Here is a 284,833-nt window from a genome sequence, read left to right as displayed (position 1 = left end):
TACACACTTGGACTTTTGGGGCAGTCATTGGTCGGCAACCTTGTCCTGTCACTACATTATACACAATGATCTCCCCTGCCTCTGATCCGGAAGCAATGTGAGAATCGTTTGCATTAAAGCGTACACAACTGACTGGACCTTTGTGGTCCTGAAAAAAAGTATCATACTAATGAGCAATGTATTAACAGATACTGATACTGTTTAATTAAATGCAGTGACTCTATAAATAAGAAATTGATTAAAGATGGCATACCTTGTAGGACTTTTTAATGGTTCTTGACTTTAGGTCCCAAGCATTTATGATACCATCAGAACCTCCAACCACAAGATACCTAGATGTAGATGTAAGGTCTACACACAATCTTCCAGGCTAAAATAAATTAATACATTACGACTGATAACTTCTCTAATATTTTCAATACAAAATTTTTAGTCAACTTAAATTGTGCATTTTCAAACAAAATTTATGACATTATTTGACAACTAAAATTTAGAATATAGAATTTTCAAGTGATTCTTTCCAATATGAATGTAGTATAATATATAACACTAGCTTTAAAAATGAAATTTCAGGAAAAGAAAAATGTATGCATAAAACCACACATATTATTAAATCTGGTAGAATACATGTACATACAAATACCTAGCATTGTCACTCACCGAGCAATCAAGAGTTGTAATGGGAAAGGCTGAAGTCTTGCATGAATAAATTGCTATTTTCTCGCTGTTTAAAGCAACGCTAGCAAGAAATGAATCTTGAAACAATTAAGAAACATTACTCCAAACAAATATTTCAATCAACAATTTCAATTAGTATGAGCCAGTCCTATGATATCGTGGTAGTTAAATCATTTTGTCAAAAAATCTATCAATACAGAAATATTTCCAGAAACTTATGTTATTGTGAGTTTCCTCTATAATATACCTCAGTGATGTTAAGTGTGCCTCTGTTTACCATGTCTAAAAAATATCCCAATATCAAATGTCAATTTCAGCGTGTGCTACTTTACGTAAACAGAAATACCGCAATACCATAGAACCCGCGATATGATCGGAAACAAGTATAATAGAGAAGTATTTGTGAACTGTCAAAATTTGTATGGTCCATCATCCACACACATCCCCCCACCCCCCGGCCACACACAAACCTGGCAAAAGTTCATGCAGAGTTGATTTACCTTATCAATGATAGTATAAATCATAACAATTCCATAAATGAAACGTTAAAAACGTTGAATAAGGATACTATCATGGCTCCAACAGATGTCTGCAATGTTTTGATCATGTGGATTGTATTGCTTTAAAAATGTAAAGTTTGATTCATCCCACAGCTTTATATCATCACCCGCTGAAGCAATTTGTCCTACACTCATTTTGAACAATAATTCTACAATCGAAATAGAGTGTATCGGTTCATAATCTATTTATCAATCCACATTATCCCGCCTTTCCTCACCCGTCTCTTTTGCATGTTTACAGGAAAGTCTATATTTACGATTCTCACAGACAAAACACATAAAACGAATAAAAGCAAAATTCGAACTCGTGTTTCTATTTTACATAATATATTTTATAAAAAAAAAGTTTTATTTATAAAATTTACATAAGTAAATCAAATAAGAATTTAAAAAGGTTATTTTTTGTTGAATAATTTCAATTAAACTTTATCATTCAATGGTTCATTGACAATCATTCAATATTGTACAGAGCCATGATCAAGCTATAGGCTACTCAGTACTAAATAACTATATACTGATATATTGAGGCACTTTTTAAGAATTTCCATTTATGCCTGTAGCATGATACTTAAAAATAAATTGATTGAAAAAACTTAACTTGTTCTTAACTTTTATTTTAAAATGCTGCTGCATTTTAGCCAAAGGAATGGCAGTTGTTTTGACAATTTCAACAATTACAATGTATAAAGAATTTTTGAATGATTTTCATAAGTCCAAATGTTCCCTTTGCAGCGACAGTTTTTTGTTGTTGCTAAATAGGCCTAATGCTTGAATAATTTGATATGAAAGTTTAGTCTGTTTCGAAATAGCAAAAAACGGTTCTAAATTGTGTTTAAAACAAATGTTTAATGCTTTTCAGAACAATCTGATTAAACTTTGATCAGATCTTTGATCCGCTCCGACAAATTCTGATGTCGCTTTGTTCAGCGACTAACAGAATTTCGGAGCGTTACAAAGATCTGATTTTAATCAGATTGCTTTTCAGAATTACTTTAATTTAAATTTATTATAACCTTGTTACCATGCAACAGATTTCAATTTTCTTCTGACTTCTTTAAATTAATCACTTTGGTTTTATGATCATTTCTGTGGTGTAGCAAAATAAGAAAAAAAATTAGGGAAATAATTACCTCTCCATGGTAACATTCTTTAGATTTTAAATTGATCTGCCAGCCTTTAATATTGTTAAATTAATATTTTATATTTCATTACTGCACAATATTTCATTACCGCAGTTACATTCTATAATGTTTTAAAGTTGCTTAGCTAAGATTTGCCACCTTTTAATCTCAGTATTCGTTAATTTACAAAGGTTGCCGGAGTCTCTACTGGTCAAGTACATTTAATTTTGGTTTTTACATCTTAAAAGTTTTCAATACTTAGAGTTAATATCCCTGTATTTTTTTTTACATACTCCCATAAAAGTTTGAGGGACTGGCTCCAAATTTAAACATTTATTGATTGAAAATGTTTGTTGCGATAAATAGCCCCCCCCCCCCCCCGCCAATGCTACATGCCTGCTTTAAGATTTTATTTTTAAAATTCTCCATGATGGTTTTAGATGCCAGTGAGGTGCTTGAAGTTTTAAAAATAGTTTTTCAGTTGTAATAGTACATGTTTATATATAAATTGTTGATTCAAATAATTGATGTTACTCGAACCATCAAAATACACCTAAAAGTTACCTAAAGATGGTGATCATTAATAATTAAGTCTGGTCAGCTGGTATTTACAATGTACAGATAAATCATAATTACTATAATTTACTAATATTTTCAAATGAATTTTAGATTTATTTCTGCTAAAGAGAACAATCTGCATTTTCAAAAATGTTTTGTTCGTCAACATCTTCACCAGCTTGGGTTTTTGGTCTCCGTTGGACCTGTGGACCACAGACCAGGAAAAGTCAATATTAGATCGGGCTCGAAATTTGCTGTTTTCGTTTTCTCCATGTTTGATAACATCAATCATGGAGGACGATGAGGCAACAGATGAGTTATTCGTTGCAATGCAACCCTCGTTAGTATTTCATGGCAGGGACTAACTTATCTAAGATTTTATTTTAACTGTTTCAATCTTTCGTTTAAAAAGCACTCATGACACAATCATCTCCCCGATAATTTTGATATATGCAGATCGATGCATTTCTGCAATGTGCATCATATTACAGCTGCAAATGCACCACTAAGATATTGTGCATATCTTAAATACATTTTATAAGTCTATGCATTTCATTTATTAGAAGAGTAGAAATGTCATCAGGTTTAATGGTAATGGGAACTATGAGGGCATTATTTTTTATTTGGTTGCAGAACTTTTTAAAACACAATTTTAAAAGGAACAAAACTGTTTTGCTAATAATCACAAGAATTGAAGATGAGAAAAGTGACTAATAAATATGTTGATAAATGTTTTCTAGATTTTTTCTTCTTCAACAAAACATGACATACAATAATCAACTAGAAATTTCATAAATAATGGCCTCCTTGGCTGCTCTCAACAGCTTTAATAAGTTTAAAATGTTAAACTATGTTGGCCATGTTCAGCAGCAAAGTTGTTAACAAACTTGAAATCAATGGGCAGACAACTGGGTCAATTAGAGTCTGTCTTTGTAAACAAGAAGTTATGATTTTAATAAATATGGTGGTTTTTTATATTGTTGAGTTGTTATAATCTACACAATGTACTTATACAGTCTACATTAAAATTGCTCTTATTTGTGTAAAAGCATTTATTAATAAGAGCATCTTATTATTTTAATCAAGACTCATTTGTTGTAGAACCCAATATAAAGAAACTAAAGAGAATACACACAATGATGAAGAAGGATGTGAGGAATATGATGATACAGGCGATGAGTTTGGCACGGCAGAAGATGATGATGACAGAGAAATAATCGATGAATTTGAGGAAGAAAGTGCTACAGAGGAGACCACAGAGAGGGTGCTTGACAATAGTGACAGCGCTGACAATAACAGCAACATTGTACCCAATAAACTAATGTACCCGGAGGCGGACCCAGAGCAGTCTAATTCAAGTGCCGACCCAGACACCAGTCAGTCATCTGACCAAGCCAGTGACAATGTACGTTATCTGAGAAAGAGGAGGCAGCTTGAAACGTTTAGCTTACCTCTGAATGACAGCCTACAGGATGACGTTGACCTCATTAAGAGAAGTCTGGCCTCCGACCACAAGAACATGTCTGGAGACAAGGACTCTACAACGAGTGATGTGATGGAAATTAAGCCAGCACCTCAGCCCATCAGGTAAAGTCTGCTCAAGTATTCATTTCTCCTGGACAATGTCAGATTTCTTTGCAGTAAGTGCGATTGTTTAGTTGCATGGTTGCATAACAAAATCATGACATATGGTTATTTACAGGGTAGATCACACTTATGATGTATTGCCAATGTTACTGGACAAACAACTCCCTAAAGGATGGACGAGGAAAGTTGTCCAAAGACTAAGTGGCAAATCTGCTGGCAAATACGATGTGTATATCTACAGGTAAAATTTAAGATCAATTGGAAAACAAAATTTATTTTTTCATTTTATCTGAGTGTATTTTGATATGTAAAAATTATTGCCAATAGTGTTGCAAAAAATGTTTTGTTTTTAGAGCATCAAGAAATCTTGTAAGTCTAAATTAAATATGTTCGTAGTTAAATATTGGCATGAAGAAATATGAAATAAATAGAAATGTTATCAACAGGACATAGAAGTTAAACTGAATTTATTTACAAATCAAAGGTAAAAATAATTAGTAATATTTTTCTTATGCTTACTTGACGGAGATGCAATCCTCTTTCAGCCCAAGTGGAAGGAAGCTGAGGTCAAAGACAGACCTAGCCCGGTATCTGGAGGAAGAAGGAATAACTGAATTGACCGCTGATGACTTTGACTTTACTGTTAGAGGGAAGCATCAATCGGTGGCTCAGCCAAGCAAAAGGAAGATAACAGAAGATGTTGGGAGTGAGATCAAGAGAAAGAGAGGCAGACCAAGTAAAGTATCAAAGGAAATCAGAGAATCGAAAAGTCCTCTCAAGGCTGGAACAACCAGTAAAAAGAGACAGCTGTCTCAGTCCACAGAAAAAACGGCCAGCAGAAAAAGTATTGTGTCTCAGTCCAAGGAAAAAAATGACTCACCCAAAAAAGGCAAAACTATCACTCAAAGACTTGTCATTAAAATGGCTTTCACCACCGGGGAGAGTCACCCAAAATCTCGAAAGAGAAAATCCAAAAACTTGAAGTCAGTGAAGAGAAAAGTGAAATATGACAAGGACAGACAACAGGATGTGAGTGTTGCGAATCAGAAGAACAGTGATACGTTGAGCAAGGAGATTGTGGGGGTTGAGAAAAGAGAGGAAAGATATATGACTCCAAAAAAGAACCCAAGGTTCCGTGAAGTGGTTGAAGAGGACAAGGATGGTGTGAAAAGTCATGGTGCTAATGTGTTCGATTTGTTTGACAGGGAAGGTCACATGGTTATAGGCATGGAAGCAAATCTCAATATGGACAAAGATGATAGCATTGTAAATGGGGCACAAAATGGGAACCAGTTTAAAGAATCGGACTTAAGTCACAGTAGTGCAGCTGTTTTGGATGATTCCAAAAGTCAAAGTAGACTTAAGAGAAGAAGCTCCAGTAATATTGACTATGCTTTACTCTCTGGAAAGAATCGGCGCATTTCATTTGAACGAAGAACATCAGCGCGGGGATCTGGCAGTGAAATCTCTTCAGTAAATCAGACTTCAAATAGAAGTGATCGAGTGAGTGGGTTAGATTCTCCCGATTACAAAAGTGAAGCAGCAGAATTGTCAGAACAAAAAGTGTTAAGTACAAATAATTCTGCATTTAGAACTCACGAGAATGTAAATACTGTTGATGATGATTCTGAAAAAGACAGGAGTGTTGAATTATTAAAATGTCCCCCAAAGGATGTGATAAAGGAATGCCCCCCCTCCTCATCACCCACCCCCCACCAACCATCCAGTCATCCCGCTCAATCCGACACAAAGTCTTCACAATCTACCAGTCCAGAGGTGGAAACAAGTGCTTCAACTGAACAGAGAGAGATTCAGGTGGAGGCAGACGATAATGCACTAGACATAGGTAAAGTGGGGGACAATAGCACTTAAAGACCTGATCAATTTATCTGTAGTATAACTCTGACATGCACTTCCATGTACATATATGTACCAACATTTTCCTCAAAAAACATGAATTTACTGAAACTTTCTTGAATGAAGTTTAGGAAAAAACAATTTATCGATGCTGAGTGTTTATGCAAGATGCAAAAAATGCATGGAGAAATTTCCCATGTAATTACTTTCAATGTACATCACAACATGTACATGTCATGAAAAGACACTGTGTGTAAATATATACAGAAAGACTAACATTTACCAGCATATATAGAGGTGAATATGACAAGTTGACAAAGACACAAATTATTTACTTGCTTACATCATGATTTATATACATTGTACTGGAAAACTTCAAATATTTCATCACTGTACCTGTAGAAAAGATAGAATTGTGCTTTGAAATTAAAACTGTTTTTATTGATCTAAACGTGGATATTGGAAAACAATTTCGATATCATCTTTAGAAAGTTGTGTGCAATGTGTCCTCCTGTTTTACTGTAGAGGAGGACGAGGAGTATGTTCCTGCCCCTGCTGAAGTAGTCCATAGTCCGTACTTCCAGGGTGGGAGATACATGCCTCGCCCAGAGTTACACCGAGATGTCAAGTGGACCCCACCCAAGTCCCCATTCCACCTGATCCAAGAAAGCTTGTACCACGACCCATGGAAACTCTTGGTGGCTACCATATTCCTTAACAGGACCACAGGTAGTGTTGACCTAAACATTTATAGATCTAAATCATGTTAAAATGTTTAGTTTTTAGTTAATATTACTATTCATTTAAATTTTTTAATGAACAAAGTTTGTGTACAGTTAAGTTTTATATGGAATGAACTTCCTCAAATGTCACTCAGTGTATATATTTAGTACAAATTGATTGACTGGTACATGTATTAATTTCTCTCTGTTTTGGACTGGTTCATGGAGAACTCTCTCCTCTTTCTCCCCTCCTTCCCTCCCTCCCTCCCTCCCCCCCCCCCCTCTCTCATTTTGAATTATTTTTGATAAATTTATCCTTTGTTGTCTGTTCAGGAAAAGCTGCTATTCCCATCCTGTGGAAGTTCCTGAACCGCTGGCCAAACCCCGACACTGCCAGGAAGGGGGACTGGCAGGCCATGGCACGACTCCTGGCCCCACTGGGGCTTCACGAAAAGAGGGCCAAGATCATTATCCGCTTTTCAGGTAGGGACCAACACTACGCCAGAGATCTTCATACCATACATTATTACTTCAGTTTTTATGAAATATTTTATAGACTATTTAAATTTTTCTGTAAACAGTTTGATTAAAACATAAAAATTAGTTGTTTTCTAAAAAATGATTCGGTATTTGTATAAATGCTCTGTGAATAGAATAGCTTGAGCATTTATATATCGGTACAAATTATTTCACCCACCCGAGTGAAACAACATAAATTCAATTTATTGTTTCTCAGATTTTGACGAGTGTTTGGAATTCTCTTTAATTTTAGATGAATTTTTGACAAAGGATTGGAAATATCCAATTGAGCTGCATGGAATAGGAAAGTATGGGAACGACTCCTATCGCATATTTTGTGTCAATGAGTGGAGACAGGTGAGTCACTAGGTTTACATATTGAATTCAATCTGTTCAATCAAAATCACTTTACAGCAAATTGTTATAAACACTTACCAGTATTATAATTAAAGGTACACGTGTAACTGTATATAATGTCAATCAGTAATGTAACATAAATCAATTGTTTTCCAGGTGACCCCAACAGACCACAAGTTAAATGACTACCACAAGTGGTTGAGTGAAAATTGGGAGACCCTCGGTTTGCAGTGAGGGTTGTAAAATGGGGGATAGAGTGAGAGGTGTGTAAATGTTGGGGAGGGGGGGGGGGTTATGGAGTGGAATGAGGGATGTGTAACATTGGGGAATAGAATGTGTCACTGGGGAATAGGGGTGTTGGAAATTGATTACCTTTAGTGATGTGATTGCCAACACATCAGACTGGCTTGGACAGAAAAATCACAGTCCTTGATAGCTGTCATCTGTAAAACCAAGCATCTTTCTCAAGAGATGGGATAACTGGTCACAACCATGGATGTTATGTTCATCTGTCTGCATTTCTGTGCTATTCTCCATGGAAACTTCTGCTCCAATTCAATGCTTATTGGTTGATGGTGTAATGTTTATTTTTATTTTCACTGATTTAAAGTTTCGGACATTATTGGGAGCTTAGCAAATAGTTATGAGATGGCTGGCGCCTGTAAATACTTTGCCAATGGAATCTGTTTGTGTTCATTTTTATCTTATTTATCTTATTCACAGCTGTCTTCAACCATTGCAATGTTCATTAACTATTACCACATGCATTTAGTATTTTAATCCCAGGTGAAGTTGTGGAGATTTTGTATAGTTTAGACACAACTTAAACCCAGGTCTGTTTTATGTACATAGATGTATGATTGTTTATATATGAATACTTTTCCAAATGAACATAGTCTACTTGTAAAATGGTCTCTCATATATTGTATATTTGAATTTGTATACCCAGTACATGTAGAATTGTGGTATGAATACTTGGTTTTTTTTTAATGATACTATAGTATCCATGATGGTGTACATGATGTGCAAGCAGTTTTCTTTTTTTAAAGAAAATGTATTTTATACAACGTAAAAGAAGAGTATACTGCACATATTAAATGAAAAATATTATATTTCTAAAATAATCCAAGTTGATTTTATGCATTTTCAGATTTTTTTGTTTATAACTCCTTTTCCCGCCATGAGTTGTTTTAATGTGTTTAAAAATCTAGTTATGAGATTGATGTTACGTGTACAGCTTTTATATTTGATCATTGTTTTCTGGACACAGATTGTGATCTTGGAACATAAATGATAAGTTGTTTATATGTCCAGTGTTTGTGTGCATTTTTTGCATGCCTTTTTTTAATGTTTTATTGTAATGGTTATCTTTATATGATATACATGTATAGCCTTTTTCTAGATATAATTATATTATTCACATTAGAAACCAGCCTCCAACCACAACACACCGACAGAAACAGTCGCTGTTGTAGAATAAAATTTACAAAATCAAAAAAATTACTTGTTGGGATTTTTTTCTTCATTTGGATATTGTAAACCAACTTTTATTCGCGTGCGAGAAACTTTCGCGAGGTTAGCGAATATTTCTCGCCACGAACTAATCCTTTGTCTATAGTTTTTATAACAATACAGGTCTGTATAAGTGTTGGTCGCAAACATTAGTCGTCGAGAACCAGTTAATCGCGAAATAAAGTCGCCGTGAATAAAAATTGGTTTACAGCATTTTTTTAAGCATACATTTTCATACAAAAGTAAGACGTAAAATATGTTGCCTATCTTTTCTTGCAATATGCTCGAATTACTTTTTAGCTCACCTGAGCTGAAAGCTCAAGTGAGCTATTCTGATCACATTTTGTCCGTTGTCCGTCTGTCTGTCCGTCTGTAAACTTTTTACATTTTGAACTTCTTCTCTAAAACCGCTAATCCAATTTCAACCAAATTTGGCACAAAGCATCCTTATGGGAGGGCGAATATAAATTGCAAAAATAAAAGTCCGATCTTTATTCAAAGCGAAAACCTTGAAACTGTAGAAAAAGGGGGGTGCATTTTTAAAAATCTTCTTCTCAAGAACTACCGAGGCAAATTCAACGTAGTTTAGCATAAATTATCCTTATGGGAAGGAAAATATAAATTGCAAAAATTAAGTGCTAATTCTGTTTCAAATCTGAGTTATTACGAAAATAATAATAAAGGAAAGGCGTGTTTCAGCTTCGCGTTCGGCATCCGGTAAAATGGGTAGGCAAGACTTGGTCTGGGCAAAACAAAAGATTGGCAGTTATTAATCTGCCAATCTCATTAAAATTTCAGGATATTTGATGGACCAGTATATTTGTATTCGCTGTAAATATTGTGCAAAATGCGTATTTGGAATTGACGATTGTCGATCTGTCCCGGCTTTTATTTTGCCACGGCCCGGGTTTGCATACCCATTTTACCAAGACTCGTATTCCATACTTCTAAAACGAGGTTCTTTGTTTAAAGCAGCCATGACATTATACGAAAAAGGGTCGATCTGACTATGATAAATTTGCTTGTTGTGCAACAGTTTGCGTATGAAGGGAAATTTTTGAAACATGTAAAATATATTGGTGCCGATTTTCTGAAGTAAATTGAGGCTAAATATTTCAATGCGTTGACAGTTTTCACACATGACGTTGGTGCATGCTAGCTTGTTCTGATTTTCGTTTCGTTTTCATTATTTATGCTTTGTAACCTGGGAACTATCGTCTGTATTTCGTGATTTTTACGTATCAAATCAAACAGAAACTTCGGTAAATCAAACAGTTAACTGTTTACCTGCGCAAATTAAGCAAAATCTGATGTATAAAAAAAGTACTGAAATATAATTCATTCTATCGGTAATTCGGCAGTATCTTTTGGTAGATTAATGCAATAGGTTTTGTTGAGATGCTCGGCATTTTCTCGAGTTTATTCAGTTTAAATAGAATTTGATATCGCTGACGGAAATATGTAGGTATTACCGTATATACATGTATATATATGATTCATTTCGAAAAAATAAATTGTGTTCCTTATTTGTTATAGTGCATGTTTCTTGTGTTTAATTGTTTACAATTTCTTTTTACTAACCATATTTGAGTGAGTGTTAAGCTTCGAATTATAAGCAAGATACAGAGATTTGCTCACAATTCTATGTGTGTACACAGATCTTAAAAACTAAAGATTAAAAAAGTAAAAAGATTGTCAATATTTATTAAGAAAATTTTCATAGTCTGTTCTTCCAGAAACCAACTTTAACAACTAATTGTATTGTAAACTTAACCTTTTTTCGTCATTATTACTCCTACTGTACATGTTATCCTTCACTGTGTTTGTGTACATTTGTATAAACTGATTTTGAACCTCAAATACCAGTGAACTGGTCTTCGAGTGAATAAAAGAATTGAAAATCTTAGACCATTCTTTTTTCCCATTTTAAATGCTGAATAGGAAATACCAAGTTAAAAATCTTTAGCTGAATATAATAAACTCATGTGAACAAAATATGACTCAAACCTAGGCGAACTGTGAACTCTGTATCTTGCTTATAATTCTACGATTGACGCTGAAATTTTGGTTGAACATTCGAAATTCTATATGAATTAGAGTATGTTAAATACTTGTAAAAACAAAATAAAAGAATGATATTCTGTATATACCTACTCTCTGGGGCCCCCTCTTTATACAATAAATAATGTGAAATTTACATCAATTTTGATAGTTTTTCAAACACGAGTAAATAAAAACGACATCTTTAAAACAGTTTCCATAGATCTGACACATTTCTGTTGCGGGGATAAAGTAATTATCGCTATTCCTAAGAAAATATCACAGCGGAAAATTATCCTGGTTTGTACGCGAGGTAAATAACAGTCATTTAATTATAATGGAGAAGACAAATTAAATTTTTGAAGGAATTGAGCACATTGAGGTATAATTTTCTTCTTCACATCTATACATGTAGTATTTTTTAAATAAAATACAATAACTATTATATATTTTTTTTAAATACAATAACTAGTAAGTAGTTGATGAAAAAATTGTACCTATATGCTCTCATATATTTTGATCGCTTTACAAAGGGGGGGGGGGGCAGAACGAATATATATAGGGAATTGGAAGTTAACAACTTAATAGTGTACACCTACTTAATGTTTAGTTTTATAATTTGCGTAGGATTTTCTTATTCTGGTAAAAAAAAACCAGTATCTCATGAAGGTACAATGTCAAAGATTACGTGTATGCAAAAATAAGTGTAAAATTCGAATACTTGACAATATTTATTTTTTGTTATTCTACCGAGGGACCATATGGCACAAATCTTTTGAACACCCATTGTTGCTCAGGTGAGCGATGTGGCCCCATGGGCCTCTTGTTTCAAGGACGGGGGGGGGGGGGGGGGGGTGTAGGTAGGTGATAACTTTCCACGCAATGAAACAGCGAGCACATTTGTGATGTTTACCTTTATAAAGCAAAGGGGTGGGTACCTATGACATTGTGTAAATATTTAGTGAATTTATCATAGTCTTTCCTCTGTGAAATTTTTGATTATTATACCCCACGCAACGAAGTTGCAAGGAGTATATTGTTTTTGACCAGTCCGTCAGTCCTGTTTTGTTTTTTGCTGTTGTTTTTTTTGTGGTAAGCGAGATTCCTCCGAAACCGCTGCATGGAATGTAGTAAGACTTTGTAGGCATTTTGGACACCGTGTAGATGTGCATATCACCAGGAAATTCTGATTACGTTATTTTTTATTGAGAAATTACGGATTTTAGTTGTTAAAGGCAAAGGAATAGATGTACATATTTACAAGAAGGTGTTATTTGATGATCTATTTTGTGAGTTATGCCCTTTTAATATCAAATTATTTTGTGTTTTTAAATCATACGCTTGCCATTCATTTTGTGAATCGTTGTCAAGTAATGGGGGAGCGTGGGGTATGTGAGTTTGCTCATTTTTTACTTTTTCTCTCGCAAGAAACATGGCATGATAGAGGGTTCAGCCCCCCCCCCCCCCCCCCACTTTTTCCCGCAAGAAAGATTATTGTTCCTAAATTTACCTTGAAAGATTGAGAAGTTGGATTCAGAAGCACACTAGCCCCCCCCCCCCCCCCCCCGGATTAGGAATTTCAAGATTTTGGAGAAAAAAAAATTGGGTAAGTAATTTTTTTTCTTATGGAAGGATATGTATACTCCCCCCCCCCCCCCCCCCCCCCCCCCGGATTAGGATTTCCCTGATTTTGGGAATTACTTTTTTCTCAATTTTTTTGAGGATTAGTCTAGCCCCCCCCCCCCCACTTTCAATTTGCTTCCGACGCCAGTGCCACCCTAGCCTCTGCTGCAGTCCATTTTAAAAGATTATTTTTACCCCCTGTATCAGCTACTTTACAGGTGCATTCTATTGTGGTTCGACAACAGCAATGAGATCCTCCCCCAACACACACACACAGAGAATAGTGAAATGCGGACCACAGTTTTTCTATACAAAATGAACAAATTAAAACATCTGCACGTTGAGCGTGCGGGGTATCGCAGCTACAGGGTTACATGTTTGGGCGATAATTTGATTTTTATTATTGTGGCGAAGTGTCTTATCATACACATTGGGTGCTAAATGGTGTATCGGACACTTTAAATATTTGCCGAACATCCCGGTCTGCATTGCTGGGATTTTAGGTTAAGTGATTTTCATTCTACATAATACCAAGGATCGAAAATGTTTGAATTTCCGTTAAGACAGCGGCTTGCCTTATGGTAAGGTAATGTGTTGTTTTCGATTGATAGGTAGGATTTGCTTTGTATCGATTTACGAGAAACCTGGTATTGATTTCATTTGTTGGAATTCATTGTTTTTTGCCAACATAATTTTTTTTTAAGGAAAGTTTTTTTTTCTACAACCGATTATGAATTGAAATCGAGCATGTAAGTCCTTTATGACATTTATAATTCAGAGGTGAAACTAGTTTTAAAAAAATCAAAGACCGTTTGTAATTTGTTCCAGGGTCTAAATATACATACATAATTCCAATACATGTAAGTAAACAAACATTACTCGACGATTGCCGCGCTAACACTGGGCTGGTGCTGGTATTCGGACCAGCCCTGAAAGTATCAATATTTACAGGTGGGAGGATTACAATAGCGCTGATCTGTGTGGGTAACTAGACACCCTTATCACGGCTATCTCCTCCCAGTCAAATCACGGAGAGGGGATGCCGCCGCCAGGGTACCGGAAATAGACCGTGTGGGGTAGGCGGAGAATCCAGGTAGGATCTGATGTAATTTTTTTCACCTTAACCTTCGAAATGTGTCGTCTTAACATTCTTTCTATCTATCTTTTTTTTTTAAATACCGGTATTTGGCAAATTGTTCACTAATATATTTGCTCTAAAATGTAGATAAACGTTTTGAGATTGAGATTTTCGTACACATTTTAGTGGATATACTAATGTATTTGATAAAAGTACGGGGTCTGATATAGACGAACTGTATTTTTGTTATCTATAATTTTTATTGAACGACTTTTAAATGACAATAAAATTGTAAATTCTTATCCATGCAAGGATTACAAACTTATTTCCCGTAATCTTCAGAAATAGAGTTCCTTCAACTTATCCGTATCTGTTACAGAAGAGATAGTGATTTTAAATGAAATTTTGATCTTCATACTTATGTCCTTTAAATTTTTAATTACCAAATTTTTATGGAATACTATTGTATACTCATCTAAGAACTACCACTTGTTACAGCTTTTAAAATCTCTATAGTTTAAATTTGACACAACGTTCCGCCAAGATGCTTATTTATGATTTTGTACATACATTATGTAACTGAATTGTCCGGCACAGGTAACCTTAATACTTTAATGTAAGTATGAATATGAGATTGTAATGTGAACATTGTAAAGTTCTCGTCCCATTGTTGTTTGAACACTGTCAACAAATATTTACTTGAAATTAAGAGCCACAGATTTGAGCAAACATCCACAAACGGTTCCAAACCTCCTTTTAATTTGTTTTTGAATGTGATGAATGCGGGGTAGATCTGCCAATGCTTGTTGGGGGTTAGTCCTTGACAAATGATCAAAGGGGCTGATAGTTGCCAGTGTCCCTGGCGACAGGCTGATAAAACGGATATTAAAAATAAAATACTGTATCACCGTGAAGATCTACAGTGCTGACAAAACCCCAACACACACCGGTGGACGACGAACATCTCACGGTGTTAAAGTTCCCGCGCACAATAAACAGGCGATGTGACAGATCGCACGAACAGATACAACTGTTAATTAATGAGACAACACTAAAACAATACACAAAAGTGTTAAGCGTCGCCATGTGATCTAGGAGAAAAAAATTTTCTGCGTTAAGAAGACTTGAGAATGAGTTGATTTATTTTCTGATGATTTATATGAAATCTTTTTACAGATGTGAGATGACGTAAACAAGAAGGAAGTGACGATGGAAGTGAGAGTTTTGCGACATAACTTTCTGCCGTCGCTCTACCGTCAGACGACAGAAAAAATTCCGCTTACACGGTTGCGGCGGGAAATCGACTTAACGATGAAGAAGGTCCTTCAAACCGAGATTCCTATCTCGTCGGAGGCCAAAGAACTGTTTGACCAGTGCATGGCTCATCTACTTCCGTTTCTCAAGACCAATCAGTACAATTTAGACTGTTCAGAGCCCCCTATATACGCCGGGGATGTGACCCCCTGGACCCCGTACAAGAAGAACTGTCCGTGCTATCTGATTCAGATGAAGGTTGGCAAACTACGAGGGACGTATGTGGAGCCCGGCTATGTAGTGTTTCCGCTATCAGTAAAGACGGATAAAAAGGTCGTCAAGGTGTACAAACTGGACCTACGGTCGGACGACAAAAACCATCTAAGTCCAAAGAAAATGTACAAAGCAGTTCTTTACGTGTTTGATGCCGCCATTATGAAACTGAAGAAAGCTCTTGCCAAAAGCAGAAGCACACTGACTACCGCGAGCACCACGGCGACGGTTAAATCCAGGACAGTGGCGACAGACAAACCAGCAATCATACCGAACGTGCGCATACGGTTCAATGGTCAAGACCTGTGCTTGGTGATGTCACTTCCGGGAGGTCACGAGGTGGAGTTAATTCCAACCATTACGTTATCTCCTGAAGGACCGTTCCTTGTCGCTAAGCCGTATGATCACGATGAAAATCCGTCCTCAGACATGCTATGGCGTCTGAATTACTCCCCAAACGAGGAACACATACTAAACGCTATCACTAATGGTGATCGTGAACAGAGAATTAACGCGGCCAAAATCTTGACATTCATGTGCCAAAAGGAATGGAAACTGAATCATGTGACAGCTTACCAAGTGAAAAACATACTCATGCACGAAATAGACTACCAAATTGACCATACTCCAAGATGGCAGCGGTTGACCCCCGAAGAATGCATGCATTTAATACTTTTGAAAATGTTGGAATTCACGAGAGATAAATTCTTGCCACATTTTTTCGAGGAGGACCTTAATCTTTGGGGACATTTATCTGAAAAGCAGTTTCGGTTCATGCGCAACGAATTGGAACAACTCACACGAGATGATGACGAGATGTTGAAAGTCATCACTCGAATAAGAGTTGATAAAATAGATTATTGAATGCATGTGATCGAAACCAAAATGCCTATTATGAATATTATGTTCTGGAACATCATAAACGGATACATTTATTTATGTAAAAAACTTGAATAATATGCATTGTATTGAAATAATAAGTAGTTTATCTAAACTATATAATTCGATAGATTCATTCTGTACGGAATTTTTACTGAAACCAACAGTATATTCTAAAGGCAAACAGATGCGAGTTAATATGTGTATAGCAGTTTGCATACTTGGTTCGATGGCAACATGCATTTTTTCCGGGCCCTCGGACTGAACTATTGCCTTTTGCATACCTGCAACGGGTAACAGTTTGGTATGAGGAGCCGACAAAACTCATGATGGTCTCTGACAAAACCTGCACAAACAGTGCGCATGTTATTTATACCATTTACTGTTTTGTTAATAAATAAGAAAATCTTCGAGTACTGACAACCATTTTTTTTCAAAACATAATGCAGATGTTGTTTGGATGACCACCTAATTACCGGCCATTGTCACTGATACGACAATACTGTGGTTTCATTAATATTCAAGGGTATCAATTTTCGTGGATAAAGTGAAATTCACAGTTTCAAGGATATGTAAATTCGTGGCCAATGACCCTATCAATACAAAATATTAGTAGAAATTGCAGTTAAATGAATATTTAATTTCAAGGAAATCAACGAAAATTGGTATTCAACGAATATTTATGAAACCACAGAATATAATAATATAATATATAGATATTATATTACAACTAATAATTTGGCAGTTTAATTTACGTGCAGCCGTATTATTATTAAAATCCAATTAATACAATATGTATCCCCTTATTAACCAAGAATTAATCTTTTTGCAAAAAAAACCCAAATATTCTTAAAGGTGTGCCCTCACACAATAATGGGTAGCCAATGACAACTATGCAGATAACTGTAGATTGATGTCTGTACAAACGTGACAACACAAATCAAATATTTTTAATCATCATATCACCACAGAATTTAACGAAGTGTTATTGATAATGCTAAAATAAAATGTGGTTGCCGTAACATAGTTTTTTGTCTTCAAACGTCAAATTTACATTAAGTTTCCCCTTTTTGGGGTCACATTCCACTATTATACCCCCGTAAGTACATGTGTACATCAATTTTTAAAATGTATGCCTACTATTAGAATACCATAAACGGAAAGAACAAAAAAACTCGATAGCAATTTGTTCAAAACGTCTTTGAAGGCTTAATCAGTAAGGCATAAAAAAAACAATGTTTGCCAGTATTAAGACGAAAGCAGATTTTGCAGAGTACAGGGTATTGACGGGGCTATATCTTTATGTCCCCTCTTGATTGATTTTCACGTAGCTTGAAAATTTGTTGAAGTATCCTCATTCTATTGATTTGCCAAACTTGATTTAATCTGAGCCGGCGGATGTTTTTTTCTATATACATAAAGTTTGTTCTTGATCTACAAAGAATAATTGCGGCTTGTGTATCTAAACAGGTGTAATGAATTTACGGCGTTGAGTTGAATTTGAGTAGTCTTCCCTTGACACCATTCGAAAGAACAGTCCGTCTGCACCTGCGGAATTTGCTGTTTTAATCGGTGAACAGATAACAAAAACAGCTGGTGTCTTCCGAACATATAAAATGGTACATGCTCCAAGATTAGGCAATTCTTTGACCTATCTGAACACAGAACCACGCTATCATGTTACTCCTGGCCTTTGTGGTCGGCTTCGCTGCTGTTTCTGCAGAACCAAGCCAAATTTGTAGAGAAGCGTTTTACAAATCTGGATTGTCCACCAACTATAACGAGACGATCGCCCACGCTGTCCACTCCATGTCGGTGGAGGGGCTGAGGCTGTTTGATCCGATGGCGTCCGAGCAGAACAAGATTCCGACCGTCAACCAGGACTTGTCCCAGGACCAGAAGGTACTGAACTACGCTCCACATTTCCACACCTCCACTGACTTTGCCACATCCACCATGAACATGATCGACAAAATCCTATCCACCGTGGGGAACTCCAAAGACGGACTCGGTCCACACTGGTCCTCGGTGGAGAGAATAGCTCACGTTTTCCACATGTGGGATTTGTGGCAGAAGGTTAGTATTCGTCGCTGAAGTTTACTAGGGTTACTTCACATTTTCCTCATTTAATTGTTTCACTATCTTAATCGCTGTCTGATTGCCCGTAGATTTACGAGACCTCCTGGCAAGAGGTTTTAGCGAGTCCCCCCGAGGCTCCGACATGCGTGTGTCTAAGGGACACTAGGGCTAATGGGATAAAAGCGGCGGTAGAGTGGGTGGCCAATCACTACGAGACCGGTACCCCCGATCACCCTCCTGAACCGACCTATCCCGAAACTGACCGATGCCCAGGCCTGGTCCGTGTGGAAGGATCGTCTCTTGCACTACTACACGCCGGCGGCGCTCCATGACGCCGCGGTCTATCTGTACTGTGTAACGCACCACTAAGTAACCACACAGCCAAGAGCCACACAGTACACCTCTGTTATAAACCCTAACTTACCTTCACGAAATAAATCTTATAGAACCAATGACGTAAGAGTTCGTTTCTGATTTTTCAAAGAAACTGATTCGAACAGTTTCCTCCAATTTGCAGTTTCTTGCCAATTTCGGAACCATATATTGACGTGGTTTTCTAGCACACCAGAAAGACTATCAGGGTAGCTGAATGAGTACACAACAGATGTCTGTCCTTCCGCCCTCACCCCCACAACCTCCGTGTGTTGGACATCCTGCGAGTTTCCCGCGCTTTTGAGACTGTCCGAATCAAACCAATAAACAACGGGGTATCCGATTAGATACCCAAATACAGACGTAAGGTTAATGTCGTCTGCTAATGTCATATCCCATGATTCCTCTGTCATTATATAAAAACACATGGAAATAACTTTGTCGGTAGCTTCACTCTTGTCTAACACTTCCGCTTTTTTTCTATTGGATGAAATATCTACAAATTTTATAGAATCTGTATGTTCAGAATGCGTTCTCCTGAATAAGTCAGGGTTTACTATGAGATAATCCATTCCTACTTGTACAGCTTTGATCTTGCTCTCTGTAAGTTGATTGTTGTTTAGGTCTTTGACAAGGTTAGTTAGGGACTGCAAAGAACTCACTCCAAAATCTAACAAATACGATTGTTTTAGTCCTATGTCAACAAATTGAATGTTGTTTTTTATTTCGCTAGTTCTCTGTTTTAACTTGGATCCCAGATGATGAATAACCAAATTCTTCCACTGGTCATCCATGGTGCGGAACCTACGTAAAATATGTTTCTGTTAGTCTCTGCAAAGGTTTTAATTTTGTTATTATCTCATACACATGTTAAAATATAAACAGTTTTTATTATCTTTTTGTTCGACTCATCAACATTTCGATCAATATACATTAATACAACATTTCCCTGATATATACCTGTACTCACGCCATTTCCATAGATAGAGCCGTTGTTACTGCTCCGCGCTTCCGTAGATTTTCTATTGTCGCTTTTCGACTACCGCAGAAGAATAAAGTCACCAAAATTTCCCAACGCTCTCGATAAGATTAGATGACTCTAATTCTATATGGTTTATGCAGGAAACACCTGGGACATAACCAATACTACAGCTCCAGAAACTGGGGGGATACAGGAGCAACTCCACTTACTTTGCGCTTGGTTTGTTAATCTACAGAATCCCAGAACGGACTTCCCTTTATTATAAATGAAAGTATGAGCAACCCAAACAAAAAATATGATTTTTGAGAAGATTTCTGTAAGTATAATCGAGTTCTTTACGAAAATTAAGGTTATTTAAAAGAATCAATTTTTTATTCATGTATATTTTTTTTATTCTCAATAATCTTTTTTTTGTGAGGGACACTATATAAGACGTGGCTGATTATTATAACAGAACCAAGTGTGATTCCCTCTATTTCTTACGTAAACTTATCGTTAAATAATAATCCATCGCTCTGAAACCAATTTTCTGAAATCTACACGCCCCGTTTATAGATTGGTCGAAACCTACAGCGATTGAAACTGACAGGACTGAAATCGACACGCCCCGTTTATTGATTGGTCGAAACCTACAGCGACTGAAACTGACAGAACTGAAATATATACGCCCCGTTTATCGATTGGTCGAAACCTCTAGCGACGTAAGAAAAATCACGGACTGCACGAAATAATCATATTGATGTCAGCTAGACTCAAATTCCAACGCACAGGAGACGATTTGGCTGTTCTTTTAGCTAACGTACTGATGCACACTAATTTACTTAATTTTACCCACTTTTTACAATCAATTTATTAATTTGTTGAAAGAAAGATGTAAATATAAACAATAAAACGCTATCTTTGATAATACATGCGTATAAAGGTAGCTAACGCGGATTATGTATTTTTTCTGCAATGTCGCCACCTTAATATGCCGCATGAATCACCAAAGAAAGCAATTCATTGTTTAAATATTTACATCCACTTAGTATGATTAATTTCTTATGCTTACCTTCATTAACCGCCTGAATCACCAAAGAAAGCATTTTATTTTTAAATAAATAATTAAGCCCACAGACTTCAATGTAAAATTCAAGATTGGACAATACCAAATACATGTAGTAATTGAAAATTCCTCTGGTGGAGCATTTTTGATAACAAATTGATACCATTATTGAAAATATGGACGGCATTGACTTCGAGTCTAATCTTTTTTATATACAATGAGGGTATCCACGGCAAAATATCGCATGTTTGATCCATACGTTACATAGATTGAAGAGCCAGTACACATTTGATCTCTTGATTTACGTCACACATTATATAAAGAATATATCATAATAATTATATAAAAGATTGAATAATCCTACATTTGAGTAATGGTAAAAAAGTAGGATCATCTGCATTGAAATAAATATTTATCATCATTCTTTTAGGTATAATATGTGAAAGTTTTATACCTGAATGAATCGTTGAAACAATCATGTATTAATTCTACCCTAACCCATTCTCAACCCCGCGCCGAATACCATCCCTACCCCCTCCCCCCCCCCCCCCCCCCCCCAAAAAAAAAAAAAAACAAAACAAAAAAACCCCACACATTTATTGATGATATGGTCTTTTTGGAGATCCTCCTACTCTAGTTCACATGGTTTTATATCTCACTGTCCAGAGTATGACAGCCAATCGACTCTCTGTTTGTTGTCAGAGATAAACAACACTTGAAAATTTGTAGAATTAATTGACAAGATTATACCGACATCTCAACGAGATTACCTGTGGCAGCACGGGATCTCCTACACCTGGATTACCTGACGCTGTACGGGAACGCTCCACGACCGTGTGACAGAATGAGCGAGAGTCGCCTCCAGGAATTCTACGACAGCATCAGGGCGGACCTGGACAGGACCGTGAAGTTCTGGAGGCAGCACTCCAGGGACCCGGAATGTGGGTACGGGGCAGGGCCTTTGGGAGGGGGAGTATTGGGTTTTTTTTATTCTAGTGTTCAAAATACCATTTTGTTTGTTGAATGTTTATTGCAGTGGTTTTTTCAACTGTCTCAGCAAAGATGGAAAAGTGTATGATGAAATAAAGCACGTTTGGTTGCAAGCAAGACAGGTACGAGATTGCTACCACCAATAGGGCACAAACGCAGTTAATGGCTATCTTCAAGTGTTTTTATCACCAAATAATGTTCGTTGTACTATGAGCATTAGGAGCCATTGTTCTTTTTTTAAATTCATATACTAGTACCGTAAAGCGATATTGCTGAAAAAATTTGACGATTCTAAGATATTTGGTATAATTTCCATTGAATATAATTATTTGCAATTTCCATAATAACGATCTGGTTTTAATTCATAATCACCAAAAGTATAACCTTACCAATATAACCTATATTTCTAATCGTTTCTATTGTATTTTATTAAGGTTTGGATGTATGCTCGTTTGTACAATGATGTCGAAAGATTCAGAGACGAGGACTTGCTCCAAGAAGCCGTCAGAGGTGAGAAATGCCAGCATTTGAATCGTTATTGGTGATCTACGATAAGCCGTCATCTGGCTTACGAGATAATATTTTGTTCGTTGCAGGAGCTGAGTTTTTGATGCAGAACGTCAGGGATCCCAACACGTACAAATGTTCCTTGGTGGTCACAAGAGATGGGAAGGCAATCAAAATTCAGAGAAGTCTTTTCTCCGAGTGCTTCTATCTGATGGCAATGTCGGAAGTAGGAAGAGCGACGGGAGTCGAGAAATATAAGGTACGCTAACAGCACTTGTTCTTGTTTAAAGGAAATGTAAATGACATTCAAAAATACAATACAATACAATTTCTGGTTGTTGTCTGTTCTTGGTAGAAAGAGGCCATAACGATGATGGAGAAAATAACTGGTTGGATACAGTCGCATGGAGAGGGTCTGGGTATCGACAAGTTGCCAGGACACCGACCAATCAGCTCGCTGGCCATCCCTATGATGACCCTCTGTGTCATCGAACAGCTGAAGACCATTGACCCTAGCCTCAACTACGACGATCTGACAGACTGGGCCATCAAAGACGCCATGAAGCACGTCCAGGTGAAATGCATAATGGGACTTACAAACTATTCATTCAGTGTCAGCTGGGTTTTACTGAATGTTATTTTTGATGGATTTATTTTTGTTATCTCTCGAGCTTATTGGATTTTCAGAGAGAAGGGACGGTGATTCTGGAGACGACCACTAACGATGGCAAGGAGATGGGTGGGAGCGCAGGGCGGCTGATGTTACCAGGTACAGATGTGATCATAGAAAGACCAGCTAAGTGCTTGGTAAAGTACTATCCAGCCGGGAATCTTGGAGATATTAACAAAGCAGTTCTTTATTTCTCCAGGCCACTCGATCGAGGCAGGCTGGTTCCTGTTACGTCACGCCACACGGTCGGGGGACCAGGCGCTGAAGCAGACGGCCATCCAGAGCTTCATGGAGCGACCGTTTGAGTACGGCTGGGACAAGCAACATGGCGGTCTGTACTATTTCCTGGATGTAGACGGATGGAGCCCCGTACAGTTGGAGTGGGACATGAAGCTTTGGTGGGCCCATAACGAGGCTCTGATCGCCTTCCTCATGGCGTACAAGGAAACTAAGGACAAGAGGCATCTAGACAGATTCGCTCAAATATTTGACTACAGCTACTCACATGTAAAAGTCAATTTCTGTTTATAATTTTTTAAAAGGGGGGTTAATATCGATCACATTTTCTTTTGTACAATCCTTTGATGTTTTGTTGCAGTTTGTTGATGAGGAAAATGGGGAGTGGTTTGGATATCTGAGAAAAGATGGTTCTGTCAGCATGGATTTCAAGGGTGGACCATGGAAAGGTAATGGATGCCAACAGAGTCCTGACATTTATTCTTTATGGAATGGCATGCCAAGGTCCCAAGGAACGCCCTTTGTGAGATAATGTGAAGTATGATACATACTTGACATGTTGTTTTTTGAAAATATTTTTGATATTTTTCAGGATGTTTCCATGTCCCCCGATACTTGATGATGTGTGAACAGATGCTCAAGGAACTGTTGGACAAGAAGAACTGACAATATTTGAATTTATTATATCAAACCAACAGATACTGTATAACATGCAATTTGTCATTCAATACACCGTGATGTGATACATACTGTATATAAAATCATAACAATCTCAGGATGAAATCCTATTGCGTTTATGGCAAGTCTCGCAAAATATGTTAAAAATGATGGCAAGTCTAGAAAAATATGTTAAAAATGAATTTAGAAAAAATTAAACACATAGTGAGACACCAATAATTGAATGCGTTTTATATACATGTATATAGAATGAAAAAAGGAAATGGCAAATGACTGAACACTTCAATGGGCAAAACTTTCCTGAGACTTTGGTAATTAAAATACAAATACATCTGTCTGCATAAACAACAACAAATAAAAACTACATGTTCCTCATGTAAAAAAAGAAAAATTCCTGTTCAAAAATTAATTCTTACAATTGCAAGTTTTTACAATGAGTTGTCTATCAGATCCTCATTCAGTACTCTGCATCCTGCGTCGCTTCAGGACGCGGTTATAAACATAGAACTTGATCTGTTTCCATGAGCGGCCCCTGAGTACCGCCCCACACCTGCGCTTCACCTGTAGACAGTCCAGCTTGCCCGGCGTGACCAGGTCGTTGATGAAGGACTGCATGTGTTTCTCCACCGCACACACCTCAGGCTGGGTCCAGGGACACTTATCTGAGCTCTTCTCCTCCCCCTTCTCCTCCCTCCTCTCTGTATCAAAAGTTTTTTGAACAACATTAAATTTCATCCATATAAGAAAAAGAATACATGTATAGGTAAAAAATCTCTTGAGATAGTTTTTATCTTCTCTACAGAAGAGTTCTATTTTGTCGGAAGGTCAAAACTGATGATCTGCTCCTCTCTGTGTTTTGAAATGGTGAAGGCAGAATAACACCATCAGTTGGCAAAGATGTTCACGCTTTCTCTTTTCTTTTAATTCATTTACAATATAGTATAAAACCTTTTCTAAGTTCTCACATATAATATAGCAGTATAAGTTATACCTTGTTTTTTCTTGGTCTGAATTTTGTTGTACACACAGAACTTGATGCCTTTCCAGTCCCGCCTCTTCAGAGCCTCGGGAAACTTCTGCTTGGCAGCCTCGCACTGTTCCTTGCCAGGAACCCTGAGATCCTCGATGTGGTTACTGAAGAAGCTGTCAATGGCCGCCATCTCCTCATCACTCCAAAGTTTGACACCCTTCCTTGCCACCTTTCTTTTCTTTTCTGAAATAAAAAAAAGAATTACAATTCATCTCCAACATTTTTTTTTTAAAAAAAAATTAAATGTAAAGTTGTCTGATATAACTGTCCAGACTTAAGTCATGGTCAAGATTTAAAGATAAAATTTTTAGCTCAAATTGTGACCAGATCTTTTGAATAAAACTAGAAAGGGAACATTTTTTGGTGTAAGTAGGGGATATAAATATGGGACTAACCCTTTGTGGGGCCCTCTTTGGTTGATGCCGTGTCCTGTTGTGTAGCCACATCTTCTGCGGCATTGTCTTGCCCTGCTCTATCATCTGATTGGTCTTCCCTCTGTGAGAGTTTCCGTTTCTGGAGTCGCCGGTGTTTGGCTCGCTGTAATCGTCGGAATTCTGCCCTGTCCCACTCCTCATCTGAGGATTCTGCAATCTCATCTGGCATCTCTCCACTGGCCTCATTCTGTATTAAGTCTTTAACCTAAGGAAAAATTAGTGTCAAGTAAACTATGGCATAGCTTGCTAAAAGCTATCACACATACCAATTCATCTACAATATTCATCAACAACAATTTTTAACAACAAAATTGGAATGCCACATGAAAGTGATTCTATAATAAAGTAACTATTTTAATCAAAGTTCAAATGATACATGAAAAATGTGGATGAATGCAACGGAGCAGTTTATAATAAGTCTTACTTTTCTGCTGGCTGATCTTGGAGGGAGTAGTTTTGACTTCTGACTTCCTTCTTTATTAAAAAGACCCTGTGTGGTAAAGATCGTTCTAGTATTTTCAAATGGTTGAAACAATAGAGGTCAGAACTCTGTACATATGTATTGAACACTTTCACTCAAATTTTAGGACAAGGTTTTTTTGTTAAAAATGAGAAAATTGAAAATTACATGTTCGTTAACACCCATTCTTAGGAATTTTGAAGAAAAATTATTGAATATTTTAGTCAATTGTCAAATACATGTACATGTACAAACAGTAGAATATAAGACTAATTTTACCTACGTTTGTGAAAAAGGATTATACTTATTCCATTATTTTTAATATTAGATTTCTCTTTTGTATAGATGTAGACAAAATCTAATTGCTGTCATTTTTATATGTATCGGTACTGTAGTGCCAGAATACTTCAGTTAATCCAGTATGCTATAGAGTTTCAGGATATTTCTGTTATTCTATCATTTCCACTATCTCGTTTATAACTCACCTGAGTACTCTCTGTAATAGCTGGTTCATTGTGATGGCTCTCCATGTGTTTTTTGAGACCCCTTGTGGAGAACAGCCCAAGACACACTTCACAGTGTGTATACTTCCCATGGTCACCGAATCTCTGTCGATGCAGCGACACCGGGATCATGAAACCGCTGCCCAGGTGGGAGATTCGTTTGTTGTGTTTGTAGTTTCCCCTCCTTAGCAAGACAAGGAACAACCGCCGCCGCTCCGGAGATTTCTTGGGATGACGCAGAGCCTCCTGTACCTCCCGCTGATCCGAGTGGGCCAATGTCAAGTGGACAGCCATTCGTACCAACAACTTCTGGCAGTACAGGCAACACTGGCTTTTGCTGACCTTCATCTTCTCCATGTTTTTGAATTGATCAAAATTTATTGCACTATCAGACTTGATATGGAACTTTGCAGGACTAGTGTTTTTTCTCCGTCCTTTATCAGAGGAATTTCCCGCTTCTTCAGCCTTTGCTGCTGCTTTACAGAAGCAGTTGTGCCTGCTGTCAACTGCAGATTTCCTCTGAATATACAAAATGTAGTAAGTTATCTACACATGTATTCCCATATTTGACTAAAAACAAATACTAGTACCTTTACTGAATACATAGAACATACATAATCACATTAAGATATTGGAAACATTTTACCAGTAACTGCACTGCAACATGTAACATACCAGGGTCTCCTCCTCAATATCCTCAAAAGTCTGTCGGGAGTTCTTGCAGAAGTACTTGTGCATGTGGTTGACTTTCTTGATGAACAGATAACAGTTGAAGCAGAAGTTGTAGTCCTTGAGGGTGGCTGCCCGATGGATTCGCCTTAGGGGGATCAAATCCCCCACCCCCGCCTGCATCACTCGGTCATTGTGTTCCCTGTTCCCCCTCTTAATTAGGTCGGCCCACAGCTTTTTCCCTGCCTCAAACTCTATGGGCATCCTGATGGCCTCCTGTACGTCTCCCTCTGTGGCGTGTCGGAGCTGTAAGTGTTTGATCATGTTGATGCTGGACTTCTGACAGTACGGACAGAACGACTGGACGGTGGACAATAAAATGGAAATGTCTGCACTGTATTTCATGGAGGATAGTACTTCCTTGCTGCCTCTTTTAACCTAAGAGGAAAAAATCTCCAATAATCAACATGCAAAAACCAAAGAAACCAGGAGATAAAGGGATCAGTGTAAAATGAAAGCACATCCATGTAGCAGTCAATCCCCGCAACACTAAAAGTCACTTAAAAATAATACTGAGTTAATGCTGTAAGTGTAATAATGGTTTTATGCATGTAACCAACTCAACATACTGTTATAATGGTAGGCTGCACTTCTGCCTGCCTTTCATTTGATGTTTCCCTTCCAATGCACTCAAATTCTGGTCTGTCTCCATCCTGTTCAACTGGCTGTGAGACAGAACATCTTTTCCCCTCCATCTCACATCCAACAGCTGACTGATCACCTTGGCTACTCTTGCATGCTCCTTCTGTGTTGCTTGCTTCCTCCGTGTTGCTGGGTTCCATTTTGTTGCTTTGTTCCTCTCCATTGCATGCTTCCTGTCTGTTTTCAGCCCTCTCTTCTCTCTCCAGGTTTGGATGATCTGCTTCAGAAGTTGAGTTCTCTGTCATCCCCTGGTTGTCAATATCCTGTGGGTGAGGGTTGATTTCACTGCTTCCTTCAGTGACATTGTCCATTCCTCTGATTCTTCTCGTCTCAATGCCTCCATCCTTCTCCCCAAGGCTTGGCCCTCTGCTAGGTTGTCCCAATCTGTCACCCTCTTCATTTGTTTTTGTTTCCTACGAAGAGCCAGCACATATTTGCATATACAGGTGTATGGAAGTGAAACAAATATTAACTTTGTGCAATTCCTAAACAGCATCAATACTGTAATTACATGTATGTTGAACTAAAATGAATCAAGAAAAAGTCTGGGGTCATCAAAATATAGGAATTTCCCTTTAAAATTCACAGGTCGAAGGGCAAATACTTAAATGACTATCAGTATATAAAGGTGAGAATCTTGTTTACCTGAGGTGTTTTTTGCTCCGACATTCGATGTCTTTTCATGTGGGCCCACATATTACCACTATGTACTCGAGCAAAACACAGAGAGCAATATGAAAAGAGGTTCTCTTCCGTAGTCTGGTCTGGCTCTTCCTGGAGTTTCCTTGGAGGTATCAATGTCCCCTGCCCTCGCTGTAGGACTCTCTTGTTGTGTTCATTGTTGCCTTTTAATATCAACATGGAGAAGATGTCTCTTCTTTCTCTGGACCGTTTGGGATACTTCATAGCTTTTTGAACCTCTTCCTTCGCCCCATGCTTCTCCACATAGTGCTTGGACATCTTGTATTGAGGAGTTTGACAGTACACACAACAGTTGACCTTGCGATATTTCTTTTTTCCATCTGATCTCTTCTGCCATTGAATTCCAGTACCTGAGTCGCCCTTCTTGGTCGGTCCATCAGTTCCATTTGTGTTGTCTACTTGGTTAGAAGGGGATCCATCTTTAGAATTCTCTGTGTCTGCAGATCTGACTAACATACACTCACAAGTTTTTTTCTTGGCCTACAATAAATATTCACATCACAATGAGAAATGGAGCCAAACAGCAAAACCCATACATGAATCAGTTTGAAAAAATATTTGAAATATCTATCTTTAACTGATTACAGAATCACGAATATTAAGATGATTTTAAAGAAAAAAAGACTGTTTTTTTTTACCTGAAGGAGCAGTTGTTTCTGACATCTTCTGATATGAGACTGCAGACACCAAAATAGTCCGTAGCAGCTGTCACAAACATCCAGCAGACTGGGGTCCTTGCTCTGATTGGCTTGCACGTAGCCAATCACCAGCTCCCCGGACCCTGCCTCCAGCACAGACTTATTGTGGAAGAAATGGCAAGTGTTCCTCAGTTTCGTCCACCCTGTCTTTCTCTCTTGGGAACCAATGGGGTGACCGAGAACTTCCTTCACCATCGGCTCTCTCGAGTGTTTCCTCTCTATGTGTCGTGAGAAGTGGCAGGGGGTGATATGACAATAGGCACAGATTATACCACCATTGTGATGTTTATCCTCTATGACCTTTATCTGTCCATTCTTTGAGATTTGCTTGAGCTTTTCCCGTAAAGTGTTTATCATGTCATCAGTGATGCTCAATAAGTTCCGACGTGGTTCTTCCTCCACATCAGATTTCTCATTTCCCTGTAACAAGTTACACTTCAATGTACTGAATATTGTAACACATTGATATTTTGTTTCAACACAAAGTTACATGGTCTACATATGATATTGCTACATATTGATATTTCATTTCATTACAGAGCTCTATAATTATATAAAATTGTAAAAGTGTTTTTTTAACGCAGGTGGTTAAGTACATGTACGTGTTTTCTATGGTCAAACACTAAGCATGGGTATTAAATACGTGGATGTGTTATTTACCAGTACTAATCTAAAGTTAAATTTTTTTACCATATGAGTAAAGGTATTTTAGGCTTATTGTGTAATTAATGTAATTTCCCCCATGCGTAAATAACCACTATTACTGTAAAAGAAAACAAACCATTCTACCTGCTTATCCATGGTCTCCACACTCTGCCCTCTACAGGACAATTTATGAGTTTCCACAAAATTCTTATCCACAAAGACATAGCACCCTTGACAGAACTGGTCTACTGTCAGACCCTCTGTAGTGAGGGGGCGCCTCAGAGGGATCAGGGTCCCCTTGCCTGCCTCAATAATTTTGTCATTGTGTCGACACAGACCCTTGTCAAAGATGGCCTGTAATCTTTTTTTCCTGAGCTTTGTGTTTATACCGTACTTTTTCATCTCTACAACCTCTCTCTCCTTTGGGTGTTTGCACTGTAGATGGAGAGTCAGCTGGAACACCTTTCTGCCACAAAACAGACACCAGGTCTTTCTTTCATGCCTGGTTAATGTTTTGCGCACAAGAATGGAGATCTTTCCACTGTATGGCAGCAATTCTATGGCAGGGGATGCCTTTGATCGTCTCTTAGGTAGTTTCTCCATGTTGTACTCTGGAGGTTGCTCAGGGCCGCTTTCCTCCAGTTCTCCATCTTCTTCCCAAGGATCTTCACTGTGCTGCTGGCCCAGAACATCAGAGGAATCGGCTGTCCTTCTACCTTGGTTTGGTCCCATACCCTTCTCAGAACTGTGGTGTTCCTTGCTAGGGTTATCCTCTATCTCATCCACATCATGGTCCCCCAGAGAGGACTCTGACATTTCATCCAACATTTGTGTGGCATTCTCATCCCGTTTACTCTTTCTTTGATCATTTTCTTCATGTTGTATTGTTGTGTTTTGATTCTGATGTTTACTCTATAAATATAAAAATAAAGAAATATTAAGGACCCTCTTTAAACTGCACATTGGGGAACCTAATTTCATAATGTTTTTGTGCAGAATGAGTGATATGCCCATTAATGTAAAATAAATTGAACTGCAACCTAAAATGTGTGATGTAATTTTGTGATCCAAATATTCTTTGAAACATTCTTTAACACTAAAATAAAATAATAGATTTGTTTAATCTGTAAGTTGCATTTGATCCAATTTCGGTTACCAAATACATGTAGTTTCTATTTATTTCAGTAATTCATTTTCTTTTAACATTTATTTTTGGGTGGAGTGACAGTATTTGCTCAGTTTTGCTGACTAAAAACATGAAAAATGTGTTTGATGTATTCCATCTAAGTGACCTTTGACTTAATGACTTAAATTCGTAGAGTCCATTAACTTGTTGCGGTCAATTTGTGAAATGAAGTTTGACTTTATATAATAGCATGAAGATATTGGTTGTGCATCATATTGTAGACCAATGATTGCAAAGCGAAAAACCCTCTAAATCATAAGAAGCATTTACCTGAAATCTTGCTTTTCTGTTTTTGGATGACTTCTCCCTTGAATGCATCAACTTTGCTGTATATACCTATAAATGAGATACATGAATTGCAAAAAAACCAACAGAAGATCAATATATACATGTTTTCATTCCCTAGAAGTACCTTCTCCAAAAAAAAATTAAATTTTATTGTAATATCAATTAGATCCTTTTTTCTTTTAAATTTAGGTGATATAACATGAAAGTGAAAATTTCTATGAGAACTATTTTTTCACTTCATTGTCAATGTGATCATAACTACATGCAATTTCATAGGGATTAAATTTGGTTGATAAATATAGAGTAAACAATGAAATGAACAAAGTTAATTATGGCAATCCATGAGAAATAATTCTGCTTTCACAAAGGTTAATCTGAGTTGTGAGTCTTTTTCACTTGTTTTGATCGACCTGACCTTATTTGACCTGGTTCTCAAGCCTGATGACCTCAGGGACATTTGACGAGATGATACTTCATTGGTTCTCCGATTTCTTGATACCTGTAACAAAAGAACCAGGCACTGAACAGGCAGATTTGGCCCATTTGGTATGATTATTCAAAGACAGCTGTACTCCATTTGTACTGTTTTTGAATCACTGGGATTATTGAATTGAAATATATGTACACTGACTACATTATTATCTTTATTAACCAAATGAAATAAACAACTGATTTGAGACAATTATCCATGACAGATAATCGAGACAAATAAAAGCAAAGAAAGAAGTTATCGTACCTTCTCCTTCTGAGATTCAAGGGATTTTCTTGACACTCTTGGGTAGATTATTCTGTCCTCGCTTTCACAACGAACCTATAATTAAAAAGGTTACTTACATTTTCACTAATGATTAGATAATTTACAGCAAATCAACTGTATGTAATTATACTGCTAGACAGAATAAAGACCCTTTCAGGTTAATTAAAGTCAATTTATTACTAAAGTCAATTTTCTTCTTCTGTGGTTTCATGAATATATTCATTGAACACCAGAACAGTACTGTGGAAATATGTTGTCAAAATCAAATGCTCATCAAGTAAAAAACATGAAAAACAATCTTATTTGTAAGGATTTATCTCGAATCTATGATCCTTGAAATTTGAATATTTTTAAAATCCATAAATCCCAAACATTACCATTATTAATCAAATCACAGTATCTGACACCCTAAAAGAAAACTACTTTTTTAATATATGTGATGACTATAAATCTACATATAAAATTAAGGCTACTGAGACAACTTTGTTTTTCATATTTACCAGTCCACTGCCCGGTTCAGTTTTGACATCTGTCCACTCCAACTCGCTGTCATCCGTCTCATCCCACTCAACTTCAGGATCAATATCCGACTCGTCCCCGGGAACAATACGCCACTGGTCCCCGGGAACAATACCCCACTGGTCCCCGGGATCACTTTCCGACTGGTCACCATCAGATTCTGGCTGGTATTCATCGGAGGATGACAGGAAGTCTCCATCAGAACTCTCCAATGCCTGAACAAAATAATTCCCTCACATATAGATACAATGTAAGGTACCAAGAATGCTATCTAATGATTCTCCTGTTTTCACCTTTTTCAATGTCAGATGTACAGATTAGAGGAATTCTACTATAAATTTTCTTTTTAAAATCTTGTTTATAAAAAAATCCAAGGCTTTTTTTACAAGTTTTACAAGTTTATAACCAGTTACCTCTTCTTCCGATGGTACAATCTGTGGGAGTCTTGGAGAGTTCCTGAGAGAGTATGAGGATTTTCCAGGACTACATGGAACTCCGGTTGGTTCAGCCTCATCTACAACCTCAGACTTAATCCTCCAGGAAACATCATCAATGTCAACATATACTTTTGGACTGCCCTCTACATTCACTGATCTTTTCCTGGGAGGCATGTCATTTACTGCAATCAGAGTAAAATTAAATCCAACTACAAGTACAGCTTGACTTCGTTCTCGAGCATACGTTCTGTCATAATTTGTAATGGTAAAACAATTTTTATTCAACAAGTTTTGTTTTCTATCCCCAAATCAAGTCGATTTCTTTCATTCACAGTTTTGACATTTTTAATATCTGCAATTCTATTTTCAATATAAAAGACCTCAGTGTCATTTCAGTGTTAAATCAAAAATTTATTGCACAAGTGAAATAAACTCCAGATTGATGCAACTTTCTATCCTAATCAACTTATAATAATTAATATAAATAATTTCAGCCCTACGCATTATACATTTCAAACCCATCTGGCACTAGCCTATACAACATGGTACACAAAATACTGCAGTAGAACAATATCTTTTGTAAGCATAACGTTAGACCATGACTATTTATATATCTGTGAAGGGAGATAATCAATTTAAATAGTAAACAAATATAAATATTTGTAATATGTAATAAAACAAATTGCAGTGTTGCTTCTTTATTTCCGCATTTATTCAACAAATATATTTAAATGCTGGATTGAAGGACGTGTGTGTGTGTGTTACACACTTAGAATGAACACGTTCTGTGCATTTTTTGCCTCAAAAAACACTTTATCAAGTATAAAACCATCCCAAACTATAACCTATTCAATGGCCATTGTTAATGACACGAATGTTGTTTCTAATGACTCCATACTTACGACAGAATTTAGCAGGGTTCTATTCTCCGACTGCAAGATCCTCAGTTTTTACGATGGTCCCGCGTGTAGAATTTTTGATACTCGAGCCCGATTCAAATAAAACTGACATGGGTCAAGTTTAGATGTCTTTTCTTGTATCTATTCTTATTATTTTCTTTTGGTAGTGCGCAGCGTTGGAATAACACAAACTAGATAAACTCAAGAGGTTCACATTTATGACAAGCGCTAATTTAGGCGGCGGGATCTACGTGTAGATGATCGAGAGGAAAAGCCCCCCCCCCCCCCGTCCAGAATTTGCACTGGCGGCAGCGTAAAGTAATCAGTAATCATGGTAATAGAGATCGAATCCCCCGTGATAATAGTGGTTACTTTAGGGACACTTAGAGAGATCTCTGTGGATGATTTAAAGCATGTTATTTATGTCTCAAATCAAATAACAGTATTTTGAAATTTCAAAAGACGTAAATAACATGTTATTCCAGGGACATATATACTAAATATATACATGTATGTCCCTGGTTACTCATGTCTCTGATTTCAATCAGTTGACATACTAGCATTAAAGTGGCCCATACCGCCTTAGTTAATGCACTTTTGGTGAAGATCTTGAATGATACCGCACATAGGCGTCGGAAGCAAATTGAAAGTGGGGGGGGGCTAGACTAATCCTCAGAAATATTGAGAAAAAAGTAATTCCAAAAATCATGGAAATCCTAATCCGTGGGGGGGGGGGGGGGGGGGGGGGGGGGGGGGGAGTATACCTATACTTCCCAAAAAAAAAATTACTTACCAAAATTTTTTTTCTAAAATCATGAAATTCCTAATCCGGGGGGGGGGGGGGGGGGGGGGGGGGGGGGGCTAGTATGCTTCTGAATCTAACTTCTCAATCTTTCAAGGTAAATTTAGGAACAATAATCTTTCCTACGACAAAAAGTGGGGGGGCTGAACCCTCTATTATGCTATGTTTGTAATGGTTAGGTATAACTTTGCAAAAAAAGTGGGGGGGCTAAGCCCCCCCTAGCCCCCCCGGTTCCGACGCCTATGCCGCATCATGGGACAATGCTTCCACGGAAATCATCTCTCCCATAATATCTTGAGCAATTCTTTACCGAGTCACGCACATGTCCTTCGGTATTTTTGGGGGTCCTGTGTGTGAACGCCAAACGAATGATGCAATGGATACATTCATTATCTTGAATTTTGTTTTTAAAAATAATGAGATTTTTTTCGTCATATTTTGCATTTTGTCCAATCTACACATTGCAAGCTATGAGCGCAAATTTATGAAATAATATTGCATCACAGTGTATCCGTATTACGAGTTTGAAAAATCAACTTTAACGTTGGAAATTCCAAGATTAAAGTTGAAAATTACAAGGTTGATGTTAAAAACTTTAACGTTAGAAAAATCAACCTGTTGCGTATGGGTATAAAATACAAACAAATAAATATTATCTTTGTTGCTTCAACGGGGCTTTCATGGTAGTCATCAATGCAGGAAAATTTTACATTATTTCTTCTAAGTGGGTATCATTAAACAAAGAGAATGACTTTACTTTTTATTATGCATAATGCTTGACAATTATTTTTCCAAAATTTGAAAAAACATAAATTATACTTATCCCAAAGATTCATGAATTGACAAAGCAAAACCCATCATATGGCCATGATCAGAAACTCATAACATAAATACTAGTACATGTACATATGAATAAATATTGATACATTGTGCTTTGTAATCTAACAAGATGAGAAAAATAATGTTTGATTTCTGTCAATGGCAAGCAAAATATACATGATCTATATAACCAACCATATTAAAAAGTATCATTTTTTAAAACACTTTTTTGGTGATCTAATTTTTCCAGTAGATCAAGTTGTATGATATTCAAATTAACGTACAATAATCAACTAGAACTGTCCTAATGGGACTAATACCCCCGCAAGGCTAATTTCAAATGGGACAAATAATTGAATTGAATAATAAAGGTTTGGAACACATACCCCAAAAAATTAATTCTAGAATTGTAAAAAAAAAAAAAAATTGTTAACAAAGAAAAATTAAAATCAAAATTGACAGAATTTCACTGTAAATACATATCTGTAACAGTAATATATTTACAAATGTATGTATCTGATGATATATATATTTTTTTATTTAATTGATTTAAAGAAAAACCAACAAAATGACAATAACCCCTCCCTTTGCAGTAAATGGAAATACCGGTTGCCAAGCAATGCTCTTCTATTGATAAAACTTTCAATATCTTTCTAAAAGGAGTCTTGACAGATGCAATTAGTTGTTTCAAATTTTCCTCACTTTCTCCTATGGCACAATGGAACTCCATATCAGAAAATTGATCCCATAGGACTATGATTTTCTTTGATGAGCTTGTTAAATTTAATAAACTCCCTAAACATTACCATAATTACCATACTATGTAAAAATATGTAAAAAAGAAAATTTAATATTACAATTTACAAACAATTTTAAAATTGCCAAAACACTACAATTATATCAGTAATTTTGAATTTCATTTAAATTAATGCCCAATAGGGTCACTTCATCAATTTACTTGACTAATAAATTTAAACAACTTCTAAAAATAGTTTAATTTCTTTATTAATAATGATATTATTTATTTCCTTGTAATGATAGAAACTTTTGGTTTACATGAAACAGTTTTAAAATGGCCCCAAAACCATCACCCATTTTACACATTATGAATTTTCCCTAAACACATGCTCCATCTGAACCATGGCTCAGATAATGGCTCCCTTGGGACAAATGAATTCAGCCACACTTGTCTTTGATGTTCTTATTAGCTCCTAAGAATTTATCATTGACAAACAAAAACTTTGCATTGTCAGTTGAAAGAATACTTATAAAAATATTTTTTTTTATTAATTAAGACATAAAGACAAAAAACATCCATCTGGATATATATATATATAAATATATTTTAGAGTGTTTTTATAATACTATTGATTAATTAATAAAATCTGTAAGGATTACCTCCCTTACTTTTCAACATCAGTGTACAATATATAGAATAAGGAAAATGAAAACTGTCATAAAATCATTAAATCTTGTCTGATCTTAAAAAAAATTGCAGGTGCACATCTTCAGATGGTGTTCAACATATGTACAAATTTTCAAACTGTTCCATGCAGTAATAAAAAATTCTATAGGGGGGACAAAGTTGCGTCTACAGACAGACGGACAGACGGACGGACAGACAGACGGACAGGGTGAAACCAATATACCCCCCTAAACTTCGTTTGCGGGGGTATAATAAGTTCTATTCTAGTGATATCAAAATGCTTTTAACATGAATTTCGTTACAGAAATCATAGTAAGGATCAGTATATCAGTAGCCTGCTTCAGATTATTCAAAACATACTTGTTTTAATCATTATAAAAAATACTTCAAATATATCAACTGTTCATAATAAATACAAAATTTTAATAGATTAACATACATCTTGAAGTATGGCAGTTCAAGTAAAAAGATCTCCTCTTATTCATTTAGATTCATAAAGAATAGAACTGTTCGCCCAAAAAAAAAAACCCTTCTTATTAAAGTTACCTTGGTTTATTTCATAATTGGTATAATATGAGTTATTTGTTCATCACGACAGAAGTAAAGCAATATTCAATATACACTGACATTTACTGGGTATATTTTATCAGTATTAATCTCACCATAAAATGATATTTCAATTTTACAGGGTTTGTTTGTTATAACTAATAACAATTAATTTCAATTGCAAATAAGCAAATGAGGATCAAGACTAACATTTCAATCAGCTAATTAGTACTTATCAAAGAAACATGTAAACTGATGTTAACATAGCTATAGTCTGTCCCATGATATTTTTAAAATTATTAGATATTTATAAATACCTCAGGGTTCATTCAATACATGTAGTATGAAAAAATAAAACATTTTCTCCTTTGAAATTTCCCTTCTTGCTTAAAATTGTCAGGCTTCAAAAAACATCTAACAGTATATGGGAATTTTGCATTGTAATATTAAAGTACCCATAAGATAAATCGAAAATGTAAACGTTTTTCATTAAAATTATAAATCTCCGTAAAAAAATCTGTTTTTGGTCCTGATAACTTTACCGAATAAAAAGTGATAATGTGTCAATTAAGATATCTTAGATATTATCCCTGTCATCAATTTCAATTGCACTTCTTTCTTAGGTATGTGTATTTTTATTAATTACAGATCGTCCATATTGCTGCATATATATCTTGAGACAGACTACAGCTGTGACTTATTACTAACATTCCAATACGCTAAACACAAATAGAGCACACTTGGCAAAAACCATAATAATACATTGCACTACAGAAAATATTTTAGTAAACAAACAATGTAATAATAAACCTTCATATTTGTGTTGTCATTTGTGAAATCTATTAAAATTCATTAACAGATTTTGATGTCTTGGCCCACATCTTCATAGCATTAAAGATTAATCAACAGATTTCAAACTCAGTTCTTTAATCCCCTTTGATCTTTGGCACTCGATTCCCAGACGATGGCTCCATGTTGATGTAAACCAGGTATACAAAGAACAGGACAATCAGGAGAATGAAGACCTTGACATACATAGCCACGCCCCCTGACGACTTGGAGGACGGCTCGGTGTCTGTCATTGATGTCTGGCTGGGCTCGTTGTCCGTTAAATCAGATGCAGCACTAAAATACATACATCGCTCAATAAGTGATCAATACATCTCTTTAAAAACGCAGTTACAAGAGTTAAAGCTGAAAACTGATAAAACAGTAATAACTCTGCTACAAAAAATTACTTCTCTGTTCTGGGGTATACATAATTTATTATTAAGGAGACATGCACTTTCATTTAAAATGTGTTAGGGCATTTTATAACTTGAAGGGAAACAATCAATTCATTGAATAATCACAATGAGTAAGTGACTAAGTTCCATCATTAATATATATGGCTGCAAGTATCTTACCTGTTGTCTATATCATCCACTTCCTCGGGTTCCACCTCCACCTTCTTGACAACACGTTTCCTAAGTTTTGGAGACCGAGGTTTAGGTGGTGGGCTGTAAATGTGTCATTGGAAAATATTACAGATTTTCAATATCTCTGAACACAAAGACTAAATCCTCACTGATAAATTGGACCACAAAGATTAGTCAACAATGATTGGCACTCTATCTATGGGCTTGTACTAATATGATAACTGTGAAACACCTAATTGAATGATCTCATGAAATTAACTTACGATCTCTCTTCATCATCTGGAACCTCAGCTGAAAGATTAAAAAATTCAATATAAATTTTAGTAAAAGAGACGGAGTGAACAAAACTAAATACTAATCGAAACAAGATAACTATGAGTCAATGCTCAATAGTGATATCCCCACCTGATGTGAATACCGGCATACAAAAAAAGCAAAGTTGACATTTAACAGGAAGTTAAAAAATAAATCCCAACATATGGCATACCTTAACAAAGACAGTATTAAAATTTCAAGCATCTGCAATTTACAGTTGCTGAGAAAAATGCGAGAGAAAGTTACAGATAGACAGACACACGCAGACAGACAGACAAGGGTAAAACTGTATACCTCCTCTCCAGAGTGGGGGTATAAACATCACTTACTGTATTTGGTACGAGGTTTATGAATCTTTTCCACTGCAGCAACCCCTTCTCTAAGTTTCAATAATCTCTTCTCATATACACTTCTTGTAGAAGCTTTAAAGAAATAAGAAGCAATATTTTATTCTATACTCTAAAGTATACAGTGTCTCCTAATTATATCTTTAAATATCACTAACATACAGTCACAAACAATGTAATAGGAACAAACAGTACTAGGTCATGTACATTTATTAACTTTAATGAAGTAGATTTTATCATTGGAATGAATTCAATAGCTTAAGAATATATACATGTGTAAAAGAATGGGAGAAATATAATGACAGAGCAGACTGGGATTTGATCCTGGGCACTCTGAATTTCTTGTCAGGTGCTATACCAACTAATTAAGCTATCAGGTGCTGGTATTCAAACCAATCTGGACGTAACAAGGGTATAAACTGGGTAATATATAGTTTACAAATTGCTCCACTGAACCTGTTTTTAAGAGAACAAATGCTGTAACTATTGAATTTATTCCAATCCATCATCAAGAAAAGAATTTAAGATGAAATAGCTTTATAACTAATAAGTAATTGTTCAAAATGGAGCATTTCATAAACTGTCCAAACCAATTTTTGAATTTATTCCAATCTTTAATTAAGAAAAGATATTAAGATGAAATTGCTAAATAACAATAAATTAAATCAAAATTAAAACAGACTGTCATGCCAATTGATGTGATATTAAGTGCAAAGCACTTGTGACTTCATCAAAAAAATTATACAAGTGTTTATTAACTTTTGGATTCAGCCAATGAAAGAGTACACAGATTATAAAATACAGAATGATATTGAAAGTCAACATTGTGTGATTACATGCATACCGAGAATAGGACCAGGATTTGCTCCATACCCCCTTAGCTGTTCTGCTAGCTCCTTGTCTGTTAAATTCTGAATCTCCTCCATTCTGTTTGTCTATGTTATGCTAAAATTAAGATAATAATACTGATCATAAACTTGGAATTATTACAATAAAATATATTTCTTTTTCAATGAAATACTATTATACAAAACGAAAGTAGGGGATTTTGGATTTTAATTTTTTTTTCTTATGTCCGGAATTTTCGACAAGCAGGGCTTATTTTTAAATTTCGTTCTGGTCTTCGTCTTAATGACAATGAAAACACAATTGAGTTTGAGCATACATAATCTACAAAATATCAGACTTATCGAATTTTATTTTTTTTTAAATTTACCTTACCAAAATCCAATTTTATTGCTCTCAATCCTGAGTAGATTTACAAGTAATTCAAGTTTCGTTTTCGAACTGCGAACCAAAATGGCGGGAAAATTTTAGTAAGTCGTCATGAGATTATTCAACTTTTTTCGTAACTTTTTAAAATAATCTTGGTGTACTTCAATCATGGCTGAAATATATATATGACATAATGATATTTTATTCCTTTGTGGTATTGGCTATTTTTCTGCTAATATTTCGAAGAATTTGAAATATTTATTGTACAACTTGTTTTAGAAGACAAACCAAGGAAAAGGGTAAACATATATAGTCACAAAGTGTTTATCCTTTTCAAAAATTGAGTTTGCTGAAGTCATCACATTGATCAGGCTGAATGCAACAGATTAACATATAATCATTATTTTTTTCATCACTTCTACCTTTTAGCTTCCGATCGAGATCTTAGGTGATGTTTTAGGTGGGCATCCATGTGGCCAGTGTTGGGTCAACATTCTGACTCTTTGGTTGACTCAATACATTTATGATACCAACAGCTGATCAAAATGAAGATACTAACCTGGAATATAAATGGGATCCGTGCCAGTAAAATTAAACTTAGTGAACTATTTGATTCTTTGGATGCTGACGTTATATGTCTTCAGGAAACCAAAGTCACAAGTTAGTTCAGATTTATTAACATATTGTTCTGGTACACCAGAGCTGAACCTTCCTCCCAATCAAGGTGGAAACCAGAAAATTCTCACTTAAGAAGTTGAATAAACTGTACATTGAAAATTTTGCATTGTCATGATAAATATCACAATGATAATTTTTCCATAAAAAATCTACATTATGGTTGATTTTGATTGTCTGGGTTTTCTCAATTACTGGGCTAAACGTACTATTATGTAAATCAATTAATCAAAGTTGAAACCAAATTGCATTGGTATTTGTGTTAAAATGTTCCTTACTAAAAAGTTTGCATGTATGAATACACATTTACGGCGATAGAGTAAATTAATGATGAAACATGTTTGGTTTAAGCACGTAACATTTAATAAATTTAAATAAATTTAAAATTATGAGCCCTTAAATTATTTCTACAATTACAGGAGACATGTTAGATGAACCAACAGCCATAGTTGAAGGCTACAATTCTTACTTCTCTTTTTCAAAGAAACGAAGTGGCTACTCTGGTGAGTTTGAAGAAGTTATGTTTTCCCCCCAGAAGTTTTGGTGCAAAAAATAATTTTGTTTATTTATGTCCTTTATACACATATTACAGAATTCACGTCATATCACATAATTAAAACATACACAATCTGCAGTCAATTTTTTTTTATAACAACATTTTAATTACTATTTCATTCTTTTCATGTGACTGCTAATCAGGATTTTCTGGAATAGAATAAAATTGCTGTTGAAAAGCTAGAATGATCTATAATATCCAATTTTTTATTACATCTATGATGTGTTTGTTCATACATGTACAGACAATTTAACATATGATTCAGTTCCTCTGCTATCGTTGTAGGCGTTGCAACATTTTGCAAAGCTTCAGCAACCCCTGTAGAGGCAGAAGAGGGTCTGTATAAAGAACTTAACCCAAAACTTGAAGGAAAAGTGGGTCACTACGGAGATGTGAGCGAGTTCTCCAGTGATGAATTGGAATCTCTCGATGCAGAGGGGAGGGCAGTCATTACAAAACACAAAATCAGGTGAAAAAAGGTCATCATAGTTCAAATGAAAGTTTTGACTACAGTACTGAAGTTCCTGTACTTTTGATTGATGTTATTTCCAGATTTATAAAACATATGTGTAAACAATTAATATTTTTTTTCATATGAAAAATGCCATTTGTTCTTCGGATAAGATTTTAAATGCAACATTTCATAACAAGTGTATTTGGCATCAGCAGGAGGATTTCTAATTATTTGATTATTTAGGAAACATAATGGAGTGGAAGCTGAGTTAGCCATCATCAATGTATACTGTCCACGCGTTGACCCTGATAGAGAGGACAGGCTGCTCTACAAGCTGCGCTTTTTCGCTCTACTCCAGACCAGGGCTGAGGCTCTTCTACAGAGTGGCTGGTAAGAGAACAACAGACAACGCCTACCACAGCATGTGTGGTACAAGAAGACTTCAATCATGTTTAAGATTCGCAGATTCTATAAAACATAAATTTAGTTATGTCAGCATTTGGCTAAACCGTTTAAAAACTCTCCTGTCTTAAGCCTCATAATGTCCAGTATTTACATTGTAATACTATATCTTTAATGTTTTTATATACACTGTATATTTATGAAATGTTTTTGTTTTCTGTTTTCAGTAATGTTATTGTACTTGGAGACATGAATGTCAAGCACAAGAGCATTGATCGCAGTGAAGAAGATGAAGTAGTAAGTCACTGGTGTTTTAGACAACTTTTGAAAATAAGATTAATCTGAATAATCATATTAACACAAAAAAAACAACTTTTGCAATCATCAAATTTATACATGCAATGGTTAATACTGGGTATTAACTTGGTAACTGGTATACATACTTTGTAGGGGACGGTTACGACTCCGAGCCGGGTGTGGGTGAACCAGTTTGTGTGGGACAAGGACCGGGACCCCAGCATCGCCGCTGTGGAGAATAAGGAGGATTTTGCTGGCACCACAAGCTCTGCGAGGGGGGGACTGTTTGTGGACTCATTCAGGTACTTCTATCCAGACCAGACGGGGGCCTATACCAACTGGTGCACTTTGACCTCGGCTCGAGAAACCAACTATGGGCGACGTCTGGATTACATCTTTACAAACGTTGAATTGGCTCAGAGTGATCTTAAGGACTGCGTGATATTGGCAGATGTAGAGGGCTCAGACCACTGTCCAGTCAAAGCAGAGTATATGGCAGAGTTTATTCCGGCCGAAAAATGTCCTCCTCTGTGCACGAAACATATGCCAGAGTTCTGTGGAAAACAGATTAAACTTTCTTCCTTTTTTATGAAGCGAGAGAAGACTATTGAAAGTAGTATTGAAATAAAAACCAGTCAGGACACAGCAGATCAAAACCATATCAAAAATACAAAAAATGATAAGACAGAAAAAGTGACTTTAAAGAGACCAAGTAATGGAAACAAAATTGGAAATGCAGCAAAGAAAAAGAAAACTGATTCAAGTGATTCCAGGCAGGGTAGTCTAAAAGGATTTTTCCTAAAGACAAGTACAAAAAAGGAAGTTGTTGATATTAAAATGGAGGAAGTGTCCTCTGAAACAAAGGGAGAGAATCACAGCTCTGAGATGAGTGTAAAAGTTGAGAGTACCATCACTGTGAAAAGTAACACAGCAAGTGCCTGGAAAAACCTCCTCCAAGGTCCCCCTCCCCCTCCTCTGTGTAAGGGACACCAGGAGCCCTGTGTGTTAAGGACAGTGAAAAAGCCGGGGCCCAATAAAGGGAAGCAGTTCTTTGTGTGTGCCCGGGGGGAGGGTCACAGTACTAATCCAGAAGCCAGGTGCGACTTCTTCAAGTGGGTGGACTACAAAAAAAAGTGACAAGGTTTCTGCACTCCAATTATGCATCCCTGTTGTGATTTATATTTTGATACACTGTATTTTGCACAAATATTTCCATAAAGATGATTATTTTTCCATATTTCCCTTTGTTGTTTATCTATGAAGTGTTTTTAACAGGATTGTGAAAAAATTACTCACAAAAAGCTTGAGCAGACTATTAAAGACTGGTTGTAGGTACTGTAATTTTGGCAAGCATCAACTTCTGAAATCAAATGGGGCAATAGTTTGAGACTCCATTTTAAGTGCAATTGGCTTTAGTCCTAAATGAACCAGTCTTGATGACCTGTGTGGTACATATAGTGACCTATTTGTGATTAAAGTATCACTGAATAGTGTTTGTATTTCTGTGGACTATTTGAAAGATGATGATAAGTAATGTAGATAGCACAGGTACATTGATTTAACATAATTTAGGCTTTGAAGACTCAAGCTTAAAGTCTTCGGTATGGCAATATGATCTTGGCATACCTTGGTATTGGAAATTGAAACTTTATATTAGATAAGTTTGAATTTTCCACCTTCAAACCCCCACCCCAATTAATTACTTTTACAGGTATGTAGATACCACAGCAATGTAATTAACATATATATACAAATTGTATAAAAACTTGTAGGATATAGATCTATTATGAGAATTTTCTACAAGTATATTTATTTGTTATTTCATATTGGTAAAAAATGAACAATGTCAAGCAAGTACACATAATGATAAGAGAAACATAATTATGGTAGATTAAAATTATATATGTTCAAAAAATTAATCTGAATATGAGCCAATCAAAAGTTACAAAATGGAATGTTAAAGATTGGTCTTTATAATAAATGTCCTGAATTCTTTCTTCATTTGAAATGTACATTTGATATCTATAATTTTGTGAAAATTAAGATTTATATATATACACAATGCACAAATAAATGGAAGTAGAAATGTGTCAGACTCAGCATAAAAATATAAAATTATGATACGACAATAAAACTAAGCATGTCATCTACAAAAGTACTTTGTACCTGTAAACATAAATATTGCTTCACAAAATAAAATAACTGTAATGCTTAATATCTTTAATTTGACTGTACGGAGTTGGGAATTTCCAAGCATTATCAAATAATTTTTAAAACTTGATAACTGATATATAACTTCAATAAATAACAACGAAACAATTTCATTCAGATCAAAGTTTGAATTAGTTTTGATACAGATAATAATAAAACCTTTTTCCAAAAAGCCACTTAAATCAAGGGAAACTACAAAATGTAGCTATAGCAAACCCTCTTGTCTGTATAGAGGACTGACACCTGCATTATACTCATTTAATCAGTACATTCTAGCAATGGTTAATCTTTCATCTTATTCCATTTTGCCCAAAATATTCACTCATTATATTTAAAAGAAATACATGTATCAAAATATTGTCACAAATAAAAAGACATGTTGAAAAAAATTCTTTAAATTCACTTTGATTTGGTTGTTGCATAATAAATGTTGCGCAGTAGAGAACCTGTTAACTTTACGGTAATCAAATTTCTGCAGTCTAAGCACAAAGTTGATTAAACATCAGTGGTTCGTTTCATAAAATCAACACCACTGCCAAGGTCTATGTTTACAGCGGAGTCATCCAGAACATAGCTCTGCTGACTGTAACTTGTAGTGGAACTGACCGGAGACGTTCTACCAGTATCGTAACCTCGGTTCACCAGATAGGAATATTTAGGAGCCTCCCCAGAATTGTTTAATTGCTGGCCCACCGATCGGGGTTTGGATACAGGTAGATTTTGTATTGGTACTGCAGTTCGCTGGTCTGTCATTGCGGTCATTGGGAATCTCGCTGCAGGATTGGGAGGATGGATCTGACCCGCCGGGTTCAACTGGTTTGGAACTGGATAGGCTGGCCTGACTATCTGACCCACTGGTGGCATAAACCTTAGGGCGGGGTTAATTGGCTGGTTAGGGGGCATCATGGGATAGCCCTGGAGAGGAGGTCTTTGCAAGACCATCCCTGGCCTGGCTTGAAATGGCACTCCAAGAACTGGTTGTGGAAGGCTCACGGCAGCAGGCGGTGGTTGTACGGCCACCGGTTTATCTGCCGTGGTTTTGTTCTTTTTCTTGCCTTTTTTGCGAGCTTTATCAGGCTGAGCATACAGTGAGGTCCTGGGATCCTGCCCCTCTTCCTCTGATTGAGAGGATACTACGTCCTCTTCCTCAGTACTCGGAGCCTCGCTTTCAGTCTCGGGACTAGCCTCACTGTCTGATTCCCTGTTGCACTGTGTCTCACTGTTTGTCTTTCTCATGTCTTTTTTAGTAGATTTCAAATTTCCGATAGAATCATAACTATCCTCGTCATCTTCTTTCTTCCTGGTGATCTTCCCTGCAGATTTTGGATGAACCCTTGGTTCGATGATCCTCTCCACAAAATTCTCTTGAGGGTGATCATCATCAGCTTGAACAAAGGAATCATTCTTCTCATCACTGTAGTTGCCTGACGTGTTGTAACTGCTGCCACTATGCTTCCTCTCTCGGTACCTCCTGTCTCGATCTCGATCATAGCCATCTCGATCTCGGTCATAGCGATCTCGTTCATAGCCATCTCGCCGTCTTGGTGGGTAATCCCTCCCATTCCTGGCCACTCTATATTGGTCATGCTCTTCATAAGGAGGAGGAGGGGGAGGAGGTTTTCTTGGATAATCTGTGATAAAAGACAATGAGTACTTTAACTCCTTCATCTTCGTAAATATTCATACATAAAGTGATCAAATATTAAATTGAGAATATAAAATTTTGGAGAAAAAACAGGATGATAGATTTAATTTCTTTGTATCCCTCACATTAATATTTATTGGATTCAACATTATTTGTTAACAACCACAGCAGTCTTTGTGGATTCTGTTGATGAATAAATTTCAAAATCAAAAACAGTAAAATGACAAATATTTTCATCTGTTAGACCATTTTCAACAAACTAAATCCTTTATTATCAAAATTAAATTCAAAAATCCACTGAAATTGATGCCCAATAATACTATTAATGAAATAACTGTATTCAGTAAAACACGATACTTTAAAAAAATTAATAAATAGTTGTTTCGAGATATGATTATCAATATTAGAATAGTTGAACTAGATATGTATGTGTAGGACAAAGAAACAGACGTACCATCAAAAACACTTTCGTCATCATCAGTGGGTGGTCTGGACCATCTACGAGAAGATGCAGGAGATTTTTTGATGGAGGCGAATGGCTGTTTGGAGATGTCGGATTGCCAGGGACGGCTGCTGACTGGAACAGAGCGCATGCTGCCATTGAGGGACATCGCGGCGGTATTCGGAGCGCCATCCTTGAGTCGCCGCTCCTGCCACCTCCTGGTCAGCCCTCGCTGTCGCACATAGCAGTAGATAATGACAGCGGGTACAATAATGACCAAAGCCACCCCAAAGATGCCCGCCACGATGTAAATGACCTCGGTTTTGGTGATGACGGGGTTGTAGTGGTAGCTCTCACAGCCATAGCCCGCTCCCTGGTCACAGTTATTGGGATTTGAAATGTCAGCTGATGTTCAATGAAAAAAATAAACTTAAATCAATGTATGCCATTTATATACATGATATAAAACTTTGTTAATGTAACTTATGTAATAATGCTTATGCAAGTGTTCTGTATTTACTAAATAAAATAAAATAATTAATTATTAAATTACGTATTAACTAAATATTAAAATAATTTAGCAACCATAAATCCACACATGCAATCTTATTATTCATAATTATTACCTGGGATAGGTGTGACCTGGATTACAAAGCCGTATCCAAACAGGTCAGCACTATCTCGTTGCAGGGAGAAGGTAACGAACCCTCCAGACGTAATCAGGCGCTGCATGTTGGTAGGGGGGTTGTTAAAGTAACTGAAGGAGGCCTGATGGGGAGAAAAAAGGGCATTAATTACAGTCAACAACAAAAATTCATTAACTCTGATTTTGAGACATCCTCTCGATATCACGGGTCCTGAGTCTGTTGTTGCTATAAGACCATGCAACAGCCAAGGTCGGATTTAGGACTCCTTACATTGTGGGGATGATTTTGAGAATACAGCAGACTTAATTAGTTTGAAATTTGACATTGATGACAGGAAATGCCTTACCAGGGTCTGTGCTCCTGAGTTCTGGGTCCACTGTCCATCATAGATATAGAAATTGACTCCCTGTGAATTGATGAAACCTGTGACTAGTTCGATGCTGAATCGGCGATGCTCCCTGATCCCGTCAGTAGAGAGGATGATGGTACAGCTGAGGGGACTGTCGCTGGTCTGAACCGCGCCCTTACCATACACAGTGGCCGGGGTCAGACCTAGCTCAAAAGTCTTTCCACACTCGGCATGACTGTCCATATAGTCTGCAGCAAAGAGTGCAATTAATGTTATACAATGGCTTGATTGAACAGGATTTTAAATATGTAAACAAAATTCTCAATTAATATTGTTTAATAGATTATAAATAGAATTTGATTATAAAATATAATCTAATTGGGATGAAGTTTTGGAACTGACTTACATATAGTATCATTTAGTTTAATTTTGTTACAAATCTATAAGGTTAATCGCAACTTTTTTTGTCCATAAAATATATAGCTGGAATTAGTTTGCAAGAATAGTATATATATACTGTATTACAATTTTCATTTACACAGTGTTCAGTATAGTTGGATTTAACTGTAGTAGTATAGGTTCCATCTATAGCTCCTTGATTTCCCATTGTTTAATTACCTGTATTTACTGCAAAAATTGGTAAATTTTAAAGGTACCTAAATAACGGCAACTACTTACATTCAAACACCTTTGCCTGTGGGTTTTGGCCACTAAATGAGGACTGTTGGAGCGATACATGGATTCTCAGGCAGATTAAAACAGTCAAAAAAAGGCCACTCAACATTTTGAAATCTTACTTTAGGTTCCTACAAAAAAAACCATACAGACATACAAAAAATCACGGTATTTTTATGAATCAGAGTAATTTATAGTTCAAGAACAATTTCAAAGCTAATTGATCAGCTGTAAAATAACTTTAAAATTGTAACTACGAATGAAAGTTATACAAGGTTAACTTGATGATAACAATGAAACACTACTATACATATTATATTGTTCGAAAAAATATTACTACCTTATTTCCTGTGTATACCTGGACGCCATTTTAACAATTTTTACCTGTGAGAAATATAAATAGTCGATAAGATTTATTTCACACAGGACTCATACGTCGTCGTTTCATGTAAAGTATTATGCCGAAAGGATATCGTGACAGAAAATATATCGCCTATATCTACCTTACTCTTCTCACGTAAAGTAGGTCAACTCAGGTAAAACCCGTTGTTGACACATTCAAAGAACATGGCGTCCAAACAAAACGTTTGAATGTAATTATGTATAGTTCTACCGTTTTATGCGAGATCTTAGATATTGTTTTGAATATGAAGGATCCTTAATTAGTACAGGTAATTTTAGATGTACATAATTACTCCTTGTTACCAGATTGTCTATACCTATCACTGTTTTAGTGTTTATCAGTTTACAGCTACTCAAACGCATATTTTTGTTATCGGAAATATGGCTACCTAAACTGCTTTAAAAAACGGCTTTTTGAAATTAACGCAAACTAAATATCAATGAAATCGTTGTGTGTGTTTTTTTTTATATTAACAATAACTTCATAAAATTGCCTTCCTTTGTATTCAGGTAACTGAGCTGATGATGAAGCTATACTGTCTTATCATCCTGACACTCTGCCTGAATTTGGCAGATGGAATTGTCAGAGAATGTATGTATATCTTATTTTCAAATTATACCAAAACTATACACTAAATTGTTCTATATTTTATCCTTATTTGAAATATGAATTTACCATGATCATTGATAACAATTTGATTATATTACCAGTAGATTTGTAATCTTTATAACTTTTGTATGGTGACATTAACAATATCCAATAGACTAAAAGCATTCAAGTACTGTCAATATATTTTTCAAAATGCATGTATATATATGTTTACATAAAGATAGCATGAACTGTGACCAAATTAGTGCTGATGTTCACCATATTCAAACTGCCCGAAGCTCACAACATTCAAGATGCAGACTCGTTGGATTTCTGTCTGCACTTTAACAATAAAACTGTCACATTTCATTTCAGACTACATGGATGGTCCTAGTACGTGCGGGCAGACCATCATTATTTATGACAATATAATAAACCTGGCCGCCCGCTCCCCAATCTCCACCCCCAATCCTCCCCGGGTGTGTACCACGTACCTACGCTCTGGGTACACAGACTCCTACTATTACATCAAAGTGGAGTGGACGGCCACCATCAAGGACTGTGCCTTTTCCCTGACCATCTATGAGGGATCGACACCATCTGGAGCCCCCATTGTATGTTCTTGTTTATTTTGTTGAACTAAGCAGGCATTTGAATAGGAAGATGAAAGCATTTAAAGGATTAAAAAAAAGTATTTAACTACATGGCGCATCAACATGTAGTGAATTAGACACATATATTTACTTTCATCCAATTAATTGAATTATTTTGCTTTAACTGATTGCAATTTCTAATTATGCAGAAAAGTTTCCGTTGCCTAGGAGACCAGGAAAACACAGGGATTATTGAGGTCAGGAACTCAGATATCACAGTACAGCTGACCCAAGCTTCTGATCTTTTCCAGCCCCACAACACATTTAATTTAAGAATTTCTACATTCCGTAAGTTTTTGTAGTGATTTGAAAATGTTGTACAAGCACTAAACTAAAACTAGACAAAACTTTCACGAAAGAGGTACACCACAGAATGAATACCCAGTAACGATTAACGTTGAATGAGAATTAAACATTTTATATTATATCATTAATAAAATGTTTTATGGTAAATGTATCTGCAAAAGATTCATTCTCACCAGTGTCTAATTCTCTAAACCAAAAGAAAATTTACCATGGGAAAAAATCAGAATCTGTCCAAGTTGATTGACATGCAATGTTTTGATTGACAGGTGATCCATCTGCTCCAGAGGTATCGGAGGGGACCTCCAAACTGCCCACAGGGGCCATCATAGGGATTGTGATAGGTTTGTTTGCACTGATTGTGTTCTGCATCATAATGTGCTGGTTCTACAAACAAGGAAAGTTGAAGTTCCTGGAGAAGAAGTCCATGCAAAGCTACAGAGGAGGAGGCGGATTTAGTGTGTCTGGTAAATCAGAAAATATCTTCCACAGTATGAATGGAGGCTCCACTGGATATGTGGATTCTGTGGGCGAATCAGAGCAGTCCTTTGCGTCCAAAAACTGGGACAATCAGAACATGTGGGCGAGTTTGACTAACACTCCGACCATGGGTCGTAAAGTCAAACCTGTTACCCCTCCTGTAGCTCCCCCACTGCCCTCTGTCCCAAAGACCTGGGAGAGTGACAGTCAGGCATCACTCAAACAGGAGCCCGGCGTGCAGGTCTTGTCATCTTCACCACAACGTGGCAGAAGACGGACCAGAAATACAGAGGAACCACCCAGGGGCCGCCGTCCTTTAGCGTCCAGTGGCTCCGGAAAAGGTAATTACAATAATGGCTACGCCAACCAAGAGGAGAAAGAAAATAGAGCAAATGCCAAAAAAGAGACAAATGTGGATGATGTGTTTGAGGATGATAAACCAGCAGGAGGAGGAATCTTGCATGAACTCAGACGAGAGCTGTCTCGAAGACAAAGTATGAAAGAACTCAAGAGTTCCGAGTCAGAAACAAGCACCAAAAAACCTCTGGGTCCTGGGGAAGGCCCCGCTTCTGAGAGTACACCTAGAACATCACGGAGAGCAAATGGCATGCCTGAGGAAACGGGGACAATAGATAGGGCCAAGTACACAGGTATCGACCAGCAGAGTGAGGTGGGAGAGCCAGATAAAATCACCAATCCACTGCTCCGAACCAATCCAGCCATCCGAGCATCAGTCAGTTCCCTGAGATCCAGAACCGATGAATCACCAGGATCCAAAAGGAAGAAGCGAAAGAAGAAATATGTTGGAGTTCACAGAGATTCCAGTAGAGGCAAGGGGGACAACCAGGAACACACAACTGACGACTCCATGCCCAACACCTCATTTGATTCTATGCCACAAGGTCACTCTAAGCAAGAGAACGGTCCCCTGCCTCCAGAGGCGCTGGCCCCTGTGTTTGCCACAGATGAATCAGTGATGCAACATTTCTACCCCCCTCAACAGGACTATCAGAATCAAATAAATGAAATGGTTTTACTGGGTTATGATGCATATGGTAATGCAATATTCTGTAACCCCCATCAGTATCAGACTAACGGACAGACGTACATAATCGACCCTCATGGTAACTACATTCCAGTGGCAGACATGTCCTACCCTGGGCTGCCCGGCTATACCTCCACCCCAGGGCATGACTCTTACCACACCCCTCAGCATAATTATCATCAAATGTCATCAAATCAGTTAGCGAGAGCAAACATCAACAACAGCTCCATAGTGCCGGTAGGGACAGTGCTAGACGATCCACAAGTGCCACCACCAGGGGGAACCATAGTTCGGTCTGCAGTGGATAAAAAAACGGGGGCACAGGTCAACCAGACTATTTGGACGGACAGCAAGAGAGACCCTACCGACCCCCCGCCTGGAGAGCAGAACCCACAGATCACCCGTAAAACCATAGTCAGAGTGACCACCAAGGACTCCAAAGATGGCCAGCTTCCATCTGCACCTGATCCAGGTAGGCCAGATAATGAAGAAACTGTTCTCTATAGAAACTCATATGAATTAAAAAACAATTTGTCGATGTTCACTATTACAAAACGCATTTTTACAGACTAAAAGGAAGAGTTTAATGAATAATGTTTTTAACTTTCCAGCTCTTCAGGAGATTTCCTTTAATGCAGCTCAACAGTTACGGCGACATCCTAATGATGACCCTCCTTTCTTGTCCCCATCTAAACCAGTACGACCGCTGATGTCTGGGGGACAACGCACCATATACTCCTCCGAAACACCAGAGAGAGCAAACGCCGCATTTTATTCCAACATTCAGCCGCCAGCTGTGATGGAAACACCAAAGACTTCGGTGATGCATGATGCTCCTGTTAAAAACCATGCCATACGAGACAAAATTACAGTAAACAGGGAATCATCAGAAATATAGAGCCATTATAAATCAAACCCGACAGAAAACAAGTGAAAGAGACACTTTGTGGTTTAATTTTTAGCAATATTTTGTACAATACAAATTTTTATTCAATTTTACATTTCAAGTTTACAGTCATTTTTTTTTATATTCTACAATTATATATATCATTGATTTCTTTAGAGAATGGACAGCATGTCTATTTGCATAAAGCATATTCATCACAAATACATTTTGTTATTGTGTGTCTACTTATTGGTACAATACCTACAAATGTCAAAATGAATTTTATTTGAGTAACTTTATCTCTTATAAAAAGTTATTGAATTTTTCAAACCTTAAATTAAATTCATGATGACTTTTAACCTTATTGAAATTTGTAATCTGTGAAAAAAGTTTCATCAACAGCCATGGACTGAAAATTAACTATAGATATGTTCTGACTAAATAATTTCTTACAATCATCCAGTTTTGTTTTGTGTTTTTATATCTGCAGGGAATGCAGCAATGAAATATCTTGTAGGTTTTGTAGGGACTAGCTATTTATGTAAAATTCTGCTTTGTAAAATTAATGTAGAATGTGCTATTTGATATTTAAGTGTCATATCACCATGTTGTTATTTAAATCATTGCCTCACATTTTAAGACATATCATATTTTGATTATATATATATATAGAATATTTTTCCGTTTGTTATGAAGCCATTTTAGAGGTAGTTTTCAATAAAGACATGTGCTATTAGAATTGTTCATTTACATTTTAGTGACGCAGTATATGTTAAACTGTGATGGTACAATCTTTATGTAAGTAAAGGCCATTCCAGGGTTCCGTTTCACAAAAGACCTTACGACAAAATTAATGCATGCTTATTAATCTCAAACTAATCAATATTTGAATTTAATGGCCGTAAAATATATTAAAGTAAATTGAAATAGTTCTTAATTAATGGTTTTATATAAATTTTCTTCATCATTGATCTTTCCATGAGACTTAATAGATTTACGACTTCGTCTTGACTACAGTGGACGCTTGGACTTCAGTTGTTAATTTCAAGTCTCAAGTAGTGTTTCTTTGATATGTATCTCAACCTGAATATCTCAAAGTCTTAGTATCTCCAATATCTCGACCTGAATATCTCAAAGTATCAGTATCCCCAATATGTTTATCTCGACCTGAATATCTCAAAGTCTCAGTATCTCCAATTCCGTGATACCCCAGCTTCCGTAAAGTTGTGATTGTTACGGCGGTTTGATGTATCAGATACGGTTTTTACAACATTACAATGGTTAAATCTACAGTGTTCATGTAGAAAAAAAATAACAAAAGTTTATATAAGAATAATAATTTTTTAATAATTCTCTGTATAAAACCTATGGATAGTCAGTAATTTTATAACTGTTAAATGTATGCAAATTAATGGGGGGGGGGGGTCATGTTACCGTATTTATAGCAAATAACCAGAAAAATTCAACTCTCTCAAGAATTGTTCCAATAAATACAAAGTTTAATATCTTGTAACGATATATGTAATGATACACGTACATTGTTGAATTATAAATGTAAAATTATAAAGGTGATACATAGTTATACCTGAGAATATTCCGGCGGAACAATACAGATCAAGTTTGATTACACACAGTATACGGTAAATACAGCTACATGATCTGTCAGTCATTTTACAGGTGAAGAAATCATTAAGGAATTCATCACAAATTTCATTTTCCTGACAAATATGTCCAGCTGTGGAACAATAAATCTGCATTGTCCAGTACATACTATATACAACGACCGACAGTTCAGTTTTTAATTTCTCAACAACCGTATCTGTCGTTTTAACCAATTATCTTCATACTTCATAACTTATGAGGGTTAGTTAGACTCTACTGAACAGTCCTGATTCCTAAACAACACTAAGCAACTTAAAATATTTCATTTCGATCTCTGAATCTTTTTTGTATCAGAACTAGGAGGAGTTGTCGCCCCCTTTATTCTGACGAGTGGCGAGACTAAAGAGCCACTGTCATGCGAGGTTATACACAATGTCATCAAACGATGAAACTTTACTGGTCAGGACCCAGGATATGAGTCGGCCCTGGACTGGTGATAAATGGACTCGTAGGGCGGGGGCGGATCTACACAGTGGGAGTACGGTGGTGGAAGCACTGGCTGGGGGTGACCCTGTCGGTGGACGGCGGACAGAAATGACGTCACATCGGCCCGTGTTGGCTGGGACGTCCTGATATTAGTCGGCTGGTCGAGTCCCCAACCCTCAGGATAGTGTTTCTCTGTCAAAATTAAGCCAAATATACTAGTATATACATATCCTCGGGCGGTAAACATACATGCACTAAGTTTTGATGGATGACGTTAACATGACAAGATACGTAGCTAGAGTCTACATACTGGACATCTGCACGTAGTGGAGGCCCCACACACAGCTCCAGCACCACCCCACCAGAATAAAGGCGCTCAGCGCCAGCTGTAGGAGCCCGATCGCCAGGCTGCACGCACACGTGGTCACTTTGTCGCCAGTGTCCATGTCAGAGTTCTTAGAACAGCAGAACACCGCGAAACCAGACACCAAGGTCCCTGAAACAACCAGGAATGGCAATTTACCTTAGAACATGTACATGTAAATCAAAGGAAGAAAGCCTAGCAGATCCTAACTTCACCCCCCCCCCCCCCGCCCTCTTTCACTGTAAAACACGGTGACCACCACCACTCCGCTTATTGGGAGTAGTTGATCGAAACCCCTGGTTAGCAAAATTGCGCAAAACCAGATAAAATGCCTCCTTCCTTCCTTCCTCTCTCTCTCTGTCTCTCTCTTCATCCTCTCTGTAAAATAAACAAGTATACCTCGTCATACATCTCACTTTCTGTTACTTCACACATTTAAGTTTATACAACTCGATATGATATCTACATCGCATCGTGGATCACATGACATAAGAAAGACACATACCGGAGCCCGGGATGATGAAGTTGCTGATGCAGCAGGCGCTGGCCAGCCGCGGGGGCATGGCGGGAGTGATGACGCGCTCCGAGAAATCGTCCAGCGACACGGACATATCTCTGACCTCGATCCTTCCATTAATTTGTCCAGAACGCCCAAATATACCGTGGAGCGATTGTGTTTGGATTCATGCTTAAAGCCCAGGACCTGTGTGTAACAAAAGGAGGTCGCGATCCGGACAATAAGCCAGACTTGTGCAAGATGGCGTAATTTAAACCTCGCCTCTTTATTCGTAGAGTCAATATGTAATAATATGACACACAGCTGTAAGCAAGTTTTTATTTTTATTGTGTTGATGTCGGATTTCATTTACAGTGTACAAGTATTGAACAGGTTGGATGAATTTCTCTTTCTTCTTTAAATAAATCGACCAGCACGAGGGAGGGCGCGGGGGTGTTAAGGAAGCACATGGACTCTGAGTTTACATGTAATTCCGTGAAATCACTTATTTTCCTATTAAAATATCTAAACCGCTTTGAAAAACAAATACAAAATACTTGAGAAAATTTTTCCAACAAATTAGATTGTATATAAACCTTGATTTACACATTAATACATCATTACTGCATGAATGTTGAATGTCATGATCCGATCATGACATTGTAAACAGATTCAAAATATAAGTAATCTAAGAACTCTAGTAAAATATTTTGCCCATATGCTTCCTTAATCTATCCGCGGGACAATCACTTCTGGTTGGTTGTGTTACTGAAATCAGAATATCAACAATCAAGTAGCTAAATTACATGAAATAAAAACAATTCTATTTCTGAACCGAAAAGAAGAGTTTCATATACATTCGTGAAAAAATCCATTTAAGGTGGTATAGGACACTTCCATGTTTTGACGACCTATTTATCGAAATGAACAATAAAATCAAGTGTGATTTTATTAATAGTTTCTTTCACTATATTGTCACATAACAGTGTAGCACAGTGGGTTAGAGGGTTCAATACGAACCTGTACGTCATGAGTTTGAATCCCGATGGGGACTTTAAAATTTTTACCTTTCCAAAAATACAGTCCTTCAATTTTAAACGTATTTTGCGTTAAATAGTGTAACATTTAAAAAACCGATGAAAGTATTTTAATTATATTATAATGTACTTTAATCCACATTTCCACATATGTCCCATACCACCTTATCACAGATCCACGCTTGAAATAATTTTTATCAAATGGTCTTATCCGTCGTCAGTATTTTCGTCTTTTCCCGCAGTAGTCATATTAATTTTATTATCATTATGATATCATACTTTCGCACAAAGAGACTGCGCGCCAGTTGATGGAAAGGAATGCTAATGACCTTGTAGATTACGGTCGCAAATGTAACAAACATCTTTTTTACTAATTTAACTACATACAGTGTATCTTGCGTACAGCATGTAGAAAATAACGTCTAACAATAAAGATGTCAGCTAACAGGTGCGCGAATAACCATGATTTGTATCTAGTGCTGAAGTCGGGAAATCTAGCTATCTATTAATTAGAGTTTACTGGCAAAAAAAAAGTTTGAGATACATATCTTTCTCTTCATCTTCTTCATCCGTTCTTAAAGAACTATATTATGCAGGTAAGTTGTACACAGTAACTCTCGGCTTGAATTTTTAAGAGTCGACCTGAAATTATAGTGACTGTCGGAAACCCAGGAACATCTTACGTACGCTCTCAGACGGTGGGCCAGCCTGCTCAAATTTTCTTGTTCCTACGAATAACTCATGAATACGCTATTCCGAGAAAAAATGGCCCCTTCACACTTTCGTTTAAGGAATGAACAATCGCGATCATCTATATTTGTCCCTGAATGCCTACATGGTTTTTTTTTTCACACCCAGCCCCCCCCCCCCCCCCCAAAAAAAAAAAACAACAAAAAAACGCCCAAACCCCAAGTTTTACTTTTTCATTGGTTGATTAAGAATAATAAATAACTATGATACTGAGACAAGTTCAGTGATTGTCCCACGTAAGGGTAAGCAAGGTTGTTCGTGGATTTCCGACATTACCACAAAATCAGACCGAGAACTTTAATCCGTTCCCTAGCAGCTACCGTACCAAGATCTCCGTCCGCAGGGCTCACACACGTCGGCGGGGTCCTGACACAGGGGTTTATCTGGCTCATAGCGGTACACCAGCCCGTCAGTACACTGCATCATCGTAGCCACGCCCCCTTGACACATATAGTACAGGGCACAGTCTCCATTCGGATCGGGGTACGTCCCCAAGGTATCATTTGGGCACTCGGGTCGCCGACCCCCCTCTGCCTTGGCTATCTGGAACACGCTGGTACATTTGTCCCCGTGGTACACCATCTGTGTCCCCAGCCTGTCCCTCGAACATTCGGAGGTGTACACCGTTCTGTTTTGGTAGCAGGACATGAAGTAGGGTGTGTTCGGTTTGTTGGGGTTACCGTGAATCCCGTCCGTCAGGCCGCTACAGCTCGGGTGGTCAATGTAGCAAGGCTTGCAAGTGCTCGTACAGTCTTGCTTCCAGTAATCGCCTGCAAGGGTCGAAAATTTCGCAAATGTTTTGCATAAATCCTTTAAAATATGATTTATTTTTATATGAATGGAACAACCATAATCCTATTATAATACAATATCCTATAATTTTATCTTCTGTACTAGTATCTTGCGGAAAAGACTTTTGCAATGATATAATAAGATGGTAAGGGACACCTTCATGTTGTGACGTGCTTCCTAATAACAATAAAATCATGAATTATTTATATTTTAAAAAATCCAAAAATTGTTTCCTAACAGTGTACCGCAATTGGTCAAACATATTATTTTGTCAAATATTGTAAAATTTGAAAATTCTAACATGGTGAAAGTATTTTGATCATAATGTATTTTTATCCACATTAATATCGACAGGTGTCCCATACCATTCTTAAGTATACTGACATTGATAAATGTTGAATCAATTTATATTTTGCAATAATAAAGCTGTAACATCTTACAGTAGTCCACCAGAACCTGGCGCTGGCCGCACTCCACCCTGTAGAACGGCTCACACTTGTTGGTGGCGGTGGAGAAGAGCTGAGGGTAAGGACACTCGTCCAAGTACTGCTCGTCGGGCCTAGCGGGGATGTTTCCGGTCGGTGCACTACAGTTATAGTACAGCTGACAGTACGTAGGGTGGGTTAACAGATCCGTACCCCCGCTACACTGGTTAGAAATGATGGCTGATGTCGCTATAACAAAGGAGAATCAAAGTAGTGACAGTACTGAAGGCTCACTTGTTTTTATCCGCGTAAAACTACAGTATGTTCAGGGAGACTTGGAAGGCTTGCGCTGGGAGGGTAGGGGGGTCTTACCTAGACTACAGTCCGGCCCGGTGTAGCCGGACCTACAGTAACACTTGTATGTGCTTCCAACCTGCATACAGTATCCACCGTTCTTACACGGCCGGTCATCACACGGGTGATTAGAAACAGCTTTAAAAAATGGTGAATAGACATTTATGACATATGACGACTGTAGGAACAAAATTCAAAATGCCTGCATGTATCACTATTTGTCATTAAGCCAAAGCAAATCTAAACGTAAATCTAATAAAATGTAATTCAAAGTATTTTAAAAAAAAATGCATTTATGTGTATTTACCGGTTCCACATAGAGAGCCCGTGAATTTTTCAGGACATGCGCATCCAAAAGATGGTAAATCGGCGAGTTTAAAACAGATACCACCATTCAAGCAAGGGTTCGAAATACATGGATCTAAAATAATAATAAATGAAATAGATTTGCATTTGTGGCCGCTTGACTAGTTTTTAAACGACTCGGTGATATGAGATAACGGACCTTGAGCGTGTTCGCAGTGTGTTCCTGTGTACCCAGGTGAACAGAAACACTTGAACTGTGACGTTCCAACGCTGCTACAGATTCCGGAGTTAAGACAAGGTCGACTGGAGCAGGGATCACTTATTTCTGTAGAAACAGATTTAAATAAAAAGTAATAACATGTTTTTTGTCGTCAAGAAGCGGATACCTACATTGTCTTCTATATAGGACACAGACACACTCACCCATCGATTGATTACACAATGGTCCCGTGAACGCCGGGCGACAGTAACAGAAGAAGGACCCCTCCCCTGTATCAAAGCAGTAGCCCTCGTTCTTGCAGGGATTGGGCATGCATACACTCTCAACTTAAACACCAAGAAACAAAAAGTCTTATTTCCTTTTTTTGTCATATTAGAAAAAGAAATCAATTTCTTACCCATGTATAATATTTAAGTAAAGCAAGTTAAGCAAAGTACACATCGCGTTATGTTACTGGTATTTTAAAGAAAGTCCATCAAAAGAAATTGTTGTTGACGACCAATAATTTGATAAGATCCCTAACACGCAGATCGTGCAATAAATTGCCTTCTCTTTTTCCCACTTCACGTGAAAATTACCTATAAATTCTTGATGTTCTTTGTGCTATTGGTTTAATAACCATGTATTGTGCACCAACATACAAGTATGTACACGCTTTTACGTGAGCATCAATTAACAAGCTAAATACATGTACATGTGAGTGTCTTTCGCAATAAATTCGTTCAATTTTATGAAGCTGACTCACGTTTTGATGTTTGGGTTTCACAGAGTGGTCCTGTGAAGTAGACCCCGCCAGCTCCCACAGTACACTGGCACCGGAAGCCGTTCTGTTCGTCCACACAAACTCCCCCATTCTTGCAGGGGCTACTCAAGCACTCGTTTTCATCTTTTGAAATAAAATGTTGATATACTTAACAGTGTACAACGTGTTATTATAGTGAACGTTTCTGAAGAACGCGATAAAACGATGGAATTTCCTTACTGATTTCACAACGCGCTCCCTGGTAACCGGCGGGACAAGAACAGAGGTAGGATTGGCCATTGGAGGAAGCAATGCATCTACCCCCATTCAAACAAGGGTCCCCACTGCACGGATCAATGACTGCGAAATTCAACAAACATATATTACATTACCGGGTATCAACTTATATATCTTAATTAAAATGAAGATTTCAGCTGTCACAGTAAAGACCTCTTACTTTTTCCTGTCTCCAAGTCCGTGGTACATTCGGATTCCCTCGGCCAGCTGCAGCCTGTTCCGACTTTGTAAGACGGAAACAGTCCCGAGGGACAGGGGTCATGGGTAGCTCGCCCAAAAATACACCTGTATCGAACACAATTGTCCACCACGTACTCCCTGCCCACCGTGCACGCGGGGGTGGCCGTACACCACGCACACACCCCGCCAAATATAACCACTACTAAGGCTATGTTTCGTGTCACCATGTTCAACTTTTTTTTCAATTTGATCAACAAGACGAGCTTTATTATAGGGTGTATTGAGAGCTTGCTGGAAGGAAGATGCTATCGGACCGCGCTGGTCAGTCTGAGGGTGACGATGTGTAAACAAAAACGTAAAACCCGCCTTCAAGTCCCCCGGCCAAACGGGAATCAACCGTTAGTTCAACTCGGGAACTCAGTTTATTACATTGTTATGGGAGAAAAAAAGGTTTATGCTTTAATTTTACATTCAGTATGTTTTTCTTATTGAGTATAGAAGTCAATTAGAGGTATTTACGTGTTAACGTTAATAGATAATGATCCTGGCTGTGATGTAGATCTTTAGTTGACACAAACAATCCCCTGGGTGACTCATGTACTGGGGTGGAGCCAGACTTTATAAACAAACATACTTTAACTAAACAAATCGAAAACAAAGCTCGGGAAACAACTCCTAGACCTATATACCCACCCCTCCTTGAGAGGGTGAGGCCGCGTTTACCTGATCAAATAGCACTCACTCTCCCATCAAAATCCCGAAAGTACTTATGGAGTTGATTTATCTACAGTTATACAGAACGATATATGCATTAAAACCAAATAAACACCCCCTCACTGAAGTCTCACTCTTTTGTGTAGACACCACAATACTATATAAAAATTGAAAACTAAGGATTTTGTCGTAAATCTTTTGATTGTGTTTTAAATGTTCAATATGTTATTGTATTTACATCCATTAGGTATAATTCCCTCTATTTCTTCCGCAAAGTTACTGAAATTCACAAAGCTACAAAAACAAAAAGGACTGAAATCTACACGATCCAGTTCTTACCAGTTTTCTTTAACCTTCAGCAACTTATGACAGATCACGGAAAAACCATAATGATGTCAGACTCAAATTCCCATACAAGACGACTTGGCCGTTTCTCTTACTGATGTACATTTATAATAGTTAGGTTACTTTTTCTTACTCTTTACGATAAGTTCATTATTTTTTTTTTAAAGAAAGATGTAAATATGAACAATAAAACCCCCTAATGCGGGTTATGTGTATTTTCTGCAATGTCGTTACCTTCATATCCCGCATGAATCACCATAGAAAGCATTTAATGCTTGCAAAAACACTGCAGTGACGCACAAACCACTAATTTGCCAAATATCGAATATTTACACGATTTCAACATATTTCTTTAATGGAAATATGAACTTTTGAAAATCAAGGTGTTCAAACGTGAATAAATCCGTTTAAAAGGAGAAATTTTTAAAATAGAATTATTGTCTGCCCCGACACAAAAATACTGGTTTGCTCTTCATGGTCGTGCAAGCACGGGAATAAAAAATCTAAAATTGTTCCATTTTTAGCCGGGCTCTGCTGAAAGCAGAGTCCTGGCTTTAGGCAGGCAAATCGCCAATGTTACAACTTCAAAAGTAAGCAAAAAACCAAACAGCGTCAAAGTAAAAGCTTCCGCTATACAAAAGAGTTACACAAAGAGCCATGTTTTGTCAAAAGTGTTGGCATTTTGATTCTTTTTTTTAATATCGAGAGAATTGTCTATTTTTTTTTAGCTTTCTTATTAATTACGTGTTTTAAAAACAAGACCATGTATTTTGGATACATATAATGCGCATGAAATTTCACGAACTACTTTGCTGCGCGTTGAAGAAATTGGGATTGAATATATACCCAGCAGGCATACGACGTTGTACCAACGTTGAAAATACGTTGATCATGGTTGACGACGTTGATCAACCAAAATACAACGTTGTGCGACGTTGAAGAAAAAGACGTTATCAACATGACAAATTTTCAACGTTAGTTAGACGTCAGATATTCTGACCAATATCGACCAAATTTCTCATACATATATTTATAAAATTGTATTTTTCATAATTTCGTGTAATTATTGAATTCTGTAATTTGTGGGCATAAAAAGTGAAAAAACATCATCAGTGATGGCAAAAAATCGCACATGTAAAGAATTTACATGTATGCGGAAAGCGCGCGATAGGCATTGATCTTGTAACCCCCCCCCCCCCCCCAAATATCTACACAGCTTGAAATGATTTAAGTAACTTTATGAATCATTTATATATATAGTGTTAATGAATAAAACTGTTGATAGTGAAATAAATTCAGTTATGGCGAAAGTTAGCGCATGTAAACAAATTATGCGGCAAGGTGCGCGATAGCCATTGATCTATTGCACATCCTCCATATCTGCTCAGCTTGAAAGCGCATGCTGGCCAGACAAGTATTAATTACTGGCGCGAACAAATTACCGCGCCAACTGAAACAAAGAACCAGTGTCCAGCTGGGGATAAGATATCCTAGCTGGGAAGCCATTTTGAACGCCATTCCAAACTTGAGACCGTGAGGAGCAGCATTTATAAATTCTACATCGACCTTTAATACAAGGACATTTTGGATTTCATCCTCTAAAATAGTAAAGTAAGTGTTTCTTTCAATTATATAATGCATGTTGAATAATGTTTTTATTTTTTTCCAAGCTAGAAAAAAATGCTTAACCGCATGGCGCGTGTTTTTGAATTCACCACTAACGAACAGAGAATGCATGTAAAAATTGATCGATCTCTAACTTACATTAGTCTAATAATATCAAAGTATTGTTAGCCTTGAAAATGTCTTTAAGTTTTTGGTGTTTTTTGTGGTGTTTTTATTTTTATTTTTCACCACTAACGTTAGTAATGTTATGTACGATAGTTCACACGTATCACGAATGACTCTTTGGACGAGTTAACTAAGAGAATTTCCGATTTACGTACAAGTTAACAGAAGAGTGAAACTATAAATAGAACTGGGATTTTATTGTTGTCGTTGATCTTTGGTCTCCAACATAACGATGCAAGTTTTAATACTCAATAAGTGTACCCAGGCAACTGATCGAAGCCGTTTTGTAATACAGTATATAGAAAGTAATAATCTTATCTTTTACCTTCGATGGTCTTTAAAGGAAAACAATAAATCCTTTAACACTAACTGTCCATATTCAATTCACAGTATTGAAGACAGTACTTTAGGCCTAGTATATAAGTATTTATATTTGTAATGATTATGATGTTAATATTAACTCAAAGTGATGATATTATTTATAATGGTTATAATATATTATTATATGAGTTCCGTTTGTGTGTTACGGTCTTATTACTTCAGTATCTTTTCACACACTTTACATGCAAAAAATATTTGGAATGTAAATTTATTTAAGAAATGAAGATAATATTTTTTCTATTGATCGACGTATCAAAGAAAAAATTGACCGGAAAACTTCATCAATGCGCGTAGCGCATTGATGAAAAAGTTTTCCGGTCAATTTTTTCTTTGATACGTCGATCAATAGAAAAAATATTATCTTCATTTCTTATCATTTAATAAAACATTTTCAAATCAAAAAATGTGAAGTGTCATTGATCAAAAATGTAAATAATGTAAATGAAGCGGCGCGTATGAATACAAAATAACAACAGCAACAATATTTAAAATGGATGCGCCTTCAGCTGATGGAGAGCTATTGAACTGAATTTAATGGATTAAACACAAATAGTGAGTTAAAATCTGAACCGGTTGAATTGAAAACGAAAGGAAAATACATGCGATAGCTTGTGATATTATTCACTGTGCAGAAAAAATCGTAATAACACTAGTTTTCATGTGAGATCGATGGAAAATGCAACTGGACGTGTAAACCACCCAAGGAGAGGCGATCGTGGACGAAAATAGTTGATATGTCGACAAAGAATAGTATGTATAAGCGACTTTTGTAAACATTGTGGTAACTAAATAGCCAGTGATGTACTTAAATGGTATACTATATGTATCTGCCGCTTGGAATGCGCCGAAGTACTCAAAACGATGCTTATTCTGAATTTCTGATGACCGATCATGTAGGGTACTGTGTAAGTTTAAAAATCATCGTTACCAAGTTTGAACAGCAGTGTTACCGTGAAAGTGTATGGGCCTATATGTTCGTTATGATTATTCTGGAAAAGAAACAGCCAGCCTCGCAGTAATGTTGATTGATCTGAAGCAGACGAAATCGTGAGAAGACGCTTAATTTTCTATTTCGTGAATAAGATATTGTGTTTTGTTTATTTTTGAAGGTTAGACTTTCAAGTTTTTATGTTTATAAAGTTGTATTTTGTTTGCTGACAATAAAACAGACACAACTTTACACTTTGTTGACAGTGTTTATTTTGGAAATTCCCGTTCTATAAATAGTGTTAGATCAGAACAGTTGAGAAAAGTAGATCCGGCGAAAATTTTATTGATGCAGGTATCAAAAAAAATTTTCGACCAATCAGAAGCGCCGATATCTCATCAAACGAATAAATATTAAATGATATATTGCAGTAACACTACAAAGTATGAATGAAAATGAACAATTGCATTTCAGAAATTCTTACTTCAAAAGATTGGAGGTACAGATGGTACTGACCACATGAAGAAAGCAATGTTAAGGTAAATAAAGAATGATGTTACTGAATAATTAAAGATCATTTATTGAAAAAATCAATGTATGACATTGTATTCAGTGTGATATGAAATACTAAGTATGACATATTTCAATTTATTTTAAGAACTATGACAAACTCGTACATGGCTGGTCTAAACATGAAGGGAAAACGGGGAAAGAAAGCTTTTGGTTCCTCCCAACTCTGCCTCCTTATAAAAGGTAAAATGTTTTCTGATTTTTACTACTGTCAAATTTCTCATTTGTAGTACATGTAGATTGAAACAATTAAAACATAATTTGATTAGTTGGTGCAGACGCAGAGTACTGTAGATTCCTCATTTTTCATGATTACTTCATTTTGCGATTCAATTATTTAATGCATCAAATTGCTAGAACACATAATTTTTATCATATATATTCATTAAATTTACACCTGCCAAAAATTAATAGGGAGATCATAAAATCTGCGAGATGTGCTTTTGGCAATTTTACATGGATATTAATTCCTTGTGTTTAATTAGGAATCTACAGTATACATCTATTTAAAAATGGTGTGTTATCTTTATGGCAATCTTATTGAAATTAGATCCCGTGATCTGCAAGGAAAAAGCCACTGGAGCAGATCAAAGGATCCAATTTTGGTTGAATTGTCTTTATGTAAAGAAAAAAATATATACAGAGGAACATATATTATAAAGCACCTTTATGTCTGTTTCAGAAACTGTATTGACATCTCATACACAGTATACAGAATCAAAATTCAATGAAGATTTGGCTAAATTTCTAAAATATGCCCCGGAGCGTGTGGGAGGAGGTGAAAGAAGGAGAAGAGATTGACTGTTTTTCACGTTCACTTGACCAGAACTAATGATTTTACTCTTTTTCATCTTCTTAAACTAATGTTTTTGTGAAAAGCTGGCTACAGATGTGAGCTAGGTTATCCATCAGTGATTTTAAGTGATACTTTCAATTTATTTAACTGTTTCTCTCTTGAATAAATTGATTAATGATATTTGTTCTGGTGTCATGTTGTTCATAAAATAATTTGAGGCAAAATGATTCACTGCAATTAGCGAAAAAAAATCAGTGTTCAAGGTCAAACAGTTGTAGCATTTCAACCAAATATCAACTAAATTTAAACGTTGTAACAACGTCAGAAGACGTTAAATCAACGTTGAAACAACGTCAGATATCAACGTTGAATCAACGTCAAAATTTCAACGTCCATTCAACTTTCATATTCAACCAAAATTCAACGTCATTTCAACGTTGAGGCATGACGTTGTTTCAACGTTGAATCAACGTTAGAATGCCTGCTGGGTAACGCTTGTTGCAAAATTCAAGGCAGCAACTGTTGAACTTTTTTCTTCTAGACAGACATATTTTTTTATAGCCGCTTACAAAATTTAATCGCTCTCTGACGCTTTGCCGATATTAAAAGCATGAGAGAGAGAGAGAGAGAGAGAGAGAGAGAGAGAGAGAGAGAGAGAGAGAGAGAGAGAGATTTTCAGTCTTTAAAACACAATATGCATAAAGACACACCAAAAGAGCCCGGCTTTCAGTACCTCAGTACTTTGATTTCTAAATGGAATCAGAAACACCAAAAACAGTTGTTCCACTTAAGAAATGGCAATGCTAATCACGATAATCCATGTACCCGTGCTGCATCATATGATATCACGGTAGTTTGAATAAATGATTGTACTTAGATGTACCTGTTTATTCAGTACAGGTTTCAACCGATCTAATTAATATCATAAAACTCGTATAACATACAGTTACAGCGAAATCTCCGATTGAGCAATGGTATTTTTATAAATATGAACTGATATTACAAACTTACGGATTTAGCGAATTGATTTTGATTCCACTATGGTCGAATCATTACAATATCTACATCTTCTGCCAAGAAATGTTTTATAGCTTTAGCAATATCATATCAATTGACATTTACTGTTCAAAAAAGAAAATATCCACCTAAATTCTTCAATTTATTTACTGCCTCAATAAGCATAAATGATTGTCATATGGAGGTAAATGTAAATACTGTGAATTAACATTACTCATTATAACAAATCTTGATGCAATTATGGATATAGGGAAGTAAAAATCCTAGGGCTTCACTATACAGTCAAACTCCCGTTATCTGGAATTATGTTACTGTTGAAAAACTTCGAGATTTCTGAGTATTCGAGATATTCGGTAAAATTCTTAAAAAAAGTGGTTGGCAATTACAAATCACGTCAACATATCCATTGTATTCAAAATATCAGTGTTCAAATATCGAAGTTCAACTGTAACCGAGTTTTACTGAAAAAAATTCGAGATATCTGAGTATCCGAGATATCGAGGGTAAAATTCTTAAAAATAAGTGGTTGGTACTTACAAATCACGTCTACATATCCATTGTATTCAAGATATCAGTGTTCACATATCGGAGTTCAACTGTAACTGAGTTTTAATGTAACGTCTCAGATATAAACCAAATCCATACATGTATCAACAAACACAACACCAGTCCACATGTTCAGCTTTTATATCCAGAATGTTGTTTAATATATATTATGTAGAACTACATGCACTAGTAAAAAGGTAAAAATCTAGGACAGAACAACCTACAGTGCTCAGCACCATGAACAAACGATCCCTCTCTCTACGTCTACACTGCACTGCCTGTCAGCCTATCGCACACAAATACACACTCACAATGAAGTGACCACACGGTGGGGGCGGGTTAGCTACACAGCCCTGGTCCCTTCTCTCATCTCCTCACACTTCAAGACTCTCTCCACTTAATACTAGATCATCAATATTGTGACAAATGTAAGCTTTATGTTTTTCCTTAAAAAAGAAAAATCAAGGCATGCATGAAATATTCACATGTTTAAAACTCTTGTTAAATCAAAATCAAATTAAGGCCTACAGTGTTAATTAAAAATGACACAATCAACACACATTCAAATATATGTACATATATAATGGATGAAACTTCTTCACACCCACTTCATGATTTTAAACCTCTTTTTTAAAATAATGTGTACGCATCTTAAATATTTCATAAATTCTTTAAAATTTTAAATATATATAATATATATATATATAATTTTTCGTCCAATAGGGGTAAAAAGTAATGAATCTATTAAATAATATCTACAATCTATGAAAATGACTATTATCAGGACTACAATTCATGTTTGAACATAGATTGATCATATAAAAAACAGCAATGCATCGAAAATTGACTCCAGCTGCCATTTCTACAATCTTTACACAAAAAAAAAAAGCTTGGAATAAAAAGAACATTATTTAGACATTTCAGCAACAGACATAGTTCAAGACAAAATTAAAACACAAGTAGTACTTCAACTCGAAGTTTTCAAAAACAATACAGAAAATCGATATCAGGTGGGAGGAAAATGCAATATTTGAAAAAAAAAAAAAAAAAGAAAAGATATATTTTGAAGTTAGGTGGTGGAAATGAAATGATTTCTTCTTTGTGTAAATGAAACACAATTACTAAAAGTAAAAAAAAAACAAAACCCAGCTATGTATAATCATAAACAAGTAATGCCTGACTGTTCAGGAAACCTTTAAACAGCGTAACACTAGATAAAAGGGACATGTTCTAACAATGAGTGATCACAACTTGTCATAACCCCACAGTGATAAGGTAACCAGTGACAACCACACTCTCAAGTCTTTTTGAGCATTATATATAAATCTGTTGAAACTATAACCATACAACAGTGGATATTTCCTTCTGTGGAGAGCATTTTGGTTTTTAAAAAAAAGAAAAACAACATTGTTCTTTATATATACAACATGAGCAATATTGTATCACACATTGATATAAATGACGAAAAAAATATATGAACCACTTTTATACGCCGGATGAGAGATGAAATGATCAACCATTCATATGTACTTTGGCACAAATATACACATCTAAAAATAGCAAAAAGCAACAGCACGAGCTGCATAGACAGTCCACATTGGCAAATCTGATGTTTACATTGGCTTAAAATGATTGAGGATATACTCAGATCTTAACAGAAGTGCACATTTAAAGCTTTGTAAAATATTATCAAAATACATATGGATAAAATTTCCTAAAAACTACATATAAATCAGCAAAAAAATATTAACTAACAGCAGGTTCTCCCATGGTTGAGATTTATCATATTAAGTTTCTTTATTTTTTTTTATTTAGATATGGCACACAGCTTTCTAAGTTAGAATTTAAAGAGAAAGTAAAAGTAGCAGATGACAACCAGCAGTCATGGCAAGTCTAAGCGCTTCAATTCAGCAGTTTATGGGTCCAACTGCGAGTCTAACTCGGTGTTTGAACTCTCAACAAATCTAGAGTCAGATTCAACAGTACACTTCTGATTCCATTGCAGCTCTAACTTGTTCTAATTTGTAAGTCAGTCGGTTCTTCTTGGCAAACTCATCCTCTTCGAGGGCTGCCAAGATCTGTTGAATAAAACATTTACTAGTCAGTAATTGCCATGTAGATACCGGTACATATACAATAGAGTGCACTCAAATATCTCTTAACAATGAAGTATACACTTCTGTGAAACTTGACGTGTAAAAAATTTGCCATGTCTTGCTCCATCTAACCATGCATTAGTGACAGATCCCTAACAAGTGGATGTCAGATTCTTGTACTTACATCCTCGTAGTACTGCTGAATATACTTGTACAGTTCATAGAGGGCTGCCGTTGTGTTGAAATCATCAGCATGTTGCTGTAAATATTCATTTTCAAATTTTAATATCACATACCCGGTACTCATACACATTCAATAATAAAGAAACTAAAAACTAAAAGCTGCAATTTTAGACCTCCACAAAAAGATTTTTGACAGAAATTAGAGAGAAGACTGAGGGGAGAGGCTACATACCCTGGACTCATCCGTCAGCAGTGCCGTCATATCCTGATCGCTGATGGCCGGCATCATTTTGATGTCTTGGTAATAACGCTCCACCCATTTCTTGTATTTCGGGATATCTTTGGCATACAGCAGTTTACTTGATGGAGAATTAATTCCAAGTCTATGTTCACTCATTGAACAACTATCCATGAAAGTTTGAGCAACCACAGAAAGACACGAATCCACAATGTTGGATTTATAAATGTCAAACACAAAATTTGGATTTTTAATGACGTTCACCCAAAACCTCAGAGGAAGACTGCAATGATAAAAGACAGAACAAATGTAAGATTGGTGCTGCAGGAAATGGGCACTTTCTTGCCGACTAGTGTGCCATTAATAAAGACAAAGGAAGGAAACGCTAACATGAAATTTTAAGTCATCTGTGACCCTGTTTGGTTGAATTGACTTACTGTAGATTTCTTTTTTTATCGAGATGTGCATCTTGCGATTTACATGGATATTAATTCCTTGTGTTTAATCAGGTATCTACAGTGCTTGAAATGATCTATCAACCTTACATATATATATGGGTTTTACATTTAAAGTTTTACATGATAATAGACAATTGTTGAAAATTGTTAATATTTGTAAATCCATGTAAATATATATCGCACTTGTTGGAATGCACTAGACAATGTCAGGGGGAGTAACATGATACCTGTAGATAGCTATATCTATCCTTGACAAGAAGAGGTTACCTGTTGGATTTCCAGGTGTGGACGACTTCCGTGTCCATTATGTTGTGCAGAAGAGCTTGGTCGTCCAGGAAGTCAAACATGTACTTAATGGCCAGAGGCAGCACAGTGCCGCGGTGGGCGGTGCTGAAGATCCTCTCAAACAGATCATCCACATACTGCTGTAGTGTACCCTGACAGACACCAGAAACAACACTGTACAACACTGTATCTCATGAAACAATTACTGTAAACCTAATATATTTGCCGTGTATGATGTTTGGCAGAAATTAGTTTTTGAAAAGGTTGGCGTGGATTTGAATTAGCATATTCCTGAAAGGGACGATTCTTATATGCATGGCATTTAGTGAAGTACTTGATTTAACAAAAGCCACATTCAGCCATGAGCAGTAAATAGAATGCACTGCCAAATGTTATACGTTTACAGTAACATATGATATGATGGACACAACAGTTTCATACACACAAAACTGTGCAAATCTTCCGTATTCTCGATCTGATTGAAATCAGGTCCATGATGCTCCTGTTTATGTGATGTCACTACAAGGCATACCATATAAACAGGAGTATCGAGGATCTGACTCTAATCAGATTGCCATATTCTTAAGTCATACTTTACATACAGACTTGCTCATTATAAAATCAACAGTTGATTTGGTTCACTCTTAATCCACAACTGAGATGGAGGATTTTAAATTTATTTTTAACAATACAAAATAAAAGTTTACAGGAAGACATAAAAATTCATAACACCAAAACAATTCCCTCATTACCATACTGAACATTTCTGTTCCCCTGGCTTTACTTACTTTGGTGGCCAACAGTCGTGTGAGGTAGATTTCCGATACCATCTTACTTCCCCGATTCCCGTCACCTGTCGGATCACTGTCATGTGGTTTTACCTTTGAAAAAATGTCCGTAGCTTTATAATAACAGGATTTTACAAACTCACCAAAAAATTTCAGAAACAGCATGTTACATGATTAACAAGCAAGTATTGACAAAGAGTTAGCAGTGACACTCTATTAATCAAGTTCATTCAAATGACTATCACACTACGTAACATATAACTTCTGAGGAATTTTGGAGGATAATTTGTTTAAAAACTAGAAAAAGTGAGATCCCATTTCCCATAGCTGGAGAGAGAGAGACTAGCCAGTTTTATTGAACACTACAGTTCTGTACTTGAAGCATTGTGAGCGCCTTTCAAGCCATTCTCAAGACCACAGGTACAGGTGTGGGGTGAGAAAATAAGGTGAGTTGAGTTAGGATCGATTACAATGAAAGATCACAGACAAGTTAGTGGTGTCAACTGAGAATGTCTACCTAAGCATTTACTTACTAAGTGATAATATTTCACCCCATAATTATCAAGCTCAATATGAACATCTTGAGGGGTTATAGAGCGATTTAGTGTTGGACTTCTGGTATAAAACGGGACATTTTCTGCAAACAAGAACAAAATCTAAATGAAACATGGCTGACAAGTGGGTACTTACTAAATGGTAATATTTTACACCATAGTTTTCTAAACCTTCAATATGAACACCTTGTGGTGACAGAGTTCGTTGAAAAGAGGAAGTTCTGGTGTGATGTGGCTGAAATTTCTCTGGAACTGAAATGGATTCAAAACAATCAATCAAAGAGAAGATACTCAGCCTGGCGGATTCTTCACCAACCTTCTCCGTGATGGAGTCAATAAAATGCTGCCGATGCCTGTGTGCTGTTTTATTTGGTCATACATAATATACTGTAATATACATTTGTGTACAAAACTCTACCACCAAAAATAGAATAAAAGCTGGATGTACAGTAAATGAAATTCCCACATCCAATATCCACTTGGCATCTCATTAATTAAATAAATCCCAGACTCATCATTGTAGAGACTACTCACCATAGAACCTATTGGATTTTTCTGAGTTTGTCAGCGACAGATTGTTATAAGATGGTGGCTGCTTCTCCACCAGAGACATTAAAGCTTCATTTGGAACCTGCAATAAATTGAATTTATTAACCTATCAACTCCGATCCTGATTTTATTTTAATGCATAGCATAATTTCAGACAGCTACTGTGTCTATGTGTAGATGAAGACTGACCTTGTAGTGACTGAGGGTATTCAGGCGTTTATACTCCCCCTCCACTCGAGTCGTGGAATCGTCGTCCTGAAGAATCAGCCGACTCCCTTTGTTCCCATTGGCCCACTCTGCGGTATGAGCAGATTTATCATACAAAACTGTAAACCAACGGTAAAACATTAACCCACTCTCACTGATAGAGCACCTGCTTGGATGATGATGATGATGATGAAGTGAAATGAGGACGATGATGATTAAGCCATGCAGTTACAGAGATCACAGTTAGATAAGAGAGAGACAGAGAAATCAGTTTAAATAATCGTGAAAGGAAACAAAGGAAAGCGGTTGGCAAGTTAATCAACAGTATTCAATCACTGGGTCTCAAACATATCTCTGCTATTATCAACTATCTGTCAAACATTAGCATTAGCAGTCTACATTGTACTAGTACTAGAGTCTAACTCTGATTCTCTACTTTCAGACTAGCAGTACCAAAAGGAGCCCGTCAAAGCCAAGAAATTAGAGACATAACCACCCATGATCGTTAAAGCAGTCTGTATTGATTTTACAAATATTTTGTTTCAAAGCACACACTATACCACCATATGTTAGTTTTTGTCAACACCAAGATAAGTATAGTAACTTTCTACACTAGAACACACTATCATCGCCCCTATTTGACACTAGATACACTACAGGAACCTTTGAATGTCTTTTCCTCCAAGCATGATTTCTATCATCATACACTCAAGACACACACACAAAGTTAAAACAATGGCCTTTATAGAGAGAAAAAAATCAACATCATTATAATGTAACATTCTCTTATAAAAGAGCCACATACCATTAACCCTATCCTTGACTTATACTCAATGGCTCTTAAAATCTTTTTTTCAAATGAAAGACAATATGAAATAAAGGTCACAAAATAAAGGTATTCCTCTCATCTCTCTCTCTATACACCATAGCAATTCCTCTTGTATACGTTTTTTTTTAAATAATCATGAAAACCTTATATATATTGTACATTCGAAACTGCAGACCAAAACATTAAAAGAAAAGCATATGCATGATTTGATGCATTTCTTAACATGTGGATGATAATGAATAATATACATATTTCAACTTCCCTATAAACCATCATTATTCATTACTGTTATTCCCTTTTTTTCATTAGCAGTGACATACCTAAGTCGACGTCGTCTTTGACGGGGCGACTGCTGTGTGGGACGTGTTTGTACAGAACGTCCAGGATCTTTTCCTTCACTTGAGATATGGTGTCACAATCCAACACCCGCACCGGAATGGGCGATGAGAACTCGTGCAGGTCTGTCACAAATATTTCCTGCAAAAGCAGATTGCAAACAATCAATTTGTCAATGGACTTGTCAATGATTATAGATCAGGAAATCTTTAAAAATGAAGGAGAAATGGATCGTTGCTGTACCATCTGTTGGTAGTCAAGCTGCTGTCGGATAAGTTTATCTTCACTGAGGGAGAACCTGGCCTCACTGGTCACTAAGTCTACTGGTCCCTTAGACACTTGTTTCTTCATGGCTTGATACAGGAGGAACAGAGGCTCACCGGCACAGTCCTACAATACAGCACCGCCCACAATCAATGACTAACTCTTACCGCCAGGAATTATCACTGAACACGAGAAGATGAAAACTGAAACTTTACCTTTAGGAACTTGTACAGTAGAAATGTAAACCAATTTGTTAGCATCTTCTCTGCCACAGACTCCGTTCTAGAAACGCAATGAATAAACACAATTACTGGTAGGTACAAGTCACACAACAGAGGCCTCAAGTATTTTGCATTTGTTTTTGTTTTCACATGGAGAGTTTGTTACCTTCTTAGCAGTAGTTTGGGGTGATTTTTACCATCCACAGATTTCTCTATAAGCTCTGCTAATAACGTTTTCAGAATACTGTTAAAAGAAATAAGCATACTTGTAATTGTAAATACTTACAATCTATTTATAAACACACTGCTCATTTTCAAAAATACACATAATTTACAAGAAAGGTACTTAAACACAGTAAATGAATGTAAGCAAACAATTACAATAAAACACGCTTATAACGAGGTCCCAGGGATGGGTAAGTTAACTTCGTTATAAGCGTAATTCGTTATATCCGTCAAGTTTACAACATGAAATAGAGACTTGGGGAATGAAATTCACTTCGCTGTAAGCGTCAATTCATTATAAGCGTGTTTGCTATAACCGTGTTTTACTGTAACTATTTTGAATTCTGCAAATCAATCGCGGCCAGACCCTGTGGCCATAACACTTAGATAAGTTCTTTTTTATTTTTTTAGCTCATTCTCACTTTTCCACTACATATTCCTATTGGAAAAGTAACACTGAAATCAAAATTGAGCTTGTCTAAGTTTTATGACCCAAGGACATGGTTAAAGCGTGAGGTTTAAGTCCTGACTTACTCGGTGGCATACTCCATCTTGGTCTGCAGGGCCACAGAGACGAGGGAGGCTACATTGACCCGGTCCCTCATCTTGAACTGTTTGTGTCCCTCCAGTGTGCGCACAAAGATCAACAGGAATGTCTTGTTGCTCATCAGCTGAGAGAACAGCTTCAGTCCTTTCTCCACATTATCTCGCCTAGCGTAATCCACCTAATCAAGGACAAGACAGGTTTGACTATCAAACATATGTAGTTCCCCATTCCAAACCAATGACAACAAATGTTTCATTAAAGAAAAGGAGAATCAGGATTCTAATTTTACATGTTTGTTCATTGATTGTTCATCAATTATGCCCCCTATTTCCCCCTAAATATTACATACTATGAACCCCTTGGATATCAGAAGGAAAAGGTCCCCAAAAATTGCCATAGCATAGCTTCTGAAACACTGACTATGTGATTGGTTGAAACAAAAGTATCTGTAGAAAACAAAGTTAAGCCACTGACCTCCAGGTCTTTGATGACTGGGTGATTAGTGTCACCATCCTGAGGGAACAGGACCCTCATACAGTAGGTGCGGTAGTCCCAGAAAGGAATGGCGTTGTTACCAGACATGTAGTCGTTCATCAGCTGGTCAATGTCTGTCTGCAGTACCACAAAGGCTGAAATTTATAGGATTAATAGAAATGTTTAACTTAAGTACCGAACAGCTCTGTATTTACCTAGATAAAGAATTTGCATGCTCTAATTAAAACATAAGGTTAAAATATGGTGTTGCGGGTTCAATTTATGAAGCTGAACTCATCTTATGATCCTTGCATTACTTATTGCATCAAATTTTACAATAATTCACAAAGAAGTCAATTGGCAAGACTAGCCTGTCCTCTAGCTCAAGAGATCTTGGTCGGGAGGATTTCTTAGTGCATCACGGAGTCTTACCTTCTTTACATTCCTTGGCCACCTTGGACTCTAAGTTATCCATCTGTATCTGCATCTTCCTCATCATGCTGTTGTTCTTCTTGCTCTTCATCCTGTACATGATGATGACGACGATGACGGACAGGATCAGGACCCCGCCCCCCACGCTGATCATGATGATGTACTCCAAGGGCAGGGCCAGCTCTGTCTCCTCATACTTCAGGAAGCCCACAAAGAACGTCAGGTTTTTACCGATGGTCACCTGTGGTAACAGAAATAAAGAAATCTTTAGTCTGTAGATACACATAAAAAAAACTTAGGCAATTATTGGCTACATGTTACATTGATTTCTGCTGATGGAGTATAATTTTCGATATAATTTTCATAATACAAGGAGAATTCTAAAAAACATTGTATACTGAATGAAAACCTGATGATACACTACACCAAGGATTATTTCACTGATATGACCAAATATATACAGGCATTTCAGATCAACAATAAATATGTAGAATACACATTTGATTGTCAGGGATCTTCCTGTGCCCAATGGTTCATTCACTGACCCCACCGTGTGACTTACCTCCACTTCCGGGTAGCGTCCACTCTTCATTGGGGAGGGAGGTTCCCTTGGGGGTCGACAGGTCAGCTGTCTCCCTGTGGAGGTGATATTACACTCACTTTTGCCAATTTTAATCACCACATCATCTTTTTCCAGGCGAAGCTGATCTAGGTTTATTCCCTGTAAGACAAACATCAGCCAATGAGCAGTGACAGTGGTAATAAAAAGAATACTCAAACTTAAGAAAACTATGTTACTAATAAATTGGAAGCGAGATAAAATAATTTAATGCCAAGATACAAGTAGGAAATTACTATGTTGTAAATGTTCATACAGAAATACTTACACTGATAGTTAAATATTCATTGCTCTTCCGTTGGAAGGACTTGATTTTGTCGTTAGGGAAGACGCTGATTTCTGGATCTGCACAAATCTGGAAGAACACGTCGTGAGTGGCACTGAAGTTACGGATATTTTGGACGTTGTCAATGACAAATCCGAAGGCCACGCCCGCCTTGTCTGGGGTGTTGGGTTGCTTGGTGACCATGGACGGCTCTACCTGGGGGGTGCTGCACTCCATGGTCACATCATTCAGGACCAAACATTCCTAAAACCAACAAATACACACGTCAAAACTTTCCTTATATTCTTTCCAAACATAAATTTGGCTGAAAGCAGAACATAGAGAAACTGTGTGTGATGAGATGACCTACCCCATAGTAAGCTGTTACTGCCTGGTTGGGATTGCTTCTGTAAAAGACCATTTTGGGCGAGGAATTCTGGATAGGTATAAATCCATTCCCTTGGACTAGAACTTTCAATCCTCCACTATGTAACCAAAATTCAACCCAATTATTCATAAAATTCTTATCATTTTTGTTTAATGTAGAATCATTTTAACAAGAGCTTGGACTTTGGGTAGTTGTGTTACACAGCAATGTGACATAGGCTTGTCTATTTCATTGTCAGCCACTAAGCCATAGCTCTCTGAAATCAACAAGATTTGTCTGGCTTTTGAGCTAAGACTACGCAATCGGTGCAAATTCCGCTTGTAACCGCATCATTTTTAACTTGTTTTGATGCAAGAAATAGATAACTACGTCCTACTGAAAGTCTAAGGTCTTGTTAAAATGGTTCTATATTGTCACTATTACACTCTGCTGTTGATGCATTAAAGACGGTATATTGGTTTTAATTTCAATATTTTTTAACACACAACCATTTTCCCCGTTTCACATTTAAAAGCCCCATCTCACCTGACAAAAGAGATCCGCCTGTTGACCTCGGTGACATTGGGATCCTGCACGTAGCGGTAGGTGAAGTAACTGTTGACTCTCTGTTTGTCAAAGTCCATGTAGAGCGAGGCGGTGGTGAACACGCTGTTTGAGGGGGCCGTCACACAGGTCACTCGGGAGCTGAACGTGCTGGAGAACAACAACAAGGAAGATCAGTGATCAATCTAAAACACAGTCCATACTATAAACAAACTCTGATAGAACACACTCGCTCTAAAATTTCATTGTTAAAGTATAAAGTACAATCTTTAAATACCCTACACAGATATTAAATTGCATAGAATCAAGTGTAATAATCATAGTGTACAAAAAATACCGGTACTACTCTGGTTTTACAAATATTAGTTGAATACCAATTTTCATGGATTTCCTTGTTAACCCTTTGTGTGCTGACTTGTTTTAACGCAACTTATGACCCACTACTGAGTTGTTTAAGAACTTTAGCAAGTTTATTGGCATAGCATAGTTGACGTGAACATTGAATTGTAATATCTAATAGCATATTGCACAAATAGTGTCATTGGCAACAAATCCACGAGCCCTTGAAACTGTTATTTTCACTATACATGCATATACACCAAATATGTGATGCTCACAAAAACTAATGTAACCATAGCACATAAAATTTTTTGAGATTGATCAGCTTTTGGCAATATAAAAAATTGAATTCTGGTTTCCTTTTGCCAATACCTTTCCTCAATGAGCTTGCACTCAAATGTTTCATTGCCAAAGCAGGCTTTCCTGACGGTCCCTGCATTTAGGTACTTCCCAAAAATGGTGACCCTAGTTCCTCCAGACTTGGGTCCCTGGGTGGGTGTGATGTCAGTTATTTCTGGGTCCTGGATTAAAATGGAGCAAACATGACAATTATGTTGCATTAAGAAAAAAAAATAACTCACTTGCTATCTTTTTAACTCGGTACTATTTCACTAAATGAAAATTTATTCTTAACAAAGTACATTTTGCGTCATTTTTTTTTTAGTTTACAGAACTTTGGAATTCTTGCAAGTTAAGGAATAAAGTACATGTATTTCCATTAAATGTAATGGGCAACTCCAACAGAACAACCGACTCAAACTCTGTGATGTACTCACCACGTAGGTGAACTCCTCCTTGGAGGTAGCGGTGAGCTTCAGTGCCACCGTCACCCGAACCTGGTCCGTCTTCTTCTCCTCCTGACCGTAGTACGTACCAGTCGTGCACACAATCCTGGAAACACACAGACAATGGAGATTGAACAACCCAATATAAGCTGCTATTGAATCACATTTACATTCACATATGCATAGCAAAATTATTCAATGAATTCCCCATGCCAAATGGACCTCTGACTCACTTTTTGGACTCGACGTATTCCATGCGGATGGGTGAGCACTGAACACCTGCTATATCCACATTGCTGACTATGTCCTCGTAAGATTTGCCCAGATCTATCCCCTCAATGGTCAGTAAGGTCCCGCCCTTCTTTGGTCCAAACAAGGGATAAATCTGAAAACAGATTAAGAGGATATTCTTACCTTAATAACATGTACACAAAAAATGTTACACAGAGTATGTTTACCCATATAATTATCCAAATAGAATTTACATCAATCATGTTATGTTGACCTTAGAATAATTTTTTTCTAGTAAATAAAACATGTAGTACGAGGATCCATGTAAACAATTTACAATTCCCGAGTGACTTACCCTGGTGATTCTGGGGTTGGGACAGTTTTCGGTGTTTGGTAGCCAGCTGTTGGGGGAGGTACAGGATGACTGTAGGCTGCACTGGTTGGATTTCTTACACCACCCACAGGAGTAGGCCTCATTCTGGGTCAGGCATTCACCACAACTACTGGCCATGTTCTCACACTTGTACATTATAACTGAAAATGATAATCATAAAATTTTCATCAACGTAAACTTCTAAGCTTAAAATATCCTTCAACAGCTGGGAAAGACTATGATTTAATGATTTTACCTTGTACATTATGGGGATTGTCCAGTGGTTTGGGATATTGATCACCCCAAAGTATCTTCAACGGCACATTGTAGCTCTCCGAGTCTCCAGGATAAAAGAACTAAAACAGGGAGAAGAATCATGATTCTAAAGACCATCGGGCCAACGATAAGACAGAATGCTGGACTGTAGAGTTAATGGTGTCAGTGGCCCTGGTCTGTTTACATTTGATGATCATTAATGGTGTGCACTTACCCTGGTCTGTTTACATTTGATGATCATTAATGGTGTGCACTTACCCTGGTCTGTTTACATTTGATGATCACCACCACTCCCATATCCACCATGTTGGCTATCTCTCCCTGGGGCTCTGTCTGCGAGTTAAATGCAAATGCACAACGTATTGGCTTTTGGTATGGCTGCAAAATCGAAGTTTTTACAACATGAGAAATTCTTATTGAGAATAAAAATGAAATCAGAATTACATGACAACTGAAATTACATGAAAGTCAAATAGCAGCTCCTACTAAAACTTTCTCAAAGAAACATGCAATGGTGGCTGAGTTTCCCCCTCATTGTTAAATCCAATCATTCCCCTATTTGCTAATCTCAATCAGCATTAATATCATTTTGATGGATATCTGTTTTCTAATGACATAAATGGATAACAGTTACTCATGAATAAGAATAGTTATCAGATCAGCTGTTATCATAGCCAAATTCAGTAGCCATTTTATGACAGAAGCCAAATAAGAACTGTTCTTAAAGCAATAATGCCACCCCCCCCCCCCCCCAAAAAAATATTTTCTCAAAGTTCAAAAAGAATCAAGGGATTTGACTTTGATCTTCATCAAACTACCAATGACACATCTTTTACATGTTATGGAGAACCTTTGTCTCTAGTTTGAACACTCAATGTTTGTCTAATTTCTAATTATCTCTGGAGCAGATACAGACATGGTGATTGCTTTATATCTTGAGGGCTATATAAAGGATGCATTAGAGGCTGAACCATTGTTTGCAAGGAAAACAAGATGAACCAGGTAATCTGTTTAGAAACTGCCATATTTGATTATGCATGTACAAACAGCGCCACCCAGAGCATTCACATTGATTTAATCTCTCCTATATCCCATGACAGGGCCCTCCCTGGGAATTGATTACGGGGTCTGTAGTACCACTTAATTGTGAACAGATGTCTGTTTACAGCTTCCCTTCAACAACATGTTCTACTGTAAATTAACTTTAATTGTCCCGGCCGACACTTGTTATCCTTACCTTCAGTTTCTTGAGGCTGAGGGAGATGATTTTCTCGGTCCCTGATGGCACCAGTAGGTTCTGCCGCTTGCTGGGATCGATACTGGGACATGAGTTAGGTCCGCTGTCGTGGGGAACTGTCATCCCAGCGCTCTGTCAAAGCCAAATTACACAGGGCTAAAATCACTGCCACTCTCAGCACTAACATTTACACAGTCCAACCTTGATTTAATGTTTCATCCAGAGTGTATTTCAGGGGTCTTACTGTACCAAGATAACTAAAGGCTAGAAGATAACTGTGTGTATTAACTTACGTTCTGTCCGGCTATGAAGTCGTCCTTGGTGCTACAGTCCATCACCGGGTAGTGGGTACACAGGTGGTTCTTGATGCACCAGGTGCAGTTAAACACGCTGGAGGTGCACCTGTAGCAGCTGTAACATAGGGACAAACATGCAAAAAATATCTGTCACTTCAGAATGTGAGAAAGTTCATTCCTAAAGATTTATACAGTACTGTACATTATTGTTCAGGCAAATAATTTAAACACCAATGAATATCTCTACATACAAAGGTAAAACATAAACTTGTCTCTTAATTAATGACATCAAGCTCAAGATTTTTCTTAAAATTTTAGCTCATCATTTTTACAAACCCCGATTACTAGATGTTGGTCCAACAAAAACAAACCATTTCATAATTTCAATTAATTTTGGAATTAGGCAATAGTTCTACAAAATTTTTGCCAAAATAAAAAAGTTCTATGTTTAATGTCAACTTGTATGTTTTACTAAAAAACATGAAAAATAAAATTTAATCTTTTTCAATAAATTCAAGTCTGACAGCCTCAGAAACTAAAGTTTTGCATCTGCATTTAGTGGAGCAACCCTTTTATTTCCCGAATACTCCACCCCTAACAACCCTCACACTAAGAGACTGAACCCTGAGTTCTGGGGGTGTGACGCCACTAAGAGACTGAACCCTGGGTTCTGGGGGTGTGACGCCACTAAGAGACTGAACCCTGGGTTCTGGGGGTGTGACGCCACTAACACTTACGAGTGCTTGGTGTGAACCTCACAGTCAAAGAACGTGAAGTTGGCCGACACAAAGTCAAGTTCCATGATCACCACCGATAATCTCATTGTGATGTGGTCTGTAATGAAAATAAAACACAATCAAATCAACATGATTATATGGTTTTCATTTTTTATTTATTATTGAATTATATTCTCTGCAGGCCGGTGATCATTTGATACAGAGTGGTGGTCGCCAGTATAAATCTCCCTAACATCATGGCTACCACTTTCATTGACATTTATTATATCAAGTGTGCTTTATGTTGGGTACTGCTGTGGAAAATTAATACAGAAATACGACAGACGTAACTTCCAATTTCTTTTTTCCAGTGACATAATTCTCAGATGCGATATCAAATCTGAGTCATTCTCCATTAAATTATCATTAATCAAGGCAAATATTGCTGATAGTGATCAATGCTATGCATTAAGTCATTTGTGTTACAAATATCACGGCAGGCATCTCTGATATGTGAATTCTCTAGTGAATGAAATCTCGCTGCCAAGAGAGGTCGCGGAGAAATGACCTCTCGCAGCCCCAACATGATGCGTCATCATTGCAGATCCTACTGAATACACTCGGACTTGTCTAGATAGCTTCATTAAGCACCAAAAGATAAAAGCACTGTCATAAGGAACAGTTTATAAAAAAACTCTTGGAATGCTATCAAGTTAAAACAACACAACTGATACCGGTATCATAGACATTTTTAAACTCAAATATTGTACATTTAATCTAACATATACTGTGTTCATCACTTAATAATTCCTCCTGTAAAATACTTGTATAAACACATTTTCTCTCAGCTCCTATCATTAATGATAAGCATAAAAAGAGCCGATTGACAACAGAGCTATCAGCATGTTGGAATTCAAAGCCCTCTAAGCCAATTAATGAACCAATCAAAGGGCTGACATCTGTAATCAATGAGCTGTCAGAGGGAGACAGGCCCATACATCAGACGGGGGACATACCTGTTCCTGTAGGAAACGGAGGCAGTTCATTAGGCACCGGAGTGTCACATTTCACCACGTTGGGACTGGTTCTGTTGGCTGCAGTTTCAATTGTCTTCCCATAGCCATGGAAAGCACATTTGTAAGTTCCCATGTAGGTTGGGAGGTTGGATATATTTAACGTCAACTAAAACAAAAGGAAAAGTAATGTCACAGTTTATCTCCCATCCCTCCATCCCCATCCCCCCATAAAAAAAGAAAACAAAAATATATCCCCTCCCCATTTCATCTTCCTGCAAATTTTCTATCAATCAGAGAAAATTTGGGCTGGTTCTTACTGTGGTAGTTTTTGCCAGTTTGTTGTCCTTCTGTATTTTGTCCGGGTATACATGGGTGATTTTGGTACAGGTTTCCCCATTGTACCCCATCCACTTCAGGGGCGAGTTGTACTCCAAACACTCCTGGGCCAGGGTACACCTACAACGGAAGCCAGGAAAGTAAGACTAAGACAGAGACCAAAATATAATTGTGATAATGATGTCACAAAACTCTAAATTATCAACTCGGGAGCCTTAATTTGTCATAACATCTGCCATTTTGATTGGCCGAAAATAACACCGACAACTGATACATCAAGCACAATTATTGAAGTGTTTCTGATGAAATGACATGAAATTTAGACTTAATTTGTGTCCAAAAAAAAGTATATGCCTGATTTAATGACATGCTATCCTAGCAGTCAACTGTGCTAAAACAAAAGTACCGGTGGATTAAAAAAAATTTCAAATGAGAGAATTTTACATCACAATCTTTAATTGTAATAGTGTTTTCCTTCACATACAAGATTCCATGCCAACTGAAATTTTTATTAATAGTTAATCTGTAATTCTGAAACATGATAGCTTGGAAAAAAGATAGTGTCAACCTTTATGCCTGGAAATACAGTAAGTACACTTAACATATATCGACTTCATGCATCTTATAGCATACAAAAAAGTTTCAACGGTGGTAGCTATTTTAATGTGGGGGCCTTGATACATCAGACTTCAATGAAAAGTTTTCCTGCATTTCTACATCCAGAACCGACATGTATCTCAAATTACACACCAACAATTATGATTTTGTAACATTCCCTGGTATTTCCCAAAGTCTTGTAATGCCAGGCTAATAAAAACCACCCCCAGACAATGCAGATCTTAGGAATAGTTTTCACTGCATGAAATCTACAGAAGCCATCTGTGACCAGGCTACAAAGCTTGTCAGAAATCACAAGTCGTGGCGGGCTCTGCTCTGTGTCACTCAGACCCAGGAAGCTCCCACTGAATGCCTGCCATTGTTCTCTTATTTATGGAGCATCTTTGTGGGATGAGGGGGCTAATCATAGAAGCTGTACAACTTATTTCAATTTTTTTCTCTTTGTAATCAGTAATCTGTCTTTATTTCCATGGCAACTGTTTCAAAGCAGCATGACATTAATAGATTCAGCACTCAAATATGTTTTGACAGATATCACACGTTCTGGAGATCTCTGTCGGTATTCTAAAGCCTGCCCAGACACGGCAACCTTACTAATTCAGAGGCCTTAGCCAGTGAGGACACCACACCAATCCTACCCCGTCCCACACTAAAACAAAAGTTCTCCTTCTCAGCCCCTGTTTAGTAATTAGAGCCTAATGAATCCTCAGACGGATGGCAGTTATCTTAATGACCTTATCTGTGTTTTCCTGCTTTAATACTTGGGAGGTTGAGCAATGTAAACAGTTCACATCAGATGACTGAAGGGCTCAGCGCAGAGCTTTGTAAAAGTGCATTATCAACAGTGTGAATGCCAATAATTGGCAAACAAGAGGTAAATGATGCATGGCTCGGCAAACATGTCATATGGTACTGCACATCTAGAAACCAGCAGCTGAGGTTAAGTTACTGAGATAAGTCAATAGTATGGGCTGTTACGTGAAAAAAAAAATATACATATATACATATGTGTGAAAATGAATTTTTGATCATATTAGAGAATGACAGACACCTTTAGGTCTTGGGCATTAAACATGATGGGAGCAATGTCCCTGACCTATTGTGATAAACAATGGTCTAGCCTTCCAGTCAGCTGTGCTGTACTGATGAACTTGACATTTAGTGGCAGCAATGAATCAAACAATGGGGATTATCCTCAGAAACTCTATAGGCCTAGAATCTATATTGGATGAACTTTGATGGCTTTAAAACACTTTGCCAGCTGTCTGTGTCTATCTGACAGCCCCACGCACTGTCTGGCCATGATTAGCAGATAGTGGCTGGATATACACACTACGTTGGGATTTTCTGATTATTTAACTATGGTTCTTGACATCATATTATTATAATAATTGTTACAATTAGAAATTAAGAGGACACTTATAAGAAAATGACAATAGCGGAAATTTAATCACTATATAATTATTATAGAAGGAAAAACACAATTACAAAATTACTTAGTGTCCTGATGAAACAATCACAAGTGTCAAGCGTTTATAAAATTGATATATATGACCTTTTTTAGATTTGATAAATAATACAATAAAAAAAAATCCTTATATTCCCCTCCCCAAACATTCAAATGCTTTTATTGACTACTGTTATTCAAAAATTATATACCGGTATAATATTTTTCTATTTTGATATATAATTTACTATATATTGACTCGAAAAATAGCCCGATACTGCACCCTGAATTTTGGGCATTAACTGTGTGCAGTTTTAAATGCAAACAAAGAAGAAATAATCTATCTAGGAAATTATTATCTAAAACTGAGAAGCGCGTTTCGTGTGTCAGTAATAATGAGCAATCAATCATCAAGTTTGTGTTTTCCAATTAAGAACTGAAACCGATTACAATTTTTAACTGATTGCCGATCACAAGTCTCTAAGCAACCCCTTATTGGACTATGAATGGGACATGGTCTTACTTGTTAGCCAGCGAGCACCATCCACAGTACGTGTCGTTGGCCCCTTTACAATCCTCACACGTCGTGTACTGACTGCAGTTCTGGACCACCATCTTCACCAACTGTGAAATAAAAATCAGAACTTTGAGTGACACCTAGAAATAACTAAAATGAATGGACACCCAAAAAAATCATCACAGACTGTTTTACAACATTCATATATATATATGTGTGTGTGAATTGAGAAATTTTTCTGTGGTCTGACCGAAAATTTTGTTTGCCTTGGGTGTTGGGGGGGAAGGGGGGGAGGGGGTTCCAAGGCCTATTTCTGACCCCCCCCCCCCCCCAACATCTCCTCTAAATCGGCTCATGACAAACCAGTGTATAATTTGGCTAGTCACATATAATAACACTATACTCTAAGAATGCTACCTGGGTATTCCATCAATTACTTAAGACTCTACATAATTTCTGTTCAGTAAGTGGCTATTATCATTTACTACATATTGATATAGACATAATTTTTTTTATTCTGACATTTCCATCAACATGTGAGCAACATGTGAGCTGTTATCACACTCACTCTATCAATGTGAACTCAGACAATCACAGCCCCTTGTTTCAGCTTTGCCTACTCTCATCACATACAAATTGAACATTACCATGTAAATTGTCTGCTAATGCTCCCCACAGCAATCAGCTTTTCATTTCAGCTTCTTAACCAGAATCAAGCTCTTTCAAAACAACTTTTAAAAAACCCCTCTTATTAGCTTTAAATGTCAAGGCTGTTTTGAATATGCTGAATTTATCAAGTACTGAGGAAAAATAAATCATATCTAATATATTTTTGGAATGGCTTTTCATCTTGATGGCGAAAATAAAAAATAAATCAAGTCAAAATGAAATCATGAAAAAGCCCAACTTTCACAAGATAACTTTTTGTTTATGATGGTAATCTACTCTCTCCCATTCTGCCTACAATAATTGGTGGCATGAACTACACAAACAGAGCATTAAATGACAGTACCACTGATATTACAGTCTCCTCACATTTCAGCCATGACCATCAAAAAAAATCTATACAAGGTTGACTTCTTAAACTGATCTAGATTAATATCCTAATTCCAAAATCACTACCAGATATTGTATTTCAGATAAAATCTAAAATTCTTTGGAATATCATTTAATTTTTTTTTTTTTGGGGGGGGGGGGGGGGGGGGGGAGCAGTTGAAATATTACTGGCTTGTGGGTATACAATGTAAGGGAAAAGATGTTCTTTTTAGGCAATAAGGCATAAAAAAAAACCATTCTTAATCTTATACACGTGCCAAAATAGAGGGGGATGTTAATTTAATAAGTAATTGGTAAACACAAAATCAAAGAACATTCATTAACCATGAAAATGATGATTCTATGGCAAATTCATGTATGGCTAATGATTAAACACTAAATCTGTTGACAAAAGTCTTCATCCCTAGATGATGCCAAGCAATAAATATCTTTAATTCCCTTTATGCAACTGATCCAATTCAATCGAAGTGACTGAACCAATATCTTTTTCCATTTTAAGCTAACATTTTATGAAATCAAACTCTAATTTAAATAAAAACATTGTTTATTAAAACATTTTCAAGTGTTTGTTGCAAATAAATCATGGGACAAAACATGTAGTGTTTTGATATTTTTTCAAACCATATACTCCAAAAGCCTTTTTAAGCAACCTAATGTAAAAGGTAAGGTTAGGGAAAAACAATGATACACATAATGATGGCCTGATTCCACTGTATTGCCTAGCTTACCTTATTTGGAGTCAAGACATAGAGATGTCGTTCATCCTCATCAAAGAACATGTCTTTTAGGATGGGAAATCCCGGATCTACCGCAACATCATCATATTCATTCGCAATGGCACTAGACTCAATTGAAACCTACAATACATCAATTGCATAAAAGTTAGAAGTCTAGAACAGCTATCTTATTTCATACTTGTCATATTGCACATCCCTGCCCCAGTAACTAATCAATTCTGCCATTTATATAACTAAAAGAGGATATATTTTTTTTTAAATGTCAAGAAATGTGCAAGATGCTGGAAATTATTTTCAATAACAGAATATTTCAACACTCTGCGTTTTCCTTGCATTTTAAAACCTCAGTACTATATACCATGAGAAATATTCCATCTATTTGCTATTTTTATCAGACCGGTCTCGTGAACATCTTTCCTATCCCAGAGTGCTGCATGGGAAAAGTCAGGAAAGTGGTGTGTCTCACCTTCTTTATATGTCCGGTCCTTGTTCCTATGAACGCCACGGTGTAGCCGGCGTGGGTGGTGGTCACGATCAGGGAGGAGGCGCTGGTGTTAATCCCGATGGCCCGCGATGCTTTCACCGACTCTGGGCCGTTGATGGGAGTGTTGAAGTCGTATTTCCCACAGTAATCATCATCAATGTCAAAAGGCTGGAAAAAAACCCCAGAACATGTTTGAAAATTATCAACCCACTACAGGAATCTTCCTTCCTTTTTGTTTATTTCAATCAGTATTTCTTGAAATTCATTCCATTACAAAATGGAAAATATGAAAAATTATGATTGAAATCATTATTCTCTGGACAAAGAAATCATCAGGACAAAGATTTCTTGCCTTGATAACACACAAAAACAAGCATGAAATCTGCATTAGAAATAATGAACAGAAGAAGAGAGGTACAGAAATGCAAAATTACATAACAGTATTCTTTTGATATTGGAATCTTGCTCCATCGCTTTTTGATTTAGCTGCATATCAACTACTTACTGTTGACTGGCAATTCCTGGGAGAGGAGATATGTTCAGGACCAGTTCTTCCTGTGCCCTTAAAACAGGTCTTGATGTTTAGAGTAAACACTTGTTTGACTTTCCTAATCGGATAGATACACATAGCGGATTCATTATTGTTGTTCATGGGGTCATTTGGGTTTCCAAATCCAAACATTCCAAACAGGACATCCTCGTCTTTAGATATGCCAAGGGTAGCAGCTAGGTGCTTACCTGGTTTGCTTACTGTAGCGGCTTGTAATAAGTTCAACGTCTTCCCATTGAATTCACACTTTAGTTCCGCTTCTGCATAGGAATAAAAATGCTTATCAAAGAGACACACTCGTATCAACTTAGAAACAAAGTTTTCAGCTACAACGCTAGGCTTCTGGATGGTCCCAATGTAGCTAAAATTCCCAGAAGCGAATCCGTAGATGTATCGAATTGGAAAGGAATCCCTAGTTATGTCATCCACCATTGTGTTTGACTTGGTAGATACATCCTCATATGTGAAAGAAAAGTTCTCCGTCTTTCTGCTGCTAAATGGGGGCACAAGGCCTCTGATGGCCCTCAGTCCAGTGTTGGTCCACGAGGCCCCCACGTACATGGCTGTGGATGGGGTAGTTCCATTTAGGCTTGGTCCCGGGGCCAGAAAAGCCACGGTGGAGGCCAATTTGTTGTTGGCCACCACTGGTTCTCTATGTCCAGATGAGTCACTATAACCGGGCAACAGTTCCAATGTGGTGATATTTCGCTTGCCACAGCTGCCCTGAAACAGACTTGTACAGATGATGATTTCATCCCGTTGCTGCCTCTTATTATTGTTAATGAGCAGGGCTTTTATATAACTGTCGTACGGATTCTTGATACACTGGTCATTATCTAGATTGTAGCACAACGGATTGTCTAGTCTTGGTCCAATACTGGTTTCAACCTCTTTTTCTAAATCATTCATATATATTCTATACAAGTAGTTTGTTCCACCAAGAATGATCGTATCGTGATCATATTTTGACATGGCCGTGAATCCATATTTGGGGTGGGGGTTTGGTAATTCCTTTGTAATAGAGGTTGCAGATGTATAAGGACCATTGTTATACACAATGATCAGCATTAACACTGTCATGCACATCACACCATCCATCTTGAAGGAGGGCTCTGGTCATTTACCTATGAAAAAAAAATTTACTATCAATATCACGGATATGCTTTTCTACACATTCTACTTTTATTTCTCATGCAGTAAATTATTGGATAGCAAACAAGACAGATAAATCTCCAACAATCAATTTGACCATGAACTTTCGATTAAAATATCATCATCAACCACTGTGAGGTGTCCTTGGTCTGCCTTGTTAAAGCAATGACCTTGATATTTATCTTGAACTTGTAGTAAATCTTCATATCAAATTAATTCTACCTGAATTGACATCAAATGACAACTGACAGATCTTTTTCTAATCAAATTTAAAAAATATTGCAATCACAACAAAAATCAGGAAGACTGGGAAGTCGTTATTAAAAAATGGTGGTTTTTTTTTTTTTAAGAAAGGCTTAATTTAATAAAAATCATTACAAAAGCACTGTCCTCCACTAATTAATCTGTGATGCGTCTTTCTCAATTTGATGTGAATATCAACCACTTGACTAACATTTTAAAGCAAACTCCACAGACAATTTACACCACATGACCCTTACCAATGCAGCACTTAGAAAACTCCGGAATAGGTCACCACCAGCACTTCCACTGCCACAGTCTTACGATCATCTCTTACACTAAGACATTCAATTTACATTTAAAACAACAAGGCTCAACTTCATACTTTATCCAAAGTAACAATATAGGGCAAAATTTCAAGACACCCTCTCTTTGGTTGCTGCTGAGTAAAATAGATACCAAGTTTTCTGACTCATTTTTAAGATTTATACATCAGACGTTATCACTAGTTTTGGTCCGACAGCAGTCTGATAATGGCTGCCGCTACTGGTCAGTGGGCTTAATTGACGAAAGTAGATCTCAATAAAAATTCAAAACTGCCAGATCCGTATCACAGTGACATATGCACAAAACACACCCACCAAAACACCTACATTATACATCTACATGCACATACTTACACAAACACTTAACTCTGAGACCTGTATGCCTTTAATATTCAACATATGTACTTCTCAACATTTTTATGTTGTTGCAAAACTGATAAGAAACAAAATCATGCAAGTTTGAGACTTACCATAGCCATTAAGAATGAAATAATGATCACGTAAAAAAAGTATTTTTAAAATCTTACTTCAAAAGGTTGAATCTAAGAAACGAGGAAGAAGTTACAAGATGACCTTTGTTCGAGAACTTTTATCTGTACTTTGAAGTTTGCACTAACATCTTATTCATTTCCTGATTGTTCTTTGAGACAATGGCTACAGTGCTCACCATGTCAATATACAGTACTCATATCCCTCATATACAGTATAAACTTGACTATAGCGAAGTCGTATGTACAAGAGGATTTCATTTACTTCGCTATATTCGTAATTCATTGTATCTGCATGCATACCAAATTTGTAATGAATTCGGTACATGCATCACTATCAATGTTGCGTATATATAAGCATAAAATAAAAAACTTTCTCTCTAAACCTAAGATAATCAGTTGAAAAATTGAAGGACTTTTGTGGATAAAATTATTTCAGACATTTGTGTCAATCAGTATTGTTAAGTTTTAAAATGATTTTAAAACAATTCACAGTAAAAAGTGTAAATTTCATTATTTTCTATGTTAACAGGACTCAAAAATCAGTTTGCTTATCCATACATTCATTATAACCGATTTCGTTATAGCCGTAAAAAAATTGTTGGGATTTGCTAAGAATCTTGCCGGGGACTCCACAAAACTTTATCATATCTGAGATTTCGCTATATACCTGTGTGTACTTTGACAAGTTTTGCTGTACCTTGCAGATAATTTAGGTAAAAAACACATAAATTATCAACAATCTTAAGAAGTAAATCAAAAAATTAAATTCTAAGTTAGCATTCTAAGTTCATGTCAATAAAACTGTAGTCAAGTAAAAGGGAAATTACAATAACAAGTATTAAGGGATGATGAAGTCAAGGTCATTGGAAAGGTCGAGGTCAGAAAAAGATGACACAATTAAATTTCCAACAGCAATATAATACTTTTGACGTATATTAAACATATATATATAAGAATTTGAGGTGCATGAGGGGCACATAATACATGTAGCAGCCATACGTAGTATGCACTTGTCTGAAACTTTCTATGAATCAAGTACATGTATTAAATGCAAAAAATACAAGTACCATAGTCATACAACACCACAAATGCACATCAAAACAAGTGTAGGAGTTTCTAGTACGCTATACAAGACATACCCCCTCTCCATAAACCATGCTTGGTACATAACAATATAAGCATCCTAAGATTCGGAGGACAATTTCGACACTACTAGTCACAACCACTTTCCAGATGAGCTAAAATGACTTGTCAAACATATCTGTATTAAGCTTGTTTTCTTGTTGATAACCCCAGAAAGGAAGCACTTACAGATTACTTATGTGTAGATGTAAGCAGAACTGAAAAGCTCTCATTATAGACAAGGTCAACTTAACTTTGACTGAGAGGGATCTCTCCTTGTTACAGGCCTTCAGGCAATCACACTCATTCATTGTTTCCCTTTCTATAAGCTCAATATTGTTGAATGGAGGAAGCTTACCAGAATGTATCCATTCCTATAAATGCAGCCCTCCTTTCAGCTTCAGAAGATAAGATTTACACGACTGATAACCCTCCACCAGTCTTTAGTTCCTGCATGTTTCTAATGTGGGCTCTAATATCTACTGATTTATTTTTTCTTCATATGTCACAGTACTTTAATCAAGCCAGCTCAATCATGCGTGAAAAATTCAGAAGAAAAAGATCTTTGTTTCATGTGCATTCCAGCCCATCCCCGAAGAAGCACTAAAAATAAATCTTAGAACCATTAAAGTTTAAATGTGAAGTAAAATTCATGGCAGAGTCAATACAACAAGAATCCCTCACAAAGATCTGTGGTAAGACTGCAATCACTATCTGCTGAATACTCTGGGATCCTCTATTACACCAGATTTGGCATATCATAATTAATTTCAATGCACTGCAAGAATTTATCTCTGGGTTCTTCCATGGGGAGTAAAGATAAGTACTACTGTCAATAGCGAGGGTTTTTTTTTTCCTTCATGGCAAATAAATGGCTTGTTATATTCCTGATAATGCTGGCAAAAATTAGTCAACGACAGGGAGATGGTTTTGGTGATCTGAGAGAGACAGACATGCCTGGTAGACAGCTAGGACATGCTCAAAGAATCTTTATCACTTATTTCATAGGAAGGCGACCACAGACATCTGTTTTGTTTTACAAGTCAGAAGAAACACATCCAAACATCACTAAGTACAATCCCATGGGTCCACTCCATGCATCAGATAGCAGAAATGATAATGGCACTAGGTTTCATAATATCTTGTGGGAATTTCAGCAAACACATTATTCTACATAGTTTAAAACAAAAAGTGGTGAATATTAGGAAAATACATTGCTATGAAACACATTTGCATCATGTGAGTAAGCCGCTAAAGATTTCAGTTGCAGAGTTCTAGAAATCTTTTGATGCATCATGCTGTCAAATGATACTTCGTTATTTTACATTAGGCTAGTCATGATAGTATCAACAGCACAACATGAAATAGAATCAAACAGGAAATTCTCCATCCATCTTGTTTTGAAAATTGAACTAACCTCACAAAATCTTCCGTCAATCATGTTTAGCATCACTTTGACATTGCTATATCATAGCATGTAGTTTATGGTACATCAACATTACAGTATCTCTTACATAACATACCATAAATCTCTTATACCCGATGTCTTGTGTCTTTAAAAAAGAGCTCTAACCTTACACATCATACCATGTAATAACCGTAATGGAAATATCAGTAATCAAAAATAGCTCTTGCATATCATACAGGAATCTCTGAAAAATGTACAAATTACATTCCCCCCCCCCCCTTCCTGGCCACATAAATGAAACTTTAATTAATAAATATATCAACAACTTCAGAGTTAATTCAGTTTAAGACAGTTGAGCCATGTAAGCAATCTGTCTCTTCTCTTCTTATCAAATTACTCCTACTGTGATTATACAAATCTTTTTGGAAAACTGTAATAACGCATATCGTGCACAGGTACAATAAATGATTAAACAGACAAATCCATAGTGCTATAAAGATTATACATGTAAATACAATACATATATTTCCACATTCACTATTTATGTTTTAGATCAGCATGCAATATGTTCTATGTTTAGTCATAAAACCTTCAGTTTCAAGATGCAGTTATCTCATCAGGATCTTCAGAAGCAAACATGATTACATCATGATTATAAATAAAACTAAGTCTGTCATTGAAAACCATTTGCCGTGTTCATGTTTTTTTTATGCAAACCTGTCAGTGAGGATGATTAAATATTATGAAAGTCTGGCCTTGGCTACAGCCCTTAATGATTTTTGGAACAGTGCAAAATAAACAGGCTGATCACTTCAACTAAAAGTGACATGTCTGAGTTGTTTACTGCTACAAGATAATCAAATAATGTAATTTTATCTGCTCTCATTAATCCCTAATCTCATAGTCACATTCATTCCACTATTCGTTCATATTGAACATACGGTATATTTGTATCACAAAACAGCAAGGTGCAGGCCCCCCATCTCCATCTCTCTCTTTCTCTCCCTCCCCCCTTCCCCCAAGACATATTAACTGTTTGTTTGTCAACAATAAAATATCAAACAAACAGAAATTCAATTACTTGTTACGTGGAGGGTGATTAAATTCTAACGTAGTTAACCACATTACACTGCAGCATGAACTTAAAAAAGAGATGAAATTGTCTGACTTTGATTAATAAACTGCAGTGAGCTCATGTTCCAGCTCCATGATTTCACAATTTGATTCTCTCTCTCTCTCTCTCTCTCTCTCTTAAAAGAACAATTTCCCATGTGTAAATTTCTTAAGAAAAATGACATACCTATAAATGAAGTAATTCTTTTTAAAATGGGCATTTTATCTATTTTACATTCAAATATCATTTCAAATCTTTAATCAAATTCGATGATTATGACAATTTATTCCAGTATAAATTAATGCTGATAAATCGGTACATTCAAAGAGGTCTTTCATGGAAAATAACAGCTGAACAGTAGCCATAGATTCTTCATGTGCATGTATACATCTTAAATGCCCTAGAATTTCAAGGTTACTTCGACTAATTCCTTAACATGACATAATTTTTAAATATAATTGTACAAAAAATAAAGAATTATAATACTTACCTACATTATATTCCAGATATCAACAACACATCAAAGATCTTTTTACATAAAAATAATATCACACCTTGATTCTCTACTTTTCTGATGCATGCGCACTGCACCGGAAGTGTTATTCACCCACGGTAGCTCAAAGCTCTTGACCTGTGTATTTCGGTCCGCTTCAATGCAATATTCATTGTGACCGCTTAAACTTAATTTTTGTTACTTTTGGGTTTTAAGTTTTAAAATTCATTTTGATTAGGTCTATTCAAAATGAGAGAGAGAGAAAGGAAGAGGTTGAGAGAGTCATTTCTGTGAAAGAGAGAGAGAGAGAGAGAGAGAGAGAGAGAGAGAGAGAGAGAGAGCGAGCTAAGCTCTTTTCATGGGGATGGAGATGGACTTAATCATTTTTAATTTTTTTATGCATTTTTTAAAATGGAAATTCTTAATCTCTATATAATATCCTTTCAGTCCATTCGGGTCGGGGAGAGATGTATTAAAATTCTCTTTAGAAGGGTAGACAGGCGACATGACCTTCGTCAATGGTTAATCACGGCAATGTATATATCCCCCTCTTTTTTATGTAACAAGAATGTAAGCACTCTGGCACTCATGAATCAACACTATAGTACTAGATAGATTTATGATACAGTCATTCTTTAACCTTCCGGGTATATCTGATAACGAAACACTTTAATATTCAATACTATTAAACCAAACTTGACACATACACATGTAGTGTCATTGTGAAATTTGACTCTTTACATAATCTTTGAGAGGCAAGCACTTAGTTTTTTAGTGAGCACTCAGTATAAAATCAATCAAACACTATAAACATGATTGATTAGGCTGTAAACATATCCCAGATTCATTGGACACTTTCACATTTTGAGGAACCTTTCCTCTTATATACATGTATATACAAAAAGAATTTGACTGTAACTGTTCATATTTCTCTTTCAAGTTTGAATTCTTAACAGCATAGCGGTATAATATATAGTTTCGGTTAAAGTCATGATATAGTAAATGACAGGAACCTATATAAGTTTATGAAATTCATGATATAAATTAGAAGCTCTAAGCCTTTAGAATTTAATGATGCTTTAAAACACTATATAGCCTCGTTTGATAGGGTGTATAGGGCTTAAATTTTTGGTAAACACAATGAAACTGTTTTTAAACTGTCATTTTCTATAAAATATAAAGAAAATTTAGAAAAAATCTCGGAGTTTGGTCCATTTTTGTCTAATGAAATCTATCTAGTATGCCTATACAGTCTCTCCAAAACCAAAACACTACGGGAAAAAGAGAATTCAAATAGATTATGACGCCATAATGGTTCTAGCACCCGAAAGAAACCCTGGAATCATTACTAGATTCTGGATTTAAAACATTATCAAACCTTATGTTGCTTTCATGACTTTAAATGTTATGCAACTGGGCAATCCTTAAAAATAAAAAATAAAATTGTTGTTTCACAATTTTAGTAGAGGGCCTCATGGACATCATAATCATGCATTTGGTTTTTAACAAATATATATGGTAGTAGAGAAGAAGATTTTCTAAGATTTAATACATTTTTACTATATGGCCATACTGGCCCCACCCTAGAGCCTGAACCCCTGACCCAGGGGTATTGAATCTCACAATTTTGGTAGAGGGCTTCATGTTCATTATAATCATGCATTTAGTTTTTAACAAATATATATGGTAGTAGAGAAGAAGATTTTCTAAGATTTGATACATTTTAACTATATGGCCATATTGGCCCCACCCTAGAGCCTGAACCCCTGACCCAGGGGTCATGAATTTAACAATTTTGTAGAGGGCTTCATGGACATCATAACTATGCAACCAGTTTGTCCTAACATGTGTGGGAACAGAGAAGATTTTTGAAAATTTGGTTTGTTTTTTTCCTATTTTGCCCCACATGTGGCGCCCGATGGTGGTAGAGCCATGAATTTCACAATTTAGATTCCTCTTACCATAGAGATGCCTCACACCAAAAATGGTAACAATCAGCCTTGTAGTTTTTAAGAAGAAGTTAAAAATGTAAATTGTTAACGCACGACGCACAGCGCAAGACGCACGTCGCACGACGACGGACGAAAACGGATAGCAATAGGTCACCTGAGATTCTTAATTTTTTGCTAATAAAATTTCATCAGCGTGTGTTATTTCAATGAGGCGGGAGGCAATTCAGTAAACAAACAATAATTTTACTTTGGCCCTGGGATGTGCAACCGTTTGGTTCGAAATCCGTTATAGCTTTTACACTTTTCCCTTTCATCATGATATCAAAAAATGTTCAACAAATATTATTTCATGGGCAAAAAATGTACAATTTCAGGCACGTAGCATTGGAGAGGGGGGGGGGGGGCTCCCCCAAATTTTACCTCGCAAAAACCTTTCTTTTTTTTTTTAAAAAGAAGAAGATGGGGATTAAGGCGTGTACGATGTCTATGTTAGGACGGATAAGATTCTTATTAAAATATTGTATATTCAACACACATATATATATAGCATCGATTTGTACTCCTTTAATATGTTCAATACTTGGAGTCCACGTTAAAGTCGGTTTTGTTCCCATTAGATTTTAATGGAAATATGACAAAAATAAGGAGCACAGACTCACAGTGAAAATAAAAGGCATATATACATAAGTTCTTAAAAAAAAGAAAACACTCTCTGGAGGTTTAATTAAATACGCATCAAACATGATAGCGGAGTGATGACCCACTATACATAAAATATCATTTTAGAAAAATAATACAAGTCAGTAAAAAGTTAAGGAAATTGAATTTTGAAGGAGTTTCTCCCTCTTTTTATGTTTGTTTTTGGTTTTGGGTTTTTTTTTTAGCTTGTAAAAACCTATAGTGATTTGAAGCCCCCCCCCCCCCCCCCCCCCGATCTGGATTTTAAGTAAGAAGTTTTCACTATTTAAAGAGTTTTTATCGCGATTTGCAAATTCGTCCATCTTCCAAGACAGATATGCTTTTCATTAAATGATAAATATTAATCTAAAAGCTCAAGGTCCACCAGCTACCAACGGTTTTATAAAAACGGTAGTGTAAAATCCGGAAACTTCCTTTCCATACGTGTTATACTCCGTATAAAACGGAAAATGGCGGTCGAACCAAATGCAAAGAAAAGAAAATCTGATGATAACAAACATTCTACAGAAATTTTGTCATTTGCAGGATTTGATTTTTGTAAAGTGCTGAAAAATGACCTGAGAAGTAAAACTGCCTTCATCCACTCCCAGTTTGAAGGAAAAGATGCTGTGATTTTGATGGAGAAAACTGCATTTGATGCCAACAGTGTACAAGAAATGCTAACAGAAAAAACAGAGTTAGTTGAAACTCTAAAGAATGATGTGTACAGCACATACAAGACATTTCCAGACAAAACATTAAATGGTTTGATTACTTTCTTAATCAAAGTTAAAATGAGTTTTGTAGAATGCCATGTACGCTATTTATATATTTATAAATATACCACGATCAAAGATATTTATGCCGCACATTTTTTTAAATCATTGAATCATTTGATATTCAGATTTTTTTCATGGTTCAAACGGTGTTCATTTAGTAGTCCAAAATTTCACCTTTCTACCTTGTTATGGCCAATATGGCCAGCTAAAATTGTCTACTGGGATTTTGCATTGTAATAGACTTGAAAATAACCAAGATGATAACGTTAAAAACCTGTGCAAAATGTCCTGAGTACTTCCAAATGGAGAAACGATGTAAAAATTCCCACTATAAATCTCTGTAAGGAAATTGTTTTCCTTTGTTCAAGATTTTCTGGGTAAAAACAGATGACCCACGTGTCGATGCAAAAATATTGGAATTTTTCTGTTGTCATTTGTACTTTATTAAAAGGTATGTTCTTAGAAATTGTCATCAAGTGAGGGAAGCAGTAACTTGTGGCAGACTACAAATAGACTGAGTATAGTAAAGAACAATTTGAAATTTGCATAATAAATAAGGCTAAATTTTATATCTTGGCCTATTAATCATTTTACTTTTGCAAGGACACTTACTTGTACTGGCTGAAAATTGTACTATTCCAAATTTTTGTCATTTATTTTATCTAGCCCATGACTTTATGTGTCAATGACAACAGTACCGGTATATGAATTTAATTTTTGGTTACTTGGAGTGAGAAAATAATATTGAGGGAAAATTAAAAAAAAAAAAATGAAGCCTTTTAATTTTTTCACAGGTATGAAAACCACACTCATTTACCCTGCTACAAAGCAACACATCGCAAAATATTCTGAGCAGGAATTTCACATCGTTCAAGAGTCTGGGAAAGATTACAAGAAAGTTACACTGCCATATGTAAAAAACAAAGCCCTCAGCAACCAGGTAATCTATATATATTGTGTTGTTCAAAGTTGAAATATTACATTGAGGCACTTTGTTTGGAGCCAGGGCAGAAAGATAAATGTACCAGTACATTTGATTGACAGAAAAAAATAAATATATATTGTACATAGCAGTCCTGATGATGTAGTGGCTTTATCATTAATGCAATAAAACAACTTTTGCAATGTAATGTAGAAGCAAATTAAAGAAAGATTTTTAAAGCTATAATATACTTGTATTTCAAAAAATCAACCACATACAAGCAAAGTAAAAGCTTGTCCTATTGAAGCATACCAATTTGAAATCTTAACACTTGCACTACAATTTTGCATCATCACACTTTGTATTTTCAAAACACGAGTAACAGAGGTGTTTGCAAATTATTTTCCACAGTGGGTTTACAACATTTTGAACAAAGAGACGGAAGCGGACCGTATAGTCTTTGAGGACACCTGTCCCGACTCTGGATTTATCCTGCTCCCAGACATGAAGTGGGACAGAAAGGACATGGATGCGCTGTACCTTCAGGCCTTGGTCCACCGCCGGGACATCCTCTCCCTCAGGGATCTAGACCAAAGTCATCTACCACTACTCAAGAACATATTGGAAAAGGGATTGGTAAGTACCTCCATGTGATCAATGGACCAAATTATTAGTATAATCAAGGAAGGAAGTAGAGAAATCAAAAAAAATAATTATATTTTAAAGTGTTGCTGCAACTTACTGAAAATATAATTGTAGATACATTAGTATTGTCTCTGTATAAAATAAAATATATTGGTAGTTTAATATTGCATGACTGTCGGATTGAGCTGTGTTGATCTCTTACCTCATTCATATTATCCCATCATTTCACAAAAGCTGACAAAAATTATAGCTACACACAAAACTCTGAAATTTCTCAATATATGGTACACAAGATATCACATAGAGGTACATGTAAATACATATACCGGTACTATAGAGTAATCTTTTTTCCCTTGTAGAGTGCAATCAAGGAGAAGTATGGAATACCGGCCAATAAAGTTCGGAGCTATCTTCATTATCAGCCATCGTATTACCATCTACACGTTCATTTTGCCCACATTAAGTTGGACAATCCTGGGTTTGAAGCTGATCGTGCTCACTTACTGACTGATGTGATTGAAAACATTGAAATGAAATCGCTTTACTACAAGGAAAAAACTATGGTTTTCAAAGTTAGAGAAGATGACCATTTATACAAAGCTTTTTTAGAGCATGGATGTATTCAGAAATAAAGAGGGGAAAATCTGTAAGTTTTCTGTGTTTAATTCCTTCCCAACTGTATTCATCGCTCTGAGGTGACCACGTACAGGGTGTTGTTAGATCTTAGATCAGTTTCCAACTATGTAGCATAAAGCAGAGGAGTGATTATACAAGTCCAGTTTTAATTTGACTGATTTCATCTTGGACCAATATCTACCTAAGAATGTATTCAAAATGTATCTACATGTTTGTTTCTTAACGGAATGTTGAAAAGACACTTGGGTCAAATTTTAACATTTTTGAGTTCATTACTGCATGCTGAAGAATCAACATGCTGCATTTAGAGGCATACAGAATGGTTTAAAAAGTCTGGATGTATTGAATTCATGAGACAATGTTTTAATCAAATCAAATTTGTATGACCAAAAAATCATCATTTTCGAAGAATGGTACTGTACGGTATATCTGAAGCAAGAAACAAAGACTTCCCATTGCCGTAACAATATCTGCAATTTATTTCATCAGGTAAGTCAACTCATGACAATGTACAAAAGTCTAATACCCAGTGGGTAAATATTTCGGGGAAAGAAGTGAAGGCCTCGGAGAGAAACATTGATGAGTGGTAGTCCAGTCTGAGGAGGCGGTCAGCGGTGCACTGACTACAAGCACCACCAGTGCACGGGCCTTCTCTCTGCTGGTTTGATTAATTGTGTTCCTATGAAACTTGTGTCTTAAATCAACTACACACATCTACTGTCACTTGTTCCACAATCTGAGACGTTTCCTCCCGACACGTGACATGTAATGATCCCTCACTGTAATAAAGAACACAAATGAATCTTTGATATTTAAACCAACAAACAATGATTAATAAATTCTAGTCTTCACACATTCATGATCAATCTTATTTGATTGACTGTACCTTCGTAAATGAAATGTAACTGATATGCAGGCCTTTTCTGGCAAGTCTTTCATCACAATCTAGTTTAAGAGAAAAAAACACATTTCATACGATGGCAAAATAAAATGAAAACATTTAAAACAGTACATGTACATGTATTTGCATTATACATGTTCGAAATTGTTTTATCCTTTAAAAACATGTTAACAAACAGTGATACATGCAAATAATACAACCATTTTAGGTCCTTTAAGCAAGTACTTTATATACTGTTACATGTAATGGAGAAAAATACATTTTAATTGATATTTAATTTGTATGATTAATTCATTGTATAAATGGAATTTTAACATGCCTTTGCTAAACATTTTGCAGTATCTGGGTTTTCTACATCAGTGCATTCACATATATCCATCTCCATAGATGTTTGTTGGGGAGATAAATTCATGACTTCCTGTCTTCGGGCTGGAAACGGGGTCATTTCTTGGAAAATAGGATATAATACTGGGTCTTTGTTGGCATCGTAACCCTGTGTACAAAAAAATTCCTCACTCAATTTTTAACATCTACAAGTATTGTACTGAAACACTTACACTGTTGGTCAAGTACTTGTACAGTATCTTATTACGGGTATATGTTTGTGTCCAAATTGATTGTTTCACATCTTTTACGTTACTTGTGTTAGCTATTAGCTAAGGCTGTCCAAAGTTAATTCTATGTTAAGCCTATGTTTAAATTCATCTGCACATAGGTTAAAGCTGACATGAATTCATAAAAGCATTTGGTCGTCATATTAGTTTCGATTGCTCCTCTACTGCCACTGGGGTATATATACCGGTTGAGAAAGTTACGGTCGGTTGCTTTCGGAGCGAGGCATTTGCGTTGCACGGATTTCTAAATGCATGAACTACACATTGTAGTAAAATGTAGTAATAAAGTTGTTTCGTCGTTTATTGGATATATCTTGCCAGTGCAGTGGTTGTCATATTATTTTTGTTCGAAACGCGTTTTTACAAGTCTTTTCGTCCAAGGTAACGTGTTCGGGTGTATGAAATTCCTGAATGCAATGAAGCATGAATAGTGCTCTCGGCCTTATATAGGGGTGTGTAGAGATGAGCAGAACAATAGAAATCGACAACTAATATGGCGGTAGTCAGAGATAAAAGGTAAATAATGCATATTTATGAATTCATGTCGGCTTTAAGGATAAACCATTGTTTAAAAAAACCAAACCCTATTTTCTATTAAATCTTTTCCAGTTTGATTTTACTTTTTGCAACTGCTATACTGCAATCAGTAGAGATATGAAATGTTTAGGGCACATTATGGAATATAAAATGGATTACAAATGGGGTTTTCTTTATAACTGACAGCTCAAAAAGGTCATTAGACAGTTAGTCTTCATGTAGCTTGAATAAAACTGTATCTGTAAATGAATAACTCTTACTTGTTTGAAAATTTTGAATTATTAAATTTTATTGCACTCCCTTGTAAGTTTGATATTTTGAATGTGACATTAAACATATAATTAACTTAGAGCAGCCTTCTATTTATTTTGATCTACTTACCTTTATACAAACAGTCTTTGATAGACACTCAATTTCATTTTCACCAATGAGGAGTTCATTGTCGTTATTTCCTGTTAAAATGGCAGCCTTGGGAAAGGATAATTCAGAGTCATTAATTTTGGTGTTTATTTTTTCTACACTGTAAGTTTATAGATTTTTTAAAAATTTAATACCAATACTATTGTTTGTTTTATAAAATGACATTCACACACTTAAACAAAATTTTAAAATAAACAGTAAAATATACCATTGGTGTTTATACAATTTCTAGAAAATAAACATAAATTTAAACAGCTTCTTTTAATATCACACAGTATCTCTTTCATTTCTTTGTATAAAATATTTCATCAATTAAGGCTCATTAGTAACTCCCTACATTTCCTAACACTTGTATTTGCATTGTAGTAAAATCTTAAAGGTACAGAATTTAAGGGTCACTGTCTTAAACCTCAGTGCAAGACTCACTTGTTTTGCTGCTCCAATGGCTATCACTTCGTCAGGTGGGATTGTGTTGAATACCTCAGCATTGCTTAGATAGTCCGAGATTGCTTTCTGTACAAAAGGAGGCTTTGCACCACCTCCACACACAATCACCTGTCATAAAAAAAATAACCATAAAGATTTTAACTGAATTTTTCACATACTGTAAAAATGCATAATCCAATCTACAGGCCTAATTAAATTTAGTGGGATGATGATCACTTATATTACAGTAATGTAATGTAATTTGTATTTACTCCCTGAATCTAGTTTCACAATCATACAAAATTATCCACAATACCAATCCCATGGTGTACGTTAAATGAGATTTTGTACAATAATTAGGACGGGTTTTTATAAAACTAACCGGTACCTTTTCTATATCTGATGAGCTGACATTAGATTTGGCACAAACATCATCAATGAGGGCTACACATTTCTGGACGAGATTTCCACAAAGACTTTCAAATCTGGCCCTACAAAAATTTTCAAAACTTCATTAATACATGTATTTATTTGCATACATCCTACATACAAATTTAATTCACATCTTATGATAAACACTTTGAGTTGTAAACAAATTATGATGTGTTAACTAGAGGCCCATAAACCCCCATAATTTTTCTGTACTTCCTCATTCAAAAATTGTTTAATAAGACCTTTTCTTCTGTATTTCATTTATAAACCTTAAACCCCATTGGGATCTATTCCTAACCCCTGGTTTTATAGATTGATCAACATTTTTAAGGCAGCTTGTGTAAATATTTTGATATTTCTGTCAATCAATGGTTCTTGAGAACAGTTTTTTCATTGAAGGAAGCCTGGCCATTTATTTGTCCTTTATCAAAGAATGCTTTTTGCTGAGTTTGGTTGAATTTGGAGAATAATTCAATAAAAAAAATTGTAAAATTTTGCAAACTGACATCTGGAGGTCGAACAAAAATAATCAATACAACTTACATATTTCAAGCCTTCAGCTTTGGTGAGCCAAAAACCTGATCATTTAAATATAATGAATATTATTTAGTGGGAGATTCAACCTACCTGGATACACTGCTATGGAAGTCGACTCCTTCATGCAGTGAGTCTATGGAGACCTGAGCATTCTCTAGTGTAGACAGGGTGTGTTTACAAACCTCCGTGGCCATTCTCATTTTGCTCACCGATCGCCGACTCTCTTTGATATCCAGTTTATATTTTCTGTGGGAGAAAATCAAACCTGAAGAGGAATACTGGACCAAAAAAATTTTTATTTTTCACTGATATTTTTTGTGATTATGATTTAACAAAATTCTACAAATAAAAGAAATAATACTTGTAAAATTCCTGAGCCAGAAAGTCTGCTAGTACATTGGTGAATTTGCTGCCTGCTACTTCTTGTGTGCAGGTGTTGCCCAGGATTCTGTAGAGTCCTCCCTGAAGGTGAACAATGGAGACGTCTGTTGAGTCACCACCCAGACGATAAACCAGAACATTACTGAAAGCAAACAATTAGTACTGTAGCTAGGGTTGTCCACAGGAAACTTAATGCAGTGCTGTAGGACATGATGTATACAAAGGACATTTCTATCCTTAATCTATAAAATTGATGCCCATGAATATTAATTAAGAGCAAGTTTGAAGGATTTTCCGTCACGGAATCCTACCATTGGAGTGTATTGTCCATCTGACCTAGATCATAGGCCAATAGAGCAGCTACAGGTTCATTGATAGTCCGCAGCACACTAAATCCTGCTTTTGAGGCACATTCCCTGAAATATCAAACACACATGTAAAAACATGTAACTGCATACACATTAATTTCCAGCAAAATTACCAATCCTTTATGGAAAAAAACCTCCCCAAAACCTTTCTGAACTTGTAAAGACTCATTCTTCACAATGGTTTTCAGATGTATCCTTAAAACTTGTAAGCAATAATGTGCATAAAAATTTCCCTCCTCATATATTTGCTCTAAAATACTGTAATTCTGGAACAAAGTCATAAGGTGTTAACTGGCATCGATAAATATAATATTAACTCTAAATAAGTACATTTACCGGGTACAGTATGCTTATGTTGGCACAGTTTATGATTAACTAAGTGTAATGGTGTTATTAAACCAATGCATTGCTTTTTACCCTGACACAAAATACATGGGTAGCAAAGTTTTCAGATCCATACTGCAGAACCTGACATGTATTCTTTACTTATTTTTGTTTTTATATATAGTCATCTCATACCCGAAAACTTTCCTTTGTTCTTCAGAAAACTGTGAAGGCACTGCAAGCACCGAGTCGTGAATGTCCCCATCACCATGACTATTAGCAGTTTCTGCAAATTCAAAAAGAGATTGTGATTGGTACTGTACTTTATGTATATAATAGAGTGTGTATGCATTGGTGTAAATTTTAATATCAGCAATTCTAAAGCAAAGTAAACAGTGATTCTTGAAAAGTTGATACTAGTATATAACCTTTCATCTGTTTGTATATGGCTGTTGCTACATCCACAGGAGTTGCATCGATCATTCTCTCCTTGAAATCGACAACGTAAACCAGACCCCCATTCCTATTCTCTATCTGTAATACAAACGAAACAACAATCTCAAATCTAAGTATTTCTATCACACATCTATAAGTGCTTGAATACGTTTTATATATTACAAATCAACATAGAGCACGGGAGAAAACAAAAGAGAGCTTTCAGAAATTTAGGAAAGGGTCATCTTCGCTAGGCAAAACTCTGATTTGTTATTCTCACAGAATAAATGTCTTGGACCTTTGGCTAGGAAGGACATGTTGGTATAAAAAGCTTTGCACAGACTTCCAATCGTACTATGAGCATTATGATTTTTTTTTTTCTCTCAATTAGACTATTCCTATGTGAAATGAAATTGCAAGTAAGCATCATTTTCAGGAAATAGCTTAAAAAATTAATCTAATGGAATGTATCATTTTGCTGCCATAATATCCTGAATTACTTCATCGTAAAATAGCTAAACTTGACGTCGTTGAAATGGTAACTATCTCTAATAGGGCCCCTCTTTTAGCAAATATCACCAACAAGTAAGGTTTGTTCTAATAAAATGGCCTTACTTTGAACTGGACCATTTTGCACCAAATATACAACTACACTTATGTATAATAATCATTAACTGTTGCTTACAGGCCGTAAACTTGTTTTCAAAATATGTGCTACAGACAAATGAAACCATGATGAACTCTGTTATTAGTCCCCTACCGGTTTTTACCAGAGGGGACTTTAGCTTTTCTCTGCGTCCATCTGTCCAACTTAGTTTTCCACACTTTTTTTCTTTTTGCGTTTGAGGAATAATATGAAATTTGCTGAACAGCTTCAAAATGTCAAACTACAGATCAAGTTTATACCTTTGTAGCCTCTGGTTAACATATTTTCGAGAAAATTAATTTGTTACATTCCAATGTTCGGGTTCATTATCGGGTTCCATGTGTATTGAATAAACGAAGAAAGTATGTAGTCAGTAATAATATCGTGCATTACTTGGACCATTCCTTTTATTGTTTCTAACAAACAAATAAGTTCTGTAAAATAGTGTCAAGCATTGTGTTGTAAATTTAATCCACAGGTTTTTTTTGTATAAGTACAATCGGATTCGTTATCGGGTTGGTCTGTTAATCGGGGTACAGAACTCGGTAAGAAATGATATTCTGCATAACAGTGCATTGTTTTCACAAATTTTTACAAACCGGTAGGGGACGTGTATTGCTTCTGCAATACTCTCGGAATGCTTGTTATTATAGCACATGAATTGATCTACAAAATGATTTTAAAGAACTATATATGATAAGAGTAAAATTTGGCCCCCATAATTCACCATTTTTTAAAGTGTTTCGGGTACAATAAAATGTTGTGTTATAATTTAGAAGAGTTGATATAAAATATATTTTTCACATATTTGTTTGATTTATTTGCAGTCACTTGCAGTATATGACGTCAGAAGTGACGCTATTTCTATAATTCAATCAAAATCAGTCGAAAATTGACATTTTTCTCATCTTTTTACGAATGGGAAATATAGAGCGCATGCTTGAACCAAGACAAATTTTTTGTCACTTATTAGACTTGGCTAGATACATCTCTGATTAAAATATTTTGTTGGTTCAAGCATGCGCTCTATGTTTCCTGAAAGAAAAACTGCTTGAAAACAAGCTTTTTTATGCTAAAATTGCAAAAATGGCGGGAAAAGGTTGTCTTTACATTGCCGTATTTCTAAATAGTGGGCACTTGAATCAAAATGAACATGAAGTAAAAACATCACATATATTTCTGTACAAAGAAAACAAAGAATTGCAGTAAAATAATGATATTCCTTTTAGGGGGCCATTTTAGGCCCATACCATATATAGTCCTTTAAATGCTTTAATATAAGATAAATACTGTATGATACATATTCCCTGGTGAAGAAAATTGACTGACCTTCACTGGTGATTTTGAGATATATTCTTGTGTAACTGGATCCTCCCAGGATCTACCCAACACCCTCTTAACAAAACTTATGGTGTTTTGAGTATTCCTGATACTTCCTTGCTTTGCTGCAGCTCCAACAGTCTGAAAAAGTTTTTAAAAATTGTCTTGACACACACTTGATTACAGATATTTGACGCCATATTCTTTTTCAACATGTAATTACTGGTGTATATACTGTAGATTCCTAATTAAAAACAAGAAATTAACATCCGATTAAAATCGCCAGAAGCAACCCTAGCTATTTTAAAACCTTGCTTTTATTTTTCACACAGTTTTAAGCTTTTGGAAATTAAAACAAATAATTGGTGCTTGCGATTTTATACAAGTCAGTGGAATCGCGGAATTAAGTACTTGAGTAAAATAAGAAATTTACAGTAAATAACATTTTAAAATATAGCATAATGAATAAATAAATAGGTAGGTGGATTCAACTGTGCATGTTTCCTAAAAATCTGATAGTGGAAATGTCATGGTGTTGTTGGCTCTGCACTCCAAACGGACACAATGTATAATCAATATATTATTTAAACTACCTGATCTAAATCTGTGTATGCTACAACACATGGTGTTGTTCTGTCTCCTAAATCATTGGCTACCACATCAGTTTTACCATCCTGCAACAAACAATGAAACACAAATATATTAGAGTGAAGCGTCGTTCAATTGGGTTATCAATATTCATAATGCTTTATCTTACCTTTACTTCAAAATTTCAATTTGAACAAACTCGTATAACATATTCAGGCGAGCTAGAAACTATAGCTTTGAGAAATCAGTTCGAATTTCCTAGTTGACTTACGAGACATGCTCAATGGTTTTATTGTTAATGTGTTTGTGGCGTTGTGTCTATGTATTTCAGATAAATTATGGTGTCATCTTTTTATTTTCTATTTACTTATGGTCATATAGTCAAGTATACCTTATACACAGCTAGACAAGCAGAAGTCGTGCCGAAATGCACACCGAAGGCTGCCATATTGATGTTCTCGCGAGATTTCAACTTGGATCTGACTATTTGCTAGAATCGACTTCAGTTTAACTAAATATCGACAGATTGACTGCAGTTCTTTAATTTTATTTTACATATGTTTTGAAATATCATGAATAAAATTTAATTTTCATTTTAAAAATTAAAGCATACATAATCTTCCTTTCAAAAGTTCCAAAACGATAAAATATTTTGTTTAATCCCTTAACTATAAATATTCAAACCTATGAAAAAAATTTTGCATGATAAATTTTATCATTGTCTTGACTGTGTTTCTCTGACCTCTAGTTTTACCTCAAAATGTTTATAAATTTGGAAGTTTTTGGATTCTATTATGAAATAGCTTGTATCTTCACAAAGATCTTCAATTAAGTATATCAATCGTAACCAATCAAATTGCGACAAATGTACATGTGCTTCCTGTTCCACGTTTGTTTTCGCCGGTGAATAGTAGCAGACAACTCCATTGAAGTTATCCACTCACTTGACACTTCGTGAAGGCGGAACAAATAATATTCTTGTTCACGATAAGAGAACAATTGAACCACGATGTATTTTAATTCACTTGCAGCGCTACTTTGCTTATTTTGTGTTGTTGTGTGCTCAGCAAAGAAACCAATTACAAAAGACAACTGTGAAGGTAATGTTTAATTTAACCAAAAATATGTTCATATACATTTTTATGATTACCCTAAATGACCAGACACTTTTGAAATTGATTAGACAAGTTTCTGCCAGAGTAATATCACAATCTTGCCTTTTTTTGTCATTTTCATTTTGAGTTCCCCCTATAATTGCAGGTATAGTTTTTAAGTTTGGATTGTAACAGATCGATAAGATTCAATGCAAATGATTAAATATCATAAGTATTAAAGCTACTCAAGGTAGAGACTATATTTATCAAAGAGGCAGGAAGACTTTATCAGACATCCACTTTGTAGATCCTTAATCTTTAAAATTGATATCGAGCGATTCAGTAACTAACTGGCACTAAATGTTTTGTTGAAAACAGTTTAATATAGATATACAATATGATAAATAATGTTGTGTTTTAAACTGATCGAGAGTTTCTCTATTTACCATGATTTACAATGATAAGTTACTAATTGATATGAGTTACTGATTTAGTTCTTCTTTCTTGACTTTTAAATTTGTACATCTAGAAAAATCTAGAATGATCTACTAAGTTTATAACGAAAACATGATCTGAATTGAGGACATTTTGAGTTTTAATTTACGTTATTATCCGAGCACTGATAGATCCTTCTTGAATTTATCCGACTTAGAGTGATATATCACTTCTTCTATTTGAATATGTTCTATATCTCTTTGATTTCTAATACACCTTTGTCATGCATGCATTCGTTAATTTAAAAGAAGTTGTCTCTTATTGATCTGAGAGAGATCAAGATATGTTTAGTACATTGAATTCCCTTGATTCTGTTACAGTATGTGTAACAGTGATAGACAAATTTGAAAAGACGCTAAAAGATGAAGATAGGAAAGATGGACCAAAACTAGAAAAACTTTTCATGAAGTTCTGCAAAGACCTAAGAGGGAAGGAGGAGAGATTTGTAAGTACATACAGGATATTTTTCAGCCAACAGACCGGATATTTTGGATTTTATTATAAAGAATTTTAAATATAGTTTTTAAAAAATGCCTCATCTATAGCCATGGTACAGAGTCCTTATACTGCATTGCTCACATAAATATTAAAAAGGCAAAGTTGAGTTGATCTTCAACTATGTTTTACACACATAATTGAACATCTGCCTGATTGGTAATTATCTGTTGTTTGCAATGCTGTAAAATTGTAACATTTTACAATTTCTGGTACTGAATAAACCACACAGGCACACACAGGTTAAAGTATTTATATCATTACCATCAGACTGAAATGTTTACACAAACTTTAAATCTTCTATTTCAGTGCTATTACATCGGTGGTTTGAAAACTTCAGCAACCTATATTCTTGGAACAATGTCAAAGCCCATGAAGTCCTTCATGCCTTCCACAAAAATTTGTGAAAAACTGCGAGATGCTGATAACCAAATTTGTGATCTGAAATATGGTAAATTGTTTTATCCTTGCTTTTTTGGGACAGTTTGAAGTTTGATCAAATACTGTAAACCAACTTTTATTGCAATGACTTTGGTTTGCAATTTCATTGAGATGGTTCACGGTTACTTATTTTTGCAACCAAGCCCTATCAACATTCGTTTTGTTATAACAACTATATAACTCATTTGTGACGAGAAATATTCGCAATAATGAGGCACTCCTAAACCTTGTTAGAATTTATTCAAACACGAATATTAAATTAAAAGTTGGATTACAATATAAGCTAGCCTAATTTCTTTAAAATTAATGTTAATACATAGTTTACCTTTAATTAAATCAAAAGGCTTTTGGAATGGTATTGCATAATGTTTAGCAAATAAAAATGCTGGTCGCTGTCTCACAAGATATTTTGACTTGATTTTTAGATAAACAGATTGATTTAACGAAAGTAAATCTGAAGAAACTGAAAGTCAAGGATTTAAAGAAGATTCTCTCAGACTGGGGAGAGGATAATGCTTGCAAAGGATGTGCAGAGAAGTCTGATTTCATCAAGAAGGTAGAGGAGCTCATGCCCAAATACGCACCAGAGGCAGCCAAGAAACGGGAAGAATTATAGACAAACAGAATTCACCGTCCAGATCCATTCATCATTATTAGCCAACCATCTCTAAACTGTAAAGTTTCGCAATTAAGACAAAATGGCATGTTTGTCATGATATCATATGGATTTATTTTGAAGAAGCAAACAGTAGATTATACTTTGTTATGAATGATATATGTCTATCTATAAACTTTACATCATTATAAATTAATTCACTACCAGTACCTACCTCTGGGGGATTGTGAGGAGGACAACTAACATACTGGTACCACTTTTGATTTTACCATTCTAAATTACTCTAGGTTTTACATCAATGTTTAATATACATAAAAATAAGAGTTATCAATGCGATTCTTATTTTATTTAATCACAGAAGAGTGCTGCCCAGCATAATAAGGTCATTAATATTGAAAAGGGTGCATATTGTAAGCTACATGTATGTAACTCAAAGTGAAAGTGTGAAACTTACTTGTCATGATCAAACAGGTCTTTCCATTGTAGATTTGTGTTGTATCGAAAGTTTTATTTGATTTTATTTGATTTATTTTTTTTTCTGCAAATTTAATAATGAGGTAGTGCAACATATTCTAAATGTCAAGGGAAGAAAGGGACCGACTGATAGAAAACTGAATGTAACTTTTAGTAATTTAGGAAACATTGCATTTTATTTCAGTGATCTCTGAAGTAGATTGAAATTTCCATCATTTTGCTTAACAGAATATGATTCAGGTCCATGGGTGTGATAGAGTACGCATGGTATGGCTGTTTGTTTACAGATACACAGATTTTTTCTATTGCACTTAAGTAGGATTATTTCAATGTTGTGATACTATTGTACAACAGTTGGTAGTATTGTGTGACTGTACAGTTTGAAAGTGAGGGTGATGCATGTTGAGAAGTTGAGTACATTGAGAGTATTTGTTTTTGCCCTTGTTTATGAATAAATTATTTATATAATACCTTTCTCTTTTATATTTGCTAAAGAATATTGTTCATCGAGATCATCAAGCATTGAATGGCATTGATACTGTATTGGATACAATACTAAAAGGAGAAAAAAGATACGATTGTTTTGTCACTGATTAACAGAGTTTAACAAAAGAAGTTTGTTAAAAAATGTATAGTGAAGAGGAATATAAACGACCAGATTCTAGCGAGAGTTATCTCCTCGATCAGAGGGTCAGGATACGTGTATACAACTGGTACATGCAGGGGGGAGGGGGGGGGGGGCGTATTTTCTTAAATATTACATGCAGGGGGCGTATTTTCTTGAATATTATGCATTTTATCGAGGTTATTTTCAATGGAACTGGAAAGACATTTTATGCGGAAAGCTGTTATTCTACAACAATAATAGAGTCCTAATATAAAGACTCAGTATCTTTAAAACCCCGGTAACAGTTTCCGTTTTATAATAATAATTCCGGTTTTTTAAAATTAATTTTCGAATATGGCTGTGTTAATTTTTTATGTTAGACTTAATTTTCCGAATTCAAAGTACAAGAATTTATATATACGATAGTATGCCTTCATTCGCAAACATTGATAATTTTGATACATAGCGATTTTGAAAACAGACCACAAAGTCCGCCTACAACTCATCTTCGCTAGCCAATGGTTTAAACCCTTGGCTAGCAAAGATGCCTCCAACCACAATGAATGTCAAATAAAAACGATCATCTCCTATCTGAGAGAGCTATCTAGAGGGATGGGGGCCTGGAGGGTGTTGGGACCCCCTCCCCCGGAAAATTCAAATTTCTTTAAAAAAAAACTTGCACAGTAAAATTACCGAAAGGACAGGAGCATACAAGGCGTTATATACCCCCCCCCCCCCCTTTGAAGCAATAAAAAAATACTAGCTCAAATGTTAATAAAATATGTATACTTGGCTTGTATACGTTGTTTATACTATAAATTTCACGGTGCATGTTAATTAATGGCGTATTTTCATTCTAATCTATAAACACAAGAAATATAGGTTTCCAAATTAAGTCGCACGACGTTTTGTGCCTAAATTTTGACCATTTACTGTGCTAAATTGATTTTTTCGGTGGGAATGGGTCTAGACTCCATCCTAAAAGTACTTTTATTAAAAGGATAAGTTTTTTAAAATTCTTTTTATCATTAATTTATTAAGGTGGAGTCTAGACCCATTATGGGTCAAAATTCGTGGTTTTCACAAAAACTTCACTAATTTAATAATATTTTTTAATTATAAAAGTTATTCACTCAAATAAAGTATGTCAACCAAGCTCAGTGTGATAGGCAGGGTACTATAGACAAGCACCTCTCGTCAGAGAGGGTGTTCGAATCATAATGGACATTTCTTTTTAAATTCTGCGCTTTTGCCTCCTTTCAGTTAAAATTACACAATGATATTGCCCATTCCAACTAACGTATAGTAAGCAATAGCGCTAGCACAGTCAGAGATTGTTTGAGATTATGTTATAAAGAAAGTAAACATAGAAATGCAAATAAGAAGAATGAAAATAAGAAGAAAAGTATAAATCTAATAGTATGTTTGTTAATGACCAGATAATGCAGTTCTATATTATACATGTACTGATGCAGACCTTCAAATGTAAGATTCTTTTATGAGATTTAAGTCGTTTAAATATCCTAGGTTCAGGGGATTCGACAGGCATTGTACGCTCTTCTCCTTTGTCTGCGCAAGACGTTTCGGGAAACATCCAGTCAATGAGTCCGTACTCTCGTTGTATATCGAAATAATCCACACGCAAAGTCGATCTCAAAAGTATACAATAGACTATCTGACAAAGTAAATATCATTTATTATGTGTTTTTAAATAAAATGAAAGTTGTCACTTTATGAATATTATTCACGGAGACTGATTGAATCGGTTGTACATTGTACATTTAATCATTAATAATCATAGTTTGTTAAATAATTTAAATTGTTATATTCAGTAGTATATTCTCACTATATAACTCTATATAGACAAATAGTCAATAACTGTAATATTAGCTCCTCCGAAAAATATTGACCGGTCAATATTTTTTTTATATTGACCGGCTAGGAATAATATCTAGAGAACATTCCCTCAATTTCAAATATTTACATTCTACTGTGTTTTTCCATTAAATTCTGTGATCTTCAAATGCCTCTAAATGCAACAAGTAGTCAAAGGTCAAATTGGCGAGTTTTATTATGACGTCACAAACGTTGAACGCTGTAAACTGCAACGTCACAAGCGAAAATCAAAGTTCACGCTTGTAGCTGCTACTGTGGCTCTTCCATTAATATTATCTTACCCTTAGGATAAGATAGGAATTTTAGGGTATGAATGACATTTGCAGACAAAGCAAGAAGTTAAAAAATGTAAATATAAGCATTAAATCATGATTTTTTTAAGTATACACTCTCATAACTGCAGCGGCGTGTGCAAACAAATTTTCATAACGCGCTAACGCGCGTTACTCAATTATGCACACGCCGCTGCAGTTATGAGAGTGTATACTTCAAAAAATCAAGATTCAAAGCTATAATAATCGCCTCTGATTTGTTGATTCGTAAACGATGACGTAAATAACTCTTCGCGACTCCAAAACAGGGTGACGTCATAATAGAAAGCCACTCAAGACAAGTAAACAACGGACGCGCAATGCGACGGTTTGCTATCATAACGGATATAAGGATTTGCGAATTACTATGAAGTAAAATCAGGTAGAACGTCTGTATGTTAATTCTTACGGTCGATGGAATATCACCAGTGACCGTTTGATGCTGAGGATATTTTGGAAATGAACTTTGCACAAAATTGAATTCGTGAATTCTTCTTTGAGCTGAGAAAATTACGGCGATCTGTTTTCAATTACTTTCTTAAATTTTGGTTTGTTTCTTCATATAACAAAACAAATGTTGACTGTGTTTTCGGGCAATATATTAGCCCCTTGGGACGAAAATATTGCCCTCCGCTTATGATTGAATGTTTATGAACATTATTCACGGAGACTGATTGAATCGGTTGTACATCGGTTGTACATTGTACATTCAATTATTAATATTAATCATAGTTTGTTAAATGATTTAAACTATTCCTGTAATGTGCGAGTTCATATACTTATCCGATGTGGGATCATTTTTATTACCAAAACAAATCAAACACAATTTTTTTAGGTTGGTCATTACTCGGCAATTTTTTTTGTTGAAGTGATTTTTTTTTCTCTTGAAATCATTTGTTTAACACCTATTGAAATTAAAACATTAAAAAAGTCTTAACTACATGTACATACTTTTTCATAACACGTTTCGAGCCAATTCTCTTTTTTTTTTTTTGCAGTTTTAATTACAATTTTCAAGTGAGACAAGCTTAAATTATATATTTTTTGATCAAGTTTTTATACGTAAGAAACACATTACAGTGGGATTTATTTTTTGGATAAACGGATAAAAATACATTTTGTATTTTAAAAAGAAGTTATAAAAAATTATTACCTAATTTGAAATATCTTTACATATTTTTGTTCTTGGTTAGCTGGCTTATTTTGTACCTTAGAATTTTAGATTTAGGTCTGTTGCACTTTAACTGGAAAGCTAAAAAGTCTATAGGGGTCAATACCTACAACTTTTAGAACATGTATATTCCATTTTTTTTAATCGACTTGATTTTGGAAAAACGTCATTAATTTTTTTTCGAACAATTTTTAAGTAAATTAGTTGGTATGTTTTGCATCGTCTTTTTTTATAAGAGCAAGTCTTGATATATAAACATAAGTATTTTTGTAAACAAAAAAACTGTATGAAAACGCAGGAATACATGAACAAATACAATATTTTGAAGCATATGGTAATTCAAAGACCTCTAAATTACACACTGGTCTGCTAATGCTGCAAAGTTAAAATTCAAGGTCTGTACAACAAATCTGTGCTAAATCAGTAATGGTCACTCTAGTAGGTTCCCACCTTATAATTGAAGTACACTGTACATGTAAATGGTCAGGTAATTCAATATACTTCTTCATTTCTGTAACTTCTCTGCTATATTTGCATCTTTTTTTTCTCATAATGGTACCATAAGCCCGAATCCGAGTGTCATGATGTAAATTTTGGTAGTAAATACAAAATTTACAGTCATGTTGTAAATTTTGCATTTACTGCCAACGGTAAATTCAAAATTTACAACATGACATGAGGACAACAGAAAAAAAATAAGAATGTATAAGAAACAACAACACATGGGTACGGTTTCAGCAACTGTATTGCTTACAGCCTTGGAGCACATGGAAATCTCTACAGTACACGATCTACCTGAATACAGTCAACTACACAGCTCTAGAAGTAAGGTTATTCTGAACACACCAGTGGGTGATGCATAAACTCAGCAGAAGGAAACAGACAGGTCCACTACTTTAGCCGCTATACATATATAACGTAGATTGCAGTTTTAATAATAAGAGAGTATTATGATAATATAATAATCAACAATTAAAGAAGTCAACCCAAACAGATGATATGCATGACAGTCAAAACCAAATAACAGTTATAAACAATTCTAAGTAACAGATTAACAAAACTTTGTAATTTGACAACTAACATTTCAACTCCGTTTAGAAGCCTTTTCGGTGAAAGAAAAGGAAACGTTTAATCACAGCATCTGTAGTAAATCATTCAGTCTTAGTCAGTGAAAAAAAGAACACTGTATGGATATATGAACATAGCAGTGAAAGGTTCCTCCTTTTTTTCTTCTTCTTTTTTTTTTTGTTATAAAAAAAATCCGAAATTACAAATAAGTGCAAAGCCTCTTCATTGGCTCGCCTTGGTAAAAAAAGGCTTTCTATCTAGACAGGTCCCATGGTATTTATTAACTCGCTTATTTCCTCGATGTCCCTGAAGTTCCCTGCAATGATTGAGGTCGAGTTTCTTCAGGAACCAAGTTCTTGTGAGGCTGCGCAAATTAAGCGTACGGCGAAAATTCAAGAACAGTTTGTGACCAGAAAGAAAGAAAAATCGATATGCAGCCCACTTAACTGAAAGAGTTTGAAGATGGAGTGTTATGATTTTAATGCCAAAATGCAAACTATTTCATAAGGGCTTCAAAACATAAAGCCAAAAATTCATCAAAGAAATGCCGCAAGGGTAAGATTGATAGACATTCCCGTTTTTATATTTGACCATGTACGACATTAATTAGGAAGAATGGATGGATGGTCAACGAATCATTACTCGCCAGGTCGACTTGAAAATTCTAAACATGACCATTCTAGCCATATAAAATTAACAGTAAATCCACTAATTCTAGGTATGATCTTTAACATAATTTTTCTATACAGTCATGTATTTTAATCAGAGCTCTTTTATTCAAGGAAGTTTATATAGGCTGAAAAAAGGTTATGACCATCCGCCACATTTAAAACCATTTACAGCAGTTACTTTCTACCCTCATATGCATATAAACAGTGTAGGTATTCTCGTTTGAAAACGCATAAAAACCTTGACTATACATTTTCATCAAGTTCACTTGTTAGAAACAAATTCATAGAAACCTAGCGAATTTAACACTTAGGATAACAATATTTTCATATATTCCACACTTTTCTCATTCGTTACCATGGGTGTTTAAATCCCATCAATAATCAAGTCTTAAATACAGTATATAAGACGATCCAAGCATAGTTACGTTCATTCTGAATTTCAATTTATAGTGATCGTTGCAAATCCAAAGAACTATGACATTAAAGTTTCTAAACATAACAGAAACTTAACACTTCTAATAACAGCCGTAAGAACTGTGTTATTATCAAGGATAGAGGAATAAAATACTTTTTATGCTAATCACCTCTACAGTACACTATTATATTTTGAAGCCATGACCAGATAATTTTAAGCGAGACATTCTAAATATCTAAACCACTATGTACATATTTATGATAACAAAACTCGGAACACTTAATGCACCAATATGGCTTGGTATAATCCACAGAGGTGTCTTACACCCACTAGAGTTTAACTTAAAACTTAATGGAATACTGAGGTACATCCATCCCGTCCCGTCAGTGCATACTGCCATTCGAGCTCGACTAGAATCTGGGTGCTCATGACGCTTGCTTATGACGTCACTGTTATTCAAAACGAACCAACTGACATGCTTGCTCTAGGTCAATCTTGCTCGACTATAATACTACTTCAATATGTGTGGGCTACATGTCTCCGAATATTCCAGCAAAAGTTTTTCGTAAGTTTTTCATTGTATCCTCTTCGTCCGTGGAGGTTGTTCTTTCAGACCCACCCCCTATAGAAAACTGGGGTGGGTGGTTTTGTGATGCCGGGCTGAAAGTAAACAATGAAGCTAATAATTTTCGACATTTTGCAATATTTCACATTCCATCATTTCTGTAATGTGGAATCTTTATAAATATTGTGTATGTTTATCGTAAGAAAGATTCCAAATAACATAGACAGGGTCAAAAAAGACAAAGTCCTATTTACTGTATACTGATGTCAATCAATCGCCAAACAACTGGTATTTTCAATATCAATGAAGACAAAAAATCAAACCAATTTTTGATTTTGATGAATATACTGGTATGCTGAAATATATACCCGTTTTGTCTGTGTTGTTGTTGCTGATGATGTTGCTGTTGTTGTTGCTGGTGAGTCTGGTGTTGCTGATGTTGCTGAGTCTGGGAAGTTTGTGGTGGTGAAGGTCTAGGTGGGGGATTATGGGTACTTGAAGAGGAATCCCTATTTCCGTTCATGTAATTGTGCATAATACCGCTGGTACTAATGGCTCGGCTGTGCCATAATAAGGTGAAAAAAGAAAATATAAATGTACGTACTTCAGTATTTGGATTCTATATTTTCTGCAGTATCTTTTATTTTTCTATGCTTTATATGTTAAACTTTAAAAAAAAATATACTATTATGAACACAAACGCCATATTTAGATATATAACATGCAAACAGAAGCAAAAAAAAAATACTTTAAGTGGTTTAAAAAATTGTCATAAAATCATTTACAGGAAACGTTTTCTAAACGATAACAGAAATATCGTGCTTACCAGAAATATCACTAAAGGGGGCTTTTGAAATATGTCGTAAAATAACAATTATAAAAATATTTTTTGTGTGTCTTTTGCTTTTACCTAACAGCTCTGAGAGACGGAGTAGGTTTCAAACAATGCTGCATTTTTGCCAGAACCAAGTCCACGATATGTCGCCTGTCCTCCTCTTGGCTCTCTCCCAGAAGAGTCATGGAGGAGTCGTTGAGCTAATGAAGAAACAAAAAAACACAATTAGAAATCTCATTGGGATTTCGTTCAGTCCGTGTCCTCTTATTCTCGCATCTATTACAATATACCATCCCATGTCTATCTGGTTTCTTATCCGTCTGATCTTGTAAAGACTAAAACATGTACCAGTAATCGATGGAATTGAGTATCGACTGTCGGGCGACTTTCTCTGGGAGTATACGGTCGTGAACACGGTTTATTTCGCGTTAATTGATTGGCGAGCATTGGACGTCTGATGAGGTCTTGATACTAACAGTGATGTATTCTTTTCTGGATACTTACAGTGATGTATTCCTTTCTGGTGATGAATCCTTTCTGGATACTTCCAGAGGGGATGTATTTTATTCTGGATACTTACACTAGTGATGTATTTTATTCTGGATACTTACACAAGTGATGTATTTTATTCTGGATACTTACACTGGTGTTGTATCCTTTCTGGATACTTTATACAGAGGTGATGTATTCCTTTCTAGATACTTACAGTGATGTATTCCTTTCTGGATACTTATACTGGTGATGTTTTTTTATTCTGGATACTTACACTGGTGATGTATTTTATTTTGGATACTTACACTGGTGATATATTTTATTTTGGATACTTACACTGGTGATGTATTTTATTCTGGATACTTACATTGGTGATGTATTTTATTCTGGATACTCACACTGGTGATGTATTTTATTCTGGATACTCACACTGGTGATGTATTTTATTTTGGATACTTACACTGGTGATGTATTCATTTCTGGATACTTACAGTTGTGATGTATTACTTTTTTGATACTTACACTGGTGATGTATTTTCTTCTTGATACTTACATTGGTAATGTATTTTTTTCTGGATACTTATACTGGTGATGTATTTTATTTTGGATACTTACACTGATGATGTATTTTATATTGGATACTTACACTGGTGATGTATTCCTTCCCGTCCTTTCCTTGCACGGCCTCCAGAGCTAACATATCTAGCCCTCCGAACATCAGACTGCACTCGTCCACCCACAGCTTAAATCTGTCAGATAAATCAGAAATATTTTAAACCCAAATGTTTAATTTATCTTTTTTTCTCGTTAGTTAACCCCCTTTCCTTCAAATAATTGACATCGTCGTCGTGTCTTCCATAAGTTAAGGTAAAGTTCAATAAACTATCTAAATTGAGGTTATATATATTTCTTTAATTTTTCTTGTCATGCAGAAATACGTTTGAAAATATTACAGAAAACAACTCGTAACAATATGTCAGCTGGTTACAATGTATATAGTGTTATCAGTTGATATATTTTGAAATACTCAATAACTTACACTTAAAGTCAAATAATTTGATACTAAGTTTGTTAAACATCACTCTAGTCTACATATGTACAATGAATACAAACAGTTGCACAATTTCGATAACAAAATTATCAAAAAGAGACGGGTATATTAAACATTGCGAATTTTTTTTTTACCATTAACAAAATCAGTGTGTGTACTACCGGTATGTTAAAACTGTCCACCATTATGTAATCTCTATATATTTTTACGAGCCCCTGTAAGGCTGTTTGTCGACGTTTGAAGTTTATCGCCCTACATTGCCGCCTACCTTTCATTCATCGCAATCTGTTCAAGCATAGCAGACCCGGTATTCGCCTTCCAATTTCCCGATATTGACTTCCTCCTTCAAAGAAAAATAAATCAGGATTTGATTTTGCCGAAGACACCCTCAGCTACCTTTTAGGGTTGATAGATTCAAGACTTTTATAAACCATCGGCTGCAGTGACAATTCCCAGGTAAACAGAAAATGCACTTTCTCACAAATCTGCACATGATGTAGGTTTTTGATCTAAAGCCAGATTCTAATTTGACTGCATGACTCAAAGATGGTGTGGCGTTTTGTCAATTAAAATGTTAGGCATTGATGTTAAAGTTCGCTTTCCTATCGTTTGCAGCATTTTTATTTGAACGTCATTCGAGGTTTCTTTCTGCTTTTTTGCAATGTATACGACTTAATGAAAAGCATACCAATGCTCAACACATCTTGTTTATATGTCATTTGCTTTTGAAAATGTAACCAAACAACTTTAATTTATTGAATGAAGTCAGAGTACTAGTACTGCCCATTCGGCTCTACTTATGAACCATAAAGGATCAATAAAGATAGACCTTACATATATATCTTGTTGTGATCTGGAATCAATTTACATGTAGTACCGGTGTTTTATTGGGCTATAACTTACATGTACGCCTTGTAATTATTTCCAATCTTCTGGATGTGGACGTCATAGAGGGTATCCACATAAAGCTCGGTGGTGGAGTAACATCGACTCACGCCCACCACCCCCGCTATGTCCTGGAAGTCGTGGTGGTTCGCAACTCGGACCTATACACGTGACAACAGATGAAATTCATTTATTGTGCTTGTAATTAACCATTTTGCAGGAAGTGTTTGTGAATTTCATGTCAAATGTACTTAATTTCATGTTACCAATTTAGACATGTCATGTGAATTTGGTGAGAAAACGATGCATGTCAATTTCACGTGAACTTTAATGTAAATTTAATGTCTGCTTTCCTTATGATGATCGTTCGCTGATATCTACTAATGCAGTATACATGTATATACAGTTCACATCGTAATTAATTTAAGTAAAAGATGTTCTTGAGAATGCTGCCTTCAAATTAATTGGAATATTTTTGTCATATACATTGGGGGAGGAAATAATCCCTACCTGGTGAATATCAAAGAGATTTAAAAGAAGACCACTTATAAGACTACCAAAAACCCCAAGGAAAATGAAATGGAAATTAACTTTGATTTGTAATATGATAGGAAGGCGAAATGACATGGGCTTTTTTCTATACATAGTATCATAGATAAGTCAATAATTGGCAAAATGATTTGGTACTCAACTTACTTTTCCTACACCAGAATGTGCATGCCCAATTTTTACGACTGCAGGAAATTTAGGTGTGATAAGCTGAAACAAAAAAAATGAAAATTATTTTATAATAATGGACATTTAAACCCGAATTAATCAGGGACGCACTACACCCTAGGTAATGCGTAAATAGCACGGGAAATGGTAATATTTCTTTACCAAAGTTGGGAAAGTTTTCATTTCAAAGAGCAATTTAAGAATTAAAAATAATCTGATCAAGGTATGATGTAATTTAACTTCAAATGAGTTTTTTACACGGTTTAACGAACGAAATTTGATATCTTTTGAAAAAGTCAATGTTTCTCGCGTTTCGAACATAAAACATTTTTACATTAGGCCATCCATGGAGAATACAAATACTCCTAAAGGTCGATCTCTTCAAATACATGGTATTTCGATGAACTCATTCACATATCAAAATATTCCCCGTGTTAAAAATCCTATTTGTTAATGTTATGAAACGGATCTTCTCCCGAACACATGGAACAGCAACCTAATAGGGAGAAAACTCCCCATCTCCGGCCCTGCACATGTTTAAGCACAATGGGCTTTATTATGGGCCTTTGTGGACATGGGTGTAGATTTTTTGATAACATCAATATTTCTTTCAACACATTTCGCAGCCATGTTCACAAAGAATCGTTACCCTTAAACCAGGAAACCCGAGAGAAGTCATTCAATGAGCTAATGATTACACATAAAAAGAATTCCAATGATTTTGATACTCTTCATGAAATCTGTGATTAAGGATGGTATGAAGTCAGCCATTGGCAAATTTTGATTAGGAATATACCGGTTCGGCGAAAACTCTCTTCGATTTGATTGGATTTTTTTTGTTCATTAGGGGTGAGTTATTGCGATAATTGGTTCTATCTTGTTAGTTATTGTCGTTTCTTTACGGCTGAATTCCCGCGATGGTTTCATAGGAGGAAACATTTTCTAACAATCATACTTTGGGTACCTTAATTACGCTCAAGTAAAGGTCAAATCTTGTGTTATCCTTGTGTTCTAAGTACATTCAGATCCATACCGACCACATCGACAGGAAATGGCTCTGTATTCAATCAATCTATTGCTGGAATTATTTCAAATCGTTTTGGAGTCTTTAACGCATCGATTATTGTTTTCTAACTACGCTGTAGGTTAAAACTTTCTTACATTAGACGTTACTGCAATATGTATTTGGTGTTGCCGAATTGGTTATTTGTGTATTAACAAGTTCTAAATGTATGTATAACATTTTCAAGCGTGGTTTTAAAAATTTTCATTCTTTCAAACCAAATACACGAGGTGCCATTCTTTTGCGAAGATACCTGTCAGATCTTTAATTTGATTATACCAGAGATGATAGTCTTTAGCAGTGACCATTTTATAAGTACGCACGTACATCATACTGGGGAGGGGGTGTCCTTTATAAAGTTCATTGAATAACACTTTTACTTTGAAGATTCAATTTAGTACTAGTATAAGAATTTTTAAAATGAGGACAAATAATTTTCAAATGAGGACAAATATCAGCCTATTGTAAGGAATGCCAGAGTCTCTTCGCTGTTGTTCTTCCTCAATATATTGTCTCATTCTGTTAGATTATCAAAACTCCAGATTGGGAAGTCACCCTGAACGAGATTTGGCCACCAATCACCAATCGCTCTTGTAAGCACCATGCACGGTTATTGTATATACCCGACCCCTCGAACAGTGTAGTTCTTATTAACCTATAAATAACTCCAATTTATTACGTTATGCTTCTTTTTGGTCGTGCATATTAACAAAATTTAAACCAACAAGGTCTTGAAACAATTACAAGGGAATTCTTGATATTGGAACAATGCGGCTTCATATCGTTTTTACAATCTGTTTTAGTCTCCATTTCGACCTATCCTATGCAATGTGTGACAGATAATCTGCCATCTGACCCTGAGGTAAGACATAAAATTTTAATGTTCTTTGGAATTTGATTTTTTTTTAAAGAAAAAATAATATTGCTATACAAAACCATTTTTTTTTTCAATTTTACTTAGATTATTGCCTATTCCGTTGTTTCGTAAAATTCAAAAGAAGTGTGATCTTATATGATATTGAGCAAAAGTTTTTACATGTAAGAAAAGAATTTTTTTTCGAAATTTGAAGATATTTTGGTCTGCTGAGAGTTAAATCTTCCCTTATTTAAAGGTAATTGTGTTGAAACAAAAGAAAGTTTTGCCTTTCTGTTGTCAAATTTTTGTATATAAAAAATATCTTTGCTTTCAATATGAAGTTTAGTTTTTCGAAACAAGCAGCCTGCTATGCTCTAATTTATTTTTTTAAATAAAATGTAGGAGTAGAAAGTTACATGTCGTTTATATTCATTAAAAGCTTTCTTGTTATATACACATTGTAATAACGGCAATCTACGACACACGTGTACATAAAGACCAGATAATACTATGGCGAAAAATGCACTTAAAATGCTTCTGTTTATGAATATATCGGGATGGAATCTGAATAAAACCACGACAATGCCGAGATAACTGTCGAGGGGATCAGATTCTTCACCGACAAGATAACCGACTCCTGTCTATTGTACGCCGTACAAAGATGATGACATCATACCGCCAGATACCGGTGCCATCGAACAAGTCATTCATTAAACACCCAAAGAACCTGTGCTTGTTTACAACAAAACAAGCCGGTCGAACACTAATCCATCGCGACATTAGATCTAGAACTGCGTCCAATGATCCTCTTCCCCTCCGTTGGGTGCATTGAATCGCCGCGGAATCGATATTGGTATTGAATGATAGTTCAGTTGATTAAATGTTTGGTTTATTTTTTAATTTGGAACCAATAGAGTACATACAGTGAATACAGCCACGCAATCCCCCCCCCACACTCCCCCCCCCCCAACCCCCAACCCCCCCCCCCCCCCAAAAAAAAATAAAATAAAAAATCTAAGAATTTTATAATATCATTTCCAGAATAACTCCACCAGCTATTTTAAGACTTAGATCCACGTTGTAGAGTACATAGTTTTATTAATAGAATGCAAACTGGAAAAAAAAAATCAACCTCCTTCCAAAAAACACAATTACATATTTTCTTTTTTCCGACATCAAATAAACAGTTGCCTATTTTTAGAGATCCACTCTAATTGTCTATACACATTCTTGGTTAATTCTTGGGAATTTGTAAACTTTGCTTAACGTAATCGCTCATAACAAAACCTTCATCAGACATAGCGCCGGTGTAGTGGGATAATCTGGAATGATCCATTTGACGTTGTTGTGATTTCAGCAATATGATGCTGCTGTCCGCGCTTGTTTTACTATGGGCCGTGGTGACAGAGGTGTGGTCATGCACGTGTTTCCCTACGCACATCCAGGACCAATTCTGTAGGGCCCAAATCGGTAAGTACAGTCTTTAGGGATTCGGGATTAGCGAATTTATTATTACAATACTTCCCGCCAAAACATTTTCACCCTCATGTAAATTTTGATGAAAATTGGCTTAGTCTGTACGATTATTATATTAATTCTTAATTCACAATGTTAATATTATCCTATTTTGTTTTGATGGATGAATGAACATTAGTATGCATTGTATTACATGCCTGTACGGGATTGCACGACCACCTGGGCAATGTGTTAGAATCATAATTGTATCATTTATATAAATACTCAACTTCTGTAGTAGGCCTTTATCATTGAAGCGAAATAGTTGATATTGTATATCTTTTGTTTGCGTCACGATTGTAGCATTATTACTAAAATAATCTAACGATTAGTCTGTCTCTGAATCCCCAATCGACCTTAAATTTATTTATGCCGAGCTCGATGTTTTTCCTATAATCATCATTTAGGGAGTTCTCATCTTTGTCTTTTTTACTTGAAAGAATTCGCTGAAGGTACGAGAGAGGCCAATTTGGAAAACTATGTTGAAGATGTTAGACTATTCAGTAAAACAAATTGCTTACCCTGCTTACCAACCCTTTCCATTTTCAATGAAAATAGAATATTCTCTATTTTTTCGCCGAATTTTAGTATAAGATACTAGGGGCATCTATTCGACAAAAGTTTACGTAGTGAATACCCATATTGTTATCATTTTTAAAGGAAAAATATACGGTTCTCTTTTTGTAGTTTTGGTGGCTACAGTTAAAGGCAGCGAAGAGATTTACCAGAACAGCATTATAAAGGCCCCCAACACACGGGACCCTGAGAATCCTTACGAAATGATGCCCGTAGAGAGGAAGTACAAAGTCAGAATACACAGGTTCTTCAAGGTACCTCCTTTGTGTGGAGAACTTGTCAACTCAAGTATCATTGTCATTCAAACAGAGTTATCTCAGTAATGCACTTAATTTTCCCTCAGGGTGAGGAACTGTTGGGAGGCAAGGGTAAGAGAGTGAAGTATATCCACACCTCGGCATCGGGGGCGGCTTGTGGTCTACACCTCAACAAAGGGAAGACGTACATACTGTCAGGTAAGGTTACGACCTCATAAACAACACGCCATCGGTATTATCGTCATATACAGTTACTGCATCGATTTAATTAGACAAAGGAGAAAAATACCAACTTTATTAGGTGAAGATTCATGACAATTGCAGAAAAGGGAAGTTCCAGGAGAAGGTGTCAACCAATTTAATTATTGTAGTTGACGTCCTTGTAGAAAGTGTTTCAGCAGAGCAACTTGAATTGAACAATCCATTTTTTTTAATGTTGCAGCAAGAATACAGAGGCAGGGAGAAATATGGTCAAGTATGTGTGACTGGGTTCAGACCTTCAAGACACTGAATCGGCATCAACTGAAGTTCATCAAATTCCACTACAGAAGGAACTGTAAATGTTCGGTGAGTGAGAAACGGGAATACCAGTAATTGTGTACAGAAAAAGGGATGAGTGGGCCCCTATAGGTTTGAGTTTTGATTGTCATATTCGTATTTAATTGTATCAAATTGCATCGAGTGTTAATGGTTTGCGAGTGTAGAAATTCACCAAAGTATTTAGTCATAATCTGCATGAAGCGGTCCTCGAATAAACATCTTTATTACTGTGCAAGTAACAAAATTATGAAAAGTTGAAAAAACAAAATCGTCAGTTTCTGAAAGGTTTCGCATTGCCAAAGTTCTTAATTGTCAGTTACTTTTAGTCACTGATAAATCATATTGAATTGCTTTCAAAAAATTGGTGTATATTTCTTTCTTCATGACATTTAAGTGTCAAAGCAGTAATAGTTGTTTTTTTCTGCTAGATTTCTTGGTGTTTGGGCAATAATCGTTGTGGTTTTTTTTGTTAGATGTCTTGGTGCCTGGGCAGTGATCGTTGATTTCCTTCTTTTTTTTTTAGATGTCTTGATGCCAGGGCAATTATAGTTGTTTTCATTTTGTTAGATGTCTTGGTGCCAGGGCAATAATCGTTGTTTTCTTTTTGTTAGATGTCTTGGGGTCAGGGCAATAATCGTTGTGGGTTTTTTTTTTGTTAGATGTCTTGGTGCCTGGGCAGTGATCGTTGATTTCCTTCTTTCTTTTTAGATGTTTTGGTGCCAGGGCAATAATCGTTGTTTTCATTTTGTTAGATGTCTTGGTGCCAGGGCAATAATCGTTGTTTTCATTTTGTTAGATGTCTTGATGCCAGGGCAATTATAGTTGTTTTCATTTTGTTAGATGTCTTGGTGCCAGGGCAATAATCATTGGTTTCTTTCTTTTTTAGATGTCTTGGTGCCAGGGCAATAATCGTTGTTTTCTTTTTGTTAGATGTCTTGGTGTCAGGGCAATAATCGTTGTTTTCTTTCTGCTAGATTTCTTGGTGTCAGGGCAGTTACTGTCGAGGCCCAGGCCCCCGGGAGTGTGAGTGGGTCCCCCAGTTCTACGGCTCCGACTGCCTGCAAGAACACGGCTTCTGTATGATCAACTCCCGGGGAACATGCCAGTGGAAGAAGAACCGACAACTCAGAAAGTGTCTAGAGACCAATAACCAACAAATGCCCGGAAGTGGGGTACGCGAGATTTATGAGATTCCTGGGGACGCTCCCCACAGGCCCGGGGAGTACGAGAGCTGGCGCTCCTCGCCCAGGGATGACGTCTATCTACCCGAAAGATACGCTGACATCAAACGGTGATTTCTTGGACGACAAGAGTGATTCTTAATGAAAAATAACAAACTACTTCATTACTACTTTGTTTTGAATCTCTTTTTTAATGGTATTTATAATACATTTTGAAAAAAATTTAATTAGGATACAGGAAATATGTGTCAATGTATCTTGATTATGTGGTCGATGGAATTATGACATTCAACTTGACAATTGATTCGTCACTAATTATCATATCGTATTGTTCTAATCTATTTGTAACCATCACGTTACATGTACAAACCTTATTGCGCCTAAAAAAGAAATTTTAAATTGAATTTTTCAAAAATAATGTTTTTCTTCCATATTTGAGATAAATATTTGATCAGTTTTAACAATATTTCTTTTTCAACATTTCCTCATTTTTAACGTGAATTTTTCATATCATTTTGTGCTCCTCGAACTTTGAGTGTTTTTTTTTACAACAAATTTTCGTGAAAAGATCAGTTCTTTAACAATATCGACGACGATTATCTGCAATATAAAACCACGCCTCGTTTAAATTTTTATTCGAATTTTTTGTTTTTTGTTTGTTTTTGTGTCCATTTATTGTTAAGTGTGATTTAACAACACGTGAGTTGTTCTCTAATCCAGACATATTGACCCGTTGTAAGATGTGTTATGTATGTGTCTTTTGACTGATACCGATAAATACCAACCTAACTGAATTGTAATATCATTGAAACTCGAAGTCTTTTACCATTGTTCTAGTAAATTTACATGTATAAGATACATATAGTTACATTTAGTATATTTCACCAGGAAGGGTCTGATCAATCTCTGATCAGACACAGATCATGTACATACAGTTGCTTTTTCATTTAATGCATTGTACATGTATCCTCATGATTTTTTTTTTATGGTTTTTTGTTTTTTACACAGTTCATTCATCTACCGTGTACAGAGGCAAATATTTTAATAAAAAGGTTCCCATTAAAAAAAAAACTAAGTGGTCGTTTTCGTTATTTGAAAAACAATACAAGCAGTAACCTTGACAACCGTTAAGAAAGACACACAGATAATAAAAAGCCAACACATCTATTGTAAGAATAGCGAATTCTGAATGACGGTGTAGATTAACTGCTGAAAAACGTATTGAGCTACTGTAAATATAACTGCCAGACTAGTACATGGATACCAAATACAATGGTTTCGTTCCACGAAGGAGAATTGAGGTTAAGAGAAACCATAATTAAGTGAAGACATTTATAATTTTATAATTCAATTACAGGTACATAAAAATTACTAGTATAGCCATAAATCCTATTTAAATTCCTTTCTTCGTTTTTGTTGTGCTTTATGGTAATATCGAATTTTGAATCTACGCAATATTAAGTTAATTAAACGAAAAAAAATTAAAACTTGATAAAAATGTTGAGATTTTAATTGTTATATGGATTGTTTGTTCAAAGATATCAAGAATCAAATCAAAACAATAAGGATCTTATAATTTTTTTCAATGTTTGTGATTTTGTATTATGATATTTTACCAGAAAACAGAAAATCCTAAATAAAATTTCTTGCATCAAACCATCGTCTCCCTGTAGAGAAAGGCATATGGTATAACACACTTCTAAACGAGAGACTATACTAATGTTTACTGTTTCACACAGACCTTATAAGTGGTGAGTTTCATAATATTTTAGAATGTTCGGCATTAGAAGATGTAGGGGGAAAATATCTTAACATGAAATACTGTAATAGACCAAACGCCTTCGAGTTTTTCTGAACTAGTGTCAAATCATAAGAGAATTATGTATTTCAAATTCTTTTCGATGTTGCCTGTTCACCTTAGTTGATTCGGATTCCCTGATCTGATCTTTTATAACAAATTGTTACACTGAAGAAAAGCGAAGGTTGACAATGGTTTTCGAGGGTGTCAATTTCAAGACAACTGTTACCCTTCCAAACAGGCACTAGTTATTTAAAAGACTTCACAGCTGACGTGAATTCTACGGCGAACAATACGCGCACCATTGAACGCGCATGTAACAATTCGTTGCGTTACCGTCGCGAAGTGCGTTGCTAACGCTGAGGGTAAAATAACGGATTATGAACTGCGTCTAAACCAATCAGATTTCAGTATTAAACATGAAATTATGATAAATATAAAATATGTTATACTTCTAATTAACTATCTTTTTCCTGTTTGACTCTGACGTATACCTCTGATATTTACATCAATTATTTTGTTCTAATTAAAGCCATTCTAAGGTACTTTTTCACAAATATATTTACATGTGAAAGCAGACCATAGGCTGCTGACCACTAAGGTGTAAAATTCAGAATGTTGGCCAGGTGAGAATTGAGAATTTCAGAATGTATGCAAATCGGAAATAAACCACCAGGGGCAGGTATTGTTTATACTCAGTGTAGCTGTCAAAATGGAATGTGACGCGACTGGAAAAAGCACGCCCAATAGAATTTGATGATATATGTAAAGTATTCTATATTTAAAGTTACTGACCATTTCTCGGTGATTGGGGTAGTAGGCTTGCTCTACCAGAGGAAAGTTCTCTTTCCCGAGCTTCTTCTGAATTCGAATCAACTGGGCAAACTGTACAAAAATAAAACAATACATTCTGTAAGGAATGAGACATCAAGACTGAAAATGTGTAATTTGCAAACTATAATTACTAATAATTACCAGTATGCATTACTTCCAGGCATTAGTTGATTATTGCGAGCTAATGAATCACCATTTAGATATATGACAACCTTCTCAGTAAACAAAAATGTCCTCGTTAATTATTCAGTTAGTTGAGTACAACTATAGATTATTGCAACTTGTTAATTATTAAATATTGCAGCTTGTTTATCATCGACAAAACTGCACGTTTGAGTTTTATTTGCTTTTTAAAAAGTAATGACATTTGATACGATGGGGGAAATCAATTATACTGAAAATGAAATTTTACAGGAATAAAAAAAAAAGCGGAAGTCACGTGACACTGGTACCGATGACAGACACGATCGTTATTCAGAAAGCATGACATTAAGGCTTACCACCCATGGCCGGTCTTGGAAGTTGTACAGTGAGTGTAAGGAGTTGATGCTAGGGATTCCGCCATACTGGAATCCTAACAGAATATTCTTCCAGTCCTCACAGGCATCTTTCACGCTCTGTCGGATCAACAGGAAGTCCGGCTTGAAGGACCTAAAGCAGACGAAACAGTTTATACGTCACACAGAACTGAACAGACGATGCAGAACGTATGTCACACCAAACTTGACCAGCAGAAGCATATTTCTTATTGGCCACTGGTTTGATCATTTATTTGTTAAATTATGCAATCTTCACGAGATTTTCAATACAATGTACACCTAACTCTTTTTAAAATATAACATTTTCTCTGGTAAATTACCACCCTTCATAAAATATCTTACATACAAAAATCAATAGTTTTGTGTGACCATACCTAACAACTCTGGTTCCGTTCCTCGTGACTTTGATGTCAACCATTGTTCCCGTGTCAGAATAAGACGCTAAATTGATTTCACTGAATTCTGCCTGCAACCAAAACAGTCTATGAATCAGAGAAATGGACATAATGAGTTTGGAAGAATTTTATTGTTATAAAAAGATCCTAGAACATGAACTATGTATGTCTGATTTTTTTCAGATATTACCTGTTCTACCCTAACATCCCAGTCACCAAATATCTTCTTTCCAACAAAATACTTGGACCTACAATATTTCAATTACAATGATTTGCAATGACAAAATCATTCTTGTCACAAAATTAAGATACTAGTTATTACATTTGATCGTTTGCGTCCATCATTTAACACGACAGGTCTTTTTTCTTACATTTTAGTAAGAAGAAATACTAGTAAAACAGAAAAGAAAAAGAGTATCATTGTATCATGTGATTGGCTATCAACTACAAACCGAGAACATCATAGACATAGCCTAATGATAACTTACTCTATTGCACACCCACCAAACTTGCTTGATGCGCTCTTGAACACAAACAACAGTCTTTGACAAATCGATCCGACATGCACTTTTTCCTTGGTATTTCCGATTGTCTAATCATGTTTTGCAAACATTTCTTTCAGTGTTCCTTAAAACCCCCACTCTTGATATCTATTACATCATCAATACTTCCGGTAAATGAGCCATTGCCATGGTGCTACTCACCAGTCCGTATGCTGATCGTCCACCACCAGGAGGATCTTACATCGGTCCTTGTTGTAGGGGGGTTTATTGGCGCCAGGGTGGGTCATTCCTGACACGCTGGTAGACCGGGAGGGCGAGCTTGGGGCACTAGGGGAGGGGCCCTTCTTGAAGTTCAGAACGTTGATATTTTCGTCGCGGTCTTTCAGTTCCCCCTGGAGGTCCCCGGAACTAAACCGTCTTCTTAAGAAGTTCATCGTGGTTTGTATAAACTCCGTTTCTGCGGTGGATGTTGACTCTAGTTAGACTAAAACATTGGTACCGATCTCTTCTTTATGGTCCCTGCTTGATTCAGCGGCTGAAGAAGAACAACGTCTTAATCAATTAACCATTGCGTTATTGAGTACTGTGACAAACAGCATTCAGCACTAGATGAAAGCAGCAGTCGCAAAAGATCAGTTCAAGACAGTGCATCACAAAGATATTTCAAGGAATCGTTCACAATTATGCTTAACATTTGATTTCCCCCATTCAAATTACATGCATTACTTCATTACAAGCACGAATTTGTCTTTTCTAAAATGTTTAATTTATTTTTAAGCAATATGAGCTGCATTTTTCAGGCCGAATTTATTTTTTTAGAATTTTATTTTGGTGCAAAAACCTGTTATTATTTTTAAATTTCGGTTAGCCTTATTTTTGTGGGAAAAGCCGTTAAGAAGCCTTAATTGAAGCAAAATTGAATTATTGTCGTCCTGTACAAAAATTGAACTGCTATATATTCCTTAGAAGAGAAATCTTTCTTCTGACAAAAATTAACGATTTTTTCCAAATCTTATTTATCATAACAGTTCAAGTTACATGCAGACCAAGCACAAGGCAGTGAAAGGCCCCCATCTCCATTATATTTGTTATATAGCGTATTTTGTAATTTTAAAATAAACGGTAAATGCTCATATATTAAATGAAATGACAAGTTGATGCGATTAGTTATCAATCACGTATGAAACACGTGCTTCATTAAACAAGATGATAGCTTATTAAGAAGTTTAAAAAATCGGTCTTAGGCGTTTGGTCGATTAATCTGGAAGTAGCTATAGAAATACTATCAAAGATCATGTATTCTGGAATCATATTATTGGCTTTATTTTTAAACAAACATGTTTAAAGGGATTTATTGTGGGTCTCAATCAAAGTTGTCCTTTATCTTAGAGAGAGAGAGAGAGAGAGAGAGAGAGAGAGAGAGAGAGAAAGAGTCTCTATTCATGACTCCATTTCTTCATAAGAACAGAAGCAAAAATGGTAGAATATGGATTTTTTTCCTGTAACAGATTAATCAATCTTTAAACAGCAAACAAGCAAGACACATTGCAGTACACTATAACAACTGCGCGTCGATACGATCAAAGACTCGGTATTCTCCGAGTATGGATCATGTAAATAACGGGCTTCATAACTTGGCTCTGCCACAGTCTCTATCAGATTCCTTGCAGCTATATTGAATTGGTTTGGTTTGCGTGCATTTCCCCCTAGCCCTTTTAAGAATAGACTGCTTTGAGTTTTCCCATATACATGTGGGTGTAAAAAAAATTAACAGTGACTACAAACTACATGCAGAGTTTGTCTACATCGAATCCGAAATTATAATAGTTCGATTGAAAGTTAGGGAATTCTCTAGAGAGGACAGGGCCAGACAAGCATGTACCAAACTATGCATCCACTGCTAGTACCAACTTGTGATGCTAGTAGTACACAGAATCTGATCAAGTTTATTGCTGTTATGACATTACGATGATAAATTATTCAGACATAAGCACATGAGGTTAGAAATGCGTCCATTCTTAACAACTACTCACTTCTCAAGTTATCATCTCAGACTAGAGAGTACGTTTATCTGTAAATGATCGCTAATTTTCTAATCGTTCCGTAATATTAATAACTCCAGTTTCAACATCACTTTACTGGGAGATTCCGTGGCGCTAGTATTGATCTAATTTTATTGCACGGGAGAGTTCCATTCTGCCGACATCTTAGTCCAGTTTTAATGAAAAAATCGAGAGAAAAGTCCTACTGGGAAAGCAATCTTTCAAATTGCTTAAAGCCCGTCATTAAAACAATATAACCAAATGATTCAAGTTTTTTTCTCTCACTAAGAAATGAAGATAAATAATCTTACCGATCTGAGTCTTGTAGTGTAGTAGTCCATTCTACAGCGTGCTGGCACTGGTTGGATGGAAAATCAATAGCATTCCCATGATACAGAGTAAAATTGATCCAGGATATTTATGATAATGTTACAGATGAGTAGGTATATATGAAAAGTTTCCATGAAAGAGTTGCTTCACGATTTTGGGTTCGCAGTCCATTATCGCCCCGCAGTCAGTTGGGGGGGGGGGGGGAGGGGGGGGGGCGAACGGGGCCATGTCCTACATACAATTTTGAGGAATTGGAATTTTTAAAACTATTGTACTGCTGAACGAGCTGCACACAAAGAGAGAGAGAGAGAGAGAGAGAGAGAGAGAGAGAGAGAGAGAGAGAGAGAGAGAGAGAAGGAGGGATTTCTTATAATGCTTCAGATATTCAGATACGTGTAATGGTATTCAAACTGTTGTGTGAAGCCGTTATAATCTGGCAAGAGGTGTTTCTAACAATCAGTCAATTCACGGTGAAGGCGGTAGGAAGGTTTGGCTTATTCCCCGTCGCTGGCTGTGATGTTGATGCTGCCCCTGTGGTAGTTGTCTTTGTCCTCCTCTGAGTACCCTAGCTTTGGCCTCAAAGTCCTCTTTCCGGGTGGTACTCATCTCGTTGTGTCTCATCAGTATATTTTGGTGATTTCTTACTAGAGTTCCCAATGTTACGTTTGTATATTGTGCCGTCTTTCTAGAGTTCCAAATTCTGCATGTTCTGTGATATCTTTGTTGAGTTCCAAGTGTTCCATTTTTTTTGGAATGCTGCTGATGTTTTATCAATCCTGAAATTCGAACACAATTCTGTCGACAACGCGTAGAGGGGCTTAGACGATTTGAGAGCAAAACATTTCATTGTTTCATTTTTTTTTCATCTTCGCTACCCAAGTGTCCGATTCGTTTTTCTCATCTCCCTGAGAAAAACGAATCGGACACTTGGCTAGCGAAGATATTTTTTATGTAAAAATTGGTTTTCGTAGGAAATTTTGATTGCGTGACCAAAATTTGGACACTAGATTTAAGTTACAAGCGAGATACAGAGGTCACAATTCATTGTTATGTAAACAATGCTCGGGTCTTGTTTTAATGTTCTCGCTGTAAAGAAATTATCATAATTTTAATAAATTAACCTACAAGTGCAGAACAAAATAAACTGATTTAATGATTAAATGTGTTTATAAATAATAATGGCAACAAAGAAAGGAAGCTTTGAACGAAACTTATGTACCAATATAACATACATGTATATATAAATAATAACAAGAGTCGAGCTTAGTTTACAAAAACATAGAATTCTAAACTCCAAAAACACATTATTTGGCCTTCAAATTTTGATGAAGCATAAAAATGCCACTTTAGACTTTAAAAATGAAAAATAAAATTTGTCAATCTTGAGTTCATATCGTGACTATGTCCCTGTAAACAAAATTTTATATTCTATACCTTCCAAAATGACTGGGATTTTGCTGGCTGTTCTTTTGTTCTGTTTGTTTTGCTGCAGCTTGCCTTCCTCTCTTCGGTCAACATGTCAGCTGTCTCCTGCAAGTGCTTTCGCATTTGCCAGAAAAGACAACATCAGGATGATACTTCATTTTGAAAATATTGAACTTCTAATGCAAACACGGTGCATGTGAAATCGATAATTATGGGGTTTTTTTTTGGTATTTACGATGAATTGGGATATAAGAAGTGATACTCTGATCTTAATCCAAATACTAGTACTTCTAGTTTGTATTCCGTGCTCATGAGAGAAAAATCCCAATAAATTCGATATTAATGTTTCCAGTGTGACTTGAAACTTAAATAATTCGATTCAAGAAATAAAGAATTGAAAGTCCGAAGAATTTTTACAATGTAACTGTAATCCAACCTACACCAAGAACATGTAAAATTATATAAGAATATTCGCCCCCCCCCACCCCCCCCCTCGAAAAAAAACCCCTCGTGGATTCCCAAAAGCCAAATCCCCATTTGTGCATCATATCCCTCTGAATCGGGTTAAATATTTGCGTTATTCCATCTCAGACACTACCAATCAATCGTTTCAGCTAAGTAGAAATAAATTGAACATAAACTCCTGTCGCTTTTTGTGTCGGCCGTCCGTCAAGGGACGCGGGGACAGACGACAAAAACACCTAATGAACTAGGTCACGCGATGGCGGGGGCATTAAAAGAACCATCTCTCTCACTGGCCTGCTCGTCTAATCTGTGAGCTAATTGTTAATCAATTCTTTTAGATTCGTCCGGACCCAATCACACAGAATGAAACGATTCATACACACTTTGTGTTACAACAGAAGATGCATCATCGATCAGTGTGGGGGTTGGGATGTGGGGGTGGCGGCGCTCACAAGATTGTACTTAAAGAGTAAGCCATTTTAAACATTAACGCTAATGAATATATTAAATAACTTTGTAAAGGATCCCTAATGTGTTTTGCGTGCATTTCGTTGTGGATTTCCTTATAAAGGGACTTCGTATAAATACACATAAATACAGTACAGACATTCATATGTGAAATTCAGCCATCTGATTGAATGAGTGTGTGCATGAAATCACTTTTCTTTAAGTTTTACGCGTTCGATTCTCTTGACTAAAATGCAAAAATTTTGAAACAAAAAACGTCTTCATGTTCCATCCAAATGATTATATTCATTAATCATGATAATTTCTGAAGATTGCGTGTATTGATTAAGTTGTTAGCTGGTGTTTCACTCTTATTATTGCAGTGATTTTAAATTATCAAATTCCTCTACAGAAAAAAACCCCCCAAAAACACTATTTCCAAATGAAAATAGAAAAAAAAAATTCATCATTTTCTTCGTAAAAATATCGCAATAGTTTTGCAGAGGGTAAAAATCTTTATATCAAGCCACTGGGAAATGGAATTATGAATCAACTTGGGAGTTGTCTGGAATCGCTGTACTTGTATTCATCTAAACAGACTGCTAAAAGGGTTACATCCCTTTTTTCTAAAAAAAAATGTGTACACTTGAGTTTTACAAAGTCCGCATAAACCCACTTAAAACTTCCTTTTAACAATCTAGGGTTTTCGTAAACATATCAAAATACAGGAAGTAAAAAAATGAAAAAGGTTTCCTCCTTATGCAGAATAAATATATCCAGGCTTTTGAAGTATTGAACCTGCTTGAAAGCACAGAATTTCCCATTAACGTCGTCCATTACTGATTGGGTTATTTTATACACAATTCAATGGTCCTAAAATGAAGACTCAATCAAACACAACAAAACTGCATAAGAAAATAAATTTAATATTGTTGTACTGTTTCCATACTGTCTAATTAATGTAACATTGTATTACAAGTATTACATACACAGACATTAACATTCACTCTCATCTGATCATCATCATTTAAGAAGTTTTTTCCCCCGATCATAAATGTATATAGAAAGAAAAGGCTTTTGAATAGCATCCTGTTTAGTTATTTGTACAAAAGGCTGTTTATATGCATTGATGTATAGGAAGATGATCTATAAAGTTCCATGTATATTAGTGTATGATAAGAATATGTCTATGACTAGGCTATTCCATACCAGTGTCGTCCAGCATTAACCAATGTTTCTGACTCTCTTTCATTCAAATGTCAAGAACTGATCATAAATACCACTTTTTCCCGTCATTGCCCGTATGAAGACCTTAAAATATCAATCAATATACTTCAAACACATTATGTTGTGCTCAAATATATATGTATATAAACATTATTATATAAATATACTGAGTGCACAAAGATGACATAAAGGATTTCAGTTTAATAAAATAGAAATTAAAATCGCTTCAGAAATTCTTCTGCGCTGATTCTGGCCCGTGAATTGACGGCTAGTTTCATAGCACTAATTTCTTTGTCTATTTCCTCCATGAAGTGAATGATAAAGTCAACCAGCTTGTGTTTATACATCTGCTCTGTGTGCGTATTTGTAATAAGGAAGCTAATGTCATATCCCTGAAAAGAAATAATAAAACAAATTTCTAAACCATTGGTTTACCTAGAATGCTCATCACCGACGAGTATTTGACTAAAGGCGCATTCATTATCATGCATTTCTCATAGACAAGTCCATAATTACAGCAGAAATGGCCCTTTATGCAACAATACCCCCAAAAATGCACATAATTTTTTTTCAAATATGATGAAAAAAAATGTCTTCAATGGTATGTATAAGTGCTGATTGAAATAAAATAGGACTGAAAACAGCAAACTTTCAACTGGCTGAAAATGATACTGAATTTTATTCTAGACATTGTATGTTTTACCTCTACAGGTTTTCGCCGCAGAACAGTAAAATGTTCAGCTCTCATCATCATAAAGCGCATAAATTTGTGACACAAAATCTTCTCTATATCATCCGCCTTAAAAAAAAAAGGAAAAATATCGTAATTTAAGACTTACATGTTAAATGAATCATTAGGACATTTTGGTGTGTGATTTCCTTTGCAAAGAATGTTTTAAAAGTATAGTTCAGTGCTTAATATTTTAATAAGTCTCTTTTCGTGAAAAGTTTCTGATGAAGTTATCTCATGGGTCAAATGAGTCTTACCTGCTTTATCGTGATGCTTATCCTGAGAGAATTAATGGATCCCTCGATTAGAACTTTTTCTTTTTCATTTCTGCTGATTGTCACAGGGGTAAGAAGGAGTTCTTTGCTACTTCTACCAGTGAAAAAAGAAATAAGTTTTCAACCAGCTGCATAAACAAACATTTTCAAGTTACACTTGAACAATTACTGCTTTTTGTCAGGTTAAAGTTTAATTTCCAGCAGTCTTCATTATCTTGTTATGTGCAAGATGTTGATTGAAACCTCAAACTTTAGTTAAGTCTATCTTCATGGTTTAAAAAGTTTTAAGAAGAGGATTTAAAAAAAATCAACAGAACAGTATCTACATACTTGACTTCCACCTCGGGTTTGTTGTGCCTTTCTACCACTTGTGAGTCGAAGTTCTGAAGGCTGAATCCTGCAGTCAGGGTGTGCCGAATGGCATCCAGATAAGGTTTTAGTGTCGCTGACTATTTAATTTAATTAAAAAAAACATCATATCAAACACATTTGTATAATGACAGTAATAAAATAATGTACACATACAAGGATCCTTTACACATAAGGAGAAATCACGTAGCTGCTTACAAATGACAGCTGAAAGAGGGCATATTTAGTTTCAATATTTGGTGATACAATGGCTCATACTTAGGTTTATTGATTCCACGGTTATTTTTTCGAGCTATCGATTATAATAAGTTATAATATAAAGAAACACGGCACCATTAAACTTTTGTTTTACATCAAAACACCGGAAAGGAATTTGCCATGACTAATAAATTTTATGGATTATAATATTTAACATTTATCTACAAGGCAAAGCTTAGCAAAAGATGAAACTGATTCAATATTAAATAAAACAGCATAATTAAACGTTTTCATTAGCTATTAAAACGTGTGAATCGAACTCATTATTAAATTAGAAGATTGAGAAAACACCCACCATGTTTCTTCCTTCTGGGTAGAACACGGAAGTAGAATTATCTGCCCTTGGCAAAAGAAAAAAATAAAAGATATATAAAAATTTAATAAATATACATGTTAATTAATATATATAAGGTGATCAAGGTTTTTAAACATTTGCATAACATAATATGATATATATATTTTTTTGGTTTGTAATAGACGGTTCCTACGTATTTCAGTTCTATATAATTTTGGTCCGTTTCTTTATTTTCCGTAAAATAATTGTTGCGTGCAGGTTTTCAGTATATTTTCCCCTAACTTAATATTTATATAAATAAAAACAAAGTAGGAAAGAAAAAAGTAAATTCATATAAACTTTTAGTGGGTTTGTATTTGTATTTTTTTTATGTTCTTCACTGGTAATCGGACTTAAAAGCGAGGGGTGATAAATTGCTGGATACCGCATACAATGTAACAGGTGCGATGCGTATTTCAATGGCGTCACCTAGAGTAATTTTGATCATATTTTAGAAGCTTTTATTTCCTTTTAGAACCAAAACAAAATGAAACGTTCCCAGGAAAGAGATATGTCACCGAGGGTTCCGAAGAGATCACGCTATCCCGGCCCTGATTATGAGATGATGAGAAAATCACCAATTCCCGAATATGATCGACGAGATCTTCGAATGAGCCCTCCGCCTCGGAGTCGGGAAATGAAATATTATCACGATGACGTGAGGCCAAGGTATCGTGAAGATGATTATCCAATAGGCCGAACAGAGTTGAAAACCCCAGAATATAGATCTCTTTGTTTAAGTGGTATATCAAGTAAGATTCCTGACCATGCTGTGAAAGACGCCTTGTATAGAGAATTCAAAAAATTTGGTGAATTTAATGTTAATATTACTTATACTGGGGAAATGCGTGTGGCCTACATTAATTTCCGTTATCCCGAGGATGCACGAGAAGCAAAGCATGCAAAACACAACAAATTGGTTCTGTTTGAAAGGCTTGTGGTAATTGAATCTGTGTATCCCAAAAAACACCATGGTGCACCTAGTGGAGCAATGTCCACCTCAAGTTACGCTCGTTCAAATGAATTTCTGAATTATCCAGGTGGCAGCAGTAGTAGGAGGAGCTCACCTCCTTTTCAACCAAGAAGAAGTTACCCAAGCATGCGATCTCCTGAAGTAGATGTGCCTCAACGAAAAGACTTTGGTTCAGGTTACATCTCACCCACCAGTGTTAGAAGAGCGCCAAATGAGAAGTTTCCATACCACTTAGATCACATACCACCAGAGGAAGATGACAAAGCAACAAGAACTCTCTTTGTAGGAAACCTTGATTACAACATCACTGATGAAGAACTAAAGGATGTGTTTGAAAAGTATGGATTTCTTGAGGAAATTGACATCAAAAGACCTCAACGTGGACAAGGAAATGCATATGCATTCATTAAATTCATGAATCTTGACTATGCACATCGGGCAAAAGTTGAAATGTCTGGACAATACATTGGGCGTTTTCAGTGCAAAATTGGCTATGGAAAAGTGACTCCAAGTACTTGTATTTGGGTAGGAGGTTTAGGGCCATGGGTGACTCATCAAATGCTGGAACGTGAATTTGATAGGTTTGGGATCATTGAACGAATTGAGTGGCCACAGAGCAAAAGTTATGCTTATGTGTTATATGACAACATTGATGCTGCTCAGGCTGCATGTTCTGAAATGCGAGGGGCTCCACTTGGGGGACAAGATAGACGTCTTAGAATTGACTTTGCTGATGTCAGTCATATCACTAATACACCAAAACCACTAGAAATAAAAACAAATGAAAGTGGCAGAGGATACCAGGGCAGCAACTGGAAGCCACCTCATGAAAGGAGAGAGGATGGCAAAAGTGTTGATGGTTCGTTCCGAAGTCAAGAACCTAAAGATGAGCGTAGAAGATCGTATGAAGAGTTTGATGTAAGAGGCCCAGATATGCCATATAGGAGACCAAGAACCCCAGATGGGTCGGAAGACCGAAGACGACGAAGAAGTCCCGATAAGTATGATGGGCATCCTCAAAGCAGGGATGGTAGAAAAGGAGGCAGAGTTTCAGATGAGGAGTTCGATGTGGATGGAGGAAGGCGTGATGCAAGGAGGTTATCTGCTGAGAAAGAGTATTCTGATTTGGAGGAAGTTGAAAACATCAGTGAAATGGTGAAGTGTCTACCTGTGGCGTGGAATGGGGGAATTCTGTTAAAAAATAGTGCTTTTCCTGGGAGGATGCATGTTGTGAGTGGGGATGTCACGATTGTGGATACTCTGATGAGAGATCCGACCACCACGGAAACACCCATGCTGAAGATCAAACAGAGGCTGCGATTAGACCCACCCAAACTGGATGATGTCGGAAGACGGGTTGTAGCTGCTGGTCGGGGTGGTCATTGTATTCTTCTTGCAATGCCGAGCACACTTCCAAACTGGGACGATTCTGCTGTCCAACAGAGACCACTGAAAAATTTGGTGACATATTTGCGCCAGAAAGAGGCTGCTGGAGTGATCTCTCTTCCTCCTTATGAGACGAAAGACAAGGACAACGTGGGTGTTCTTTATGCTTTTCCTCCTTGTGCATTCGGATACGAGTACCTGAGGAAGGCAGCACCCAGATTACCAGCAGAACCAATTCAAGATGATTACCTTATCGTTGTAGTCATAAGAGGGACTGTATAAAGTGCTTTTGAAGCAATTGTAGATCGAATGATTTTAAAAATCAGTAGAAGATAATTTATAGCCCTTTTTAAAAAAACCAATATTATGTAATGTTGTGTGTGTTGAGGATATTGCAGCTGTAGATAAAATACTGCCATTTTGCACACTTGAGTGATTTATTTGATGGTTAATATTTTTGAAAACTTTTCTCTTTTTTAGCAACTATATTTGACATAGATTATACTTTAACATTTGTACAATGCATTGGTTCTCTTTTTTATCTGTTGAGAAGAAATTTAAATCAATCAAATTACTTTCATTTTAAGAAAACATCATCAACGTAAGTTGTTTACTTAATTTTGTCTATTATAAAAAGATTTTTCAGTTTGATTTACATCATGTTGGAAACAAATTTGCAAATCCACTACAAAGAAATGTTGCATTCTTTGAGAAATGGTCTAGGTTTAATTTATTGAATATATTTAAAGAGGTGCTGAAAAAAATGTTGGTGAACATTTATTATGTATATTGTGAAAATATTTAGTACAGGAACATAATTGTACATAGATTTAGTATTTACCGTCAAGATTGCAAGGAGAAAAGGGACATGTTAGGATTTCAATACAATATTTTAGCATATTTTTTAAAAATAAGCAGACAATTACAATATAGTTTATGATAATTTTATTTAATGTGATTGTCTCTTGAGAATGTGTGTGTGCGTGTATGTATATATGTGATATCAGACATACTGGTTTCATCTCTGTAATACCATTGCGAGACTTGTGGTTTCTTTTTAGCGTTTGTTGACTCTTGCTGCCAAAAAGATTTCTATACAGGTATGTTAAATCATTTATTAAATAAATACCCCTTGTTTTAAGTTGTTTGTTTGTTTAATACAAACAACAATTGAAGAAAATGTGCCAAGTTCTTATCATGCATGATTCTATGACAAAGTATATCATATCATTTCAGAAGGAGCCCACAAAAATTATCAAACAGGGAGGAATGAATTCAAAATGAGAGAAATCTTTTGGATGATGGAATTAATGTGCAATAGTTGATGGTGGAACGTTTAGACTTTATATGCTGAATATCTCGATGATGTGTGAATGTTTATAAACAATTTTGTGTGTTGTGAATAGATAATAATATTGTAGATTTTTTGGTTATTAAAAAAGAAGTGATTCTTGGACAGTTCAGCACTCTATATTGGATGTGAAATATGATAAAATCTCGGATGTGATGATGTGTTGAGTGAATTCACAATCATCTGGAAATGTGTGCATGATGGACAATTATTGGCCATGTCTAAGAGACAGCCATTTTTTCCGGAATATATCCTGTTCTGTTAAATAATCTACATCTGATGCTTTCAGTGATGTGTTTTGTGTGCATTTATTTTGCAACCCCATATGATATAGTTAGTAGCAAGAAAAATAAACCTTGTGAAAATGAAAACAACAAGAGATGACCTTTATTTTTCAGATAGAAGCAGTTTGCTTATTTTTGAAAGTGTGATTATCAAAAGTTTGTGTCACAATCTAGTGAAAACAAACAAGATATTTCAAGTTTTCTCGGAATGCGCATTCCAAAAAAAGTGATGTGCTTGTGGTTTTTAAAATTGATGAATGTTCTAGTGTCTGTTTTAAAATATCTCCGTAAGCAATGCTTGCTATAAAAAAAATTCTGGAATTCATTTTATTTCCATCAATGGAAGATTCTTTGATGGTTTCGGAGAATGAAGATACATGATAGTGTTAATTGCTTTTCATTCATTCCCGTGTATTCAGTGCAATAGAGTGTAAAATTGTGATATGTTTTTAACAGAAAAGTGAAATTAAAAGTCAACTAAGTTGTGAACATGGAAGCAACTTGATCAATGTGTATTGTGTTCTATTGAAGTTAGATTAACACCTCAAAGGGGCTAGTCTTTATTAACGAAAGGGTTCTTTTTATACACTGTTTACCAGTTCAAAATTCTCATCCCCCTAAAGAGGATATATTGCTTCTTCAAAAGTCTTTATCGTGTGTTTGTGTGTGTTAAGTTGAGCGTTTTAGTTGGGAAAGAAAAAGTACTGAGGAATTCAAAATACTGGATTCAGACGATGTGATAATATGGTGTTTCTGTGGGAAGAGAAAAATCAGGTTTTCACATAAGAATTCAAAAGAATATTGTGTGTTGTGGGTGAATTGTGAAATCAAGCTTTTAGAAGAAAGAACAGGACAGAGGAAAAGAGTGTCCAATGATGATCACGCCAAGTTAATTACGATTTTTTTACGTAAGTTTTCTGATCGAAATTTGTCCGTCTGTTTAAACCCGAAATCCATCCCTACATTCACCATGCTCACCCGTATTTATCTTGAAGTGACCAAGGGCCAGTGAATTCCAAGTTTTATAACCTAAATTTCTGTCGAGGGCCGAATGTTTCAACCAAACCAGTCACTAAGTTCTCCAGAACGGATTCCGTTTAGTTTACTGCTTAATCAGGTATAGTTTCACTTTGGGGGGAAAGTGACAACCTTTAAATATAGAAATAAGTTTTTTTTAATGAAAATGAAATGAAAGCAATTCAAAGGTTGTATTCTACAAAAAAAAAAATGGGAATTGCATATTGGTGACAGATGTGTGTTTTCTTCAACGATGAATGTTTAACACCCTTGGAACTTCAAAACCACATTACACGCGCTTGATGGACCATGCAGCGGTAATTTTTGTAATTGATGAATCGGTATAAAATTCCTATCGGAATGATTTGAGTTTTGTAAACCATTTTGTAAATAACTAATCGGTATGGTAGGTGGATCTGGGTAAATGGACATTTTTTTAAAAGGGGAACAGACCTACCCAAAGAATTGAAAAGTGTGAAAAAAGAAACCCAACTTCGCCATTCTTCAAAATTCTATTTCGGGTTTGGATTGACGGAGCTACAGACCTGCAGCTTCTATAGCCTCCCTTTATTTATTCTCTTTATTTATTCTCTAAAGAGAATAAGGCGCGTAATATTTTTCCAATGCTTCAAGGATGTTAGGTTGCGGAAAATGATCTACATGAAACGCACATCTTTCACCAAAAAAAAAAAATTGGCTTATACGGCGTTCGTATGTGAATCCATAGTCACACCTTACCAAACAATGCTAACTAAAGTTGACAAATGGAAAAACAACGATAAAACGCAATCCACTGGTTGTCCACAGAAGACTGTTGATCCTGAAAGTGGTTTTGGAGCGTATATAAACCGGATAACAATTATAAGCGAACGGTTATCTATTTTAATCATGCATTATAAGCCAACGTAACGATTGTTGTACAAATACCAGTCACCTCAGAGCAAGTCCAGTTTATCCCTTTCAAGGCCGGTAGTTGTTCGTTTGTTACTCGGGTCTAACGGACCTCAACGTAAGCAGATCAGTGAAGTTCAAGTAAACAACCCCATGAGCACCCCACACAAACGTATCTTGCTCCCGTATATTCAAGGAAGCTGGGTGGTAAACAAATTAACTATCAAAAATACCTTTAACTTTTAAATACGATATTTTTTGCCATGAAATATTTACATGTATATTATTTAGTATAAAAAATTCTAAACATTTTAGCTTTAAAATTTGAAAGCTAAACTTTTTTTTATATCTTTATACAAAGTTCTTCATTCTGAAATGTCCGTTGGTCCGGTGGTTTCCGTTCCAGGTTTTGAGCATGCTTAAAATTGTCTGCTTGAAAAAAACCGGATACCATGAGACCAACCCGGATATTAAAGGTATTTGCCGAATAAGAAAAGGACAGAAAGATAATGCAAACGGAGATAAACGGATTGAATTATGTGTCATCCTTGTACTTCCGGTAGAGTTATAACATTTGGCGTGACGTTTGTGGCAAAACCATCGTACATATTACAGTAAAACACGGTTATAGCGAACACGCTTGCAATGAATTTACGCTTACAGGGAAGTGAATTTCATTCCTCAAGTCTGCATTTTATGTTTTAAACTTGATGGATATAACGAATTACGCTTATAACGAAGTTAAATTGTCCGTCCCTGGGACTTCGTTATAATCGTGTTTTACTGTATACGTTCCACCTTCGTTTAGGTGTCATTAACCAAGAATCTTGCTAAATATATGAACTAGACAGTCGGTAGATTGACTATGATTTAAAAAAAAAACATCACTTTTATTATCCCCGACTTTAATATTAAAACGTGAAAGACTGTTTGAATGAACGACCCACTTAGAACTGCTCTTTATTGGAAATTGAATTCCAGTAACGATAAAAAAAGAAACAAATTAAACTAAGAAAGCCTTAAGTTGCATCTTTAAGAACGTTAGCTGATTTATTTATTGACATTTACCCCCGCACCAGAGAAATGAAATTGAAAATGAAATAAATCGGGGTATTTTGCAAGGCCACGAAATGACTTCACTCGTTTCCAGATAAAAATGGTATCATTTTACTAGAAAAGTGACTAGATTTATTTTCTTATCGTTATTTGACACACAATGCATGGCCAATGTTACTGAATCGTTCAGTATTTTCGGGTCACGAAAGCCATAAGATGTTACCCATATTCGTGCGCAAAATCTTACGTAATTTCAAAAATATATACAAATCGATACTTTTCTTTCAAACCTGCATCCTTATAAGTGGCACGAAAGTCCCATTTTGTACCATGACAATGTATGTCCGGGAATAGGTTTAAAAAAAACTTTCCCCGAGCATTCCTTTTTTTTTTGTTCCTTTCTTTTTCACCATGCAGTTTTCTAATAATTTTCAAATAATTCAAGAACATAACTTTCTGTAAGGAGTAAATGAAGATGGGGGTATAAGATGGCGCAGATGCCCATTCGGTTTAGTAGTAAAATACAATTTTGAATTTATTTTTTTTCCCCATTAAATCTATTCAAATATATCATAATACAAGTTTGCAAAAGCAAAATTTCTAACTATAGTCAATTTTTGATATATTTAACAAAAGATAAGAAAAAAATATTGTCTGTAATTTTGCTGGTATCGAACCCATAACATAAAAACCCTAGTTATATAAGGTTAGCTTATGTCAGGTACTCTAACCACTGAGCCATTTTAGACACAACAAAGAAGGCTGTTCAAATATTATGTGTGACTTTGGCCACGAACGAACGGACTTGTATTATTTTTTCAAAACGTTCAATTGTTGAGATACAAAATGTTATTTTAAAGTATAGTGGGTCACCTCTCCACGTTTTTGTTGATTGAAATCGGTTTGTTTTCCAATAGACCTTATTTAGACTATGAGAAAAATATGGAGCACAGACCCACTCTATAAAAGAAAACGCCTTGAAGTTCTAAAAAATGACAGTATTTGCAGGTTTTGATACGTATTCGCCTGTTTGAGTCAAAATATTCCAAGTATTGAACATATCTATATATAGGTTAAAAATGAATGATTTGTTAAATATATATTGTTTTGAATGATTTTTTTTTAAATATTAGATTTATTGATACTTTAATTTTTCAGTAGCTTGTCCGACCGTGTATGGGCATTTTACACGCCTTATCCACCCATCCTCTTTATGAAATCTCTTGTAACAAGGATGTCTGTGTTCTGGTAAACGGGCATACAAGTTGATTTCGGCCATAAGAGTTCTTGTATATGTATATGAATGAACACGGTGCGAAACTGAACAACTATCAATAATAGACTTAAAACAATATATCACGTAAGAATTGTGATTAATTTTATTCGGAAGTTATAAGTATCCGATGTCGGGATTGGTCTTCAAATCAAAAAGTGTATAAAAGTGCTCACAGTCCTATTGTGTATCTGGTCTTGTGTCCAAGATCAAACAATTCTCCGAAGACGCCGCGTCAGTAGCATGCATTTCGCAGTACTTCCTGATATGCGAGTTTGGAGCAAAATGAATTTCAATTTTTTCCTTAAATGAAAGTTTATTGACAATATAACAAGAAAAAGGTTTAAAAAGAGTTAAAACTACAATAGGCAGATTTACAGTTTTAAAATGCAAACGCCAAGAAGCACGTGGTTATTCATCTGCGTTTATTACTTCTACTAAAACTTTTCAACGAAAATTTAGATAAAAATATATCCAGCTACTAGGTCACGGTACCAAGTATTATGCTTTATAGGTTGGTGCATTGCATCTTTAAAAGCACTCTCGGTCTGGTTGGTTCTTGCCTTACTTCTGAAGCCTTGCTTATCGGAAGGCGTCGCGAAGTTAGACGCGAACCAGACTGGTTGTTTCCATGCTATAATATCTTGTGATGGTTTATCTTTATCTGTATTTTGTTTGCATTGTTTATTCAAATAACTGTTTTGTTGATGAGTTTTCCCCGATGATTTCTTTGGGATTGTCGGCGCCATTTCTTCAGATCGCACTTAATTGCAATTTTGTTTCTAAATGCAAACCTTTATAACTCTTTTTCCAACCCTTAAGAAAAAAAACTTAAGACCACATTGTAAACCAGATTAATTAAGGTAAAAAAATATTAACAAGACCAACAGAAAGTACGAAAGGGTTGGTATGCAATAAAAGAACAGTAATAAATAATATATAAAAAAGACATTTGAAACATTCCATATCTAATCATCTTTACCAGGAATCCTTAAAGAAGAGGAAGCAGTTCTTTTCAGACTGACTGAAAAATACTATCCGTATTGTCATTGTAATTTTTAGATGCCGGATCAAACTCTTTTGGAAACGGAAGAAGAATTGAGGTTTTTTTCCTGAAGATTAAATTTGTTAATAAATGACCTGAAATGGTAATTTGCCTCTCAAAATCCTTCCTTATATATAACTAGACTAAGGTTAATTGAGGAAATCCAAATTACAGCACTACATGTAGCATAAACGTTTATTTAAACTCATAAGATAAAGAAACCTTTTCAGATATCACGCAGTGTGACTCGTCATCCTTCAACAACAACTGACATCAAAGCAAAATCAAAGAGTGGCGAGGAACGTTCAGTGGACACAACTCTTCCATTCTCCGAGATGTACACGCAATGATACCCATGCTTTGGCAGATATTGACTGTTTGAAGCGTAACTGCAATGCATGGGTGATTTTTGTTGTGATACACGGCAGCAAATGATAAAAGGGGCTACAGTTGAACCAGCACTAAGATCTGAATTTTTTTATGGTGTTTTTTTTTTCAGAAACTTTATTTGTTATAATTTTATTTGTCCAATGTTTTTCTGTCTACCTTTATATTGTGGTTTTATCAATGTTCGTGGGCCCAATTTTCGTGGATACGCACAGTGTCGAGGATACTGGTATGTATATTTGTGGACAACACGACGACCATTTGCTTTTGTGGATTCGTTCGATTAACAACAAAATATACCCAAATTTTATGACGATGAATGATGATAAAACCATCGATGCTGGTGTTGAATGTAAAGAAGAAAAGCAGAGCGTAGTTTTGGAGAACGTATAAAAGAAGACAAGTATCGATTGTTTTGTCATGTTGTGAATTTTGAATTTACCGGGTGGCAGTAAATACAAAATTTACAACATGACAACTTACCGGGTGGCAGTAAATACAAAATTTACAACTTGAAAACTAGTTGTCATGTTGTTAATTTTATATTTATTGCCACCCGGTAAATTCGAAATTTACAACATGACAGTTTCGAGACACATTCTCTGTGAATGTGCATTAAGAGTGATTTTTTTTTAGAATAGAATGTTTTAAAGATAGATATACGCATTATTTAACAAGTTCAGCATATAGTTTTTACTTATAATCTATATTAAAATGGGAGAATCACATGATCTTATCCCATATAGACCGATTTGATTACGTACCGACCCGGGTTTATTGAAACAATAAAATGTTTTCTTTTGTATTTAAGCGAGTATGGATGTATTGAGTAATGCATCAATGTTGGACTGTCAAACGCCACGCGGAGCGATGTCACCACGTGGTGCAGCTGAACACACCCATTACATGTAAAGCCCACCTGGCAGTTACCCTCGACCATCCTCATCGATTTCAGAAATACAGCCTTTTTTTAATGTTCATAAAAGTAAATCAATACGTAAAGTTTCGTCCTCGCAAACGTGCGAAAAAACCCACAAGTCCATTCGCGGGAAAAGACAATTTTGTTAGGTTTACCAATTTTCAATTTTCCAATCCTTCCAAAGAGCGAACTACATGTACACTGTGAAAACTATGTGTGTCTCACCGTACAACTGAATATATCCATAACCTCGTACTGTTTTGTTCAATTGCAAGAGTTCAGTTATTCAACAAAATTATGGTTTAGAGACATTATGTTTGAAGATTAGCGCGATGGAGGTTGTATGGCGTAACTGTGGAAATTTTAAAAATCTTTTGGATCAAAGGGAGATTGAATGTCCATTTACGTCCATGCAATGCCTTACCGGGAACCCCTTACCGAGCCAGAATACAGAAAGTCTGTCATAAGAACAGCAAACTTCAGGAAACCTTTCGATCCTAACATTTTTTTTTTTTTAACATTTTTTCCCGTACCTTTGCCCGTGATAACATTAGAAACAATGTAACGTTCTGTTCAACACAATTTTATAAATGACGTAAATGAGTAAATGACGTACAGTTGGGGGGCAATGGAGGTTCATACTCGTATATAACTATACGAAATGAAAAAACAACTGTACATGTAACGTAAACATGTCAATAGTTCAACGTTTAATTGTTTAATACAATTGTTGAAAATTATATACATGTTAATATAATTAATGAAGAATCATTCTTTGAATATCATGAAGTGGTCATTACGGTCGGGGCGTGGTCAAATTTATAAGTAGGATGCGCGCGTTCGTGAATTGTAGTTTGTACTGGATGTTGTGCAATACAGCATTAAATTTGACGGAAGCTTTTGTTGGAGCGACTTTCCGGCTCGTTGACCCATTACCTTCCACTTCGACAACACAGTTATTTCTTTTTGAATGGAATTACCAGTGGTCAATTCTGGTAAACAAGATAATTGATAAGCAATAATTTATCACTTTGTGAAAAAATCATACCTAACCATGTTTCAATCCACAGGGTGGTGTACAGTTCCTCAGTTACTGTTACAGTTACTGTTTTGCCTTAAATTTAGTGTTTCAAAGCTTAGGTTTTATTTGGATAGCTTTTTGAAAAGTCCATATCAAGCCATGTAGCTAAATTCAAGCTTTATAGCAATTCATTTTCACATTTTGTTCGCTGTGCAGAAAATTAAATATTGTCTTAATTCTTTTCATCATGCTCTGAGATATTAGTAATAAAGGTACAATATAGTACATTGCTTTATGTTCATTTATCAGTAGTGCACGTGAACAGGAAACCAGATGACTAGTGCTTGCCAAGAATATCACTAAGGTGATCATATACATCACTTCAAGTGTATTTGTCATGATTGATGTAAGTTGCATCAGCGATCGATTGAGTATCAACAAGTTTTCGGAAGGCATCGGGAACTAGGTTAGATCAAGCGTTCATAGCCCAGTTACTAAAGTTCACCGATCGGAGTGTCCTAGCCTAGTGATAAGTGTTCACGGGTTTAACTTACCCTGATTCCAGAGGCCTTCCGAGTGCTTGCACAATCGGACGGCATTGGTAACCAGTGCTCTCTGGAACTTGTCTAGATCAGATGTTCCTTGCCCAGTGAGTAGTGTTCACCGATCGGGATGTCCCTATAGACTAGTGAGTAGTATTCACCGATCAACTGTACCCTGGATCCAGAGGCCTTCCGAGTGCTTGCACATTCGGAAGGCCTCCGGAATTTGTCTACATCAGTAGTCCTTGCCCAGTGAGTAGTGTTCACCGATCGTGGTGTCCCTAGTCTAGCGAATAGTGTTCACAACGATCAAGTGTACCTTGGTTCTCGAGGCCTTCCGATGTGCTTACAGGCATCCCTAGCCTAGTGAGTAGTGTTAACCGATCGAGATGCCCCTATACTAGTGAGTAGTGTTCACCGGTTAAGCGTACCTTGTATCCCGAGGTCTTCCGAGTGCTTGCACGGTCGGAAGGCATCGGGAATCAGGCTAGATCGGGTGTTCCCACCCTGGTGAGTAGTGTTCACCAATCAATCATGTCCTGTTTCCAGAGGACCTCCGATGTGCTTTTAACTCGTAGGGTTTCGGGAACAAGGGTAAATCAGACGTCCCTATAGCTTAATTCGAGTGTAGTGTTTGTTGATTGGTTGTTTTTAATACAGTTGAATATATCTAGAATTTAATGATTGAGTTATAAGCAAAGTAAGAGGGGCTTTCAGCCGAGTATTGTTCACCGATTGATTTACCAGAGTTATAGATTTCAGAATCGAAAATAAAAGTACATGTATAATCCATTTTTTATTTGAAATTGGCGTGTCATACAGACTGTTATAGCCTCTTAAACTACATTTAGAAATGGATACAGTACTATATAGAGAATATGTTTATGACTGAACTAGTTATATTACGTATGTATATTGTTTAAAATACCCCTAAAATATGTCACTAAGATTTTCAACGCCTAATATTTACATTTACCACTGTCTTTTTTGTGATAACACTACGAATCAATTTTGTAACATACAGAAAAATGGATAAATTATCTGCTAAATATATGGTATGATCATGTGTAAAACAATCGTACAAGCAATTGTACATGTAATCCCCTTGAACTTGATGTGACCTCTGTAATGGTTGCGCTTCATCATCTGGCACAAGTACAGATGCGATTAAAGGGACATGGTCACGGTTTTGGTCAACTTGTATGTTTCGGTTCTTATTATCTATAGTGCTTTAGGAATGCATTTCTAATGATCATATGAAATTTGAGAGTCAGATATAGAGCTATGAGCAAGATACAGGGATTATAATTCTTTGTGATGTAAACAATACTCGTGCTCTAGCTGTTTTTGTTTACGTAGGTTCAATATACCAGTAAAAAATATTTTTCTTCACATTTATTTTAAGCATAAATAAACAATTTCTATTGTTTAACACATTCACTTTATGTCTAAAACTGTAATTATAACTTCTACATTCAAACTGTAAACAAAAGGTTTGTTTACAGAGCAAAGAATTGTAGAACCATTTTAACAGGAGCTTGGACTTTGGGTAGTTGTGTCAAACAGCATTGTTACGTAGGCCTGTCTATTTTATTGTAGGCCACTCAGTCATGGCTCTTTGAAATCAACAAGATTTGTCTGGCTTTTGAGCTAAGGCTAGGCAATCGGTGTATATTTCGCTTGAAACCAGCGTCATTTTAACTTGTTTTGACGCAAGAAATAGATAGTTACATCCTACTGAAAGTCCAAAGACTTGTTAAAATGGTTCTAAGTTCTGTAACTCGCTTATAACTCAACCAATGACATCCAAATTTTGGTTGCCTATCAAAAAATCCCCACAAAAGCATTGTAAACATTAAAATAGGAAAAACAATTTTTGTCAAAATCGTGACCATGCCCCTTTATTATAGTGAAATTTTGAAAATCTGTACATTTTCATCATGGTTTACATATAAACCCTTTTCACGTACATACCTACCTTTTGTAACAATAAGTGGTGTAACTATCTATTTCTATTATGTCAAAACAAGTTAAAATGACGCTGGTTTCAAGCGAAATATACACCGATTGCGTAGTCTTCGCTCGAAAGCCAGACAAATCTTGTTGATTTCAGAGAGCCTTGACCAAATGGCTAGCAATGAAATAGACAGGCCTACGTCACATTGCGTTTGACACGGCTACCCAAAGTCCAAGCTCTTGTTAAAATGGTTTTAATTTTCTTTTGTATCATACCTTATTATGTCTCCTTTGTATTTTTTGTATGAAATTTAACGAAGTAAAACTTATCTATTATTGTTACTTAAAGAAGTTATAACTGACATTTGATTATCTAAACAAAACATTTGAAAGCCACTTAAAAAAAACAAGAATGCGCGTGTACTCGTACGCAAACGTCGTTATACTCGTTCGCGTATATTTCTGTTTTAATATTGTCAGTTCAAAACTGTTTGAGCTATGATCGATTTTCTTAGAATTGGAGAAGAAAATACTTAGATAAATGAATGTTATTAATATGAATAAGTGTTTTTAGAGAGACTGCTTAAGTTTACGTAATTTTACAAAAAAAAAAAAATTCAACGTGTTTTCTCAGTGAAATAAACACCGGATGCTGAAGGGGAGTACTTTACTTCGATAAATTATCATCTTCCCAAGTCAAGGTGAGAAGCGGTGCAGATCAGAAACCCTTGACTTTGGAACAGATGATAAAATACTGATAGGGTTTTTTTTTCATAAGAAATGAAATCACTGTTCGTTGTACGAAAATCTCTAAATACTAGTTAGCGATATTTAAAGGTGGTGGTTTCGGTCGTGGACAGAGATGGATGGAGACGTTCTGTTGATGCCTTATTTGCCACAAGGCACGAAACGGATAGGACACAGGTAAAGCATTTATTTGAGTCAGTTCTAGTATGCACGTAGCATCGTTTTTAAAGGGGGGGGCAAACTCATCCAAAAAATCGTGACGAGAAAAACAAAAAAACAAGAAATAAAAATAACCCAGCTCCGGGGGGGGGGGGGGGGGCACAGAGCATAGCCGTAGCGTACCTATAAGTTCATATAATATTAACCTCACTGTTAGTTTCTTTCCTTTTAATTCAATTTTTTAAAAGCTCCCAAAAAAGTGTGGGGCCAACTCCATCTTAATTTGTTTTTTTTTTAATATTTGCAAATTAAAAAAAAAAGGTTGGCTGCGAGAAAAAAGGGTTGGCACCCCCCCCCCCTCCCCCCAGCTACATGCCTTTATTTCGATTATATGTTGGGGGAAATCGCCAGATCGCCTTTAAATAAGCATTAAAAAATATTTTTTAGAGAAATAATATGTCCCAGAGAAAGGTGGGGAGGTTCCGACACCCGGACCGCCCCTTTGGACCCGCCAATGCAATGATTAATACTTTTTAAATGTCAATTTTTAGCCCTTTGGTTTTTATTGAGTTTATTTACGCTGACCATAACGTTCACGTCATTATATTAAAAAAAATTACTTAATCCTTATTCCTTAACTAGAAGTATTTGAAAAATCTTTTTTTCAACAAATTCGGATACATATAGCGTGTTCGGTCTTCCTTTTATATACAATGAGAAAATTTCCGGTATCAGGAAATTTTGACATTTGTCAGGTAAACTTTTGTTGTATGAGAATACAGTTCCTCGTTAGAAACAGCCATCTTTAGGCTATTAGTAATTCTTGAAAACATATCTAATTAATGCATCAGTAAAACTCAACGCGCATTTCCTTCGCTTTCTCATGTAATTATCCATTAAAAATCGTCAATAAAACTGTCCTAAAATGAGGACATCTGGTTGATGAGTGGTGAAAATCCACACAGTACTATGGATGTGGAGTAACAAACATTCATAATTTTACGTTTTACAGATCTATCATTGCAAAAAACAATTGAAAAACTGACCATGGCGTCTCTGGCTACATGCATATTTGTATATTAGAACGACTGTAGAATAGAGGATTTTTCACCAACGTATGTTATGAATACCTATTTACAAGCTATTAGATCAATAGGAAGCATATTGTACCTTAAAAAGCAACTATTTCCCATGGCAGAACTGAGAAAGTTAGTTGCTGTTTAGGGAGACAATGTCTGATAATTGCTGTTGTCTGAATAGTCCCAAAGAAAATTTTCTTTCTTGAAATGCAAAAGTTGTTGCAAGTGAACAAGTTCAAGTTATTGGACTTAGAGTTTACCGTAGAGTTCCAAGAATAAATGCAAGGGAAATTGAATGCTGCAATACTATTGATAACTATTCTGCATGGGCATATATAGTACTAAATTATTATTTCATGGTAAACATAATGCATCACATTGTATAAAATGACATCATAATTTTACATTAAAAAAAAATACACAGAGGTACAATAACTGAATACATATTGTCGTCTTTTCTAGCCTAGGTATGATTTTATTACAATGAAGTGTATTGAAATGTTTTCCTTATATTTGACTTGCATATATTACATGTATCAGGGAATGTGGTACACCATGGAGAAAACCCAGAATGGTCATGATTTATCGGATCGCCTTATTCGCAGTATATGTAGCTGGCACAGTTATGGAGTGTACGATGAGTCAGAAGACATTGATGATCTGATTGACATGGGGGCAGATGTGAATCGTATGCATGGTACAATCCTCCCCCTTCACTGTACCTGTATGGTCAGCGACGAGGAGAGTCTACTCACACTGATAAAAAGGGGAGCTAGGGTATTTAGCTTTAAAAAGTGTCTCTCCATCAACATATACTTAAAAAATGAACATGCTTATATCAAATTTTGAATTTGAAATACATCTGATTTTTGTTTGTTTATGTGGACACATGCTTGGCTATGCAGTATTTTATTTCCATTATACAGACCCTATCATAGTACCAGTAATACATGTATATTTATTTGTGATGGTTAAACCATTCATAAGCAGAGCAGGTGCTTGCAAATTCTGGTACTGGTATTCAGTTGAAGACTTTAAGGGCTGTTTGTTATTTCCTGCTCTATTATGTCAGGCCTTCTTTGATTAAAGTTAAAAATATTAACAACACTGAAAATTTCATCTCTATATCTTCACATGAGCATATTGGGTAAAATTACAAGTACCAGTAAGCAACTAATAGCAGACTATCAAGTAATTCTGTATTGCTTGCAATACAAATACATATATGATAAACAGAAAGAGTTAATTAAAACTGTGCATCAAATAAAAGAGAACATTTTTACTTCTTTTTCCAACTTTTAGGTAAATCTCCAGGATGGATATAAAAGGCGAGCAATTCACTATGCTGCAGAGAAGAGTAAGCAATGTACAGAAATTCTCTTGAACAATGGAGCTGACATTAATGCAGGGGATGGCAACCAGGACACTGCCTTACACTGGGCGGTGTTTAAAAACAACGAAGCATGTGTCAAATTACTGTTGGAGAGGGGGGCCTTTGTGGATGCAAGGGATTATAACAACGACACACCATTAAGCTGGGCAGCAAGGAAAGAGAACTTTGAAGTGATGAAGTTGCTACTGGATTATAACGCTTGTGTTAATCTGCGCAATGCCAAGGGAGAGACGCCAATGACGCGGACATTACATTTACAAAACATTGGATTAAACACGGGTTCGGATGATGCCTGTTTAGAACTTCTGTTCATGGCTGCAGGGCACATTGACTTTCAGCATCAGAAAATAAATGATTCCGGTAGTAACGAGACTCTGAAATGTGTTGTGAAATTCTCAACCAATGTGCGTAGCCTGAGAGACTTAACTCGATGTGCTGTAAGATTTTACTTAGGCTATAAGTATTTACCGAGGACTGTGGAGAGACTACCTCTCCCTCCTAAAATTAAGCGATATATTCTTTTACAAACGTAAAGTTTAAACTGAGTTGTGTCTAACTTGTGTTTTTAACTGTCTGAAGTTTTGAGTTGTTACCATAACATGTTATGATTGTATTCAAATATGAAATATTAAAAATAAAATATTGAAATAATCTTTGAACAACTTTGTTGAGGTCAGGTAGGAGGGCTGTTCAAAAATTATGCGGACTTTTTTAATAGGAAAAGTATTTGATAACAAAACAAATCAATGTCCCACAAATCATAAAGCAGCATTCAATCACACGGTCCATAAGAGATTCCTTCAAAATTTTGTAAATTATGAAGGATTTTCATTGATTTCTTTGGACATGATATGTAATCATGGCGCAATAAGCATTGATTTTGTGATGTCATGGGTGTAATAAATATGTGGCGCATTCATGTTTGAATGCATTCAATGTTGATAACCTTTATATATATTGTCATCTTTTAAAAATATTTTTGAATTCACATTGGTGCACCTTAAATATTTTTAAAGTTAACATCTTTCACTCTAAATCACTTTCTTTACATTTCAGATAAAGTTTTTTGTTCAATCAACCCCTCACGAATTGTTTTCATATAAACTTTTTAGAATTGATTGTGCATGATGATTGGGGAAGGTGTTCAACATATACCCAGGTTTATACTGTTAAGAAAAACCATTGTCTTGCTTTTATTTTGCATTTTCTTGAACGACACACTGAGTTTCATCAAGGTGCACTGCCACATGCAGTCGTCTGACGCGTGTTTTTTGCAGACTATTTAATAAACATATTTTTGTTTACACAAAATATTACGTTAGGTAATTAGAATAATAAGAAACCAGAGAAAATTTTGCTTAAATTGATTGCGAATCAGAGAGGACACAAGAGATTCATGTTGGATTTATAACTCTGCAAAAATTTAACTAGTACTGTTATTTTTCGCGTGCTCCGTACATTTACATCTGCAATATATCGTCACAGCAATTTAAAAATGAATGCAAATTCTTAAATATTAATAAAATCTACTGAAGTTAAAAACAAAATTGTTTCTATAAAAATTTCATTGCTGTATGACGTCCATAAGAATAGATATATAGAAGCCGCATCTGTGACACTTTTAAAATCAAATTAATTTAAGACGTATTAAAAAATGTTGGATCATAAATGACCAAGCTTGGTATTTTCCTTCTATTTGGCAGGTTTTTAGTGACCTTTAAATGCCTTTGATCAAATATAAAATGTTAATGAAACGCCTTAATTAAAAAACAATAGTGTTACAAATAAGATCTCGTGATTTTGAACACCATTGTGAAAAAACCATGATGACTTCCTCTTGATTGAAAACAGGTTCCTCTATGGTTGCAATAGGTAATTGAAAATACACTCAAGTGGTTTAAAAGTAGATGAATGCCTGATTCCTTTCGATATTTTGTAATTTCATTGTATAACGTTATACTTGTCAAGGAAATGCAACCGGGGAAAGTTTGGGGAAGGAAGTTAAGATCCTGCAATTTACAACAATAAATCTATGTTTCAGCAGAGACATAAATAACATAAACAAAAAATTTATTAATGCAATGTCGACTTCAAAGTATTTTTTAAAAATGCATAAAAAATCAATGTTTGATTAATCTTCTCTGAGGATTTTTTAAGCAAATCAAAAAAATGTACAAAATATAAAGATATTGATTTACTTTTTTTAAATTTAAAAAGCTTTTCATTCATATATATTATTCATTTAAACTGAACTTTTAAACCTTGGACCTAAATAAGTGGGAGACGAATTGTATAGCATCACGCAGACGCTAAGCAACCAATGAAAATCGCCGTTTATATTTAGTCTTAACACCATAGTTCTTTCAGCATGGCAGAAGGCGGAACCAGTGAAAGTGAAAGTATGCAGCACAATTTAGAGGCTGAAAAAGAGGAGATATCGGGTTATATGAAACGAGAATTAAAACGGGGTGACATATGGTATGTGTAGCCATAGATCTCTTTCAGTTCGATAGCCTTATATGGAAAAATGGTTTCATAATAGCAGCGTGTTCTTGGCCCTCTATCTGTGTCTCCTTGATGGAGAATGAAGTCAGTTTTTGCCTCAAGAGCGTCTGATTGTTAGTTACGAAGTTCTTTTTTCATTAAGAGTTCTTTACAATCACATTCCTTCTCCGATTTTGACATCATAGCCATAAATAACAGTGTTAGTCACATACCGGTAAAGCCGGAGGGGAAGACCGTATTCGTCCCAGTTTATCATTTGGGACAATCTGCATTCTTAGTTCTGCCCCTCCTATAGCTGTTTATTTTAATGAAGTATAGTCTAAAATACAGTTGTTCGTCATTCTTAGCTCACTAAAAGTGAAATAAACGTATACAGTGAAGTACAGTATGTGATGAAGTTCATTCACATTTTCACCAAGTTCAATATGAAGTGGCTTAGCTTGACTTAGCAATTTGGAGTTCCCCATACTAAAGTCTGGCCGAAGTTATTGTCCATAATTTTTTGATGATTTTTACATGAAATAAACATACCTGTCAATTTAGTACAACTGAAATCAAGGGAAGGGAAAAACTCCAAGAATTCTTCATTGACATATCTTTTGTTTTTGTCCACAGAAATGAAAACAAATTTCTTGCAGGAATGTTTTAATGGGAAATGTTGACTTTTTTTCCATTTGGAAGTACTATTCTCTGTCCCGAGTTTTTGCTTCCACCACTTTTTGCTTGATACTTCAATAATCATAAATACATTTGTGCTCAAACTACATTCATCCACTAATATGAAAAATGCCCAGATTATCTGTTTTGAAACGCCCCCTCTACCGCTTCAGGTTTCAATACACATCCAAGACTTTTATGATTGAAAAATGATAATTGTTTAATGAAGATATCTTGGATATATTCCCTTATATCAATTTCAACTGTATTTCTTTCACAGGCATGTGTATTTTTATTACAAATGTTCAAAATGTGATGGACACAATAACTTGGGACAGACTAAAGGACATGTTACACAATTGTTTCAATAAAAAATCTTGAGATTTTTTCACACAATCGAATAAAAATTGTTAATTTGAACTCTGAGGTATTTATGGATATCAAATAATTTAAGAAAATGTGCCACATGAATATCTTAATTAGGATATCTTAATTAGGATAGAGTATAGTAAATCACAGAGGGAATGGGTCCTTATATTGTGTGAATATATTGCAATCTTAATATATCAACTAACTGTACCCTTTTAAGGGTCCCATCTTATATGATAAATGATTGTAAAATTTTCCAATCATGCAGTCACACATACGGTATTCAAACTACATGTACTTAAGGTGGTATGGGACACTTCCATGTTGTGACGTATTGTTTATCGAAATAAACAATAAAATTAAGTGCAGTTATATAAGTACCCGGTAGTTTCTTTCCCAATATTGTCATCTAACAGCGTAGCGCAGTGAGTTAGAGTTTACTACGAATCTGTAAGTCATGAGTTCGAATCCCACTGTGGGTTTTACAATTTTTACCTTTCAAAATATTTTTAAAACCTATTTTTTGGTTAGATATTGTAAAATTTGAAAATTCTAAACCGGTGAAAGTATTTTAATTATTATGTAATTTAATCCACATTAATATCGACAGATGTCCCATACCACCTTAATACTGTATGTATTATAGATCCAGTTCTCTGGTTACACGTCATGATCAGTTACATGCCTGATGCTCATCAGTACTGTAGTCTAACATTGTTGGGGTTTATTCTGGTGAAATTTTTTGCTTCATGTTATTTTTTTATCCCAAAAAGCTACAAGTAATAAACACATGTGCAAAAACCCTAAAAAATGTGCTTGATATATGATTTAAGACAACTAAGTAAATAATTTCAGTCAGTTTGCAACATTGGTGCCTATTTCACCATTAGCCACAATCACAGACAATCAATTACAGATTGTCATTTCTTTTAGGGAGTAGATGTGTTATACTAGATTCCAAATTGACAAATCTGTTATTAAAAGTGTTCTTGTTCAAAATGAAGTCAGATTTTGAGTTTTTATGTTAATTATTTACCTGAATTGTTGGGATTTGTTATTTTTAGGTACCTCGTTGATGCAAAATGGTTTAAACAGTGGAAAAAGTATGTAGGTTATGATGATTGGGACAAGACTTTTGTGGGAGAGAAGGATGTATACCCAGGACCTGTGGATAACTCACCTCTACTGAAGGGTTGGTACACACGAGCCCTGAGAAAAAGTTTCTTCATCTGGTTTCAGTCTTTTAAAAAACTTTCTTTTCTGTATTATATTAAAATAAGAGAATTGTTTTTGATTTTTAATGATTTTGGCTTTCAGGACACCCCCACAGTTTATGTCATCCATATAAGTTTTATAACAAGAATTTATTTAACTTGACATACTCTCTATTATTAATGTAAAAGGAATATTTTAAAGTGAATGAATTGAGTCTTTTGTTTGTTGCAGAAGGGAAGGAAGAACTAAAAGAACATCTTATTGATGAGTTGGATTATATTTTACTTCCAAAAGAAGGATGGGAGAAAATTGTGGAAAGCTATGGTATCACAGAGGGCCAGGTACAGATCCTCTTTTGTTTTCTAACAAATATTGTTCATACATAAAAATAATATCTTCTCTGAAGACATGTATATTCATTATAAACTTGAAGATATTGTCTAAGAAACACCTAGGAAAATGGTATTTTTGTGAGGAGTGGCATTGGCTACTGTTTTATCACACCATTGCATAGCTAAATCATAGCTGTAGTTCTAACCAGCAAATCTTGACATGTATTTTTTAGACCCCCATAAAGAGGAAAGTGATCGAACAGGGAATGTTTGTGAAGCACTGTAAAGTGGAGGTATATCTGATGGACGTGAAGCTGTGCGAGAATTCTAACCTGTCGGAGAGTGTGACGCTGAGCTTAAGTCGCTGTGACACAATAGGTCTGTACTATGGTGCAAGATTGAGAACTCCGTTTATCTTTCTTTCTTTCTTTCTTTCTTTCTTTCTTTCTTTCTTTCTTTCTTTCTTTCTTTCTTTCTTTCTTTCTTTCTTTACCTGGTGTGAACAAAAAACAATCTTTTCAGTTGAGGGTGGAGTCAAGTTTCATTGTTATATAAAAAAAATTCTGGGTAATTTAATTTTGGGTTCCTGTTTTCTGCAGAGGATGTTGAGAAAGTGATGAGGAAGCAATTTGATATATCAGACGACAAGGAGGTCAGGTTGTGGAACAAGTACATGTCAAATACGTACGAACATCTGAACAAACCGGAGCAGACCCTGCAGGAGGCTGGACTATACTCCGGGCAAATCATCGTCATAGAACAGAAAAACGAGGATGGAACCTGGCCCCGACAGACCAAGAGGTATTGCTCAGTAACTCTATCTTTCCTTTCGGGAGTGATTGCGAATGATTGCCTAATATGACAGATGTGCTCAGTTGATAGATTTATTAAATTTCTTCGTCTCTGGCATAGATTGTGAGGGTTGACTTTTGTTTATAATTTTTACATTTTTTATAAAATACATGATATACTCAGTTTTGGGTGTGATACTTGATTTAGAAGAACCCTCCAGTACAATTTGATGCATGTAGATATGCAGTCAGTTAAACCTTTTTAGCTTGAACTGGATGAGCCTTAAGAACACCTTAGGGATACCAAAGGATTTAAAATATAGGTCAAAATTCATTGGGAAATAGTGGTTGGGACTCCCAATTGACTATGAGATTTCCTTGGTATTCAAGATATCAGTGTTCAAGAAACCAGTTTAATAGTAGATATCACAAATTAATACATGTAGTATGGAAGTTGATAATGGTGAAGATTGCTTGTAAATGAGAAATCTGCATTGTGTGTTCTCTATAGCTTTAACCTCTAATTTGATCTCTTCTTCATGTTGGTTTTCCAGGGAAGCTGACCCTAGCATTAGCTACACCAAGAACTACAACAGCTACTCCAACTCTGACTATGACTCGGGGAAGGGAGGCACAGTGGCCCCAGGGCTGTGTGGTCTGTCCAATCTAGGAAACACCTGCTTTATGAACTCAGCTATACAGGTAGAGGATTGCATCAAGTCTAAGAAAGATGCATTTGGTCAAGGCAGTTTTATATGTAACACAGGGTGCAATATAACTATGGGACTTGTCGTTTTAAAAATAAAGACGAGTTAGACAGAAGATATTTGTTAAGTTAATGTCTTTTATATGTATTTATATATATACTTTTATATATTGGGCACTAATAACAGATTTATACAATGAAGTATTGGTTATAGTTTGACAAATTCAGGAGCAAATAACAAATTAGGAGGTACCGGTACTCTAGTAGATTATTTTTCAAACATTGGTCTTAATTGTTGCAAAGTTTTCTGAAGTACTGATATAATATGTTACATTGTAACTGATATGTGACTTTGCAGTGCATGTCCAATGTCCCGAAGCTGACAAATTATCTCCTGGGAGACCGATGGAAGGAGGAGATAAATGAGGATAATCCACTAGGTATGGGAGGGGAAATTGCCAGATCTTACACTGAATTGATCAAGACAATGTGGTCAGGAAAATACAGCTATACAGTTCCCAGATATTTCAAAGTAAGTCCAAAAGAGATGGTTACTTTTATCTTAAAGTTTGAATCAACATTTACAATGACTCTCCATATACGGTAATGTTAAGACTTTGTTTTTTCAAATAGATGATATGTTCTCAACCAAACTTTTATGCTTTACTATACAGGTACAGGTAGGGAAATTCGCTCCGCAGTTTTCAGGATACCAGCAGCAAGATTCACAAGAACTTCTGGCTTTTTTGTTGGATGGTTTGCATGAAGATTTGAACAGGATTAAGAAAAAACCTTATGTTGAGATACAAGATTCTAACAATCGTTCAGATCAGGTATAGTTTTTTGTTCTTTGTCAGTTTCTCATGTTTATGTTTTATTTCCCCTGTTTATGTTTTATTTCCAAAGAAAAGGATATAGGTTCATTGTTCTTCAAATAATGAAACACTTTGTTTTATTTCTTTTTTCTCCATAATATTGATTGCTCGATTATACATGTACATGTAAATTATAGGTTTACTTTAAATTATTACATGTACCGGTAGTAGGTTAATATATGAAAAGGTTAATTTATGTCTGATCATTAACGGTAGTCAATGTGGTTAGGGCATGGTTTATTAATTGATATTTTTCAGTACTGCATTGTGCTCTCAATAAGATAATTAGTTTTAATCAACTAATTTTCAACAATTTTATATATTCTGAATTTGCCTTACTTCAGGAAGTAGCAAAGGAATCCTGGGAGAACTATGAGAAGAGAAATGATTCAGTGATAGTTGACACTTTTCACGGACTGTTGAAATCCACAGTGAATTGTCCAGAGTGTACGAAGGTGTCAGTGACCTTTGACCCATTCTGTTATCTATCACTGCCCATGCCAATCAAAAAGGAGAGATTACTGGAGGTGTTCTGGATTCCCCTGTCCCCAGAGAAAAAACCCATACAGGTACTCAATGGAATGATTTACATGCATTGATTAAGTTAAAATCAAATCAAAATAAGGACTGGATAAGTTGTAAAAACTTGTTCTTATGTAAAAAAATATTTAAAGAAAAATAGAACGCAAATCATTTCATTGTTTGACGTCAAGTTATTTGTTGTATAATAGTGAAAGTGTTTTAGAGTAATCTTTTTGGTAGATTGTACATGGTCTTATTTGTCCATTTCAAGACACATTAAAATGAAATGATTTCAGATGAGAGTCCTGGTGCCTAAGATGGGAAGTATCGGTGATCTGTGTATAGCAGTGGGAGCCATGCTGTCAGCAGACCCCCAGAAGGTGAGTCTGTCTGGAGCAATAATAAGTGGTGGTTTTATTTTTCTAACAACTTAAGATTAACATCCCTTCCTGATTTTGATTTGTTTACATGAATGTGTAGGTACTTTTATTTTTACTTCTGTATTCCTGTCCATGGTTCATAAGTCCTTGTACCAGTATTTGTCAACATTGTTCTTTATTTGTGATTGACGTACTTGTTGTATTGTAGATGGTGGTCACAGATGTGTACAATCACAGATTCCACAAGATCTTTCTCTCAAGTGAACAGATCTCTAGCATCCTGGATAGGGACGATATTTTCATGTAAGTACATGTACAATGAAAGTTTTAATAAATACAATAAATAATTGTCCAAGCAGCGCAGTGGACAATGCACTTGCTATCGCCAATGCAACCGATATTCAATCCCCATGATCGTCAGTGGCTGTGTGTGAAAGGGTATGGTGATGGCCCGCCAGGACACTTGCGTTTTCTTTAGGCACTCCAGCTTCCTCCCACATCAATGACCACCTCACGTCCGTGCCAACGAAAGATATTAATATAAGCAGTAGAATTTGTTTATCAATCGTTGTAAAATAAATAAATAAATTACAATATGGAAACAAATAATAGACAGTAAGTTATCCTATTTACAGTAGAGTTGATTGAATAATGACATATTTTTATGCTCCCCTTATTAAATATTTGCACTGGTTCTGTTTAATATCTAGGAAACTCATTACCCGTTCTTGATTTTGATGACTTCTCTGTTGTTTTGATGTCTCAAGGTCAAGGGTTAAACTAACTATTGGAAAATGCAGTCTATTCAATTTATTAGAACACTTTGCTAGACAGACACACTCAAAACACTGCTCCCCCTTAGAGACTACAAAGTAGATGACTCCTACTGAGTCCACAAGAGTCAAATACTTTAGGCATTAAGAAATACCGTCTCCTCGGGGTGTTCTGAAAGTTTTTGTTGCTCATGCTCTGATGATGCATACAACAGAAATGATTATAAAGCTTATACTCCTATATATTTACATTATATCCTATCAGAGTGGAAAATTAAGGTATACTTACATTAATAACAGATGTACCTGTACATTGTATATTGCAGTATTTCGTTTTCATTATTTGGCATTTTGTAGATATGAAGTGCCTGTTTCCACTACAGAGGAATCATCAGACATTATAGTTGTTCCAGTCTACATGAGGGAAAAGAGGTAATGTCAAATAAAGGATTAATGGATAGGAACAAATTAAAGTACATGTACTTACAAGTATTGTACATGTAGCAATTACCGATACTAAAATGCTGTACCAGGAACAGTACAGTGAAACTTCTCAAAACCGGCATCATACCTGTATATCTACATGTATTGTGTTTATATAAATGGATCAAACAGAGACATAATTTCCTTGACAATGGCTAGTTTTTACTGAACCTCAGTAAACCAGCACCCCCTGTAAACCGGCCCTTTTGTCCGGTCCGGCAGCCTGCCAGTTTAGAGAAGTTTCACTGTATTAAACCAATAATGGTTATGTTCTTGAAAAACCCCTGATGGCCTGAAATATACTCATTGAAATTTAGTTCTATGATTAAACATTCATATTACATTTAATTGAATTAAAAAAAATTCAAATCATGCAATATATGTATTTAATACACACTATAAAGCCACAATATTTAAACACAAAACAAGTGAAAATAAAAGAAAATACCATTGATACAAAAAAAATTACTGTGGTTATATGATATACAATGTGTCATACTAATACATGTACATGTATTGCACCCTTTGTATTGCATACATTTAAATTTTACATGTAGTTGATTTAATTTCTTTCATCAGATGGGCAAACAAGTGCTCCTCAAACTATCAGATGTCCTCCTTGCAGCTGTTCGGCCAACCAATGCTCCTAGCTCTACCAAGTAGGATGTGTACCTCAGAAATCCTGTACAAAGCCTTCCTCCAGAGAATGTCGTAAGTGTACTATAGGAACATCTACAGCTCAATTGACTGAGTTTATTGTTATATAAGGGCTCTCATTAGAGGCATTTAGGCCAGTGTTCTAAAAAAAGGTTATATGGTGGTTTGATAATAACCAATGACCAAATCATTGAATGTTCTATTAAGTAAAGAAATATGTCAAAAATTTGTATTTGTAGGACTGTTGGCCACAAAGTTATGCATCCTCAAATCTTTTGATTTTATTAAATCCACGAACAATAAAACCCATCAGTATTAATGAAAGCAGAGTATTTTTTCTTTGAAATATTCATTTCTGCATCAGAAATTATAGAAAAATGTACAATTTTCGCCCTCTAAAGATAAACATATTACTTTCATTTTCACTAATGAAACAGCTAGGCCTATATATGAATTCAAAATAAAAATCTGTTTGTTAACAGATACAATATAAGAACTTGGATATCATTGTGACCATTCAGTTGATAATTTGACACACTTTTGATCGATGGCTTTTCTTCTATGTGTTATATGAACGAAATATAGTACATGCTGTATGTGCATTTTCTATGTGACAATAACAAGCAATGATGTCTTCCTTGTAGTCGTTACATACAAGTTCCTGCCAAGGACGACATCTGGTGGAAAGATGACGAGGAAGATGAGCAGGCAGAAGAGGACTGCGAGACAGACAATACTAGTGAGACGTGTAATGGCACTGTGGAGAAGGAAGGCCAAGAAAATGGAGGTAAGGAAGTCGTGAAGTAAACATATGTACTGGAGGACTTTTGTTTTGGACTTGGGTGTCCTATGGATATCACAGATTATTGTATGATTTCAAAATATAAAATATTTTTATGGTATGATTTCAAAGGAAAAATTGTTTTTATTTTTCTTGCAGAAGTTCTGGACATGGAAACCTCATGCTCAAGTACAGACTCCAACTCCAAGTGTTGTAACAATAGCTCCACGGACCCCCCAGAATCGGACGGCATCGTCACCAACAACAAACCGCAGAAAACACCACAACCCAAGCACCTGGTCAAGTTTACCATGGTCAACTCCTACGGCAGTGCTGAAATGGACTACAAAATCAAAGAAGATGGAAGCCCTCTGAAACTGACTAGTAAGAAAATCTCTGATATACACATGTACTACAACAACATGTTTTAGCAAAATAGTGGGGTTTTAAAAATGACGTTAGGTGAAAAATATCTCGCTCTGGGGTCCTACAAGTTATACAGCCATACTTTTGATTCAGGTATTCTTAACTATTAAATTAGACTGAGATCAAAAGTGAGCAACTTTTAATGATTGGATAACATAATTCTCTGAGAATGTATTAAGGTTACTTGAACAGAGGATTACATGTAAATGTTTTCACACTTACATGAATAGGTCGAACGTACATTGCCGCTGACTGGCATCCGGTGGCGAAGGAGAAGTTTTACCTGGAGAAGACAGCAGAGGAGTTTGAGCAGCATGAGTCGATGAAGGTGAAGGCTCAGAAGAAGCAGGTCATCCAGCTAGACAACTGTCTGGAGCTCTTCACAAAGTCTGAGCAGCTCGGAGAAAACGATCTATGGTCAGTATTAACACATGGAGTACTATGTGATACTAATTGATACCAAGAGATTACTCACAGAAATGATTTTTTTTTTCTTTAAGCTACATGCATAAAAAGCATTGTTCATTGTCTGTTGGTCTGTGATGCTAAACCAGAACTGTTGGGTATTTTCTTTTATGATTTGGGGAGGTTGTTGTGAAATTTATATATTATGTTCCCCCACCCCCCATCTCCACATGCCAGTTACCGTTAATAATCTTCCAAATATAGACTATAGACACACATACAGTCTGAATTGTATGATTACAGGTACTGTCCTCAATGCAAGAAACACCAGCCAGCCACAAAGAAGTTTGACCTGTGGAGTCTGCCTGACGTACTGATCGTACATTTAAAGAGATTCTCTTACAACCGCTTCTACAGAGATAAGATCGATGCCCTTGTAGAGTTCCCTGCCAGGTCAGTAGCAATGTCGGTACAAAATATCCAGGGATCACAAAAACAAAAAATACAGGATTTGTATGTCAGTATGTGGTGTAAAATTCATTTGAATTGCAACAAAATTACCTCAAAGAGCATTTTCGATTATTTAAACTTTTGCATAATTTATAACATGCAAAATATGGTACTCCGTTTAAATCATTTCTCTTGTTTATTTTATGGTAGTGGGTTTTTTTTACCCTGAGACTAGTGAGATAGAACATCGTGAATGAAATTACAGTGGTTGAAAGATAATATATATGTAATGTTTAATGAATTTTTTTATACAGAGGTCTTAATCTGAAGAAATACATCATCAACCCGCACCATGGACCAGTGACGTATGATCTTATCGCGGTCAGCAACCACTACGGAGGGCTAGGGGGCGGCCATTGTAAGTTTCAACCATATGAACCTCTTCACACATGTATTGTTGCATGATTTTTCTTGCTACTGAACAAAGATGTTAGGAAGATATGACATGTTTTTTTTCCCCCCCTTGACAGATACAGCCTATGCAAAGAACAAGGATGATGGAGAATGGTACTACTTTGACGACTCGAGTGTGACATCATCTTCTGAAGACGATGTGGTGGTGAGTTATCAGAGGCTGTCTATCAGCGAAAATATTGCAGTACTACTGCTGTTATAATTGTTATGAAAATAACACTTGAAAAATAAATAATGGGAAGCTGCAGTTGTCTACTCATTGAACAAAATAATAATGATGATATTGCAGATACCTACTGTAATTTGTCTTATACCCATCAATACTTTGTAGAGCCTGAGGTAGTGGTCTGCTTTTGACTTTCAGTCTTTAGTAGCCTATGTGAAAAGAGTAAATTAAAAGCAGTAAAAAATTCAAACTGTTTTGGTCTTTAAAATTTTGTCATACTTAAATGCCATGCAATGTTACATTCCTCTTCCTTTTTACAGTCTAAGGCGGCCTATGTCCTCGTGTATCAAAAACAGACTCTTCAGCAACCTTCTGCAGCAAACTCAGCTTGTGGATCAGAAACGGACCCCTCATTGGAAACAGAAGCAATGGAGACATGATAGAGCGACTTCTAGGGAGAAGGAAGCTACTCTTCTAAGGCCTGAATACAGCTACAGACTGTCAATATCTAGGGCTGCTGAAGCCGAGGTGCTTGTGGGGGTATATGTTCTATACTCAGGTGATGCTTCCTCCCAGGGCGGCAAGGATGTGGACATTGATTCGTGTATTCCTCATTCTAAGTTCAGAAACTTGATCAAGGTGTAGCTGTATATTCATTGTACATTTGCATGTATAGAAAGAGATTAAAATGTCATTGCTATTTATATTTTGAGCTGTCCTATCTATCGGAATCTCTCGATGATCCTCTGTCTGTCTACAAGTCCTTGCCACGTGGTGTTCATCATCGCACTGTCAGGGGTCACAAGTCTGTGTGGGGGTAGAACAACTGTAGAGCTATCAGCATTAATGAGAGTTATTTTATTTTTCAACCAATCAGATTTTCTGTTACATGTTCTAGCTTGGTAAACTATTTTTAAAGTAGAATCTGAATGTAACACAGCCATGAGAACTTTAATGTTCATTTCTGTTCGATATTTTTGTTCTAAGGTAGTACATGTATCATATTTTATTATATTTTAAAACAATAATCCATATCTAGGACATTATGAACAGTAATTTTTTTTTAAAATATTTATGGTCACGGTGTTACATTTATTTCAAAGTTATGACGCCATGCTTACATAGTGAGTATAAGGTTAAAAAGATGTAACACAATCTTGAGATGGTGTGTAGCTGATGGTCAGAGGGATACACTGTTAAAATGGCCACAAGTGGACTCGGCCCTTGACAGTGTGAGAAAACATCATACTGTTGCTGACATTTTGAACTTATAGTCTTCTCAAACCATTTATAGAGCCTGATATTCATATTGAATTCTTGGTTTTGTGTCGTTCTTTTCAGAGTTCTAAAATGGTTGCTACCTCTAATGAGCTACCTGTCTGCTTACCAGTAGTTATTTACATGTTTGTTTATTTGTTAAATCATCACTTTTTCAGATATTTTACTGCAGATATACATTATACATGATGTTGGTAGTGTGGAACATTATCACTTATTCATTCAAACGTAATTATGTAAATTCTATTCATACACGCATGTTTATTCATTTCAATGGCTTTAAAGTTTTAGTTTGAAAAACTTAAAATATTGGTCATTATGATATCTCAGCTTTTTGGTATTGAAGGTATTGAAGATAAAAATTCTGATGCATCCACATCCTCAAATATGCAGATTTATGAAGCACCAAACTGTGAAACATTTTTGTTGATGCATTTATATTCCTGTTTGATGAGGCTACATGTTTCTTATTCTATCAGAAATGCATATATACGATATACATGTATATAAATTCTCTGTGACAGTTTAAAATGTTTCCATGTCTCTTTACCTGTAAAACCTTACTGTTAGTACATGTACCACCATGTACTCACCGGTTTAAATTTCAGAAAGTTGTGTTTGATTCTAGTACACACTGGACAATTTGGTGAGTGGTTAACTATGGCCACCAGAAATACACATATCTTGAATATTTGTACACTTAGTCCGACCTATCTGACATTCTCCTGGCTTATCTAATGATTTCAATATTTTAAAAATTTTTCTGGCAAGTAAAAAATCAACATTGTTATAAAAAAAGCCAGGAAAATGTCAGAAATTTCAGACTATGGAACACTGTTCTATGTCTTTTTCTGACTTTGACAGTATTTTGTGACAAAGCTATTAAATTATTCAGAGCTGTGTGAAGTTACTGCTCTCGTTTTTTGTTTTATTGATATATGTGATGTTTGAAAATGATAAAAAAAAATTATCATTGATTGCAATTTTTCACTGAATTGTAAAATATATCCAATATGTTCTGTGTTAATTTTATTGCTGTGCACAACAATAGAAATAGAGGAGAAACCCACCATATGTTTATCATAATTATTCTATCTAAATACCAAATTCAGTCTAAAAGGCTTAACCCAGTTTGAATGTTCAATTAGTGTTATGTCCACTAACATCTGTCTTTTCGACGAGAAATGGGGTTTTAAAAAAATTTTATTTCATTATGTTGTATAATATTTGTGCATGTCATATTTAGATGCAAGAAGGAACACAAATTATTAAAGATTTCAGAAATAGTTTACTGATTATAAAGACATTAGATGTTATTTCATTTCGAAATCAGTACAATGTATCTCCTTTTCTGATGTTTACAATGGTAATTAAATTTGAACAGTCTTCTTTTGTTTTAATTTATTTCTGATATACTGTGATATGAGTTAATGGTAGATAACCAATTTGTTTGTCCCCCCTGTATATAAGTTACATCTCAGCTATGAGGTAGATGCACTAGCTCTTTCAGGTGTAAAATGAAAGTAAAAGGATTTTGTGTGTTTTACTCGTCAGACTTATAGATTACAGGTGACAACAGCCAAAGCTGTGATTATCACCATGCACACTGTCCAGTGTAGATATGATAATTGTATACAATGTATATATGAATATTGTTCTTTGTCTTATGGCCCATCTGGCTTCTTTAAATAAAGAACTGTTTTGATTGTAACATGTTGTTGTTGATATTTTGATTCATATTATATAATCTTTTGTTCTTTATTACTTCATTACGATTACTGTAAAAAGAAAATTGATTTACAATTACTTATGAAACATTTGTAATAAAGAACGAGGCAAGTTTCCACTGTGAATTTCAATATTCTGTCCTGCTATGTATTGTAGTGCATTATGGTATTTATTGTAGTGCATTATGGTAAATATCATTGATACATAATACGTTGCAATTCACATTGCCACCTTTCTTAAGGTGGCTCACTAATATTTTCTCAAATCAGCAGAAAATTACTTGATTATGATAAATATCATAATGGATAAGAACTTCTTATTTTTGAATTGTTTATATTACTAAAGATAACAGCACAATTTCATAACATTTTAAAGAGTGTTGTTATTAAGAGTTTTTAATCATTTAAACAATTTATTCCAATTAGTTTGCACTTCAATAAGAAATGTGTTAACAACACACTATGCCCCCAGGATAATATAAGTATCAAAACAATCTATTGTTGTAAGAAGTGCTAAACACCCCAATCCCCTTCCCTTCGCTGTGTCACAATAGAATAGGAGACAGACATGCACATTTAAAAGCAAAATGAATGCACTGTCCATCCATGATGAAAATCAATAGCACTTCCAATATTATAACCTATTTGAAAAAAATGCTACTTATTTTCTCTCTCTTTCTCTCCCTCTGTCTGTCTCTCTCTCTTGTTTATTAATTACACTGTATACATGTACATTAGTTTGGACTGATAGAAAATACAAGATTTATGTATTTAATCTATTATTGCACTTAATATATATCCTAAGATAAAGATCGTCAAACAGTATTTTCCAGTCCAAGCTTTGACTGCTCCTGCAAAACATTTATTTAGTATAGCCCGGAAGATGGATGCATTTAAAAGATGAACCCTTTGAAACTTCGATCCTAAAGTGCAACAGCAATCTTTTGTCTTAAAGTGTCCTCCGTAAAAAGAAATACGATTAAAATATATTAAGAAATATAACTGGGAAAAATCATCTGTTTATAAATTAATAAAATTAAGTGTCCAAAATTATAAAGATTCGTGTAATCTGGGGATATATCTATATTTAGCTATTAAAAACCGCAACATTATCTTATAAATTGTTTTTTGTTACGGATGTTTTCCTGTGTCTCTATCTCATATCTGATATTGTATCATGCCAAATGTCTATAAATATCATTTTACTTATGTAATATGTTTGTTCATATTGCCACAATATGATTATATATATTGAGCAAATAAAGAATGACTCTTGTTTATTCATTGAATTTGAACCTGATACTGAGCATGAAGCTGTAGATATGTTAAAGAGTGTTGTATATTTGAAACATTTGCAAAAACTCTTTATTAGCTTTACTTAAAAAAATGAAGTAATGGTAATGGTAATGCATTACTTTACTCATGTAATGGTAATGTAATGCATTACTTCAAGAAAATCAAGTAATGGCAATGGTAATTTAATGCCCAAATTCATGAAGTAATGGTAATGTAATGCATTACTTTACAATGTAATTCGCCCCAAGCCTGATAAGAAGTATTTAAGTCAAATAGGCAAAAAAGCTGCAATTTTGGATGAAAAATTACATTTTCCAAAATTTAATTCAGTAAACAAAAACAAAAGCTCCAGGCGGATTCAAACTCATGATCTGCGGTTCAGAAGCCCATGGCCAATACTTTAAACACTGAGCTTCAACGATACACAACCCAATCGAACAATATAAACAGTTTAACAAAACATCTTGTGACGTAGTGTCTTAAAAAGTAGAAGTCTGGGTGTAGTGAGGTACCTTAACAGCTATTGTCACATATCCTTGAAAATGATTTGCTACTCATCTAAAAGTTTATTAGTTATTCAACCCATTCACGTAATATAAAGAAATCCTCTAGAACACTCTCTAATATTGTCAATTATCTTTTGAAAAAAAATTGTTCACCTGGGTGGCATTGGATTCTAGAGTATCAGTTTTGCTCAGAATAACTTGGAAATATTTCACAAATGTTGTTTAAAAGACATCTCTGAAGAACTAAAGGGAATTAAACTTATACAAGTGCAAGCTTTTTTTTTTATTGTACATTTAGGTTTCTCAATTCCTGGTACAACATGCAGCAATAATAGCATTTTTGTGCTTAGGCTGCTTAATTAGTGTACACAAAAGCAATACTGTTGGATAAAATATACAGAAGATATATACCCAACAAAAACATATTCTCAGAAAGTGCAATTATTTACTAGATGTAACTCACTTTTATGAAGTCAGTTGTATTGAATATTGAAAAAATATACAAACGACTTTGAAAGCTTTAAATTTTTGTGTGTCTTTTAATATAAATATATATACTTGCCACCAGAGACATTTAAAATAACATTTATATCTCTGTTGCCACGAGAATGTTTAATAGTTTTCGTACCAATTCGGAATTATGAAGTTTGTACTTGTGGCTAGTTATGGTTCCGGCTAAAAGCAAGCCATTTGAAACTTCCTACTTTCTTCTGAGCCGTGGGATCGTAGGTCGATTTCACGAATAGCACTAAGAGCAAAATGGGAAAATCCAACCCCTACAAGGATTTTGTGTCTGGCGGAGTCGGTGGCGTGTGTCTGGTAGTCGCCGGACATCCATTGGACACCATCAAGGTAAAATTATCGACAGAGCAGAACGGCCTACTTAAAAAGATAAAGATCCGGCCTTCACCTGTCCCACTTTTGTCATAAATTTAGATTATGTGATTTAATGACATGTTGAGACGTCTTTCTCTTCTATATTGTTAAAGTGACTGAACTTTTAAACATTAAGCGGTTGTGAAGGATAGACCCGTGGGGGAAGGGGGAGGGTTGTTTGTGTATCCACTGGATCCCCTTTGGCAGTTTTTTGTTTAGGATATCTCACTAAAATCGCCAAGTTTCAAACCTAGCATTTCTATCTGATTGAATTAGGCTAAATAAAGGCTTATTTGCTGTTTTTCGAATTATAATTCTTTTGCCTCAAGAATTAAGTTATATCTTTTTCGTCCTTTAAGATGAATTTGGTGTCATTGTGCAGGGACGATGAGATACTATATATACTGTGGAATCATCATTAATCGTGGGATACCAATGATTGTGGCTTTCGTGGGTAACCCTTACCCACAAATTTACATCCTCACGAATTTACACAATCATTTGTTTAACATTTATGAAAATTATCCTGAAATTATGTCCCCATGAACCACAAAATTTTTTGGCTATACCCATAAACATTGACCCTCACGAATAAACATGATTCCACAGTAGTATATACAACAAAACGTCCCTGGTGTTATATGTACAAGAGTGAATAAAATCAATGGAAGAATATACAATTTAGGAACCAGACTTGGAATGCCAATATATCCATACTTTATTGATATTAAAAAAATTACCTTACTAGAAATTTAATCATGTATTATCACATTATTAAATTTGTAAAATTTACCCACGATATTAAGGTCCGCCTACAGACCATGCCACCCATAAAACCAGGAGAGACGCCGCTGTATAAAGGAACCTTTGACTGTGCCATGCAAACCATAAGGAAAGAAGTAGGCTCAACTTTTAATATCATGGATTTATAAAAAAAAATCATTGATATTATTTGCTTTAACAATTTATTTCTACAATATTACACAAGCCCTTAAAAATTTTGGTCACAGTTCACATTTATCAAAAATATGTTTATTCATGTTCGAAGAAATGAGTGTTTTAAAAAACAGGTGCTCTTCTGTTGCAGGGTTTCTTTGGTTTATACAAAGGAATGTCCGCCCCTGTCGCTGGGGTCACACCTATGTTTGCTGTGTGTTTCTTAGGATTTGGTGTCGGTAAAAAACTACAACAGAAATCTCCTGACCAGGATCTCACGTAGGTTAATGAAATGTCAGGCGTAATGGAGAGATTCATTTATCTCAGGATACTTGGGTTAACAAGCCACTGACCTTTACTATAGATACATATTCTGTTGCCAAGGGCTAGAAAATGTGCCTGAAAACCACTTGGATTAATGATGAATTTGCTCTGTATTTTTTAATAGATATCAATAAGGTACATACACTGGTTGTTTGAATTTATATCTTAAGCATGGGGGATGGAATATTGAAATGATCAATTCATTTGGAAAACCATTCACTATCTAGAATTGATATATATGTATAGCTAATGAATCTGTTGTAGATATCTTCAATTCTTCAAGGCTGGAATGTTAGCAGGTGTTTTCACAACAGCAATCATGACTCCAGGGGAGAGAATCAAGTGCCTATTACAGGTGACTTGTTAACATCAATTCTCTGTAAAAACTTATAAGTTTTAAAGGCCAATGCAACAACTTACATATTTCTGTTATGACATAAACTAGATTAAGAAAAAATAGTGCTCATGCATATCATCTGACATATTTATTTGTTGGACAACAGATTCAAGCCGATTCTAAAGTGAAAAAGTACGCCGGACCCATTGACTGCGCGAAACAGTTGTACAGAGAAGGTGGCATTAGGAGTATATACAGAGGAACAGCGGCGACTCTACTCAGGGGTAAGAGGGGCAAACCAACCCGAACCCCTTACCCTACAACGCTCGGGGAATCACAGATACACTTTTTGGATGATTTTTCTTAACTCTTTGTCAGTCTGACTGTCTGTTTCTGTATTGTAGATGTACCAGCCTCAGGGATGTACTTTATGACGTATGAATGGCTCCAACATGTATTGACACCTAAGGGACATGAGTAAGCATTGCTTTCTTTTACACATCCATGATGGCTAATTGGGGGGGGGGGGTTATCCGAAATATGTTTTAAGACTGCATCAATGCTCTTTTTTAAGACTGATTATGTAGGTACCAAATTAAAAAAAATTTCACACTGATGTCATATTATAATGAATAACGATCATTGGTTGACGAATTGGATCACATATCAATCATTGAAATTCTTCAAGTAAAGTGCTGAGTGAATGGACAATTTAAGAAAAAAAATAAAAATACTCTGTCAGTTTGCATTTGATTGACATTTGAAAATCATCCATTTTCAGTCGAAATGAACTAAGTGTGAGTCGGACGTTAACTGCCGGTGGATTTGCTGGGATGTTCAATTGGTTGGTCGCGATACCACCAGATGTGCTCAAGTCACGACTACAGACAGGTAAAATAATAATTGCACAATGCTTTAGTCACTGCCGCAAACATGTAAAATAACAAAAGTACACTGCTTTAGTCACTGAATCAAACAGGTGAAATAACAATTGTATACTGCTCAAGTCACGTCTACAAACAGATGAAATAACAATTGTACTTAGTGCAAGTCACGAATGTAAACAGGTAAAATAGCAATTGTACAAAGAACTCCTCACTGACGTATGTTTGGTGGCAAAATTTTGTGTAAATTAAATATGAGATAATATTGGAGAAGTCTTTTAAAATCAATTGTAGCATACAAATTGATTTATGTTCTTTTCACTGTTCTAGCCCCGGCAGGAACCTATCCTAACGGAATCAGGGATGTGTTCCGAGAGCTGCTCCGGAATGAAGGCATCTTTGCTCTGTACAAAGGTGTCATTCCTGTGATGTTAAGGGCATTCCCAGCAAACGCTGTAAGTTTGATTGTATTTCCTATTTACTTGTACCAGATGAGTGTATTGTAAGTAAAATATAGAGATGCATCTTGTTTTATGTTCTTGAATGATATCCTCTTGAATTGATACACAAAATTTAGACATTTTTTTCCCACATCAATCTGCATTTTTCATAAAACAATGATAGCCTTCACAAGACAATGTGGAACAAGGAAAGTTATTTAAATTTTTTTTCATTAATTGTCTTCACCCATTTGACTCCAAGAAAAGGCAATATTTTCACCAGCATCACACAGAGCATATAACTTTTAAAATTGAAAAGATATTTTATATAATTTCATGTGCCTCACTGGTAATTAGATGTATCTTTTTCAAAGTTGTTATCAGTTTGCATGCAATACCTTCCTTTGAAGATTTATTTTGTATCTTCTTGAGCTAAGTTGGAATCTTTAGTATAAGTTGGGCTTTCTCAAGGCATGTGTGCCACTTTTAAGTCATATTGCTTCTGACACCAATTGCCGGTGTGTATATCATGCCACATATTTTTGTTGTTTCTATCAAAGGTCATTTATTTAATCCTTAATTATTTGCGTACTGTTACTCAAATTAGACCAAATATATCCAGATATCAGAAATAAATAATACATTTATCAAGAGCTCAGTGGTATGAGTGCTGGCATGGTATGCCAGAGGCTCCGAGTTCAAGTCCTGCTTGGGACCTGACCTTTCACCACCTGTTACAGATATAACGCTATGACCCCTTTACAAAGTATATCAGATTCCCTATTCTTATTTCAGGCATGTTTCCTTGGTTATGAGGTCACCATGAAAGCTCTGGATTGGCTATTTCCTGAATGATGTAGGACTAGACAATTTTAGGATCGGATTTATTTAAATAGTTGAGAGACACTTTCCAATATACAGATACTGCCTATAATTGAAACATATTTGTATATAATGAATTTTGTTATGACTGAAATGAAATAAATGTTATAAACAAATTGGTATGGTTGTGTATCCATTTCTTCAAATACTAGCAAACTTTTATGCCATGCTATACACTATACAGAGCTATGATATTTTTAAAGAAAATTGTAATTACGTTGGTTGTTGAAAATTTTTATTAGAATTTTTTTAATATATATCTCCCGACATACATATTATTTATATGTATAGAACAAAAATTGCACATTAAAACAATACAGAAAATAAATAACAATATCTTAATAATAATAATAAAAAAATTCATATTTACACCACAGAGATGATCCAAGGTCAAAATGTCAAATAGTGGCCCAGGCCAAATCTGTGTATGGGAATGATGAGGTATGAAGACAGCTGGTACATGTATATGTGTCATAGCTCAAAGAACAGCTTACCACATTAACACGTTAAGGACTTGATACAATGCAAAAATAAAAAAAATATAGCACCCAACTTCTAAAAACGCTAACATTTGACACCAAATGAACTAGGTTTAAATTACAATCCATCTAATTTAAACATATTATTTTTGATACATCAAATGGAATGGGCAACAGGCATAGCCTTTATAAAACCCTTTCACAAAATTACAATTTTCTGTCTATTACATGTCATTCAATATCATTTTCCAGGCAACTGGATTGGAATTTATAAAAATTTTCAGGTTCCTAGAACTTTATGATTGTTTTAGCTTAAAGAGACCCAGCTGACAATAAAAACACATCATACTACTTTTGTAATCACAAGACAAACTTCAAAAGCGGGTTATTTTGATAAGTAGTTGCGTTACTATAGAAACAAGGGTTGATCATGATGATGGGAACACAATATACAGGATACAAATTCAAGTAGTTAATCTGTTTTTATAGAAACTCAACAAATGACACAGATAACAAAGTGAAACTAGAAATCCATGTGATAACAAAAGCAGATCTACATGTACAAGGTAACTAGAATACATCATATTGTGGAGGTTTTAACTACAGTGGAACATGTTTATAACAACAACTCGACAGTGGATTTTCTGATTATACTGACGTAGATTTCAGTTTAAAAAGTACATGTATTACCTTTGGATCAAGGATTAGACTTTAATTTGTATCATCTATATACCAGGCCTGGGAAACCTAAAGAAATATTTCATTATTGAAACTAGAAATTATCCTTCTTTTTTAGGAATCGATCTAGAAAAAAAAAACCCAACAGTAGACTTGTATAACATAGCTAAGATGGAACTTAGAATTGCAGACAAACGTACTGAGGTCTGGACAGACTAATGATATATGAGATACTATATAGTATTCCCAGGCCTGTTCTCAATATCTCTCATAATACAGTGTACATATCTATATACAGCATTAATTAATACAGGTCAGATCGAAGTGTTCACAGAGTGAGGTCTCTACATGCAACATTCAATAAGTCAATACTAGAGGTCAGTGGGTACCCATACATCAGAACTACCAGTAGGTTATTATTGCCAGAGACAGCAGCGCCTGTACGTGAACAGGATGATGGAAAACATCATGTTCATGAATATTGAGAACATCATGATTCATGAACATCATGATTGAGAGCATCAGGAACATGATATTGGAGAACATCAAGGTCATGAACAAGATGACTAAGGGCATCCTTAAGAGAATATACTGGTAGTTTACATGAACATGATGATGGAAAACACCATGTTCATGAACATGACCATTATGAACATCATGAACATGAACATCCTGTGCACGAACAAGATAATTGAGTACATCACAGACATGAACAGCACAACGGATGACATAATGAACCTGATGATTGAGCACATATCATACATGAATATCTTCTAAATGAACAAGCTTATTCAGTACAACGCAACAGTCACTTCAGATCATCAATGCAGATCATCTGAATATGGACAAAGATGAATAATTTTAATCATTACAGAAACAAAAGAAACCTTAATTGCAATTATGGTATTTAAATCAACCCCAGGAAGGATTCATCATAAGTTTCTTGCAATGCACAGTAAATTAAATGAAGCTGTCTGCTTGGATAAAAAACTAAACTAAAATCATATCCTAAAACAAACCCAACAGATCACCAAGGTCTTTATTTTGCATGGCAACAATTTTTTTTCAGTAATTTTGCATTAATACATGTACCTACATCTTTCTAAAGCATGACTAGAAAACTATTTGAGAGGGATTTCAACATTACTGGTAAATGCAAGCTACAAAAGAATTGTTGCAGCCCATGAATGTATTGTAAAGCAATGATCTGATAGTGAGTAAATAATCAATGCACTTAATATGCAATAAAGCATCGAATCTTTGCAGAAAATGTGTCAGAACAAAGCTAAAATCAATTTGATTTCACAAGACTTTCACAAATTACAAACTCTCAGAACACTTATTCCTGGAAGTTAGCAAAAGTGTCTCCATCACAAATCCCTCCCCTAATGTTATACAAAATGATCAGCTTCATTTAGCAATTGATAAACAAGAATGTAAATGATTAGAGTTCTTCCCCTGAAAATGGGGGGTGGGGGGTGGGGGTTGGGTATTGATCTACAAGTCAAACTGTAAAACTAATGGTTAGAGTTTGGTATATGTAAGTCTTAGGTAGAGAACTGTTTTACTTTGACTGCAATAAACTCGGAGATTAAATGTACATGTATTACTTAATTATTATACAGTACATAGACTCACAGAGTGTATACAGTGTATTATAGATAAAACATAATTATACAATTCTTCTGCAAGATGTTAACAAATCTTAGATTTGGATCTTTTAAAAGACTATCAAAACAAAAACAGAGAAAAAAGGAAATAATAACTAACTATGATGAATTAATCTCTTAATCAGTTATTTAAAACAGTCAAAAGAAAAAAAACTGCATACTTATTTGGTATACAGCTAACTCACAACATTATAAAAGTATGATATTTGTACATACCGTAATCCAAACTTTGGAATTTCAACATCATAAATATAATATAAAGCAAATAAATATGTTTTTGGAATAAGCATACACACTGTAAATACAGCTCACAGTGGAAAAAGGTTCACATTAATACAATAGAACTATTTCCATGAAATTCACTCTAAAATTTCATGGAAAGAGGGCATCTTCATCAGAATGTCATGGATCAATGATTTTCACAGACAAAGATGAACTTTTACACCCCCATAGAGGTGGTCAACATACAAAACAGCCACACACATCGAGCTCAAATAAGGCATATAAAACATCCACTTACGACCAATGAGAAAGGCAGTGACCCAATATTAACATGGCTTTATATATGTATACGGATAGAGAAAGCGACACAGTTTATTGTATAACATATAGATATACTGGTCATATCAAGTCATGCATAACAGAGGAGGGAGCGGTGGCTTCAGAGGGAGTGGTGGCCTGCTGGTTCCCGTACTGACCAATGAAGGAGCCGTCCTCGTTGAACTTGGTGGGGTCAACGTCCCCGTACTCCTCCAGGCTGTCCTTCTCACTCCCCTGTGGCCCCTTCTCCATTTCATCGTAGGTGTTTCCCGCTAAAGGCCACTTCTCTGAACTGAAATAAAATAAATAATAAAATCATTTTATGTGCATAAATCAAGGACATTCAAATTATGTACGTGTCTAATAGGATATCTGAAACAAAGGATGGTTGGAAAAAAATTATAAAAACAACTTTACCCAAAAATAATAGGGTTCATGAGTAAGAGATTGTGTGTGCTGGTAAAATGAATATTAAAATTCATCTCTAATTAAAACATTCAATTTCTCAAACAAAAGTTCAAGAGTTATGGTAAAGATTGACTGAACTATGAATTATGAAAAAAAAATTCTCTGATTAATATCTTGAGATGGAGTGGAGTTTTTCTTTCACTTACATCTGGCCTGGGGGCCATAAAAGTTAGACGAGCTCACTTTCGATCTCAGTCTCACTTTTCCACTATATCTTCCTTTGATAAAAGTGAGACTTAGATTAAAAGTGAGCTCATCTAACTTTTATGGCCCCCAGGCCCATCTGGTTTGAGATAAGGAATTTTGATTGCATTTGAGTTTGAAGGGGAAAAATATTTACTTAAAATGCTTGCAGATATGTAGTTCTCTCGTATTCTCAACTATTTGACCATAACCGTCAATCAATTTGAGTAATTTTTTTCTTCAACAATATAACTAAAGTGTTTGATGGGGAATCTGATGTTTGAAAAAGAATTGTCTGTAATAGGAAATAAATGATAAACTTTGTACACAAAACAATGTATGTATCAAATTGGTATTTCATCATAATATATTTACACCAAAGTTTTACCCCAAAGTCATCACCTCTAAAAATATATTTTTCTTTGAAAACGCATTATGCAAAAGAAATAATACAGAAGCATGTACTCTAATAAAAGCCAAATGAATGAAGGCTTTGCAATCTTTTTCAACCAAATTAAAAAAACAAAGCTTTTCTAAAACTTCCATCAAAAGAAAGATGAAGCTACGTGTAAAATCACATACAGCAGTGACTATAAAGCTAAACACTAGATCTCTGTGAAGCTGTCTCATGTCCAAGCTCTCTATATCATGCATCACAAAATAGAAAATGACATCTAGCTTTCTATCAATGCAAGAGTACCAAATCAATGGTCCAACCCAACCCCCCCCCCCCCACCCCACCCCTATTCACCCAATCAAAGAATTCTCTGTTGCAAACTATCTGGTTGTTCGCTATAGCTTCTTTCATTGCAGAATTTAGATAGCATTATGCTGTACAGTAAGAGAAAGGAATATAATTAATAAATTATACATATTGGAGTAGACAGGTTGAGATATTTGACAGATATATACAACAACTTAACGTAAACAAGCCTGCACTGCCTACTACTTGACAGCACATACCCTGCCAACAACAAGAATTAACCTACCACAAACCTAGCCTAATGAACTAATCTCCAAACACAGCACAAAACACTGGGCACTAGGGCCCACTAACTCAGCCGCCGCACAGACTAATGCTGCAGCATTTTGTGACACATTTAGGTACTAAGACGAAAAGTGAAATACAAGGTGCCAAAAAAAAACAAAAAAAAACAACTAATACATGTATGTAATCAATAAAGTAAGAAAATAATAAAAGATAAAAATCTCTATTAATGATGATTGCATGTGTTGTTGTAAAAATAATTTCTTGGACCTTAAATATAGAAAGGAGATTGGGGGGTGGGGGTTTTTAATGGGGTTGGGGGTTAATGGAGTCTGTCCGATTGTCTGTCTGTTACAGGAGCTAAACACACAGATTTTTTTTTTAAATTTCTAAGAAAATTAATTTAAGTCAAATACAAATGAAGCAGGAGATTGAAGGAGCTTAGTTGAAGAGAAGTTATTTTGTTACAACACATATATTCATGTATTATGTTTCTGAATTTGCATTTCATTAAGAGGGCTCACTCAATCAAATTATGGTGTATGATACATTTTAAAAAATTTGCATCATCAAATCTGCAGGGATATGTCATCGAAGTAAAATACGACTCTGAATGAAAGACATGCATTCCTAAATGCCACCATTTTGATTGAGTTGTAATCACATTATAAAATTACATTAGTCTTCATTGTTACAGTGAAATCAATATTTACTCCCATTAAAGAAAAGGGTAGACAGTTAATACAAATATAATGGTAAAAAAGAATATTTTTAGACTTGGATATACAATTTTGAATGGATAATTCCCCTTGATTTTGGGTTATCTCTCTTTGTTGGCAGGGTATTGTAGGAAATGAAATAAAAACCAAAACATCAAACAATGTATAAATCACCATGTTCTGACTCGACTCAGATCCCATCGAAGTCCCAGCTCGCTAGCCTTACAAGAAAAAGAAACATTACAATAGGGAAAGTCTCAAAACAAGAAACATAAATCATAACGGCTTGGTTGATCAAATAAAAGGACTGGCAACCTATAATTCAGCTGCAAAGTAAGAACTGTTTTGTTTATTTGCTATAATCATCAAAGTCTACTGTAAAATTCTCTTGATTCTGGAAAGGGAAAATAATCATTTCTGAGATCGTGTTATAGAGTGTAAATGTGCTTGTTTCTATGGATTATATTATGAATTATCTTAAACCTTCCATACCAAATGAAAACCTCAGAACGGTGCAATTAAAATACCAGTATACCAATACAAATGTCAAAAAAAGGTGATAATAATACTATGATAATAAATTCTCTACCTGGTGATTTGGTCAGAAAAAAATCACATTGTTTAAAAAACACACAGATATGCATACCGGTATATGAAACGACATATTCCTCATTTAATAAAAATGTTCGGTAAAACCTGGACAATGGTATTGACAGATATGAACGGACAAACAGACAGACAAACAATTATATCGCCCTATAAATTTCATTTGGTGGAGGCTATAATAAATGTGGCCAAAACATGTTGCTCTGTCATATACAGGAAATGATTCAATCTAGCTGTCTAGCTATAAATTTCATTTGGTGGAGGCTATAATTAATGTGGCCAAAACATGTTGCTCTGTCATATACAGGAAATGATTAAATCTAGCTGTTATACAGAATAATGCAAACTCCATCAAGGGACTAAATACACAAAAAGAAAATATTTTTCCAAAAAATTCTTTGCACATAGTCTAACATACGAGGGTCAATCAAAAAATACGAAGACTTTTGTCATAGCTATGTTACTTAACGTCATACCAATACTAAATTTGGTAGACATAATTTAACAATAGTTTCAAACAATTTGCAAGGAAAAAAGTTAATAAATTCCTTTATTTCTAAGAATTATTTAGAATCTAATCCTGCAAAAACGAGGTCACGGCGCACGGTCAACATTTGTGTTATGTCAACAATAAACCATATAATGTTGAAAGTAATATCTCTAAAAATTGGGCTTAAAACCAAATAATATTGAAACCTCAAATTAAGTTTTGTCTTGGCATTCTATGTTCCAAATAATGACGGGATATATAATTGTTTTGTCGAACAGATATTAGTAACTAAAGAAAGATAGTCCTCTTTAGAATTGACTAAAAACATCGACGTCGCCGGACGTAACGGCGCAACGAGAGGTACAAACAAAATGGATTTAACCCAGGAAAAAGCCGACACAAGCTCTAAAAATGCTCAATGGTGCAAAAAATAAGTCAACAATTATTTGCAAGTTTGTGTTTAACTGTAATAAATTTTGTGGGGGTGGTGGTAATTGTATTTTGAATATAAAACAATCCGAAAGAGAGTAGAATATCTGTAAATATTTGGTCAAAAAATAAGTAACGTCAACCGACGTTCAGGGTTATCCTTACTGTAGAGAAAGAGAAACAAAAAGAAAGACGGTTAAAAAATGAAAACTTTGAAGAACTAACTTATGATTCTCGAACAAATGTGTGCAAATAAGATTTTAAGTGGTTCAGAGCAATTTTAAATTGTGCGGAGAAAGGCACAAGAGACTAAGCGTGATATAAAGATGGGGTTTATCTATAAACTGTGTGTGTTTAATACTGACGTCATGTTTTGAACGTTACCGTGCGCCGTGGTGACAAAACATGTTGTTTTTAAAAAGGGGTAACAAAAATACCGTTTCATCAAATGGACTAAAACTTCACATATCAATAACATAAGTGTTGGTGCACAGATTAATCTGTTAAGTATGACTTTCATGAAAAATATATGATATACAGCCACATTGTCTTCGTATTTTTTGATTGACCCTCGTATATATTATTAGGTAGATAATTCATGTAATTACACATGTAACATCTCACACAGAAATACATGTATCTATGATACAGAACATTGATCACATTTCCAAATCTTTGTCTAATTGGTCTAACAAGAATTTTATTGGCACCCCCAAAAAAATTATTTGAGGACATGTATTCTGATCAAACCCTAGTGCTGTATGTAAACTAGAAAAAATGTTACGAAGCGAATGAAGCGGTATGACTGAATAAGTCATACGCACGACAAAAAACACATTATGTGTAAAACGGTGCAAGAAGAAAAAAAAATCATGCTTTATCGTCTAACCAATATCTGAGCCCTTATACCATCCAGCAAATGTGGCCTTCAATGATGCAGTTCTTTTTACTCCATGTTAAAAATTACCATGCATATGGAGGTGTTCATTTCATCAGAGGGGTACGTAAAAAAAAAAAAAGTCTGAAAACTGTAGACAGAGGAAAGAATGCCTATATAAGGACAGCCAACACTGTACGAACCTATCTACATATCAACAATGGGAAACGGGAGAAGAGGTTAAAATCAAAAACAAAAACCAGGAACAATTATAACAAAGAATAAAATGAACACTGAACGATTGACCAAACTGAACAGAACTCTCTATCAACAGCGACTGTAGCGGGTCATACCAGAGACTGGTGAGACACAGAAAGCTGGGGTACTCACTTATCATCAAAGTCGCCCTTAGCCAAGGGTTTCTTCATATCATTGTTTTTAATCCCGTGTAGATTTTCTCTCTCTTGTACTGTAATGAGAAATAGATGGTATACAGCAATACATATGCACTAGTATAAGCTGCAACAGTGACATTTCAACTGAAACCTTTTAAACTGGAAATTTATTTTTTATTTCCAAATTTTTGTAATATCAATATCATACTAATGTTGGTGTTGATCAATAAAATTCTACTCTTGCTAAAAGCATCAATATTTAAATGAATCAAGAAAATCAGTAATGTATACATAGCAGATCCATAATGTATGTGTAACAGAATCTATAGAACACCTATACATATAAACTAATATTTATTACATTATCCCCCGTTTGAACGTCACAGACCACTCTGTAACAGAAGCTGTAGAGCTCACCGTTATATTTGTCTCCCCTGTTCCTCTTCAGCAGCAGACAGACGATGATGATGACCAGTATGAGGATGGCGATGGCCACCATCACAATGATGAACCAGGTCGCCTTGAAGACCTCATCCTCTACACGGTTGGAGGCTGGAAGGAAACAACAGAGACAGGTCAATGTTATACAACACAGTCGAGATCCAGTCATCTTTTTGTTAAAGAAACCTTGGTTACATGTATGTATCATCCAGTAGTGACCAGTCTGATGGACAACACCTTCCACTAGCTCCTTTTTTTTCTTCATATGAATTTTATTCAGAAACAAATACAGCTTATCGTGAGGTAATATCGGCACAGAGACCCTCTAAATACATATTCACCTGGGGGGGGGGGGCCCCTTGGATCAGATTGGATATACATGTAATATATTTTTATAAGGTAAATATATATAAATAAATTTTTGATATTTCTTATTATTCCAAGTTTTGATTGGAGAAAAATATGTGAGACATATACACTAACTCCTTAACTCTGATAGTCCCTCGGATCCATCAGAACTGAGGAGGAAGTGAAGATTTGATTTTGATTACACTGTGTAGAAGCTTAGTTTTATTGGATACTTCTAAATGCCGAGATTAACATTATATTTGTACGTGCCGACCTAAAAACAATCATGTTTGAAAACGAATCAGCTAAATCTCACCAGTGTTTTCAAATGGGACCTTGATCTCTTCACTGGTGACCCTGCGGAGTCCGTCCACCGCAGTGACCGTGAACACGTACGTCCGGCCAACCGTTAACCCGTCCGTCAGCAGCATCCAGTTCCTGGAGCTGTTCATACGCTCCACCACTTTGAACTGTTCACCTGCCGAGATAACATTTAACAATGAAGAATATCTGTCTTTTAATTAGAAAATTACAGGAGGGAGTAAATTTCTTTACCTCTGTGAAACCAGATAGTCTTTTACAATGACCTTGAGTAATCAATCGATGTTTCTGTTGTTTTTATTATAAGCTTCATTATTAAATCTTAATATATGATCGTTTCATGAGCCAAAGCCAATGAGAACTGTCTGTATGCTATCGGATCATGTAGAACTCCTGTATTTTGTGCTTCAGCTGTTTTAAAGCTGCAGTTTGGATTACAAGAAACATTACAGTTTTGATGGAAAACTCTAAGTAACTCTATAATACATGTATGTAAGCATCAGTGAATCCTTGTGTGAACAAAGAAAAGTGAAAATAAGATCAAAAAATCAAGATAGGATTATGCGATTAGGGAGAGGGTGAATTAAGTTTTTATAACTTGTGCCCAATCCCATTGTAATATATAATGCAATAAAATATGTTCAAATCATAGGATTTTGCTATTAGCAATATGATTTTAAACAATTTTTTTTTAAAAGCACAACATGGGTGTACTTTAACAATACTGTAGAATCATTAGATTTCGTGGTGGCTCAATTTTCGTGGAATTCGTGGGTACCTCTTATCCACGAATTAACATCCTCCACGAATAAATTACTTAAGTCATATTTCCTTTTGTAGGTATACGAGAATACATGAAATTACGTCCCCACGAACCTGTAAAATTTAAGCAATCCACGAAAATTGGCCCCCACAAATTTTAATGATTCCACAGTATAAACTAGAAGCTGTGACTTACCTGGTCTTTTTAAATTGACCTCATTGGAAGGACTGTCTGAAATCCAGGATATATTGAAGCCATTTTTTTCTGGTAGGGATAGGACTGTTACAATGGGAGGTTTAAGAGCTGCAAGTAAAGTTATACAGACTTTTATGCTCATTCAACTAATAATATTTTAATTCCCAATAAATAAAAAAATGTATACTTTTTGTTTAATCAATCAGTTACATTAAGTTCTCTCTCCTTGTCACAAGCAAAATTTCATCCAGAAATATTCATTTACTAGGAAATGGAAATTTGCCTGACGCGTATCAGTCATGTGTACAGATAGTTTTGTGAGTCAAACCTTAAAAATTGTAACAATAAAGTAATTTTTTTTGGCAGAACAATAAACATTTAGATAAGGGCGACCTATCAGGGGACACCTACGTGCTTTGTCTGCGGTCATGACGTCCAGGGCCGCCTGGTCCCCCGGCCCTATCCTGGTGGTCGCATACACCACCACTCTGTACATTGTGTTTGGTTCCAATCCCACGATTCTGTGCTCTATCATGTCCGTAGGCGAGATGCTATAATTAGCATCTATGGTGTCTTCGATTTCCTGTGAAAGCCTCCCACCAAAGACTACATGCAGCATAGGAAAGACAGAATTCTCCAGTTATTATTGATAATCCATTCAACATGTTGATCAACATTGCAGAAAGAGAATATTGAAGAAATAGGATTAATATTGTCTAAAGTATCTATTGGCGGTACATGTACAAAATAGAAATTATAAATACAGGTAAACAGACTGACTGACTGAATGAATGAATAAATGAATGAACGAATAAATGAGAAGAGAATTGGTCATCTAACCATCAATAATCTAGTGACCAACATCAGATACTCCCTGCTACTACAAACACTTGCTGGTTTTCCTTATACATGCATAACTGGTACAGATGTAGTAAACGATATGTTTAATTTTTATCTCAATTTTGAGACCAATGTTGAGGGTCCTGATCAACACATCTGGGAAAAGTTCTGCATACAAGCACATCCTTCTAATCAAGGTACTAAGAGATATGGATTTCTAGCGTGTTCGACTTGAAAATGGCAGAAAAAAATTCAATTTTGGGGAAAGATATCAACATTTTAAATTTTACCGATATTCTAATTCATACAAATAAAATTCCCTGCAGTATTTGAACTTGGGACCTGTGGGTTGGTAGATCGAAGCTACACCCATTGAGCCACAGAGATAAACAACAAATTTCAGCGATAGAAACTGTTTCACAATGCATTAAAATATCCATGTTGTGTTGTGACATACTGTCATAAAAAGTAGAAGTCATAGGGTGTCGAGGATCCTTACTCGATACTTTTTTTTAAATTCAGGTAGTCATGAATTATATAAATCATAATCATTCATTATTTAACAGATAAGTAGAAAAAAAGTCATTTGTTAATGTGGTAGACAATTTTCCAATTAGATTTAATTTGATGACATTTGTCTCCTGTGCCATTCTGAATATGCAGATAAAAAACCCTGACTCACCCTCTTGATAAGTCACTACAAATTGCTGGAGATCTCCATTGATCCTTTTGGGCAGGTACCATCCTATATCTATGAAGTTCTCTCCCCTTTTTTCAGCTTTCAGTTTCTGGACTTCTGATGGAACTATTCAATCCAGAACAACACATTCACTAGGCTTCACCCACAGAAACAAGAAATTCTTAATCACTAATATTTACATGTATTCCTATTTTTTCCCTCACAGTCACTGGACTTTGAATAAATATAATCATAATACTTTGCAAGAAAGAAATGCCAACATATAAATCAAATCAATTATTAAATCAATGTTAAATTTGCTTTGTACTTTAAAAATTAGTCTTGAAGAAGGGGTGGAGGAAGGGGAAGGTAAGGGGGGTGGGCATTAGGACAGAGGGGTGTAGGTGGAGGGACAACCATGGGAAGCTGTCACCAGGTAATGTACTGTGGAATCATTAGAATTCGAGGTGGCTCAATTTTCGTGGTATTCGTGGGTAGCCTTGACCCACGAATTTACATCCTCCACGAAAACTAATTTTAAAAGATTTAGTTTTTCCTATTGAATCTGAAAACCGATGCATCAACGAAATTACATCCCCACGAATAAGCAGAAATCTCTCAATCCACGAAAATTGGCCCCAACAAAATTAAATGATTCCACAGTATATACAGTAATTTTTGCAATAGTTTAATTTTCGCTATTTTCATGATTGCATGATATTCAATAAATAAAAATTATTTATGGGATTGTTTCCTAAAATTAACTTTTTGATTGGCTAAAATGATTGACGCAAATAGAAGAAGTAAGACATTTTCCCCATTTTTCGCATATTTTGTGACACCCACAAAAAACCGATATTCGGTATCCTACCTCCTTCTGGAGTGTTTAGGTCGATGGGATTACTGGGTTCCGACTCGAACATCACGTTCTTGACCAGCACATCGAGCTGGAGCTGGGAGTAGGCGGGGAGATTGTTGATGGTTTCTCTGATCTTACCGCTGTCCTCCTCTCCGGTACTGGTGGCGGCGGGCAGCACTCGTGGCGGGATTTCAATCCTCTTGATGGTCCCAGGATTGTCCCTTCTCCAGTAACGAATCTACAGAACAGCAGTAACAAATATACTGTTGTACATATGTACTAACAATAAAGTTATGACAGTAAGTTTATTATACATGCAAATATAAATATTCTTACATTATAACTTGAGTACAATATGCAAATGCCTTCATTACACTAAGTACCAGTAGTCTCAAAATGAGCTGAATTAAAGTAAAAAAAAAAAAAACCCAAAACAGATAACATATTTCTGTGAGACATCAGTCTTAGTAATGATGATGAATCAATCAACTTTTTACATCATTTTGGAACCAACAAACTTGTATTCTCATTTTCTTGATTAATTTTATAACAATCTACTATAAATCTAAGGGACATTTAATCACTCAGTGGAAATTTACTCCCCAGTTTTTTTTCAAAATTGGTACACTATGGTATGAACAGGGTACCTTTTCCTAGAGAAGTTGTAGATTCTCTCCCTAAACACTTGTACATGTATTACACACAATGCCCTAGAGTCCTGATACTTACAACATAGCCATCAAACTTTCCCTTCAGGTCTGGAGAATCATCTGGAATGGAATCCCACACAAACGTAGCTGTCTCTGCAGTAAACGGGGATTTTTTATCCAGTTCAAAATTTTTAGGCTTTATAGTTGGCACTGAAAAATAGGGGAATATCATCATCAAAATTTAAAAAAAAATCTAATAGAAAAGATATTTACAGGTATATCATTTTTTTCTATTGGTTTTAATAAACCATTCTATATTCCTTCCAAATTTCTGAGTTATTCAAACTCTTTGATGCAAAATAGTTTGATAAAAAAATCTTCCACTTTTTATGGGTTCTACATTTCATCCATTTTTTTTTTTGTAAACTTTTTAAAAAATTCTTCAGACTTGAATCACAATTTCATTTTAAAAAGTTGTGTGTTATAGAGGTTTGTCCATGAAAAACCATCCTTACCCCCCATTCCTGAATAGCCAAAGACCTCCTGAGGGATTCCTCGGGCGGCACCAACAGAATTCTCGGCAGCCACCCTCACACCATACTTCTGATATGTGTCCTTTGTCTCAATTTCCTTGGAGGTTTTGTCTCCAGCAACGATGTAAGGCTTTGTATCATCATCTGCTATATTTCTAACACTTAGTTTATATTTAAAGTCTTCGCCATTGTGCTCCATTGGACTTATTGCCTGAAGAAAACACCATTCATTCAAACGTCATTTAATAATGTTACGATAACTGAAGCCACCTATTAACAAAATTATTACATGTATTTAGATCTACATAATGATGACAAATCCTGGCCAAAATCTAATGTTTACTTTTTTATTAAAATTTCCATTTCAATTTAAAAAGAATACAGTTTAACTGTTATTTTCTGTACTACCGGTATACTGTAATACCAGTATTTGTGAAAGAAAATTAATATATACATGCATTCAGTTTTGTTTTTTTGACTATTTTTTTCAAGATATCACAAAAATTGCAACAAAATCTAAAATAGCATCCAGCAGAAAAATCAGTACTTTAAAGTCACAATTCAAGTCTGGCAGATAAAGAACTACCTATACTCACAAAGACCAAAAAAATTGCCATTTTCTTACCTCCCACTCCACGTACAAGAAGCCGTCCTTCTTGTGGTCCTTAACCCTAACACCTGTGGGGTGTCTGGCCGGTCTCTTGGGGTCGGTCTTACAGGTATTGGTCGGCTCCGAGGGCTCGCTGTAGCCCTTCTGGTTCAGGGCCTTGATCCTGAACTTGTAGATGACCCCGGCAGACAGGGATACATCGCTGACCTGGGTATTGCTGTCAGACGTCTGATACAGGGTGGTCCACTTGTCCCAGTCAAAGGAGGTGCTGTATTCTATGGTGTAGTTGATGATGGGCATATAGTTGTGGAACCCCGCGTTCCATCTTAAACCCAGCTTCCAGTCCCCACAGCTGGTCAGCTGCGCATTGTCTGGTGGGTCAGGGGCAGCTACAATTAGATGGATACTGAGGTTAAGGCAGTTTCTGCAGGATTAGGGGCAGCTACAAGTAAATGAATATCAGGGATTACGGTAATCCAGCAAAATTTTTCAGAACCAACCTCTGCCGGATTAGAGGTTAGTTTTACTGATTTATTCTTAATCATCCCTCTGTACTGGTACACTCATTGAGAATAGTAAATGTTTCCAAAGAAATCTCAATTCATTTGAAATGCACAAAACTTCGGCATTCATACATTTTAACTTTGTCATCAAACCTTTTCAAACCAAAAATATTGCAATCTCTCACCAAATTGCAGTTTTCCCATATAAAATCATTAAAAAAAAAATAATCATTTTAATTGTGCTTATTGAGGAGAGTATTTCGATCCATAACCTTCCTTCTACTCTGTCTGGAATCCCTTACCTTTTACCCGTAGCTCTATGGTTCGCTGGTCCTCGTCGATTCCATTATTGGCCACACAAGTGTAGTTCCCCGATTGTGTGGCGTCAGCCTCCTGTACACGCAAAACAGAGCAGCCTTCTTCGCACCTGACGTGGGGGTCACTTAAGTCCTTGATGACTTTCCCGTTTTTCTTCCAGACATATCTGACCGTCTCCCGAGGGTCCGTCATGGCGATGCACGTAAACTTGACGTCCTCCTCGCTGTCCACTTCAATGGAAGTCTTGCCCTCCTCTGTCTCTGTTATACCGGTCAGGTCCTTAATACTAGTTTTGTCTGTAAAGAAAAAATCATCAACATATTCATCATCTTTATACCTTTTATAGCTAAAATACACAACTATATAATAATGCATTAACAACGTTTATATGGGATTTTGCAGAAGTTTTGCAATCAAATATTAACAGAGAGAATTCCTCTAAAATTTGTAAGATACTTACCTCTCACTATCAACATATTTTCTTTCTGCTCTCTACCCTGGTTGTTTTTAGAGATACATATAAATACTCCTTCATCGTTCTTACTAACATTCTGAAATAAAACAATTTCTTTCATGGTAACCTAGATCAGTCCAAAATTAAATTGGTTTGCAATCTGTTCTTTACTGTTAATTCGCTGATTCAAAGTTACAAGCATAAAGATATTTGCATTCAGAGATGCAAATCTAATTTGTGTTGAAAATACATGAATGGAATTCATAAAAACCCTTTATCCACAAATTAACATCTTAAACTAATCAATTATGAAACACTGTTCTCACTAATGATTAGCTGGAGGTCTATAGCTCCCGGTCTGAAAAAATTCATATGGACAAGGTGGGAGCTACAGTTCCGTATGTATTAAAAAGTTACAATTTTTGGCGCACAAAAAATTGTGCTAGTTTAGGACTGATTAATCTTATTTCCATACAACTTCTGTGCTTTTATTTGATTCAAAAAAATACCTTGGACATTTTACCACAGATATCATCATTTTACTTACCTCTGATACATGTATTTTTTAAACACCATCACCAGTCCCATAACATGAAGTGGTGCAGTTTGTTTACATGTAAAAATGGTGACTCCTGACCTGCACATGAACTTAACATACTTCATTTTCCGAGGTTGGTTAGCGTTTAAAAGAAAGTCTGAGACAAATAAAGCAAAGATGTCAGTAGTAAACTGCCAGAAGAATTTAATGGTACTAATATTTTCCTCAAAATTTATTTAGAAAGAAGAAAACTCAGTCCAAAACCAGCGCAATTTCAATTTTTTGTGCCACATGAATTGCAACTTTTTAAAACACATGCAGAACTATAGCTCCCAGGTCATCCATTTAATTTTTTTTAGACTGGGAGCTACAGACCAGCAGCTAACTAATGACACACAGGAACAAATACATTAAATAATAGCCCCCTCTTCGACCAGACCACTTTATAGATGTGGTACCAACCAGGATGGTTATTGAAGTCTGGGTGAAATTGTATCGGTCTCCGTTTAATAGTTGGGGGCCCCTCATCCATTCAAGGGTGGGGGTGGGGTAGCCGTTGTGTTCACAGCTTAGGACAGCACTCCTCCCCGCCGCCACCTTCAGTGATTTGGTCCAGTTGGTGATCTCTGGGGGCAATGCTGCAATGGGAAGCAATATTCTTACTATGGTCTATAAATTGGTAATCAGATTTGTTACTTTTTTTTATGCATAACCATACCAGTATCACAAGCATGATTTCAAAAGCTTCGAATTCAGCACACAAGTGCATGCACACATACATGTACTGTGGAATCATTTAATTTTGTGGGGGCCAATTTTCATGGGTTGTGGGATTTTTGCTTATTTGTTGGGATGTAATTTTGTGGATGCATCGGTTTTCAGTTTCAGTAGGAAAACTAAATCTTTAATAATTAGTTTTCGTGGAGGATGTAAATTCATGGGTGAGAGCTACCCACAAATACTAAGAAAATTGAGCCACCTCGATTTCTCATGATTCCACACTCCACAGTATATGAAAACAATTCCAATTTGTAAGGTAGGTAATAAAGGCGCAAAAAATTATGCTTCAAAATGAAAGGCTTAAAAATAAATGAAAATATGGTCTACGCCCTCGTCATCTTTGTTCACTGGGCAAACACCCCGTCCTCAAACGTACCTAACACATTAATGTAGACGTCGCTGAACAGTGATCCATGGGAATTTGTGGCGTTGCACTGAACCACTGTTGACTCTTTCTTATTCAAGTTATCTATGTGTAGTACATTATTCTGAATGTAGCGCTTCCCAGGTATAGCTACAAAGATAAATCAAATGCCATTGCCGGTACATGCAACATTTAGGGTAAATGAAATTGTTTGATAACATTTTTATAATTTATATATAATTATTAATAATCAACAATCACAGTGACTATACCGTCCAATACTAATAGATGTACATGGAAACATGAAAAGGACTTACACATCAATAATATACTCTGGTGTTAAATATAATCTGGTATTACTGGTATGATATAGTCTGATATATCACAATATGCTCCAGTAATATTTCCGCTATTGTAATCTTCAACTTTACAATAAATAGTTCACCAGATGTACCTGTCCTTGACATAATCCAAACTCACCTCTCTCTCTTTGGTAACTACTTTGGTGAACCCTATGATTTATTCCCTTGTAAAAACCCATCTCCATTTGAAACTTTCTACCCAGAAATAAAACATACGCTCTCCACTGATGATCTTGAACTTGAGGAATATACTCACACTACGATCATCTTATCATCATCTACTAACTTTAAGTGGGTCGTACCTTTGAACGGTTTGCCGTCTATATACCACTCCACCGTGGGGGTGGGGTTTCCCACGGCCGTACAGTTCACGGTGCCCGACTCCCCAACGCTCACCCTGGTGTCTAACGGGGGACTGACCCACGTAGGCTTGGCTGGAACAAAAAGGAGGAATCACTACCATGTTGCTATATATATATAGACAAAAAACACATTACTCATATTGGGCCCCTTTTCTTCAATCTCCGTTGAATAACAATTTTCGTGGATTTCATTGTTGCATTGATCTACAGAATTGACTGTTCATTAAAGTGCAGTTTCTAATACACAGTCTATTGATAATATCATATTGAACACAAATTTACATATCCTTGAAACTTTGATTTTCACAAAATCCACGAAAATTGATAACCACAAATATTAAGGAAATCAATGTATGTTTTAAAATACTGACTTAAGTGCTTTCTTTAAACTTATTATCTTCTCCAGATGTAATTTTCCTATTCTTTGACATTTCTCGACACAAAGTTAAATAGGGAAAATAGTGTTACAGTGTAATGGACAGAGCTGGTCATTCAAATAAATAACAATTTCTTCAATTCTTTTTCTTTTACAAGGCAGAGTACAGGGTTCATGTTTGAACAAACAATCACTTGATCTCTGTCCAAGATAGTGAAATTAGCGGAGAGTTACTGAATTTGCATCAGAGTTTAAGCAGCTTCTGAAATACTAGTTCAGATCCATACATGCATGTACATCAAACATCAAACTAAATAATGTATGATTAAAATAATTCACAAAATCATTTAATAATACTAAGTCTTGTAATTCAAAGTAAAACTCACTTATATTCTACCGGTATATATTGGGATTAAGATGTAAGGAATTCTTTGTTATCACATTTTTGTATATCTTTTCCCCATCCTTTGTATTGATTTTTTAAAGATTTCTATAGGCATAGAACACAGAGCCGTGGAGTCATGCCCTCTGGACTTCTTTTCATTGTGACAAGTAATTTTTAATGTTCATGTATGCATTATTTGTGTTCTACCAATATCCAATCAACTGATTTAACCATCACTGCAACACAACTGTTTTCATCAGCCTATAATACAGGCAAATTAAGTATTAATGTTTATTAATCCCTTGACCTAACTAAGTGAAATACAAGCCTGCACCAGAACTTATCTCCGTCCTGTTACAAGTTAAATAGAGGTAGGCACCCTAACTGCATCCCCTGATCATTACATGTTTAGTATAGTCAAATATTGTTAAAAAAAAATTTCAAGTCAAGTCTTTCGTGTAAAATCTATATCTTGAATTGCTATGGTATTATAACAGCCTATTGGAAGAAGAGATCATCAGCCAACTGAATATAAAAAATAAGATAGAAGATGTTGATAAATATATACATTTTATCTAACCATGTTTATTATTTTAACTTCTCTGATTTATAAAAAAAAAAATTCAGCAATTAATTATCATACAGTTTATGTTAGAAATAAAAATAAGATCATAACATCAGGTAATATTACGTCTCATAGCAGATCATGTATTATAAGGAAATTTCTCCAATTATATAAAGTTTGAATAGAAAATCAGATATGGTTAATACCAGGTAAATGTATTACTGAAAGTGTAACAGGTTATAGGAATAAAGTCTTAAAGTAGGATTCTGAGTTTTAGTAACTTGCAACCATGCCGACTGAAAAGTCTTTATAAGCATCGTAAATATAGCCTTACCTTATTCACATAATGGTGAATTTCATAAATTTTCATCATAAATACTGAAGTGGATAAAGCATTCTTATAATCTCTTTGTTGGTGTATAAAACTGAACTCTTTATGAGCAAGTACGAAATTAGCCCTTTTTATTGCATAAAAACTAATTAAGCTCCCTACCCCAATTTCTACTTGATATTTTATAATGCTTAAAGCTTGAACACCGCTCGTAAATAGGCACTGTCCGCCATATTTCTCTTTCAGCCTTTCAGCCTTTCAGCACTGCTTTCCCTTTAACCCCTATACAAGCCACAGACCACAGTTTAAAGTATTTCGCTGTAGAGGTCTCATCCGTGTGGACGTACAACTTGCCTCGTCGTGTTACTCGGTTGCGATGAAATTATCAAGTTTTACGCACTTTTCTCAAACCAGGAGATGACTAACATCAAGTAAACTGCTCAATGCATTATTTACAAACATAATATGCACATAAAATAAGAATTAAATGCATAGAATCCAGGGACAACGAAAGGAGAACTACCCTTCGGCCACGAGTTTCAGATGTGCACTCGGGTGTAACCGAAGGGTTTATATACCAGGTGTGACAGTACCTATTTACAAGCCGTGTTCAGCTTTAAACATTTCAGACATCTTCAAAATAGATAAGCAAACATTTTTAACAGAAAATGAAAAAAAAACCAATTTCAAATATGATTATTTACATTTGCAAGTATGCTTCCATATATGAACCTATAGAATAGCCAAAACGTTCAATTCTGTTTGAGCGTTTCTGTGACGTCACAATGATATCCGCACATGCTTATATTTAATATCGCTTGACAGTTGCAATATTGTAAATGTCAAAACGCGGCTATAATAATGATTCTGAATGATTTGCCATTCTAAAACGTAAATATTAGTATTAAAACAGCAATGTAAAAAAATTCACCAGGATATGACCTTCTTACTAACCAAGTTCATATCCCAGTCAACTTTTTAAATTGCTGTTTATTTCTTAATTACCGGTAAACCCAGGCTCCCTGATATATGGTACTAGTTTTCTTAAAACTGAGCTATTAAAACCCAACATAAATGTATTCAATGCACTCACAGGTAATCACACAACTGTACACCCTTTAATATATTTATAATTACATCAATAATGAACCAAATAATCTATCCTAATTTTTCTGACCTTTGACTTTGAAACCATCTTTGACCTTGACCTGACACAAATTTTAAGGCAAAGACTGAGTTCAGTCCGCTCACCTTGTACATCGAGCATGAACTTGACCTCCTGCGGATTCCCTGTCACGCTGTTCGTTCCCGAGCAGACATACTCTCCCTTATTGCTGGGCTTCACAGCGGAGATCACCAGTTCATATCCGCTGCTCTCCTCGGAGGCCCGGCCCACTCGCCTCCAGGAGATCGTGGGTGTGGGGCTGATAACATAATAATTTACAATGAATATAATTCATTGATAGGGTCTCTATTGAATGAATCAGTCGCCTCCATTTTGTAAGGCATTTCATTTCGAATTAAAACAAGGAAGGCTGGATGGTCACTGCCATTTTTAGACTAAATAAATCTCCTTGAGAAGAAGAGCTCGGTATAAAGATGATTATATAAAAATATTCAAATTCAAAAGTTAAAATTTATAGGATTTTTTTTTATTATTAAATTATTGTTTATAGCTTGACAAATCTTTGTTAAACATTTAAGGTGATCTGATGGTTAATTTGTTGACAACCCAGCCTCACTTAATGTTCTATATCTCCCGCGTGGTCATAACCCAAACTCATGGCTTGATTACATCTGTAAATCACTATGTTCAAGACTGCCGGGAGCTTTTTACCATTTATGCATTAAATATTTTTGTATATATTTTCATTGTAAAAAATTGTAAATAGGAAAGTTTAACTACATTGTTTAGATTATATCATAAAATTTTGAATGTTAAGTACTTTCATCTACATCAGTTTCTCAATGTGCCACATACATACTTAAGTAAACGCTAAATATAAACAATAACAGAAGCTTCCAGACATTCAGTTTTAGTGGACTAAACTACAGTGTACATGTAAGTACCAGGTATTGGTTTCAATACTCACTATCCACTAAATATGCACATGAATTTGACTGATTCTCCCTCTACCCCCACCACCTTTTTCTCCGACGTCCACCGAATCTTGGCTGGTTGAAACGCAGCCTTGTCTCCTAAAACAACAATGTACACTCCATTCAATATTTGTATACAAAATGTAGAAAAATGTTTTGATGAGAAAACTAAAAGTTTTGTCTGTTTTGTTGTTAGTGTCATCGAATGTCACCTTTATTGTTTAAAACGTCCAAACACATAGCAAAAATAAGGCCACATCAATGTAATTTCTTGTTCGTCTGACATTCTGTGAAAAAGGGTACTAGCGGGCGAGCGATTAAAAAATAAAATTATTATTTTTTGTAACCAAAATTTTTAGGTGGTACATAAATAAATTTGAGCGGACGATTATATTTCTTCTGCTTGTTTCTGATTTATAAATTAAAACTATTTAAATGCGAAAAATAGAGCGAAAATAGAACAGAAACTAGACACGATCTCGTTGCGAGCAACGAGGAGGTCTTCCGTCTGATTTTAGAAATGGAGATTTATGTTCGATCTTGATTTTGCTATTTAACAGCTATACATGATTTAAAACAGGAAAAGAGGATCTTCATTTTAAGTGCCTGATACTATTTTGTTTCAGGTGTTTAGAAATTCGTCACCGTTCTTGAGATATTTCAGAAAGAATATTTTAGGGGCCGGACCTTATCTCCTTATTGGGGCCGCTGAACAAAAATTGTAAGGTTGCATGTTATTAGGTACATTATTTTGAGCATCTTTTCTTTTATACTGCATTTCAAAATATTTTTTCTTTTTGAGATATAGGTTATCAAATTTTTGGACTTTTGCCCCTAAAAACCCTTAATTACGTAACACATGAGAAAAATCATTATAATGTTAGGCTACACAACTGTTAGATAAACATATTTGCTTCTATAATCTATTACGAAATACCCCTCGGTAAAGAACTATAGGAAAAAGACTTTAGAGCCCTCTAGGTCCCTAATATTAGGGGCCAGCCCCTTTTTCATGGTATCAAATGAAAGGTCATTTGATTATAAAGACATTTTGTTCAACAAGTGTTCAGAAATCCGTTACCATTCTTGAGATATCTGAGAAAGAATGTTTTAGGGGCAGGTCCCTTATCTCCTTATTGGGGCCGCTGAACCAAATTTTTTAGGCTGCATGTTGTTAAGGACATCATTTTGAGCATCTTTTCTTTTATACTGCATTTCAAAATATTTTTTCTTTTTGAGATATAGGTGAGCAAAGTTTTGGACTTTTGACCCCTAAAAATCCTTAATTACGTAACACATGAGAAAATCGTTACACTGCTTGGCTTCATATTTGTAAGATAAACATATTTGCTTCTATAATTTATTACAAAATATCCCTCAGTAAAGAACTATAGTAAAAAGACTTTAGAGCCCTCTAGGTCCCTAATATTAGGGGCCAGCCCCTTTTTCTTGGTATCAAATGAAAGGTCATTTGATTATAAAGACATTTTGTTCAACAAGTGTTCAGAAATTCGTTACCATTCTTGAGATATCTGAGAAAGAATGTTTTAGGGGCCGGTCCCTTATCTCCTTATTGGGGCCGCTGAACCTAATTTTTTAGGTTGCATGGTGTTAAGTACATCATTTTGAGCATCTTTTCTTTTATACTGCATTTCAAAATATTTTTCCGTTTTGAGATATAGGTGGTCAAAGTTTTGGACTTCTGACCCCTAAAAACCCCTAATTACGTAACATATGAGAAAATCGTTACACTGCTTGGCTTCATATTTGTAAGATAAACATATTTGCTTCTATAATTTATTACAAAATATCCCTCGGTAAAGAGTTATGGGTAAAAGACTTTAGAGCCCTTTAGGTCCCTTATTTGAGGGGCCAGCCCCTTTGTCCTGATATCAGCAGAAAGGTCTTGTAAATATAAACTTTTTTTACATTACATGTTTTAACAAAATATTTTCCAGAAAAGAGATAAAGAGAGAAAAGCACAAAAAATTACGACGCTTTTTTAATGTCAATTTTCGAGCCATAGCGAGCTTTGGCGCCAGTAGTGCTAAACATACAAAACAACAATCATGCAAAACTTCAATCTTTCGTTTACCAACCGTAGAAATTTGAGCTCAAAATCTCTTATAGTTTAGGAGAACGGCCGCAGACAAAATACCCATATAAAAAATAGAAAAATCTCAATATCTCCAAAACGGATGTGACGTCATCAGTGCAAAAAATTTCCTATCAACTTCAGACCACTATCTATCACATCTGAAAATTTGATGGAGATCGGTTGAGCCGTTTCTGAGAAATCGCGTGCACAAAAATGGGAAGAAAAAAAAAGAATAAAAATAATAGGGAAAAAGAAACCGAAGAATAACAATAAGGTCTTCCGTTGGAAACGGAAGACCTTAAAAAGCGCACAATTTCCTGGATGCTGGAAATTAATAATCATATTACTGTGGAATCATTAAATTTATTGGGGGCCAATTTTCATGGATTGCTTAAATGTTACAGGTTCATGGGGACGTAGTTTCGTGTATTCTATTAAACCTACAATGGATATGTGACTTTATTACCCTAATTTATTAATTCATGGAGGATGTTAATTCGTGGATGAGAGGTGCGCACGAATTCCACGAAAATTGAGCCACCACGAAATCTAATGATTCCACAGTATTTGTATAGTTTTATTTAAATACGAGCACGCGGGGTCCAATGAACAAGAAATAATATTGGTGTAGCCTAATGTTTATTGTTTTTAGTGCCTTGAATTCAGATAAATAACAAATATATGGTTAAAACGTCCATGATAACAGAAACTCATTGTATTTTAGAGAGACCTAAGAACAAACAATATTCTTCTCTGCTTCTATGTCTCTCTCACTGACTGGTGAGTAAGGTTATCCTAGTTTGTTTTTTTAAAACCTACTGTCCACTAAATTAGAGCAATAACAAACAAGACCCATGGTTTAGTCTGTGTAGACTTGCTTAAGTCTCTATGTTTAATAATTTGAGTGCTCTCTTTTAAATACTTTAAATGACACTAAACATGTTTGATGACATTTAAAGAATGGCAGAGAGCTTCTAGGAATTGAAATTTCTGAAACACAGTTGTAAGCTCCACAGAAACATTTTAAAAAACAACATAGAAACTTAAGAAGTCAAAAATCTGTTTTGCAGAAAACATGAGGTTACTTACCATAAACTTTCAATTCTGTAGTGCGACCTTTAGTGTAGAATCCAATGAAGTGAAGGGCAGCAAAACAGGAGTACATCTTGTCCCCGCCATCTTCACTGGCCACGTTGGCAAAGTGTAAGTTGCCTACAATAGCAAACAAAATGCTGTAAATGCTATTTTTTCTCTTCCAAAAACATGTTAAAAATCCAGCATCTCTAAAATATTGTTGTTTCATTAATATCAAGGGCATCAATTTTTGTTGAACTAGCAAAATTCACAGTCTCGAGGATACGTAAATTTATGAACAATGGTTACATCAGTAACATTTGATATCACTATTTATACTGTGATGAATATTTGATTTCGTGGAACAGCTCAACGAAAATCCACTGAAATTGATGTCCAACAAATATCGACGTAACCAAAGTATTACCTTCATAATCCATGACAATTCGTTCATTAAAGTCCATCTCCCTCAATGTATCGTCTAAGGTCCAGCTCAGCGTGGCCTTTGGGTTAGAAAAGGGTGGGTCGCAGGTCAGCATTAGGTACTGCCCCTGGGGCACCTTTTTGGAGTCCACATCGCTGCTGTCCTGGAAGGGCGAGATGATCGCCTCGATCAGCTCCACCTTCTTACTAAGGGACACGGCCTGGGAGTCCTCGCGGTCACTGCTGGCCCGACACTGGTACGTACCGTAGTCACTCTCCTGTACACGGTGGATGTTCAGCGTCCCCAGACCCTGCTCCTTGTAAATCCTCAGGGTGTTGTTGGGGTATTTCACCTCATTCGACGTGAAGTCTATTAGTTTTCCATCTTTTAACCAGTCATATCTAAAAATAAGATGAATTCAGTTTCATTTATCAATCAATCTTCATTTCAAAAATGTAAATGTTTGTAAATTTGACAGTCTATTAATATACATACATGTACAGATGTACAAATAAAAATATTCAACTTTTCAAGAAAAAGTCAAATTTGTAATGAAATACACTGTAGTTTCCTTATTTTACGTGAGTACTTAATTTAAGTAAAGTTTTGCATATAATCAAGAGAATGTAAATTTGCGAAAATTAGAAGCGAGATTTTAAAATATGGTACACGAGATGTGCTTCTCACGATTTTACGTGAATATTAATCGCTTACATTCAATTACGAATTTACAGTTCCATTTAGAAAATTAATAAGTTTCTTACTACAAATCATATAGCGGTACTTGCTTGTAACTGAAGATCAGCTAATTGATTTACCTTAGCTGTGGCGTATTCCCGCTTGCGACACATTGTAATCGTGTGTTCTTCTCTTTAGCTATGTAAACATAGACTCTGTCCCCCAGCTCTGGGTTCCAGCTGCTCTTGGGGTAAGGCTTTGGACCGGCAGTGATGCTTGGAGGAGATGGCACTGAAATAAAGTACTAAGTTTTGCAATACTAGTATCATACATTACTGGGCGTAACACTTTCCTCAAATATGGTAAAGTAAATGGAAAAAAACAGGACTGGGACTAAATTTGACCTATGAAATTTGATTTGAATGAAATGAACTAAAAATACATGTATAAATGCTGTAAAATTAAGAGAAATAATTTAAAACATTGGAATTCGCCCAGTCTTAAATTTGCCTGCTGACAACGGGGTGAGGGTGAAAGGGGCGAAAATAAAACACAGACAAATATTTCGATGTATACAGTACTTTGGAAAATCAATTTTAAGAAGAAAAAAATACAAGTCCCAAGTTTGCTGTGGATTTTGTTGGGCCCTTGAAAACCAAGGTCTTGTGCCTAAAGGTTCTGATGGCTTGGCAAAACAATGACATTTTCTGGGACCCCATCTGAGGTTTTCTCCATCATGAGTTGAAACAAATAAGAACGACTTTTAGCAAGGCCATAAATACATTCTGAACACTGAATCCCCCAGCTATTGATGCACTGAATAATCCTCAAACAGTGCCACTAATTGTTTTCCATCTATAGATTCACAGCTTCACTGCTTCATTTTGAGGAGTAAAAAATACATCACTTTAGATCAGGGTATTGATTTGTGTAAATCAGTTTGTGGAAAACACTGGCTTCAAAGTTACTGAAATTCAATGAGCTACATTCAAAGTCTGCAGAATGCATTGTTCACCACCAATAAGGGTCTAGCTAGGAGCAAAATATAGAGGAGGGCTTTTATTGTTGCTGTGTTCACTTCCTTTCCTCTTTTTTTTCAACCTTTTATCAATTCAAAACAGCATTTGTATACATAAAAAAAAATTTTTTTTTAAAAAGTAAAAAAAATACTTTGTTTTTCTTTGTAGTTTTTTTTTGTGGTTTCTCCATCACTATGGCAACAGTTAAACATGGCTTCAACAATGATATAAGAGTGCATTATTTTAAAGAAGAAAAAGAAGGAATCCATGAATAAAAAATTTTCTCTGTCAGCCGAAGAACATAATTATGTCAGCAGGCACACACTGCTCTTATGACTGAATGACTACAGCTATTCTTCATACTCAATTGGCTTTATTTCCATTCAGCGTCAATCAATAGAATTAAAACGAACAGTTCCGCTATATATGGGATAAAATCTGGGCCGGTGAGAGGTGACTGGATGTGAACAATGGTGGCCGTCTACCTCTCAGAAGCTGAGTCAAAGTGTCAGCTAATAATAACAGCAATTAAACACATATAAACAACACCATGCGTGTAAACCTTTTCGTTCAAATGGCAATAACGCTAGCTAGTTTCAAATGTGGAGATCGAGTGCAAACAAACCGCATTTAAATGTTGTGCAGATCAAGAATCCAATTCAGATTTAAAGTCTTTTTTCAGAAGATCTTAAATTTACCATAATATAACTACCGGTATATAAAGAATAACAAAACACATGTTTTTTTTAAAATCTCATGCTATGTATTATATTCTATTGAACATCTATGTGTAAAACATTTCGAAACGTTTCTTGTTGCATTAGGTGGAAAACATGAGTTAAGGAGAAAGGATGGTGTCCCTACTCAACAAATTGATTTAATCTGTCAGCTATTGTGTAAAAAAATTGACAAAAACATTGGGGAGGATGTCGGTAATGATGACATAAGCGTGCAGACGCTGACTGTCATTAAATGGTTATGTAATCGTTGTCTTTATAATGTGACATATTTTAGGTGTTACGCGGCGCGCATCCGCAATTACCGACTATCGCATTGCACCGATACCACCCTCTAATTATAGAACTACTCATTCCCCCCTCCAACTGCCATTGGAGTTAATAACACTCATTTGAAATTCATGAGATTTTTCTCTCAAGGTTCTACCAAATGTGGCAAAACACAATTTAATGTACTGGTACTGTAGAAATAGTTTACAACAAATTCAATATTTGGAGTCCTGTTACTTTCCTTAACATGAAACGTAATTATCATAATGTGCGTATGGAAATAAAAATACTTTTAACAACTAATACTTGGATAATGGTATACTAATAAAATGATTAAGGGTTTAAACATGCATATTATTAAGCATTAAAAATAGTTTTTGACTAGAACAAAACTGTAAACCAACCTTAAATTGCATGCAAGAAAAATTTACGAAGATTGTGAATATTACTCGCCACTAACCAGTCCTAAATGTGGCATAAGTATTTGTTATTGAAACTAAAAGTCAGACACAGCGGACCTGTAAATTACTGATAAATTCCTAAACAAAGTTGTCACGATCAAGAGTTGATTTACAGTTTTTTGTAACATACATAATAGACAGAGCTGCTTTAACCCAAGAAGTTTACGTTGCCTTGTCCAGGCACTACCTGTTTATACAATACCATAACAATATTCTCATATTTCTGCAAAGATTCAGCTAGGACATTCTGCACTCACCTCTTCTTTCCTGAAAGGTTTTGGCTACACAAAGGATGAAGATGAAGACATTCTGGAGAGTGGCCATGACACAATCTCTAGGACGACCTTGATGTTGCCTCTCCTAACTAAAAATAGAATAGACAGTCATGTATGTGCATATCACATAAAGTCAACATCTATATTCTTAAGATTGCAAATAGGTATTTAAGGTTCATTAAAAATCACCACAATGAAGTAACTGACTTTGCATTTTAATTTAAAAGTTTCCAACTAGAGGATGCATTGCCAAGCTAAGGTCACAGAAAAGTGATTATATATGTATTGCCGTTTCAAATGAACAATAGAAACAACTAGAGCAGAGCTCGTGGCAAAGCCACGAGTAGGTCTTCCGTTGTTGCTGCGAGTTGAAAATATATGTGATATAGTGTCAAACGATTATAATTACTAAACTTTTAGTTCTGCTTTTGTTATAAAAACGTGTTGTGATTGAAAGCCTGCATATAAAACGTGTTTTGAAAAAGAAAATAAGAAAATGTTTTAGGGAAACTATTTGTCGCACACAGTTTATGTAATCGTAACAAATATTATTTAAAAAATGAGATATTTAATGGCGAGTTAAATTTTCAGAGGGTAGCAAGCATTGTAATAAACAGTATGTACTCATGTGTCATGTCAGGAATTGTGGGGTTTTTTTTAAAACCGAACCCGTTTACAAAACACGTAACCTTTTCTCTAAGATAACTTCTTTATTTAAATATTTGTAAATTTTTGAAGACAATGTGCAATTTAGAATTGTTGCGTGCTGAAAAATTTTACAGACCCTGAAACGTACTACTACAACAAAAAAAAGCGTGCGACTTACGTGCGAAAAACGTTTTGTATTAGGCCTAACCGTTTAGCGTTTCGTGTGAATCGTGAAGCGTTTCGTGTAAACCGTTTAGCATTTCGGACAAAGCATGCAGAATTTCGGACAATGCGTTTAAATCGTTTCGAGCAAAGCGTGCGAGAACCATGTGAAACGTTTATCAGATTTCATTCGGAACTCTCTGACAATTTGTTTCAAAATGGAGCCCGTGTTTTACATTACATGTACTTTAAACTATTAGTGATTGGCAAAACTCTCTTGTAGGTATTTTCATGAAAAAAAAAAATCTAGAAGAAATGATATACTTATCTTTTAACAAAATTGAATTTATTTTTAACAAACAAAAGAAAGGTATATGTATTAAAAGACGACTAGTTACAGAGTACATGTATATATAACGTTTTTATACGATGTTTCAGTACTGGTACAGTTTTACCGGTAACGAATATTTGCCAGTATCGAATAATTTTTAGAAAAATTATTGGTGGAAGACAAAGTTGAGGTTTTAAAAAAATTCTAGCTAGGTGATTATAACACAGAAATAAATATTATAGCAGTGTGTGAAGTTGTTTGCCATTTGCACGATTATTTACCGAATTGTTTACAAATTAAAAATGTGCCCCAGATATGAGCTGCCGGATGTTCAAAGCAGAAAAAACGAAAGTGTGAAAACAATTAAGCCTAACTATGAAAATAAGTTTTTTATTGATCCCTATTTAGTGAATAATTAGTAAATATAATTCATTTAAAAAGATAATACATCAAATCAAATAATAATGGAGCTTTGAATGAAATTACGACTTCAAATAGAACCACATGTAGTTTTCCTAGTTACGGTTCATTGCGACAGAAGTATTATTTGGCTGCAAAAATTGATAGATATACGAGAAAAACAAAGGAAAATGGCAACTACTTATCATCAATTACTATTATAAAGTGTTTTTATATGAAAATTCAATATTATAAAGTGACGGAAATGAAAACTGTTCAAGTCCAGTTTCAATTTGACCGGAAAACGGTATGATAAAAATAACGATCATATAATTTGTTTAAATGACATATTCCCACAATCGTTTTTCCTTGTTCATTTATAAGTCCATTAACATGTACCTCTAGTATATTTTTGAAATTAATTCGCCTCAAAATATTCGGTCAGAAGTGATAAAGGGCGCTTAATTCGATACTGGGAAACGAATTCGAAACTAGGAAACTGGAGGGGGTGTTGAAATTACTGTCTCCGTAATTCATCCTTTATATTTTCGGAAGTTTGATACAGTTTAGAAGGACAAAGAAACGCGATTTAAACAAAAAATAAAAACATTTGGAATTTTGATAATAATAATTGCATGCACGAGAAACCGCATACTGATTCGTTACCGGTAAAATGACTGTACAATATTAAAATTGGCTATACATAAAAAATATTAAATACAGTTAGCAAAACATAATTTCTGTTGGAACAAGCCTTAATCAACTTTAACTTACACGAGCATGTTTTGGTAAGTATGTATCTATTTTAATTTATTTACATCGATAACTCTTATTGAGACCACTCGCGGCACACATAACCTCGGACATCGGGTGAGACCTGCACCTGGCTGAACCTGTCAATCAAACTCTGTGTATTTGTTTTCATTGGATGGTCAAGCGTCTCTTTTTTTGTCAATAGCCAATGGAAAAATTAATGACTTCAAGGTAATTGGAATCAGTATCTGATGAAGCACACAATTTAAATGATAGAAAATTTATTAATTATTTGAACAAAATTAAATGTAAACATAGAAAGAAAACATACTGATCATTTCTATGAATTGCGGGAAGTAAGTTCTTTGGAATCCCGATTATAGATATTTTTACAAGTAATTATTTTAATTACTTAAACCAATGTTAACGGAAAACAAGACGTAATTAACGCACAGGGATTTGCCTACAATGTACACAGTCATGCAATTAATTATTAAGGGAATCTTTACGAATGGAACTTAATTCAAATAGATCATGATAATCTATATACACTGTACGCCGTTATACATGTAAGGAGCGCCGGTAATATATACGAAGATTGAGTCAAAAATTTAAATCATTTTTATTTCTTGTTCTTTTCAATACAATGTTAAATTACTTTGAAAAAAATCCGAAATAGTAATTACAACTTTCTTTTTTGTTTAATCATTTGAATTTTTTCTGAGGTACATGGATATGTACAGAACATATTTATTTACGCGAATGATACGACATAGGAAAAAAATTATCGGATGTTTGTATAACATTGTTTTCTAACGAATGTGACTAATTTAATTTTAAATATTTTTCAACATTATCAATGTAAAAAATATCAGATTTATTTCCTGTTTGTATTTTTACATAGTATTCTCTGAAACCAATAAAAATACTAATGTTAGAAGAAAAATCAAATCCCGCCGAATACTGAAAAACTGATTTCAGTTTGTAATCATACGGATTTTTATTTTTGGTATTGACTATTGAGTTACGGTTACATTTTTTTCTGGATGATTTTTTTATTTATATTTTATGTAGTAAAAGCACCATTCCAACTGTTACTCAATTACATAACAATTGATGACCCGGGGCTATATATGTTCTGAGCTGTGTGCGCTGAAGCGACACAAGATTCTCGGTCGCACGTGGCGATTGAATTAACACAGACTGACCGAATAAACAAACGGTTGGGAAAGTGAAACAAAATGTTACACATAAGAAGAAGCCACCAAAAATGATTTTCGACAGATCTTGATATCGTTTCGCTCAAAAAAAAAAAATACAGCGCGAGCTCCTGTCAGCGGGGCGGGAGGAGAGGGGGGGGCAGCAATGAGTTCGCTTCCATAATGAAACGAACATGTAGAAAAACTACAGAAGTGATTAATATGTGACCGACAGAATCTAATCTAAAGTTGTTTAAAACTCCTGTGAATATTCTTTTAAATAATCATCGAATGCCTCAACTCAGGACATTCTTTTATCGTGCTAGCACCTACCGCAAACATGTAACATGGAACTTTGATTATAATTTGATTTGATTTTTAAACTACCTTGTACGCTATCGTATACACCAATGCTTAATCAACTGTACAAGTAAAATAAATTTATCTTTTCATCTTAAACCAAAATAATAGTTGAATACATAATGAAATATAGTTGTGTCCGTGCAAAATGCCAAAATATGAAACATGAACGCGTGATAAGGTACAAGATCACGAACCAACCGCGGATCACTTGTCCAATCGTGCCGGATCTCCTCAGCCATGGGCGGTGGATGATCATCATTTAAATGTTTAATATTTAGGGGGGGGGGGGTTGTTGTTGATTTAAAACATTATTTGTACAGTTTATAAAATATTTTATATAAACAAACCAACCATTAATTTATGTCTGACGATGTTTCCGATTTGGAGTAATATCGTTCATTAATATTCATTTACACTCAAATTTAAGTAAATAAATACAAAATGGACAAACTTTTATAACATAAAATTAAAACAGTTCTTGTATTTACGACTATATTAACTCAAACACGTTCATATGCATGGAAGTGTGCGTCTCGGTGTGCGAATCTTGTGTATAAATAACCGCTATGTAGTGCAGCCGTGGCTGAGATCCTCGGCCGTGGGCGAACGATAGATTACGTAAAGGTACAACGCACAGACCCACACAGCTCAGAACCCAGTAAGCCTTGAAAATTGCAGTATAATGACCTTACTCTATCATATAGAAGTTATTTTTTTTAAACTTAAAACCCACAATTTATCTATATCTATTATTGCTTTAGATTGAGAATGACATTGCTTTTATTATTTAACTGAACGATTTCTTAATTGACACTCAATCGTTTAATCCATAAAAAACATGTGTAATCAAAACGAAAACAATTCTTGGGTTTGCGGATAAATAAACTCATATATGAGAGACGCAACTCTCGTGTATTAGATAACCCCTGACCGCTAGGTAGTCCAGCCGCGACCATGGTGACCGATTTTCTCGGCCGCGGGCGAGGGAGAGCTTACGTAATGGTACACACCAGCTCTGATTCAAGGTAGATTTTAAATGTATGGAGTTAATAACTAAAATGTAATGCATAGATTTTTTTTAATTCCATATTTTGTGGTTTACTAGAAAAGAAAAACAATGATATGTTTTCCAAATCCCGTTTTTAAGGGTTGAGCATTATAAGAACTTAACAACAATGACTTAAACTCCTAAAAAAAGCACGTATATTCTAAAAAAAAAATTCTTATGAATTAATGCCGTTTGTATAATCCAGCATACTTTCTGCGGTGACTTTATGCCAGTTGTACGCGCAAAGACTTTCGTTAACTTGTCAAATGAAAACAGGTACATGTTAACATGTAAAGCTTTTTACACTCATACTACACAAATCACATACAAAATAACATTGTAACGACCTTTATGAGATCCCAACAAACAACTTTTCCAGCGACAGCCATATCAAAATCGTAACCGCTTTTGAGTAATTAAGCAAAATTTTTTAGGGGCCATTGGCCCTTGATTTAAGGGGCCAGTCCTTTCTTATTGGTGTCAAATGAAAGCCCTCTATATTTTGCACAACTTTTATTCTACATGTCTTAACAAAATATTTTTCGTTTAAAAGATATAAAGGAAAATATGTCTAAATTTTCGCACTTTTTTGAATCCTGTTTTTTGACCCCCTACCTTTTCCTAAATAAAAAACGTAATCTAAAAACAAAAACAGATGTGCACAACTACAATGTCTCTGTTATTCAAATTCGTTGGATTCCCATTCCCTGCTATCATAGTCTCGGAGCCTTTGTCTGGAAACAAAAGGCCCTAAAAAATTTTAAAAGGGGAATAACTCTTTAACGGAAAGGGAATTCTAAATTTTATGAATTGCTAAAGATAGTGTTTTGTAAAGTACATTTGCCCTGAAAATTTGAGCAAAAACCGTTCAGAAATAAGCAAGATATGAAGCCTCAAAGTTCGCGTCTAGGAAGAAAAAAAAAAAAAAGAAAAATAATCTTTCCCGCACAATAATAGAAAGGTCTTCCGTTGGAAACGGAAGACCTTAATTAACAGATGTTTCAAAAGATGTTGGCAAAATCATTTCACTTCATTAAGAGATATCCTTAAGTGATTAGAAATAACTATATAATCTTTCTGATAAGAATATGATACATGTTTTACAAAACACAACTGTCTTGTCAACATTGAACATGAAATACTGATACTGCACACAGCGGCCTTTTGCCAATCCAGTGAACCGCACAGAAGATTTGGTTTCTGAATATGAGTCCCGTTGAAAGAAGACAATTGATTTGTGATTGCCTGTTAAAAGCAGGATTACCCCTATTACATTATGCCATAACGATTCTCTGATATGAAATTATTCCCGAGTAGAGAAAGATACCATTGCAGACCAAGTCTAAATCTACTAATGGCATGTCCTCAGAAGTTAGATCTTACCCACTAGACTTTACAGGAGCCATATTAAGTGGATGAATTCTGATTCTGTATGTGCAGCTTGTAAAACATTCATAACCATTCTCAAGAGACAATTTAGCATTTCGCTTCCTTATCTCTGCAGTGTGGGCAAATACACAACTAGAATTCCCGTATTAATACCGTTATTTATTTTTTTACTTCTCCATAATAGCAGGGCTGATTTCACAGTAAACAGCATTCAGGATAAGTGAGATTGCACTATATGAATACTGAACAGGACTGATGGATAATGGAGTTTAAATAGACAGAGTAAATAGTCCCAGAGCAGGAACCTGACATCAACCCCCCACAGATAAATCAACCGGGGATAAATCACTAGCTTTCAAATACAGTGTACTCTCTCTCTCTCTGACAGAAAAAAATCTATGAGATATGGATTGCTCTTCAGTATATATATGTACAAAATGCAGTACTAGTTGACCAGAAAAATGGGTCAATTGTCAACAAATGTGTTGTCTTTTGAACCTGTTCAGGGCAGATGCTTTTCAAAGAATCAATATATTGATCTTGACTAACAGATGATTGTGGCTCATTCCCTTACAAGAATTATCATTATGAATAATGCAAGAAATCAATAGCCAAAGCATTCTGACTCACACAAGCAGCTAAGCATCTCGTTTGAGAAGCAGTGCAGTATTATGGCATCCTGTTGGACGGAGAGAGGGCAAAAGCACAGTGCATATGACAAGCCAATTAACAGAATCTGTCACAGTCCTATTAACATTAAACACAGCTTCCCGATCTTTGACTAGATGGAGCTGCACGCCATGTCAGGAATGAGAATTATAAGAGCTTTTAGCTTGTGCCGGCCACAGACTGAGGAGCATTCAACTGAACGAAACAGAAGTCCTGATGCTTGCTCTAACTGCTATCAGAATACAACAGCAGTGAGAGTTCCCATTCCTGTTCACATGCAATTAGCAGTACAGTTATAATGAGATTACAGCAAGATATTTTAATCATATTAACAATGGGGAGAATTTCATTGTACCGTACTCGGTAGATAGAATCAATGAAATACAACAAACTGGCTCCAGATATTTGAGACCTCACGCTTTGTCCCAAACCAATTTCAATTAAAAAAAACTGTTCCTTGCTGTTTAATTTAGGTTGAGTGATATGCAAGAAGATACATTTGCAACATAATTATTGATTTCACTTTTAAACCTGTATGGTTGCAATGTTATCACCCCCCCCCACCCCTTCCAATCAACTTTTTCATAATATTACCAGTAATTGTCCTCTTCATTAACTAATTTTTATCTCTTCATCATGAGAGACGGTGTATACAAAACTGTTTTTTTAGATAACTCAGATAATAAATTCACTTGTGTTCAAACAAACAAACAAATAAAAACAAACATAAAACAGTAGACGCAACATGTGTAAAAAAAAATTCAACCCAAGTAACCATCACAACCTGACTGTGCCACAAAGCCTGTAAATGCACGCACAAACAAAAATTGTAATAAACAGAATTCTAAATAAACTCAGGCAATTTGCATTTTTGTAAGGGAGGGGGGGGGGGGTGGGTGGAGGGAGTGGGGGGCAGACCAACACAAATTTGAAAACAAAACAAACAAAATCCAAATACTCAGAATGCTAATCTGTATATTGCCTATTATAGTAAAATTTAATCTTTATTCTTTAAATGAACTTGTCCAATACCGGTAATCATTTTACACTATTTGGAAAAAAGTGTACGGGCTAGTGAACAGTATTTGTGTTAAAAAATTTATATTTCCATATGTGATTTGTGATCATATAAAAGAAAAATGTCAGTTTCCAAAATAAGTGGGGGACAACTTTATCTCAAGAAGTCATAAATACAAGAAAAGATCTTCTGATCGAATCACAACAAAATACAACTTGATCGACCATCATAGATGGACATTACACAGAATCAGGCTCAAGATCTGATGGCTAGTCAATATCGTTGATAGGTCAATTTACATGAGGCTTGAGCCACATCTCTTAAGTGATGAATAAAAAATCAACTCGGCAACAACTTAAACTACTGATGAAACAGCAGAGGGATGGACATATGGGCAGGCGTTACATTGTACACAGACTTGGACTATATCAATGTATTAACTAGTGGGTATTGTTTTTTATACAAAAAAACACATGTCTCCCCTTCTCCCAAAGGATTGTAATATGGGGCAAATTTAATAAGTGAAAAAGAATGAAGTCAGCTATATGTTAGATATCATCCATATATGGTACAGTTTAGAAAATGAATTAACTTGAGACACAAGATTGGTCAAGGTCAAAAATTATGGAGGCGTGCACTCCTTCTCAATACCATCTACCTATGTTCCAAGTTTGAAGCCTTAATGTCAAAAGCTATCCAAGTTACCACCCAGACAAAATTTAATTATTTTTAATTTGACCTTGAGTAAAACAAGGTCAAGGTCAAATATTAATCAATAGTACACCTCAGTGTATTATAATTAATCTTTGTGTAAAGTTTGAAGTCCTTCTGTCAAAGAATATTTAGGAGGTGAACAATGAAGTTTTTTCTAATTTGACCTTGAAATATAATTTTTAGGTCAAGGTCAAAAATTTTGGTAAGGTTGAACTGGACTATATACCATCTATGTATGATACAAGTTAAAAGATTGTATGATTAAGGAGTCTTGTGTTATGGTCCGGACTATATATTTTATAAAACGCTTGACCTTGAAGAAGATAATAAGTCAAGGTCAAAAATTTTGATGGCGTGCACTTCTTCTTAATACCATCTACCTACGTTAAAAGTTTGAAGTCTTAATGTCAAAAGGTATCTAAGTTATCACCCAGACAAAATTTAATTATTTTTTCTCAAGTTGACCTTGAGTAAAACAAGGTCAAGGTCAAATATTTATCAATAGTACACCTCAGTGTATTATAATTGTTCTTTGTGTAAAGTTTGAAGTCCTTCTGTCAAAGAATATTTAGGAGGTGAACAATGAAGTTTTTTCTAATTTGACCTTGAAATATAATTTTTAGGTTAAGGTCAAAAATTTTGGTAAGGTTGAACTGGACTATATACCATCTATGTATGATACAAGTTAAAAGATTGTATGATTAAGGAGTCTTGTGTTATGGTCCGGACTATATTTTTTATAAAACGCTTGACCTAGAAGAAGATAATAGGTCAAGGTCAAAAATTTTGATAGCCTGCACTTTTTCTTAATACCATCTACCTATGTTCCAAGTTTGAAGTCTTAATGTCAAAAGGTATCTAAGGTACCACCCAGACAAAATTTAATTATTTTTCTCTAGTTGACCTTGAGTAAAACAAGGTCAAGGTCAAATATTTATCAATAGTACACCTCAGTGTATTATAATTGTTCTTTGTGTAAAGTTTGAAGTCCTTCTGTCAAAGAATATTTAGGAGGTGAACAATGAAGTTTTTTCTGATTTGACCTTGAAATAAAATTTTAAGGTCAAGGTCAAACATTTTGGTAAGGTTCAACTGGACTATATACCATCTATCTATGATACAAGTTAAAAGTTTGTATGTTTAAGGAATCTTGTGTTATAGTCCAAACTCTATTTTTTATAAAACGCTTGACCTTGAAAAAGAAAATAGGTCAAGGTCAAAAATTTTGGTGGCGTGCACTCCTTCTCAATACCATCTACCTATGTTCTAAGTTTGAAGTCTTAATGTCAAAGGGTATTTAAGTTACGGCTTGGACAAATTTGGATGAAGAAGAATAAGAAGAATAAGAAGAACTAGAGCAAAGCTCGTTGCAAAGCAACGAGTGGGTCTTCCGTTAATGTCGGAAGTAAAACTTGAAGTTCCTGTAAGAAGCAGAGCTCTTAAACCAATAACAAGAGTAACAAAAAAAAAGATGAAAAAATCGATTTATTCCTGGTACGACTTAACAAAATCCGAATGATTTTAAGTACGACTTAACAAAGACCTTTCTGATTTCAAGAACGACTTATTAAAAAAAATCCGAATGTGTTCAAGTACGACTTAACAATTATTTTTGGTACGAGTTAATTTTAGTATAAACATTACGCTATTTCTTAAACCAAGGACGCGGAATCAAAATTTCCGGAAAAATCAATTTTTAAACCCCAATATCTCTGTAATGCATCGTCCGATCTTAAAACGGTTTTCAGTGTTAGATTCAGCTTAATAAGCTCTACAAAACACATATTCATTTTTGATTTGATCCGAAAATTCATTTTTTCGAAAAATTTGTTTCACTTCCGGTTTCGACTGGAAGTGACAGATTTTCATTTCGAGCCTTATTACAGAGGTAAATCGACCAAATCATCAGCATTGAAAATTTCAAGCCTCTATCTTAAAGCGTTTTTGAGAAAAGTCCGGGACAAAATGACTTTTTTAAATTTTTAAAAATAACGTTACGTCAAAACGGAGGTGACGTTTTCTTTAAAACTTTAACATTTTTGAGGGACGCCAACTTGCAAAAATCTCTGAAAATTTCATCAAAATCGGTTAAAAACCTTTTGAGTTATGAAGCAAAACAGGAGTCAGAAGAAAAGAAAAAGAATAATAATAATAACTAGACACGATCTCGTTGCGAGCAACGAGGAGGTCTTCCGTCCGATTTTTAAAAGGTAAATCACGTCATCGACTTTATTTTTCGACAACAAAACATGATATGGAAATAGGAGTGAAGTACTAATGCTTACCTGTAATGCTTTTTATAAGTTCTCTTACGTTGCTTTTTTAAATACTTGCATTTCTTTCAATTGAAATAGACAAGATTAAACTTTTTTACCTCTGGCCCCTAATATCCCTAGTTAGGTAACGCATGAGAAAATCATTATATTGTAAGGATATATAAACGTATTATACCTAAAGTCTGTCCCAAGATATTTTTGCCACACATTCTCTTAAATTATTTGATATTTGTAAATATCTCTTGATTCAGACGATGTTCATTCGATAGTATGAAAAAATCCCAAGATTTCCCTTTTGGAACGCCCCCTCTAGCTTGTCAGGTTTTAATACACGGCTAAAAAAAGAACGTCTACGGGGATTTTGCATTGCATCAGCCATTATAAAGCCCGGATGATAACTTTAAAAAATTGTGCTATATATTCCGAAAGACTTCCGAATTGAGGAAAGATTCCCCATTATAAATATCCGTAGGAAATCTGTTTTCGATCCAAGGAAAAATGGTAATTTGTAAATGAAGTTTGACCCCTAAAAACGTTATTACCTAATTACGTAACACATGTTAAAATCAATAGATTTCTTGGATACGATGGTTATGCTAAGTATGTGTGCAATAATATACGTTGCAGTACATGTAGTTTTCCCTGTCAATTAAGCCATATTTCAATGAAAAAATTATGTACATGTTGAAACTCGTTCAATCCGGATGTTGTTTATTACGGCATGCTGCCCAATCCGGCGACATTATTCAGCCCCTTGACATTTTCCCATAATTTTTGTTTAAAAAAAATTTGTGCAATCCGGATCCTATCTATTCTGTTAACCGGCGCAATGAAAAAGCCTACTGCATATTATTAGTGAGAGTTATCTCCCGTAGTCCGTCCACTTATCGATCGATCGACCTTCTGCGAGATATTAATGATCAATTATTGACCAATTTTTCTGTCGTTGCTATTGATTTAAACAACTGTTAATATAGATCCAAAGAAGCAACTTTTTTCAGTTAATACCGTAAAGTCTTGTTATGAATTGCAATTGGATAATTAGATTATAGTTCACCCAATTTTTTTCAGGCCGTGATTCAGGATACTGCGGGAGTAAGACTGCCGATATCGTTTGTTATCTCCGTTGCATGGCTACACGTACAGAGTTGCATAGTATTCTGTCAAAATGCTCAATTTTTTTTTTATATAAAATTCTCATTTATATTAATATTTATCTATTGTTTCCCTGCATCAAAACAGTTCTCGCCATCAGGTATTTCAGCCACCTGTTGACTTGTTAATGTTTTGTTTAACAATTTACGGTTAAGCATGCACTTTTCAGGTAAATCGGATGTTTGAAAGATTATCAATAACGACGATTTAATTCAAGGATTTCCATCGTATGTATTCCGTTATGGATTTATTGTTTGAAAAAAAATATTTAAAATGAAAATTTGTACCCTAAATAAGATCGATGAAATCTAATATAATTCAGAACAATTGAACATTTTGCAAGAATACACGATCAGGACCTACTGCATTAAATACTAAAATTAATTTGCAACAATATCCTCCAAACCGGATGTTGCCTAATCCGGCCATTTTTTTTTTTCAGAACCACCCTCCGCCGGATTAGACAAGTTTTGTTGTGTATTCGCAAAATAATCGACATAAAAGGGTTTTGCGTTATTTCGCTGCGTGTTTAAACTGGCCCCTTACGTCGAAGCTAGTATGATTGTATTACGACTTTGACATCTGTTTTTTTTATATAATCTTTTATAACATATAAAATATACAGCATGACTATTTAAACAAAAATAAAGCAGTGTACATTTGTTCATTAATAGTTTTGATGTTTACGTTGTTTACAATCATTGCAAAACATGCAGGATGAATAAACTCAATCATTCGGAGGATGAAACCCAACGGTTTCCTTTTTTAAACATTCCAATGATGTATTTTGGGGGGGTTTTGTATGCCCCAAATTTATTTTTATTTACTTTGAATATTTCTAACGTTGAAAGGAGAGCACTTCCGTTTAAATACGTCTATAAATTTGTAAGATTATTCATTAGGTTTGCAAGGAAAATTATTTGATACTGTAATGGCCGACAAATCGGAACATGCAGCTTGAAGATATTTCTCAACTTATTATACCTCGAAACGTTATTTCAAATCAGGCACCAAACAATGAAGGGAAATGGAAATATTCGGCGGATCCAAATGTTAAAATATTCTTATGATAAAAATTGGTATTTATGGCAAACAGATTAATCATTTTTTATCTCTTAAAGATATAATCGCACCTGTGTTTTGTATCCATCCCTTTTAAACTCTTTGTAGACAAATCTGTCAAAATTCGTGGTCGTTTCACCCTCTTGTTGCAACCCCAAACCCGCTGAAATGTTCACAATCGATGCGCTGATGAACGAAAGACTCGACTAGAAAAACTTGCTGCATGGGCCGTCTAACATTATTAATTTCAATGATGAATTCAGAAACTTTTACATTTCAAAAAGTGTCATTTTATGTTAAGTTACAGGAACATTGTCATTCATGCACATAAAATTTGTACAAATTAAGTTATAAGTTATTCAACCAGTGTTTGAAATTTGAGACCGTTCTTGAAATATTTGGGAAAGAAATTTTGGGGGTCATCCTTTCATCTTCTTATCGGGCCCGTGTAACAAATTTGAGCCATTTCCGAATAAATATGTGCACAAAATCGTTAATAAAAGAATGCAGGTAACGGGAGCTTTTAACACGGGAGCAGGGAGTGCTTTAAAACTCATATTTACATGTATTAATTTACCTTGTAAAATTATCAGTCATAGGCATTAGATAACTGATATTGCCTGATTGGCGAATTTGATTTGCCTATTGACTCCATGACATCTACAATTTCGCTTAGCTAAACGTACACATTTTAAAAAAAATTGTATATAACACTGGCGTCGGAAGCAAATTGAAAGTGGGGGGGGGGGGGGCTAGACTAATCCTCAGAAATATTGAGAAAAAAGTAATTCCCAAAATCATGGAAATCCTAATCAGTGGGGGGGGGGGGGGGGGGGGGTGAATTTATTTACATTTCAAATCGTACGACTGTAAAACGTACAATTGTATTATATTCATTGATGGCAGCTTTTTTTTCCCTTTATTATACGAACTATGATTTAAATCAATGGTTTGATGCATCGTTAACCAATATAGTTGGAAATGAAAATAACAACGAATCAATGGGCATTGGAATGTGTGATAACGTATAAACACGAGAAGCATGTGTCCTACAGTGAATCGGCTGTCCACTAGCGCGGCATCTCCTCGGCCCGTGTTATGAAAATGTACACTCAACGTGGTGGGTTTGAACTGTTAACGTTTGCAGTTTGATAACTGAATTTTATTTTCCAACAATAAAACTGTTTCATGACATAGACAAGAACACAAAGAACGCCTTTTTTTCAATGACAGCCATACTATCTATTTTTTTTTTTAATTACGAGAGCAAAACAGCAATACTTCGTAGGTAATAATATAGTCTTTTTTTTATTTACTCTTTAATATCGTTAAAATCTGAATTCATTGTGTTTGCAGCTACATAAATAAACCCGTGTGTGCATTGCAACAATGCGTATATCTTGTGTATTGGATAACGGCAGACCGCTCGCTAGTCCAGCCGCGACCTATTTTCTCGGCCACGGGCCAGGATCGGATACGTATAATTGTTTACATACATGAAGCTCGGAATACAGCTAGCAAGATTTTAAATGCGACTCAAATACATTGCATAGAAGCAATTCTTATACACATAATATATTTCCCTAGAAAAGAATTAAACTGTTTAAACACTTTCCGAATGCAAGCTAGTACACTGTCTATGGTATTAGGTAAAGGTATAATCTTTTTTATTTACTATTAAAATCATTAAAATCGGAAGTTTTGTGTTTGCAGCTACATAAAAAAAACCCATGTGTGCATTACAGCAAGACGCAAATCTTGTGTATTAGACAAGTAATAGCTTTCCAAAAAGCTTGCCTGACTAAACAAAATTATTCAATGGAAGCATGCATGTATCAATTAGGCTAACTTATCAGAAATGAATTTTAATTTTCGCTGCTGATCATAAATTTATAAATGGAACGTGCAAATTTAAGACGAAATGTTAGTCTTTTCTTCGATCTAGAACATGTACATATATATCACTTGAAATTCATTCATTTTATTAATTCAATTTTTTAGGAATGCACACATATCATATAAGTGCATGTAAGCTTGAAAGCTGGAGAGTAAATAGTCGTTTTTTCAAATTGTATTTGTTATATTAATTGCAAAATCAACTGAAAGGCATTTTTTTAAACTTCTAACGTCATGAAATATGAGAGGGTATACAAACACGTATTGTTTTTAATGTGTGTGGGCAGCTTCATCAAAATCATCTTGACAAGCAATTAAAAAAGGGTGAATTCTCAAATTCAAGAAAAAACCCTAACTGTAACTTTAATTCAATTAGAACTCCTTATTTGCAGTTTCATTATTGCATGCTCCTACAAAAGTTTATCCTATAAAGTTAAGAAAAAGTGCCAGCTGTCAAAAAAGAGGGGAGGGGGAAACAGCCCCCCTCACCCCAACCCCCGATGCTACATGCTTGTGATGTAAACACATGGTGTGGTCTGGGGTATTTGCATGATCCCAACGGACTCGTCAACTAATCGGCGCGCAAAAACTATGAATGAGACATTTAGGCGCGAAATCCTGCTTTACCGTTCACGCAACGAATGAATTCATCCATGGGGGGGGGGGGGGGGGGGTTTAAATGAATTTTTTGACATTTGTTTTGTAACAGCTACATACATGTATATCATACTTTGGATCGGATGTTTTGGAAGAAATCTATCGAATTAAGAAAGACACTTGATTAGTAATTGTTAAATGCAGTAATGTACATTTAGTAAGACACGCGAGTTATGTTCCCTTTTCAAGATTAATGAAATCGCCCAACTGAACGAAAATCGGGTCACACCCCGCTTTGGCGATTTAGTTCCTCCAGTAAACATTCCAGCTGTATAAATATATATTTGTTTTAATCCAAACTGATGACTCTCTTGTAATAATGAAAATCCAACACCAATTATTACTTACATTGTACCGTATAAGACAATATGTTACAACTTGTTGCGATGACCCCTCCCCCTTTTTCACCGTTCAAATATGGTGGAATGCTGATCTATTTTTAAATCAGGATTACACACGTGCTCTTCATGGTGACCGTCCCTTTTACTTGAAAACTCTTGCTCGCTGTTGTTATTACATGCCATAAAACATTTTCATCAATTATGAACGTAAATGCTGACATCTTAAACATGCATCGGTTAATCTTTTTTGTGAAATATCATGATATTGCTTGTTCCATTGTCTGCACTGTTTCGGAGATTGCAACTTTTAAACCTTAGATATGCCTGACGTCATGACGTCAGGCAATAACGGCAGACCGCTCGCTAGTCCATTCGTGACCTATTTCCTCGGCTGCGGCAAGGGATCGGATACGTAATTGTTAACATACACAGTTCAATATACAGCTAGATTTTAAATGCGACTCAAATGCATTGCATAGAAATAGTTCTTTTATCCATAATGTGTTTCACTAGAAAATAACTAAAATGTTTAAACACTTTCCGTGTGTAAACCGGTACCCTTTATGTCAGTTATACGCACAAATACCCCGTTTATTTGCCAAATAAAACACAAATACATGGTAACAAGTCTGGCTTTTTACACTCATATTACGCAATACCCGAACAAAATATTATTGTGACGACATTAATAAGATCATAATGAACAACTTTTGCCGCGACAGCCATATCGAAATCTTAACCGCTTTTGAGTTATAAAGTGAAAACTTTGAAGGGTTCTAGGTCTTTAATTTGAGGGGCCAGCCCCTTTTTCTAGGAGTCAAACAAAAGATCTTGTAAATATAAATTTTTGTTCTTCTACATGTCTTAACAAAATATTTGTGAGAAAAAAGATAATCTAAGAAAACCAAGCAAAATCACAACGCTTTTTTCATCTCATTTTTCGAGCCCTACCGAGCTTTAGCGCCTTTTGTGTCTGAAATTTATTAATGCCTTATTACATATCTACAATCTTTTGTCTATCATTCCTGAAATTTTGAACTTGATATCTTTTATAGTTTTTGATAACTCTCTTGGACAAGCCGACACTCTGAAAATCAAGAAAACGTCGATATTTCAAAAACGGAAATGACGTCATCAACCAAAAAAATTTCCGATCAAGTTTAAACTAATGTCAATAAGATCTGCAAATTTTATTAAAATCGATCAAACAGTTTTCGAGTAATCGCTGACACAAAATCGGTAAGAAAAAAAAAGGAGAAGAATGAGAAAAAAAAACCGAAGAAAAACAATAAGGTCTTCCGTTGGAAACGGAAGACCTTAATAATAAAAAGAAACCGAAGAATAACAAGAGGGTCTTCCGTTGGAAACGGAAGACCCTAATAAGAAGAATAAGAAGAAGAATAAGAAAGTCGACAAAAACAATATGTCTCCCCTTTGAAAGGGGAGACATAATTAGCAAAACTGGGGGAATGGTTATAGAAATTCAATGACAAAGGTGTTCTATGATGTATCTTACAAATTTGATAATAATCAAAGTACTGAGCAGTGCTTATTAATACATGCAATGCATCTGTCTACACACATTTCACTAACTCATTATTGCTAGATATTTCAGCACACCAGTTCACTGATCAATTTATTTGAAAAGTGCTTAACTGGAAGTTGATGCATAATTTAACTCATAACAATACATTTATCTATCCTTTTACTATAAAATTCCACTGATAAAATTTCATTTCATTGAAAATCATTTCATTCATCAGATAATTTGTGACCACAATTTTTGATACATCAAACTGTTTGACAGGTCCATGTCCCAGTAGATATTCAATGACAAAGAATCTCTATTCATCAAAGGCCAATTGAGACAAGTGCTCACAAAGGTTTTAGACAGACAGGCAAACAAACAGATAAGATAGAAACTTCCAAAAAAAAATATTTGTCACTTGTCCATGCAGTAACAAGCATGTGCATTGTCTTTATGTTATACCCTCGTGCAGCCACAGAGAGTTAATACCTTTTTAAAATAAATCTGGCAGCATGTGACCAAGTAATCAAAGTATATTTGTCAGGGTCAATTCATGTATTTAAATCGCATATTCTTCTGGTCTGTTGCTTTATATCCATTTGAGAACTTTTCACTTGCATTGTGAAATACACAGTGGTTAATAGAGGAAATCAGAGACCAGCGACTGGATGTTTTCTGTATAATCAGATTCTTCTGTAAGCATCACTGACAGAATGTCAGGCAATCTCTGCATCTATCAGCAAGGTAGAAACACAGTATTGTAGAAGTCACATCATCTTCCCCCAATATCCCTCATTATTTTGTCACTTATGAATTCATATGCCAGTAAAGGTCATGTTTCTATACATGTATGTACGGCTAGTTACCAATTCTATATACATATGTCAATTTTTTTAAGTGCTAATCCTTTATTTTATGGTTATCATGTACTTAAACTATACCCAAATTATAAATACAAAACCAGAAAGGGTTTTAAAAAATCCCATTCTATCAACATTAAGAGGCAAAAATGACAATTTCATGTCCAAGAAATAAGAATTCATTAATCAAGTATTCCCAGTACAATTTCATCAATTAGGCTAAAAATGATTGTGTGAAAAAAAAACAATTCTACGTACTGCATCATTATGAGCCCCGTTGTCCCATACAAAAGATGCCCCTACTGGCTGCATTTGAGAAAATCCTAATAATAGTAATTTTTATTTTAAATTCCTTTAAAAGGGGGAGTGGTTGTTGTCAATGATAACAATGCATGTGCAATTAATTGTGAAAATATAAGGATATACAAAATAAAATGTAGAATGGTCTCTAATCATCATGTTTAAATGTGCCTATATTAAATAAAATATAATTTGTTTCATTGATTAAAATGAAGTACACAACAAATCAAGCTTGTAAAAATTCATCCACTCACTTGCTCAAGTCAAGAACAGACAATTAACATTGAATGCACTCAACACCCAATAAACACAACTGTTTACCCTGCACAATTTCCGCAATATTTCCAGTGCATGGGCAGGTGCATCGGGTGCACGTGCAGTTAATAACACAATTTGTGCTGTCAAGTCATACTGCTGCAAAACAAGACTTGTGCTGTAACTAATCTGTGACTTCCTCAAATCATACTGCCTGTTCGCTGCAAGTGTCTGGCCACTGATCGAAAAAATAATTGAAATTGAATTTTTCTTTTAAATGAGTGCAATTACTCGTAAATGGTGATCTCTAATGAAAATCAATTCTTTATAGTCGCAATTGTGTAATATTTTAAATGAAAGGATAATCAATGCACATAAACATCTCAAGTCTCCACGGATTTTGTGGTGGAAAATGTTTGGCTCTTTTTAGTCATTTATGTTGTCGAACTGACTATAAGTAACTATAAAGTTCAAGTATTGGTGCAAACCCTTGGATAAGAAAATGTTAGTCGTATACTTACACATACATATACTGTCTATAATATAGTGCTTGGTACATTATTAATGATCTATTAAGGGCAAAGGTTGTCTTTATGAGGGTACTTATACTAATACAAAGCACTCTCTGCTGACTGATGGATGCAAGGCAATGTACCCTTCATACAGTGAGACTTACTTAGCTGAAAGTTCTATAAACCAAATACATTTATATCTAAGTGTAAAACAAAGGCCCCAAATGCCAAAGGTCAGATGGTGACCTTTGGCTGGAGAATCAAAGAAGATCAGTCTGACACCAATATTCCCATATGACAAGCACAGTATGGTTTATGACTCAATACTAGATCTATAGTGTAGGATGATTTATAACAATGAACATACAGACCAGTCATTATGACCTCAGCTTCATCCAACATCAATACAATCTTTGTACAACCTTTCCCTATTTCTATTTCTATAAGTAAATGTGCTTTTGATCTAACTTCAGTGTATTTCTTTCTGACTAACCGTGACTACAAGTACCAAACCCCAAGTCTTGGTGTTGTTTTAATCTAAACCCCAAAGACTCACTGAGGTCTCACTATACATCTTAAAGACTACAACTGATCTCAACAATCCCTTAAGACCCTTAGTAATCTTAGTCTAATACTAAGACTCACTGTCATCAGCCAGTGTAAAACTCAGACAATTGTGATCTGAACTGGATAACTAAATTCCATGAATCCAATACCAGTCTATGCTGACTTAACCTAAGACTCACTGTAATCTGGCAAGACAAGTCTTAGCACACTGTCTTTAGAGTCTTTAAGTACAAATCAGTAATGAGTTTGATATCAAGTCTCAAGAATAGTGTGATGAAGATGTAATCTTAGGAATCAATCATTGTAATCTCCATGTTTTCTGTGGGATTCTGACTTATAATAATTACAACAGACATCCTCTTTAATTATATATAAACACTTCAGTTATCACTACTACAATAATCAGATTATGTATTACAGGTGATTTTCACATCTTTATTTGATAGTTAACACATATAAACACTCTGAAATAGCCAGTGATGGGGAGTTTGGGGTCTCTATGGCAACCCTCCCCAACGTAATTTTTTGGTCAATGTTACAGAGATTCTGTACATGGCAGTGCTTTATCTTGACAGGAGACAAACATTAAACGCCCACATCCGACATGACTACCAGTATATTGACTATTGATGGAAAACAAGAGACTAAATATTTCATTATCCTTTTGTCAATCCATAAATTTTAACATTATGTTAGCATAGTAATATAACTACTTATACATGTATATACACAGAATATTTACAAGCTCAGCATGATGCTCACTTGGTGGACTCATAAACTAATATCCAATCAAAAAGATGCAAACACTCTCACCACACACTATGTCTAAATTATCTAATAAGAAATATTCTTTTTGTCTTAATTTTAGTTACTCTCCTTCTATCTCTCTATCCACTCTTTTCTCTTTCTTTCTATCTCTGTACTTTAAGAGAAATAATTTATGAACAATGGGTCACTAAAGTAATTTATTCAGGCATTAACAATGTACTTCTGAAAGATGTAGGAATGGGGAAAATATGGACTTCACATCATTTTGAGACATTCGATATTTAAAAATAGTCATTACAAACCACCTAAATACAAGGTACCAGTACCTTTCAAATCACTCCAAAAAAGTTATATTTTAGCTAAAACAGTTATCGATATGATGTTATTCTTGAAAAAAAGTCGTAATTAAATTTCAAAACACAGTGAACCTTACCCCTGTTTTAAGTGGATTGTTTATACCAACTTTTGAAGTTCCACGCTGATAATGCAGCTATCCTTTGGTTATTTTTTAAATAAAAAATCCTATGGGATGTCAACAAATGGTTTCACCTTAATTTACACATAGTCAGCGCTACAGATTCCAGAAAATGGTCGACTGCTCAATATATCCAACTACAGGCAGTGAGAATAAAAATCAATAAATTCCCATGATGGCAGAATTCCTCTGTGTTTTTTACTCCTTTTTTTTTTGACTGATGCTAAATGTCATACATATGATATTGTCAGCTGACCCAAATAGAAATTCATCATTACATGTTCTGAACTTGCATGAGCAATTAGTAGTTTAGATTATAATTGGACAGAGAGGAGGGGAATACAATGTTTAATATTTAGCAGCTGGATCATACACTGACTTTGTAGACAGAAAATGAAACTGAAATAATCAATGGCATTATGATAATCACACAGCTGAATCTATACTGTTGGGGGGTTTAGCATCTCCTCCCTTCTGATTTTGACAAATGACACACAACAGGCTGCATCTTTGATTCAAAACTTCTGAAAATTTCTTGCTCAAGGACAGAATAAAAAATGTGGTCCCAAAAAAATCACTTATATAAATTAATTTATATATTTTTAGCCAACAATTGCATCATTATCTTTTTTTCACCAAAATTTGAAGATGAAATTATGTACAAATACTCTCTCAACAGAGTTGAACAGAAAAGTAGATACATATCAAGGTTTCCTCTTTAAGATTTCCTATATCAAAATATAAACTCAAAATTTCAATGATTCATTTTCCAATTATTAATTCACTCAGTTCTAAATATATATGAGAACATTGACTCAGAGAATGTGGGTAACACAATGAAAAGACTAAAAGTCTTTCCCTGAAGACAAGAATCTTAGCCCTGCCCTTAGACAGTCTAGGGTTGTGGATGGCTTCACATTAATCACCATGAATTCGATCTCTGAAAGACACAAAGTTCTTGAGGGGTTCCATTAACATGATATTATGACAAGTCTAATTTATCTGCACTCCCTGGGTTAGATAGCATTAAACAGCATGCATTTTGTCAAACAATTCAAGCTTTATCGATATCATCCAGTGTTTTCTGACTAGGACATGCAGAATTTCTTGTGGAAGGGGGGTGGGGGAGGGAATTTACTGTTCTTACCATCAACCCCCTCTCCCCACACCAAGACAACTTAGCTTTATCTGAGATTAATCAAAGGGTGCTAGGAGCTGCACTGACCACATCCCATTTCTTCAGTCCCTGGGGTTTTTCATCAACCATTATTCTATGCCTGCATATTTAAGAGTCACTTAGGAGACACAAGACTCTCTCAAGTTACCGGCCATCTTCTGAGAACAAATGACCAGAGCAGATGGAATCATACATAATTGAATAATTGAGTTTCTCATTTAGCTACACACTTAATTTTTAATATAATTTCTATGCTTTTTGAAGTCCCCAGAAACCATTGATGCAATAGAAACACATATCATAATGACAAATGTACCAAAAATGTGGTATTCAAATTTTACCGTGACATTAGACAAATGATCTTATCTGTGTACCAGTAATGGAATTTTAAGAAAAGGAGGGGTTTTTGAAGGAGGGTGGGAGTAAGGTTTTTTATCTTCCTCGTATATTATTTCACTTTCTTTTCACAATAAGAACTCATTAAGATGAAAAGTAATGCTGGCTTTACATTTTTTTAGATCGTCAAAACGTATGTTATGGATTTTTTTTTTACTGCAGAGTGTTATAAACTTTTGATATTCTCCATCTCAATTAACAAGTAGGTACATATTAAGTTGAATATTTTGTGCTGATAAAACTAAATACCAGTACTCACCAAATCAAAGGAACAAAGAAAATAATCCACAACAGTTTATAATGCAGTATTCAAATTGACAAATGATCAAAGCAACAAATGTTCAGCAAGCAGCTAGGCTTCAGAGTAGGCTATAAGCACCATATGGAATTTACAGATAGAGTCCCACACATTACACGGTCATTGGAAGGTACACCCATATAGAGTACATGTATATTGGCCAGTTAAAAAGTGACAAGAATTCCTTACTGGTGTTTTCGTCATATGGCATTGACGGTAACTAGCAATTATATAAGTCTCTAGGAAAGCAGGAAGTTTATATAGTTCCACAATATTTTCCATCATGTATGAAACCTACATGTAGCTTTCAAATATTCAAATTTAGTATATTGAAAATATCAGGATTGAATAATAAATCACCTTAGGATACTGTGCCTTCATTATTTTTAATTGAACACAAATTTTAATGGTTTTATTGTTGTTTCAATCCATAAAACATTAATTTGATTTTATTGTAGTTTAAGGTGGTATGGGACACTTCCAGGTTGTGACGTACTATTTATTGAAATCAACAATAAAACCAAGTGTAATTTTATAAATAGTTTCTTTCCCGAAATTTTCACCTACATTAATATTGCAATAAAAGAGTTCCAAATCAACTTTGAAATTTAATTATTAATAACTATTGAGGTTCATCATCATATAAAAAAACATTTTGACTTGCTTGTAGAATCCAGGTTTTCTCTTTTTAAGATTGCCACAAAAGTGAGCTTTAATTGTCTTGTACCTAGCTGCAATAATGTAGAGCTCCCCCCCAATTTTTTTCCAGTAAAACATCAGAGAGGGCTACATTATTGCAGCTATCTTGTACCCTGTGAGTAAGTGTTAAAAACCCTCCAAAAAAACACAAGACATCTATTTTATTGTAGTTTAAGGTGGTATGTTGCAGGTTGTGAGTACTTGTGACGTACTATTTATCGAAATAAACAATAAAATCAAGTGTAATTTTATAAAAGGTTTCTTTCCTGAATTTTCACCTAACAGCATAGCACAGTACACTGGATTAGAGGGTTCACTATGAATCTGTAAGAGAGTCATAAGTTCAAATCCTGCTGGGTTTTTTTATCTTTCCAACAAATTTTTAAACATATTTTTTGGTTTGTTAATCATAATGTACTTTAATTAACTTTAATATCAACAGATGTCCACCCTTAAGATTAGGATACTGTGCCTTCATAATTTTTTATTGAACACCAATTTTCAAGGGTTTTATTGTTGTGTCGATCCATAAAACATTCATTTAATTAAAAAATGCAACATCATTTTGCATTTACTCACCTCAAACCTGGAAATTTTACCAAATCTTCAAACAATGATGATACCAACAAATATTGCCTAAACCACACCTCACAATTTTTTGCACTAGGAAAACTAAAGATATTTCTTATGAAACAATTCATGTATTTTTGAATCGAATTTGTAAATCTGGAGCTATGATTTCACAACAAAAACAACCAATTATTGGTTATTTGAATGAGGATGGCAAATCAAATTTTAAGTCATTGACAAGAAGAATACAGTTCTATTCAGCTGCTCAGTGTTGCCTTGGTCAATATAATGGAGACCCCCGAGACCTAATAGTTCATTTATATAGTTACCACACAAAGTCAATTCCAACACAATTCAAAGCTGTTTAACACTAACATTGGGTAGAATGCAATAACAGCTATAAGAGGTCCCATTAACATATAACACCTACTGTTTGTAATTGGATCATTACATAATTTAAAAGTCTACAGAACTAGGAATACTTGGGAAGTGATTTTTATATGATTATATAAAACAGTATTCTTATATGTAATAGCTTATATAATAACCCAACATATTCACTCATCATGGTTTTGTTCCAGTGGATTCTAAACACATTTGTTGCCATATTTACATATTAAACCATCATGACTGTGTGCAAATTATATAGATTTCTTTACCCGTATAGTTATAATCAGTTATATTAAGTTTGGTTAAATATTTCTTGCTGCATTTTTTTCTTAAAATTCTTCTGTAATTAAAACAACAAGCATATTTTTCACATGCTTGCAATTAGCTTAAGAACTTTCTAATGCAAATAATGTTCAACTACTCTACTGGAAGATATCTCTTGAGTCTCAGCTAAAGCACTAATTAAAATTCTCAAGGACACGAACCCCTAATGATACAAATTGAGATACAAGCATCCACAATGTACCGAACACTTACACTTACCTAATTTTTACATGTTGTCATAGCAACCAGAGTACTTTTTATCCGCTCTCTGAAACATCACAGAATAGCATACGATGATGAAAGCTACACTGGTAACGTTAGGCACTGTGGAGGAAAGCCTAACCGGAGCCACTGTTTGATGCCGCTCTGAAATCAAACGCAACAAGTTCTACAGAAATAAGAAGAGAGTTTTGAAAAAAAGATAATGTATTCTGAAATTATACTTCACTCACGAATACAAACGCCGAGCGAAAACAATCGATTTCAGATTTCGTCCCATTTGGTTTGGCATTGATTACTGCAGACACTTTTATAAGTACTCCGATCCCGACTTAAAATGTTTCGGGTCTGTATACATATAAACTGACATCTGATCAGTAATGTTATGATATATGTCCCTGATTGATTGAGGTCGTTCTGTAGCTAAAACTTTTTTGGCAAATAAACAGTTAAATAAATAAATATTTTAATGAAAAATATACATAAAGGTGTGTAGGCTAAGCCAGTGAACTTAATTAGTCTGGATTGAACAACAGGCAAAAATAGTATATATTTTTTTTTTATATAGTTCTCTCCAGCAGAGATCAAGGCTAGTATAAATATTTATAAAACTAATAGTGTATACTTTTTCAAAGTTTTACATGGACATGTTACTAACCTATAGAGCAAATAGAAATAAAGGATTGGAAAACAAACCCCAAAACCATCGAGATATATTAAGCAAAAGAAAAAGATTAAACGATTAATTTTCACGAATAAACCAATAAACGCTAAAACCAATAAACGCTAAACTATTGTAACTTTGTGTATGATCCAGGTTATAATATAGCGCATTTCCAAAATATCTTTTGATATCTATTTTTAAAAAAAATTAAATGTACTTGTATCTACACATATACAAACAAATTAAAAGGTCGCTGGTTTGATTCATGCAACATCGTATTTCCTTTGACAAAATATAAAAGACTGATACTTATAATATCTTTATAATTATATCATTATAAATTATCATTAATTAATATCAAGCGAATGATATTTTTGAGCATGTATTCTCCACAGGAATTATATATTTAAATCTAACGTGGATCCACGAAAAAAAAAAATTATAATCTAGTATATCAATATATGAAACTTACACGGATTTATTTAATACACAAATATGTAGATGCAATATACACCCGATAAACGCACTGATATAAATGTATTAATTCTTCTCTCTCTCTCTCTCTCTCTCTCTCTCTCTCTCTCTCTCTCTCTCTCTCTCTCTCTCTCTCTCTCTCCTGCTCTCAAATTATTTGTCATATTGAATAGAAGACAAGTCTTGTAAAATTTAACAAATTTACTGTTTATTCTGATCACTTGTATCTTTCAAATCAATAAAACAATTAGATTGTCAAATAAATTTTTGGACTGGTAAATTGAATAATAAGTTAACACCAACAACTCTGGTGGCATACATGTATTTCTGCTCCTTGCATGTTGACATAAATTATTTATGTCGACATGCGACTAATTTATGTCAACATGCAAGTTAATTATGTTAACATGCAATATCTTTCTGTCAACATGCAAGATATTTATGTTAACATGTCTAAGGTGTCGATCGTATCTCTTTAAATTTTGACGTATATATGTGTCAATTTTCACAATATATGTAATTTAAAAAAAGAATTAATGTACATTTAACCTGGGTAAAAAGAGTGGTGGCACGTCTCTGGATAATAGGAATTCAGAATAGGCATGTCCCGTGAAAGAAACCTTATAGAGCAGTTCATTTATTAAACATGTACATGTACATACATAATACATTCTGTACAACCGTTTTTTTTCGAAATGTTACTTGCAATATTTATAAACAAAGGATATAACACTAAGAATTTAGCTGCTTGTAATTGGCATTAATGATGTAAATATGACCATTATGAAGTACATGTACTTTTATGAGCACATAAACTGACATCATAAGGTACGGTATAAATGCAAACAGTCGGCCACTATCAAGAGGTTCTTGCATACTTCATGGGTTCTTTGGAAGACCATGGTTCTATGTGCTGAGTCTTTTGGTCTCAATTCTTAAACATATATTAAACATATATAAACAAAGAGAATGATTCTGAAGTTAGTCCCCATTTTTTGGGGAGTATATAAAACAATTAAAGTGAAAGTAAGGAAGTAAGTAGCGCAAGTTGCAGTTATAGACCTGTATAATATGCTACCCCCTTTCACCCCGTTTTAGGGTTTCCATGATTTTAAAAAAGTTTTTTTTTTTTTTGCTTGTCGAGATCTTTTGGATACGTTTTTACCCCCCCCCCATTTCAAAAACGGCGATACGTGCATGTCACTATCTCTCTCTCTCTCTCTACATACGTAATATTTTTCACGAATGATGTTATCTGCTCTGTGTATAGAACAACTTTTGCATATATAAAACTAAAATTCAACTTACACTACAGTAACACAACGAGTTTGCTCCACTTTATAAAACTCCCTGAAATTGACCACTACATGTATTCTCCAAAAGGTATTTATCAGTAGCTTGGATATGTGTAAACAGGTAAAATCGGGGCATTATGAACACGTTTTATTTTATTGAGTTCTGGGGGTAGCGATTTTTCCAGGGTTGTAGATTATGGTGTTTGTTTCGGATTTCTCAGCCAGTATGAAGTGATTTACCGGCGTACGTTTTTAAAAGTTCAGGAACTCGAACAAACTAGAGTGTATGATAGGTAACCCTAATTTTTCCCAACCCAGGTCACAATGAATTTCAGTTAATAAATTACTTATAAAATTTTTCACAGTTCATGTAAATGCATTTCAGGAGGTCAATTCCATTCATTTCAGTGTGAAACCCACGTCCATACAAGATATTGCTGAAAAATGTACCGATAAATACATTTCAGGAGGTCAATTCCATTCATTTTAGTGTAAACCCATACAAGATATTGCTGAACCCAGGAAACGCATTGGGTCACAAACTGAAGAGCAAACAATATCAAAAAAAAATAAATGATAAATTCTAAACATATTACATAGATCGTAAAATGTGTGGGTGGGTGGGGGGGAGGGGGTGATGCAATGTTTAAAAAAAATTCTCACTACTTCTGAGTATCTACATGTACAATGCATGTACATACATTCCAAAAAATGACAAGGATGGGAATCTGAGGGACAATTATCCGGAGGGGGGAGGGGGTGAGGGGGAAAGGCAAGGTGTGGCGTTATTGATAATGTTAGTGAAAACATTATTATCTCTATTCTGGGAATCAAATAGTAAAACTGATTTTATAGAAGTGAGGAGGGCTGGGGTGCTTACCAAATTTTTAAAATTCCTTGACCTCAAGGTCAGTACCGGTAGATGGATGGGGCTTCATTGGTTATATACTAGTAGTGAAAATGCTCATCAAGTATCTAAACTGAGTAAATAGCTTATATGGTGGAGGGTAGTTGTTATTAGTCATATAGTGAAAGTTCTTTTAATATCTAAACCTGTGTAGTCCAGCTGGACTGCTAGATCCCCCATCATAAAATAAATTGTAAATTTCAAGTAACCCTGTGGGTCAGAGGGTCTAATTCTACGGTGGGTTTTTATTGGTCATACAGTGAAAATGCATTTATTTTTCAAAAGATACATAAAGTGGTTGGTTGGTCAAGTGCCCCTATTGTCATACTCAACCCCTCATTTCATAAACGGTCAAATAACTTGAAAATGGTCAAGATTAACAAGCTCCAATAAAGGCCAGAAATGTTATTGCTACTCAGGTATAGAGTAATGAGTACATGTTTTACGACAGGCGAGTGACTTGGGCCCATCCCTTACCTTCTCATCTTAAAAATAATACAATATCTTAAAAACACCTTGTCCAAGTCCATATCATCTTGCTGACTGCTTTAAAATTTCACAGAACTGTTTATCAACCTATAACTGTTATATGTTTATTTGTTATGACAAATATAAACCATGAGAAATATTCTATTATCATGGTAACAAGGCATCTTGGAAAAGTAATAGCATAATTGCAAGCCAATAATTGTGATAGAAACCTACATGAAAAGTGAGATTTGTTTAAAACTTTTGGGTCAACATTTCTGAGGATCATGATCGCCATACAGAATAAATGTACGGTGCTGTGGTTTCATTAATATTCTTTAAGCATTAGTCCAGCCTCTACCTATACGAGTGTATCACAAACTGTTTTATTTACCACATATTTCCTCTCTAGCAGTTATAAATAAAATAAACTTCTCGTATTAAAGGTATTTTATTAATATCATTAACCTTTAATGAATTCTAAATATTACTTTCATGAAAAGTATAATAATTAAATGTCATAATTTTGTTAAAAGTCTTCTCTATCTACAATTCATAAATTAAAAAGCATTCATACATGTCCTAAATTTATTTCTAATAAAATACATAAAAAAAAAAAATAAATTGGTAAAATAGATACCAATGTGAACGGTGTGACAGCAGTTGGATTTGTTATAAAGTGAAAACAAAACAACAAACAAAGATCTGTAAAAAATAAATATCTTTTATAGGTGAACTTTCTATACAATAAATTGATTACTGTGTAATGTAAACAAAACAAACAGAAAAAAATTGTAAATAATGTGTAGTAAAAAAATATCACTACAAAAATCTGGGAATACCGACATCATTCAAAATACTGACGGCTGCTCAATGCTGCAAAGTGACGGGAAAACTGACATTATACAAAATAGTGTCAGCTGCTCTATGCTGCGATGTGACTGGGGAGTTATGGCGGTGGAGCATGGGGGTGGTAACTTGGTCAGCACTTGGATCGGGAGCCTCAGCGTGGATAATATGGTATTGGTTTTGGGGGATTTTTTTTTTTTATTTCATGAATTCTCCATGAACAAATATAAGTGCAAGTTGCTTTGCACAATTGCATAAATATCACGTACCAGCGTTCCTGCACAATATTACATAAAATGTACATGTTAATGTCTGTAACAGTTGGATTTAAACAATATTGGTTCAATTTCTACAGCTTTCACTATATCTGATGGAATTGGTTAAATTGGATAATTTTTCTAGGAAGGTTTCTTCAACAGGTCTATCTCTGCATTCGCCCTCACTTCATCAAAGGTGTAGTCCCTTAGTAACTTTCCATTTTCAAAAACAGTCACAAAGACATCCTGAATCAGAAAAAATAAAATAAAATTTTAAAGATATCACGCTGCAATTGTATACAGCAAATACAGATTTATTACAGAATATACAATTCTTATCAATAGCACAACAGTTGTAAAATTTACATTTTACTATCTCCAAGAACTATATAGTACATATTAAGATGTATCTGCTAAAAACATTGGGACAAATCATAATATTTTAATGTATTGCAGCAATTACGATGGTATGGGAACCTAATGTGGTAAAAGTTCATTACATTACATAATCAAAATACTTTCGATATGAAGTATGTCACAATATGGAGGTGTCCCATACCACATTAAGTACATGTACACTGTACCCGCTGTTTTAAGGGGAATGGTCACAGGTGGTTTTTTTCTTCAAAATTTTATTACTTATAGTGCTTAACAAAGATTTCTCCAACAGTCATCCAAAATTTTGTCATCAGTTTTCAAGTTATAAGATATAGAGGTTGCATTTCTTTGTTCTGTAATCAATCGTGCCAAGTTTCTTGTTGACATAGGCTGTACATGTATATACTGGAAAAACCGTTATTTTCTTCTTTAAGATTACATTCTATTTGTAAGCTTTTATGAAAATAATTTCACAGTTTCCAGTGTTGTTAATTCCTAATTTGTTTTAAATAATGTATTTTCTTTACAGTTATTCCTCTGTGTAAACAAAACATGGCATGAGTCTTGTTTACATATTAACAAAGAAATGTGAGCTTTGTGTATCTCTTGACAACTTACAGTGACAAATGGAATTACCTTACTTAAGCATCATTTGTGAATATTTAAATTTGTTATGTTAAATTTGATAAAAATTGTAACCATGTCCCATTAACTCACAGACGATTTCTGTCATGATTAAACTTTTAAACTTCTATGGTAGGAAGTATGTAGCACAACTCTTGTTGATTTAGTGTCACACTTTACATTGACCAATAAAAGCACTTACAAGGAAAATGAAAACAAAATTGCACTGTCAGAGAGAGAGAGAGAGACAGAGAAAGAGCAAGCACAAGTAGAGAAAAGTTCCATCTGAAGATATAAACAAAGTATGTTGTAAGTGGTACATTATCAGTAGTTTGTGGTACTGGTAAGTACTAATGCCTGCGGAAAAATTTAGAAATAATAGATATATAACACTTAAAAGAAGTTTGCAAGGAGTTTGCTGTGATAACTTCTGTCTTTTTTCTATAGAGTGCCTATGAAAGTTAAATTGTGTACAAGATGAAATTGAACACTGAAAAACCTTAAGCCAAGTCTAAAAAAATTCAAAAGTGGAAAGAAAAACCGTCAAATATATCCAATTTTATCCACAGAGTCCACACAAGGTAAAGAGTATCACCTCAAAGGAATATGCCATCAGCCTCCAGTTTGGTATTCAATATAATTGACATCTTATTTAATATTTATACAAATACCAAGGAAAGACAACTATGATAAAAGGAATGAATTGAAAGATATGTCATACATTGGTCCTATCATTACCTGAAAATACATATACCATATCACTGTATTTTTTAAGCTATTTACACACCAGATTTCAAAAGTTCTTAGAAATTAAAAACCCACATCCATTAATACTGTTTCACCCCTAATTTGCTATAGCCTGTAAACATTTATAAAGAAATTTTTTTTTTGAAATATTGTGTGTAATTAGTTCCCAACTACCTGAACCTATGCATGTGATATGAACCTCTGGGTACAAGGTGCAGGTTTACCTTTTTGGGGTCTCCTTTCCCCTCCTCCACAGTCTTGTACTGACCATCACTATACTCCAAGGTCAGTCGCCCTTTCTTACTTTTCTTCCCTGGGTCTGTCACTGGCTGCTTGTAAACATTCACCTGAAAATGGTAAAAGTGGTTGAGTGGCATGTTAAACATTTCTGATACATGTATATATTAACGGTATGTTATGTAATGCAAGGGATGATATGACATCAACTTCACTACTTATAAGCAATGTATGCAATGCAAAAGGAAATAACAATTTTAAAATGAGAAAATCAGACGCTAAAAAAAACTAAAATGCAATTGACTTCTCATCAGTAAATTGTCTGTCTGTCAATTTCTCTCTCTCTCTCTGTCTCTCTCTCTCTCTCTCTCAGTGTGTACCTCTTTTCCATTAATAAGTGCATAGCTACATTTGAAAGCACATTTCTGAGTGTCCCGATTCAACTTCTGGAGCAGTGCTCCGCCGCTTCCAAACACAATGTTTTCTGCACTCCAGTTGTGCTTCTTCATAGCTTCCAAGATGGCAGTTAATGTTTCGTAACTTATTCCATCACCCTGAATGATCCTCAGATATGGGGGCAATTGTTTGAATCCTTTAGAGTTCTTCACATGACCAAACTTATCATCCAGAATGTTTAATACCTAAAATATATGATCAAAGTAAAAATATTTTAAATACAGTGATATTTAATCAAAGAAGATTTTATCGTCTACTCTGTAATTCATTTTTAAATGCATAGCCTCTATATAATTGATCATTCATTTCACTACAGCTCATTATTTTATTTTTGAAATATGTTTTCATTCCATTAAAAGACTTCATCTTTACATACGTTACCTTGACAACGACCTCTGTGGGTTCACCAGAGTCAGGTCGAATAACTAGTGTTCCATCCCTTTTTTCCACTAAAGATTTCAGCTGTTGTCCCCAAACGTTTTCACAAGCATTCCAAATGTCATAGCTATCACTGACTATTGATACGATGCCCGTAGGAAAGTGGGTCATCATGTTGGTAAAGGCTTCTTTTTCTCCATCTCTCCCCCAGGTGGTAATGGTACTTTAAAAAAAAAAAAAAAAATAAGTAAAGTTTTTTTCTGTTGTTGCATGAATCCTAATACTAGTATTTCCACTCAGATTTTGGTCCTTTAAGATATTGTAGAAGTATTTGGAAAATCAAGAATAAATATCAAGAAGTGAACAAGCAAATGTTAGGGTGTTCACTTATCAATCAACATTGTCCATCAATAATGCCACTTTATGAATAAAAAATTGTATTAAGATTAATACTCCATATGCCTCTAATTAGGAAAAACAAGTATTAATGAAAGAATTGAAACCAGATAAAGTCAACTGATAATCAATTAAAATTCAAAATCAATTATTCATTAGTTCAATTATAGTTGTAACATGCAGTTTGATTGCATGGTTATAAGTATAAAAGAAAATAATTAATAAACTATAAACAAATAATTATATGTTACAATATTTATGCAAAAATATATCAATCTGATGATACGAATTGATGATACAATGTACTTATACATTTTGTAAAATTAAATGTCATTTGTGAGAAGAAAAAATTGCCTTGTTCCTTAAACTTAATGATTTCTTAAGGTTATGAAAACATAACATGACTTGGGATAGTTCGCAGATTTCTTTTAACTAAACTGCTTGGTGGTTCATAGTGGTTGATGTATGCAATAAATTATTATATATAATATTTATAACTAGGGAAAAAAAAACTATCCTCTCTGTACTTTTACCTATGTTCTGCAGCAGGCACAGAGAATCCAGCAATATTACAGCTGTAGTACTTTCTTGCTACACAAATGGCTGCTATCGTGTCGGTTCCTTGAAAATTGACCAGATGACCGGCTCCCCCTATACCAGCAGACTGTGGACAAAATATGTCTAATCAAATAGTCCACTAGCTAAATACATTACATTTACACCAGAGGCATGTTCAACGGAGTGGGTACTTGCGAGTGCTTGCCAAAAATCAGCTATATTTGGCAAGTGGTTGCAGGCACTTGCTTTGCTGAACACATCTCAGGAGTTGTCTATCTTGTATTATTTAAAAAGATGGGTTGATCTTAGACCACTTCAATGACAGACAATCACAAAGTTGTTATTAATTTAGTTAGTATACATGAGTATAAATTAATATGTCAACAGGTAAAACTCTGATACAGTCTTGAATAATACATCATTTGTATACATGTAGTAGGATTATACATGTACTGGCATACTATGCTTATTCAAGCATTAGCAAATTGAATACATTTTCAAAATTTGTAATAATGTGGCAGTATTTACAAGTAAATAGGCACATGTATTCAAGAAGTACAACTTTGCTTTTTGATTGAGAAAAAAAATTATCATAAAATGGATACCTCAACAGATGTTGATCCCCGGAATCCAAAGTCATGGAGTTTGAATGGCAGTGATTTGAGATCGTCGGCTGTCTCGTGAAGGAACTTGGCAATGATTTCTTTCTGGTACCTGGAGTTGGTGGCCACTGTCATTGGGTACCACACCTGGACAAGAAGTGTCTGCAACAAACAGACCCAAACTAGGGTGTTAATAAAGCCCTGCACCACAAGGTGTGTCTTTAAATGTACATGTACATGTACATATACAGCTGCCTTAGATGACACTCGTGTGCTTGAATTTCAATGCACTTTGATTTCCAAAATTTCACATCATTTTTATGAGGAAGAATAATCTCAAACAACCATTTTACTGTATGACTCATAAGTTTAAAGACATCTCAATTTGAAATGATCACAAAATTTTACAAACAAAAACAATTGGTTATCCTTCTTCATATGTACCTGTATGATCTCATTTTCTCCAGCTAATCTAGTTTTGTATTAATCTTACCTCTAGATAATTGGTCAGCCAGAAACACTTTGGGTCTGTGTTTTCCACGGTGAAGAGAACGTTTTTGTAGGGTACCACCGAGCCCTCTGGCACCGCCCGAATCCTGACGGGAAGACAGCCATTGTGGTGCTGGAAGATAAATACCGATACACACAGTTTGATGGAAAAAAATGCTAAAAAATCATACATGAATTCACCTCTTAACCAAGATGATGCATGCAGCATCTGTACTATCAAAACGACTAGGGAAAAGACTGACTTAACATCTTCAGTAATTTTGCAGTTTTAAGTTAAACAAAAGGCACCATTGGAACCCAACAACACTAAGACGAATAATCAGGGACAACATTAGACACCTGCCAATTCCGGTGTAAGTTACAAATAAACCCTCTTTTCCATTAGATCTATTTAATTTACAAGGACCGTACTTAATTTATATCCTGAGACTCCAACTTGAGAGAAAATTTTCAGCAATACTAATACTACCAATACTATATATCTTGTAGTTTTTTTACGCTTTGTTATTACCGAGGCCTGTACCTGTCCATGCAATGCATTTGTACTGCCATGTATTAACCTACCAGTGCACAACACTTTATAAAGGGGATTTTCCAGTAAAATTGATCCTGTATTTAATTTAGGTACTCTGGAGGCATGCAGGTATTACATGAAATTGCAAGTCTTTATTTGTTCTGCCACTTTTGATTACAATGCTTTGCACTATACAATAATCCCCACGGTTTGTGCATTAGACGATAATTCATGATGGATTATAACTATTTTTAAGCACATTTCATTATTTTTCTGAAAATAGGGATTGCAGCAATCAGGTCAAATCATAATCCATGAGACTGATCTCATTTGCACTCCCACTAATTAAGCTGCTTTCGATGGCATTACAGACTTAGTAACGAATGCAATTCTACAGTTGGTCACCTCAGTACTAATATGTTGTGTGTACTGTTATTTATATAATAGTGTTGTGTTGTGCATGTACTATGCCTAAATAGTAGTCAGGGTTTGATACATAGTGCACTCGCCGAAGTCCCTAAAAATAATTACCGGAAAAGCAAGCGTTTATTTGTTTGGTTTTTTTTTCAAATTAATCAATTGATTTTATTGTTTATTTAATCAACAAGTTGTTGTACAATAAAAAGTCAACAAAGGTTTATGTTCTTTTCTATAAATGAGAGACGTTTAGCATACCGAGAAAACTAGAAATGTTTAGCAGACGAAATCTCATTGAATTTTTTTTCTTGAACATTCTTTATCAAGCGTCATTTAAAAAAGCGTTTTTGTGATTCTCATGTAGAATTTCTTTGAAAAATGTTCAATCAATTTGTTCAAAAGTTTATAAGAAACTTTAACTATAAAATTACCGTCAGTAATAAAGTGTCTTTGGAAAAATGAACAATTCTAATTGCTTGATGTCATTCGTATATATCTACGTTTTATATATATAAATACCAATAATTATATTAACGGTTAATTTAGCGTAGCGTTAACGCGTTGGGCTTCAAGCTGATATGATTTTAGCGTCATGAGTTCGAATCCCGCTGTTGGCTCTTGAAAGATTTTCGTTGAAAATATTTGCCGTGCTCTATTTCGGCATAGTATGCTTACGCTATATAAATCCTTTGATACTATGCGAAAATAGATGAGTATTGAATACATAGTGACAAACTGACAGAAGGCATAATAAAATCTGATATGCTAATTCCATAGTATGCATCTAGTACTAGCATGTACATTGCAATTTTGTTCCAAGCAATAATGCTTAATACTGGTAATATATAACAACCTTTAATAAAAGAAAACCAAACGTCAACAAGGCCTTGAAGGCCGAACACCCATAAAACTTTGCAGCTAAACTCTGTCCCGAGTTTTTGCTTCCACCACTTTTTGCTTGATATTTCAATAATAGTAAATACCTTTGTGCTCAAACTACGTTCATCCACTAAATATGAAAAATGTCCAGATTATCTGTTTTGAAACGCCCCCTCTACCGCTTCAGGTTTCAATACAGATCCAAAAATTGAAAGTCTACGGAGATTTTGCATTGCATCAGCCATTAATAAGCCCGGATGATAATGTTAAAAAATTGCGCGATGTATTCCGAGTATATTCCGAATGGAGAAAAGATGTAAACATTTCCCATTACAAATCTCCGTTAGAAAATTGTTTTCGTTCCTGTGAAATTGTATGAGTGAAAAGGGATATTTTGTTCAATGAAGATATATCTTAGATATATTCCCTTTCATCGATTTCAATTGTATTTCTTTCACAGGTATGTGTATTTTTATTAGAAATCATCAAAAAATTATGGAAGCTATAACTTGGGAGAGACTATAGAATTATTTGCTCTTGGTTGTGGTCCATTAAATAATATGAATGCAAGAATAGTTTCAAATTTTATTTTATTCTGGATTGAAGTTTTAAGGGTAGAAAGTGCAAAAATCATTCAATTAGTTGAAAGACGAACTTGTGAAGGTGTGATGTACATGAATACGCATACTCTCTGTTTTTATGTGTTAAATAAAGAACCTGTATTTGTAACATATCTTGTCTTTTATAACTTCCATTAAATTAGATCTCAAAATCCTCATCTGAATGGGTAAACAAAAGTGTTATTATAATAATACAGTTACACTTTGACATCTCGAACACTGATATCTTAAATACAATGGATATGTTAAAGTAATTTGTAAGACCCAACCACTTATTTTTTACGTATTTTTAAACAGTCTAGTCTAATTTGAGATAGCGAAGTTTGACTGTACTTTTATTTTGTTGTCGTCTGGAAAATGATTTGCACTTTTTTTTCACCGATCGTGTAAATCGCTGGGAATTATAACGACTAAATGACATAAATACCAAGAGGATTAGGTTAAGGACTTAATTCATAACTAAAAAGAATGTTTAACTGGATTACAAACCGAATGAGTTGTTATGACGTGAATGACATCCAGTCTTTAAATCAAATGACCCATGATGTGTCTAAGGATAAGTCTTCAAAAATTATACATACATGTATATATGTACGTCACTAAGAATCTGATTTATTTACAATTCCTGTGGGAATGGGACAGGGCTATACATGTTTTAAACTTTTAATTGATCATATTTTTGAAATTAAAGAGTTTCAACCATGGTGCTGTAAGTACTATCTGTTACAATCCATAAATTATCACTGTCACAAAATCTAGTTTCTGCATGCAAAGCAAAAAGTCAAATGCAAGGGCCATAACTCTGCTGAGAGTAGCTCAATTAATTCAAAATTCATCAATTTAGTTCTGCTGGGAATGGAGGCTATAAATTATTTACTGAACATTTTTTAAAAGCAAAGAGCTACAACTGTGGTGCTATATGCACAGACACAACCCATAAATTATCAATGTCACAATATCTAGTTTCTGAATGCATAGCAAAGGAAGAAAAAAGCAAATTCAAGGGTCATTACTCTGCTGAAAATAGCTCAATTAGTTCAAAATTCATTATTAATATAGAACAGCTAACAAGAACAAATTAAGGTGTAATCAAAGACTACAAAGCCAACCGACTGTCTTAAACTGAATGAATGATTGCTTTGTATACAAAAAAATGCATTTCCATAAAGTGAAGAAATTGTCTTTTTTAATTACATAAAATATTAAATATCAACATGCATTAATCGTAGCTTTTTTAGAAACACCAGGTATATGTGGTCAAGTAAGGTTATTTTTAATGTGATTCATAGGCTAATTTGTGTCTCTTTAACTTCATTATTCAAAGACAGTACACATCCCAAAATACATAATGTGCAAAATTCCTGCCTGATTAATTTGTATTTGTCTAAAATTTAGATAAGGACATTAATTTACAAAGAAAAGATCACTCATATTACTTTCTTAACGACAATCACCAAGAACTTCTATAAACGTGATTTGTATTCCAGATGCAGCCACTGTGAAAAAAAACAACACTTTTATTGAGATTAACAGATCTGCTTCATTAATCTATATACTGTAGATTCCTAATTAAACGCAAGGAATTAATATCTGCGTAAAATCGCGAGAAGCATCCTAAGCAGATTAAAAAATCTCGCCATTATTTTCTGAGAGTTGAAAGTTATATAAGAAATAAGGAGAGAAGTTCCACGTTTGCGATTTTATACTCTCGCAATTTGAAACAAAACAGCGGGATCGCGGAAATAAGTACTCGCGTAATATAAGGAATTTACAGTACTCTATCACTAGTATTTTGCATCCCCCAATATGGCATCCAGGCAAATATGGAAAGCAGATCTCATTGTCACTATAAAAACATTCGACTGTTCATTCATCAGAAAAAATTACAGAAATGAAAGTACAAAGGAATTTTCCGGCTTATATCATCAGCAAGCAAACAACAAATTGAAAATCAATTCTTACAAAAGACATAATAGATCTAATAGTCCTAATAGATCTATAAGAAAATTGTTGAAACAGTCAAACACTAACTAAAGGTGTAATTTATGGTCCAAAAAGTCTGGCCCTTCCAATAGTATTAAGGATTTCACCTATAGAGTCTTCCCTGATATTCATAGATGGTCAATGGTGTTTATATTTACATAAATGACATTGTGTTTAAAGGCACAAATAAATGACGTTTTGATTGTATTTACGTTTGGTTTTTATATTGACCTAGCCATCTAGCCATTGTGCATAAAGACCTTACTTAATGCTTTAATTGTTCCCATTCCCCGATATTCCAATATGACCCACCAGCCACGATTAAGGTAGCAATGAAAAGTCATCAAAGGATAGGATTTCAGAAGCTAGCTTGTAATTGTAAATCTTCAATACCTTGCTATCAAGTATTAAGAATACATGGTGAATAATTCAGGAGATCCTTCTTTGAAAAATTACGAATTTATCAATCGGTAAATTCAGTTCACTATGCGCGAGTGAATATAGAGTAATTGGAAAGCATTCACAGTGTGTCAGAATTATTTCATCTGAGTAATTCTTTTTTAATTTTTTACTTTCATTCCAGACCTTTTGAAAAATCTGATGAATGCCAATAATAGCTTCCATTATGGGAGTTGTTTATCAAAGATGGCAATGAATATCTTATTAAGAATTTAAAAAATCTGGTATCAGAATCCGATTTTTAATTTTTTTGTTCATTTTACCTATAAACCTAGCTCATAGATATTGCAGCTATATCTGTTATTCTGGGAAGAATATATGGACCAGATGACACAGTGAAATGAAAAAAAAGGAAATGGCTAAGCTAAAAGGGTGCAGTATTTCAATGCTATGAATGCCATTATGTTTTATAAATAGAAATCTCTGGCAGACCCTGGCCATCAGAGCTGATCAAATTGCAGGAAGTATTATTAAATACTATGAATCTACAGCAATTAGAAAGTTTATTTTTAGACGTTTGCAGTGTCAGGAGGAAATTAAAAGTGACAAAAAAACCACCCAAAGCACAAATTGAAAGGAAAAGGAAAAGTAGATTTCTAGGAACTTCTTTTCAAATCAAACTGCATGCCCCAATCTAGAAATGGGTCATTGAGGGTCCAGACCTCCTCACTGCAAACTCAAATAACTGTCAGACACTCCCCCCCCCCCCCCCCCCCCAGAAAAATTTTCTGGATCCATGCATGTTTTTGTGTAAAACTATGATGAAATTTTTGCTTTTAATCGTAATCTTTTAATAAGGTTCCTGTTGATTCAATGAATGTTAATTCCTAAAAATTTAAATGAAAATGAAATGTTAAATTGGGAAATTCCTTATTAATATTAAGTAACTGTATTTAAAAATCAATAAAGCCATGCACCTATAAGTATTTAATTTTATTAATCTGAGAACAAATCATGAATATAAGAAAATGATATACCCAGTTCTATTATATGAAAATTAGATGGCCACCTTCTGTTATATTGGAAACAATTTTATAATTGTGACATGATATTATAAGAAACTTACCTCAAGAATGTAGTTCCATCCAGCTTCGTTAAAATAGTCATGACCAAAATGTAATTTGTAAAGTTCCTTGGCCTCTTGTATTTTTTCTTTGGTGATAACTTGACCAGTCAGCCATTTTTTAATGATGTACTGCAAACCAAAGAACACAGTGTTTGCAAATTTGCCTCCGCGGCTCTCAAAGTACGAGTACACGGCTGTCGTGTTGGCAGGGTACTGAAGATGGTGTGTGACCTACGAGAACAGACATTTACATTAATATAGTATACTAGCAACTTGAACCTTTAACAGTACAACATTTATCTTCTAGCTATACTAAGAAGTTGGCAAGAAGACAATTATATGAACCTGGCATTGATGGGCACTTGATTATCTATGGCAAATTTATATTAATTTTTAATATACCTGTTCCAGTACTTGGTAGGTGTAAATGTAGTCTGGGACATATATCCCTGGATGTCTCATTTACTGTTTTGTGGTTATTTGATAATCTATTCAATCTTTTTGAGAATTTAACACAGGGTATGTTGGGAAAATCTTTTTGAGTATTTCCTATAAATTTGGCATCATGAAAAATGGTAATAATCACTATTTTAATAAGCATAAGATTTGTTATTTTTATATATTTGATCATTTAAGAGCAGATGTCATCACCATTTTTAAGTTCCTGATTCATAATTATTTTTTTTTAAAGCAGGAAACAAATGACAAGTTGACACTGTATACAGGGTTATTTTCGCCCTGTGTTATTTTCGCTCTTCTACACTCGCAAACGGTTTTGCCCAGTCTTGAATTTGCCCGGTTGCAGTTGTGTTTACAGAAATATTATTTGTAACATAGCATTTGCCCAGTCTTAAATTCGCCCTCTGACAATGAGGGCAAAAGGGGCGAAAATAAAACAACAGGGAATATTTCCCTGTATACAGTAATTTTAAGAATTAAGTTAATCAAATTTGGCTAATATATGCATGGGTTTGAAAATGATTTTGCACCTTCATATTTTAAAGTTACAATAATTCAATTCAATTCATATGTTTATAACAATCTGCAATGTCCCAGAAAAAAGGCCTGCGGTTAAAGACTCATGTTTATTGATGATTGACAAATGAATAAATAATTACACTTTAATGAATAGCAATATTTACAGAATAACACCAGTAAATAATTCATAAACATCTGTTCAATTTTAAATGTATACATGCAGAAAAAAAATCATTGCCAATTTCTTGGCACTATCTGTATACAATGATGTTTTATGACATCAAATTTGTATGAAATACTTAAAACACTTGTTACCTTGCAATATACCCTATGTTCAAGTTCTTAATAAGAGGAATAGATTCTTTAATATTGACAAAACAGCAAATGGGACACCACATTCACAACCACCCCAAGTACTTTTAACCAAAGATCTTGAATATTTCTTGTCAAATACATGCACGTACAATACCTTAAAATTTAGAATTTTTTCCTATCTAATCAATGAAGGGAAACGAGTCACAGAATTTTTACATTTGATATGCTTCCTCTACTTTGTCAATCTAAGCTAGTACTTGGTCTTAAATAATAGTCTATGATTTTGCAAGTTTCCTTAAACTTATAAATGATCATGTATAGTGAAGTGAAAGTGAAATTAATTAAACCTTGAAGTCATGGGTTGTTTAACTTTTTGTTGAACATTTTTGAAGTTTTTATGATTAAAACATCAAGATTTTTATCTAATGTTGATCAGTATCAACCAAATCTTAATATTTCCAAGACTTTCCTAATAAGACCACAGAACAACCTTTGGTAGCCATGCTGAACCACGGCAACCAGAATTTCCTCTGTAATGTGGAAATTACAAGGAGTGCTCTACTTTTCACTCCCTTTCTTTTGGATTGTCTTCAGATTAGACTTTCTGCACTTAAGAATAGTGTACAAAGGTACTGCTCTGAGGGAGTTAATCTTCAGCTTTCCATTTAAACGGGGGTTAACCAGCTGTAACTTCACGTCCATAAATTCATATATGGACTATGAATTAAATAAACTATTATAAATCTGACACGAATATCTGTAGTATAACAAAAACTTTACAAAACATGCGTTTTGCCTTTATATTAATAAGATGAACACCCATCTTGCAAGATGCCGATCAAATTGCAATAAAAAGATGAAAACAAGCAAAAGAGAAACTTGTTTTCCTCGAAATCATGTACAAATCTGATTCATGTATCTATTAATTCAGCAATCAACAAACAATTAAAATTGATGAAATGTCCATTAATGAAATCATTGCTGACCCACCTTGTATGAATCTGTCACAAGCAGCAAATTTTCTGTAATAGAACTCGCCATTTTTTAAGTTCCCACTCGGCACTTGACTGTAAACAGGTGCCCGTGACGTCATAGCAACATAGTTAACCGATTCAAACCAATTCGTACCCCGACTATTCGAACTTTATGCTCTCTCTCAATGCCAAAGTGGGTCAATTTTAAAACGCGTGTCGGGAACAGAATGACTTTATCTGAAGTTTTTAGTTTTTTTCCTCGCAATCTTTTTAACTGTAACATGATTTTTTTTTTATATATATATAAATGAGTGTTTATATATCATATATGATATATTAAAGATAAGTGTGGAGCAAGCTAGAGGCCAACAGGCCTTAACAGTCACTTGAGTACCATAGCCCATACCTGATAAGGAATCTCACATATGCATTTAATTCAGCTTCGCGTCGGGCAATATTTCGTCCCTCGGGGGCTAATATAATCAATTAATGTTGCCCTCAACCCCAGTCAATAGTCAATATCTTGATTTATTCTATAGTATGATATATAGAACAGTTTATCAATATCAAGGACGTACTAAGTATAGTTAGTACATACGTCCCTGTCAATATAGAAATTTTCTCAGTTATTAAAATTCCAATCACATTGCTAGTAAAAACTACTATTGTGAAATGGTCAATTTAGCTTGTTTTCTTTTTTTCTTCCTGTTTTTTGTTTATTGAGGTAAAGGGAGTGAAAGTTCGATGTTCTTGTGTCATATTCCGCTGTTTAACTTTTATACATGTACTCATGGTTAATTATTACAATAAAGATTGAAATCAAGTAGTTAGTTAGTCATAGATTGTCATTTGGACGTAGAAATTATTTCGCAAATCTTAAAGGGTCACTACACTCACATGCCAAGAGTGTGTCATTTTTATTCCCTATACATTTCAATGAAAACAAGACTTTTTAAAATTATCTTTTGCTATATATGGTAATATTTTAAAGAAATTTATATTGATTAAAATATATTCAATTTGCACTTTTTGACATGCATTGAAACACATTTTTAACAGCTCATATGTAAAATTTGATAATTCAAACACAACACGAAGAAATTTTTAAGAGCCATACTATATATATCTTATGCAATATGTGAGCTGAATCTTACTTTAAATTGTTGATCAATCTCAGGAACTGAGAAATTCTAGATCTATCAATCCAAGGCTATTCAAAATCGATCAAGGGGTTACTTTTCAAAGATTCCTTGAAAAATGTTGGTTTTCAATGAAAAATATAGTGAACAGAATAAAAATCGACATTCTTTTGGCACATGAGAGTACATTATGATGAATAAACGGTTTAATACAAATTCAATGTATTAATTAACGACCAAGTTCATTGTATGTTTAAAAAGTGAGTGGTTACAAATTACTTTTTATTATTTTATCTAAACACGACCGCGGCCATGATTTACCCTGAAATTATGTTGGCTGGTGGTTCTTGTCTTAAATATAAAGATTAGGAAAAGATTTCGATATTAGCAAGTATAGGTTCATAAATTATATAAACAAAGCAACAAATTCTTATGAAATTAATATTTTGTATTATTATAATATTTAGGCCCCAGCGGATTTCGATCCAATGAAATATTGTGAATTCCAAAACTGTAACAGTTAACTAAACTTAACCACAAACACCATGATATACCCACCTGCCCTTATCAAAAACTTTTTAAAAATAAAATTAACATTTTTTATTTAATCTGCATATATTTTTGCAGGACCGAATACTATTAGAAACGGTATTAATTGGAACCGATTTTTGTTGTCTTAATCATTTAAACGTTTATTTTAACGAAGTTTTATTATTTTGCTACCTTGAATGTAGTAGTTATTAAAGCCAAAAAATGTAAACATTGCACAACTTCCAGCAATGCTGGAAAGGAAATATATAAAAAGCTGATACATGCTATATGTCAACTGATAACCCTTAATGTAGTTGCCTTGTTTGGAACTCGGGTAAGATTTTAAAGTCATAATGTGTATATAAAATTTTATTTTGGACTAAACCACATGAGATTGTGTAGACAAAAAATCGTTTAAAAAGGGGGTACCTCGGTGGATTGTTTCTGTAATTAAACTATGGTAAACCGTGTTCAATGTATGCGGTCTTTAGCTTTTATATCCATATCATATATTTTTAAACCTCAAATGAGTTTGATGAATGTAATTTGGTTGTTAAAAAATTGGCGAAACCATGTCCTTTCCATACCACCCTCTCTTTAAAGATTTAACTGACTTATAGACGGAGATCATAGTATAAGTGAGTGCACCGGAGCTCGTCACAAACTTTTATCTACCACCTCTATACAATAGAATTAATACAAGGCGACCAAAATCGGGAGGTAGCAATATTTTCGAGTTTTGATTCCTCCCTTGTGTATTTTATTGAATAGAGGTGTTATAGTCTGTCCAAAGTTATTGCTTCCATCGCTTTTTGATAATTTTTAATAAAATTACACATACCTGTGAAAGAAATGCAGTTGAAATCGTTAAAAGGGAATATATCCAAGATATCTTCATTGAACAATTATCCCTTTCCACTCAGAAAAATTAACAGGAACAAAAACAGATTCCTTACGGAGATTTATAATGGGGAATGTTACATCTTTTCTCCATTTGGAATACACTCGGAATACATCGCGCAATTTTTTAACGTTACCATCCGGGCTTATTAATAGCTGTTGCAATGCAAAATCTCCGTAGACTTTCAATTCCGGGATGTGTATTGAAACCTGAAGCGGTAGAGGGGGGCGTTTCAAAACAGATAATTAATCTGGACATTTTTTATATTAGTGGATGAACGTAGTTTGAGCACAAAGGTATTTACTATTATTGAAATATCAAACAAAAAGTGGTGGAAGCAAAAACTCGAGACAGAGTATTGATATAAAAGGTTGGAAAACTTCATGACGAGCCCCTGTGGTGAGTGCCTTTCACCTGGGATAGATCCTCACCCCCAATTTTGATAAACCACGCCTTATTTACCTGTTGCCTGTCCACTAGAAATAGGGATTAAACTTTGTGTATATTTTATTAATTTGGTATAAAATTTTAATAAACAAATTTTATCCTAAAGAATACTAGCTTACTTTATAGATATACATGTATAATGTTGGGTTTTTTTTTTAAACCATCAAAATTTAATGCACACCTAACAAGATCAAAACATGAATCAATTAAGATTGTAGTACACTTATATTGTACTTATTTTAAATATGCAGTTTTGAATTTTTTTCTTAGAAAGTTTAGCAAGATCTTACTCCAAACATAATCAATCAACATGGTATACAAAAAATCTTATCGCAGTCAGAGAACTGGGAGCACAATTAGGAAGCTACATACATATTTACAGTCGACTAATGAGGGCTTTGTCGATTACAAATTGAAGGACAGTTCCTTCCAACATGAGCCTGAGAAACTTCAGAAAATATTCGACAGGAAAGATCAGTTCTTCTCTGATGGGCGGAAAATGCCATCCCTGTTGCTCGACAAAGAGGTTGATCCAGAATTGAACCACGTACCTCTAAATTTCGAACACAGACGTGGAAATCACGTCGTATACTCTTTAAACAAGTATAAAAGATGGACTCTACCTTCTGTTGTTCAAGAAAATATTGAATCCCTCTCTGAAGAAGATTTTAGAGTTGTTTTGCATGAAAGGAGATCTGTGATAGAGAAGAGATGCAAAAGTTCCTTTAACATCTTCATCGGTCAAGGCAATTGGAATGACTGCGTGAAATATGTTGACAGTAAGACTCCAGTATCATGTGCTAGACCAGGGAGATCAGCCGCCTCTTATTTCTGTGACTTGAGGAGGAAATGTATGGAGGGAGGAAACACTGGGAAAAAGCCTTTGTCCAGAAAGAGAATCAGGCACAATATGCACAGCAGGGGGGTTCAGAGGAAATCCGAACTCCAGAGCAAGAGACCAAAAGTTGACAATCATTCACATTACAACAGATATATGTAAGTTATGCAAACATGCATACATTTCAGAACCAGTTAATGAAAACAATTAAGCAAAATTGTTTTCAATAACTTATTAATATAATTGTTAAGTTTTTGTATTTTTTAATACACATGTCACTGAAAGTTATGTCCCTTGGATAACATTTATTCTCAAAGGTCGGTTAGGGTCTAATTAGGACTTCTCACTTTTTGGTTTCATTTAATTGAGCATTAAAATTTTATTATAATTATTCATTTTGAAAACTATCAAAACTTTACTGTTAAATGGATTTAAAAAAAAATCAACTATATTAAATTTCACATTTTTACATTTTGAAATGTTTGAAAAATGAAAAGATAGCTGTATGAATGAGGATAAATAAAAAATTAAAAGTATAAAACTATAATAATTTAAACAGGCTACTGGATGGAGCTGACAACAATGATATGGCTGAATTTCGATATGAAATTTGTGTTCCTGGAAAAAAAACAAGCAGATTCAAACCCAATAGGGACTTCAGGGAAGACAGACTGTGTGGTAAGATTATTAAGAGCAGCATTTATTTATTCAATATCAACAGGTTATAATTAAGAGACATGAAAGAACTGTCTCAGGTAGATAGTGTCTAATGATTAAGTTTGAACAATGACCAATTTTAAGTTCAAATTTGCCCATATACCAAAAGTTATTACAGAAAAAAAGACAAGAAAAATGAAAATTAAAAGCTGCAAATAGGACACTTTTAAAAAAATGTTTATTATTCACTGTGTATTGAATTTTTTTAAAAGACCTACTGTAATTTTTCGGATATGCCTTTTAAAATATGTTTCTCATACGTATCCTGCATCAACAAAAGAAAAAGCAGCATTAAGAATATTTATTGTTTGAATATTGTAGCAGAAAAGTAGAATTATTGACTTCATTATTTCTTTCAGACAGAGTTCAAAGATACTTTCGAATAATAAAGAAAAGTAAATCGCTATTAAAACAAAAGAGAATGGTCAATGGTCAAAGACAGAACTGGCATACAGATAATTGGTACATTAGAAAAGGGTATGAGGATGAATCAACGCAGGGTACCAGTGTTGGCAGCTGCTGTTCATTAAATAGGAAACTTTTGGTTGAATTTGAAACTCGTCAAAAGGACCTGCTAGTCTGCACCTGCAGTTGTGCCGAGTGTGAGTATTGTGGAGCCCAGAATGAAGAAGAGGAAGAGGAGAGGATGGAGAAGAGGGCTACAATGTCTGTTGACATCCTAGACTGTTTGAAAAAAGCGAGATACAATAAAAGATCTGTAAAGACTAAAGAAAAGAAAAGGAAACTGACTGAAAAAGATGGGGAGTTTAACAAGAAAAGCCATATTGTCTATCTCAATGACACATCAGTGGAAAAAACTACCGCTAAAGAAGAAGAGGATTCAGATAACTCAAACAGTGCTCCACTTTCTGAATCCACTGCAGAAGATGTCCAAATGCCAAACTTTGTGAAGTGTTTCTTAAGGAGGTCTGAAATTGAAGACATTTTGAGGCAAACTCCAGGCATTAGCTCAACAAGTTCCTATCCAATGGTTTATCTTTTCCCATTGAACAAGTCCGTCAAATACGATGAAAATGAAAATGTTAGCAACCTGGAATGGGGTCATAATACCATGAATGGAGATGTTCCAGCCCTGGAGATCCAGGAGACTTTTGGTTCCACATTTTCTCCACCAGGGCAGGACATTGCAGAGTACAGGTATGTTCCATTACATTCCATCATAGCTTGTACCGATACTTTGCGAAAAAAATTTCTGTGGCTCTGTATACTGTAATGCTTTTACAAGTAGGGACCATATTTGAATCATAGTAACATATATATGCTATATAAGAACTTAAGATGCACTGACCGGGGGTGGGGGGGGGGGGGGGGGAGGTTAGACCCCCCCCTCCTTCTTCCTGGAATTTTGATACATTCATATAGTAATTTTAACTGGACCTATAATTACTGGTACTATATTGTGACAAAACTTATAGATTGAGGATCGTTGGCAACCAACAACTTTACAATACGGAGAAAGCCAATGAAAAACTGGCTCAACTTCTGACGCCTCAGGAGGAGTACTTGATGATTCAGTCAGCTTCAGCAGTATTCCAGTCTGCCCAGGATGCAGCTCAGCAACACAGTACAGACAAGTAAGTCTGGAAATATCTACAATTAGACTGAAACATGTCCGACCAGCAGTCATTTTAAGCATCCTTTTTAACTAGATTGCCCTTTCTCGATACTTTTGATTTGAATGCTTGTTTAATGATTATAATGGGCACATAAAATGATAAGGTTTACCCTGAATTTTTTATTAACATCTATTTTATGCATTACTATTTTGTTTCCTTAGATCAATTTTAACAAAAGATCCTCATAAACTTTGCCAAATGAAGTCAGCGTTTGATTGGCTCCCGAGGCTTACTTATAGTGTGACAACAATTCAACTAGCTTCCTTGGAAAATGTAACGTCAACTTCCTTTTTCAGAGAGGTACTACATATGTATATGAGACATCAATCTAATGTATAACTTTAGATCCTTAACTTAATGTGACAAAAGACGCTGTACATGTATTGATGCTTTATATGATTAATAATAATTATTGTTATACTTTCATGTTAAATACTGAAATCTGATTGGTTAAGACGCAGTTAATAATATTTACTATTACCCTCAGCGTTAGCAACGCACTTGGCAACGGGTAACATTAAAAAATGTTACATGCGCGAAAATTATGCGCGTACGGTTCGCTGTAGAATTCACGTTATTCCTATATAAAACAGTAAAATTTTCTTAAAAATTTTAAAAAAGACATTCAGTATAACAAAATAAATAGTGCCTGTTTGGGAGGATAACAGTTGAAATTGACACCCCTCGAAAACCATTGTCAACCTCCGCTTCGCGTCGGTTGACAATGGTTTTCTCGGGGTGTCAATTTCAACTGTTACCCTCCCAAACAGGCACTATTTATATAATGGCAACCAATAACACAGATCAATATTCATCAAAATCTCTCAGACCATTAAAATTAAATTAGGACTACCACCTACTGTTATACATTTTTGTTTGTAGGTCCAGATAGAATGTCCAACCCAAAATATGGGTGGAATAAAACATGAAGATGAATGTGGAGTTTGTTTTTCCTCACTGGGGGATTCTGGGAAGGATTCGACAGAGGGAGTGGTCATCCTTCCATGTCGGCATTCATTCTGTAGAGCATGCCTGCTTCAGTACCTGGTCCAGAACATCAGGACCGGTGGCCGTCGTATTTCCTGCATGGTAAGACATTCTGTAGAATCTTTATTTCGTGCAAGTACTTGGTTCCGATGTTTTGCATGATCGTCAGAACCCACAGGTTTTCTCTCCATTCAACAAAGCAGTGAAACAGAGAGAAAACCTGTGATTTTGCATCAAATAGTGAGAACATAAAATAGTAAACACCAGATTTTATCTTAGCAAGATTCATAATAATCAAAAGATAAAAGTAGGATTTAAAATCTGCAGGTGTCTCTCCTACAATTCTACGAAGATATTAATTTTGCGTGTTTAATTAGGAATTTACGGTATTGTGTACAGGACCATTTACCGGTACACCCCATTCACTCTTGTGCACTAGTTGACGGTTGGAAATTTCAATCCTATATCTTTTTATAGAGCCCTTCCTCTTTTATGAAAGGAAACTAGTAAAGTCTAAAAATGGCCATGACCATCAAGCCCTCTTAATTTTCATTTACCCATATTACCGTACATGCACAATAATGGATTATGTGTTAATTATATTATAAGAAATGAAAACAAAGAAAAACAAGTACTTTTATCTATACAATGTACCAGTACATGTAATAGTTTTTATCAATTTAACAATTTTTTTTCCAGCAATATAAGTGTAGTTCAGAAATTGACCCTGTGACAGTCCGTTCCCTGGTCCCTGATAGATTGTTTTCTCAATGGGTGTATCGGCAACAAGAGCAGGCGGTGATGTCAACAGGAAATTGGAAGTGGTGCCCTAGCTCCACATGTGACCACATTCTATCTGTAGTCCCAAATAGTAAGTGTCAAGAAGCAAATGGATTGATACAGTTCTTGAGTTTCATTTTTTGTCTGTAGTTGGTGACTAAGTAATTTTTTTTCTATCTACCGGTAATGTTATCTTGAACTAAAAATTTATTTTGAAAAACATAGATTACACAAAAAATAAAGAAATGAATTAAAAAATAGGGTAAAAAGAGTATAACCAAAAGTGTAAAATAACATTTAAAACTTGATTCATGGAAAAATTTAGAGAGTTGATGGTGAGATTCTCACAAAAATTGTAATTAAAAAAAAGAAGAAATACATGTGAGGTCAGAACTGTTACAAGTCTTAGAGAATGACAAAAGATATATAGACTTTTAATACTTGAAGTTTTTCTACAGAATTTGGTGCTAAAATTCCAAGAGCCCACTTAAGGATAATGGAAGTGGGTTGTGTATGTGGTACTGAGTTCTGTCTGGATTGTAACGAAGCTCCCCATTGGCCGGCTAGCTGCCAACAGATAAAAGCTTACACCAAAGCTCTAGACATTCAAAATGGTGAGTGCTGAGTAAGGTTCAAGATTAAAATTTTAATTGGTCCAGATATTTATGTATTGATGAAGGTTGGAGTAATACTGATTGTATTAGAATCAGAATGCTAAAGTATGGGTTGAAATGTATCCAAAAGTTAATATGATTGCCATTTTAAATTTTAGAACTGAAATGTCGAATGGACATGAAATAAAGTGGAGTAATATCAATGATATTTCAGATCTTTCCAAAGAGATAGACTACATGAGGTCCTTCAAAGTGAATGTAAAACCTTGTCCCCTGTGTAAGGAGAAAGTGGACAAGAATGGAGGGTGTAATGCCATGACGTGTAGGTGTGGGCATCATTTCTGCTGGCTCTGCCTCAATCCCAACCCCTACGGTCAACACAACTGTAAGGCGGTTCCTCTACAGGTCTGTTAATAACTAGTACTTTCTCTTTGTAGAGTAGCAATTCAAATACATTGCCTTATTCTTAGTTATGTAGAAAGTGGACTTCTTACCTTCCATGATTGACTATATAGAGTAGCATTATAAAGTCCCATTTTCTTCATCATTTTGGACCCTTGGTAGAAATGTTACTGTAACACTGTACATACAAAAGCTAAAATATATGTGTTAAAAAACTTATACAGCAAAACACGCCTATAACAAAGTGCCAGGGATGGGCGATTTTACTTCGTCATTAACGTAATTCTTTATATCTGTCAAGTTTACAAGATGTATATAATCAAATTAAGGTGAATGAAAATCACTTCACTGAAAGCATCAACTCATTATAAGCATGTTCGTTGTAATCCTGTTTTACTGTATATTATTAAAATTGGTAAATGATGCATCTTTTGATTTAATTTTGTTTTAGGAAATAGATATTGTTAGTGTAAAGGTTCTGAAGTTCCACGTCAAGTTCCTTGAGTTGGCGTATTCTTATCGTGTCAGGTGTTTCCCACTTATTAAGAGGAAGGAAGCTCTGTCCAGAAAGCTACAGGTAATATCAACAGCACAGAATAACCTAGTTCTGATTAAAAGTGGCTAGATGCTCAACAAATTACTGTTTACAGAGAAATATTTGCCCCCATTTAATTTTCGCCCCTTAAGACTGGGCGAATTTCAATGTCTTCAATTATTTCTTTTTAAACACAACTGTGTCTGGGCGAATTCAATACAGGGCGAATTCAATACAGGGCGAAACTGCTTGCAATTGTAGAAGGGTGAAAATTACACGAGGCGAAAATAACCCTATATACAGTACCCATTTTGGCCATAAATATTATCATTTCGGAGAGAAAAACTCCATTTCCCTAATATTCATGCGGAACTCTTTGTCTCAAGGAGATTCATATAGTCTATAAATGTCCACCACCACCCATCCCTCTTTAGAACTCTACTAAAAACCAATGTCCTTTGTATACACAATCATACTTTAAGAAAAATGTTTTTCCCCTCTACTATGAGATACCGTACATTAACAATTGATGATGCATTTGCAGGTATCAGCAAGAACGTTCGAGAAGAAAATGTCTGGTGTTAACCAAGACAAATGGATGAGCATAGTTTCTTTAAGATCTTCTCAGCTTAAACATCTAAGTTTTGTAGTGGAGGTTGGTACATTTACTTTTAAACAGCCATTAATCTATTGCAGTTTACAGAATTTGTCTTCAAATGTGAGGGTGAAGTGTTTATTTTTAATTGTTTCTAAGTTTTTGCAAATGTATGAGAATGCTTCATGTATTTGTTTTTAAATATAGACTCTTAACTTACTGGAAAAAGTCTGTATCTCGATCTCGAGCACTTCACGAAAGTCTCACGCTGGAAGAGAATTCAGGTCACTGACGAATACTGTGGATTTTATTATCTCCAGACTATTAGAGGTAATCAACAGAACTTTTCATTAGAAATTGTTAATATTCATTTGTTTGATGTTTTTAGTTAAAGCAAAAATAAAGGAGTTTAAAGTGCCTGTTTTGTTGAATGGTTGTTCATTGCAGTTTATGCATTTTTATGAATAGACATTGGAGCATATTAAATTCTGTATACTCTGGAATTTTATAATATACAGTACATTCGATTTTTACAGATTTTTTGTCATTTATGATTGTAAAAAAGTAGTACATGTATATTGTACAGGTACATATAAGCAAGAATGTACTGTACATATGATTTCGTCAAGTTTAATTGGCACAAAATGTGGAATCGTATATTCGTGGGGAGCCAAAATTTTCCTTGTTTGTGGGGAAATAATTTCTTTGGTAAAGTAATCAAGATGGATTTAATAAATATTCAGTAAATTCTAGTACATTAGTTCATGGGGATGTAAGTTGTGGGCAAGGGTTACCAATAAAAACCATTGAACATTGGACCCCTATGAACAATGATGATTCCACAGTACTGTACTGAGAAGTACATTTGAATAAAAACATTTACAATGATTGTTTCTCTGTATCTTCCAGTTGCTTCAAGTTCCCCCTAATACTCAGACAGACAATCAAATGAACCGTCTCCAGAATATCTTGTCTAAGAAAATCAAGATGATGGTTCTACTGTCTGTTTACCTGCAACGGATCCATTCCAAGAAGAACACCACCAAAACCCCGCCAACTGTTAGATATCAGACAGTATACAACTGAGGAGTGCGGATCAATTCTATGTGCAATAACATTAAAGTTTTATACTTTTAATGCATAACCCTTTTTTTTTTTTTTTGCTTTTATGGTTTTTTTCCATGAAATGTGAACATTATAAGAAATTTTATTTCTATTTGTGTAACTGTGATAAGTGATTTACTGTTCATGGGATTTTTCTATACACTGTGAGCACTGTTATTATGAATTTTGTTATACTGTGAACATTTCATGGTATTGTTTTTATAATATATCTTGTTTATTTTTTTACTAACACATCAACAATTTAAAAAATTAAAATGAGATAAAAATCTTGATAAAAATCTATTTTTTTTTTTAATCAGACTTGATTAAATAGTTTGCATTGGTAAATTACTGTTTTGCATTGATATAAATGTACAAAATATCACTTGGTGAAATATCACGTTTGCTATTTTACTGATTAAAGTTGTGAGTCAGACATTATCTGAAAAGATGGCCTCCACCCCATTCTTCTCCCTGTGAATTTCCATGGACTTGAATTATCAAAAATTGATCTTTGAACATGCCCAACATGGAAGGGGGCTGCATGTATATATCTTTAGCTTTAATTTCACTGTTTCTTTCCCTATTTTCAGTTCAATTTTTTACATAGTCCCATAAAATTGGGGGTGGGGTGGGGTGGGAACTTCATATTAATTCAATTCTTTATATGTAAATTTAAGAACAATCTTTGCTGCGCAAAGATGCTTTGTGCCTGCATTTAAGATGCCATTACTTTTGCTTCATTTTTCAAGGAAATTCTCTGTACGAGAAATAATCAGGGTTGAAAATAGAAAAATTATTATACATGTATTTATTCTCCTTAGAGAATTGTACAAGCAAAACAAGCATCCACTTCGCCGCAAATCTTCAGACCCCTGATTCTGGAAAACGAATAAATGTCAGACTCAGTGAAATCATGTAAGTTTATTTGTAAAACTGTTTTTTGTTATTTGTTATGACCCTAGATATTAGATATATAGTGCCTTTATCTGAAAAGAGGTGAGTTTTTGTTTTCCAATTTTCCAACAGAAAACATCAAACGAAATTGGGTCATGCGAAGCAATAAGGTAGAAGCAATCTCGAATGATTGAACGACTTCCAAGTTTAGCCAAATCGATATCCCCTGCAAGTTTGTGGGAGGGGTTTACATTAAAAATTCTGAGAAAAATGGTGGCTATTATTTACGAAAAATAGTATGGAAGCAAGCAAAGGTTGAAAGGTTTTAAGTTAAACAATGTTGCTCAGGTAAGCAATATGGCCTATATGCTTTTTTTTAATTACAAAAAGTCAGCCTTCTCAAATGATATCAATCTAATTAAAATTAGATGTTAGATCCGCTCGCCGCTTACTCGATCGCTACAGTGATTAAGCGAGCGGATCTAAAATACATTCAAAATGATACCTGAATCTACTTTTCTTCAACGAAGTTTTTTGTTCATATACTTTAAGTGAATTATTTTTTTTAGTGTTCGATCCCATTACTCTTAATGTGGAAGCAATCACCTAAAAGGTCACACTGATCATGCAGCTACATATAGCAAGACAGACAATGTCATTTATAAAAATTATAAAAATGAACCATCCAGTTTTATTACCATTGACTTTTAATTAATCTAATTAATTAATGATTCTGTATATTATATTTGAGAAAAAAACTGGTTAGATAGATGTATACTTAAAGGATGGGAAAATATTTTTAATAGACATGGATTAAAACTAGTACGGCAATTCAGTAAAAATACATAACCACGCCGTTTTTACAACACTTCGTACTTCTCTTTAGAAAAAGAAAAAACAGACGAGATTAGTTTATTCATAATAAAGACCAGTATAATGTTTATATGAATTTTATAAAAGTCGTTTAAATTTCAATTTGTTTGTTAAATATTCGAAGTTAAACAGCGGAATAAAATTACAGCTTATAAGGTTTTTAAAAAACAATTTTAACCTAGCTCGTGGAAAAGGTAGGCCCTAATGTTGTTTTGTTATAGGATCATTTCTAGTTATGAATTTCAAGTGAGAGTTTGTGATCAAAATTTGTCCATTGTCTGTCGTCGTTGGCGTCATCCTCACAATGTCAGGGGACTCAGGACCCCTGACATTGAGAGGATGTGTTGGCGTTGTCGGTGTTGTAAACTTTTCACGTTTCCATATTCTTCTCCAGAACCACTGGGCAGATTTCAACCAAACTTGGCACAAAGGATCACTGGGTGAATGGGATTCAAGTTTGTTCAAATGAAGGACCACGCCCTCTTTAAAGTGGACATAATTCAGAATTATTAAAAAATTGTTGGTTTTTAAAAAAATCTTCATCTCAAAAACCATTAAGCCAGAAAAGTTGTAACTTTTATAGAAGTATGCTCAGGTAGTGTAGATTCAAGTTTAGTTTTTTAATTTATGGTCCTCGGGAGTAGGGTGGTTCCACAATGGGGGATGGATTTATACATTGATATATATATATACCGGTATAGAGAAAATTATTTAAAAAATCTTCTTCTCAAAAACTATTAGGCCAGAAAATCTTGAACTTGTGTGGAAACATCCTCATGTTATTTAGATTCAAGTATGTTTAAATCATGATTCCTGGGGTATGAAGGGACCACAAGGGGGAAGGGGTTCAAAATTTTACATAGGAATATTGAGAGAAAATCTTTAAAATCTTCTTCTCAAAAACCATTTGGCCAGAAAAGCTTAAACTTGTGTGGAAACATCTTCAAGTAGTGTAGATTCAAGTTTGTTTAAATCATGGTACCCGGGGTTAGGGTGGTGCCACGGGGGGGGGGGGGGGGGGGGGCAAATTTTTACATAGGAAGATATAAATTTTCTATTGTTGCTCAGGTGAGCGATGTGGCCCCGGGTCCCTTGTTTAAGGAGGCCGACTTGGGTTTTCATTGCGCATGTTTCTGCGCATTCAAGTGAAATACAGTGTATATATATATATACCTTTTAATAATGAATGTTTTTCGAATTCATTTATGAATGATTAAACAAAAGACATATGAAAATATTTAGATTTTTTAAGGAAAATTTAATTTTTAGCCGGGCTTTGCTGAAAGCAGGGTTCTGACTATAGGCAGGCAAATCGCCAATGTTACTATAAATAGCACAACTTCAAAAATAAACAAAAAACCAAACAGCGTCAAAGTAAAAGCTTCCACTATACCAAATAGTTACACAAAGAGCCAGTTTTGTCAAAAGTGTTGGCATTTTGTTCCTTTTTTTTTAATTTCAAGTGAATTTTTTTAGTTTTCCTATTAGTAACGTGTTTTGAAAACAAGACTATTCATTCTGGACACATACAATGCGCATGAATTTCCATGAACTACTTTGCCGCGCGTTGAAGAAATGAGGATTGAATATATATAACGCTTGCTGCAAAATTCAAGGCAGCAACTGTTGAACTTTTTTCTACTAGACAGACATATTTTTGTTTATAGCTGCTTACAAAATTTGGCCGCTCTCTGACCTTTGCCGACATTAAAAGCATGAGAGAGAGAGGGAGAGAGAGAGAGAGAGAGAGAGAGAGAGAGAGAGAGAGAGAGAGAGAGAGATTTTTTCAGTCTTTACTACACAATATGCATAATTAAAGACACGCCAAAAGAGCCCGGCTTTCAGTACTTCAGTACTTTGATTTGTAAACGGTTTTTCCGTTGTACGGTAGGTGAGAGTTGCCATTGTGCTTTTATGACGTTATGATAAAAATGAAGCTTTGTAGGAGTGTGTTATAAAAATATCATAAAAAAAAAGATAAAAATCGTACGCCGTTAATTTTTTTTTTACACAGAATACTGGTAATGTTATTCTTGGGGATATTTTTCTTAATTTTTTAAAAGGAATCCATTGAACAAATCTACATTTGTGATACTCCGAATATATATCAAAATATGGTGCATTTTGATATTTTGAGATAGCACCTACTAGAAACCAAACGGTAAAATTTAGTATTTTTTTTTATATATAAGGTAGAATATGTTGTTAATAATCACATATTACAATTTGAGAAAAAAGCTATTGTATTTTTTTTTAAAAATCTCTTTCGAATTGCGGAAAATGACAAATATCCCTATAGTAAATGTACATGTATACCTGTTTTTTGAGATGGCCCCTCAAAAGAACCAGACGGTTGAAACTTTGCAAATAAACTAGAGTTTGTATACATTATATATGGTTAAGAAAAAAAAGAGTTTTGCTTTTGTAGTTTTTCCACAAAACCCCAACCAAATCGGCCTCTTTAAATACTTATATCCTTATTAATAAAGATATCCAATCTAATTAAATGAATTCTTTAGATTTTACCGCTGTTATCATGTAACGACATATCAAAATGTCTAACTTAATTCAATCAGATTGGAAAATAAATGCATTTTTTTTTAAATGTTAAGAAGGTGACTCTATATTAACTTGTTTCAAAACATTTTTAGATGGATATATATAATGAAAAAATTATATTATTTGTGAATCTTAAGTATATAACACCCCCCCCCCCCCCAACACACACCTCTTTGAATAATATCACCAGAAATAAAAATAAAATGATAAAATTTCAAGATTTGAATGTCATATTTATCTTAAAGAGAGAGAGAGAGAGAGAGAGAGAGAGAGAGAGAGAGAGAGAGAGAGAGAGAGAGAGAGAGAGAGAGAAAGAGAGAGAGAGAGAGAAATACTAAATACCTAAATTCTACATTGTATTCATCAGCCATATTTATTTATTATATGATAATGTGTTTATTTCTGATCAATTGACATTTTGCTCTAAACTAAATCATGATAATGCTTTACATAATTGTATAAATATTTATGTACAGGATAAATTCCATAAAACGGACTTTTTCTGACATTAGTGAGATCTTTAAATATTGGTGATCATCGGTACTTCCGGCTCGATCATGATCATCTGTTGTTTTGATGACGTGAAACGGTGAAAACGGAATGGATTGCTAAATTGTGTCATCATGTCAAAATCAGGGTTCTTCGGACTTGAATCCAGGGAAGTTGTAAGAGTTAAAGTTAAGGTAAGTTCCGGGATGCAGACGTTTGGTCACATCACATACCCCCCCTCCCTTTTCTTATTCTTCCAGGTACAAATTGCATAGATCGGTGGTTTTATAGGTAAATAATTAGGAAGTTGAACAAAAGCAGGTAGAGTACTGAAACGCACAGGCAAAGCAAATGTATCCAAATCCTTTGTATGCATGCTATGGCTAGATAAGTGGGACATAATTGCATAAGAAAATTTAGAGACACCCGGGGGATTAGCCTTTTTGAGCACATAGAGTAGGATTTTATGCTAATAGAGCATGTTATGCTGTAACGATTCTGATAAGGTTCTTTGTCTGGTTATATGTCGTCAGACACAGAAGACTAATTCAATATTGAATCATGAACTGGTGAATGGGCATATGGGTGAATATCCTGTCTATAAACCATGTGATGTTTTTATCTTTAATACAGGGATGTCTCTGTGACATATATGACCATGGAATCATAAATAGACATAGTATGTACATGCAACTTACATGCACAGCTATAAACTGTGATACAATGTGCACAATGATTGAGGACATACCAGTATATATTGATGACTTCATTTGGAGATTAATGAATAGCAGTGTGTGACTCAGTGTGAATCTGTACGTGGTCTATGTACTATAGACATGCATGGAGATCATTTGAACATTTTGAAAAATGAATTGCATATTTGATAAGTTGCCTTTTTTTTTGCTTTTGCTGTTTGTAGTTTGTGGTATTAAAAAACATGCCTCTGCAATATCACATGGATATGATTGATATTTAAGGAAAACATAGTGCACTGCAAGTTAGGAAGAAGAATATTTTCCTTACATGTACCAATTAATGCCTATATAGATATTTGAAGTATTTTGACATACATTTTTCAGACTTCAAATACAGAGAGAGAGAGAGAGAGAGAGAGAGAGAGAGAGAGAGAGAGAGAGAGAGAGATTTCTTTATGTAGGTACATGTACCTCTGGGACAAAAACTAGGGATAGAGAGAGAGTTTTATTTCCTTTCATTATAAGGAAATATAAAAATCACTTGCATGTTAAACAAATTACAAATTATAAAAATCTTTTAAAATTTCCTGAAAAGATTAGCATTATTCTAAGTGTCTGAAAATTATTCAAAATGCATGCACTCTTGATATTTTTATCCAATTCTTTTAAGTTGAACATATATTTCTATTTTTTTCCTATCTGTATGATATTTACACCATGGCAACAGTGACTTGGCTCTTTAAATCTCTAAAGACAGTATAAATTGCTCTCTCTCTCTCTCTCTCTCTCTCTCTCTCTCTCTCTCTCTCTCTATACTCTATTAGAGCTGCACAGTTTTCACAAAATTGCATGAATTTGAAATACATTTTGTATCATACATTTTGAATCAATGTAACACAATGTAAACAATGATTACATGTACTTTTGGAATTATTGTAACATGATAATGATGATGTCCACAGAAAGTGTATTTTATTGTGATTCATATGTGTGCCTGGATATCTTTAGTAAATTCATTCTTTCTATCATTTATAAATTTCAATGATATAAACAAAAAATTACAAATGTTTTTCAATTAAAGCTCATTTCAGAAAAATGCTCGAAAAGCCTACAAAAAACAAGTTCTGTTTATTTCCATTGTCTCTTTTTTATCGCTGGCAGAAATATGAGGGCTACATGCAGCCGGAATCCAAGAAATTCTCCCTGGACCCACAGATTACATCATTTGAAATGCTGCAACACATTATCGCTAGTGCTTTCAGTATTAAAGGGTTTGTACTCTTGCCTCTTTAATTCAATAAATATTTAATGAAAATCTGAAGCTGTATATCATTTTTTTTTTAAAAACCCTGTATTCCCCCTTGTATCAATTTGCAGGGATTTCACAATGAGTTATCTGGTACAAGATGATTACGGTAAGGAGATCTATCTGAGCATGTTGTCGGACTGGGATATGGATGCAGCCATTCAGAGCGCCTCAGATCCCTGTCTCCAACTCAAAGTGGACGCCAAACCATTTGAGGAGGGTTGGTACTCTAATAATGTCTCAGTAGCAGTGCATTGATTTGTTAATTAACCGCTGCAGTAGATTTCTGTGCACATTATTCTTCTACTCATTGTTACGCAATCCTTCCTTCAAGTTATTTTGAATTTTTCTTGAAACGCATAAAAACAATGGGATGTGAAACAATTTGAAATTTTAATAACTCAGTTTTAAATGTTAGAACATCATGCACATTTATAATTGAAAATATGTTTTAAACCATAAAATATATTCTATAAATTATTTGTTCTCCAATTTTGCTTTTCAAATCTCTTTTATTTGAAGTAGCTAATTGATTGTTTAATGAAGGCAAAGTTTATGTAAAAAAAATATTGATTTCTATTTGTTTGTTGAAAAACTATTAATTTGACATATTGTTGAGACATAGATTTTATGAAGAGAGCTATAATTTTTATCTAAGATTTAGACCTTTTGGGGGGGGGGGTCTATTTTTATATGCTCTAAGCTCATCAATTAGTTTCGAAAAGCCCAATGAAAAAGAAAGTAAGAAAGTCCTGTATATGCATGGATGTACATGTGTAACAGAGTTTTTAAGCAAGTCATGTTAAACATGAATGTTTTTGATGATCAAGTAGTTTTATAAAGTGTATATTGATGGTGTGACTTTGGCTCTGCAGGGCTGGATGACTGGGACATCATAGCTCCAGTGGACGTGCCTCGCTACAAGATGTCCAGTTTACTAGAGAGAAATATTCTGGGCACGCTCACCGGAACCCTCTCCAGCGGGATGGGCAAAACCCTGACACACGTGCAGAGGGCCATGGGTGAGTGTTCTTCTGAATGTACCTTTACATATAATAAAAGGAATATTATCTCTATAGACATGTATCATATCCATACCTTAGACACAAAAACTTACAATTTATAGAAATACTGTACTGTACAAAGGAATCGGGTCATGTTCTGTGCTTTCAACTATAGAACTAAAAAAATAATTTTTCAAATAAGTTTTCTCTTGTCCTATGTAATTTTTGTTATATATCATATTGGTTATTGCTCCAGTTATTCACAAGGAAGTCCAGAGTCTTTCAATTCTCCAACATACATTCAATGCAGGTAATCTTCTATTTTAGGAATAAAAGTACCAGAAGATACGAAGTACAAGGCCGCAAAACCAGCCATGTCAGACCATGAATTCAGAAACTTTCTGGACTCTGCAGGGCATATGGTGAAACCAGAGGAGTTCAGAATCAGTATTTATCAAGGAGGATGTGAGCCATCATTACGTCGAGTAGCTTGGAGGCATCTGCTAAATATTTTTCCAAATGGGTTATCCGGAAAAGAAAGATTTGATTACATGAAGAGAAAAGAAAAGGAATATTTGGAGTTGAGGGACCAGTGGAGAAAATTCACCAATGGGGAATCCATGTCTGAAGAAATGAAATTTGTGACTTCAATGGTGAAAAAAGATGTTCTTAGAACTGATCGTACCCATAAGTTTTATTCTGGCTCTGACGATAGCAAGAACTTAATCTCGCTGTTCAATATACTCGTGACCTATGCTCTGACACACCCCCAAACCTCTTACTGCCAGGGCATGAGTGATATCGCTTCTCCACTCCTTGTCACGCAGAAAGACGAGGCCCAAGCTTACCTCTGCTTCTGTGCAACAATGAAAAGACTGAAAAACAATTTCAATCTGAATGGACAGGCCATCACCACAAAATTCAAACACCTATCAGACTTGCTCCAAATGCATGATCCGGAGTTACATTCCTACTTTCAAGAAATCAATGCTGGAGACTTATTCTTCTGTTACAGATGGATATTACTGGAACTAAAGAGGGAATTTCCATTTGAGGATGCTCTGTATATGTTGGAGGTGATGTGGAGCACCTTGCCCCCAGATCCACCTCATGGGGAGATCGCGATGACGGATGAGACTTTCTCCATAGACAACTTATCTAGGTCACCTTGTTCACCTTCCTTTGGAATGAAACAGACTGTTTATGCAAAGCTGTTTGCCATGAGGAGAAATCATTCAGTATTGAAAAGTAATGAAGGTGAAACAGATGCTGAAAAAGAACTGGCCCAAAACAGTGTAAATAATAACTCCAGAATAGATTCCAACAATATTGAGGAATCTTGTCCCATTACCATTTCCCAAGAATACCCTGCCATGAATGATGTAGAAATGCAAAAAATGGCAGCAAAGAGCTCATCTATTGATGGATCCCTGAAAAGTCCTTTACAAGAAATCCATGATCTAGAAGAAGATTTAAACATACAAAGTTCTTTGGACACAGAAGAAAGATGTATCCAGGATCAGCCGGCATCTGATGCCAAAGGAAGACTGACCCTGGAAGGGTTAGGTGATACATGCACATGCACCGATGAAAATGTAGAGAAGTCAGAGAGTGATAATGAACAATCTCAGTTTGAAATTTCTTTGGATGACAGTCCAGAGACTAAACTCAATACATCTGCTAAAGCCACAGCTTTGGTAGAAAAACCCACACATTCCAGTGTTACAGATCATTCCAATAATGGTAGCGAAAGTCCAGATCTAGAGAAGAGAGCCTGTGATTTCTCTCCTGAGAACAATTGTCCTAAACACTCCTCAGATGAGTGGAACTCTTCTGTAAAGGAAGGCAAAATTATACAAAACCATGAAACAGACTCAGCTTGTTCCAATTCCTTGTGCAATAGCGAATGCGATTCTTATTCCGAGGCGCAGGCCACCATATCAAACTCAATGGAAATTGTTAAGTCTGTAGACGATAAGAACGTTGGCCTCCCGCCTCCCATGGACTTTGGCTGTGGTAACCCTTTCCTGATGTTTCTGTGCTTGGCCCTCCTTCAGCAGCACAGAGAAATCATTCTACAGAAGAAGCTGGAGTACGACGAAATAGCCATTATGTTCGACAAGCTCGTCAGGAAGCACGACGTTCACAAAATCCTGCATCACGGCAGACTTCTCTACTCTGAATATCTGAGGACGCAACAGAAACTGAAAGAGTCCAGTGAGAGTGACCCAAGTGTGTGATGATCTATGTTGTATACATTCATATTTTTGCATGAATTTTTTTTCATGCTGAGGGGGGATTTATTTCTTTGCCAAACATTCTATGTATTAAATGTCAGCTTATATGATTTGTTAAGATTGAAATAAAGTATATTGAAGGTTACATCTTTTTGGAGTTGTTTGACTTTATATCTTCTGAAAAGTAAAATAAATCAATTCTTTAATAAAAAAAAATATACTTTTCATAAGTATATCAATCTTATTGGTCTGCTACAATTCCTTTTATGACACCATTGTACACATTACAACATAAACCACACACCTCTTCAAACCTTGCAAAAGATATATTCAGAGTTTGCTTTATATATGGCTTGGAAAAACTACATTTCTATCACACAAAACTGTAACTACCCCCCCATCCCACCCACCTCCCCTGACCCCATATCAATTCAAGCAAATCAATATGCAATAACGCTTTAAAAACGCTTCCGTTGAATAGCGATAATTCTTTTGTTTATAGTGTAAGCTTTCTCCCCACTCTTTCAAATGCCAATTGTCAAAACCCATGTCTGAAAAGAAGGGGCCTCAAAAGTATATAATTATACAGTTAACCAACATAAGGTCTTGGGAAAAACAAATACCGGTATTACCATTGCTAAAAAGTAGACAAATGAATAAAATATGAATAGATTGATACTTTTTATCTAACTTTGAATAGAAATAACTTGTAACATTGTAAAATCTCAAATATAAAGAATTCATACTGTAGAACAGAAAAATCCCCACACAATGTTTCATTATACAAAACCATGAAACAGACTCAGCCTGTTCCAATTCCTTGTGCAATAGCGAAAGCGATCAAAAATTATTGAAATAATTTGTTTAAATGGTAAGTACATGGATTACCTTTTTAGTCATAAAAATAGTTTGTGAGGTTTTAGAGTTTTGATTTGGGTATATGAAGTTTATATCAAAACGAGTTGAAAAAATGTTTTAGCCCACTCGTTGTTCCATACATTAAAGGTAAAACGGGAAGTGAAGAATATACCGTGGAAGTGAGGACACTATGACCGTATAACGTGGAGAAAGAAGAGACCAAAGAATAAATTGTGCGGGGGATGATGAGGGGGAAAGGGGAATGTGTATGTAATTATAGTTAAATAATTGGAGATTATGTATTATTTTTTTACTACGTTTTAATTTCTTGATGTGTTCACGGTAAGTAGGATGCTTTGAATTTTATTTTTACTTACATGCATAATGATGTCGTCAATGTAATATATGAAGGATTATAGAATGTGAGAATGTTAAAATATATTTTTGTTATTCAGAAAACAGAAATTTATAGAAATCGAATTTATAAAGAGCATACCTGTAATTCGCAGGTTATGGAAGACCGCGGGTGTCGAAACTCAACACTTTGAAAATGTCACTATTCATGTTACGACGTGTAAAAGTTACTGGTTTTGTTTGACAGATTTAATATCATTATGTTTTTTTTTTTTTTTTTTAGGTTTTAGACAATTTCTGGATGTCTGTATTCTGTTAGAGACGGTATTTCAATGAGAGTGAATTGGAAATTCAAATGTTGCGGTTGGATAGCCTTTGTATTAGTTGCTAGTATCACATACGAATTATGGTACCTCGGCCGAAGAGCATACCACAACTCGAAAAATGTGTATAGATACCACAAACAGACGTTCGAAATCAGCGTCAATGATGGCACCATTAAACACTCGCACAGGTTGGATGTTAAAACTGCCGAAAAAATATTTTCCCACGAGGAGGTGACACAGTTTATTTTACTTATTTTGAAGAATGAGACACTCAGCACAGCCTTAAAAAATGTGTGGGAGAGTTACAGATCGCAGAATCAGGACAGTGACAGAGTTACGAACTTTGAGAACAGTGGTGACCTTATTTTAAAAGATTTATTAAATAAAAGAAATAAAAACATCTTTTTGGACGTGAATGAACAATATTTAGAGTTTAATGTCATTAACCACACCTGCAGCAGCATTGAAGACACTCTCAGGGGGAAGGGGCGATGTGTCATGTCGCTGGAGGGTACATTGTGTTCCGAGAGAAAAATACCTCCTCCTCGGAGAGGGAAGAAACCAAAACAAGAAGCACAACTACGTAAATGGACAAAACACGAGACGGATGTGTGCGACTACATGTATATGAATTCCGTAAGTTGTCAAAAAAAAGATCTACATTAAAATCGAGTCGCCATTTTAATAATATTTTAAGTCGTAGAAAAATAATATTATGATACATTTAATATCTAAACATACAAAACTAAAAATGTAGCAAGCAAAGTATGTGTATCTGGTTGGCCGTAGGCTCAAAATGTTAATTTTGTATAATATGTATGAATAATGTATACTTGAACATGATGGTCGGTTAGATAAACCTTATTCTTCGTATGCAAAACGTAGACAAGTTATGCTGCTCCGCTGCCATATCTCAAGAACCCTTGCTATGAAGAATGTGACGGCGGGTACAACACAGTAAGATGTCTTCCATATTATATGATTATCGGCATGCCTAAATGTGGGACAACCAGCCTCTATTTCGATCTGACCCATCACAAGGATGTTGTGCGGGCCAAGAGGAAAGAACCCATGTATTTCAACAGAATGTGCTTTCGTAAGTGCATATTAAAGACCGTTACCAAAAATAATGCCTTACATTAATTAACGCTTCCATAATTTTTGAGGCACTATTTATTTCTCTTTATCTCATTTTTTTTCTTAATTTCTCGATCGTCGAGTAATATAACTTGCGTAGTTATTAACATTAATAAAATAATGTAATAGAACATTGTCACAACAGTATGGTATGAGTGTTCTTAATATATATTCTTTTTTATTAAAAATAGTTTGTGTTACAAATTCATTTTACATCACTTATTATAACAATTAATTGTTGCATAGACTGTAACTCTAAGACTGCAATATATTGCTTTGTTACTAAAATAGAAATGAGGCAAAAAATGCCGAATGTTTGGGATTTTTTGTTACTTTTATGGTTTAAATTCCTATTTCAATCTTAGCTTTTGTTTTCATTTCTTGTCTCAGGGGGTATGCGTTTTGCTGACTATACATCCAATTTTGATGATTTGAGAGCACGTATTGTTGCGGAAAACAACTATTCAAGTTTGATTAGTGGTAAGTATACATTTGTTCCAGTACATAAAGCTTAAGATATCAAGTTGCTTGATTTATTTCATGATTGTGTATGGTTCATTGAATTCCAACATCCAAAATCTCCAGTGTTCAATATGACTTTTCCTGCCTTTATGTCTCCAACCATGTGGTTATTAATTACGCACTTTACTGAATATACAATGTTCCAATGTTGGTCGACTATAAGGGAAACAATATCTGATTCAATTATGAACAAGGTGATGGGTCAGTGGACATTGCCTTTGACAGCAAAGAGTGGAGACATTTCCCCGGAAACGAAGGACTGATGGAACCGAAATACGTGCTGCCTTTCTTTATACACAAAGTACTACCAAAACTGAAAGTCATCATCATGCTACGAGACCCAGTGGAAAGGTACAATTATAATATACTGAAGTTGTACGTATTTCTATACCAAATCTTGATTTGACTTTGCCCAATACGGTAGGCTCGTTTAAGAGTAAGCACCAATAAAAAATGTACTAGGAAGTTTTTTCTTCCAATTTATTACTGAGCGAATGTAACACGAGGTAACGTTTTTAAAATCTTTAATAATGTCTCATACCAGAAATTTGTTTGTTTCCCATGCATTGATAAGTACATGTTTGTCAAATACTTTTAACAATGGTCAGGTGTGAAAATAATGGGTACATGTGCGACAAATGCTTCAATGCTGCAACGGCGGAAAGAATTTTATCAAACAGCCTATAATTATTTCTTGGTTTTAATATGGATGAGACGTGCTTTCAGAGCGTTCTCGGACTACCTGTATGAGGCCCCTGTCGCTAACTATCTTATCTCCCTGGAAGATTTCCACCAAGCCGTCCACAGAGCCATCAGCAACTACAAAAAATGCCAGACACAATACTCCATCCGCGCATGTGCGTACAACGCTTCCCTTGAATACTACAAGGTAATGAGAGAGAGAGAGAGAGAGAGAGAGAGATGCTATTTGATAAATGGAGTTATTTTGAATACCAGTATGTTTATCATTCAGTAATTGAAATATGTTTCAAATGAATTTTTTTGTCAATAACTACCACAACAATGGAAACCCCACTTATGCTAAAATTTAAATTTTAGATGCCAAGTCTCGTTTGTTGGCAGATCTTCATATAGTAGTAAAAATTACGATACATTTGATTTTAGGGCAGACTGCGAGTAGGGATGTACCATATATTTCTCAAGGACTGGTTCCAGATCTACCCTGCCAATCAAATCCTCGTGATCAATTTCGATGATTACATCAATCACAGAGAAGATGTTTTGAACAGGGTGGCTCGATTTCTAGACCTGAGTGAGTTAAAAGCAACCTTCACAAGTTTTTTGATTATATTGTTTTCGTTTTGGCTGTCTTTGTTTGGGTTGTAATTCTTTTTATGCCATTTAAATTTCTATCGAATTGAAACTGTCCATACATGGCACAAATGTTAAATTGTCACAAAAACCTAAACGTCGTTATAGGTGATTTGACGGAGGCGGAGAGCAAGTTGTTTATTGCGGACCACAACAAGAAGAACATGCGAAGTAACCAGACCCAGGCCCTGGGGGACATGCTGCCGGAGACCAGGGACATGCTACGTCAGTTCTACCGACCCTTCAATGTCAACCTGTCCCAGCTTCTCCACTCCGACCAGTATTTGTGGTCAAACTGATTGTTATAGAAATCGATATCAAACTACATGTATTACTATAATACCCCGAGGTTTATCTGTTTGTGTTCTGTTTATGTATTTTATTGGAAACAAGGAATCATGCAATAAAATCAAAATGTATGACTTCAGGAATAAAAGTGAAACTTATATATGATGCACATGTATGAATGATATTTATGTAACAGTATACGGAGTAAAACACGAGAATGGAATAAAGATTTTAAAGTCCAAATCATTGCTTTAATTGGCTTATTTCTTTTAGACACAAAGTTGTATTGCCGATTAATCTACATTAAACTATTTTTGGCAGCAAATGGAATATTTCCTATTCTAGTAAAGCTAAAAAAAAATTCTTTTCCGTGGAAAATAATGATTTTATTGTCTATAGATGTATTTCAAATTTTGTTCTTGTACAAATACAGCTGTAATGGTTAACACCTTCAACCATTATCCCCCTTTTTCGAACTTTAATTATTAGTGAATAAAAGGAGTCTGTACCGATGCCTTAATGATATATTTCACAACTTAACATATATTGGATAACAAATATTTATAATATATTCTACTACATATGTACATCATTTGTATCTAGATAGCGGAGTTGATATATCTGAAGATGTTTGAAGTTGTAAACTCGTATACGTAGTATTAACCTTAGCATTACCTGTTGTTCTTAATGAGATTATGATGTCTTATTGATAACGCTATAAAAATTGATAAACGATTGTAAACAGTCCACCGGTAGATAGAAGTCTCGTGACACCACCTAGACTGTTTGTAATCAAATCAAGATGAGGTGGGTGTATGCAATTTTCGCTCTCGTTTTTTCTGCGGCCTCGGCACAGCAAGGCACCATTGTGGACGTGGCCAAACGTCTCGGTGCCACCACACTGCTACAGCTAGTGGAGGATGCAGGACTAACAAATGTGCTTTCTTCTAAAGGTAACAACAACACACGCACCTGCCATTTGTTCGTCTGCTCTGCAGCAAGCCTCTTTAAAAGAAAAACTACATCAAATGTTTATATTTCAACATTAAAATTTTGTTAAAAATTCTTTTCAAAATTTTTCCATTATAATTTTAAAAACCAGTGCAATGTATTGCAAACATGACGTGACCCTTGAACAGATTTTGCTCCTTGCGCAGGTCCGTTCACCGTTTTCGCCCCGACAAACGACGCTTTTGCCGCCCTCCCAGCAGACATTATTCAGAAGTTAAAATCTGACAAGAAACTGCTGACCAGTGTTCTATTGGCTCATGTCGTCAACAAAACTACGTCTTCAAAAACGTTCAAAGATGACGAACTTCTCGCCTCAATGAACACGGATGCCAAAATCAGAATCAACATATACCTACCACGATATGTTAGAGTACGGCAAAACTTGAAATATTATGATAATAAACTAAATTAAGATTTTATTTTAATTATCTCAAACACAAAGAAAATGAACAACTAAATTTGGAAGTATCGAAAGAAGTTGGATATTGTACATATACTTCGTAACCATTTTTAAAATCTATTCTTTCATAGCCAATCCCTCCTCCAACGGTCACTGCCAATGGTTGTAAGGTCAGCATGGCCGACCAAGTGGCGACCAATGGTGTGGTTCACGTCATATCCAAAGTGATGTATCCACTTCCCCTGAAGGATAATGTGGTGGAAGTGGTCCACAACACCAGCTCGCTGTCCACGCTGTACAAGGCAATCATGGCGACGGGAGTCAGTGACATCATAGCAGGTCTGTCATTACGTCATCGTTTGAATTTAAAAATTTTTTTTGCAATTAAATTACCTCACCACGTCAAGGCTTATTATGATAGCTTTTATGACACTACGTCATAAGATGACGATTTAAAAGTTTTTGTTAAATTGTGTTAATTTGTTTTGGATGAATTTCATTATAGCTCAGTAAAAATATCGAGCTTGTAGACCCCAGATCATGAGTTCGAATCCGACCGAGGCTTTTGTTAAATTTTATTGAATAAATTTTTGAAAATCATATGTTCTCGCCTATTTAACTTATAAACTTCGTATATATTATGCTATCTTTTATAAGTAAGTAATTTTCTGCTGCATGATATGAACAAAATTTTGAGATGAAGTAAACCACCATTAACTTAATTTATTGAAGCTAATTAAATAAACATTTTTGCATCATACTGCATTGTTTTGTGTATTTGATAAATTTCGAATTTTTCCTCATTACAGTTTATTGTGGATATTTGTGACTATTCTACACCTTGTACTATGTATTATTTCGAATATATTGGTGTCATACATTGTAGACGGTGGCCCCTTCACCTTGTTAGCGCCCCCTGACGACGCGTTTAGTAAACTACCACCTGGAACACTGGACTCCATACTGAAAAACAAAACTGCTGCAGAACGTAAGGGAAAGTTACACATCTCAAAACATGAATTCTGTTTATGAGAATTTTTTCATTTTTAAAAATTTCCACAGGAGTTGTAACTTATCATTTGATTGGCGGAAGTAAATACAAAGAAGCACTTCTTCCTTACAACACTTCTCACCCTGGCATCCACGATACGTTTCTACCAACCCTAGAAGGCGGACAACTTGTATTTTCCGTGGAAACGGACGGTAAGTTTATGTAGTATTCATATTATATACTTATCTACACGTCTGTTAAAATATTTGATTTTTTAATTACTGAAGCATGAAAAGAACTCATATTGTATTTGCTTATATTGTCAAAAGGTCGTGTTAACTTGGCGGCTCGTCATCAATAGTTGACCATTTTCATACCACTAAGAAAGTCTTGTACATCTAATAAGAAAATTCAAATTATTAAAAACGTGCTTCCGAAAAAAAATGAATCTCCTAATGGGACAAAGTCATTCTCAGAACAGTCTATTTGGTAGATAAATCTATTTTCCTCGCACTTTTGTCGTACATCCTAATGAGTTTAGATTTGTTTCAGGTTCATTGGTGATTGGAAGGAAATACAAAGTGGTGAAGACAGACCTGACGGTGGGTAATGGCGTCATACACACGCTGGACTCCGTCATGATCCCTCCCCCATTTCCTTGATCGACGGTAAACTGATAAAAAAACTACCACCCAAAAAGAAAAGTGAAGTGAATACTAGTGCCTACATCGCTGCTCATTAAACTTGATGGCTGAGTTCCATGGTATCCTGAATCTAATTGATACAGCATGCAACATGAACAAACCAGTCATTTTGCCAAATATCATTTTTTGTAAGCCTTTACTGCGTTATGTCTAATATTTTTGAAATTTTTACTATCTTTATCAATAAATGGTTAATAAATTATGAAAACTCAATTTTGTGACATCTTTCCTATCATATCACGTTCAATGCAGGTACTTTTGTGGTAGAACTCTACACCGCAATTGAACAATTACATCATGGGTGGGAGATTATTTTCATTCTTTCAATTAGTACTCGTGGCTTGCTGAAAAGTCGATCCTGGCTGTTTGCGGCAAAAAACCATCAGTATTAGTCGCTGAGAGCAACTTTTATAACATGTTAATATAATGGTGTCTTTGAGTTTCTATTTTATATGAATACCGCAAGATTGTAGTACAAACAGAATTATCTTTTATAATTAATAGCTGACTAATTAATCTTACTCATTC

The 284,833-nt window shown here is 35.1% G+C and overlaps 28 protein-coding genes across 42 annotated transcripts in view; 16 read left to right on the top strand and 12 right to left on the bottom strand.

Annotated features, from left to right (window-relative positions):
• The window catches only part of LOC128159416 (protein NEDD1-like), a 7,598-nt gene extending 6,114 nt beyond the window's left edge, over positions 1-1,484 (bottom strand). For both annotated transcript variants that reach the window (XM_052822496.1, XM_052822497.1), the window contains exons 1-4: positions 1,247-1,484; positions 661-755; positions 254-370; positions 8-148 (exon numbers count right to left, since the gene is read on the bottom strand). In XM_052822496.1, the coding sequence (XP_052678456.1) occupies positions 8-148; positions 254-370; positions 661-755; positions 1,247-1,373 (480 nt within the window). In that variant the 5' untranslated portion in view covers positions 1,374-1,484. The remainder of the gene's footprint in view (positions 1-7; positions 149-253; positions 371-660; positions 756-1,246) is intronic.
• A 1,717-nt stretch (positions 1,485-3,201) lies between these two features.
• LOC128159415 (uncharacterized) lies at positions 3,202-9,459 on the top strand. Its single transcript, XM_052822495.1, has 8 exons — positions 3,202-3,257; positions 4,019-4,504; positions 4,620-4,745; positions 5,050-6,350; positions 6,887-7,090; positions 7,417-7,566; positions 7,856-7,959; positions 8,116-9,459. The coding sequence occupies exons 1-8, from the start codon at positions 3,208-3,210 to the stop codon at positions 8,191-8,193; spliced, it is 2,499 nt and encodes an 832-aa protein (XP_052678455.1). The 5' UTR covers positions 3,202-3,207; the 3' UTR covers positions 8,194-9,459.
• Positions 9,460-13,548: 4,089 nt separating this feature from the next.
• Positions 13,549-17,028, top strand: LOC128159010 (uncharacterized). Of its 3 annotated transcripts, none has more exons than XM_052822038.1 (3): positions 13,549-13,715; positions 14,086-14,227; positions 15,389-17,028. In XM_052822038.1, the coding sequence occupies exon 3, from the start codon at positions 15,422-15,424 to the stop codon at positions 16,601-16,603; it is 1,182 nt and encodes a 393-aa protein (XP_052677998.1). In that variant the 5' UTR covers positions 13,549-13,715; positions 14,086-14,227; positions 15,389-15,421; the 3' UTR covers positions 16,604-17,028. The 3 variants fall into 3 exon arrangements, with proteins under 3 accessions (XP_052677998.1, XP_052677997.1, XP_052677999.1); XM_052822037.1 differs by having other exon boundaries at positions 13,549-13,720; XM_052822039.1 differs by lacking the exon at positions 13,549-13,715 and having other exon boundaries at positions 13,790-14,227.
• A 615-nt stretch (positions 17,029-17,643) lies between these two features.
• LOC128159011 (N-acylglucosamine 2-epimerase-like) lies at positions 17,644-24,275 on the top strand. Its single transcript, XM_052822040.1, is given in 13 exon segments — positions 17,644-18,694; positions 18,787-18,921; positions 18,923-19,044; positions 19,620-19,672; positions 21,840-22,041; positions 22,133-22,208; positions 22,521-22,596; positions 22,683-22,852; positions 22,949-23,167; positions 23,281-23,362; positions 23,463-23,770; positions 23,862-23,949; positions 24,093-24,275. Coding segments are annotated over 13 exon segments (2,004 nt in total). The 5' UTR covers positions 17,644-18,295; the 3' UTR covers positions 24,167-24,275.
• On the bottom strand, positions 24,163-34,202 carry LOC128159009 (uncharacterized). Its single transcript, XM_052822036.1, has 16 exons — positions 34,111-34,202; positions 33,185-33,390; positions 32,753-32,986; positions 32,232-32,306; positions 31,911-31,994; positions 31,478-31,543; positions 30,166-30,933; positions 29,317-29,796; positions 28,622-29,158; positions 27,904-28,389; positions 27,281-27,712; positions 26,588-27,124; positions 26,067-26,132; positions 25,604-25,847; positions 25,170-25,391; positions 24,163-24,876 (listed from the first exon to the last, which is right to left on the bottom strand). The coding sequence occupies exons 2-16, from the start codon at positions 33,380-33,382 to the stop codon at positions 24,632-24,634; spliced, it is 4,674 nt and encodes a 1,557-aa protein (XP_052677996.1). The 5' UTR covers positions 33,383-33,390; positions 34,111-34,202; the 3' UTR covers positions 24,163-24,631.
• Positions 34,203-35,656: 1,454 nt separating this feature from the next.
• On the bottom strand, positions 35,657-41,090 carry LOC128159876 (emerin homolog 1-like). Of its 2 annotated transcripts, none has more exons than XM_052823090.1 (6): positions 40,997-41,090; positions 40,625-40,725; positions 39,763-39,855; positions 39,382-39,409; positions 39,107-39,199; positions 35,657-38,825 (listed from the first exon to the last, which is right to left on the bottom strand). In XM_052823090.1, exons 2-6 carry the CDS (start codon positions 40,704-40,706, stop codon positions 38,627-38,629), a joined length of 495 nt encoding a protein of 164 aa, XP_052679050.1. In that variant the 5' UTR covers positions 40,707-40,725; positions 40,997-41,090; the 3' UTR covers positions 35,657-38,626. The 2 variants fall into 2 exon arrangements, with proteins under 2 accessions (XP_052679050.1, XP_052679049.1); XM_052823089.1 differs by having other exon boundaries at positions 41,002-41,090.
• Positions 41,091-41,277: 187 nt separating this feature from the next.
• LOC128159875 (DNA-(apurinic or apyrimidinic site) endonuclease 2-like) lies at positions 41,278-44,616 on the top strand. The gene is made up of 6 exons (XM_052823088.1): positions 41,278-41,655; positions 42,090-42,173; positions 42,512-42,695; positions 42,924-43,070; positions 43,310-43,379; positions 43,533-44,616. Exons 1-6 carry the CDS (start codon positions 41,541-41,543, stop codon positions 44,514-44,516), a joined length of 1,584 nt encoding a protein of 527 aa, XP_052679048.1. The 5' UTR covers positions 41,278-41,540; the 3' UTR covers positions 44,517-44,616.
• Positions 44,617-45,163: 547 nt separating this feature from the next.
• LOC128158670 (uncharacterized) lies at positions 45,164-49,784 on the bottom strand. Its single transcript, XM_052821612.1, has 6 exons — positions 49,689-49,784; positions 49,352-49,479; positions 48,671-48,921; positions 48,304-48,445; positions 47,690-48,082; positions 45,164-47,221 (listed from the first exon to the last, which is right to left on the bottom strand). The coding sequence occupies exons 2-6, from the start codon at positions 49,455-49,457 to the stop codon at positions 46,086-46,088; spliced, it is 2,028 nt and encodes a 675-aa protein (XP_052677572.1). The 5' UTR covers positions 49,458-49,479; positions 49,689-49,784; the 3' UTR covers positions 45,164-46,085.
• Positions 49,785-49,871: 87 nt separating this feature from the next.
• LOC128158669 (uncharacterized) lies at positions 49,872-54,445 on the top strand. Its single transcript, XM_052821611.1, has 6 exons — positions 49,872-50,019; positions 50,261-50,342; positions 50,715-50,953; positions 51,142-51,280; positions 51,565-53,292; positions 53,432-54,445. The coding sequence occupies exons 2-6, from the start codon at positions 50,273-50,275 to the stop codon at positions 53,716-53,718; spliced, it is 2,463 nt and encodes an 820-aa protein (XP_052677571.1). The 5' UTR covers positions 49,872-50,019; positions 50,261-50,272; the 3' UTR covers positions 53,719-54,445.
• A 582-nt stretch (positions 54,446-55,027) lies between these two features.
• On the bottom strand, positions 55,028-56,929 carry LOC128158672 (protein SPEC3-like). Its single transcript, XM_052821614.1, has 3 exons — positions 56,664-56,929; positions 56,105-56,290; positions 55,028-55,986 (listed from the first exon to the last, which is right to left on the bottom strand). Exons 1-3 carry the CDS (start codon positions 56,767-56,769, stop codon positions 55,769-55,771), a joined length of 510 nt encoding a protein of 169 aa, XP_052677574.1. The 5' UTR covers positions 56,770-56,929; the 3' UTR covers positions 55,028-55,768.
• Positions 56,930-57,095: 166 nt separating this feature from the next.
• On the bottom strand, positions 57,096-62,040 carry LOC128158671 (neurogenic locus notch homolog protein 1-like). The gene is made up of 10 exons (XM_052821613.1): positions 61,738-62,040; positions 61,521-61,640; positions 61,284-61,424; positions 60,742-60,864; positions 60,518-60,643; positions 60,320-60,433; positions 60,031-60,150; positions 59,674-59,907; positions 58,767-59,211; positions 57,096-57,422 (listed from the first exon to the last, which is right to left on the bottom strand). Exons 1-10 carry the CDS (start codon positions 61,982-61,984, stop codon positions 57,401-57,403), a joined length of 1,692 nt encoding a protein of 563 aa, XP_052677573.1. The 5' UTR covers positions 61,985-62,040; the 3' UTR covers positions 57,096-57,400.
• A 2,785-nt stretch (positions 62,041-64,825) lies between these two features.
• Positions 64,826-67,462, top strand: LOC128160140 (uncharacterized). The gene is made up of 4 exons (XM_052823416.1): positions 64,826-64,893; positions 66,391-66,455; positions 66,575-66,669; positions 67,169-67,462. Exons 1-4 carry the CDS (start codon positions 64,840-64,842, stop codon positions 67,285-67,287), a joined length of 333 nt encoding a protein of 110 aa, XP_052679376.1. The 5' UTR covers positions 64,826-64,839; the 3' UTR covers positions 67,288-67,462.
• Positions 67,463-68,970: 1,508 nt separating this feature from the next.
• Positions 68,971-96,860, bottom strand: LOC128158666 (plexin-A4-like). Of its 5 annotated transcripts, none has more exons than XM_052821604.1 (35): positions 96,704-96,860; positions 90,316-91,484; positions 89,793-89,978; positions 89,318-89,446; positions 87,540-87,640; positions 84,933-85,071; positions 84,616-84,781; positions 83,621-83,717; positions 82,881-82,998; positions 82,588-82,719; positions 81,609-81,728; positions 81,331-81,430; positions 81,057-81,235; positions 80,704-80,855; positions 80,462-80,576; positions 80,058-80,206; positions 79,329-79,496; positions 78,786-78,900; positions 78,419-78,679; positions 78,094-78,252; positions 77,532-77,772; positions 77,100-77,254; positions 76,613-76,803; positions 76,020-76,097; positions 75,848-75,914; positions 75,612-75,758; positions 75,353-75,509; positions 74,186-74,322; positions 73,982-74,078; positions 73,584-73,699; positions 72,894-72,986; positions 72,088-72,257; positions 71,357-71,645; positions 71,126-71,200; positions 68,971-70,923 (listed from the first exon to the last, which is right to left on the bottom strand). In XM_052821604.1, exons 2-35 carry the CDS (start codon positions 91,456-91,458, stop codon positions 70,822-70,824), a joined length of 5,844 nt encoding a protein of 1,947 aa, XP_052677564.1. In that variant the 5' UTR covers positions 91,459-91,484; positions 96,704-96,860; the 3' UTR covers positions 68,971-70,821. The 5 variants fall into 5 exon arrangements, with proteins under 5 accessions (XP_052677564.1, XP_052677566.1, XP_052677567.1 ...); XM_052821606.1 differs by lacking the exon at positions 73,584-73,699 and adding an exon at positions 73,427-73,530; XM_052821607.1 differs by having other exon boundaries at positions 74,186-74,292.
• Positions 96,861-99,774: 2,914 nt separating this feature from the next.
• On the top strand, positions 99,775-102,327 carry LOC128160501 (m7GpppX diphosphatase-like). The gene is made up of 4 exons (XM_052823835.1): positions 99,775-100,101; positions 100,910-101,055; positions 101,449-101,673; positions 102,042-102,327. The coding sequence occupies exons 1-4, from the start codon at positions 99,807-99,809 to the stop codon at positions 102,312-102,314; spliced, it is 939 nt and encodes a 312-aa protein (XP_052679795.1). The 5' UTR covers positions 99,775-99,806; the 3' UTR covers positions 102,315-102,327.
• Positions 102,328-102,772: 445 nt separating this feature from the next.
• Positions 102,773-110,767, bottom strand: LOC128160500 (heat shock 70 kDa protein 14-like). The gene is made up of 14 exons (XM_052823834.1): positions 110,639-110,767; positions 110,253-110,333; positions 109,669-109,800; positions 107,687-107,792; positions 107,454-107,544; positions 106,878-106,982; positions 106,547-106,708; positions 106,276-106,431; positions 105,605-105,707; positions 105,217-105,345; positions 104,752-104,838; positions 103,539-103,712; positions 103,205-103,263; positions 102,773-103,097 (listed from the first exon to the last, which is right to left on the bottom strand). Exons 1-14 carry the CDS (start codon positions 110,693-110,695, stop codon positions 103,019-103,021), a joined length of 1,521 nt encoding a protein of 506 aa, XP_052679794.1. The 5' UTR covers positions 110,696-110,767; the 3' UTR covers positions 102,773-103,018.
• Positions 110,768-111,115: 348 nt separating this feature from the next.
• Positions 111,116-114,332, top strand: LOC128161465 (mesencephalic astrocyte-derived neurotrophic factor homolog). Its single transcript, XM_052824742.1, has 4 exons — positions 111,116-111,347; positions 112,157-112,281; positions 112,641-112,782; positions 113,198-114,332. The coding sequence occupies exons 1-4, from the start codon at positions 111,257-111,259 to the stop codon at positions 113,386-113,388; spliced, it is 549 nt and encodes a 182-aa protein (XP_052680702.1). The 5' UTR covers positions 111,116-111,256; the 3' UTR covers positions 113,389-114,332.
• Positions 114,333-118,574: 4,242 nt separating this feature from the next.
• On the bottom strand, positions 118,575-137,109 carry LOC128159598 (synapsin-like). The gene is made up of 13 exons (XM_052822732.1): positions 136,957-137,109; positions 134,805-135,138; positions 134,291-134,348; positions 134,080-134,171; positions 133,667-133,817; positions 133,128-133,217; positions 124,526-124,588; positions 123,848-123,990; positions 123,213-123,287; positions 122,540-122,642; positions 121,477-121,601; positions 120,935-121,126; positions 118,575-120,661 (listed from the first exon to the last, which is right to left on the bottom strand). The coding sequence occupies exons 2-13, from the start codon at positions 135,035-135,037 to the stop codon at positions 120,532-120,534; spliced, it is 1,455 nt and encodes a 484-aa protein (XP_052678692.1). The 5' UTR covers positions 135,038-135,138; positions 136,957-137,109; the 3' UTR covers positions 118,575-120,531.
• On the top strand, positions 123,238-131,610 carry LOC128159599 (metalloproteinase inhibitor 4-like). Of its 2 annotated transcripts, none has more exons than XM_052822734.1 (7): positions 123,238-123,400; positions 126,413-126,471; positions 127,823-127,935; positions 128,668-128,810; positions 128,900-129,011; positions 129,256-129,380; positions 130,328-131,610. In XM_052822734.1, exons 3-7 carry the CDS (start codon positions 127,827-127,829, stop codon positions 130,646-130,648), a joined length of 810 nt encoding a protein of 269 aa, XP_052678694.1. In that variant the 5' UTR covers positions 123,238-123,400; positions 126,413-126,471; positions 127,823-127,826; the 3' UTR covers positions 130,649-131,610. The 2 variants fall into 2 exon arrangements, with proteins under 2 accessions (XP_052678694.1, XP_052678693.1); XM_052822733.1 differs by lacking the exon at positions 123,238-123,400 and adding an exon at positions 125,176-125,395.
• Positions 137,110-140,218: 3,109 nt separating the features above from the next.
• LOC128159101 (actin-related protein 2/3 complex subunit 4) lies at positions 140,219-142,508 on the bottom strand. The gene is made up of 5 exons (XM_052822153.1): positions 142,467-142,508; positions 141,875-141,993; positions 141,527-141,638; positions 141,243-141,338; positions 140,219-140,931 (listed from the first exon to the last, which is right to left on the bottom strand). The coding sequence occupies exons 1-5, from the start codon at positions 142,467-142,469 to the stop codon at positions 140,755-140,757; spliced, it is 507 nt and encodes a 168-aa protein (XP_052678113.1). The 5' UTR covers positions 142,470-142,508; the 3' UTR covers positions 140,219-140,754.
• A 373-nt stretch (positions 142,509-142,881) lies between these two features.
• Positions 142,882-147,012, top strand: LOC128159099 (RNA-binding protein spenito-like). The gene is made up of 2 exons (XM_052822150.1): positions 142,882-145,964; positions 146,101-147,012. The coding sequence occupies exon 1, from the start codon at positions 142,993-142,995 to the stop codon at positions 145,144-145,146; it is 2,154 nt and encodes a 717-aa protein (XP_052678110.1). The 5' UTR covers positions 142,882-142,992; the 3' UTR covers positions 145,147-145,964; positions 146,101-147,012.
• Positions 147,013-158,210: 11,198 nt separating this feature from the next.
• LOC128159100 (ankyrin repeat and SOCS box protein 8-like) lies at positions 158,211-160,639 on the top strand. Of its 2 annotated transcripts, none has more exons than XM_052822151.1 (3): positions 158,211-158,267; positions 159,132-159,368; positions 159,894-160,639. In XM_052822151.1, exons 1-3 carry the CDS (start codon positions 158,226-158,228, stop codon positions 160,515-160,517), a joined length of 903 nt encoding a protein of 300 aa, XP_052678111.1. In that variant the 5' UTR covers positions 158,211-158,225; the 3' UTR covers positions 160,518-160,639. The 2 variants fall into 2 exon arrangements, with proteins under 2 accessions (XP_052678111.1, XP_052678112.1); XM_052822152.1 differs by lacking the exon at positions 158,211-158,267 and adding an exon at positions 158,291-158,627.
• Positions 160,640-162,304: 1,665 nt separating this feature from the next.
• Positions 162,305-175,940, top strand: LOC128159596 (ubiquitin carboxyl-terminal hydrolase 15-like). The gene is made up of 20 exons (XM_052822731.1): positions 162,305-162,462; positions 164,580-164,707; positions 164,962-165,071; positions 165,296-165,440; positions 165,662-165,863; positions 166,408-166,555; positions 166,918-167,091; positions 167,234-167,392; positions 167,779-168,003; positions 168,253-168,336; positions 168,545-168,639; positions 169,467-169,541; positions 170,172-170,303; positions 170,894-171,036; positions 171,190-171,414; positions 171,687-171,873; positions 172,165-172,314; positions 172,626-172,729; positions 172,842-172,930; positions 173,272-175,940. The coding sequence occupies exons 1-20, from the start codon at positions 162,353-162,355 to the stop codon at positions 173,389-173,391; spliced, it is 2,805 nt and encodes a 934-aa protein (XP_052678691.1). The 5' UTR covers positions 162,305-162,352; the 3' UTR covers positions 173,392-175,940.
• A 2,511-nt stretch (positions 175,941-178,451) lies between these two features.
• LOC128158306 (mitochondrial carnitine/acylcarnitine carrier protein-like) lies at positions 178,452-182,553 on the top strand. Its single transcript, XM_052821092.1, has 9 exons — positions 178,452-178,610; positions 179,441-179,533; positions 179,722-179,849; positions 180,159-180,249; positions 180,398-180,515; positions 180,636-180,708; positions 181,013-181,122; positions 181,446-181,570; positions 182,351-182,553. The coding sequence occupies exons 1-9, from the start codon at positions 178,518-178,520 to the stop codon at positions 182,408-182,410; spliced, it is 891 nt and encodes a 296-aa protein (XP_052677052.1). The 5' UTR covers positions 178,452-178,517; the 3' UTR covers positions 182,411-182,553.
• Positions 182,554-182,655: 102 nt separating this feature from the next.
• Positions 182,656-237,414, bottom strand: LOC128158305 (neuroglian-like). 5 transcript variants are annotated; one of them, XM_052821091.1, is made up of 25 exons: positions 237,324-237,414; positions 237,091-237,237; positions 211,655-211,761; positions 209,051-209,201; positions 208,236-208,633; positions 207,824-207,946; positions 204,630-204,735; positions 203,788-203,960; positions 200,820-200,951; positions 200,168-200,305; positions 199,474-199,649; positions 198,480-198,570; positions 198,004-198,315; positions 197,214-197,587; positions 196,571-196,799; positions 196,135-196,265; positions 195,418-195,643; positions 194,550-194,672; positions 193,439-193,633; positions 193,028-193,135; positions 192,065-192,226; positions 191,377-191,511; positions 190,955-191,033; positions 188,337-188,383; positions 185,958-186,096 (listed from the first exon to the last, which is right to left on the bottom strand). In XM_052821091.1, exons 3-24 carry the CDS (start codon positions 211,719-211,721, stop codon positions 188,353-188,355), a joined length of 3,660 nt encoding a protein of 1,219 aa, XP_052677051.1. In that variant the 5' UTR covers positions 211,722-211,761; positions 237,091-237,237; positions 237,324-237,414; the 3' UTR covers positions 185,958-186,096; positions 188,337-188,352. The 5 variants fall into 5 exon arrangements, with proteins under 5 accessions (XP_052677047.1, XP_052677049.1, XP_052677048.1 ...); XM_052821087.1 differs by lacking the exon at positions 188,337-188,383 and having other exon boundaries at positions 182,656-186,096; XM_052821089.1 differs by lacking the exons at positions 188,337-188,383; positions 237,091-237,237; positions 237,324-237,414 and adding an exon at positions 234,850-234,908 and having other exon boundaries at positions 182,656-186,096.
• A 4,190-nt stretch (positions 237,415-241,604) lies between these two features.
• On the bottom strand, positions 241,605-255,243 carry LOC128159779 (nicotinamide phosphoribosyltransferase-like). Its single transcript, XM_052822976.1, has 9 exons — positions 255,112-255,243; positions 252,829-253,059; positions 246,874-247,002; positions 246,384-246,542; positions 245,754-245,884; positions 244,828-245,047; positions 244,371-244,631; positions 243,978-244,100; positions 241,605-242,250 (listed from the first exon to the last, which is right to left on the bottom strand). The coding sequence occupies exons 1-9, from the start codon at positions 255,160-255,162 to the stop codon at positions 242,146-242,148; spliced, it is 1,410 nt and encodes a 469-aa protein (XP_052678936.1). The 5' UTR covers positions 255,163-255,243; the 3' UTR covers positions 241,605-242,145.
• Positions 255,244-256,956: 1,713 nt separating this feature from the next.
• LOC128161380 (uncharacterized) lies at positions 256,957-266,392 on the top strand. Its single transcript, XM_052824660.1, has 14 exons — positions 256,957-257,099; positions 258,384-259,109; positions 259,511-259,629; positions 260,028-260,826; positions 261,105-261,263; positions 261,467-261,605; positions 262,188-262,394; positions 262,992-263,163; positions 263,531-263,686; positions 263,901-264,091; positions 264,540-264,665; positions 265,168-265,278; positions 265,426-265,548; positions 266,128-266,392. The coding sequence occupies exons 2-14, from the start codon at positions 258,424-258,426 to the stop codon at positions 266,302-266,304; spliced, it is 3,165 nt and encodes a 1,054-aa protein (XP_052680620.1). The 5' UTR covers positions 256,957-257,099; positions 258,384-258,423; the 3' UTR covers positions 266,305-266,392.
• Positions 266,393-271,173: 4,781 nt separating this feature from the next.
• LOC128159622 (uncharacterized) lies at positions 271,174-281,455 on the top strand. The gene is made up of 12 exons (XM_052822770.1): positions 271,174-271,334; positions 272,997-273,106; positions 273,213-273,361; positions 274,017-274,163; positions 274,473-275,706; positions 277,914-278,556; positions 278,806-279,016; positions 279,448-279,537; positions 279,774-279,930; positions 280,306-280,468; positions 280,705-280,852; positions 281,020-281,455. Exons 1-12 carry the CDS (start codon positions 271,275-271,277, stop codon positions 281,208-281,210), a joined length of 3,303 nt encoding a protein of 1,100 aa, XP_052678730.1. The 5' UTR covers positions 271,174-271,274; the 3' UTR covers positions 281,211-281,455.
• A 502-nt stretch (positions 281,456-281,957) lies between these two features.
• On the top strand, positions 281,958-284,518 carry LOC128159621 (transforming growth factor-beta-induced protein ig-h3-like). The gene is made up of 6 exons (XM_052822769.1): positions 281,958-282,152; positions 282,357-282,580; positions 282,742-282,949; positions 283,497-283,598; positions 283,673-283,813; positions 284,154-284,518. Exons 1-6 carry the CDS (start codon positions 282,002-282,004, stop codon positions 284,261-284,263), a joined length of 936 nt encoding a protein of 311 aa, XP_052678729.1. The 5' UTR covers positions 281,958-282,001; the 3' UTR covers positions 284,264-284,518.
• Positions 284,519-284,833: the final 315 nt, after the last annotated feature.

Source organism: Crassostrea angulata, chromosome 8 (assembly GCF_025612915.1).
Source record: "Crassostrea angulata isolate pt1a10 chromosome 8, ASM2561291v2, whole genome shotgun sequence".
NCBI lineage: Eukaryota > Metazoa > Mollusca > Bivalvia > Ostreida > Ostreidae > Magallana > Magallana angulata.
This window is presented reverse-complemented; position numbering and strand designations above follow the sequence as displayed.

What these genes read in the sequence shown, in the direction of transcription:
- LOC128159099 (XM_052822150.1), top strand. Translation starts at nt 142,993, where the DNA reads ATGAAACGTTCCCAGGAAAGAGATATGTCACCGAGGGTTCCGAAGAGA.
- LOC128160140 (XM_052823416.1), top strand. Translation starts at nt 64,840, where the DNA reads ATGCAAGTTTTAATACTCAATAAGTGTACCCAGGCAACTGATCGAAGC. An exon ending in CAACTGATCGAAGCCGTTTT is followed by an intron (nt 64,894 to 66,390) that starts GTAATACAGTAT and finishes ATTGCATTTCAG; the next exon opens with AAATTCTTACTTCAAAAGAT. An exon ending in ATGAAGAAAGCAATGTTAAG is followed by an intron (nt 66,456 to 66,574) that starts GTAAATAAAGAA and finishes ATTTATTTTAAG; the next exon opens with AACTATGACAAACTCGTACA.
- LOC128159415 (XM_052822495.1), top strand. Translation starts at nt 3,208, where the DNA reads ATGGAGGACGATGAGGCAACAGATGAGTTATTCGTTGCAATGCAACCC. An exon ending in CGATAATGCACTAGACATAG is followed by an intron (nt 6,351 to 6,886) that starts GTAAAGTGGGGG and finishes GTTTTACTGTAG; the next exon opens with AGGAGGACGAGGAGTATGTT. An exon ending in GTGTCAATGAGTGGAGACAG is followed by an intron (nt 7,960 to 8,115) that starts GTGAGTCACTAG and finishes ATTGTTTTCCAG; the next exon opens with GTGACCCCAACAGACCACAA.
- LOC128159596 (XM_052822731.1), top strand. Translation starts at nt 162,353, where the DNA reads ATGGCAGAAGGCGGAACCAGTGAAAGTGAAAGTATGCAGCACAATTTA. An exon ending in ATGGTATCACAGAGGGCCAG is followed by an intron (nt 165,072 to 165,295) that starts GTACAGATCCTC and finishes TGTATTTTTTAG; the next exon opens with ACCCCCATAAAGAGGAAAGT. An exon ending in CTTCTGAAGACGATGTGGTG is followed by an intron (nt 172,931 to 173,271) that starts GTGAGTTATCAG and finishes TCCTTTTTACAG; the next exon opens with TCTAAGGCGGCCTATGTCCT.
- LOC128161380 (XM_052824660.1), top strand. Translation starts at nt 258,424, where the DNA reads ATGGTATACAAAAAATCTTATCGCAGTCAGAGAACTGGGAGCACAATT. An exon ending in CAGGGAAGACAGACTGTGTG is followed by an intron (nt 259,630 to 260,027) that starts GTAAGATTATTA and finishes TATTTCTTTCAG; the next exon opens with ACAGAGTTCAAAGATACTTT. An exon ending in CTCTGTCCAGAAAGCTACAG is followed by an intron (nt 264,666 to 265,167) that starts GTAATATCAACA and finishes ATGCATTTGCAG; the next exon opens with GTATCAGCAAGAACGTTCGA.
- LOC128158669 (XM_052821611.1), top strand. Translation starts at nt 50,273, where the DNA reads ATGATGAAGCTATACTGTCTTATCATCCTGACACTCTGCCTGAATTTG. An exon ending in AGATGGAATTGTCAGAGAAT is followed by an intron (nt 50,343 to 50,714) that starts GTATGTATATCT and finishes ATTTCATTTCAG; the next exon opens with ACTACATGGATGGTCCTAGT. An exon ending in TCCATCTGCACCTGATCCAG is followed by an intron (nt 53,293 to 53,431) that starts GTAGGCCAGATA and finishes TTAACTTTCCAG; the next exon opens with CTCTTCAGGAGATTTCCTTT.
- LOC128159100 (XM_052822151.1), top strand. Translation starts at nt 158,226, where the DNA reads ATGAGAAAATTTCCGGTATCAGGAAATTTTGACATTTGTCAG. An exon ending in GAAATTTTGACATTTGTCAG is followed by an intron (nt 158,268 to 159,131) that starts GTAAACTTTTGT and finishes TACATGTATCAG; the next exon opens with GGAATGTGGTACACCATGGA. An exon ending in TGATAAAAAGGGGAGCTAGG is followed by an intron (nt 159,369 to 159,893) that starts GTATTTAGCTTT and finishes TCCAACTTTTAG; the next exon opens with GTAAATCTCCAGGATGGATA.
- LOC128159599 (XM_052822734.1), top strand. Translation starts at nt 127,827, where the DNA reads ATGATGCTGCTGTCCGCGCTTGTTTTACTATGGGCCGTGGTGACAGAG. An exon ending in GAATACACAGGTTCTTCAAG is followed by an intron (nt 128,811 to 128,899) that starts GTACCTCCTTTG and finishes ATTTTCCCTCAG; the next exon opens with GGTGAGGAACTGTTGGGAGG. An exon ending in GAAGGAACTGTAAATGTTCG is followed by an intron (nt 129,381 to 130,327) that starts GTGAGTGAGAAA and finishes TCTTTCTGCTAG; the next exon opens with ATTTCTTGGTGTCAGGGCAG.
- LOC128159621 (XM_052822769.1), top strand. Translation starts at nt 282,002, where the DNA reads ATGAGGTGGGTGTATGCAATTTTCGCTCTCGTTTTTTCTGCGGCCTCG. An exon ending in AGTCAGTGACATCATAGCAG is followed by an intron (nt 282,950 to 283,496) that starts GTCTGTCATTAC and finishes CATACATTGTAG; the next exon opens with ACGGTGGCCCCTTCACCTTG. An exon ending in ATTTTCCGTGGAAACGGACG is followed by an intron (nt 283,814 to 284,153) that starts GTAAGTTTATGT and finishes GATTTGTTTCAG; the next exon opens with GTTCATTGGTGATTGGAAGG.
- LOC128158305 (XM_052821087.1), bottom strand. Translation starts at nt 211,721, where the DNA reads ATGGCCACTCTCCAGAATGTCTTCATCTTCATCCTTTGTGTAGCCAAA. An exon ending in GTTCATGCTCGATGTACAAG is followed by an intron (nt 200,952 to 203,787) that starts GTGAGCGGACTG and finishes TTTTTGTTCCAG; the next exon opens with CCAAGCCTACGTGGGTCAGT. An exon ending in GGTCCCATTTGAAAACACTG is followed by an intron (nt 191,512 to 192,064) that starts GTGAGATTTAGC and finishes GTTTCCTTCCAG; the next exon opens with CCTCCAACCGTGTAGAGGAT.
- LOC128159779 (XM_052822976.1), bottom strand. Translation starts at nt 255,162, where the DNA reads ATGGCGAGTTCTATTACAGAAAATTTGCTGCTTGTGACAGATTCATAC. An exon ending in GATGGAACTACATTCTTGAG is followed by an intron (nt 247,003 to 252,828) that starts GTAAGTTTCTTA and finishes TTTATCTTCCAG; the next exon opens with CACCACAATGGCTGTCTTCC. An exon ending in CCACAGAGGTCGTTGTCAAG is followed by an intron (nt 244,632 to 244,827) that starts GTAACGTATGTA and finishes CATATATTTTAG; the next exon opens with GTATTAAACATTCTGGATGA.
- LOC128159622 (XM_052822770.1), top strand. Translation starts at nt 271,275, where the DNA reads ATGTCAAAATCAGGGTTCTTCGGACTTGAATCCAGGGAAGTTGTAAGA. An exon ending in ACACGTGCAGAGGGCCATGG is followed by an intron (nt 274,164 to 274,472) that starts GTGAGTGTTCTT and finishes CTTCTATTTTAG; the next exon opens with GAATAAAAGTACCAGAAGAT. An exon ending in CTACGAGACCCAGTGGAAAG is followed by an intron (nt 279,931 to 280,305) that starts GTACAATTATAA and finishes ACGTGCTTTCAG; the next exon opens with AGCGTTCTCGGACTACCTGT.
- LOC128159101 (XM_052822153.1), bottom strand. An exon ending in AAACCCGAGGTGGAAGTCAA is followed by an intron (nt 141,639 to 141,874) that starts GTATGTAGATAC and finishes TTTCACTGGTAG; the next exon opens with AAGTAGCAAAGAACTCCTTC. An exon ending in TAAGCATCACGATAAAGCAG is followed by an intron (nt 141,339 to 141,526) that starts GTAAGACTCATT and finishes TTTTTTTTTAAG; the next exon opens with GCGGATGATATAGAGAAGAT.
- LOC128159009 (XM_052822036.1), bottom strand. Translation starts at nt 33,382, where the DNA reads ATGCCTCCCAGGAAAAGATCAGTGAATGTAGAGGGCAGTCCAAAAGTA. An exon ending in AGAAACAACTGCTCCTTCAG is followed by an intron (nt 29,159 to 29,316) that starts GTAAAAAAAAAC and finishes TATTTATTGTAG; the next exon opens with GCCAAGAAAAAAACTTGTGA. An exon ending in CAAGATCAGCCAGCAGAAAA is followed by an intron (nt 25,848 to 26,066) that starts GTAAGACTTATT and finishes ATTTTTCCTTAG; the next exon opens with GTTAAAGACTTAATACAGAA.
- LOC128161465 (XM_052824742.1), top strand. Translation starts at nt 111,257, where the DNA reads ATGTATTTTAATTCACTTGCAGCGCTACTTTGCTTATTTTGTGTTGTT. An exon ending in TACAAAAGACAACTGTGAAG is followed by an intron (nt 111,348 to 112,156) that starts GTAATGTTTAAT and finishes ATTCTGTTACAG; the next exon opens with TATGTGTAACAGTGATAGAC. An exon ending in GAGGGAAGGAGGAGAGATTT is followed by an intron (nt 112,282 to 112,640) that starts GTAAGTACATAC and finishes CTTCTATTTCAG; the next exon opens with TGCTATTACATCGGTGGTTT.
- LOC128159875 (XM_052823088.1), top strand. Translation starts at nt 41,541, where the DNA reads ATGAAGATACTAACCTGGAATATAAATGGGATCCGTGCCAGTAAAATT. An exon ending in GAAACGAAGTGGCTACTCTG is followed by an intron (nt 42,174 to 42,511) that starts GTGAGTTTGAAG and finishes CTATCGTTGTAG; the next exon opens with GCGTTGCAACATTTTGCAAA. An exon ending in GCTCTTCTACAGAGTGGCTG is followed by an intron (nt 43,071 to 43,309) that starts GTAAGAGAACAA and finishes TTCTGTTTTCAG; the next exon opens with TAATGTTATTGTACTTGGAG.
- LOC128158670 (XM_052821612.1), bottom strand. Translation starts at nt 49,457, where the DNA reads ATGTTGAGTGGCCTTTTTTTGACTGTTTTAATCTGCCTGAGAATCCAT. An exon ending in ACAGGCAAAGGTGTTTGAAT is followed by an intron (nt 48,922 to 49,351) that starts GTAAGTAGTTGC and finishes TCTTTGCTGCAG; the next exon opens with ACTATATGGACAGTCATGCC. An exon ending in CCAGGTCACACCTATCCCAG is followed by an intron (nt 48,083 to 48,303) that starts GTAATAATTATG and finishes ATTGAACATCAG; the next exon opens with CTGACATTTCAAATCCCAAT.
- LOC128158666 (XM_052821604.1), bottom strand. Translation starts at nt 91,458, where the DNA reads ATGGATGGTGTGATGTGCATGACAGTGTTAATGCTGATCATTGTGTAT. An exon ending in CCAACCCCAGAATCACCAGG is followed by an intron (nt 80,856 to 81,056) that starts GTAAGTCACTCG and finishes ATCTGTTTTCAG; the next exon opens with ATTTATCCCTTGTTTGGACC. An exon ending in CAAAGACGACGTCGACTTAG is followed by an intron (nt 74,323 to 75,352) that starts GTATGTCACTGC and finishes GTTGGTTTACAG; the next exon opens with TTTTGTATGATAAATCTGCT.
- LOC128158306 (XM_052821092.1), top strand. Translation starts at nt 178,518, where the DNA reads ATGGGAAAATCCAACCCCTACAAGGATTTTGTGTCTGGCGGAGTCGGT. An exon ending in TCTCCTGACCAGGATCTCAC is followed by an intron (nt 179,850 to 180,158) that starts GTAGGTTAATGA and finishes AATCTGTTGTAG; the next exon opens with ATATCTTCAATTCTTCAAGG. An exon ending in GAATCAAGTGCCTATTACAG is followed by an intron (nt 180,250 to 180,397) that starts GTGACTTGTTAA and finishes GTTGGACAACAG; the next exon opens with ATTCAAGCCGATTCTAAAGT.
- LOC128158672 (XM_052821614.1), bottom strand. Translation starts at nt 56,769, where the DNA reads ATGTCCGTGTCGCTGGACGATTTCTCGGAGCGCGTCATCACTCCCGCC. An exon ending in CTTCATCATCCCGGGCTCCG is followed by an intron (nt 56,291 to 56,663) that starts GTATGTGTCTTT and finishes TGGTTGTTTCAG; the next exon opens with GGACCTTGGTGTCTGGTTTC. An exon ending in CCACTACGTGCAGATGTCCA is followed by an intron (nt 55,987 to 56,104) that starts GTATGTAGACTC and finishes TAATTTTGACAG; the next exon opens with AGAAACACTATCCTGAGGGT.
- LOC128159876 (XM_052823090.1), bottom strand. Translation starts at nt 40,706, where the DNA reads ATGGAGGAGATTCAGAATTTAACAGACAAGGAGCTAGCAGAACAGCTA. An exon ending in TAAACCTCGTACCAAATACA is followed by an intron (nt 39,410 to 39,762) that starts GTAAGTGATGTT and finishes TTAATCTTTCAG; the next exon opens with CTGAGGTTCCAGATGATGAA. An exon ending in CCAGATGATGAAGAGAGATC is followed by an intron (nt 39,200 to 39,381) that starts GTAAGTTAATTT and finishes ACACATTTACAG; the next exon opens with CCCACCACCTAAACCTCGGT.
- LOC128159010 (XM_052822038.1), top strand. Translation starts at nt 15,422, where the DNA reads ATGGAAGTGAGAGTTTTGCGACATAACTTTCTGCCGTCGCTCTACCGT.
- LOC128160501 (XM_052823835.1), top strand. Translation starts at nt 99,807, where the DNA reads ATGGCGGTCGAACCAAATGCAAAGAAAAGAAAATCTGATGATAACAAA. An exon ending in ACAAAGCCCTCAGCAACCAG is followed by an intron (nt 101,056 to 101,448) that starts GTAATCTATATA and finishes TATTTTCCACAG; the next exon opens with TGGGTTTACAACATTTTGAA. An exon ending in ACATATTGGAAAAGGGATTG is followed by an intron (nt 101,674 to 102,041) that starts GTAAGTACCTCC and finishes TTTCCCTTGTAG; the next exon opens with AGTGCAATCAAGGAGAAGTA.
- LOC128160500 (XM_052823834.1), bottom strand. Translation starts at nt 110,695, where the DNA reads ATGGCAGCCTTCGGTGTGCATTTCGGCACGACTTCTGCTTGTCTAGCT. An exon ending in TCTCAAAATCACCAGTGAAG is followed by an intron (nt 107,793 to 109,668) that starts GTCAGTCAATTT and finishes TTTGTATTACAG; the next exon opens with ATAGAGAATAGGAATGGGGG. An exon ending in CTGCAAAATGTTTAGCAAAG is followed by an intron (nt 103,264 to 103,538) that starts GCATGTTAAAAT and finishes CTCTTAAACTAG; the next exon opens with ATTGTGATGAAAGACTTGCC.
- LOC128158671 (XM_052821613.1), bottom strand. Translation starts at nt 61,984, where the DNA reads ATGGTGACACGAAACATAGCCTTAGTAGTGGTTATATTTGGCGGGGTG. An exon ending in ACACTGCGAACACGCTCAAG is followed by an intron (nt 60,434 to 60,517) that starts GTCCGTTATCTC and finishes TTATTATTTTAG; the next exon opens with ATCCATGTATTTCGAACCCT. An exon ending in GGGCTCTCTATGTGGAACCG is followed by an intron (nt 60,151 to 60,319) that starts GTAAATACACAT and finishes CATTTTTTAAAG; the next exon opens with CTGTTTCTAATCACCCGTGT.
- LOC128159598 (XM_052822732.1), bottom strand. Translation starts at nt 135,037, where the DNA reads ATGAACTTCTTAAGAAGACGGTTTAGTTCCGGGGACCTCCAGGGGGAA. An exon ending in CACATTCTGGTGTAGGAAAA is followed by an intron (nt 123,991 to 124,525) that starts GTAAGTTGAGTA and finishes TCACGTGTATAG; the next exon opens with GTCCGAGTTGCGAACCACCA. An exon ending in AATAATTACAAGGCGTACAT is followed by an intron (nt 123,288 to 123,847) that starts GTAAGTTATAGC and finishes TTTTCTTTGAAG; the next exon opens with GAGGAAGTCAATATCGGGAA.